This window comes from Xenopus tropicalis, chromosome 1, assembly GCF_000004195.4.
Source record: "Xenopus tropicalis strain Nigerian chromosome 1, UCB_Xtro_10.0, whole genome shotgun sequence".
NCBI lineage: Eukaryota > Metazoa > Chordata > Amphibia > Anura > Pipidae > Xenopus > Xenopus tropicalis.
This window is the reverse complement of record NC_030677.2, coordinates 149,621,319-149,909,676: the sequence shown is the minus strand read 5'-3', so window position 1 is coordinate 149,909,676 and position 288,358 is coordinate 149,621,319.

Sequence of the window (288,358 nt, the reverse complement as noted above, 5' to 3'; positions counted from 1 at the left end):
TAGAAGGCGTCCATTTACCTTTTGTTTGTTTAATAAATAAAACTGTCACAATTAGCAGCCATAGTTGTTTCAGCTAAACACACTTTAGGTTATAGGAAACAAATCACTTTTTTAAAAGCTTTTGCTGTTTGTTCCCTCTGAATATTTAGGAAGCCGAGTCAAGAAGGGATTATTATGTTGCTACCATAATAACATGTATGCTACAAAAGCTGCTAGGTACTTAGCGTGGTAGTGTTGCAGCTAAAACAAAAAAAGGGTGTTTTAAGGGGCAGGAAGAGACACTTCTACAACTCAGCTAGTGCAAGTTAGCTTAATGCATTAATAGCCAATGTGCCATTTCTAGGGATGCACCGAACCCAGTTTTCTGGGTTTGGCCAAACCCCAGAATACATTGTAAGGGATTTGCCAAATACCAAACCAAATCCTAATTAGCATATGCTAATTAGGATTTGGAAGGTTTTCAACTTCTGTGTTCATGCAGACATTTAACCCTTCCAAATCCTAATTAGCATGTGCTTTCAGGACCGTGGATTTGGCCGAATCTGAACCCTGCCGAAAAAGGCCAAATCCTGGCCGAATACCGAACCGAATCCTGGATTTGGTGCATCCCTAGTCTAAAGATGGCCATACACTTTGAGATAGGCTTGTTTGGCATGGTTGCTAGGTTGCCAAAAGAGTGAATTTTTACCCACTTTTACCCAGACTAAAGATCATTATTGGACACAGGTAGGCTGGTTGGGAGAAGATCCCATTGTTGGGCCCAATGGATTTTCTAATCTGCTGGATAGATACATGGCCAATTTTTGGCAGGCCATTGCAGGGCCCCCAACATATGTTATTGACCAGATTTAGTGACTGAAAACATCTAGAGTGGTATAACCACTTAGCACATCAAAAAAATTGTGTGTGGACTCATGCCCGCGACCTAAAAGTTATGTGCCTCCTAAACAAAGCAAAACTGGGCAAATTTGCTCATCGCTACGCAGAAGCATTAAATCCACCTGAGTACAGGTACATACACCTGCCAAGCCTTGCGTTTGTTGGCAGATATCAGCTGCGTGTGCCTGCACCTAGGAGGATTTAATGCTACTGGGTGTAGGCAGAACAAGAAGAATTTTTAAGCGGACAGGCGGATTGTCAGCCAGTGCTTATCCTCACTGACAATCCTCACTGTGTGACCTTGTCCTTAGAGAAATTAAGCTGATAAAAGCTGATTTAGTTTTATCTCTCAGCACAAATTATGAGCTAATCCAGAGAGTTAATCCAACTATTCTTAAAGTGTTTTAATACTAGCAACATTTGAATGGTCACCCTATAAATCTATCCTCCAGTTGCACTGGTACACTGCCTACTAGTTTGGTTTGACAAGATAGTAACACTGTACAGGACATTGTTAGCTTGAGAAAATGGAAAATTAGGTATGACCAAAACTTGAACCAGTAACATTTTTATTGAGGCAGAAAGGCTGGATTATGAATGCAATCTATATTGCAAAGTGCTCAAATGGACATGCAATTTAGCACATTGCAGTTGTATAGCCTAAAATTATCCTGTTGGCCTCATTTTAAATGCAGTACAATGTGTAGAGTGAAATTTAGACTCAAATCATTGTGTCTTGTATCCACAATTTAGTGTTTTCTCCCCAGAATGCAAAGAGAACAGTTGCAAAAGAACATGTTTGGGTGCAATTTTGCATCCATTTGCAGAGACAAATGACATGCCGAACACTACTAGAACTTATACTACTGTGAAACAGTGCCATAAAGCCTCATGTTCTTCATAATTCACACTTTTTCTCACATACAGTATTTGTTATAAATTGCATATTCACTGCTGAAATATTTTATGCGATTCCTTTTCCTCTGGCCCCTGTGAGGACCTCCCACAATTTCCACCAAATAGGCATTTGATTGAAATGAAACACATGTAGGTTAAGACATGCTTCAAATTATGGTGTTACCTCTTTTATAAATGTCTATAATGTATACACAAAAAAAACAGTGCTGTAATATAACATAACAAACAAGGGATAAAGAACAAAAAAGAGGGATTATAGAACCCAGCTCCCAGCCTACTTTTATTTTAGGTCTAGTTATTTCAGTTTACTTAACAATGGGGTTCCTTTTAACCCTAAATTCATCTTATCTGATCATAGATAGCTATTGCCCATTCAGTCTAACATGACCCGCTGCCATTTAGTAGCCTGTGCTGTCACTTTAATAAACAGGAAACAGTGCAGCATGGGAGTTCTGACTCTCACACCTGTCTTTACATTTTCCTCTGAAAGTTTGAACAAACAAGTCCCTGAGGTACTGGATGGTATAACCACTCAGTTATATTGATGATAACATTTAATCGCACAAAAATAGAAAGATTTTTGTTTTTAGGAAAAGGAAAAGAGAAATACATTGTTTTTTTTTTAATATGATAAATAATGTGGAATATTCTGTAAAGGGTGTTTTAATGCAGAAAGTTTGCAACACTATGCTTCATAGGTGAAGATCTTTTTAGGTAGACGTATAAGGGTCAAAAAACATTTGTTTCCCCTTGAGGGAAACCCAGATGCGTATAGGAGATTCCAAAGATTTTTTTAGGCTTCCTCCCGAACAATACAAAAATAGGGCATGACTTCTACCTTTAACCTTAAGTACTTAGTTAATCTTGTTATTTATCAAAGCTGGCCTGCTTGACCTTTAAGGATCTGACTCTGTATTGACTGACATTCTTTATTCTGGAAAGCATTATGTTTGGAGAAGAAAAAAAATCAACTTCGGTGGTTGTGTGTACTTAGCGGTGCTATGCAATTACTGGCATGGTATGTCTACAGTATAAATCCCTAATGTAAGGTTCAGTGCATTACTTCTCAGGATCCTCTTACCCTTTTCTTCTCTGTATGCAGATCAACAGGTCCATCTAGCTTCCTGTTGTTTCAAAGGAAGGCACCGCGTTGAACTGCAGATAACATTCTTGATGAAGCAGTAAACAAACAGGAAATGATATTGAATATGTTAATGGAATACCTTTGGTGTACTCACGTGGAAAGGTCTTTAAAAAATAAGGACATTGCTTTACTTGTAGTTTTGAAAATTGTCTATGTATATATATCCTTATAAATAGTGCTTAGTTGTTGTGCTTAGACGGAATTCTGTCACATGACTTGCTAAAACTTGTAGATTATAAGAAATAAAAAATAAGAGGTTAATAATAATAATAATAAAATAATATGTATATGTGCATAATATTTCTAAAGCACTAACATATGCAACACTGTATTGTAGGTGGGTGCATTGGATACAGTTTGCATACAAAAATTGATAGATATAGGAAGTAAAGATCACCCCGCTCAACAGAAATTAGGAGGCACAAGGTGTGGGGATGGGCAAGATCAGGAGTTGGCAGGATGTGTTTAAATTTGTTTAAAAGCAGAGAGATTGGGAGAAAGTTAGGTGGAATGTGGAAGGGAGTTTCAGAGAAGGGCGTGCAGACTTTTTTTTTCAATTCAGTTATGTGAAAAGATAAGTGAAGTGCTGAGGAGTATATTGCTAGAAAAGTGTAATTAGCAGTTTAGTGAGTACTTAAAATTAGTTCAAAGAAGAGAGGAGCAGAACAGTTGTGAGCTGCTTTGAATGTCAGGGTCATTAGTTACAAGAGTCAGTATGTAGCATGACGAGTGAATCAGAACTCTGGTGACAGTAATAACTGATCAAATAGTGGAAAAATTCTTTAGGTAAAAGTGACATGATTTAGTTACATAAAGATGTGAGCAGTGAAGGAGAGGGTAGAATCAAGGATAAACCCCAGGGCGCCAAGTCTGGAAAGATGGGGTGATGATGCAAGGATAGACAGTAACAGACACTTTTGGGAAATTATGGGTGTTTGATAGGGAAATAGTTTGCTACTATTAAAAATCAGCAGGGTTTATCCCGCTTAAATTAAGTCCTGTTGTGCCGGTATTTTTGTGCTGTTTTGATAGGGAGAAACATTTCTATCTTGGAGAGGTTAAATTTAAAATAGAGACCCTAGTTAAGAGATCTGGACTGAGATTCAGATATACCTGTAAGAGGTAAAACTGGGTATAAACAGCATAGAGGTGGTATATTAATTAGTTGGCAAAGGGAAGAAGTATAAAGATAACATAATAAGGGGCCTTGGACAGAGCTTTGAGAACCCCAACAGAAAGAGGTAAGGGAGAAGACAATACTTCATAGGAGATACAGAGCACTGCCATCATGATTCTTGGAAATCAGCTTTTGGAGGATGGCATAAAAAGTTTTATACATACTTTTCCCGCTATCTCAAAATGCTATAAGAGCCCCTGTCATTCTTATTTACTAATTCCTTAATTAACTGAGCACCATTCATTTCTTTAACAACCATTAAAAAACATCTTTTTGAATTTAGTCCCACCTACTCACTGGTAGTCATTTCTGTATTGCTAATTCTGTCAAGAGAAAGAGAGAGAAGAAGGAAATCACACTAGTAATTCTACTTGATAGCAATCATAAAGAAAAATCAATAAAAACTTGCATGTATGAAATATATTCATATGTAGGACAGGAACAATATGTACGTAGTTGTTATAGGTCAGGTTTACCATCATTCATTTTGCAGCAATAGCAAATTGTCTCAGTGGCAATTTCAATGAAATTCTAATTTTCAAATTCCAGAACTGAAATCAATGAGAAGATATTAGCCACATCATTTACAACTCTGCTTGTAATACTGTCTTGTAATACTGGACAATCAGTAAGTCTGATCTCTATTCTTCGAGGTGTTAAAATTGTGCTTTAAATGAGTTGGTGTCACAAATTAGCCCGCTAAATAACTACATATACAGGACTGCAACCCCCCGCTACTGACCTTATCTAGAAGCAGTAGCATGTTATATTTTTGTCTTAAAGCAACTTCTTGTTTCAACTGATGCCATATTTTTCCTGGAGTGCTTGCAGTTTCCTGTACAGTGCAGCAGGATATATGAAATGACCACAGACCTTATGGGAAAGGGCCAGCTTATCTGCCATCATGCTATTTATTACTTAAAGAGAGTGATGCATGTGTATATGGTTAGATACGAGCAACCACCCTGGAACATAAAAGGCATGCTGTCTTTACTATTTCATAGCAGAAGTGAACAGTGACCAAGATTATTTTTCCTCTTTTTTTAGTCAAGTCTTTAAGGCAACACTAACTGAACAACATGTGCAACATTTTACAGGAAATATATATATATATATATATATACACACACACACATTTTTTTTTCATGTAAAAACAATATAAATAAAAAAAGAATGCTTTGCTTGATTTTATTATCATTTTTACTATTTAGCATAAAGGTCAGATTATGGTACTTATACCTTGTCACCCAGCCACTGGCCACAAGCATTTCAGTTTGGGAGAATTCTGTACTACACCATATTTTTCCCCCCAACAATGCACCTGTCTTCCTTGTATATGCACCCGCTACTGTCAGTTCACAGTAACCTGTGTCCATTCTCCCCTCTCCTCCCATTCTTGCCCCCTTTCCGCCATCCACCTTCACAAAACTTCTTTAATTTACCAGTTCAGCCTGCTTACACAAGGGGGCACATTTACTAATCCACGAATCCGAATCACGAATGGGAAAAAATCGGATTGGAAACGAACATTTTGCGACTTTTTCGTAAATTGTCGCGACTTTTTTGTAGCTGTTACGACTTGCTTGTATATTGTCGCGACTTTTTCGTATTGAGCGCTCGTAAACGGCGGGCAAACCTTTCAGACTTTGCATGATTTTGGAAGCCTCCCATAGGACTCAATGGCACTCTGCAGCTCCAACCTGGCCCAAGGAAAGTCTCCCATAGGACTCAATGGCACTCTGCAGCTCCAACCCGGCCCAAGGAAAGTCTCCCATAGGGCTCAATGGCACTCTGCAGCTCCAACCTGGCCCAAGGAAAGTCTCCCATAGGGCTCAATGGCACTCTGCAGCTCCAACCCGGCCCAAGGAAAGTCTCCCATAGGACTCAATGGCACTCTGCAGCTCCAACCCGGCCCAAGGAAAGTCTCCCATAGGGCTCAATGGCACTCTGCAGCTCCAACCTGGCCCAAGGAAAGTCTCCCATAGGACTCAATGGCACTCTGCAGCTCCAACCTGGACCAAGGAAAGTCACGATACTGAAGCTTGAATGAATCCGAAACTTTCATACTCGGCGCGACGGCTACGAAAAAGTCGTGACAATTCGCGCAAGTCGTAATGGCTACGAAAAAGTCATGACAATTTACGAAAAAGTCGTAACGGCTACGTAAAAGTCGGAACGGCTACGAAAAAGTCGCAACAATTTACGAAAAAAATCGCAAAATACCGATCATTGCGAAAAAAACGCATTCGGATGCTTTTCGGACGTTCGTGGATTAGTAAATGTGCCCCAAGGTGTAAATTTAATGGGGCATGGACAGAATAGAAGCCTCAAATTAACACATGCCTTGAGTGTACTTACATACTCAGTTTAGTTGTCCCTAGTGCATCTCCTGCTAATGTTGGTTTGAATACTGCATTGGATGTGAAGCCATTTGCAGTAACCAATAGCAGACAATAAGATGTATACCAGTAAACGCTGCCTGCTGATTGGTTGCTATGGGTAACTACTTCTGAGTAAACCTATTGCCTTTTAATATATAACCCCTAAAGACTATGAAAAACTGTAGCTGCAGCATGCATGCCATTTTATAACACAGCACTAATTTGAGCTGGCATTGGAAACTTGCAAATCATAAATCATTGCGCCTTCTGATATTATACCTCTCTATTTTGCTGGAATTCTAGAGAAAACTTTGCATTATGTGTAAAAAGAAAATACATTAGTTTGCTTGTGTTTTTGTTCCTAGACCTTATAGCCCTATAGTGTTTTCACCTGGCACTAATAAATAATTACATTTTATATTTTTTTTGCAAAATGCTTTTTATATTTATACAGCCGCACGTGGCATGTAATGACCTCTTGAATGTATTTCTCTGAAGAATTACCCTTGTCTTAATGTGAAATTGTCAGAATTCTATTTGAATGGATGGTTTCTCTTTATAATGTCATTTCAAATGCTTCTTTCAAGGTAGAGTTCTTTTATCTGTTTTCTGTGTTTCTTTGAACAGTTCTTGAAAAATATTACTGACCTCTTGAAATATTTTTTTTCCCTTTTTAACGTTTCATGTTATCATTTTGTGCAGTATTTATCCAAGCAGTTATACCTACAATACTTTATAACATTAATATGCACACAAATATTTTATTGCTTAAACCTGGGAGGTCCAGAACTGTGTCTGGTGGTGACCAGCCTATAGGTCAGTTAGGATGACATTTGGGGTAAATACTTATTTGCTGTCCCTCTTTACCTGCTTATTCTCTGCTCCTGCTTATATGTTGGCCATATCAAACATTTTCTATAATGTAGGGGATTGGTACAAATTAACTATAAAGCTTATTAAGGTCCCGTTTCCGAAGTCGTGTGAAGTTTCCTGCAGGGGGAAACTTTGCAACTTAGGAAATGGGACCTTAGGAGTTTTGTACCATCCCATTGAATTCCACCAAATGCCAACACTGCAAAATAAAAAAAAATAATATAAAATAAATAAAAAAATTAACTTAAAAAAAAATGTCCTTCACAAAATAATGATCCAGTAGCACACAATATCCCAGCCCATTCTCATTAGGGACTGCTGGGAACACTTTATTGTGAGTTACTAATTCAGGAAGAAAATTTCTTATGGGCTCCTATAGTAAGATTATTATATAATCAAACTAATATTGTGTTGAGAGAACCAATATTTTTCTGAAATGATTGATTTAGGAGTTTAAAGAGAATAATGGGTTGTTATATTATGGCAGATGTCACTTGCAGACTGAACACCGGAAATTACACCAGGCAGACTTTGAAAATATTTGGCAGCAAAGTGCACAGGAAGTTGCATTTATTTTGGTGAATTGGATGACACGGTGGAAGGGACTGTGCAATTGCACCAAACCTTTAAAATAATAGTATTCAAGGTATTTTTTTATTCAAAGTAACTGTTTACCAATAAATGTCATAATAAGGAAAAATAGCATAATTTTATCAATTTAATGATCAAAAATACTGCACCAGGAAAAGTACGTTTCATTGATACATCATATTGATAACACATTTAAAAATTGAAGGAGAGGTTCAACTCTCCTTCTACATTCGATACCTGTCCCCAGTAAAAAACAGCTAAAAAGCGGCTAAAAAGTTCAATAATATAATTGTGAAGCTGCACCATCATTTATTTATAAAGTGTCAATCATTTTTGATAATACTTTCCAAGAGTAGGCCTAAAAATAGAGCTGGTATTCCTTTCTATTTAGCTGTCAGCCCTATGCTTAATGGAAGAGAACTGGTGAACGTAATCCATAAGGTAGAGAAGTGCTATTATTTGTTTTAAGTAGAAAAAAAAAAAAAAAAGCAGCATTATTTACAAAGACATGCAATATAATTATTATTATTAATACAGTTATTAATTTTAGTAACAGCTTTGAAAATATAAAATATCTTAAGTATAAGTATAGTTGACAAAGTAGAATAGATCATAATATTTTACTTTTAGGTTTACCTTCATTTTTTTGTTTGTTTTTTTTAAAGGTAACAGCTAACACACACACACAAAAAATAATAACAGAAAACCCTTGAATTTGTAAAATGCGTTTTTTTATTCCAATATGTAATGCATATAGAAAAATGAGAGAAAAAAGCTTTAAACAATAACATATCTGTAACTGGATAGAAGGCTAGGGGAGGCTTGGAAAAATCTACCTTTCCCCCAAGTGATTTTAAAAATTCTGTATACTTCATAGACCTTGATTGGTTATAATTACAATGAAGTACTGTTCTCCAAGCACATGAACTCTACAGCTGGTCTATATATTTGGTTCTTTCAGCTGTTGTAACAGAATCGTTAAGACTAAGAAAACAATCCACTAGACTGGATTTGATAGGATAACATTGCAAGAGGCACTTGCTTGACCCTATTGTGTCTAAGTTTATATGTACTAGTCTGTGGGAAATGAGGTATTTCCTTCTTTGCTTGCATTTAACTTTAGGTGTCTGCTAAGCTATGACCTTTTGGTCATTTTAGTGAAACCATAATAGCTTGTGATAAGGAGCAAAAAAATGTAATTTTTCAAATAAATTTCAGAATGAAAACACATTTATAGAAAAGCTTTCTATATGACTCAGACCCAGGGGTATTTCTGTACAAAATTAAAAAGCTTATATGATAAATTCTTTCAAATATTTTTATACATTTGAAAATGTCCTGTTTCCAAAAATCTTACTCTGACAGGATTCTTTCACATGCCACATTGATTATATGGAACTATCAATTATGAATGTGAAAACATGAACGTTGCATGATCACTCATATATACAATATATATATATACATATTATAAATGCTATTTTTCATGTGAATATGCTATTTTTTACTCAAGAAAACTCCTGTTCCTAAATCTAAACAGTCCATGATATTAGTTCTTGCCATAGGATACCATAAAAAGAGCATTATATGGAATTATCTATCAACTATAAAAGTGAAAACATGAAAGTTGCATGATCACTCAGTCTAGATAACAGGTAATATATATGTATATATGCTATATTTCATGTATATATTCTATTTGTTTTTGCTAAATAAAAAACTTCTGTTCCAAAATCGAAACATTCGATGATATTAGTTCCTGCCATAGGATACCACAAAAGGAGTATTATAGGAGATTGTGGGTTGGTAAGAGAGTTTGATGCCAGATGTGACCTAGATTGTGGCCGAGAAAACAATGGAAGTTTGGTAAGCTGAGAAAGTTACACCTTGGCTGAGGTTGGTGGGAAGGTGCAATAACATATGTATTTTTTTTATACTTCCATTATGGGAATTTGTACAAATATAAACCCCAGGCCACAGTCATTTAGCATCATATATATTGTGATATGGTTACTGGAAAAATCACAGTATTCCATGACGTAGAGCAGAGGTCAGTGAAAATAAGTGGGAAGTCAACTGTTTGGGCTGATTAGGCTGACCAGTGTGGCCCTGCAGTAAGCTTACTCTGCTCTAAGGCTAATGTCCTATGCAGAGATTTCTTCTACCACAGGCGACTCGTCTCTCCTAAATGCCTTTCCATCAGCAACAAGGGTAATCGCCAATGAAAAGTCTATGCCAAGGCCACCCATTTCAATTAGAAGAAAGGAGTTCCGTTTTTTGTGCATGACGTGCATGGTGTGTTGACTGCCACATGAACAGCTTAAATACTATGATGGCCTCATTAACCTGGAGAAATCAGTGAAATTCAAAAAGTGCATGATGTGACGTAACACCTTATTGGTGCCATAAAACAGATAAAGGGTATGTTCTTAGCTTTCCTGTAATAGGGCGCCTATAGAAGTCTGCGAGGATGCATTTCAGCTAACTTGTGTTTAAATGGACCATTCTATATCCTACTCTGCAAGCATTCATTTATCCAATTATGATTTTAACTGGTATGTATTTAACTACATAAATGGACAATATTTAATAAGAAATGGATATCAGATTTGATGTAATATATTTAAAAGGCAGGATTTTCTTGATTTATGAATACTGTTTTAGTTATAATTAACAATAATAATTGAAGAGGTTGAGTTGCTGAAGACATGCACTCAGTTCTTTTAATACTATTTATTCAACTGAGTAGAAAAAAAACAAATGTATAGCCATTGATGCTTATTCAGTTTTAAATTTACTTTTTGAATTCAACTTTACATTTTCTAATTAAACAGGCATTTATTTTCAAATTTGGAGGGTTCACTTTAGGCCAAACAGAAACAATATATAGTTAAATAAAATCATGGGGGTTAAGAAACATATTTTCAGGGTTAACAGAAGCCACACTGATCTTAAGATTTTTTTTTTTAACATCCTCGTTAATCATTAGTTTTGATCCCACAGGTTTACCATGACCACAACTGGAAACAAATGTTGACCTGAGGTATTAAGGAACCAGCTTTCCGTTTTGCCTTTGTGGTTAACATTTAGCATATGTTCTGTATATAAGTTTGCTCTCTTCTTTTCCTTTTTTCCTGCCACGGCCACAAATGGCAAATGACTAAAGATGAAGTATGCTGAAGGATTTTAGAAGGGCTACTGAAATGCTTGCGGTATCCTTGTATGTTTATTGCAACTCAGTTTTCTAATTTGCAGTCATTATTTTATAGGGATCTGGATCTTATGAAACCCACATCTAACACTGACAACTGTGCTTTAATGGCAAAAACACACGGAGCTACTTGTAACCAGCTACTTGTTGCAGCTACAAAATAGGCAATACTGATAATTGTCTCTATGTATGTTTTAGCAATTCTGAGTGTTATGGCAAGGTAGCTGGCTACAAGTAGCTCCATGTGTTATTGCCCTAAGACAAAAACTACTGTTATCTACACACAAGGCAATTTTCTGGTTCTGAATTTTCAAATTTTAGTTTTAAAATTAATTGTGATTCATAAACTGAAGATCCATTAGCAATGCTGTTACATCAAGCTTTGCTAAGTTAAATACTGGTCATCTAAACCCTTACTGTAGATGGAGTTCTCTCCTTAAGTTGACATGCTAATTTTCAAAACATATTACCATTGGAGTAAATTAGAAAACCTGCTTGCTTGTTTGTGGTGGTGGCAAAGTTAATGCAAAAGAAGGCACTTGGGAGGGTGAAGAGCATTCAACAGACCAACGCTATGGGCCCCACAGTTCCCCCGACCCCCACATAGTCGCACTATCTGCTGTATGGTAGTTACGCCACTGTATATTACCGAAACATAATTGTTGTCACATCAAAATGGCTGCCAGGATTCTGTTCTATTTGTACATGGGCTGTGCATTTCATGAATTTATTCAGAGTGCAAAAATTACTATTATTATTCTTTTATTATATAATGCTGACAAATTGTACATAAGTTACATCAGTTCCTGCCCCAGTGGAGCTTACAGGTTCCTATCCCATTCACACATACTGGTCACTTTTATCAGAAACCAGTTTACCTCATGAATGTTTTTTGTGTGTGGGAGGAAATCAGGGTAAAGGGAGGAAACCAAACAAAAGCATTGGGAGATTGTCCAAACAGCAGATACTATTTCGTGTACATGTACTTAAAAAACGTGGGTGTTTCTGAAATTCAACTTGTTTAATAGTGATCTTCAAAGTACAACTCTTCATCTACAAAGTTATTTGTATTGTGGTTCCTGTTCTATCCCTTGTAAATCAACTGATTGTTTTCGATGTGTCAGAATCATTTTAAAAATAAAAAAACGCACCTCTTGATTCTAACTGAGGAAGGAAACATATTTTAGGATAAGAGTAGCCTGAGTATGAGTACAACCAATTAACACCTTCCTAACTTCTGAAAGAGATGTATTATACCAAAGTAAATGTAATCTCTCATTATCCTCATTCAAAAAATGTACAGATAAAACATAACCTGCTACATTGGCACCCTTTATTGGGGAAAAAAGTATCTTATTGGACAATGCTGGGGTACAGAAAGGATTTATACAGGAGTAGCAACACCTAGCTTATTAGTAGTTTAGGGAGAATCATTATATGGTTATGGGGCACCATGACAAAAAAATATGTACAAAACAAACTAAACCAAATGTGCCTTTGTCATTCAAAATACAATAATATTTTACATGACATTATTAAAACAACAGCAGTTTTAAGTTTTGTCCATAGTGAAAGTTTGTGGTAATGCGAAATTAAATGCTTACTTGTTGTTACAAAAACTACTTTTGTCTTAACAAGTCCGCTGGGAAAAAAAAGTAGTATTTTACAAAGAGGTCTGGTTTCTGTGCTGCTTATGTTAGCAATAAATTATGGTGAAGGAGGAAACCAGAGGTGTTTTAACTGATAAGAAGTGGGATATGATAAACACTCGGGATAAGGGAATATCTAAAATATTTTCGTACAATTAAGATGTGTGGAGATGGATCTAAAATGTAAACTATGTTATTGCTTGAGTGTACCTCAAACAAATTCTACTCTGTTTCATTTACAGTGTCTAAAATATATATACACTATATATATTTATAGCGAATACACTGTTTGAACTTGGGAGGCAGGGATCTCTAGAGTGAAGATAATCACTTTTAAATCCCATGATGAGAATAAGTAGTACTTAAATAAATACTATTAGTGTCAATATGTTGTTCCACTGAATATTGAACCTGCTCTTCTCTCTTGAAAGAAAGCGTAAGTCTTTTTAAGTGAGAGTTGTGCAACCTCATCAGCCACCTCATCATGTTTATGTGTATTGTAAGTGCGGCCAGATAGACAGACACATATCTTGCATAAAGTTCTTTATTGTATGTTAAAGAGAAACAGGCCCATATCTGGCTTATTCCATTAGGAACAGAGATTAAAATATAAAAGAAAAACTTTTCCCTTTTTCGGCTTTACCTATATGCAAGATTTATCTTCCTTACTTGGTCACCTAAATGAATTTCAGGCACAGAAACAAAATACAAATCTAATCAGTCTTTTAGGGAGAAGACACAAAGCTACTTAGTAGTGGCTTCTAACCCCAGAAAATACTCTGCCATAGAAAATACTGAGAATTGCCTCTGCTAAAACACACATAGAGGTGATTATCAGTAAATGATCAGCATTGTCTATTTTACAAGTAGCTGCTACTAGTAGCTCTGTGTGTCTTCACCCTTACAGGACATAATGATCAGGTCCTTTTGCAGTAGCTTTTTCTCATACTTGTACAGAGAGACCAAAGAGCCTACCACCCAGCTCTCAAGTAGTCTTATCTCTTGAAAATGTAGCAGTCTTTTACTTATTGCAGCATAACTACTACAATTAGAGGCCAGAATAACAACAATTTGGGTAAATAACAGGCAATTGAACTAATGCCAAATTAGGTACATCAAGGGGCACGTTCATCAAAGTACGAGTTCGAATGGGTAAAATTTGGATTAGATAAGATAATTTCTGATCATCGCAAATATCATGAAAATGCTTATGAAAAAATCATATTAGTCATGATAATATTGTATTGGCAATCCGAAAGTCACCAAATTTTCGTATCCAAACGATCATAAACGGCAGGAAAACCTTTCTGGCTTTGATCTTTCAGTGCATGATTTTGGAAGCCTCCCATAGGACTCAATGGCACTCTGCAGCTCCAACCCGGCCCAAGGAAAGTCTCCCATAGGATTCAATGGCACTCTGCAGCTCCAACCTGGCCCAAGGAAAGTCTCCCATAGGACTCAATGGCACTCTGCAGCTCCAACCTGGCCCAAGGAAAGTCTCCCATAGGACTCAATGGCACTCTGCAGCTCCAACCTGGCCCAAGGAAAGTCTCCCATAGGGCTCAATGGCACTCTGCAGCTCCAACCCGGCCCGAGGAAAGTCTCCCATAGGGCTCAATGGCACTCTGCAGCTCCAACCTGGCCAAAGGAAATTCACGATAACAAAGCTTTAATGAATCCGAAACTTTCATACTCAGCGTGACAATACAATTTTGTTGCACAAATTTTGTCGCAAAGTACAAAAAAGTCAAGCAAAGTACGAAAAAGTCATAGAAAATACGCACAGTACGAACAAATACAATTTTTTTCTATTTTGGACCTGTCGTACTTTGATAAATCACCCCCCTAGAGTAGGACAAGGTTGTATTATCATACCCATCAATTGATCCCATTTTGAAGCTCCAATAAATTCAGCATAAGAACACAGTGTTCAGACTGAGACTGGTCAATGGCAGCTTTAAAATATAAGGCTTCCTTTTGTTACCATGGTATGTATCTTGTGTCTGGCAATTAATGCACATTAAAATAACTTGTGTATTGGTGTTATGCACAAGGCAAAGCATTTGTGTGCCTATCAGTTGCGCCACATTGGTAAATTAGCCCACAATAGTCCTCTCTTTGATAACATTTATCATCGGTTATTTTGAAACTAGTGAATTTAGGCTGTATTAAAACACAAATATCATTGGACACTTAACCCCACAAACTCTTGGCCCAGATAGTCAATAACATGCTTAGGAGTACATGATAGCAATACAAGAAGACAGTATTAGGCAAATTAAGTAAACTCACCCAAATATCCACCAGAAACTATATTACTACATGAAAAGCAGCAAATCCACTTGAAGGAATTCTGCCATGATTTTATGGTGTCATTTTTATTACTAGATTATATTGTGTACATTTCAAATGATTCATTCTACCACTTAAAGTGATTCTGTCATGATTTGTATGGGGTTCTTTTTATATCTAAATTACACTGTTTACATAGCAAATAATTCATTCTAATATTTAAAATTTTAGCATTGAACCAACCATTTCTTTTTTAGTTGTACAGGTATGGGATCCCTTATCCAGAAACCCATTATCCAGAAAGCTCCGAATTATGGAAAGGCCATCTCTCATAGACTCCATTATAAGCAAATAATTCTAATTCTGTAATTATAAAAGTACCTTGTACTTGATCCCAACTAAGATATAATTATAATTATTGGATGATTTTTAGCAGACTTAAGGTATGGAGATCCAAATTACAGAAAGATTGCTTATCCAGAATACCCCGAAGTCCCATACCTATAATATTGGTGTCTCAGTGCATTGTGCCTGAGTCTGAGCTTTCAGAAGGAGCCAGCGCTACACATTAGAACTCCTCTCAAGTAACCTATTGTTTCTCCTGCTCCCATGTAACTGGAGGAGTCCCAAGCCAGACTTGGATTCCTTACTATTGAGTGCTACTCTGATATCTACTGGGAGCTGCTATCTTGCTGCCTTCCCATTGTTCTGCTGATCGGCTGCTGCGAGGGGGGTGATATCACTTCACAGCAGTAAAGTGTGACTGATGTTTATCAGAGCACAAGTAACATGACTGTGGCACCCTGGGAAATGAAGAATATGGCTAGCCCCATGTGAAATTTCAAAATATAAAAAAATCTGTTTGCGTATTTGAAAAACAGATTTCAATGTAGGATTCAGTGGGAGAAGCTCTATTAACTAAAAAAACATGTATTCACATGACAATATTCCTTTAAAATGTAATTCTTGAACCTATCAATGCATTTAATAGCTGTAATATTGTTGTGTAGGCAGTCATCTCAGGTTATTGTGCCTGATTCTGAGCTTTCAGAAAGGAAGAGTCAAGAATTTGGTGAGCCAGACTTGGATTTTTACTATTGAGTGCTATTATTATATCTGTCATTAGGTGAGGCTTGGGTGTATTTTTAGTAATGTAGGTGTTTGGGAGCTGTTATTTTGATATCTTCCCATTGTTCTGCTGATTGACTGCTGGGGGGGAAAAGGGAGGGGTAGATATCATTCCAACTTGCAGTGCAGCAATGAAGAGTGACTGAAGTTTATCAGAACACAAGTCACATGGCTGAGAGCACCTGGGGAACTAATAATATGGCTAGCCCCACATCCCATTTCAAAATTAAATAGAAAAAAATCTTTTCTTTTGAAAAATGGATTTCAATGCAAGGTTCTGCTGGAGAAGTGCTATAAATAGATGTCTTTTGTACAAAACATGTTTTCCTGTGACAAAATCCCTTTAACAAAAACCACAATGGATTTGCAATTTTACTTGATAAAGAGTTAGCCTGAACCCATTTAGGTGCCCCCATTACTTGCACTTTTTTTGTTACAGCAAATGTGCAACTGTGTTCATAAGCTTTCCCTGTGAATGTAAACATTGTAAACACAAATACATTATATGAAAATGCAAATGTTCATACTACATAATCTTAACTGAAATTCAATTCTTTTGTACCTAGCAAATGAATATGGAATGGGAGCAAATGGTAATAAAAGCCAGCGTTATGGCCTGAAGTCAACTAAGCCATTACCCTAAAACATATTACACATTTAGTCAACAAATGTTAATGTTTGCTACTGTAAATAGACAATATGGATCAACCAAATAGGAATTCAGAATGTTTGATGTTACTAAGTACATAGCTAAAACTATTTATTTTTTTTGCGTTTTACTCTTATGAGTTCCTCCTTTTTACTAGTGCATGAAGTATGATATAGGCGAGAATTCATAGAAGGGAGGAATGGAATGTATCTGTAAGTGGGAGTCCCGTTCTGTCATTCGTTTTTACTTCATGTTCACTCAAAGAAGAGGGAGGCATAAGGAGACAGGGCAGCCTCTCCCTCCCTGTCTCCTGCATTAATCTAAATGCCAAAAATCAGACTTTGTGGAATGCACAGATATTAATGAACGTACTAGAGCCTAATTCCATATGGCATTACATTATCCCCCAGGTAGTACTTAGCAGACACCCAAAACATTTTCATAGCCTGTAGGTTAAAGCTCAGCATTGGTGCATTAAAGGAGTAATGTAAATTACAGTTAAAAGTGTAAAGAGACAAATCGGATCTTTATCTTTTTTACATTACTGGAAACAGTATTTATTCAGACAGCCAAGGAAAAGGTACATTAAAACACAAAGCACCCAAAAATATGTTTATGCAAACTTTAAATTGCAGTTAATACAGCAGAACCTTGCAATTTGTGTAGGAACGTCAGTTTCTTTTGGTTCCTTTAACATTTAAGATCTATTTATAGATTATCTATTCTGGAAAGAGATACAAAAATATACAATGTAATCAGAGCTTATTCTTGCCATCCTGCAATTAAAAGAGTTATCCTCCTCTGTAATATTTCTGATCATAAATAAGTTAGGATTAAATTAGCTACCTACAACCTCTTTTTGAGTAGGAATTTAAAAAAACAGCAAAAAAAAAAAAACCAACAACCGTGCTGAGTATGAATCAAGAAGATTAGGTTCCAACAAAAATGAACCAGATACTGTTTTGATTTCTCTAACATTAGTGTGCAGTGTGTTTTCAGAGGCTGTATTCATCCACAGTGGTCTTTTAGCTGTTTCACGGATGGTGTCATTTGTGAGCTATGCATTTATATGTGTCACAAAGCATGTAAAACAGCTGCAAGAGTGAGAAAAGCTTCTGATGCTACTTGCTAGAAATATTTGCAGTTTCAAAAACAACCGTGCTAAGATGTATTGCTTTAATTTCTGTATTACTTGTAGCAACGGTCAGTTTACTTTATCAGTGTTCGCTAGATTTTACCAAGCAGAAGCCATTCATTCCAGCACGGGTAAAAAAGCTATTCCAGATTGGTAATCGCTAAATAACTAAATAATTGTGTTCAATTTAAGGCAGTACTATAATTGTGTGTATTATTGATTTGGTTTGGTGTTAGAGTCCAGTGCAGCTGCTGAACTCTAAAACCTCCAAAGACAAGAGTAATTTATCAATCCACCTGTTTGATAAATGTATCAATTCGTTTTCCTGGCTGCCAAGAAAATTTTCTTGGAAAGTGTTTAGTAAACCCATTTTGACTAAATATGCCCCTTAGTCTTTATTTTAAATGTCCTTTCCAATAATCTGTCAAGACTTTCCTTTGCAACTTCTCTGTGAATCCATATCATTTGTGATAACCTTCGGTTTAATGCAACTTTTCAAAAAGATGCTGTGGAAAATGAAACTCCAGCAAAAGTATAAAATTAAGAGATATTGATTAATACAGAGTTGGGCGGGGCCAGAGCATCTGACCCCTTTACCAACTTAACTTGATAGATTCCTAGGCCCCTTTACCAAAATAGACAAGAAAAGTGTTTTAAGATTTGTACTTCCATTTTGTAATACATAGCCCTCTTTACACCAGCAATCACCTCCAACCCCACTCAGCAGTGTGGGGGCTGCAAAATAGCTTATGGTGCCCCTGCTCATCCATATATTTATACTATGAGAAATGTCACTTCCACGTGTGATTTAGGGGAAAAGAGCCACAACATATACTAGATAGCTAGGCTAGCAGTAAGGTATGCATGACGTGTACCCAACACATTCTTGGGTACATAAGAATACTGAGCACCAGTAACATTTTCAAATTCTAATTTCATCAGTAAAATACCCCCTTTTTCTGTTTTCCGTTTTCTGTGCTAAATCCAATCTTGCTGTACGAAGTATGACAGCTTTCAGTGAATGAAAATAATTTGATAATCCAGATTAAATGGAACCTTAAATAAGCCCTTGAAATAAGTGAACGATTAAATATTTTTGGCTTTTGTACAATATTTGTTTATTTGATCTAAATTTCCCTGTTTGCCAGCAGTAGAGGCCAAGTCAAATAAATATACAAGAGTAATGTTGACATATCAGCTGAAGTATGTGTTTAAACTCACACGGGTTAATCCTCCGGGCAAATGTGAGACTCTATTATCCATGTGTGGCAGAATGGCCACAATCCAGTGGGGGTTGGGAGCTGTAGTTTAGCCACATTTGTAGTGTGGGCAGTTTTCCAGCATTTTGATAAGTATTCTCTTTGTTGAGAAACATAAAGTATCATGACTATTAATATCTAATAAAGTTTGTTATTCTTCAAATCTAATAACATTGTACTTTTTTTCTGTTTCCATGCTCACAGACGGCATTATAATACTGAAATAATTAGTATGCCGTTTCTGCATAATATAATTGAAAATGAAACAGTTTTATTTGCATGCACCTACAGCGCAATAAATGGAACCATCATCCTCCAGGGATGGAAAGAGAATCAGTGTAAAGATGGATTTCCTCTATGAGACATTCCAGCAAACTAGTTGTTAGTTAAAGGAGATACCATTGTTTTTGCTTCCTGTGGTGAATAAAATTAAACAACTCCTTTATTTCTGAATGACAGCCAAGAGACTGTTGTTATTCTGCAGCTTGCTATGAAGTAGCTCGATGCCAGACCGTGTCCTGTGGGGTTTGGAGTTTTCAATTCATTATTTGTCAAGCTTGGAGAAGGATTCTACATTAGGCCTTTAATTTAGTATATTGCCATGGGCTACTGACCACATGACACTGTTTAAATGTGAGCAAATCTAACAGGGATCTGGGTCTTGCTCTTTAATTTGGTGAGGAAAGCATAAGGATGAGGTCCTGAAGATTGTTAATCATGTAGGAAAACAGGTCAAAAATAGGTCATTTTTCAAGTAAGCACTGAAAATGTGAAGCGTATATGTTACTCATTGTCAGCCGAAGAAGATCCTGAACAGTTGCCCTGCTGTGGATATAATCATTTTTAACTTGCACCTATAGAACAATAATACGGATTTAACTGCTCATCATTGCTGAGTCTTGTCAGACTTAAAATTATTTTGTGCTGCTGTCATTTTAACTTTGTATGTGCTCTACAAAATATTGAGGCAGCAGCATAGAAATATTGTGTCCTCATTGCTGTAGTCTGAATTACACACACACATATATATATATATATATATATATATATATATATATATATATATATATATATAAAATAAGTAATAAGTATCTTTTTTTGATTACATTTTTCTGGTGTGCATCAGCATTTTTTACATATTTACATTGTTTATCTGATTTGCACCCAGGTTGTAATCCCTATAAGTGTGTGCCTCAGCCTTTTTCTATATATATATATATATATATATATAGAATACTCCAAAGATTATGCGCACTCCACTTCCAAATGTTTAGACTTTATTCATGGATAATCACATATCTGTTACATCAACGTTTCGGTCCCGGTCTAGGACCTTGTTCACGATGTTATACCCTTAATTTAAAATACATTCAATAAAACTTTATATACAAGATTAACCCCTCCCACTGGTTACGTGTCAGCCAACCAACCCCACCCCCTCCAGTGGCATAAACCATGTCATCAGAGAGGAGCGGGGAATCATTGTTCGCACAAGTATCAAGCACAATATTTGCTAAACTTCCCTGCATCTTACATCATCAAATCACCTAACTGGCAAAAAGCAATGCAAAGAACAATATTCATTTAACCCCTTTGGCGAGAGTGTATCAAGTTTCCTAATCCAAAAGGATTCACGTTGAAGTAACAACCTCGATCTGTCACCCCCCCGTTGAGAGTACTTACATTTTACCAAAATATGGGCACAGATTTCTTTTATACAAGAGATTCATCGATGATATCTGTATTGTTTGGTTGGGAAAGAAAGCTGACTTCCTATTAATGGTTAGTGAACTCAATGAGTGCACAGAGGCAATTAAATTTACTGCGACATGTGATTGTGAGGTACAATTTCTCGACTTACAATTAAAGATAGGTACTGGGAGTATTGATTACTCACTCTATAGGAAAGCCACGGATCGCAATTCCCTGTTACACGCTACAAGCGCACATGCACCTGCCCTTAAAAGATCATTACCTATTTCACAATTTTGTAGGGTCCTGCGTAATAATTCCAATTCAGATACTTGTGCTCAACAATTAACGGAGATGAGAGACAGGTTTTTACAGCGAGGATACGGTGGTAAAGCACTACAGATCGCCTTGGAGAAAGCGAGAAATATAGTTAAGGGCCAGAGTGCGAAGAGGAAAGATAGGGGTTTGGTTTTATCTACCCAGTACAATAGTGTGACACAGTGTTTGGGCAAATCCCTGCGTGCCAATTGGGCGATTATTAAGGCTGATACAACATTGGGTAAGCTCTGTCCTGATCCCCCTTTGATTGGCTATCGTAGAGGTAAAAGCTTAAGAGACATGTTAGTTGTGAGTGATCCTGTTGGGAGCTATTTGCCGGCTCGGGGTCCTGCTACTTGGTTAAAAGATACTAAATTAGGGTGCTTTAGGTGCCCGACATGCATATCCTGCCGTAATATGACACCCAGTGAGTCGTTTACACATCCACATACGGGGAGGAGATTTAAAATACGGCATAGGATCACTTGTACCACAACGCATGTAATTTATCTTATCACATGCCCATGTGGGCTTGCATACGTTGGCAAGACCGATCTCACATTGCGCCAACGTATGGATGCCCACAGATCGGCGATCAATATAGCGTTTAGGGACAATGCAACTACGAAACCAGTGGCTAAGCATTTTTTGGAGGTGGGACATAGGTTACCCACCTTTAGTTATAAGGCTATTGATCATGTACCTATGCCTAGACGGGGGGGTGACAGATCGAGGTTGTTACTTCAACGTGAATCCTTTTGGATTAGGAAACTTGATACACTCTCGCCAAAGGGGTTAAATGAATATTGTTCTTTGCATTGCTTTTTGCCAGTTAGGTGATTTGATGATGTAAGATGCAGGGAAGTTTAGCAAATATTGTGCTTGATACTTGTGCGAACAATGATTCCCCGCTCCTCTCTGATGACATGGTTTATGCCACTGGAGGGGGTGGGGTTGGTTGGCTGACACGTAACCAGTGGGAGGGGTTAATCTTGTATATAAAGTTTTATTGAATGTATTTTAAATTAAGGGTATAACATCGTGAACAAGGTCCTAGACCGGGACCGAAACGTTGATGTAACAGATATGTGATTATCCATGAATAAAGTCTAAACATTTGGAAGTGGAGTGCGCATAATCTTTGGAGTATTCTATACATGGAACAACCGCTTTGCAGCACCCAGAGAGGCCATATATAATTTGAGTAATATGGGAGTGAGGACTATTTGTAAATAATATTTGCACGGGGTTGGTGTGTACTGTCCGGCACCCCTGACTATTGACTATTGATTTTTGGCACACGTTGAGATTGAGATACCCACTATGGAGGACTTCGCAGAACGTTCTGGTATATTGTCCGAATGTGCTGAGACCTGGCATGTATCTGAGGCGGATGCGGACCGTGTATTATGGACCAGTACACAATCAGAACTACCCGCGAGCACTAATGCCAAAGAGGTCTGCTCGGAACTTACGCGATTGAAACAGCGCGTGGTTGACTTGGACTTACATGGTCTATTCCTGTCCGATTATTATCGGGCCAAAAAGATACCCAGAGGCTTCCGTATACGCAACATACCCACCATTGGAAGATCGAGTCCTGAGTTTTGCAAGAAATGGACGGGAGTTTTGAATCGTTGCTCCCTGGATCTCATGGTGTTGGTAATAGAGGAAGTGGCGGCTGAGCTAACCAAGACCCGGAAGTGTTTGTCGACATTTGAACAGGAGCACCAGGAACTATTAACGTCGGAGTCCTCGCTAGAATCGGTTTCAGCTAGCATCGCACAGGTGGAGAAGTATAAGAGTGATTTGTTATGTTTTAAGAGGGAAAAGATGCGTCGAGTAAACGACGATTATTCCTCACATAATGTTTATCGCTGGCTAAGTGGAGAAAGATCGTACTTCACAAGGGCACCTAGGAGACGCCTGAGGGAACGTCGGTCACATACAAGACCGGTAAATTCAATTGACACTAGTTCTGGGGATTCGGACCCAGATGAGGGTATTGCAGGTTTGCCAGTGTCTTCCCAGGGGGTAAGTAATAATGAATCTGAAGCTGTGGCTATACGGGCAGATTTTTTAGAAAGCGAACAAACTGTAGCGAGGCCACCATTGCCCCCTATAGACAGAGGCGGAAAAGGTACCCCACGAGGCGGGGGAAGAAGGGGCAGACCGCGCCGCCGATGATTACCCCCATTTTCAATCTATCGGCCCATACGTTATCTAAGGCCGAGTTATCTATATTACAAAAGGGATTAACCTTTGTGCCTACGTGTGAGTTTAATAAATTCCAGTGGGACATAGATCTTTTTAGATTTATTCGTACATTGAACTTGAGGGATTATTTTGGAACTGAAACATCTGACACTGCTTTGGGAGAGGTGACCTTGAGACTAAAAAGCCAATTTTGTCCCCCCACACAAAACACTGCGGTAAAGTTATTTAAAAGTGCAGTAGAAAAGGATATTGAGACTTTGACACGCCAAGTGACCAGGATAAGAAGTAATGTGAGTCGGGCGGAGAGACTGGCTATTGACTCCTTACAAAACGATACTTCAGTGGTCATACGCCCCGCGGATAAAGGAGGAGGCATAGTATTGCTCAATTATGATGACTATAAGAAGGAGGTTCTAAATCAACTTTCTGATAAGAAGGTGTACAGGAGACTTGATGGTGATCCAGTATGGGGCTTCAAGACTTGTATTGACAAGCTATTACTGGGGGCTCTCAGTAATAACTGGATTTCTCAATCTGTGTTTGATTACATGACTATTATGCATCCTAAATGTCCTGTACTGTATACATTGCCCAAGGTGCACAAGAGTTTAACTGCACCACCGGGTAGACCAATTGTGTCTGCAAGAGACAGTTTATTACAACCATTGGGTGTGTTTATAGATAAGATTCTACAGCCGGTGGTGCAGTCTACTTTTTCGTATCTTCGCGATACACCTCATTTCCTTAATATTATCCGAGATTTGGTAATATCGGATGACCAAGAAGTATGTTTGGCAACTATAGACGTGGTAAGTTTATACACGAGTATACCCCATGTTGAAGGATTAGCTGCAGTTCGTAAGTCGATTGAATGTTTTAGTGGCTATGTGGGCCCTCCAGTGCAGTTTGTCATAGATTTGCTTGAAGTGTGTTTGAAGCTGAATTATTTTCGGTTTGAATCGCACTTTTACCAGCAATTAACAGGTACGGCGATGGGGGCATCGATGGCACCTGCATATGCCAATTTATTTATGCACCAATTTGAGAGTACTTACATTTTACCAAAATATGGGCACAGATTTCTTTTATACAAGAGATTCATCGATGATATCTGTATTGTTTGGTTGGGAAAGAAAGCTGACTTCCTATTAATGGTTAGTGAACTCAATGAGTGCACAGAGGCAATTAAATTTACTGCGACATGTGATTGTGAGGTACAATTTCTCGACTTACAATTAAAGATAGGTACTGGGAGTATTGATTACTCACTCTATAGGAAAGCCACGGATCGCAATTCCCTGTTACACGCTACAAGCGCACATGCACCTGCCCTTAAAAGATCATTACCTATTTCACAATTTTGTAGGGTCCTGCGTAATAATTCCAATTCAGATACTTGTGCTCAACAATTAACGGAGATGAGAGACAGGTTTTTACAGCGAGGATACGGTGGTAAAGCACTACAGATCGCCTTGGAGAAAGCGAGAAATATAGTTAAGGGCCAGAGTGCGAAGAGGAAAGATAGGGGTTTGGTTTTATCTACCCAGTACAATAGTGTGACACAGTGTTTGGGCAAATCCCTGCGTGCCAATTGGGCGATTATTAAGGCTGATACAACATTGGGTAAGCTCTGTCCTGATCCCCCTTTGATTGGCTATCGTAGAGGTAAAAGCTTAAGAGACATGTTAGTTGTGAGTGATCCTGTTGGGAGCTATTTGCCGGCTCGGGGTCCTGCTACTTGGTTAAAAGATACTAAATTAGGGTGCTTTAGGTGCCCGACATGCATATCCTGCCGTTATATGACACCCAGTGAGTCGTTTACACATCCACATACGGGGAGGAGATTTAAAATACGGCATAGGATCACTTGTACCACAACGCATGTAATTTATCTTATCACATGCCCATGTGGGCTTGCATACGTTGGCAAGACCGATCTCACATTGCGCCAACGTATGGATGCCCACAGATCGGCGATCAATATAGCGTTTAGGGACAATGCAACTACGAAACCAGTGGCTAAGCATTTTTTGGAGGTGGGACATAGGTTACCCACCTTTAGTTATAAGGCTATTGATCATGTACCTATGCCTAGACGGGGGGGTGACAGATCGAGGTTGTTACTTCAACGTGAATCCTTTTGGATTAGGAAACTTGATACACTCTCGCCAAAGGGGTTAAATGAATATTGTTCTTTGCATTGCTTTTTGCCAGTTAGGTGATTTGATGATGTAAGATGCAGGGAAGTTTAGCAAATATTGTGCTTGATACTTGTGCGAACAATGATTCCCCGCTCCTCTCTGATGACATGGTTTATGCCACTGGAGGGGGTGGGGTTGGTTGGCTGACACGTAACCAGTGGGAGGGGTTAATCTTGTATATAAAGTTTTATTGAATGTATTTTAAATTAAGGGTATAACATCGTGAACAAGGTCCTAGACCGGGACCGAAACGTTGATGTAACAGATATGTGATTATCCATGAATAAAGTCTAAACATTTGGAAGTGGAGTGCGCATAATCTTTGGAGTATTCTATACATGGAACAACCGCTTTGCAGCACCCAGAGAGGCCATATATAATTTGAGTAATATGGGAGTGAGGACTATTTGTAAATAATATATATATATATATATATATATATAATATATATATATATATATATATATATATAAAATGCATGCAAGTAGGCACTCACGTTTATCCAAGTCCAAATATGCCTGGGTGCAGTATAGTAAAAGTAGTAAAGTCCAAAATAGATGCCGCACTCACAGTACAAAATAAATAAATATTTATTTGATGGAAAACACGTCAAACTAACGTTTCGCCCGTATCCACAGCCTTTCTCAAAGTGAACAAACAAATTACAAACCCACTCTTATCTGGATAGCCGTCTGCATCTGGATTTTCATTTCACTTACCTGTCCTTCTCTTTCTTGATTTTCTGCCTATTGCTTTAGCTTTGTTTGTTCTCTATGCAATATATATGAATTTTGTATTATAAATTTGGATATATGTTTGTATTTGAATTTATACACAAGTGACTGGTGATTGGTCTGGCACACAATGACGTCATGAACTACAGTTTGGCGCCAAACTTGGTTTAAGAGTGGGTTTGTAATTTGTTTGTTCACTTTGAGAAAGGCTGTGGATACGGCCGAAACGTTAGTTTGACGTGTTTTCCATCAAATAAATATTTCTTTATTTTGTACCGGAATACCCTTGGTCCCGAGCATTCTGGATAATGGGTCCTATACCTGTATATATATATATATATATATATAGCAAACCCAGGGTGGCACTCTGCTTCAGCTCTTAGCTCAGGTGCAAGGTAAATGATTTAAATATCCAAAAAAGACCAGCAACACCGAGTTATATTCCAAAAACAGTCAATTGTGTATTGATGGATAAATAGAACATGGGGTTGGTTAGCATGGTTGCCTTGAGAAAGGTCCCGATGGGGACCGAAATGTAACGTTGGCTGTTCATGCGTTTTTAATACACAATTGACTGTTTTTGGAATATAACTCGGTGTTGCTGGTCTTTTTTGGATATATATATATATTATATAAAAAATGATCCAGCACTCCAATATTGTACTCCAATTTGCTTTTAACTTTATTTGACTTCATGCTTTCATGCTGCAATATATACTGTATAATCCAGTTGACCGTGTACCCAAGGAGTTGAGAGTTGAGTAGGTCAGAGTGTGAAATCTTTTTCATTTTATATATATAAGTACAGGTATAGGGTCTGTTATGCAGAATGCTTGGGACCTTGGGTTTTCTGGATAAGGGATCTTTCTGTAATTTGGATCACCATACCTTAAGTCTACATATTGGTGGGCATATCAGGGAAAGGTCTGGTTGTTTGGGAAAAAAGTATAGTGAAAGTAAAAGTAAAGTATAGTAGTCCAAATAACAAAAAGACCCTTATGTGGAAAAACCCAGGTCCCAAGCATTCTGGATAACAGGCCTTTACATGTACACTGTACATGTATCTTTCTTCTTCTGTACATTATACTAATACACGCATTAGCTAGTCTAAATTCTATTCTTTAAACCTTATTATAATGTTTATTACAACTGCTCTAAATAAATATATCAATGATAAAACAATGAATACTGTATAGCATTGTTCGTGTCCTTTATTTTTGTTTGACATATGTATAAACTCAATAAAACTTCAATAAAAAAATTAATTAAGAGAATGGTATCAGTTTAGTTCAACAGTATGCAAAATCTGGTCAACCTTAAAAGGGCATTTGAGATGTAAACATTCTCCATACAGTAGGCACTGAGAATTTAAAATTCCAGGATACCTAGGCAAGAAAACATCAAATGCTTTCTTGAAAGAACACTCTCAAACCCAATACATTACACAGCCCATCACTTTCCAACAGAACATGGTGACATAAGGGTCACTAAACGATACAGTTCATTGGACTGCTGTGGTAATTCCATCTATATAGAAGTATTAGACTTGATTCCTTGAGGGAGGTTTGTGGAACCTCCTATAGCAATAACTGAATAAAAGTAGCTATATGCGCAGTCTGCAGCAGGAAACATATACTGCATGGCTGTAATGACTGAATTTGTTGAAATTCAACTAATTATTGAAATAAAACATGACACTAAAGCTAAGCAGCTTCCATACTGCTACTGAAACTACCTTAGCACACAGAAAACACTTACTAGGCATTTATATACACTTTATATACATTTATATATTTCTGTAACCTGCCCAGTTTATAAAAGGTATTAAATTGATGATAATTTGCCAAAAACCTTTTGAGAAGCCTACTATACAGTTTCTTTGTATTTAAAAGCTTTAAAATAACCATTTTATGGGCAAGATATGCATTTGTAATACTTGACTTAATAACAAACAAGAATCGAAAAGTGCCAAAATGTAAGCTCCTCTTTAATAGTGGGCCCGTGCAGATGGAGACGAGAAGAAGCATATTACTCTGTATGCGGAAGATACTGTCTCTGTTAATGGCCTGCAAACACTTTCTGCTTATAAATGCCCCTTGAATAAGATGGTACAGAATGCTGTATAAATGTGCCAGGAAAGTAGACTGCCAGGGGTAGATTAAAAAAATAGCTGTGTAGATTGGTCCTAAAAATCAATATGACTATTGAATTCAAACTTCCTGGGTTTCAAGTAAATTGATGGTGTTGCCAATTTTTGTTGGCTCACAGCTTTGTAAAATTGTACTTAAGTGTCTATGTGCAGTAAACATTTACACAGTTTCATTGTTACATTTCATCCCCTGTATTTTTCCGTTTTTAAGCAGATATCTCACACACTGCCCATTTCCCCTCCCTAAATCTGCTTTATTACAGTAATGAGATAACCCTTTACTCTTCTCACTTTATAGCCTATTAACATCTCAGCAGCATCCATGGTTCTGTTCATACTGTTTGATTTCTGTGCAATGCATTTTTCATGCTTTGGATTTCTTTTGTAAAAGTAGCTTTTCTTTACCTGGGAAAGCTGTAGATTGACACCTAGTCGCTGATGTAAATTTAGGGTCATAATCCCTCTTCACTTCCTTTCCTGATTTACCCCCCTTTTTATTGTTTGGACTTGGTGGTTCTACTAAGAGATACTCTTCTAAGCCTCGGTACTTCAGTATTTGTAAAACCCAGAAGCCCTTATCATTTTTAAGTTGTGTGTAGCTGACCCTTTCTAAGGGGTTAAAGCTATTGATGTGCTTTTTTTAAATGCCTCAACCCTTTAAGTTGCTAATTACCAATTATCTTTGAATATGCCATCGCTTTGCAACCTATTGTTACCTCTTTCCTTTTAGGTTTCTCTCATTCAGCAACCGAACAACAGACAAATGCAAATCATGATAAGGTTTTAGAATCTTTGGAAACTGAGCTGTCTGTGGCTAGGATTATAGCACTTCTCTTGAATGTCCCTTGTCTCTCCATCACTTTTTTTCCCGCTCTCTCTTTGCCATGTTCTCTTTTCTAACAATTTTTTCTTTATCTCCTAAGGAAAGTTAGACTTTTTTCAACTTGAATGTTTTTTAAATGAATGTGTGCATATGTATGGTTTACCATTAATGGTGACTTGATTTATATAACTTGCAGTGATCTACTGAGAAATGAACCCCATATACTGCACCATAAATAAGACAATATAAGAAGAGAGAAACATATATTTTATAACTGTATATTTTATCTGGAATGTATTCCAAATATATTACATAACTGGTTTAATGGCTTGTATACATATACAGTGCAACATTTGTAATGCCAACAATTACACACCCCATACATTGTTATTGTTATGCATTGCTAGACCGTTACTATATTATTTCATTGGAAATTTCTTGATTTTGCATAATTGCTTTTTATTACATATATTTAGCTATGTTTTTCTTGTAAGCTGAATGTTTGGGCAACTTCTACTAGTAATTTGCAATGGAGAAATATCATTGCTCAGAAAATGGCAATAAAGTTTACAACTGGGCACCTTGTAGAGAATACTGAATAGATGAATACTTGTAATGCATTCCATATGCCATGCCTTGCTGTTTTAATACTTCAGTGATTCTTGGTCTTGTGAGAGAATAACACTATTATGCAGTTAACATATTAATCCTTTTTTCACAATGGAATGCACATTAAACATTTATATGTAGCTTTTGTCTCACAGGAACAAATTGCCCAATAGAGTGCTGCATCTTATAATCACATTTCTTTCAAAAGGGATTCAAAACCAAGACATTGTGTTAACTTGCAGTTGCCTCCCACCAATCTGTTTGTTTAATACATGCTTTGACATATTTGTAGTATGTAATGGCCTTGGGTACCTATGTATTAACAGTCAAGCAACCCCATTATATTTATTATTCCAAAAATGATTATTCTCTGGCTGTTGTTTTCTAAATGTGATGTAAGTCAGGAGTTCTACTCGTCCATCTGTACATCTTGGACTTCCATCAGTGATTGATTCTTATGTATCTATTATTACACCCCTACCCTATTTAAAAAGTAATAGTTTGACAGCCAAGGCAGTTTTTCATTGCACGTTGGGTGTGAAATTTGTATCTCAGCAGTTTAAGCCATTTCCTGCAATTTTAAGAATTGTATTCTGTACAGAATAACATATAACCATAGAATTAACCTATATCCATAGACATAAACATTTAATGAATAAAATGAAATATTACCCTCCATGGTAACATTTGAAGAATGGTAACTTTTGCATTTTATATCAGCCCTTAATAGTGTTAACCACTCTGTCTAAACATTATTCAACTATGCTTACCTATGTTCCAGTCCTGTAACTTGCCCTCACTATTATTCCCAGCTCCCTAGCAATATAAATTAACTATCCTTCCTGATCATTGTTACATAACAGAAGTTTTATTTTTAAGTAAGCAATCACCAGTACTACATTATTTTGTTGGTGATCACTTGTGATCATCCTTTTTGGATATATTTTGTTCCTCACTTGACATACCATTCTCCTGGAAGTGCCATGTGATTGAATCTAACCAGTATGCAGTTGACATTGGATCTCACTGCCTTTAATTCCAGGGCACCTTTAGCACATTAAAACAGGTTGGGCACTGGGCACAGGTTGCCTAGAATATGTAAGGAGAAAATACTTTTGTAAATAGTGTTTAGTTTTGCACAATTTTGCAATTTACACCTGCTTTGAGCCCTATAATGTACAACAGTGCTGTCATTTGAAGTTGGTGCCATCAGAGCAGACAGCCATCAGAATGCAAGTCAGACTATATGAACTCAACAAAACCAACAGAGACCTAAATTATAACTGTCTTTAGGTTCAGATAGGGTGCGACAGAATAATGGGCATATACACATAAGTGCTGGATACATAAGTAGCAGTGTGAATTTGTTTGTGCAGCAGATCTTTAGCAAATTTCTGCAAAGTTAGAAGATATACCCAAACATAGGACATATACATTGATAGCCTTGTAAGGAGAACCAAAGCAAGAAGTTTGGGAGGAGAAACTTATAATGATATTATTTCTCTAGTACCTACCAAGGCCAATGTGCCAGGCATGGGAGCTAAACTTTTTAAAGAATAGGCAGTTAGAATTGCAAAGGAAGTGACTACTTTGCAGAAATATAACTTTAACACTGGTACATTTTGTTTGTGTTTGTAGAAAGTAAGAAGAGAATTTAAAGCTCTTAGTAAGCTATGGAATAACAAGAGAATAATTTGAAGAAAATATGTTTTAGGGAGGTTAAGGATGGTTAAGAAATAAAAAAAATATTCTTCTGCAATATTTTCAAGAAAAGAACGTATTTTGCCCCAAAATTTAGAATAGCCATAGAACAGGAGTAGTCTAGCTTGACTAGAAAAAGAAACTGAATTACAGCATGAAGCAGTTGGGAGGCATTATGAGAGGATATATGTGGTGAATATAGAGGTCACAATGTAATATAATTAAATGTACATTTGCTTCATGAAAGAAAAAAAAAAGTGCAACCTGGTGATGATTTGAAAAAAGGAAAAGTAATTGGTAGAGCTAGATATTGAAAAGCGAAACAGTGAAAATAACATCTCACAAATAAATATCTATGTATGAAATTATTGGAAGCTTATTTATAATTATTAGAAGCTTATCCTTTCATAAATGTGTCCCTTAACGAGAAAGAAAGATTAAAACTAAGTAAGCTTTGACAGAATGGTATACCAATAAACACCCACTGTAATGATGCTCTCAAACACCACATTTCTTTCCTTCTGTTTTGCACACATGATCTTCTGTGTCAGACATCCTTCTCTTAGATGGAACGAGTCTGCACAGCTTCCTCCTCTCTTCTCTCCCTCCCTTCTGCTCCTTTCCCCCTTCCCTCTCTGCAGTAATCTGAGCTTAAAGCTGGTCCCTGGCTGCACCCTGTTGTCTGGAAGTGAAGTCAGACCAAGCTAAAATGGCTGCTGCTATCTTAAACAGAGGGAACTTCTAAGGCAAAATGTAATGGGGAAAATGTAATGTTATGGATAAAAACATCAACACAAATTTGCCATTGGACAATACCCCATGAAAACCAATCAAATTGTTTCATTCATTGTTCTTCCTGCAGCTGGCTGTAAAAAGCCAATCAATGATTGGTTTCCTTGGGTTACTGCCTGTGGGCAACTTTGCCCAGTGTGGATAAATGAGCGTCATTGATTTGCTCATGTATTTTTTACATGGCCTTTATAGTTAATGAGTCATGCTGCTAATTTGAGCACTTAACTGAGATTCAAATTTAGTTTGAGAAGGTCACGGTATTGTGTGCCTGGACATTGCAGCTATACAATGTAAGCATTGCGCTCTTGCGAAAATGGAGTCCAGAGATGAATGTTACCGTGTGACATGCTACTATGTGCACAATGCGTGTATTATTTAAATATTTGTGCAGTTTTCCAGGTGCTCCGGTATTTTCCTACATAGAAGCAAATGTTATTCTCCGTAATTTTCTTTAAAGAGGCAATATACAATTGTATTTATATTTAAATACACCTATAGTTTTTACTGTACAAATCAGTGCTGAACACAACAATCTCCTCCATTTGTACATTACTTATGATTTCTCAAGGGTATAGGTAGGAGTGGAGTAGTTTGGCATGTGCTTTGCCCTTCTTTCTCTTCTTTAATTATTGTGTCTAGTTAAGCATTAGATGGATGGTTTTTCTATGTTTACTCTTTCCTACTTTTCTTTCTACCTTGATTAAGGCCATACCAAGCGTCTTTTTCTGTCAATATGCTATTACTGATGATAAAAAGGACCTAGGACCTATGTTATAATATCGTAGTGGCTGCATTAATGTGCCAATTTCTTCAAACTTGTTATTCGTACAGCAATTTTATATGCCTTTGTGCTGTAATAGCTATTTTATATCATCAAATGTATTCTCTCAATTAAGGGTATTATGTGAGTGTAAGTTGGCTGGCTCATTAAAAAACTTCAAATTACAGTAAAATACGGGTGGCTGTATGCAAAGCTAACAAAATTCCAAATTAAGCACATTTTTGCCAATTTGCCTCTTAAATGACTTCCCAACCTTTCTTTCTTCGCAACAGAAAGTCAGCAATGATCCTTATTAGATACCTAATAACATACTGTATTACTATATATTTTGCACAATGGTGTAAAAATATTATATAATTTATTGGCCATTCCAATATCTCATGGTAGAAAGGGTCCATTAGGTACTATTTACATAACCTCACATGATTTGGAAATGCATTATACTAAGTAAATTGCATTTTACTTGCCTGAAACCAAGATTTTGAGATTATTTGGCGTGGAAAGCAATAGGAGTGAAAATCCAAAAGACAATAAATGAACTGAAGCAACAAATCAATTTCCTAAATGTTACTTGCCACAGACAAAAGATATGGCAATGCCTAAAGCAGCTGAGAGTGAAGATCTAGAGAAGCTATTATAAATTTTACCAGGGTACACCCATTAGGTGTTTAACAACCGTTAAATTTATAGCATGTTTTCAGTTATGTCCTGAAAAGCAGGAGATAACTCATTGCTCTGGTACCTAAAGAAACCTGCTTTAGAAAGTTTTGTGCTGATATATAGATCGGAGTTATAGTTGTATTTTCTAAGCAATATAAAGATCTTGTCACATAATAATAGTGGGTTACTACACAGGAGAGTATGTATGTGCAAATAAAGCAAAAAACAAAATTAGGTACCTTACTACTGGAAAAGTCAAACAGTGTGGTGAAAGAAGATAAGTGATTTCACTATTTATGTAAAAAATAAAACAAAAAAATCTTCATTATTTTACTTCGAGAAAACATGAAACCACAAGTATTTATCAGTTTTCAACATACAAGACTTTGGGGCTCAGTGCTCTGTATACCAGTTTTACATTGGCACACTTTGTAATGTTCCAGTTGCATGTTTGGACTATCAAGAATATTTACCAGCACAACAGGGTTAAATTAGAGTTCCTGCTTCATATATTTGTAGGGGATCAGAGGATTCTTACTCAGTTCCTTGCTGTCTGCCTATATTCCCTGCTGGACAACCAGCTCCTGTGCCTTAGCTTCCTATGCCTGTGACACCCTCCAGGCTGGTTACAGGTAGGGGAGTAATTCCACTGCCAGAACCTCAACTGGGACTAAGAAAAAGTTCCTACAGGTACTGGTGTGGTAAGAGTGACCACATGTGTTCAAACTGTTCTGTTAATGGTGAGGTCAAGACCCAGCCTGCCCTGTGTAAGGTTTGCCACAACTGCAGAAAATTTTATAGTGATTTCCAAGTGGTGGGTCACTGGGCCCAGAGTTGTGAGAGTTACAAAAGTAAGAAGTATTAGTGTAAGCCTTCAGTATGAGAGTTATGCCTTTGAAGAAGATCAAACTACTGCACAAAACCGTACTGGCGTGAAATAGGTGGTTGGGACCTCTGGTACCCAGGATATATATAAGACTACAGATACGACTAATAGTAGTCTATAGTGATACAGAAAATGTTGTGTGTTGTACTGTTCGTGAGTGTCAGAAAATATGGGAAACACAGATGTTACCAGTTTGTCTGGACATCAACTAGTCCAGTCAGTGGTGTAATTCGATTGGCTGGGTGGACATGAGAAGTGCTTATAGTCTCTCCCAGCCAGAGAGAAAGACTGTCCTAAAGGAAATCTTTATCTACTGAGCTCAATAGGAGGAAGTGAGGCCTGGAGTTCCAACTGTACAGAGAGACCCTATCCTGTTCCCTGCCAAGACTTCCAGGAGTTGACTAAAACCATGTGGAGTGTCAGTGCTGCAGAACTGCCTATTAACAATTAACCAGAGTGCCTGCCCGCATGAGACCCTGGTGAATAAACCACCAAGGGAAGGATACTGGCAGAATTACAAGTATGTGGCCCATGTATGAGGATAGGTTTTGTTTGTGTGCCTGCTGCATGTAGCATCTACCAATTCTAAGGACAGGTACTTGGGGGAAGGTTGCCCTACCTAACAGCTCTACCTAAGAGCTCTTAGGAGGGAGTTTGTGCATTTATTAATCCCATCTGGAGTTAAACCGTGGGACTGTTATAGTTAGTGATGAGCGAATCTGTCCCATTTTGCTTCATTGAAAAATTTGCAAAATGCTACTTTTTTTACAATTTTTTACATGCCCCCAAATTTTCCACAACAAAATTTTGTGCCCGTTTCACGTAAAAATTCTCTGATGGCTAAATGTGGAATTTTGCGGTGAATCCATGCCTGGCGAAAAAAATTCCCTCATCACTAGTTATAGTCAAAGAACTGTGTTAGTTAGTCGGTTTGCATTTCATTAGTAAGACAGACCCCCACATATCCCCAGGAGTGTTTAATTTTATTAGATGCCTGCTGCATATACTTTTCTTTTTGTTGCAAAACTGTTTATTTTTACTTCATTATGGGCCCCTTGGCATTTATCCCTCAGTTTCTATTAGGAGGAGGCACTGCAGTGTGAAATCCCAGTTTCCCAGTCTCACCCAAATTTCCGTGGAGAGTTCCCAGGTTTATCAGATTGCTGCAGGTGAGCTCTAGCTGTATTTTGGATCATAATCCTATTCTAGGGAATTCACCAAGAATGGTTTAAATATTCACTGTATATTACTGCAACAGGAATACAACAAGGTGTCACAAAATGTATACCTCTTTACAAATGGGATCTCAGTAAATCTCTGTATGTTTTGCCTGTAGGCAGTTTTGTTGCTAAGTTCCCAAGAGGCTAAGGTCTCAGGCATGTCAGTTAGTCATTTGAAATGGAGCATGTCTGACTTGCAATACCATATATTACTTGATGGTGGCACCACTTCATTCTGAATACTGGCTGTGTGTGTTTAACAAGTTGCCTGAGGACATTTAAAGAGCTCCTTTCAAAGACCATTCTACCCCCCCTTCAGTTAATGTGTATATCATAAAAATGCACTGCACCATCTATTGCTTATTTTAGATTCTGGTGGCTGAATTTTTCTACCAGGTGACTGCAGAAGAGTAAGGAAGGCCCACTGAGGGCCATGTTGTACTGTAGATAAATTGCCATTAACATCAGGGGGCATATTTATTACAGTGTTTAAGCCAACATCACCAGAAGATCTGACTGGTTGGTATGGACAACATCACTGCTGATGTTGGCTTACACACTAGAATAAATACACCCCCTGGTGAACTAATTGGTTCAATTAGTAAGTGGTGTAGATTTATTAACTTGGGCACAAATGGTGCCAGTGTTGTGGCCCCTTTACATACTTTATTTCTTGAATGAGACCTGTTATTTTTTTATGTATTCAATAAATAAGGTACCTACTCTTTATTTCACAGACAATAAACAAAGCATGCAATCTTTTTAAATAGTGTTTATTTTACCCTTTAAGGAGAAGGAAAGGCAAAGTCACTTGGGGGTGCCAAAATGTTAGGCACCCCCAAGTGACTTGAATCGCTTACCTTGTACCCCAGGCTGGTGCCCCTGTTAGGAGAAAACAGCACCAGCCTGGGGTACCTGTAGCGATGCGCTTCCTTCTTCCGGCTTCATTTTGCCGGGACCCCATGACAGGAGCATGCGCAGTAGAGTGAAAAGCTGACTTCTCTGTTAAAGTTCAGCTTTTCACTCTAATGTGCATCGCGCACTCGCGAACCCGGAAGGAGGAAGCGCTGCAGCTACCCCAGGCTGGTGCTGTTCTCTCCCAACAGGGGCACCAGCCCAGGGTAAAAGGTAGGCTATTGAAGTCCCTTGGGGGTGCCTAACATTTTTGCACCCCCAAGTGACTTTGACTTTCCTTCTCCTTTAACCAGGTTTTTATTCTTGCATCCTTTTCATAACCACAGTTTGAAATTATCACTCCAGGCTACTCTCTCCCTTACACAGACATCTGTCCCTTATGAAGAAACTGTGGAAGAAACAACACCATTAAGCTTCATAATTTCAAAAGTTCATAATCTGTGAACCTGGGGGCAGCTGAGTGTGGGTAGACCGCACTGAATAGTGTCCCTCTGGCTGCCTATCATATTGGTCATCTGCCCCTTCAGCTTTGCCCAGAGGATTCCTCTGCAGGGGAACAGGCTCCTCTATCTCATCCTCTCTATGGGAACAAGTTCTTCAACTGCTGGGGACCCTGATCTCTCTCAGGTTGCATCCCCTCCAGACTCTCCAGTTGGGTCTCCTCTTCTAATGCAGTTGCAGGTTCGGCAACCACATCCGGACCTAAACCCCTTATGGCTGCCTGTTGTAGCAGGTGATTCCAACTGCTCCTCAGTTAGTAATGCCTACCAAATAATCGGGGGCCCCACCAGTGCTGAGGTAGGAACTTCCTTGGGCCTATCTCTCTGTGTTCTAACCTCTGTGACAGGATGGCATACACACAAATTGAGTTGATCTCTGTGTACTTGCTTGCATGTACCCTCTGCTCAGGTTCCACCAAATAGTCTAGAAGATTCCAGTGAGGCTGAGATACCAGTATATAAAGATCAGGCGCCTACCTAGGTCACAGTTTGGAACCTTGTTGTGCCTGTTTGGGTTCTGCATTAACACTCAATTTCCCACTCTATCCATTGTTCCGGGCTGCATTCCACTGAGGCCTCAGCTGCCAGCAGTATTAGCTCCAATGTCAGCTGGGCCTGCCTACCAAACAGCAATAAGAAGGGGGTATACCCCGTAGTGGCATGTACTGTGTTGTTTGGTCCTTTGCTGGCACCATCACAGGAAACTTAGAAAAATGATCAATAAACATGAGGGCATACCTATACCCCCCAGGGCCCTTGGCTATCATTACAAAGTCCATAGCCATCAGCTTAAAAGGCCCATCAGTGCAGATCTGTAACTTTACCATATAATTTATCCATGTGGGCCACATTCTTATCCAATGTGCCTCTCTCTACAGTGGGTAGCTGGAGCACAGCCTTGTGGGCTTCCAGTGCCGCATCTGCCCCGTGTTCAAGGGGTATTTTATACAGTTGAGTGGTTCCTCATAGCTGCTCTTCTCAGTCTGCAACCACCACATTGGTCCCATCAACCTTAGGTACACTGGCCAATCTTGCATTCTGCCGACTACACCAAATGTAAAGTTCTGACCGAAATAATGGAAGATTTGATTGCTTAACCATGTGGTAGTTTTTATTCTTGCAGCCTTTTTATTAGCACAGTTTGCAATAATCACTCCAGCCTACTCTCTCTCATAGACTTCTGTCTCTTCATCTCATACTGCCAAAATGGCCACCAGATTTCCTGTCTCCTTTATTCATATTTCTATTATAAATAACTTTATTATTTCTCTACCATACTAGTTATGCCCCAACCATTAACATTAACAATTTACATTTTGCCTCTTTACAAGCACACAGTCAATAAACCACGTTTTGATGCACTATGGTTTTTCAGTTTGTTGGATTTCTACTATAAGCCCCGAAAGAGTAAATAAGGAAACTGTAGTTATTTTAGTGCAATGTATAATGTGAACAGTTTACTGCAACTGCAAGCTACTATAACCATTCAAAGAATGACTGGTTGTCTATTAAGGTCATCATGCAAAAGACAAATTATTTATTAAAACATTATATACAGAACTCAAAAGAAACAGAGTTGGTGAGCTGTCCATAGTCACTCACAGCAGGGATTTGCAGTGATCTGACAAACAGTGATTGATTCATGTAGACATGCCCTGGTCTTATTCTGATTACACTGAACATCTTGCCTGATGGCCATTTTTTAACATTGGCATGGTTTAATTCTTCAAGATTCAATGCAGTTTTTCCATTATTTTATAACAGAGACATATCACAAATGAACAATGAATATTGATTAAAGATTTTATAAACAAACCAGTATATTAAACAAAGACTAAAATATATAAACTGACTTACAGACTTGTAAGTCAGTCTTGTAAGATCTGGCATTTCACAGCATTTCAGATACGCACTTATAATATACACGTATTCAAATACTTGTACATTTTTACATTATTCAAGTACTTTTTAAATGGTTCACTCTTCTTCATCTCATGTTTCTTACATTTATGAACAAGATAAAAAAGCAGTGGACCAAGGACAGAGAGGACTCAAACACATTATTCAGACTAGGCCAAAAGAAGGAAAGCCTAAAGGGCCAGTTAAGGCACCCAACAGGGATTTCAGATACTAACTGAAGCACTAACTTAGCACTACTAAGTGCTTTTCAGTGCACCTCTTTAGTTTCTTTAAATGCATCACAATACCATATTGTCCAATGGTTCTTTGTGGTGGTACTGACCAATATATATGATCAACTCCTTGAATAAAAAGTTGGGGATGTTATGAAGAACCACTTAAACAAAACTATTAGGACTAACAAAGGTTGGCACTCATGATAAAAGGGCCTGTGAGGGGACATGAATACATCATGTACATGTACATCAGAAGGCATTATAGACAGATAGAGGAGGTGGGGGCTTTTTTCACATAGATATGATCAAAGAAGCAGAGGCCACCCTTTTAGACTTCAGGCAATGAACTTTCACTTGAACCAATGAGCAGAGAAGTAGTAAAATTCCCTGCCAGGTGACGATGTGATAAGAGATTCTATCTTTTGTTGCAAATTGTCACTGAAGTTTTGCAAAATAATTCATGCGGAAATGCGGAAATGTGAAATGCAGAAATTCACTTTGAATCCATGCCTGGTGAAATAATTTGCTCATTACTACACTACTACTTTTAGTTTGTCACCCCCTGTCTCCTGTCACCCGATGTGATTCTCCCATTTATTCCCGAATTTCCCGTATTCCTTGTTAAATGTGCGGGTACCAATTTTGGCTTCAACTAGGCATTTGCACATGCGCTGACGTCACTTCTGGGTATCAGGCATATTTTCAGCAGGGTGCTAACGTGCGTTGCAAAGTCCCCCACCTTGCATTCTTTAAAAGTTGACAGCTCTGCGAATTATCCATGACCAGGGAACCCCCTTACTGGAGCGGGCCCACTTGCAATCTCAGAGTCTGCCCTTTCTATAATTATACCACTGATGTCCTTAATTTACTTAAGTTTACTTAAGTCTCAGATTTATGGTCTTTGCAACTCCTTTATATATCCATCTCATTGGAGACCCAGGTATGCCCTAGACATTCATCACAAAGAATTGGAGACTCGGCATTAATAGTAATTACGAGACTATTCTAGACACAATCTAAGTACAAGACACCTTTTCTGGCATGGCCACTCCATTTATATGTATATAAAATCCAGGGCCTAATTTACTATATAGACACTTGAGGGCTGTGACTAGGGCAGCAATTTAGGGGGGCAGCCCTCGGGTGCCTATATGGTTAATTAAAAATGTTCCTACAAAAAAGCTCCCCTGCCACCACTGGATACTTCTTGACTAAATCCAATGGTGGAGAATGGGGGGTAGGAGGGGCCTGGTAGATCCATGCGGAGGGAAGTATTGTAATACGTATGTGCATTATGTCACTTCTGTGCATGTGCAGTATGTCATTTTGTACTGCAGGTGTTCCGATGGGGTGCCTCTGAGCAGAATACAATGCTTATAATATCTAATAACATTAGTAGCGTTCTAAAAGCTATGATAATCTACTTCAAATTTAATACAATGTGAATTGCTTGTCCAGTTTGCTACAGTCATTTCCATAATTATATCTAGTAATTCCAAACTACAATCCAGCCGCAGAGTATCAATGAAATATTAATTTTTTTTTATCATGCTGGGGAAAAGGCAGAAGTGTAAATTAAATTTGTCTTCCTGTTGAAAAGAGTATACATTTTACATAAAATCATTAGCAAATGCAAACATTTTTATTTCATGTTTTCTTTTAGATAAACTCCCTTGATTCAAAGATTAGGTTCATAGTAATGCAAACCTATCTATATACTGAAGAATGACCCTTCCCCCTCTGCCTTTCTGATTTAACAAATCAGCCTTTGACCTGTGCAGCAGCTGTTGGTGTGAGGTCAGCTAACCTTACAAATGAATGCATTGATAGTTTTATTTCTTAACCAGCAGCACACATTTATTGGGGGTATAACAAAGATCAACAGACTTTCATGTGAAGCAGGACACCCAAAGGAAAAAATATATTTTTTTGGGTGGGTTTGGGAATATCTTATTGCTCTACCATATTCTGCTATATAATCAGTAGTGAGCAAAACCACCAAACAGTTCATTTGACCTAGACCAGCACTTCTCTATCCACAGGCACAGAAAGGATTACATCTAAACCTTTTGGCTTGAGCAATTATAAAGGAAACCTTTAGACTTTTATTTCTTAGGCCCCATATAACTTATCTTAAGGAACTTACGTGGGGTTTCAGGGAAAAAAAATATGTTCGTTAAGATATTTTTCCCTAAATAAGAAGGTACATAAAACTTTTCTTATTTAAGAAAGCCTGCACAATGAAAATATCTTAGGGCTGTGACAGACGGGGAGATTAGTCGCCCGTAACAAATCTCCCTTGTTGTGGGCAACTAATCTCCCCGATATGCCATCCCACCGGCTAGAATGTAAATCACCGGTGGGATGGCATACGCGGCGCCAAAATCACGGAAGTTCCCTCTCAAGGCAACTTCGGCAATTTCGGCAAATCGCCGCGCCGCGTATGCCATCCCACCGGCAATTTACATTCTAGCCGGTGGGATGGCATATCGGGGAGTTTAGTCGCCCGCAACAAGGGAGAATTGATGTGCGGCAACTAATCTCCCCGTCTGTCACAGCCCTTCACTAACAAGGTGTTTTTTCCCCACGTGAGTTGCTGAAGATAACCTATATGGGGCCCAAGAAACAAAAGTCTAAGGCTAATGCCACACGAGGTGTAGGGCGGATATTTTCGGTAAGCGTAAAAGTGCTTGATGAAAATTCCACCCTACTCCTCCTACATGTGCCTGCACCCGAATGAATGAGATACGCTCGGGTGCAGGCACATGTAGCCGATATACTCATGAAAACGCGAGACTTTGCATTATCTCGTGTTTTCATGCATATATCGGCTACATGTGCCTGCACCCAAGCATATCTCATTCATTCGGGTGCAGGCACATGTAGGATGCTTAGGGCGGAATTTCCAGCAAGTGCTTTTACGCTTACCGAAAATATCCGCCCTACTCCTCGACTGGCATCAGCCTTAGGGGTTCCTTTATGATTTCTCAAGCCAAAAGGTTTAGATGTAACCCTTTCTGTGCCTGTGAATAGCTCTTTAATCAATGCCATTATGTTTGTATATGTTTGTTTATAAACCCGTAGCATATATCCAGTTGGAAACAGTTGGTACTGCAACTATTTTAATTAAAATTTATATACTTATATAATGCTGACATATTTTGTACCATTTTACAGAGATTAATCACATGATGTTTTTATGCAGATAAAATAGATTTTATAGTCTATGCTATTTGCTATGCTTTTAGCAGATGCATATTAGGTAAAGGACTCAGTTTGTGAAGTGGTGCAAAAGTAGGACATTTTATACAAAGTTATAGGCTAGTTTAATGGCGTGTACAGATGGGAATTTAGCCCTGAATTCATCCAAGGTTGTGTTCTACTGCGTTCCATCCACTGCAATGGAGCAGGGCGAAACGCAGCCATTTCTTCCCCACTGTGCGCATGTAAGCACTAAAACAGGCGGAACGCAACATGCTGTGTTCCACCTGGTTTCGGCAGGTACATGCGCCTGTGTGAGTATAGCACAATAGGGAAGAATGGGCCAATCTGTTCCTGTGTTTCCCTGATACCCAGAAGTGACTTTAGTGCATGTGCAAATGCCTTATTAAAGCCAAAAATTGTACCCACACATTTAATGAGAAAGAGCCCCCACACAAATGGCAAAAATAAGCTAAAACTATCAGACTAAAAGTAAAATGTAAAAGAGGTCTCACATTCAGTTTCACACAGCATGTACTATTAAACAAAGAGATACAGACCCTGACAGATAATTTGTGAACCGGATGCCTGGGAAAGCAGATAATTTCAACATACTGCTTGGAGAAAAGCTCCAAAATTTTGTATAACTAAGCACTGGCTTTCTTCCATGTTTCTTTTAGCGCATAAAAAATAGAAGTAAGGTTTCATAGAATACAAGAAAACTCCCAAATGCAGCAGCTGAATTTGATAAGATCACAGTTTCCTTAATTTGCTGCCTAAACAAACAGACACATTAAGAAAAGAACCAAAAGAACCTTTCAACTTACCAGAGAAACTTATTTAAGGAAAGTAAGATGCCTTTCCTTAAAGGGAAAGTTCATCTTTACAAAACATGGGATTTATTAAAGAAAATAACAAATTTGACTTAATCAGATTCCAAATGAATCCTTCTAAAGTGATCTAATTCAGATCTATATACTGAGAAGGCAGTAATACAATAAATATCAATCGATAGCCATCGGAAATAATTATTTTTGATCATTGACCATAGCCTTCAATGGATCCTAACATCCCCAGACAATCATTCTTTTGGCTGGTGTGGAATAACACATTATGAAGGCTAGGGCAATTATAATTATAGATTCTGATATTTATCAAATCAGAATCTATTGACTCTATTGAGTCACTGGACTAGAATGATTCATTCCTAAAAATTCCATTAAAATTTTAATATTTGGAATCCCTGGTACTCAGAAGGTCCCTTGCTAACTGCCTCTGCATAGATTATTGATGCCGTTGCCAGTTACAAGCATACAATACAGTCCATACACTCATGGGGATGTATTACAGTTTGGCTTGTGTTATAGAAATTGATTTTGCAGAAACATTTGTTCTAATAACCAGGAATAATTACTCTTGTTGAACTGTTAGTCCCTGATAACAGGTTTTCTATTTTGGGAACCACCTCTTTTGGGGATCAACTGGCTGTTAAGATTTCTAATGTCCCCCATGCAAAGGTTTGGAAGACTACAATGCATTTAACTAATATCACTCTCATTAAGTGAATTGTTCTCATTATGGAACAATTTTTTTTACAAAGTGACCCCTTTTCTGTGAATTCTAAAATCATTTTGAACCTTTTTATTGTGATATACAATAAATGAGTCAGAAGAATGATTAATGATTTAGTATATTTAGAACATATAGTAGCCACTTGCTTTGTTTTAGAAAGTGCCAGCTCTGGGCTGCGAATGGATCCCTAATGCATAATGTGCCTGTGCAACTAATCCAGGATCAGAAGGATCTTGGTTATTTCCCTACTTCAGTAAGTACTGAAATAACCAAGAACATTACAAAAGAACCCTACAATCAGTTTACATTTTTATGGGAAGTAACCTGTGTCAGGGGGTTAAGTTTAATATTTTAACAAACATGCACATTAACTATAGCTATGGAATAGTTAAATCAAAAGATGTGATTTTTTTCTGCCCTGTTATTTTTATTACATTACTTCATATGGGCAGTGCCAACATTTACTAAGAGATCATTAGTCTCCGTGTCTAACATGCATGAGAAAATAAATGCTGTTATATTTATTGTACCAGAAGTCATGTAGGGCATAGGAACAGCTGATGAGTCATAGTACAGAACTGCTAATATATTAATATACATCCCCTGTTCTGTATGTTTGGCAAAGTTGGCAGTTACCCAGCTTTCCCTAAGCTTGAGATAAAAATAACCTTGCTAATCCTTCTCATAAAAATATACTTTATATCCCAAAATATTTTTAATTTCTTCAAGGATTTTAACTCCGCTTCAAAAATGTGTGAGTTCATAACATGGTCTTTAAGTCTTACTAAAATTAGAGTGGATAAAACTCAGCACAGTCATTTATATGTTTCCACTGTAAGTATTATATATTGCAGCGTTCAAAAGGACTTCTTGTGCTTCCAAATAATTTTACATTTTACTTCTAATGTTGAATTAAAACACAGACAAATACATTTTGTTTACAATTCTACACTTTTTAACTATTTACTACATTGATTATTATTATTATACTGTGTATACGCATATATGTAATATATCGCTCTTTCATTCTTTCACTTTGGTGTCCAGAAACAGATCAGTGGCGTAACTAGATGTTACTGGGACCCACAGCAAATTCAGTCTAGGGCCCCCAAACATTGTAAAGCTTCATGAATTACAGTCTAACCAGCCCCTCTACACACTGGGCCAGGATGGTCTGCTTCCTCTGTAATTACGCCCCTGCTATAGATGGAGGAAACTTTTGTTTTCTCATTTGGCATTCACAACATTCACAACATACCCTACAGGTAATTATGACAGGGTATGCTAAAATAATGGGTATTCCATCTGCCTTTAATTTAAAAAATACAAGTTATGTATTTCTAACATAATTCCTATAAATGGAAATGTATCTCAACCTTCTTTAAAAAAAAATTTGTTTATAAAATGGTAAATATGCTTTTTTTCAGAGACATAAAGTATTGACCTCTTTAGATGCTGTAAAGGTGCTACTGATTACTCTCTCATCGTTGTAAATATTTCCATTTTTTTTAAACGTCTGTCCTCTTCCCATTGCCTGTCGGTAATGAGATAATACCCCTGCATAAGTCATCCACTGGCTAAATGGCAAACCCTGGTGCCACTGTGGGCAAAAGATAAATGTGTCACATGTACAGTATATACAGTTACTTTGTTGAGATGCAAGGGTTTTCACGTTTTCTTTTCTTGCTGCATAACTGATTGATTCAACTTATGGGATTGTTAAAGGGTCTGTTAAAGTTTTAATTCACTTAGGAATTCTTGAACTGTATCCAGATCTAGGTCAGATTTATTCGCTCTGATTTTAAGATTAGTATTTCAAAGTGGTTTGTGATATTCTTGCAGTCAATAACTTGCTCTATTGATAGGGAATTCCAGTTTGTTGTTGTTATTGCTTAAGTTAACCTTTTTGTTGCATTTCTATACTAGGGCAGCAGTTGATAAATTCATTGCGTGGCTATGTAAGTATTTCAGTTTAACTCACATGAAGGTTGTACTCATCTATGTTATGCAGTGTGTAGTGATGACCTAATGTTTTCACCAGGCATGGATTCGCAGTGAAATTCTGCATTTCGCCTTTGGCGGATTGTTTTGTAAAACCTCCGTAAAATTTGTCTGCAAACAATTTTCAGTTATGTAAAAAAAAAAGGGCATGGACATGTAAAAAAAGGGCACAGTCACATAAAAAAGTGTGTCAAAAAAGTTGTGAGCGTCGTGAGCAAGTCACACGGTGCCCATGTTTAACAAATCTTTCGCCGTTTTGTGAATTTTTTCTCAGTTTAGGTAATTTTCTGCCAAAGCAAAACGGGACAGATTCGCTCTTCACTAACTGTTTGTGTACATTCTGTGCCTAGAATGCCAAATATGACCTGACTCTGAATTAATCTTTATTTGGTGATACAGTTACAAAAGACTTCTAATGGCTACAGGTAACTATGGTGTGATAAGAACCTTAGATCGTCAACTCCACTGGGGTTGTGACTGATATGAATAATAGTCTATTTAAAGCACTATGTAAATGTGTAAATTTGCCATTTGATAGACTCTATTTTGAAGCGGTGATCACACTTCATATGATTTCCTGAGTTATTTTCCTATTAAGAACAGCCAGACAAACAGATTTTGCAAAATATTATAAAACTGTTAAACTTCAATGTGTGTATTCAGAACTTGCATTGCACATATGACTTTCATGTTTGACTTTCATGTTAGTACCCAAGCATTTTGTGCACTATCCACAAGCAACTCTTCCTAGTCATAAATCTGTCAGGGACATTAAAGCCAAGTCCAGCTGATCTTAAGGCTAGCAGACTAGAAGCATACTATAACACAGGAAAAGGTCAGGAGGAACAAAGCACAGTAACTAATACATCCAATATGAGAAACTGTCAAAGAAATGTATTCCTGAGCAGCTAAATACAAATTTATAGCAGAGTCTCAAACAAACAGGAATAAAGACTAGGAATTTAGGCAACCTGGGAATAAGGAACTCCAAGGAACATATCTGGACTGTTTATGGTACCACAAGCTACTTCTGTATGCCATGAATGCTTCTTATTGCAGGTATGACACACCATTCCATAAAATGGCATTAAACCACTTTGGTGGATAAGCCCCCAACATCTAATTATGTTTCTCAATAACATTTAGAAATTGTTTCCTGCTATCAAGGCAAAACTGATTGTCTATAATGAACTGGAAAGAGATACTGTATATATAGAGATACAGGTAGATAGCACAGCAAAAGGTTACATTTTGAATAAGCTTGTTGTGCCATAGTGGAAAAAGATTATTAAGGGGGGCATTTATTGACATTGGGATTTTATATTTTTTCCCCAATATGTAGGTTTTTTTTTTTTTTTCGATAAAACTAGATTTTATTGTGTAAAAAAAGAAAAAAGGAATTTTTTGCTATTTAATATGTCAAAACCATGAAAAATGCAATTGTATGCCTTCTGAAAGCTGTTGAGGTCATGTAGAAGTCTATGGAGTTGTCCTTGTAAGTCCTTGTAAGTCCCCATAGATTCGTAGGAAAACATAAAAAGCTTAAAATAAACATAGTTTTAGCATTCTTTTTATTTTTCTTCCACATTTTAATTTGTTTGTGCTTCATCAGTTCCGACCTTTTAATAAGTGACTAGACAATCATGGTTTTCTTGGAAATGAGTTTATTCAAGGTTTCAAAAAACTCTAAAATCAGAATGTTAATAAATCTGCCCCTAAGTATTAAAATAAGAAAACATTTAAAGAGTAACAATTACATGATCTCCACTGGAATTGTTTATAAAAACACAGCGACAGGGGTAAGGATAATACTGATTTATTAAAGGCATCCATGTAGCATAATAAGTGGCATGATGTGTTTACATTGAGAAAAAAACAGATGGGAGATGAACAAATTCATTATGGCTACAGATACAACATCAAGGGCCTTAGGGGAATAATTGAATGAGAAAAAAGAAACCCAGACAAGAAGCCAACGGGAAGGGGAAAATGGTCACTCACTGAGCGTTTAGAATAATTAATAATAATAAAAATGTCTTCCAGAAAATGATATGCAGATTGCTTAAAAGCTATGACTGGTATCAAGATATCACTAAAGATTGGGATATGGTACCTTTATAAATGGTACTGTTTTTATAGCTACTTGCAGATGAAAGCTGAAACCTACCATGTGGCGTGTACTTGGGTATGCTCTTTCTATACAGGATTGCTTGGAAAAGAGCTTTTCTTGCTAGATGGGCAGACAACTAGTCAGTGGCTGGGTTTTTCTGTCCATAATAAATCTGAGAAATGACTGTCTTGGGCACTGAAATCAAATCTTATTAACAACAATATGCGAGTAGAAGAGAATATAGAATTCCAGGGACACAGTGCTAAAAGGCTTAGCAAATAGTCCCTTCCCACAAAATTATTGGAAGTCCAGTGATTTGGGTTATCTGTCGTTATCACTTCTTATCCAGAAAATGCCAGTTGCTAAACAATAATAGATGACACGCCTAACTGTATGTGAAACCTCACCCTTATCAGGATACTGTAGTTACCTGTAATATGTTAAATATATCTATAAACCTAGTATTAGTAAAGTATTAGTAAAGTGACATTTCTTTATGAACAGATGTAGTGGAGTCACGATTTACATAACCACTACAACACTCTATAATAAGAAAAAATATCCAACTTGACAGCTTTAAAATTATATTTATTGATATGTTTTAGATATCTGATAAGAATAGAAGCTATTAATATCTTTTCAAATATGTAGACAATGTTGCAGGCACAATAACTCCTTATATTATTATGGGAGTTAAGGAGTTGTTATGGGAAGCCAACCCTACTTTTGAAGTTATATGTGTTTGTGATTTGGTTCATTGTGGAAACAGAGCCGAATGTTTATATGATATAAGGTTTATAAAGTTTTCTTGTCCAAAGTAATGCTTACCATCAAATAAAGTACAATGTAAACAAGCTCACACTGCCATGATATATGTGCTAGGCTCATGAATACATTGTCCAAAGCATTTGTGCACACAAGCACACTCATACAAAGGAATTATTGCCATTTGTAGGTTGAAAAATCATTTTTTTAGTATTGTCTAAGCATGGGATTTTGTGCTTTCAGTTCTAACACTATCTGGTTCAAAGCAGGTGTGCAAGGGCAGGCGTGAGGCTGCTTGCCTGGCTCTTATTTTTAACACCCTGCTCTCAGGCAGTGACAAGCCATCGCTAAGTGAGGTAATAGCCAATTGATTTTGTTCCGTTTTTTGCAGTAGGCAGTAATAAATCATGTTGCTTGTCAGAGGGGTGTTTTCATGTTTGCAGTAAGAGTGTGCCAACAATTATTCGACAGAAAGCTCTTATAGCCCCCCTTTTGAGAGCAAGGCTGCTGCCTGAATTAGGATCTCCTTGACCAAAATGAAGCAGCTGTGGCACATGCTCTAACTCGATTCTTTTTGTGTGGATGGGTGGGAGGACTCTGAATCGGAACGACATGCGATTGATGGATTCACACGCTGGGCCTCACAGTTTAACAATGCAGCACAGACTAAAAAGAATGTCAAGAGAATAACAACATATAGAACAAAGACAAGCCTAGGATGATATATATATTCCATCTAGCTATGTTCTACTTAGAAATTGGGGTTAAACATGTGGTCAGTGAAATGTATGCTTTCATAAACGTCTTAGATTACACAGAACCTTGACATTACAATGCCAAGAATCTGAGTTAACAAAGCATGTCCTTGAAGAAATCCTTAACCATTTTTGTTTTTGTTTTCCTTTGAATAATCTAGATTGAAATCACTTCGTCAGCACATGATTTTAAAAACTGCAAAGCTAAAAATGAAGATCATAATAAAAAAGTAAGAGCAAAAATGTATCATTTTAAATTACTGAAGATAATAATTGTGAAACTGGAGATCATAAAAAGAAAAAAATTTCTATCTACAAAATACGTTTACTTTAATAGCATGATAGTATTTCCATCTATTTTATGCCTTGGTCAGATAGTTTTAGCCAAAGATTCTTAGGGTTATATTTATCATGCTGTGTAAAAAGTAGAGTAAAACATCACCTGTGATGTTGCTCATAGCAGCCAATCAGATGGTTTGCTTTGGTTTTCTAACAGTTGAAATCTAATTGCTGATTGGTTGCCCTGGGCCACTTTTTACACAGGATGATAAATATTCCCCTTAGCGGTAACAGAACAGAAGGAGCAAGATTGGCTGACACCTGCCTGTCCAACCTCTCATTCTAAACCAAGGGTATTATTATAAGGTGATCCTTCATTTGCTGCTATATCAGCCTCTACTATTCTGGGTAAATTGTAACATTGCTGGTGGATTTGTTTCCATTCAACCACAAGAGCATTAATGAAACTGGTAATAGGCAATCAGACCAGGCTAGTAGATGACATTCCAATTCATTCCAAACATTCATTTGGATTGAAACCAGGGTTCTGTGCAAGCAATTCAAGTCCTTCCACTTGGATCTCAGCTAACAAATTCTGTATGGACCTATTTTGGTACAAAGTGACAGTACTGAACAGTAAAGGGCCTTCCCCAGACACAAACTAGAAAGCAAGAAATGATATGCTGTAGCTTTAGGGTTTATTTTCAGTGGAGCCAAGAAACCCAAGCCCAAAACATGTAAAACAGACCCAGAACTTTAGTCCCCCTCCACCAAACATTACAGTGTTTTAGCATCTGCCAATCTCAGTCTCATCTGTCAGACTGACAGATGGTGAAACAAGATTCATCAGTCTAGAGACCACGTTTCCACTGCTTCAAAGTCCAAAACTCCTGACCTTTACACCATTCCAGCTGACACTTGGCATTGTGCATGGTCATGTGTGTGGCTGCTTCCTCTAAGAAACCTAGGATTTTGACTAATGTTCTTGTGCCAACCATTCTTCCAGAGTAGTTTAGAACTCATCAGTGAGTGATCCAACATGTTGTTTTAGAAGAGTTGTCCAGATAATTTTGGCTATATGGCATGTTAAATACTTTTGACCTTTAATAGCATAGTTATAATGCTTTGGCATGCTAACTAAGGTTTCCTTTGAACATAAATTCAATTTATAAAGCTACAATGTGCCCATTTCTAAAAGTATGTAAACCAGATTTATTAATACAATCACTTTACTCCACCTAGGACTTTTCTACTGTAAGTTCTTTGAAATCAGTGGGAATAAAATTAAACACTCCAGAAATGTAAGTACAATTGTGCAAGCTACTTTACTTTCCTAAACAATATTACAATTCTGTGCTGCTTCTTATGCCAACTTTATAAATATGCCCCTATGTGATCTATTACCAATGCCTCTCATCCTGCCCATATTTCCTTCCTATAGGGTGACAGCAGATAAAAATGATTACTTCAGTGAGAAAATGAGTTAAATGATGACTGAAGAAGTAGATGACTGCATTTGATACCTTGATTTTACTCCAGGAAATGTACTGACCTTGTGAAAAAGGGTGATATAAATCCCTTGTATTGTTGCTCTTAGCTCTGATATATTATACAATACGTTAATAACTTGCTTAATAGGTATGCTATAAACAGGTACTCTATTTTGAAATGATAATCTTGATAGAAACTGTCATCAAGGGGATTGCAGCACAGGAGTCTAGAGAGTCTGTTGCATAATCACAGCACAATTGGAGATGAAATAATGATTATGGTATTAAGCTTTTGGTATATACTGTTTGTGTATCACCAGGAGAAGTTTGGCTTGTGAGGCAGGCAGGCCTGGTTGACCAAAGTCCTTACCACACTATCCATACAAGCACTTGTTTAAAGGAGAAAGAAAGTGAATATCACTAGAAATGCCATATTTTGCATATTTACTAACTTATTGCACTAACCTATATGGTCAGCATAGCTATATTAATAATGATTCAGGCTTTAAAATTTGTCACAGGAGCTCCCCATCTTGGATTTTGTTATAAAAGTGTCAGTGACATGCGCATGCTCAGTGTGCTCTGGGCGGCTGTTGAGAAGCTAAGATTAGGGGTCATCACTCATTATCAAGCAGATAATGATATTCACTTGTCATAGAAGTTAATGCTATAGGACTGGTATGGTGCGAATTGCACTGGTTTCAGAGCTGCCATGTATTAATAATCTGTATTATTTACTAATCTGCCTGATATTGTCATTTATATACTATATGTATAGTATATTGTTGGGGTAGTCTCTAAGCTCAGTAACTGACAGCAGCACAGAGAATGTGCAGTGAATCAGCAGAAAAGAAGATGGGGAGCTACTGGGGGCATCTTTGGAGGCACAGATTTTCAATGCTTTGGTTGCCTTGGGCACATACAGAAACCCAAAACATAATGTAAAAAATGTCTGCCATACTTTTTAGTGAAGCTGTAATTTAAGACAGGCTTATGAGAGTGTGGAACTGTTAAGTCAAGGTGCTTTACCCTACATTTGGACTACGGGCTGATTATGCAAACAGCTCTGGTCTATCAATACAATGTGCATTAAGTACACATTGAAAGTTCAGACTTGAATGACTTTCCTTCAATGTAGCTGCATAATAGTGGATGGTGTGTGTATAATGGAAAGGTATAGAAACCCAAGGAGGCAAATGCTTTGGGATCCCTATTATCAGGGTTCATACGCTTCATATTTTACAAGGACATACAGCTAATTTCATCACTGGGTGGGAAAATTTGTAACTATTATATGCTATATACATTAGCAGTATGGAGGGGACCCTCATGACTCATTGTTTTGATTTTATGGTTTAGGGTTTACTTTTAATGATGTGGGGGATTTTCATCAATAAAATTGTATTTCTTACTTTGCTGCATATTATTATAATCTGATATATTAAGCATTCTAGACTTGCTGAAAATCAGTGTTGTTTGGGTTAGAGCATTGAAAGGATAATAACTTTGAATCCCTAAATCAATCTTTGCTCACTATCAGAATCTTTTACATGTGCACTGGGGTATAACGCCCATTCCTCTACACTCCTCACACTTATTTAGTGCATTTAAATAAAACTTTTAATAAGGCTTTTAAAAAAGCTTTTAAGGAAATCATGCTAAAATGTTTATATCTATCAGGGGACACACTTAAAAACACCTAAAAAGAATTACTGAGAATTCTGTCAGGTATCAGTTATCAAAATATATATGTAGAAATCCAAAAAATAGGAAAAAAGCTTCAGCAGGTTTACTGCAAAACATTTATTGTGGGTAGTGTGGGTAATGTTACCACTACCCACAATAAATGTTTTGCAGTAAACCTGCTGAAGCTTTTTTCCTATTTTTTGGATTTCTACAATTGTATTTGGTTGCAGCACAGAGCAACAACTACCGTGTTTTCCCGAAAATAAGGCATCCTCCAAAAGTAAGGCACCCCCCCCTTTTCACCCCCCCCCGGAAAGTAAGGCACCCCCTGAAAATAAGACACCCACCTGGAAGCCGTCTAGCGATGCGACTTCCTGTTTCCCCTGTGTGCTGCCTGCGTGGTCTCTCTGGCGCCGTTGCGCCGTCATAACACATTGAGTGGCGACGGCGCGAGAGAGCCCACGCAGGCAGCGCACAGGGGAAACAGGAAGTCGCATCTCTTAGACGGCTTCCATGGTGACGGCGCGACGGCGCGAGAGAGACCAAGGTACCGGTAAGAACGAGAATGTTACACAGGAGGATCAGAGGACACAGAAATAACAGGGGGCAATAAAAAAAAGGCACACGAGGATCAAAGGGGGCAATAAAAAAAAAGGCACATGAGGATCAAAAAATAAGACATCCCCTGAAAATAAGACCGAGTACATATTTTGGAGCTTAAAAAAATATAAGACAGTGTCTTATTTTCGGGAAAACACGGTAGGAACTAAAGCTTTTGTTCACAAGTATTTTATACAAAGTTCACCAATCAAAATATATATCTCCTGGGTGCACCATATACTTCCCCCTTAATTACTCAAAACTAAGTGGACACTAAGTGCCACCTCCTGGCATTTTTCATTATGAATATACTTACATGTAATAGTTCAATGTGGGCATTTAATTAACCCAGTTGCAACTAATATTTAGGCTTCAGTATACAAAATGTTTGCAGCATATCTGTCACTCTAAACAAGATAAAATGGGAACAGCAGAGCCCTAACCTCAATTCACTGCAGTTCCCAAGTTCTAGCGCAACCTGAAATCCAATCAGAAAAAATAAAAAAGGCCTATTGCCATGTGTCACCACCTAAAATGTAGTTCTAACAAGTAACAGTAGTTGCACATTTGAGCTGTATCAAACAAACTTGTTACAACAGGAGTGCTGAAAGGGTCTCTCCGGGCCTTGGGAGATAGTGTGTGAGGGAATTAAAAAAAAATCATTCAGCCAATATTTGTGTATTTTGGGCTTTTTGAATGGCATTAGCCCAAACATGTTTATTAGCCTATCACATAAACTACAACCATTTTTAATTAATTAATGATATTAAAATCTATGTTGTGGGCTCAGAGGGTTGATGGCATTTTGATGCTGATGTTATGACATGACATGATCTGGAGGCTCCAGAGCAGTAAAGAGTTCAACTCAAAGTCAAAGCTAGTTTTTCTTGGTAAAGTGTGCTTAAAGGGGAAAGGTTGCTAATGTCATGGGTATATCCCCAAAGGTCTTGACAGCGGGAGTTTATATGCCACCCTATTAAATATTCTGTCACTGAACCTTACAACACAGCACAAGACAGATGTCTCCTCTGACTTGTTAATTTGCAGAGCAATAAGTAGCAGAATAGATGGTACAGGTATGGGACCTGTTATTCAGAATGCTCAGGGCCCAGGGTTTTCTGGGTAAGGGATCTTTCTGTAATTTGGATCTCCATACCATAAGTCAACTTAAAAATCATTTTGTTTTGCCTCCAATAAGGATTAATTATATCTTAGTTGGGAACAAGTACAAGGTACTGTTTTATTATTACAGAGAAAAAAGAAATCATGTTTCAAAATTTGAATTATTTGCTTATAATGGAGTCTATGGGAGATGGCCCTTCTGTAATTCAGGACTTTTTGGATAACGGGTTTCCAAATAATCCCATACCTGTACTATACTTTCTGGCCTTGCTATTCACAAATTTATAGCTTTAACTCTATGAATTAGCTTATACCCTAGAGTATATACGCAAAAGTCCCCCCTAACACTACTCCCAAATCTTGAATACAAGGGGAAAACTTTATTAAACATCCCTCTACCCACAGCATATGGCAACATCGCCTTTAGATTGTAAACACTTTCGAGTAAGCCCTATGATCCTATTTTTACTTTACAACTTGGTTTGTTAAATTAGTGTAAAACCAGTGTTATTTAATGTTATTAACTTAATGGGAAATAATAACAATATAGGTAGACTAAATCCCTACATAAAAACAAGCCGGATTAGACTGATGTTAAATTACTACCTATTGTTCTGTATCTATTCTATACCTATAATGTATGGTCTACATTTTTAGTGTAACAGTATGTGCCACACAATGAAACTTCTGTAATCTTTTAACTTGATATTGCACCTAACTTGATATAAGCACACATGGCCTTGGAGAGCACCTACCATGACCTGAATTCTGCTTATAGGTTGACAAAAATAAATATTTTCTTAAGTACTGTTAATTGTTGAGCACAGATGCAAATATATTGTAGGCTTCAAACAGACAGGTGCAATTTAATGACAAAGATATACAGGCAGATATACACAAAAGTTATATGTGGAAGAAAATGATAATTGACGAAAAAATATACAAGCAACTAAGAATAAAAAATACAGTGTATGGGAAATGGAATTGCTGGAAACAGACTATGGGGGAGGTTTCACAACAAATGGAAAGCAAATTACTTTTAGCTTTTGCAAGTTGCCATGGTAATCCCATTGAAGCTGAGCAAGTCACCTTAAGATATATTGGGTTCAGCGATGTTGCCCTGAGTATCTACACTATAAGGACCCTTTGTATAGTCCTTCTCCATCTGTAAAATTCTCCATGAAAATACATAGGTTAAAAAAGGAGTAGATTTGTGTGCGCAGAGGAAAGGGGGACATTGTATTGGGGTATCTATCTATCTATCTATATATATATATATATACACAACAACAAGAGATCCTCTGCACTCACCCATTATCAATATATATAGGACATTAAGACATTCTGTGCATTCAGCTACCCAAAAGCTGATGTTCTATATATATTGATAATGAATGAGTGCAGAGGAACTGTCGTTGTTGTCTATATGTATTTTGTAGTCACAACCTCATTGAACCCTACCAAATGCCTTCTTTTTTTTGGCATAGTATATATATAAAGTTTTCTTAAAAGGTTTGTTTGTTTGTTCCGATTGCAACATTGACAATTTATATTCCATAGGCCAAGCTTGCCATACAATAGTCAAGCCAGTAAAATATGGGCTATGGATTTCAATTTATTTATGTGCAGCAATGTGGTTGTTTGCTTAGTTGCTAATTCATATTAAAATAAACATTTAACAGTCTTGCAGCAATGGATGGAACAGCATTACACGGTGTTATAACAGTGGGGATATTAATCAGGAGCAGACCAAGCTGACTGGACACCCTTGGCAACCCAAACAGCCACCTCACATTGTTGCGCCCATAGCAGGTGCCTCTTCTGCCTACCCCTAGTTATGGCCCCAAGATTAATAAATAATAGGCTAAGAGATTAAGCAGAAAATTCGAAGGATAGGTATACTGGGGAAGGCTCTGGCCTGGAAATCTTCACATTAGTTTCAAGCAGAAATACCACTAGGGGGAGCACGAGAGGGAAAAAGCAGGCAAAATTGCAAAGGAAGAGAGATGAAAGTGGAGAGTAGACATAAACAATAAATAGTATAGAGAATATAAATGGTTTGGAGAGAATAGAAGAGCAGAAGATACATAAAAGGGGGTTAAAAAAGAGTTTAAAACAAAAATTATGTGGGGGGGGTGTAGGAAAATACAAAACAAAGGTTTTTTCTATTTTGCCCATTCAATAAATGGGTCACCTTTGCTAGTAAACCATCCTGTTTGTACAACCTGTATAGCTACAGATGTTGTTCAACTGTGGGTGGGATAGTAGCACATACAAATACTGTACTGTTGGCTGGCTTTAGAGTAGCAGGTAGCAGGTGCTGGAATAATACAGTCTAGGATTAATGCAGGAGGAGAATTCTTTAATGGAATTCTGAGTTTTAAAGAAGAAATTAAATACTGTGTACATATATCTGCAAATGAGCTCATATTTGAGTCTACAGCTCTTTGTATATCACTTGCAGTTCCACATGAAAAGATGGAAGCTAGTCATTTTGCTTACAAGCAGATGCTGTAAGAAGAACATACAATTTATGAGTCTAGATAAACATTTCATGTTTTCTCACTAGTCATGAATCCTGCATCAATCTATCATCTCTAAAGTGTTAGAAGTGTTCCAAACATGAGCAAACCTGAAATTCAGTGATGAATTCCAGTGAGATCATAATGCATTTTTTTCTACTCTCAGTTATTTTAATTATATTCCACTCCTAATATAATTATGATGCAAGACTGATCCAATTTAAGTGCTAAAAATAATCACAGTTTTTGACCACTGGTTAAAAAAATGTACTGCAACTATTTTCCAAGATAGCTTCATTAATAATCAGTTCCAAGTAAGATTTCTTGAGGATGTGATTTTCTAGGACATATTTAATTTTTAAGTTGAGTTTAGCAGGCCTTTGTTTAGCGTTTATCATTTGGAAATCGTTCTCTTTAGGAGAGAACCTATAGCCTTTTCATGGTTGCCAAGGACCAACCTAAAACAGGCTGTTAAGTATGAGGCAAAGACACATGGAACTACTTGTAGCTACAAAATAGACAATACTGTAATAATTGTCTCTATGTGTGTTTTAGCAGAGAAAGCTTTCAGTTTTGTCTATGGCTGGTTTCTGCTGTTTTGTAGTCAGGACAAGTAGCGGGCTACACACAGTCTGTGTGTCATAGCCCTGAGAGAAAAGACAGGGGAAAGATAAGTAACCACAAGGGAAAGTAAAAAGTTTGATAACAGATTTATTAAAGAGATAATTATTAACAAAACCAAACACATTATGGCAGCTTTTGAGTGGGTGCTGACAGGATTAACCAGGGGCCAAGCTGTAGGATACAGTCAAAATTGTTGCTTTATTTGGTAAGGTAGAAGTGCAATAGCAGTATAGGGCACAAGAGCATGCTCCTTAGTGCTTTGTAGGGTTGGCAATGCTGTGCCCCTCGTGCAGGATATGTGCCTCCCCTTGCCTAACCCTTATAAATTCAGTGCTACCAAAGTCAGATCTGTTCACTCTGAAACAGAGTGCAGAGACCTCTGTTAATTCCCTGTACAGGGAAGGCAGTGTGCAAAGTGAAAAAAGAGGTGCACTGTGTCCATTTTTAGTGCTTTACACACTGCATTTAAAAATGCAGAAATCTACTATATACTATGGGCCAGATTTATCAAAATGTGAGTTTAGAGCTTAATACATAAAAACGCGCCCAAGTTCTATTCATTCCTATGGAATTTTTACATTGTATTTATCAAATGGGGAGTTCTAACTTTCACCCATTGATAAATACGCTTCTAAAAATCCTATATGAATAAAGTGGGTGTGTTTTTATGGATTTAAGCACTAAACTCACATTTTCATAAATCTGCCCCTATTTGTAGCAATCTACAATTTGCTATTAGAGGAAGCCCCCTTGCACCAAAAAATATACCCAACCTTGGTGTTGATACAAAAATATCAACTGTACCCTTGTTATTTCACCCCCCCTCAAAGGGAATATACCTTATACTACATACTACTTTATGTATTGAATGTAAAGTGAATAAATTTCATTGTTGAAAATTTGAATGAAAAAAAGTGGCAACTAAAGCCTGGAGAGCTTCTATAGAAGTCAATTGGATGGATATTTTCTGATTGATACATTTAGAAACTTTCAGTTTAAAAAACAAATTTTCTTTCTTGTTTATTACATAGCATTTTGAAAGTAGAAAAGACAAAAGTTCAAAATGATACAGAGTTATATTTATCCGTGTGGCTACATGCAAGAGGATAATGAATGTTTGGCACTCAAATGTATGCTTAAAATCACAGGTTTGTGGTTGTAGAAAGAAAAACTCAGATGCACCAATAAGGAGAATAAAGTAGCTATTGTAAAGGTGCCAGATATTCTTGCAATCGCAAAGCATTTTTACCACTAGATGTAAAAGCCAAAAATTGAAATAGATTAAATTTGTGATAATTAGACAATAGAATTACTTGCAAATAAATTTAATCATACAAAGAATTATAAAAATGATGCATCCATTGACAGCTGTTTGATTCACACCTTTCTTTGGAGATTTTTGGGATGTTACAATTGTTAGCCTAAAGCAAACTGGCAAACAGGCAGATTCATATTTACTTGCAAATTGTTCAAGCCATCATAATATGGATTAGACTGGAGGAAGTTAATCTCTTTATGATTCATTTCTTTTTTTTTCGTACAGATGTTTTATCATCATTCCACATCAACACATTCTGACATTTTAAATGGTGTTAGATGAATTAAGGGAAATTTGCAGTAATTCAGAAAGCTGCAATGCTGTTTTGACCCCCCTTTAATGATAAAAGAGTGACTACCCATACAACTGGATGAAGAAATGTTAAAGGAGAACTAAAGGCTAACTGAAGAAGTAGGGCAGACATGTTGTACATTATGTTTTGGGCTCCTATACCAGCTTAAGGTGACCTCAGCACTTTAACAGGGAAGATCTCCAAAGATGCCCCAGTAGCCCCCCCCCCATCTTCTTTTCTGCTGATTCTAACCATATGTCCTGTGCTGCTGTCACTTACCTGCACTTAGGGACCAACTGATTAGTATTTAATTTAGATTCACAGTTTATAACAGACAAACCTCGTTTACTGTTTAATAATTTGCAATGACCCCTAAGCTAAGCTTCTCAGCAGCTGCCCAGAACCCACTGAGCATGTGCAGTGTCACTGACCCTTCTAACAGAATCCAAGATGTGTCCTGTGACAACCTGGATCATTACTACGATACCGTACTTTGGCAATAATGTTTTTCACATAATTGTAAGGCAAATAATGTTTGCAATATAATATGTTAGAAGGACACAGTAAAGTACAAATTGGAGCTTGGAAGGACACATAAAAACATACAAATTGTGTGGGAAATGTTGTAACCTCCCCCCCCCCCAAAAATTATGGGGCAGATTTAATTAAGAAGGATTTGCAGGACTTTGACCTACATTTCATTTCTTTATTTAAAACAAACCAGTACCTCTTTATATAGCGCCTACCTATTACACACCACTTTTTGATTGATTATACATAATTTCCCGCATTTGTTTTGTAAAATTGTAGGTGCCATTGTGGATGCCATCAAATGGGATGCTAATTTGCTTACACTTTGTTAAATCATGTGCATATCACATTCATGATCAATGTAAAGGTTAATTGCATTGTTTTTGCATGGTGATATATAAGGGACATGTTTTAGCCGGTAATTAATTAGATGCAGACCATCTGTGCATTTAGGTTCAACATGCAAAGGGAGCCTTTCAAGTAAACCCTTTCTTAAAGTACTTGTTAATTCCAGGACTTTGTATTTTGAAGTTTAGACTCTACTGGTATTTTATTGCATGGTGCAAGTAGAACAGAATGGACACACGGTGAAAAGATTTTGTAGGAAGCCATTTGTGCTTTGTACTTTTTCTTGTATTAGTAAATGAGCTGTAAAGTACAGCAGCTTTATGGCATCAGAAAAATCCTCCCCAAATCTTCCCCATTACCTCCTTTCTGTGAAATGCGCACCCTTCCATTAGCAGCTCCCTTCTTTCCTTTCTGGTTATTCATATCCTGTAGTGGGCAACACAAGCATAAAAAATATATATGGGGGTACCAATTAAGGGCTGTGATTGGCTATTTGATATCCCCTATATGGACTGGCAGCCTACAGGAGGCACCTGTTTTTTGTGCAACCAAAACTTGTGCCTCCAAGCCAGGAATTCTAAAATACACACCTGCCTTGAGGCCACTGGGAGCAACATCCGAGGGGTTGGTGAGCAACATGTTACTACCTAGCCACTGTTTTAGAGTGATTATATTCACACTTTCTACATGCAAACACAAAGGGAGTCAGCTGGGTGATGAGATCTGAGGCAGGAGTTCTTCGGTGCTATAGAACTGCTATAATTACTGCTGCAGAACATACAACAGACCACTGCCTAATGGTAAAGTTATTGCAATTTATATTTCAGGACTTACTTTCCATTCTCTGTGCCAGGTTCTTAATTGTCACCACTGCCTATCCCCCGACACATTCATTTTTCTGCCACTGACGTTCCACTGATGTGGCCTGCATAATTATTCACTACCGATTTCCTTTCTCAAGTTTCAGCAAAGAGAACAAAATGTTTACTTATCATTTATAACGCAGTGATTGTATTTTATTAGACTGCTCAAACTCATTGTGGCCTTAGGCAAATTTAAATATTAATGCTAATCATTTTTCAAACTATTTCCAACACCCTAGTTATTGAATTTAAACTATGAAACTATATCGTAATTTGTAACTGGAGCACATTGCAGTTTAGTATTTGTATAATAACATAAATATGTAGTAGGACATGAGCATTTAGTCTTGGGGGAAAAAAAACAATATTTAGCAAGCTGGAATTAAAATTGTCAAAAATCCAAACATCTATAAAACCTTTTAAATACTTTTGAAAGTAAAAAATGTGTGTTACAAGGATGCGGCAAGCTGAAAAACATGTTTAAATGGTATAAACAGCAAAACTAAACTGAGGCAATACCTGTAGTTAGTTTTTTATAAAAGCAATCATATATGCATAAACCAGTGATTATGTTTGCCTTGACTAGAAAGGCTTTCGTCCATGCATTGTTGAATACTCAGTGAGATTGGAAGGCACATAAGTCCATTAAGTTCAACCTTTTCCAGATGCCCTTTATGTGGAAGGCAAACAAAAAAACATGACTGAAGTCATTTCCAATTTTGCCACTAAGGGGAGAAAACAATCTATTCTGACAACAAAAAAATGGCAATCAGATTTTTCCCCTAAATCAACAATGCACATGTCTAAATTAGTTTCATAATATTATATACCATTGATTCCTAAATGATATCCAGCTGTTTAGCCAACAAAAGGCATATGCTTGATAAAAAAAACCCTTCATCTCTGTAACTGGCCTTTTCCTTTGTTTAATGTGTCTTCTTTCTCCTTTTTATAACCTAAACAGATTTACTGTAAAGCTGTAAGGGTTTTCTCTTTGTGGCGACTTCAAATGTATTTAAATTGGGTATTTGGGTAAAACATTTTGCTCCAATCTATTATTTGAGTTTCCTCTTGATGACATTTTTTCTAAACTGTGTGTGGAATAATTTTGTAACCTGTACATTTTAGATTATTGCTGTTTATGTTAAATATGTACATTACCAGCTCATAAACTTCCTTGCAGTGTATAATTCCGCTCAAAGTGGTAAGCATTCAGTTGCTGCCATTATATCAGTATTCCTGGGAGTTAGCTTCACAGATAGGTTATGACTATACAGAACAGAAAATAGTTGCTAGAACATTTAAAGGGGAACTATACCCTCTGGGCAAGCACTGCCTTGACCCCCCTCACCTCTCCCTTATTGCATAGTGTCTAACTTTAAAAACTGTCCCTATTGCTAACCCCAACCTAAAAGAGCAGAGTAGTGCAGCTGCAAACCTGGCCGACATCTTCCCTACAACTGATAAGTCTTTGGGTCTCACCGCCGATATGAACCCTGCTTGCGCATGCGCAGTTGGAGGTAGCAGAAAATCTCCTTTAACTGCGCATGCGCAAGCAGGGTTGGGGGTGAGACCTGAAGGGTCAGGTTTAGAAAGTCAGGGTCAGGTTTAAAAGTTAGAAACTATGCAATAAGGGAGAGGGGAGGGGGGTCAAGGCAGTGCTTGTTAGGGGGCTTTTATAGCCCGGGGGTATAGTTCTCCTTTAAATTAAATGGGGAATTGACCTGAATGGTGTTTATATGTAGTCAAGGTTGGTGTAGTTTTCAGGTTATCATTAAATTTTAATGGTATCTTTTATTTTCAGGTGCATAGACCCCCTCTCCAATTCTGATAATAATGTCCTTTTGAGTAAAGAGTTGGAATGTTTAATTTAGAGTGGTGAATGCAAGCTGATTTACTTGTCTTTCATAATATAGGCTTTAAAGTATAATAGATCTTTGCTAAAGGGATATAGGTTTATTTATGCCCACAAGTGCATTGATCAAAGTGCAATTACACTGCACCTACCACAATTTATCTGATTCACAAAAGTTACTGAGATAGTGATGTCTGATTATCAGCAGGACTGAAAGGACTGGAATAGGGGTAGGCAGACAAGAGGTAAACACCTCATGCTCCCCACCCCCCAGAACATACCTAGGAACGTGCCTCTATTGCCTACCCCTAGTTCTGGCCCTGGAATAATATTTATTCCTTTTAATACATGGTAAAATGTGAGAATGCGAAGAAGAGAAAAGGATTTTCAGATTTTCTTAATCACAGTCCAGTATGAAACAGTGACCAGATACAAGTCCTAATCCTAAAAGTTAGTCCTCAACCTTTTTAAGCATTTTCTCATATACCTGTATAAGAAGGAACCAACTGGGCAATCTAATAAATGTTTTTAGCAGGTCTTGTAGTCCATAAATCAGTCAGGCATTACAAAGTACTGGTCACTTGTTCTGAATGCAAAGAGTTGACTAAATGCTATGGTTTACCAGACTTAACACAAACTTTCAACTTTCATTACATAGTCCCTGTGTCTTCAACTCAAAGTATGCCAAGATATTTGTTATATTTCAGAGATGCATTCACTGTATAAGAAAAGAGGAGATTTTTTTCCACCATACTGCAAAAAAAAAAACAATTGCCACCAGGGGTACAGAAATCAGTACCTGCACCAGTTTACTGAAACCAAAGTTTTCCTATCGTCCTTTCATAAAGAATCATTTACAAACTTCACTTTAGAGAACTGTTAACTATTCTCCAGATATACATGATGCAGCCTGTGCTCATTTTCATAAAGCCATATGGCATGCTTTTAGACTTACAGAGGGAACACCCATAATTGCTAATTTTTATTCATGATAATCGCAAATTTTAGCTAGGAGCTCCAATCCTTTCAATGAATAGAGTCCCCATGAAATACACATTCAGTGCATATTTTGTAATTAGCATCTGTCTATCTGTATTAGTAATGAGCCCTGAAGTGTGTGGATCTTAAAGGTGTTTGCTTGCGAAGAAATGAGATAGCAATCTTTATTAAATATCTGATGCTTGAACTTCAGTTGTGAAATACTCATATAGTTACTAGGAGTGCTTAGCCAATAAATATTGGGAAACAGTGAAAATCTGTCCTATGATGTTAAGCTATTTTTGTACATGCTAGAGTAATATTTAGCTGGATTAAGTGATTCCATATAGATTGTAAGCTCTATGGGGCAGGGACCTCCTTCCTCTTGTGTCCTCGACTCTTAACTTATTGCAACTGTATTTATCTTGTATTTATTGTTATACTTTGTATTTATCTATTATCTTATTAACACCCTGTTTGTATTAATGTATTCTACTGTACAGCGCTGCGTACATAAGTAGCGCTTTATAAATAAAGATATACATACATACATACATACATACATTCTCTTTGTGAAAGAAACAGGAAAGGGGAAAAGGTACATCTGCATGTTATATATTACAATATGAGGCATAATTTAGTAAGACAGTCCAAAGTGCCAAAAATGGGGGGAAATCCCCATATTTTTTCCCACAGTACAGAATCTATTCCAAAATGCCATTGTAATAGCAGGGAGCTTCAAAATAGGTGCAGGGTCCACATTAAGTTGATAGTGTTATTAGTCTCTGCATACAACATCCTAAAGGAACCTGGAAATGCCATCTTTATTACAGTGGCACATTGGTGAGACACAAGTTGTTAGGACCTTTGTGATACCATTTAAGTGCACCCAAAAGGGTGATACCTTTGATATTGTATATTAAATGAGCAATACTGTGTTTTATGAGGCATTTTTCGGGTAAAAAGGTATTAACATATTTTAAAACATTTTTAAAATAGAATCAGACAATTTTTCTCAAGTTGTTGAATGCAAATTAAAAAAAAAAATACAGTGTATAAACAACAAGAAAACAGGAATCCCAAAGTGCAAAACCAAACCACATTAGTATAATTGTCAATAACAAACTATCTTAATTGTGGGGGATCTGCATTTCCAAGTGGAATGTTGAAAAGTTAGTATTGTATTATTTTATTTGTGTGTATGTCTTAAAAGCTGGAATTTTATAGGTGTAGGTCATGGGGAAAGAAGGAAGTGGCTTGTGCAACTAATAGGTAAACTCTTGGAAGTCAGAACAAAATAACCTCTAGGTATTGATCAGGGAACCAAGTAGGAAAGTCTAGGAAGAGCAGGTAAGAATATTTTTAGTGTGTGATTTTTTTTAGTGTATATTCTTATTGGTCTTCTTTGATCTTATTTAAACATCTTTATTTTACTACCAGTTGTTTTCTCTAGATCAATTCAGAATTTCTTCCATATTTTCATCTACCTGACTTTTTATTGAAACCTCTCATTCTATTTCTTTATCATTAGATAAATATTAGAATTAGTAAAATATTTTTACCTTATATTTAGTTTTTTTGCAGACTACAGTACTTGTATTGACTACTAAAGGACAAGAAAAGGGTAATACACTGGTGGTACTAATATGTTAGGTACCTCTCAATGTGCTGCCATCTTACCTATATTTTCCCCCTTACACCATAGATTTAAATGTGTTGTATATCCTTAAATAAGGATATCCTATATCCTATTAAAATCTAGTTAGGTTGGATGGTGGCTTTTTGTACCTGTGCAGAATTCTTTATCCTGTAGTGCTAAATGGTATAATAAGAATGCCGCACATAGCAGTCTATAGTGCCCCTGCGCAGTCTTGAGGGATACATCCTGCCAAAAGCCACCATTTGGATTGCATTGCTGTAGTCTAGAAGGCATGTTTTTTAAACATTGCTAATTACAGATTCCAGTTTTTTAATATAAAATATAAAGGCAACAATATGGAAATGAACTCTTTACGACAACTAATTTTTGAGAAAACCGTGGGAGCCTTTAATTCTGAATCTTTTATCTAAATGATAAATACTACAAGTTGTAATAATCCATTATAAGTAATCGTATACATTTCAAAATATATAAGCCATACTGATTTGATGTATATATATGTTGTTAAATATTTCACACCACCCTTAGGACTGAAATATACACCTTCTCAAAAATAGGCAATTTTTTTTTCTTTTTGTGACCAACACACAGTCTGAATGGAACAGTATATCTTTAAATCTAGGCCCATTAGCATCCCTCAGACCCTGGAGTTCCCTCACCTGTGCTAAAGGAAAATGAACACTGTGTCAAGCTATTAAGTAGAAAAATCTAAAAAAAAAAATCAATGTGATCCCCTAGACAAGTAAGGTTTTTAAGATATAAGTAAAGCAGGAAATATAGCAAGATATGGAAAAGATATATAAGGCTAGGAACAAAGTCAAACATATAATTATGAGTGCAAAGGTCAAAACTGAAGAGGAAGAATAACATTCAGAAAATGACGGCATAACAATAATTTTGTATATAATAGCAAAATACTAAAGAAAAAAATATCTAGAAAATGATTTCAGTATTTTAAAAACAAACTGGCAGACATTAAAGAAGAGTAAGGTTAACTGCCAAATACGCTAGCTATCCCTGTTTTGGTTTTACTGATACATGTAAATATTGGCTATTATATATAAAGAAAATGCACCTCTGCATCTTAACAATATGAATTATAAACAAATTATAATTTCTTAATAGGGTGCACATTTGGTATATAACAGTAGGTCTTTGTTTTATTTGATTTATCATATTACAAATCCTAAGCAATGCTTATGTATTTTCTCCATTGCAGCCATGTCAAATACCATGGGATAGAATTCACTACAATATGTGACTGCAAATAGATGGAGAAAATACCTTAGAAAAAACATATCGAACCTCAATTGAACCCTGTACATCCATAACTTCAATGGGTACTTCTTCCCAACAGCTTTTCAAGTTAATATTTCAGTAAGCCATGTACCTTAAAAGTAGTTATTTACTACTTGGGAAAAACAATAATCATCTCATATGTGCAGATCTACTCTACTCCACTTTTTGAAAACAAAAACAGTAATTCAGAGTGATTTAAGCATAAACTTACATGATGTAAAAGAATGTTATTGGCTTCTAAAATGCATTTGTCCATTAAGTGCCAGACTGAATTGTAGCTTAGTTTTGCTGTAGAATTGAATTTGTAATATGTCAGTTGGTCCAAGGGTGTATAGAACGATACAAGAAACAGAACATCAGAGATATACAGTACATATAAATACTCAAACACATATACAAAGTCATGCATGAATCAATCACACATAAATCCACAAATATTTCTCATATAAATAACTGGAAAAGGTTGATTGGAATTTGGACCTTACTTTTCACTATAGATAAACATAAATATTTTCTAAACATCTCTTCAATAGTTGTGCTCATGCTGTTTTACAAATATATATATTTAGGTTTTTTTTAATGCATACACCTGCTATTTGCCCTTCTTGGGGGATTAGGGTTAATGTTCTGTCCAGAATTAAAGAAATAATGAAGTAATCAAAAAATGGCTGTTTCTCATGGCAGCTTCTTGTGGGCAGTTAAGACCATTAATATAAGAGTAACAGAGTTAAGAAGAGACCACAGTTTGGTTAAAGGCCCTACACTAATACAAATATGGGTTCCTTTATCTATAGTAATAAGTTAAATTAACTGGACTTGCTGTGTTTTTCTTGAAGACATTTCACCATTTTTTAAAAAAAAGCCAGTTGGATGACTGACTAAATGTGTAGAGAGCACTGAAATATATAATGAAAGTGCAAAGGGACTGTGGAGCCACCTGGGGCTCAAATTCCCTCCGTGCACATAAGGGGTTAAGTCACTTTCTTCCGGGGAAAGAAAAGCCTCCTTACTCACCCCTCCCCTGTGCTGCCTCTCAGCTCCCACACAGCGTCTCTCCCCACCTCCTGCAGTCACATGGAGCGGCACCTACCTCCCCCCCTCCCTATTTATTTTTTGCCATTTATTTTTTTAAATACATGGCAAGGACTATTGTGATGCTGGATTCGTTAATAAAGCTGTGGCTGAACTCCACCCACATAATAGTTGTCAGTTTTTTTTATTTGTGTCGGCTGGGATTGTCAGGGTAAGGCTGAAAGGGAGGGATTTGACTTATTACTACAGATATACCATGACCTGGATGAATGAGAATCTTCACAAAAATAGGTTCCCTTTATTTTCGTTAATTTTTTTATAAATATAATTAATTTGATTATACTTCTTACAGTAAGCTAATGTTTTATTTTGTAATTAATTATTCTTTTACAAAAATCCATCATTTGTTGAACTGAACTATGTTTTCTTCTTTCTATAATATTTATTCTAGATGCTTTCTTTGTAAGAATTTAGACAACATGTACACATGGGTAGGAATCAACAAATGTGCATGCATGATTTAAGTTATGTTGAGGTAATCCCCATCAAGAGCAGTCATTATATCTCACTTGAAAAACTTATTTTGATTTCAATTTGGAAACATGGCAACACAATGCAATGTATTTTAAACAATATAAAGAACACTGTTTTTACTCCATCCTATACTTTGGAGGCACAATATATATTGTTATATAGAGAGACCATCTGTTACCAGGGAAGAGCATGTTAATAAAAGATAAATATAAAATAAAAGAGTTTTTTTGCTATTTAGGTCAATGTGTGAAAAACATTTAACCTCTCTAATATATATAGTTACATAGTTACATAGTTACATAGGGTTGAAAAAAGACCAGTGTCCATCAAGTTCAACCCATCCAAGTAAACCCAGCACCCACAACCCACACCTACCAATCTATACACTCACATACATAAACTATAAATACAACCACTAGTACTAACTGTAGATATTAGTATCACAATAGCCTTGGATATTCTGATTGATCAAGAACTCATCCAGGCCCCTCTTAAAGGCATTAACAAAATCTGCCATTACCACATCTCTAGGAAGGGCATTCCACAACCTCACTGCCCTCACCGTGAAAAACCACCTATGCTGCTTCAAATGGAAGCTCCGTTCCTCTAATCTAAAGGGGTGCGTTGATTGTTTTTATGGGAAAAAAGTACATCCCCCAACTGCCTATAATCCCCTCTAATGTACTTGTACAGAGTGATCATGTCCCCTCGCAAGCGCCTCTTTTCCAGAGAAAACAACCTCAACCTCGACAGTCTCACCTCATAGTTTAAATCTTCCATCCCCTTAACCAGTTTAGTTGCACGTCTCTGCACTCTCTCCAGCTCATTAATATCCTTCTTAAGGACTGGAGCCCAAAACTGCACCGCATACTCAAGGTGAGGCCTTACCAGGGACCTATAAAGGGGCAAAATTATGTTCTCATCCCTTGAGTCAATGCCCTTTTTTATACAAGACAGCACTTTATTTGCTTTAGTAGCCACAGAATGACACTGCCTGGAATTAGACAACTTGTTATCAACAAAAACCCCCAGATCCTTCTCCATTAAGGATACCCCCAACACACTACCATTCAGTAGATAGTTAGCGTTTATATTATTTCTACCAAAGTGCATAACTTTGCACTTATCAACATTGAACCTCATTTTCCAGTTTGCTGCCCAGTTATCTAATTTTGTCAAATCGCTCTGCAAAGCGGCAGCATCCTGCATGGAACTTATAGTTTTGCACAATTTTGTGTCATCAGCAAAAATAGAAACAGTACTGTCTATGCCCACCTCCAGGTCATTAATAAACAAGTTAAAAAGCAAAGGCCCAAGGACTGACCCCTGCGGTACTCCACTAACCACACTGGTCCAATTAGAAAATGTTCCATTTACCACCACTCTTTGTACTCTATCCTTCAGCCAGTTCTCTATCCAATTACAAATATTATGTTCTAGGCCAATATTCCTCAATTTGATCATTAACCTTCTGTGAGGTACTGTATCAACAGTGTGTTGTACAATGTACAATATAATATATCTTGGCAAAACATCCCTGTGCATTTGTATCCCCCTGCATAATATTCCCTAAATAAATCCCTAAACTACTCATCCAATCTTACACTAAATTTATATTTCCCAGTTGTAGATGCCCACCAACCTGCTAAAAAATGCTATTGATAGATTGAAATATCAAGGTTGATTTCCTTACCAGAGCTATGTGGAAAATTCTTATTTTTATGAAGAATTTGGCAAAATAGAAGGCTACAAACCTTTAGGGCTAAAAATCTTAAGAAGCAATGTAGGCAATTCATATTCATAATTAAATAATTTATTGATTTGTGTCCCTAATATCTTGCCTTTTGCTTTCTTTAACACAGAAAGTTAAGCATCTATAAATCATGGTGCATGTCAATGCTGTACATTTTGTTTTATATCCACTGAGTCTTCTTATATGGTGACCTTGCTTCCCTTCAGTTCCCTTCTACAACAGACCACAATATTCTTTGGATGGTTTCAAATCAAAACTGAGTAATTTACTATGGACAAGTAGGCATTAGTGGGACAAGGGGGCCTGTGATAAACAGATGATATCTAACTAGTGATGAGCTAATTTTTTCAGCAGGCATGGATTCGCAGTGAATTTCCACATTTCGCCATCAGCGAATTGGTTTGCAAAACTTCAGCAAAAATTCGCCACGGAGGAATTTAAAAAACGCGTGATGTGGGTGACAAAAAGTCACATGACAAACGCGTTTCGCTGATTTTTTGCGGATTTTCCTGTTGTTTCGCAAATTTCGCGCCAAATCGAAAAGGGACAGATTCGCTCATCACTATATCTAACATAAATGTATATTTAAATGTACATAAATGTATCTGTCTTAAAATGGTTTGGGTTCCATCTTACTGATTCTGAAACTCCTTAGTCCATACTGGCTGAGCTCTGGTTTGTTTTCAGTTTCCTATTTTCAGTCAGTTATATTTTTCTCAGCTGTGCCATAAACCTTAACATTTCATTGGTTATATAAAGTATTGGAGAAACAATTACCATCTACAGTATGGTTATTGTTTAAAAAATCCTCTGTTCCAACTTCATTCTTTATACTGGAGTATATCCAAAACAAATCACAATTCCTTTATACTCTATTTAAGCCCATATATTAAAATAAACACTAACACAAGATCCACTGACCGGTTGTTTCTTTCCTTTACATGCGAAAATACTTTTTTCTCTGGAATTTTTTATCTGGTATCCAAGCAAATATTCACTTGATTTGTTCTTTCCTGTGAGCCACTCATAAAAAATAAAAAAATATGAAAATAAATGAATTTCTGGAATTATGACATTTCAAGTGTAATTATTTCTGGTTCTTACTGCTCCTTTAAGAGCGATGATTGATATTAAATTATTGAAGAATACGTTTTTAAGCTATCTAGCTAGTTGATTTTTAACTGGCCCTCTCTCTCAGCCATTGGAACAATGGCTTTCCATTTGGGTTTCACTGATAACATTGACACAATGCAACGCAATGTACTGCAGGCTTCTGGCTGAGGATTTACATAACTGAATAATAATAAAAAGTATAGATTTCTACATTTACCCAGATACACCTCTGTCTGCTGTTATATCCGACCACCATAATGACAGAGAAGATAACAAGGAGGAATAAATCCACTTAGCTCAATAACATTACACTTCTTCTGTCTTTAAAGTGACAAGGGGCAGTTAAATTTATCAAGTAAAATTAACAGTATCTTGTGAGCATGATTAGACTTGAACAAAAACTTGTTATACTAAGGAATGCACTGATGATGGGCTGTTTGGTGGAAAGATTAGGATTTCAGCCTGCTTTGCTTTAAGTTCTGAACTGATGAGTCCCAGATGGCAATCTTATTTCTTTATTTTGCTAATGTCTATGTCTGGAGAAAGAAAGGAATTAGAATTATAGGGAATCAAGTGAAAGAAATGTCATATAGGGTGAAGGCCTCTGGGAATACTGAGGCTTTCAAAGAGAGACTTTCAGGAATGAATATTCCATTTTGGAAAAATATGTAAATGTTGAACATTAAAGTGCTGAGTTATCAGATTACAATAATGATAAAATTACCCACATGGTCAATCTTGGAAAAAATGATGAGCAACGTAATAGCCAATAAGGAAGAAAGTAAAAAATAATGATTAACGTCATTATGCTGTCATAAGTGTAACAGTCAAATGAGCTGAAATAGAAGCCTCAAACATCAAAATAAATGAAACACTTCTACATCCACAGTTTACATTATTGTGTTTGTCTTAACAGGAAAGATAAATAAGTATCCACACACCAATGATGTTTTTAGAGAAAGTTGTATTTTCCTTCAGCCCTTAAAAGGGATACTATCATCTGAATAAAAAGTGTTTATTTTTTTACTAAAACCCATGTATTATAAAGTGTAAAGTAAAACTTGTTTAAAAAAAAAAAAATCAATTTACTTTACTGTGGGAAAATGATGGCACTTTTTGAACAGCCAGCAGAGAAACCAACTAAAAAGTGCCAGCATTGTCATAATTTTTTAGATTTAAGGGCATTGGGAGCAAATTTTGATGGGTTGACCACTTCTTTGCTAGCTTAGAAACATCAGTGGAGAATACACAGGGCCGGAACTAGGGGTAGGCAGAAGAGGCAGCTGCCTAGGGCGCAATGATTGGAGACAGAAACCTCTCCTGCCTACCCCTAGTTCCTTCGTCATTGCCCCCGTCGCTTGTGACTACGTGGCGGGGCAATGAATTATCACATCGCACCCCCCCCAATCCGCATGCGCGCCAAAACGTAAGGGGGAGGGGAAGGTGCAGGGGCGAGGTGGGCGACCAGGTTGCCTAGGTTGCTCGGTCGGCTTGGCCCGCCCCTGAGAATACACTCCATGTATCGTAGCCCTAAAGCCTGCATTGTAAAATCTATTTCTTGGTACTTGTGTATAGAGTATTTTTACCTCCTTACTAACAATCAACAGATGCTATATAAATAATTTATCGAAATTACTCTATGACATTAGAGGCACAGGTCATCCCTGTCTTAATCACCTTCCATTTAATATAGGGGAAAGGATTTCAAAATTACAACATATTGCTGTTTAGCCCAGTTAACAAGGTGGGATGACCTCTACTGTTTCAGAAATATTTTTTAGCCAAAGTAGTTTATAACATTCACACCATTTCAGCTAACATTTTCTATTTACTTGTACTGGACTCCTTTGGGCTTCTTCCTAATTCTCTGATTTTTGATGTTAATTGTAAATAAAAATAGTATGTTGTAGTAGCACAGGGCCATGCCATTTTAGTTAACTGGGATAAATATCAATATGGTATAACTGTGAACCTCTTTCCTCAGTATCATATAGTAAATAGATCCATGATTCTGAGTACCGAGGGAGCTATTATTGCTCCGATTGTAAAGTAGCAACCTATTCTTGTTAATGAATGTTCAAAACCTGATGGAAAGGGTGTACAATTAATATGTACAAAGTCTTTGAGCAAAAGAAAACTATCATGTGAGTGTGACCTTTCTCTCATCCCAGGATTTGCATTAAATTCTTTAGATTTTCTCCAATTCTTTCTTTTCTTTACAGCTGCATACATTTATTTCATGCTTCTAAATCATCTTTTCAAAATGTATCTGTTCCCTAGTCCTTTCAATCTGTTCTCATGCAGCACTTCCTACCTATCTTTCCATTTATATAACCACTTTTACCCATGTAATTTATTATACATTGTCTAGAAAAAGAATCGATCATATTTACAAATAAAATCTCATATGGGTGATAGTGTGATGAATGTGTGACTACTCATAATGGTCAAAAACAATCAAAGGTTAATGTTATACGAGGCTGCACCTCAGTTTCTCTCTGCATTTTCTCTGCAGATAGAGAGAAGCTAATGTACTCCCCTCTGCTCCACTGTGTCTCTGCACTGGCAGGCACAACATCTAAGAAAATGCTCAACTATGCATTTTCTTAATGATATCCTCTTCGTGTGTCCAAACACAGGCCGACACCATGCATGTCAGTGCAGAGACACGACGGAACAGAGAGGAGTGTATCAGCTTTTATTCACCTGCAGAGGAAACACATTCGGAGAGAAGTCAAGGTGCAGCCTCGTGTGACATTAGCCTGACCGTCATAGGCATCAGCTTTGATAAGTATGTCAATTTGCTAAAAACTTTGCCGTCCCTCACCAAACTATTCCTGGCTGCCCATAAAGTTTTGTTGCATTGTTAAAAGGGATCTAAATGGCTTGGGATCCTTCTGAATTCTTACATTCATTTTATAAATCAGCCGCTGAGTTTTTATATTCACTTTTATTAAAACAAACAAAAAACCAACAAAAAGAAAACAGATTGTTTCTATAACCAGGTATGACATTAGTATGAAAAGGGTTTGTAAAGGAAATTTGTGCAAAAAAGTATTAAACCGCCTGGGCAACAATTCTGCTTTAAAGCTCAAACAGGCATATCCATTGTCTAATTTGGAATTTAAGACCATGACACATGCATGAAATGTCCTGAATTTCACTGTGAAGGATTTCAGCTTGTGTGTGTGTACAATTGTGCCATTCTCTTTCTCATGCGGACCAGGTATTTCACTAGAAAATGACCACAGCAGATGTTTTAAATTATTTAAAGAAGGAAGAGAAAACAAACATACTCACTAGCCCTGTTTTGTTTATTCTATTTAAGCTCAAAAGAGCATGACCACGAATTGATGATAATAACAGATATATAACCTGAAGTTTTCATGCTTGCTAACTTCAGAACTCGGATTGTAAGTAAGCCTTTTTCTTAAAATAAAACAAGCAAACAAAAAAGGCAAATATTTAAAGATTCTTTTCTGCTTTTGAGAATGTTTGGGTACAGTCATCCAGTTATCTGGATAGAACTCTCAGCATCCTATAACACAAAGAGGGCAAAAATGTAAACGCCAGTGATCTGGTATAGATCAAGTAGATGAAGTCTTAGGGGCTAATTTAACAAGACTGGTTATTATTAACATGTATATTAAAATCACCAACATATTCTGCAGCAATGAATAGTTGTATATTGTAACAGTATGATAAATAGTTGTATACATTAAACATACATAATTACATACAAAGCAACCAATAACCAATACAAGAGGCAAAGAGGGCTCTTCCCAAAAATGAGCTTATTGTCTAAAAGGGCACTTTGGTCCAATTTTTTTGCACTGTGCACATTGTAGGTCATTAATTACCCCTTTAGGATCAATTACAAAAAAAGGAATACATGCCAACCCCAGTAAAACATGAATGAACTCATTTGGATTCAGTGTGACTAGTGCCAAAATAGTGATGGGCGAAATAATTTGCCAGGCATGGATTAGCGGTGAATTTCTGCGTTTCACCATCTGCGGATTATTTTGTGAAACGGGTGCATAAAATGTATTTATACATATGTACAAAGGGCAACGTGTCGGGCCCCCCTGAGCCCTTTATCAAGCTTTTTTATATGGTTATGGAATGTAAGGGTTAGTTCACAAGTTCTTGTAGCTTACAATAGCTGGTACATAACATATGTATATTGTTAGACAGTATAATTTTCTATTTGTATTCATTAGATTAGAAAATGTTGACATGACATAATATTTTAATGTATTGAAAGCAATAAACCAACTGAAACTGGTATGTAAATTTACCAATATTGCTAATAGTTTATTGCACATTTTATGGTGTCTTTTATGCAACAAAGCAATTTATTTATTAAACCAATTACAGCTGTTTATAACGTGATTTTCTAAAGGTGACAGATATCAGCCAGAGTGGAACAAAAAACATAGTAAAATTGCCTTTAGGAAAAAAAAAGGTTAGAAATCATTTTATTAACTACTTTGTTGAATGATTGTCTCTATTTGATGACATTTTTTTAATTCCAATTTTTGTTAGACATGCCCCAGGAAAAGCTGGGGGCAGAGAAATCAGATGGTATCAGTATCATGGTATCATTATATCTATTACAAACAGACAACAAAAAGGTTAAAGGGGTGTGTTGGTGATAAATATCACAGGTGATATTGCCAGTAGCAACCAATCAGTTCTTTGCTTTTGTATTCTAACTTGTAGGTGACTGTTCAGATCTAATTGCTGTTTGATTGCTATTGGCTTATTTTACACTTATTTATTTTTTTTTGCCTTGGTGCAAGGGGAAGAGTTGCATTACTAGTGCAAGCAGTTGTGATAAACCTGGGGAGCCTAATTTCTGTTTTATAAAAATGGATATGGTGGTGCCTTTTTTCCACTGCTGCTAATCTGCCTGAGGCAATGTTCTCACCTGGTCTCATGGCAGATACAGCCCTCATGAAGTAAAGTCTTCTAGTTGATTTACACCATAACATATGTTCTACTATGAATCCTGCAAAGAAGACTCAGCTACTTCTGTGATAGATGCAAAAAGATGGTGGCTCTGTAACCCCACCTAGAATTGATGTTATCTTGCATCTTATGCTTTCAAGCACAATGCCATGAGTACATTAAAGTAACACTGGTGTACTGAAACCTTTCATGCTTTTATTAATTATCTCTACTAGTGATGGGCGAAATATTTCGCCAGGCATGGATTCGCTCAGCATACATTATTATATTATTATGAATTCTGCTTATTTTCATTTGGGGTTTTCCGTGATTAATACCCTATGTATAGTCTCCATATTCCGCTCTCATTACTTTGTTGAGCTCTGTGTGACAATTTTCATACTCTACATGGTTTATGTGAATCTAGCACATTAGGTCTAAAATACAGCAGTCTAAGGGGCTGATTTACTAAGACACGATTTCGAATCCGAATTGGAAAAATTCCGATTGGAAACAAACATTTTGCGACTTTTTCGTATTTTTTGCGATTTTTTCGGCGTCTTTACGATTTTTGCGAAAAAAGCGTTTTTTCGCCGTCTTTACGATTTTTGCGTAAAAACGCGAGTTTTTCGTAGCCATTCTGAAAGTTGCGCAAAGTCGCGATTTTTTCGTAGCGTTAACACTTGCGCGCAAAGTCGCGCCTTTTTCGTAGCGTTAAAACTTAAAAGGCGCAACGTTTTGCGCAAGTTTTAACGCTACGAAAAAATCGCGACTTTGCGCAACTTTCGTAATGGCTACGAAAAACTCGCGTTTTTACGCAAAAATCATGAAGACGCCGAAAAACTTGCGTTTTTACGCAAAAATCTTAAAGACGCCGAAAAAATCGCAAAATTACCGATCATTACGAAAAAAACGCAATCGGACGCATTCGGCCCATTCGTGGGTTAGTAAATGTGCCCCTAAGTAACTCACCAGAAGCAGAAAAATAACTCCTCAAAACGAAGTTGTCATGAAACCTGATCACCTGACTTAAAAGAACAAACTACACTTTGCTACTGTAATTGTGTGCAATCATATGACGTAAGTAAAAAGGAGAAACCAGTTCATAAAACAGCTAGTAATATACAGTACATAAATACAGATTACTGCTCATGCCTATTTTCATGCCATACCATGGAGAATTCTATGTACGAAAACAGCATGAAAAATATCCCCTCTTCGAAAGAAGAAAAGTGGTTCACTTTAGGGAAAAAATTATATATTGCTATTGCTGTGGTGACCAAAAATGGACACGAAAATGACACCATTCTCTAATGATACTTTTGTCCAAAATTAATAATTGCATTTTTTCATAGTTGCGCTTGCCCCCGCTGCATCCATTCCACCTCATGTTGTAAACTGAGTGCAGGTGGGCCTATTGATTCTGGGGACCCCAGTGGTACTGCAACATGTTGGCCAGTGCCAACACTTGTGCCTAACGAATCATGTGCATACACAATATTGATACCGAGTGCCGGAGATACTGAAAAAATTGGATTGCATTAAGCAGATCTCTCCTTCATTGCTTTTGCTTGAATTATGGGAAAAACCTTTACATATTTTCTCTGTTATAATAAAACAGTACCTTGTACTTGATCCCAACTAAGATATAATTAATCCTTTTTGGTGGCAAAACAATCCTCTTGGGTTTAATTAATGTTTTATTGATTTATTAGTAGACTAAAGGTATGGAGATCCAAATTACAGAAAGACCCCTTATCCAGAATACCCTTGGTCCCAAACATTCTGGATAATGGGTCCTATGCCTGTACAGGTATAGGATCATGTTATGCAGAATCTGGGGTTTTCCAGATATGGGGTCTTTCCGTAATTTGGGTAACCATTAGTGATGAGCAATTTTTTTCTCCAGGCATGGATTCGCACCGAATTGTTTTGCGAAAATTTGTCGCACATCCAAAAAAGTTGTGGTTGCATCAAAATAGGGGCGGTCATGTAAAAAAACAAGTGTGTGACAAGAAAGTCGCACAATAAATGCATTTAGCAGATTTTTTGTTGTTTTGCAAATTTTACTGACGTTTTACGACAAAGCAAAATGGGACAGATTTGATCATCACTAGTAACCATACCTTAAGTCTGCTAAAAAATAATTTTAACATTAAATAAACCTACCAATATAGACTTGTGCAGATTAGTTAGAATTAAGTACAGGCTACTGGTTTATTATTTCAGAGAATAGGGGGATAATTTGGATGATGGCTTTCCAGATAAAGGATCCCATACATGTAGTATTATATGGTGGATTGTGCAGTGTTATCTGCTAGTCTATTTTAATTTTGCACTTACAAAAATGACTTGTCTACATCATCTATGTATTCTGGAAGTACAAGGCTTAGGTTTATAAAACTAAATAACAGACCTTGCTTAAGCTTTGTCAAAAGCTACTTGTGTAATGGAATTTTGTTTGAAAAGCTTTTATATCTGAACTTTTTGTATCTGTATGTAGGTGAATATTCTACAGTGCACTGATAGTAACTGGCAGCTTGCAGTACTGTTGCTGCAGAGGATATTAAATACACTGGTAACACAGAGCTGTCACAGTGAGAGGGGACAGTGAATCCTTTTCCATCTGGTGCAGACATCCTGCTCATGCCAAACCCACAGTCTGTTAGCATCAGAATTAATAACCCTCTGTGGCAGTTGTGCACTGAGTAACAAAATATCATATGGATCATTGATCTACAGTAACACACCCATGGGGAACCTTAGATGGCAACAACCTTTTAGAACAAAATATATGTCCCTTAGCGAACCAAATGCCTAAAATCATCCAATTTGATGTACCTATTCGCACAGGTTCTCTAAGTCCCTTACAAATAAATTATTGTCACAAACGAGCATCTGATTCAATTTGTCTTGATTAATAATTTAATTCTGACGTTAATCATAATTACTTGCAACTACAGATGGTTAAAAAATGGTGACTTGCGAATCTATCAAGTGACTATTTTCAAAGTGTGTAATTGCTTAAAGAGGTAAAAGGACTATTATTGTTAAGCATGAAAGTAGAATTAAACTACTAATTTCTTAGAACGTGTTTAATGTGCCAGTTAAGTAGTGGTAATTACCAGCAGCTGTGCATTGAAAGCAATAGTTATATACTTAACTAAACCATAATGTGCTTAATGATGCAATGGCAGTTTGAATACTCTGCTTTTATAAAGTGTGAGCAAGTGTAGGGGGCAAGAAATGTGCTGCGCATGAAAGACCTCTATTGGCAACAGGTTTTGCCATGTTGTAAAGTTTTATAGATATACATGAATATTACTAAAATAATATGCACTACACGAAGATCTTATTAACGTACAAGTCCTAATTTAGTCATTCATGTATCTCCTTCATCTAATATTACATTTTACACTTGAATGGAAATTCTAGCTTTTTTATGACAAGGTTTTTTGTTCCCTTTGTTTTCTATGGAATACAAGGGAAAAATCATACATACATACAATATCTGAACATAGTTTATTGTGAACTTTTCTGCATAAGGGTAAGGGGGTTGCCATATAGTTTTACTGGTAAAAAGTAGTTTCCATAGCCAAAAATATTAAATATACCATCTTTATGTGTTCTTGTTGGTAGTCATTTGGGATCCGTTATCCAGCAAATTCCAAATTATGAGAAGGCCATATCCCATAGACTCCATTATAATAAAATAATTCAAATTTTTAAAAAAGCTTTACTTTTTCTCTGTAATAATAAAAAAACACATTGTTACTTGATACCAGCTATAATATCATTAATCCTTACTAGAGGCAAAACAATCCTATTATGTTTATTTAATGTTTAAATGATTTTTCAGTAGATTTAAGGTATGGAGATCCAAATTACAGAAAGATCCCTTATCCAAAAAGCCCCAGGTTCCACGCATTCAGATAACAGGTCCCATACCTGTCTTGTAGTCTATGAATAATGCTCTGTTGGGGGAAACTACATAGGGGCTTGCTTACATATATTTAATTATGCAGAAGGTCATTTTTTCAGATAATAAGCTATTTCAGCATTATCTGCAACACCTTTAAATTCCCAAAGGACTTCACAAATTCCCAAAGAAATTGTTTTGCCTAACATTAACTCATTATATAAGAGAAGCATAATGTTCTAAAAAGTTAGGGAGGAAACCACACAAACAGGGAAAACATACAGGTATACCCGTTGTACACTCCTTTAGGATATTGACCTTGGTGTAAGCAAACCTTGTTATCCAGTTCTGCAGGGCACTACAAGTCTCTGTGCCCACTCCCTAACTAACACATCTAAATGATACACAAGTTAGAAACTGGGTAGGGGTGGGAGGATTGTAGAGATGAAGTGGCACTGTGGAGTTATGATGTGAGAAAGTAAGACTGATATCTACACACAATTTCACAGGCTACCTTGTTCATAAATAGACACTGCATATTAAAAACAACTAGAAGAGAAAAGGGAGTATTCACAATTTGCCAAATCTTTTCCAAGTTCCAAGGGGTTAAGTCAATCATGTTTACTAAAAGGCTTAGTTGTTGAAAACCTATATATTTATGGCCTTTGAGTCTAGTGAGTAAGGTACATTGGTACTGTATAGACAAATATAGTAAACTTTGGAAATGAGGGTAACCAGCACACTAGCAAATGAAAAACCAAAATATTATATGACTGGTAAAGACAGTTTGCTATAGTCTGCACCCAGAGCCATATAGGCATAGCATAAGTACAAACTGTGTTCATAATTCATTTCTAATCACTGTCCCTGAAACACTCATTCAAGGAAACAGTTGAGCTGAATGACCTATTTAAGTCCATCAGGCAAAGTTAAGTTCTACGTTTCCCTTTGTTTATTCATGTTAAAAACACTTGTGTCCGTGTGTTTCAACATGGTGTTGGGAAGCTTTGTGTGTACAATGAGCTACTATACCCGACTCAAGGCAGAAGCAGCCAGTTTAGATAAGGTATGCTGACATGTTTCATCATATGTGACTATATATGATCGCATATAACTTTGCATCAGTTTGATGGATTTTGGTGAAATCCAGTACTTCAAGACAAATTAGGCAGCTGGAGGCAGTTGAAATCAGTACTTTAAAACCAATTTTTTTTTTGACAATTTGACAAGACAATCTGACAAGACAATTTCTTCATCTGCCCTCAGTGGTGTTTATACTGGCCCCTAAAAAAAGTCTGAATCATTGCTAGATTGCTATATCAACAATCTCACTTTATGGTTATTGCCATGTCAGCGACCCAACAAACACATAGCATGTTTCAGGCTACAGAAAATCAGACTTGAAAGCAAGACGTTAAAAAAACACCCAAAATAAAAATTTAGACAAGTGGAAACTGTCTGAAATATCACTGTCTAAATCATGCTAGAAGGTCATTTTAAAGCAAATTGACTCAAGCATGGGAAAATACAAGAGGCTGTATCTCCTAATTTAATACTATGAATGGACCTTATATAGAGATGACAATTGTAAAATTTAAAAAGAAATGTGAAACATTCTTAATTTGTCTTTGATAAAATGTTTTGGAAAATGAATGTAAGGATTCAAATATGATCTTGGCTTTTGGAAAACACAGTTTTGAGGCTGTGCCATTTGCCTCCATATACTAGTTTTTTACAATGGTCCATGACTGGGTTAAACACTGAAAACAATTAATAGTTTTTTTTGTACCTTGTACTGCTGCAGACGCCATTACATTTGTATATACGAGATAAATCATTTTGGCTACACTTTTGTTATTTTTATTTTTTTATTGAGTCTGACAAATGCATACAGAATGTGTAGAAGAATTCATACAACAATGGTAAAAGTGATTTCATAGGGGCACAAAGTCCGAATACAAAAAAATTGTATTTTTTCTAATTTATAGAACTGTGCATATTTTCTGTAATTTTTTCATTAATTTGCGCAACTTTTTTGTACTTTTTGTACAAAATCATATTTGTCACAACGAGTGCAAAAGTTTTGGATTCAACTGTTTACGATCGCTCAGATATGAAAATTTCGTGACTTTCGGATCGCCAATACGATATTATTGTGACTAATACGATTTTTTCGTAAGCATTTTTCGTGACATTTCCGATTATCAGGCATGACTGTATCTAATTTGAATTTTACCCATATCGGGATTTGAATTTGTACTTTGATGAATCTGCCCAAAAATCTCAGTAACTGGCCACAAAAATGAAGTAAGTGTAACTGAAGAAGAAGAATTATACCCTATACACTATTCCAACCAAGACAAATACCAAAGTGTGTGCAATAGGTGCATATAAAATATCAGCACCTTTTAATATACAGTTTAAACTAGTGATATCTTTTTAGATATTATCAGCCAGCCAGAGTAAGCATGGCTTTACTATACTATACAGCTAAAACACATCTTACATTGGCACATAAAGGCAAACTCATAGTTCTAAAACCATTTGTTTGTCCTGGGGTGGCATGTGGAGTCCCAGAGGGGATTTAGTTCAAATTTAGACCAATTAAGGCTTTACTGGGGTTATTAACATTCATTTATACACTTTGGGGGTTATGTAATGAAAATGTAAGGGAGAGGAAGCATGCACAAACTCTCCCTGATCCTGGGCAGTTAGTACAAATTATAGTGCTTGAGTGAGCACAGACATATATCACAATACAACTTTAGAATGTTTAGAGACCCGAGACATCAAAGAAAATAACCCAAGAGTTAAAATCAATACAGTATTTTAGTTTGGACTCATCTGAAGGTTTGCTTTATTGGATGAAACACTTTGGGCCAGGATTAAGAATTCCAGTTTGAATAAATCCACCTTTTAATCTCTAGTCAAAGAGTCAAACAGAATGTAGTTCCCATCTCTGATTATATCAGGTCCCAATGAACTACAGGGAGTCTGACTCAAAGCTCTAAATACATTTTGAACAGTTTGCTAAAAAGGGTCTCATCCACAGAAGAATCAAGGGACTAACACAGGGCCAGAATTAGGGGTAGGCAGAAGAGGCACATGCCTAGGGTGCAACATTTTGGGGGCACATACCGTTTTCACCTACCCCCAATTTTATCCTCTCACTGCACCTATTTCCCGCTTACCACCCCCATTAAATCCCTCCCCTGTCTTCAGCATGGGCTGACTGGCTGGGTAGCCTAGGGTACCAGGCCAGCATTGCACATAGGTTTGGTCGCATTGCACACAACTTTTATAGACCATTCATTAAAAGAGCACCCACAGCAGCTACTTGCACTTCTGTATAGTTGTGGCAAGTGCCATTGTGTCTGTCCTACCTGCTGAATCATGCAAAAGTAAACCCATTAATGTTTGGATACACTGGAGCTATTGCCACCCTGAAAATAGCAGTAATTCCAGGGTTCCCACAGAAGACTTGTTTCAGAAGAGTCTCACACAAAAGTCTTTTTAACCACAAGCACTGGAAGTTAGCCCCAATTTTTGTCTGATTAGCTACTACACACTCACGCAAGCAGTTGCGGTGGTCACAATTCCCCTTGTAAATGTGTTTACATAACACTGGAATTATGGGAAAAATGCAGAATTATGGGCAAAAAGTTTGTTGATCTGCATGCCAAATTGCAGTTGTAAATGAACCAAGTATCAGGTTTATCAGTTAGGGGCACATTTACTAATTCACGAATCCGAATCCCGAATGGGAAAAAAACGGATTGGAAACAAAAATTTAGCGACTTTTTTGTTGCTGTCACGACTTTATCGTATTTGGCGCGACTTTTTCGTTGCCGTCACAACTTTATCATATTTTGCATGACTTTTTCATCGCCGTCGCGATTTTTCCATATGGAGCAATTGTAAACGGTGGAAAAACCAATCCGATAATTTCGCAATGGCGACGAAAAAGTCGCTGAAAATATACGATAAAGTCGTAACGGCGCCGAAAAAATCGCGGGACAATCGCCAACAAAAAAGTCGCAAAAATACCGTTCATTACGAAAAAAACGCGCTCGGACACTTTTGGTCCGTTCATGGATTAGTAAATCTGCCCCTTAGTATCATTACGGGTCAGCTAAGAATATTATACTGCAAAACTGCAACCTTCTTAAACCTATTAAAAGAGATACTATAACAAGAAAAATAGGCACGCATAGGTCCCCTTTCCACTGCACTGCCTAGCATTTATATACTGAGCCTAGTGAACCTATGTTTTTACACTTATTAATTGGGATTCGGGGAAGTGCCTAATATGTAGTGCTATGGGCACTAGGGAACCCTAAACTTAATGCTCGACTTTGAAGAACATTACATACAAGTTTCATTTGCGCTCTGTGGCTGCATTCCATTAGATGGAAGGCATGACTGCTAATAGCTATGCTCCACCTTTGTGCTCCCCATAATCATATGCATACAACTTATGTAAGATTTAGAGACTAGCAAAGATTTTTTTTTTAAGAAATGAGCAAAATGACACAGTAATTCTGGAAATAAACATAGAATTTTAAGAAAGTGTGGCCTTTAAACCTTGCTCTTTTTAATTTACAGTATCCCCATTACAGTTTACCAATAACCATAATGAAGGTATTAGAGATATCATAAATATGGCTGCTTCTGTAAATGACACTGAACCTTGCTTACAGAACTTGTATATATAATTGATTTTAAATCTTATTAAATAACAGGTTTGTTCTACTTGTCTAAAATCAACATTTCAGCATCTGTTTTTATCTGTACACATATCTTGCAGTGTCAAGGCTTTTAATCAGTTTGCTTGAAATTAATAGCATATTATAGCATATTAATAGAGTATTTTAGGTTTATGATTATGAAGAAATGTTAAAAAGATATTCAATATCAAAAGACGTTTCATGTAAGTTTATTTTGGTTTACTGTTTTATTGAGAAAGACAGACAGAGGTTATTTAATAATTACATGGAATAATCATGATTTGTAGCTATAATATGTACCAAAGTAACTAAGCTGAAAGGTAATCAAACACAAAAATTGACTTTTGCACAGAATGTTCATTTGTTTTTCTGTTTTTATTATTATTATTTGCTTGTGTATCTGTGTATAGACACTGAAAGCAACCATTGTTCATAAATATGATATTTGAAAGGAAACTCTGTATCAGTGAATTAAATGTGACTTTTGCCACTAGTCTGAAAGCTATTTTTCTTCCGACCCCACAATAAATAATTTTGCTAGTTGTTAATTATATGAAAGCATAAATATTTCAAGTATATTAAGAGAAGGCATCTCACAGAGCAGACAATGGGTAAATATCAAAAGGGCAGGCATGCACTACTGGAAGTCTTGTATAATAGTGGACATTTGTGCAAGAAAAGCACACAGCAATAACACGGGTTCAAGCAAAATAACTAGACAAAGGGTAATGATTAAGTGCTGAGTAAACATACAGCATGTTAGGCTGATGTCTTTTTGGGTCAGTCTTCTGTTTTAATATATGAAATAAACTGAGATTTTTAATCTTTTATGATCACTGTTATTAAATATGTCTGTGGAATGTTGACAATTTAGCAGAGAATAGCCAATGCATGCCCTAACCAAGACACAAACTGTGTTAATAATCCAGTGCATTCAATTTTCATTGTAATCAACATGTTAGGGCAAGGTGTAACTCGCTGCCGTGCCAACACAGCAAAGGAGCATTTAAAGGGCATACCCACCCAAAAACAGTTTTTTGCCTAAGGAAACTAAATGTATTCTTAGCAACTTTCCAATATACACTGATGCAAAATTGTAATGCTTTTAGCCTTATTTGTATGTGTAAAGATCCCAACTGAGATATCATTAATCATTATTGAAGGCAAAACAATCCTATTGGGTTTATTTAATGTTACAATGATTTTTAGTAGACTTAAACATGGTCATCTAATTATGGAAAAATCCCTTTCTTGGAAAACCCCAGGTTCCAAGCATTCAGGACCACAGAACTGTTACGGACTGTAACATAGAGGAGCCCAAAACCTGCCAGGAGTAACCTCTTAGATGTAACAGGAGAGCCCTGCCAACCCCGGTATTCACCGACGCCCTTTTGGGGCCCCGGACTTTCTGCTGTAGAGTTGACAGGGATTCTACACATGACCAAGTTTTTCCGAAAGAACACAATACCAAAGGGATCAGGTGACAACAAGGTCAAAGTTAGGCAAATGGTCATTAGCAGGCAGCGGAGATTTGTAAGTCAGGGTCAGGCAAGAGTAAAAAAAAACAGCAGGAAACTGAACAACAAAGCGTGCAGGAGCGCGCCTAAGCGGAGGAGCCCGGGGACCAGGGAACATTCAGAAGGATCCAGCACTACGCAATAGAACTGCTATTGTTTCTCCTACTCAGTGTAGTCAATGTGACCCAAGTCATAAAATAGTAAAGCAGGGTATGTTTCTTGGGTGCTATTTTCATGTTTACCACTAGGTGGGGCATGTTTAGCAATGCTGAAATCTTCGTCTTCAGGAAACCTGCTTTTTGGAAAAATACGGGGTCTAGGCTTTTAGAAATCATTACCTTTCATTGTGTTTAATGTATTTGGGTTTAAATTTCCCACTGCTTTTCAGTGTACTTAAGTTATGTGTGGTGTCAATACTTCTGTCCCTCACTGTAAAATGTATTTAGGATCTGGAGTTATTGTTTATAGAAGTCAGTTATCTAAATATCCTTAGCTGGCAGAGAAATATCTGAAGCTTTCCTAAATTATTGGGAGGCAGTATAGACAGTTTTGCCTGTTAACCCACTCATTAAAATTTAGGACAGTATCACACAATAGCCTACGGAGCTTCTAAGACCAATGACACAGGAGGAAATTTGTCCTCCTGCGATTAATCTCCTCTAGTGGTTGCGACTATTCTCACTTATGTTTTCCTGCTGGTGATTTACATTCTCACCAGTAGGAAAGAATTCAAGCACGACACAGCCCTAATAATTCATGCAGATGAATACTTCATCAGAGGGATCAGGGAAGTGTTTTCTTGTTATTTTTCCATTGTTCTGCTGATCGGCTGCTGGGGGAAAAGGGAGGGGGGGTGATATCAGAGCACAAGTCACATGGCTTAGGGCATCTGAAAAACTAAGAATGTTTCTAGCCCCACTTTAAATTTCAAAATGATATAAAAACAATATCTGTTTGCTCTTTTAAAATATAACTTTCAGTGCATAATTCTGCTGGAGCAGCACTATTTATTGATGCATTTTGAAAAAATTCCCTTGACAGTATTCCTTTAAATAGAAAAATGTCATTGAAATCCTGTTACAAGTATGGAATGTATTATTCAGACACCCTCTATCCAGACTGCTCCAACTTACAAGTATATAATTTCCCATAAAATCATATTTAGGCAAATAATTATTTGTTATAATAATTTCCTTCTTCTATCTAATGATAACACAGTTATTTGATCTGGTTGATAACTCAGGGGGAGATTTACTAATCCACGAATCCGAATCCCGAAAGGGAAAAAATCGTATTGGAAACAAAAATTTTGCAGCTTTTTCGTCGCCTTCGCGATTTTTCTTATTTGTCGCGTCTTTTTAGTTGCCGTCGTGACTTTATCATATTTTGCACGACTATTTCGTCACCGTCGCAATTTTTTCGTATTGAGAGATTGTAAACGGCGGAAAAACCAATCCGATTTTTTTGCGACGGTGACGAAAAAGTTGCGGAAAATATACGAAAAAGTTGCAACGGCGATGAAAAAGTTGCGGAACATGCGAAAAAGTCGCGATGGTGATGAAAAAGTCGCAAAAATACCGATCATTATGAAAAAACGCATTCGGACGCTTTCGGTCCGTTCGTGGATTAGTAAATCTCCCCCGAAGATAATATAAATCTATCCAAATTATAAAAGAAATCCTTATGTGGGAAATTCAAGGTGTGAAGCATTCTAGATAATAGATCTAGATATAGATCTATAGAATAGATCTCTTCATTTGTAGAAAAAAATTGCACTTTTTCACTTTTTTTTCACCAAAAGCAGACCTTTCATATAGGAAACCAATGATTTGGTGAAGTCTAAAGGGGAAAATAAATTCATAGGACTTTCTATTGAGGTCTGATGTAATCCTATAGAATTAGGTCAAAGTAAGAAAACATGAAGCATTTTTCATGAGCCTCTCTCCTCTGGTCTTAAGTTTGTCAGTTAAGCATTGTCACCTGTGAGCCATGGGGGGAAATTATAATGTACATCATGCAACCAAAAGGCATACGTGACCAACAAACTAGCTAAAGAAATGGATTCAGTGTTTTAGGAGCAACCTTCCTTCTGAAGATATAGAATCCTCTGATGGCTTTGTACAACCACACCTTCAGAGTGCTGCTAAGCTTTTGATCCAAAGAAATTCTCCCCTCTTCCCATGACAATAGTAAATTTTCTGCCTTTTCTTCTTCCCTTTTTTGTGTCTTTTAAAGTTTTTCATTGATATGTGAATACTGTGCTTAGTCTTCTATTTGAGATTGATATAAACAAGGCATATATTTTAAAACCCACTGTATTTTATGAAATTAGACACAAAAATAAAATATTTTACAAATAATCCACATGGGACAAAGAGTAGAATTTGAAAACAATGACAATCTCCTGTTTTGACAGCTTCAGGTTCCAAGTGGTATAGAGTGGACATACAGTATATTTAAACTGATATGTCACACTATCACAGATGAGGTGAGAAAAGAGGTCGCAACTTATTACATACTCGTTCTTGAGAAATTTCTTCCATACATACATTTCAGTATTTAACACAGATACAGAGAAGTTCATTATTGATGCCGGTCTTCACAGTTTTTGTTATCTTCAGCAACTCACAGATCAATTCAGCCCAGGAAAGAAAATTAAATAGTTATTTTAAAAAAAATCAATCTTTAAGCTTATCTTATTGGGAGGCATTAGAGATTTCAGCATGAGCAGAAGTTAACAGGTAGGCTCACTGAAATCAGGATTAAAGGATGCAATGTGTCTTCTGTGACTTAAGCCATGAATGTGATTTCTTATTTTTGATCTGCATCCCCCAAGAGATGATTACATTGGCAAAAGGAACTTTGCTGTTTAGTATGCATACAAAAAGAAACTACTCAAAACTATTTATAAAATAGTTTTTACTATTGTGTTGAACATGGAGCTGTAGCTAACATTTGAGTGTTGATTTTACTGAGAGTCTGCACAGTCTGTACTTATACACAGTAAGTTAGAGACTTAATTATTGTCTATTCTTTTTGCTGGTTCATTCTCTAACCATGTAATCCTATTTAGGCACATGTTAAATACAATAAATACCTGTATCAAAATGTTGTAGTTCTGTGGAATTGTATTTGCTTCCATACATTTGCTTCCATGCATTTCTACTTCACCCTTATTTCTAAAAAATATCTGCTGTTGCAGAGCATTTTATCTGCAATTTTGTAATTTTGCCAAATTTTGGGTCTCCAGACTTTTTTGGTGAAGCGAAATTTGTTATATAAAGTTAAGCCTTAAAAAACAGTCTTTAGCTGCCCTTAAAGGAACAGTAACACCAAAAAATTAAACAGCTTTAAAGTAATAAAAATATAATGCACTATTGCCCTGCACTGGTAAAACTGGTGTGTTTGCTACAGTAACACTACTATAATTTATATAATAAGCTGCTGTGTAGCCCTGGGGGCAGCCATTCAAGCTGGAAAAAGGAGAAAAGGCACAGGTTACATAGCAGATAACAGATAAGTTCTGTAGAATACAATAGTGTTTTATCTGTTATCTGCTATGTGCCTGTGCCTTTTCTCCTTTGAATGGCTGCCTCCATGGCTACATAGCAGCTTATTTATATAAATTATAGTAGACTTTCTGAAGTAAACACACAACTTTTACCAGTGCAGGGCAGCAGCACATTATATTTTAGTTACTTTTATACACTTTCATTTTTTGGTGTTACTGTTCCTTTAAATCACTGTAACCTGCAGATTGCATGTAGTTGAATTAATAGATGGCTAGTATTAAAAGCATGGGGTGGCAACTAGGGATGCACCGAATTCCAGATTCGGCCGAATCCAGGCTTTTTTTGAAGGATTCGGTTTCGGCCGAATCTGCTGTCCCAGTCAAACCGAATCTTAATTAGCATAAATTAGCATATGCTAATTAGCATTCGGAAAGGGTTCAATGGTCAGATGAAAAATATTTTCGCCACCGATCACAATTACCATATGTTAATTAGGATTCGGTTTGGGATTCGGCCGAATCCTTCAGAGTGGGTCTGGTGCATCCCTAGTGGCAACCTTATTGTTAGTGCTTGAGCACGCACAATGTATTTAATACTCGCCACACATTGAATTTATCATATTGATCCTAATTAGACTGTGTGTGGGGGGTATCGAACACAACATGTACAAAAAAAGTAAAAACAATTGAAATGTAATCCCACTGTGGAAGAATGATAAAAACTGAGATCAGGAAACATTTATAGAGGCTGCAAGCCTTACTGTTTAACACTTTTTAAACTAGTGTGCCCTCAAATTTTCATACATGGATATTCTTACTGTAAGCAAACATCATCTCTCTTGATGGCTATGAGGCTATGATGAGGCTATGAAAGCCAAAAGAGTTGTTCCTTCTATGAAGAGGGTCATTTCATGCCCCTTTCCTCTAGTCAACCCCTTCTTTAGGTTGTGCTGACATCTCTTAGGAGGGGCAGGATATATAACAAAGCAAGTTCTATTATTAAAATCAAGTGACATCTGCATGGGAAGCTCACAAAGGTCACACATAAAGCTTTGTGAACCTCAGATTGGCTTGATATACCAATTTCAAAGTGGGATAAGCGATTCATTTGTTTCTGGTCAGCAGCTGTAAATTGAGTAGGGCATCATTAACAACCCTGCTGCTGGCTGCCTGCTGCTGGAATTGATACTTATTAGACACAGATGCAGTCAACCTTATTTCCCCTATTGCAGAGAAAACTATTGGATTGTGACCATGGCCTTCGACGGAGGAAAATAGCCTGCTATCCCATATTAAGCTACGCTTGATATGAAGGACAGATTGCCTCATTCTACTTTTTATTATTCTGTCTTTTTAACATGACAGATAGCCTAAATATCCCATAATCTTTCTGTGAGTAAGAATGAACAACACAGGAATGAATTAACCTGATCATATTAATTTCGGCGATAGGTACTCTTGTGGCGTGGATGTTAAATATATAAATATTTTATTACTTTATATATTTTATTTCTAAGGTTACTGTTTTGTAAATGTACAGTAGGTTGTTCTCATTAAGCAATATTTTAGCATGGTATTTTACATAATATATCCTTAAAAAAAGGTTAGGCATGACATTTCAGTTGATTGCATCTATTACCTTACTTTGCTAGTAGAACAATGCTTACGATGTATGTTTGCAGTTAATTAGTGAGTGCAGAAAAGTTCATCAATAATAGATCTTGTGGCGGCTTCTGATTGCTTGCTCATAGCGGGTGGGAAAGGGCTTGTAAATCAGTCTGATTGATTGCAGGCCACTCTACTTTTTTCCAGCAGTAATTTAAAGCAATTAAAACGCCTCCCTCAGAAATTAACAAGGTAAATAATGCACTAGAACAGAAACATACAGCATAAAGTTTCTGTTGGCAAACAGAGGCAACCATGGGTGAGCAGGCAGTAGACAATGATTTCCAAACCACTGATTCTTCTACTAATTGTCCATGAGTGAAAGTAAATAGTCTGCTCTCTGCTGTTTAGTACACACACAGTGTGTTGCTCAATATGTTGTTTTTCACCTTTACTGTGTTGCCCCAGTAGAATTCAAATGAAAATAAACCTTAGGAGTTTGACATTGACTGCCGCTTGTGTAAAACAAATTGTTTTATTAATAAAATTAGGAATTATCACCTTTGTGCTTGCTGCTGTTAATGTCTACAACAATGTTTATGCAACTCTAAATAGGAAAAGCTATTTAATATTACTCGACCAGTTAAAGTTAAAGCTATGCTACACAGTGCACATCATGAAAAAGGTTTCTTATAGTTTCTTTATTCTTCTTAAAATGCAGATGCTCTCATCTGTCTCGTAAAGGAGGGTTATTTACTGGAATAACCTGCTTTATGTACATTTCATAAATTTCATGCCCCTGTTTTTTAGCATATGATTTTATAGATTTGCTAGAGGTGCAGAAGCGGCAACTACCTTTGCAAAGGGTTAGGCTAATATCTTCTACAAAATACCCCTATGGATAGGATAATTTCTGTCTTATCTAGTATAAAATTATAATCTTTTGCTCAATCTAGGGTGGTATAGTTGATAGCTGTAGAGCAGAGTGCTACAGGGGTGATATGAATACTATGCAACAAGCTGCATTATACTGAACCATACATAATTCACCACTAGTCTGAACTCAAGTTTTAGTGGTCAGCAGAATAAATGAAGTGCAAAAAGATAAAAAAAAAGTGTAACAACATCAGCTGGTAAATAAGCATATAGTGTTATCATTAAACTGTCAAAGGATTGTGGGAAATTTTAGTTCAATGGTAGTTGCTGATTTCATCCTTTGTGAACAGATTCAAGGAAAAGTACGTTTGTGGCATGGCAAAAAAAAGGTGTTTAATAATATAAATCAGGCTGGATTAACCTTAAGCAAGGTAGTATTTTGCATGAATACAGGTCTACTGCTGCTAGTGGGGCTGACCTATAACAAAGAGCTGGGCTCTGTGGAATCTGGTTCTTTTTAATGAGCATCTGCGATTAAATGGTTTGTTGGCAGAGTTGAATGCGGTGGTGTTGCACATTTCAGGATGTCACTAAAACAACGGGTAGGGTTAAAGAATTTATTTTTAATTGCAAGGATTCTTAAAATGATAATGTTTGCAATTTAATAAGACATTAATTTAAGGTTAGGATTAATGCTCAACAGGTGTTAAAAAAATACATTCTTCCAATGATAACGCTCCATTTGCTTAATCTTTAGAAGCATAATTATAGAATTGCACAACAAACGGATGTGATTCATTTTCTCACTCCTGCTTTAACACATTCACAAAAAAAGTTTTTCAAACTGTTGAGGAGTATATTATTTAAAGATGTAGAGATACATTTACAGACACTGATAATATGAAATTTTGCTTTTGTTTTGATTGGCTATTAGGCAGCCTCTATGAACACTATCAGCTTACAGGAAGCTTTATTTGGTAGTAAATCTTGTTTTTATTCAACTAAAACTTGCCACCAAGTCAGGAATTAAAAAGTAACCACCTGGTTTGGGGGCACTGAGAGCAACATCCAAGGGGTCGGGGAGCAACATGTTACTCACAAGCCACTGGTTAGGGATCACTGCTCTAGTTGGTACATTTCTCAGCATCAGCTTTAGCCCCTACTGAGAATGCTTCTGTAGTTTAGTCAGTGTAACTTTTACAAACTAATTCCTTAGTTGCTGCCATTTTCTGATGCTGGTGAGAAATATATATCAATTACAACTGTGGTTTCCATATGTTTGATTCTCAAGGTATGTGAATGTAGACCTTCCGACTCCAAGATGAGTGATTTATCCACTCAGTCACAGCAGAAGAACAATTAACCTAATTATACTGTATATTAATTAACCTTTAATAGCAAGAGCATTTGACACACTATTACACATCATCCCCATTAAAGCTGACAACCTACTTCCCCTACAATGTTCACACTGCCATGCTGAAGCTAGATCAATTGGTAAACTAACCACAGCACCACTATGTTCTATGTTTCTACTGGATGCTATATTATTATTATATTTTCATAAACAGCAGTTTTCATTTGGAAGTCAGAGAAGGGGTTGCCCCTTCACAGTTCATTAAAAAAATGGTAGTGCCACAGAGACCTGCATAGTTACCTTGCACATGTGGTATCCTAAATTAGTCATGTAGGCCAACATACTGTATATGTCTAGGGTTGAAGATTCTGGACACACCCATAACTAAAGAGGTGACAGTTTCTGGAAAGATAAATCCAGGTTCTATATTAAAGGAAAACAATACCCCAAGCAGTGAAGGTCTTCATATGTAAAACCCTGCTTCATCTAAATAAACAATTTTCATAAAAATATATATTTTTTTGTAGTATGTTTTATTAGGTAGTTCTATATAGAACTTCTGGGATCATTTGATTCATGGTACACAAACACACCAAGTGCTCCCATTTATTTTAGGTCATATCAGCCAATTAATGGAAGTTCTTTCTTTATGCCTGAACTCTCACATTTCTTCCTGTTACAGTTAAAGCTGTATTGTTTCTGGTCAGGTGACCTCTGAGAAAGTGCACAGACCATCACAAAATGGTGGCTTTAGGTAGCACTCTGCTTCAGAAAACACTACCCAGGTGCACGGTAAAAAAGAAGATTTTTTTTAGTGAAAAACCAAATGTGTATTTAGTAGGAACATAGAGGATATATAGTATTTTAGTTTGGTAAGATTCTTTAATAGGCCCTATAATATGATATAAACTATCTGTTGGTTAAGTATTTATTCTGGGGGTATAGTTTGCCTTTAATAAATATCAATTAAATATTAATAATTATGGTGCAATACAGCATTAAAGTAAATATGGAGCAAAAAGATACTGCATTGATAAAGTGGGGCTTCCAAGCCAGTGGGGACATGACCCTGGATCCTGTTCAATGTAACATTCCAGAACTTTAAATGAATTACATCATAGTTAGCACAAGGTCAGCAGAAGGCAAAGGAATAGCATTCTCCTAATGCCTGATACAAATGTATTGCTGTAAGTAAGGCAAGCCTGCTTCAGAAAGATATTTAAAGATAACACTGATAATTAATGTGCCTCCATTATGCTCCTAACAAGAATAACAATAGTGACCTGTTGGATAACACTGAATCTTTTGTGGACCTCTACTCTGATAACATATAGTGGTCTTCTGTATGAAGGCCCTTCAATAAAATCCTGCTTGTAAGCTAAAAGTTACAGGTATAGGATCCATTATCTGGAAACCCATTATCCAGAAAGTTCTGAATTACAGGAAGGCCATCTCCCATAGACTCCATTTTAATCAAATTATTAAATTTTTTAAAGATGATTTTCTTTTTCTCTGTAATAATAAAACAACATCTCGTACTTGATCCTAGGTAAGATATAATGTATCCTTATTGGAAGCAACACAATTCTATTGGGTTTATTTAATGTTTAAATTGTTTTTTAATAGACTTAAGGTAAGTAAGGTAAGTAATCCCTTATTCTGAAAAACCAGAGGTTCCAAGCATTCTGGATAACAGGTCCCATACCTATACAATGTATTTAAAATGCTAAAACACAAGGCAAGCATTACTTAAGTACCACGGAGACTAGGAAACAACCCATTGGCTACTAGTTTCCTGATGACACTAATACCAGCCTATCAGGAACTTACACTTTCAGTAAAAATTCAGTTTTTATCCTACTCTTTCTATGACCATTTTTACTGATTTGTGATGTTGCTTTGTATACCCAATACATGGCATGTACAGGTATGGGATCCATTCTCCGGAAACCCGTTATCCAGAAAGTTCCAAATTACGGGAAGGCCATCTCCCATAGACACCATTATAAGCGAATAACTCTCATTTTTAAAAATGATTTCCTTTTTTTCTGTAATAATAAAACAGTACCTGTACTTGATCCCAACTAAGATATCATTAATCCTTATTGGAATCAAAACAATTCTTTTGGGTTTAATTAATGTTTAAATTATTTTCTAGTATACTTAAGGTATGGAGATCCAAATTACAGAAAGACCCCTTATCCTGAAAACCCCTGGTCCCGAGAATTCTGGATAACAGGTGCCATACCTGTACATGTTTATGCACTCCATTATGTAGCTTTAAGAAAAAAATAAAACCTAATCTTGCACACACTGAAGGAAAAATGTCTGCATTTGGTAAAAAAGAGACACATTTAGTTACATGATTTGTACAAGTATGCATAAGCTGAAGTGCCCTATATATATATATATATAGAAGTAAAAATTGTCAGCACTCACAGGATTTCCACAATGAAGTTCATAAAGAATGAGTCAAATATACGATGCAATTACGTGTGGTTTATTGATCCAACGTTTCAGTTCCCTACTGGAACCTTCGTCAGGGAAACAAGTATGTGCACAGAGCCAAGTTTAAAAACAGTATTTGGCACCAAAAAGCGCGTTGCTAGGCAACCATATAGTATACACAACCCAAACCCGAGTGATACAGAAAGAAAATAAAGGAAAGAAAACTATTTACAAACCCTTGTGTGGTGTCATTACTTGAGCCTGAGATTCAATAGAGTGGACTTGGCGTTTGTAAGGATCGTGTGTGCGAGTACCTGCCAGGAGCCGCACTGTCCATCAATCGTCAGGTCCCACCCACGTAACTCCGTAGGGCGCCCCATAGCAACGGCGCTAGAAGCATTTGCACAATCGGTATCAGTGTGTGCGGCCTCACCTTAATATTTTTGTAGTACCAGTTCACAGGGTCCCCTGCCCATACTGGGCGCAATATTCCATGTTCGGTGCCGGCATAGTCTGACATCACTGGTTGTAGCCAGGGGTGTCGACTCGCCACACCGTAACTTACACCGGGGTATGTGAAGGTATGTAGAGGCACATTAGAGGAGCACGTAAGGAGCCGTGGTTGTGGTGGGTATGCATATGCCCCCCGCGGGGCTAGCCAAAAAGAATAAAGGCACATATTGGGGCGGGCTTCTCATCCAGGGCTGAGTACTCGTATTCACACAGAAAGTTGGTTGGGATACACCTGCTACCCCAACCATATGTACAGACACCGGGTACACCTGCTACCCGGGTTAAAATATGCAAACGTGAAGGCAACACATCCTCGATCACCAGGCAAATGAACACCAAAGTCAGAGGGGTTTGGAGAAAACAGGGAAAGTGTAAAAAGATTACAGGGAGAGTGTGGATATGTTCAAGGATACATAGTATCAAGTTATTAGCAAAGATATGGATACATATTGTCACTTTAGGCTCAAACCCAGTACATCAGAGCATGGTTTTATATAGGCATATATTGACACGCAGGGGCAACGCTGCGGATGCATGTCGCCAATTGCCCCATAAGCCCAATACGTAGGGGCAAAGGTACCGTGGGTCTGAGGGAACGGGTAATGCCAAGAGTTAATGTTTATGGGGCCCCCGCTGGTGGGATCGCAAGTCCATATAAAGCATGAGTAGAAAAGTTTCAGGCTAGAAAATGTCTAAATAAAGCAGCCCAGTGGCAGAGTCTCATTAAGGCCCCTGGGGGTCACACAGTCGAGTTTATGAATCCATCTGGATTCCCTTTGTAAGAGGACTTGATCTCTGTTACCCCCCCCCGTACAAGGGGGGGTTGGTAATCGATTGCCATACATCTGAAGGTGGGGAGAGAATGCTTCATTTTAAGAAAATGTCTGGCTACAGGTTGGTCCGCCTTCCCTTCTTTGAGGGCCCTGCTTACCGCTGAGCGATGGTTCCCTATGCGTTCCCGTAGTGTGGTAATGGTTTTGCCCACATAGTAAAGACCACAGGGGCAGGAGATAATGTAAATCACATAGTCCGAAGTACATGTTAGTCTATGGTTGATTTTAAAGCGTTTACCCATATGAGGGTGAGGAAAGTTAGGACCTGTCAGCAGACATCTGCATGTGACACAATCGGGACATTTATAGCACCCCAATTTCTTTTGTGAAGATAGCCAATTCAAAGGAGGAATGGATTGATCCTTAAAGTCAGTTTTGACCAGGAGATTGCGCAGACTGCTGTTTCTTCTATATCCCATCATTGGTGTTTTAGCTTGACAGAGTGACAGAGTCTCATTTTGGCTAATCATTGGCCAATTGTTGTGGATACTTCTAGACAATTGCAGCGATGTGGAGTTGTATGTTGTTGTGAAAATCAGAGGAGTAGACAGAGCAATTGTCTAGAAGTATCCACAACAATTGGCCAATGATTAGCCAAAATGAGACTCTGTCACTCTGTCAAGCTAAAACACCAATGATGGGATATAGAAGAAACAGCAGTCTGCGCAATCTCCTGGTCAAAACTGACTTTAAGGATCAATCCATTCCTCCTTTGAATTGGCTATCTTCACAAAAGAAATTGGGGTGCTATAAATGTCCCGATTGTGTCACATGCAGATGTCTGCTGACAGGTCCTAACTTTCCTCACCCTCATATGGGTAAACGCTTTAAAATCAACCATAGACTAACATGTACTTCGGACTATGTGATTTACATTATCTCCTGCCCCTGTGGTCTTTATTATGTGGGCAAAACCATTACCACACTACGGGAACGCATAGGGAACCATCGCTCAGCGGTAAGCAGGGCCCTCAAAGAAGGGAAGGCGGACCAACCTGTAGCCAGACATTTTCTTAAAATGAAGCATTCTCTCCCCACCTTCAGATGTATGGCAATCGATTACCAACCCCCCCTTGTACGGGGGGGGTAACAGAGATCAAGTCCTCTTACAAAGGGAATCCAGATGGATTCATAAACTCGACTGTGTGACCCCCAGGGGCCTTAATGAGACTCTGCCACTGGGCTGCTTTATTTAGACATTTTCTAGCCTGAAACTTTTCTACTCATGCTTTATATGGACTTGCGATCCCACCAGCGGGGGCCCCATAAACATTAACTCTTGGCATTACCCGTTCCCTCAGACCCACGGTACCTTTGCCCCTACGTATTGGGCTTATGGGGCAATTGGCGACATGCATCCGCAGCGTTGCCCCTGCGTGTCAATATATGCCTATATAAAACCATGCTCTGATGTACTGGGTTTGAGCCTAAAGTGACAATATGTATCCATATCTTTGCTAATAACTTGATACTATGTATCCTTGAACATATCCACACTCTCCCTGTAATCTTTTTACACTTTCCCTGTTTTCTCCAAACCCCTCTGACTTTGGTGTTCATTTGCCTGGTGATCGAGGATGTGTTGCCTTCACGTTTGCATATTTTAACCCGGGTAGCAGGTGTACCCGGTGTCTGTACATATGGTTGGGGTAGCAGGTGTATCCCAACCAACTTTCTGTGTGAATACGAGTACTCAGCCCTGGATGAGAAGCCCGCCCCAATATGTGCCTTTATTCTTTTTGGCTAGCCCCGCGGGGGGCATATGCATACCCACCACAACCACGGCTCCTTACGTGCTCCTCTAATGTGCCTCTACATACCTTTACATACCCCGGTGTAAGTTACGGTGCGGCGAGTCGACACCCCTGGCTACAACCAGTGATGTCAGACTATGCCGGCACCGAACATGGAATATTGCGCCCAGTATGGGCAGGGGACCCTGTGAACTGGTACTACAAAAATATTAAGGTGAGGCCGCACACACTGATACCGATTGTGCAAATGCTTCTAGCGCCGTTGCTATGGGGCGCCCTACGGAGTTACGTGGGTGGGACCTGACGATTGATGGACAGCGCGGCTCCTGGCAGGTACTCGCACACACGATCCTTACAAACGCCAAGTCCACTCTATTGAATCTCAGGCTCAAGTAATGACACCACACAAGGGTTTGTAAATAGTTTTCTTTCCTTTATTTTCTTTCTGTATCACTCGGGTTTGGGTTGTGTATACTATATGGTTGCCTAGCAACGCGCTTTTTGGCGCCAAATACTGTTTTTAAACTTGGCTCTGTGCACATACTTGTTTCCCTGACGAAGGTTCCAGTAGGGAACTGAAACGTTGGATCAATAAACCACACGTAATTGCATCGTATATTTGACTCATTCTTTATGAACTTCATTGTGGAAATCCTGTGAGTGCTGACAATTTTTACTTCTATTCTGTGCCTGCTGCTCTGGCACCCAGGTATTGCATTTAAACTTTGTGTGCTCTTCATCCTGCATTTTGTATATATATATATATATATATATAAGGACAGAGAGCCGGACACACAAGGACTTAACAAAAAAGTGAAAAAATGTATTGAAAAAAATCCTGGACAGATGATTATCTACACATACATAATTTTGGCTAAGCACCCCGCACAATATTGAGCCTTGGAGTGCGGACACCATTTGGATTGAGATATATATATATATATATATATATATATATACACACACAAGGCAAGTGTTACAATAATCAATCCACACTCACCTGCACCTGGTTTGCTACTATTTAAAATCAGCAGGGTTTATCCCGCTTAAGCAAGTCCTGTGCCGGTATTTATGTGCAATTTGGAAAGTGTTACAATAGTGCCATGGAGACTGGGAAAAACCCACTGGCTACTTTTTTTCTAATGAAATTACAACCAGCTTGTCTGTTTTGCCTGCAATAAGGATTAATTATATCTTAGTTGCGATCAAGTACAAGGTACTGTTTTATTATCACAGGAAATAATTCTTAAAAATGATTTGCTTGTAATGGAGTCTATGGTAGATGGCCTTCCCTTGGAGCTTTCTAGATAATGGGTTTCTGGATAATGGACCCCATATATGTATACTGCCATATTTTTATTCTGTTGTTAGTTTTGACACTTTTCTATGGTTTATTACGCTTAAGGATATACACAGTTGATGACATCACTTTGATTCATTGTTACGATTGAGCCTTGCGTTAAGTTTTAAACAACTCTTGCCTGTGGGGTAAGTTATTAAAAATAATTTTCTGTGTTGCTGGGATTGGTAGAACCATGTAAAATAATTTGTAAATCTGATCAGAACATTATAGTTTTTAAGACTGGTAACTACTGTAACTGCTTGTAAGAAAAATATGATGGATAGTAAATCTGCCCCTATGTTTTGGGAATGAATACCTGTATCTTCTTTTAATGAAGTGCTCTATATTTCTCAAATATAACTTGCAGATGTCTAAGCAGTGATCCTTATTTACAAACTGATGGAAAAGAAACCTTTCCCATATCCCAGTTTGCGCATAAATATAAATACAAAATAATTAAACATTTTTAATACCTTTATTTTGGTTCAAGATAATTAGTGGTAAAACTATGAAAGATAAATAGCGTGTCCTTGTTATATGAATCTTGTACCGTGCTTGTACTTTAGATTCTGTAAGTTTAATTGCACAGTCTATCAATTCTTACACTGGTATAGTATAAATACAAGTTACATCACCCATGAAGGGTGATTATCTTTTATGAGTGTGAAAGACTCATAACTCACAAAGTACAAGAAGAAGAAAGTAATAATATAAAGATAATCACTCTTCATGGTCAAACAGTCTATTTATTCTATAAAAAATACTACCACTTCTGTATGTGGGAAACATATTTCTGGACAGGATTACACTTTGCCAATTATGCTGGAACATGTATTATACTTTGTGGATTTAGAGATACTAAGTTCAGAATATATTTAGGTTATATTAAAATATTAAGTGCAAGCATTTTTATTACTGGTTTCATTACATATTAACTGTTACATTCATGTGGTATATGGGGCTCTTAAACTTGAAAACATATATATTCTTATTTATACTCTTGATATTTATACTCTTGATAATCAGATCTACTTTAGTTATATATTCAAAACATTGATTTCAAAGGTTACTGGGCAAAAGTTTAACATTTTTGGAATTATAACCTGTTTTAGGATCAGAGAAAAACATTATTTGTATATTCAAAATTTGAAGGATTCCCAGCAGTTTGAATTTTATCATATCAATATCAATTTAACACATCCCTTCCTGCCAGGAAAGTATTTATCACAGTTAAATTCAGTGCTTTAATATGGGTGCAACACTCTACTGAATCAGAAAGTGCTCAAAAAAGTACAAGCTTTACTCTGAATTTAACAGAATGCTTTTCTGTGGGCATTGATCTGCACAATAACTTGTAAATATAAACCCCTCTGCTTAGATCTCGAAAATCACAAAGCAAACACTCACTAAACATATTAAAATGCCTATTTGGCTGGCAGCGGAGTATATACCAAGGAATGTAATACATTTATAATTGCTACATAAAACATTCCCAATATAGATTTTAGTCTCAGAAATGTTGACAAGAAATGTGCCAAGAAAACATTCATCTTATAAAAAGCTACAAAAAGAATATTAGGGGCAAAAATAATTTTATAAGGAAACTAAGCAAAAGAATCATATTATAGCCCTACAATCAAGCACCAAACTATAGAATATGCTGATACAAACTGTAAATGTGGCCATACACGTTAAAATACCGATCTTTCCTGCGACCACCTAAATTGTTCATCCACTCCATTAACATTAACAGCTGAATCGTCAGATATGCAGGTAGAAACAATAGAATTTTACCCCTATCTGATGATTCAGCATTAAAATACAGTCTTTGAGGGCACCCAGTCAAAATTCGACTAGAAGACTGATATCCAGGCTTTAGACGATATTAGTTGCCTTGTCAAGCCACTATTCAAGCACAGAATATCGTACAAAACCTTGTTTGTTTAATAATATTGGTGTGTTAAGTAAGATAACTAATTTAAATAAGTTGCTAATTCATATGAACCAGAGAACTGAAAATAATTGATCCGTCTACCGGTTAGTCAGTTCTCTGTAGCCATCTTAAGAATATTAGTGACATCACTGAATCATGTGCAGTAGACCTCTGTGCCAAAGATTAGCTGGGCTCTCTTAAATTTCCTAGTGGAAAATGCTGAAGTGCCTGACTTACAGCCTCTGTCTGATTAAGTTATCTCCTAACTTGGTTGCAAAACAGATGCACTCCATAAACCTAAATGTAGAAAACTTTTCTATGCTGTTTGCAAGTGTGTAGCTTTTAGACTAAGTATTTAAGTGTGCAAACTGTAAATCTCAGCTGCTGATCCTTGAAGTAGAAACAACTGAATTTACTACAGTTTGCGTCAGCCCTATTGCCCTGACATGATTCAAGTTTCAGTTTTGAATTAACAACACACCAATAACTGCAAATTATTAAAATACTTTCGGCAGTTTACAGTCATAAGCAACAGTGGGCCCGATTCACTAAAGTCCGAAATAAGGAGTGCTATTTATAGCATGCGTTAAAAATCTTATCACTTCTTATTTTTCACTCGATTCACTAAAAGGACACTTGTCATAATTAAGAAGCGATGTTCTTGGCGTTATTTATCTTACGATGACATATTTTCAAGCAATATATTACGCAGCGCACAAGATATTACGCAGCGCGCGATATTTTACGCAGAGCGCAATATATTACGCACATAACCATTACTTTCTGAAAACCACCATTTCCCTGAAAACTGGAGGATGTATCACTCTAGGGCCAACATATACTTGAAAAAATACGACTGCAAACTCCATGTTGTGTTGCCAATAGCTCACGAACCGCAATTTTCTTTAAGTACCGCCTGCCCCAAGTAGGGTTAATATTCACACAGATTAACATGATATTTTGCACGTTTAACGCTTCATATGTGTTTGTGAATCATGCGTTAGTACTATTTCTATTCGCTAATTAACGCAATGCGTTTTTTTTGTGCATGCGCTATGCGGATTAACACATGCGAAATGACTTTGATGAATCGGTACTTAATTATCGCATGCTTTTTAATGAAAAAAACTATGCGATAAGCGTTATTGACCTTTAGTGAATCGGCCCCTATAACGCTTATCGCATAGTTTTTTTCATTAAAATATGTCATCGTAAGATAAATAACGCCAAGAACATCGCTTCTTAATTATGACAAGTGTCCTTTTAGTGAATCGAGCGAAAAATAAGAAGTGATAAGATTTTTAACACATTCTATAAATAGCACTCCTTATTTCGGACTTTAGTGAATCGGGCCCATTATGTTTTTATTACAATATGTTTGGTAAAGCTGAACAATCATACATGGATTATTGTGAAAATGTAACCCACTCTCTAACAACAACTTATTTTATTTGGGATAAAGCCAGAGCACTCTGGAAACCTATATGCCTTCCAGTAGATGGCACAGACAAATCATTGTGAGGGTGCAGGTTATGAGTCAGGTATAAAGCTGTATTCCATATATTCCACTATTTTAAATTGTGACATTCATCAATGAATTTTATATATTATGTTACCACCCTTTGATTTGGAGGTAAATCATACCTTTGGTCATTAAAGCTGGTGATAGATGGGCCAGTTGCATGGCCAATATGGTACTCACCCAGCCAATAGCCAGTCAAGACATGGCTTTAAATTGATTGGCCAAACTGACTTAAGGACCACATTAAGCCAAGAATGCATTCCATAACCAGTAAATCGGCTTTGCCCCACGTGTGACCTAAGAATTGCCCAGGGGCCATTGGAAAGCTCTGCCTCTTTGGAGACACCACCAAATAAGTGTGTATGACAGTTCTATGAACTAGGGGGTAGACTTTAACAATATCTACATTATACTAATAATATTATTATGTTCAGCTAATCTCCAAACAGACCCATATATTTTTTGCGTATATTATTATATTTATTTAACATGTATATTTATTTACATATGGTAAATATGCTAAAGGTCTTGAGGTGTGTTTATTTCATCCTTGCTCAGAGTTGGCATTTTTAAAAGAAAATAAAAACTTTCAATTTTATTCTTGATGCTTTTAGCAATAAAGAGACAGATTGTGGTTAAGTAAACAGAAGAGAATAACATTACTAACTGATTAACTTTAGTAAGAGAAATAGGCAGAAAAGTAAGATTGTACCTTCCTCCCATTTCCAGGGTCACTGGCTATAATCTGGCCCAGCCTTTTTTGGCTCTGGGAAAAATAAGTAACCTGCCAAAAATAACAATAGGTCTTTCTGCTGCTGAGCAATGTCCAGACAGTCTGGGCCCATTTCCAGATAGAGGCTGGTTTTCAAGCCCCTGAAAGTGCTGGAATGAGTAGTAATATTGCTTTCCCTGCTAGCTGTATAATACGAGGGAAAGTAGAAGCAACATAGAGTAATGAAGCAGTGGAATGTCTGTGACATGTTTCTAAAAAGGAAAAATGTGGAGTTTCCAGTCAAACTGAAAGACTTATTGGGTTCGTTTTAAGGCTAAGCTTGACTTCTTAGAACAAACTGCTAGATAAGGAAAACAATTTAGTCAGAAGTAATATGCACTTTTAGACAGCCTAGTCTAGTCTTAAACCTGTTTTGACTCTAGTGTTCTCAGTAATTTTGTTTCCAATGCTTCATTCTGTATAGATCATGATTTAGAATTGCATGAAATATGTCAGCACTGCATGTCCAGAAGGAAAGAACAGAGGACATTACAAATGTGAAAATACTTTGCACGTAATATACAAGAAATCCTATTACATGAGACACAGAAGACATCTAAATGTACAGCATTGATCAACATTATTTGCTGAGGTTAGACAATATATTGAATAATAACTGAAATAGGATGAGATTCTAAAATTATTCAAACTCTTTCTATACATCCCTCAATTTGTTTTTGTATGGTGCCTGTGATCAAGCCTGAGAATATATCATTTTTCTGGTAGTTTCAATACAATCATTTGCCGAATTTCTTTGTTTTGCACTTTTGTGCCATTCCCTGTTTCTTAAATGTTTCTCTTGCTTCAATTCATTTCCCCCTTTGTATTAAATTGTAGTGCATTATAAATTGACCAGTTATTATTTTGTATTTTGTATTATTTATTATTTTTGGAATTGCCACTTGCCTGAAATATAAAATGCTGACTGCAGCAAAAACAACAAAGAAGAAAAAACCTGCACACTTAGGGGGCCATTTACTAACACTTGGATTTCTCTTTTCCAGATTCAGATTTTTAAGTGCTAAAAGTTACAAAGTAAAATTGCAATTTTTTTTGGCTAAAAACCCAAATCCGACAATTCACCAGCTAAAACTTGCCATGATCATGTAGAAGTCAATGGCAAATATCTCTTCTCTTACCTGGAGGATCCTTTGCTTCGAAACTTTATAGGTTTTAGCATTTTTGACACTGGCTTTTTGTGTTGTTGAGTTTTGAGACTTTTCTGCAGCTTTTTAGTAAATGTCAGACATTTGTGGAAATTAGTTAGTGTTTTAGTAAATCTGCCCCTTACTGATTGGGTGAAAATCCCAATACACACACACACAGACACTAAGGGGCAGATTTACTAATCCACGAATCCGTATTGGAAATGAAAATTTTGCAACTTTTTCATCGCCGTCGCGATTTTTCGGATGTTGCGACTATTTTGTCGCCGTCGCGAGTTTATCGTATTGAGCGATAGTAAACGGCGGAAAAACCAATCCAATTTTGTCACGACGGCGCCGGAAAAGTCGCGGAAAATATACAAAAAAGTCGCGATGGTGACAGAAAAATCGCGGGACATGCGAAAAAGTCACGATGGCGAAGAAAACATCGCAAAAATACCGATCATTACGAAAAAATGCACTCAGCCGCCTTCGGACCGTTCGTGGATTAGTAAATCTCCCCCTAAGTGGGGCATTTCCTAATGTTCATATTTTTTTTTTCCAATTCATATTGCTTTGTACTGAAACTTAAATTTTCCATGAAAATATGTTTCCAAAATTTATTATGCAACAAAACTGAGACAAATCCGAATCCAAAAATACTTCATCTAAAACCTGTCAAGATCATGTAGAAGTCAATGGCAGATGTCCCTTTTACAATAGGAAGATCTTTCTTTGATTCACAGTTTTAGAGGTTTTTGGATTTTTTGATGCTGGCTTTTGTGCAACTATATGTTGTAGTTATAATGTGACAAGTTAGAAAAATCGCTTTTCCCACAACTGTTTTCCTTAGTACTTTTTCTCTTCAGATGTTTTAATGAAAGACTTCCATTTGTAGAAATTAATTTTTTCATGAAAAATGAAAAAAATAGTTTTCATGGATCCCTAGATTATTTCTATTTTTGTACCTACAAACACGTGGGATATACAATTCAGCACAATTCATAAATTTAAAAAAAAAAAATGCTTATATTTAACTTAGATTTGTACTTTTGAAGTAGAAAGACCTTGTTATCATAGGGTTGTCCTATGTTTAGGGACTGTTAAGACAAAGACAATGTGCTTGTTGTGCTGTAGCCGAAGTAAAATTTTTACTCATTGGTTCATTTTGGGACTGTGTACCACATACATCGCCGCCTCAGGGGTCCTAGCTGCCTGAGGCAGCCAAGTCGATGCAGCCCCTCTCGTCGCCCCCTGCTATTGTGCATTCTGCAATATAAGAGCCGAAATTCAGATTTAAAAATCATAAAAAAAACACAAATAAAAAAGTAGAAATTATACCTATATAGGCTAATAATAGAAATACATTGCAACCTTTCAGAGCTCTTAGGTCCCTTCGTCAGGCAAAATTAGGCATTTTGCTTGATGAAGGGGCCTTAGAACTCTGAAAGCTAACTTGCCTCAATTCCTGGTAACTTTAAGAGACAAATTTCTGTTTTTTGGAACGGAAATTCGCCTCTGCTAGTGCAGAGAGCGCCATTGCACTCTCCACACTAGTGATGCGGCCACCCTGGACCCCCTCTGGCACTCTAAGCGTGGGGGGCTAGAGGAGGCTCAGGGTCCAAAAACGCCCCTGCTTGCAATGTATTTCTATTTTTAGACAGGTATAGGTATCATTTCTACAATACTTTTGTATTTGTGTTTTTTCATTATTTTTGACAATGGCTAACACAGTACTACAGTTTTTGTTTTTTGATTTAAATATCAAAATTTTGGCTCTTACCAGGAGCATTTCTTTGCCGCACCCTGGCGCTGTCGCTTGGGGTGAGTGTCTCAATTTGCCTCAAGGCAGCAGCGCCCCTGACCACATAGTTTATTGATCCTATTCATATTGGCAATTAAACTGTTGAGAAAACCTCTGGTATACATATTGTATGATGGTTTCTTTTTGTACTTAAGAAAAGCAAAGCTTTAGCAAAGGTGATAATTTAAAACAGAAAGACATATTTACTCACTTTTAACTGTCAACTGTTAGTGCCATTCCTAGTACTGAAATCCAAAGCATGCTTATTTCTAGGGCTGTACTTTAAATATTTGGTATTGCAATGCTGTGGGTTTTGAGTAAAACAAGCCGGGACTTCATAAAACTATACAACATACATATTACATATTGACACTCTCAGGAGATATTAGGCTTTCAAAGTCACTTTTATTTTAGAACACAGAATCAGAAATATATTTAGATTTTTTTTTCTCTGTAATATGAAAGATGGGTTATTGTCTCATTCTTTTTAGATATTGGAGTCACATATGTTGTAAGCATAAACTCATTCAGGGTAAGATTTATACATACATTTTTTCTAGTTAAACAAAAATTTGTCATTATATCCATAAAGTGCACAAAATATTTTAAACTGGCTAGAAAATACAATTAATTAATTTTGACATTTGTCTGACAGTGAAAGGGTAAATACATGGAAAACCACGAGGGCATGTCTTATGTCATGGTTGTTTTTATTTGTATACATAAACAGAAGTTGTCATTTTGCTTGTTTCTGCTAATGGTCTCTGAACAGACAAGGCTTGCAGTGTATCATGGCTATTCATCTGTATGAATCCAAATAACAGGCGGAATGTTACATGTTTACAATGTGTAGTGTATATATTTAGATTTTTCCTGTATAAGCTTTCTATTTGGTAAAAATAAATGAAAGGGAAACATGACTATATATCAGGTGTGTTATGCTTTTGAAGGGGGAAATCATCTTAGATGTAAGCAATCAGAGGCCAGTGCCTCTGACACCATGAACATGTCAAGCATGTGACTGGTTAATAAACAAGAACTAAAAATAAATGTGTTGAAACAAACTCCCAGTATACAAAGACCAGTTTGTTCAACACCAAATTTTGTGAGGCCCAATGTGTCATTTTATTATATTAACTATATGTTTAAAAGTTAAAGGGGATTCCCACCCAAAGAATGAAAAATTGAAAGGCCTTTTTTGCAAAGTGCAAAAGAAGGTGGCAATAAGCCATTCATCTGTCTGCATGTGGCCACAGGCTTCTGTGCTCTGTTTTGGAGCACAAATACCTAGGGTCTATGGATCCAGAGTTGAGTGCATTTAGAGGTGCAAGGTAGGGAGCGATAGGATACACAACCCTCATCGAGTGACCTGTCCTTACCAATTTCCCTAAGAAGCAGTGATTTTTTTGTCTATTTTGATTCAATCTCCCTTGACAAAAACAATGTCCTTTTTAAAGTCAGTTTATAACGGCATCCCTAGTAGGGTGAAAGACTGTAATTATAAATAGGAAAAAGGGGCAATTGCCCAGGGACCACCAGGACTAGGGGCCCACCACCAGGCTTTCATGTGCTATAACTTTTGACTAAAACCCCCTAAAAATGGCAGACCCATTATTTTAATCTGAAAGATCTCAGTGTAACCATTTGTGTTACTTTCTATTATTAATATAATTGAATGCATGTAAAGGATATATTTTTAACAAAAATCTGGTATTTGTGATTACAATTTATCTTTCCCACCACTTTTGGTACAGGCTGGTATGCTCAACTTTCAGTAAGCCCACACTTTTTTCTGTATTTCCTGACTTATTGTACTCAAATTCTCCTGCTGGAGGATAGTCCTATAATACATTTATTGAAACATTTGTGGGGGCCCACCAATGAGATCTTTGCTCTGGGCCTACTGGTACTTTTAAGTGGTCCTGATTGGGTCATGTGGTAAGAAATTTGGGTACTCACAACAAATTCAGTATTTTATTCTTTCAGGATTAGGGTTTATTTTTCTGCAGAAAAAGTACAATTAAGACCCTGTTTTATTGTGGCTCTAAAAGTAAACCCATCCACTGAAACTGCAAATAAGTGCTCCTGCAGCAATAACTAAATGAAAGCAACTCCCAGAAATGAAAGAGCCATGTACAATGCAACAGAGGAAAACTGAGTTAAATGGGTAATATAAAACAGAGGCTTAAGTAAATCCTCAGACATATATTTTTATATTTGGGTTATTACTTTAACAGAGTAACAAAGTAACTTTCTGTAATTATAAAATGAATGTTTTTAGTTTTGTCTCCACTAACAAAATAATAGGGTGAAGTCTGCCCTTTTTTCTGGTTTTGTGACTGAGCTAGCCAACCACCCCTTGTGTGAGAGACCAAATGATGATGTTGAAATTTTAGAATTGTATCTGATAGATTTTTATAGGTCAGAATACAAAACTTACAGACCCTATTGTATATTTGGGAGATCAGCACACATGTAGACTTGATGAAGCCAAATAACTTTTTCATTTTACTTTTCCTACATTTTGAAAACAAAGTTTACAGATATTTTTTTATTGATAGCTTTCATTTCATTTTGGTTGTGTATTTTGCTCTATAACCAGATCCAGTAAACAACTAAATGTGTGAATTATGATTTGTATCATGGAGTGCGTTTCATCCCAGGAAGCAGGCTCATCAATCCAATGGAAAACTCCCCTGGAAGCATTTCTGGTAAATAGCTGCTTGTAATTTGTTGGATTACATGGTTGTTATTCTGTGATTTAGTAACATATTTGAAGGTTTTATACTATTGATTGATTTTATTTAGCAAATAGTGTAGGAAAATATTTTGCAAGCAAAGGCCTAGTTAAGTCATATTTTTTCCTGGCAATCGCACAAACTAGAAAGAGTAACTTTAAAATGCCACAGAGTTTAATATAGAAAATTAATTTATCAACAAAATCCTCCTCTGGTTTCCTGCAGTTGTATCATATCTAATATGGGTCTATAGTGTTGATTGTATGTAAATATTTTTGATCATATCTATATTAACATTGATTATATATATTTTAATGAAATAAAGTAATGATCTCTTGATTTCATGCATTATATATGAGTTCCTCCATGACAGGATGTGCCTTAATAGTTCCAAAAACAGGAACAAAGGGAAGATTCTTTTTAGTAGAACAAGGGAGACGTCAACCTAGTAATGACATGGCATCCTTAACAGAGGCCCTTAAAAATCAATACATCCAATGCTTATGCAGTAATCACACAGGATCACTTTGTTTTAACTTATTAAAAGTAAAAATGATTATATTATAGTGACAGTTAAAAGTAACAAACATGAATAGTTTAAGGCAAATAGTATATCTCACATAGGACCAGGTTCAGTTCCATGAGAAAAAATTATTTTATGTTTTATTACATGAAAACTTATTGATGAGATTCAGTTTGAGGAGAAAAACCTTTTCTGCCCTCCCCTTTTAACAATTCAGGGACTGTTTGTCCATATATATTGCAATATATTCAAGCTGGTCAACTACACCTAATGGTTTGACATTTAGGGGCAGATTTACTAATCCACGAATCCGAATGGGAAAAAATCGAATTGGAAACGAACATTTTGCGACTTTTTCATATTTTTTGCGATTTTTTTCGTTGCCGTCGCAACTTTTTCGTATTGAGCGCTTTCATACTCGGCGCGACAGTACGATTTTTTCACAACGCGACGAAAAAGTCGCGACAATTTGCGAAAAAGTTGCAACGGTGACAAAAAAAAATTGCAAAATACCGATCATTAGGAATAAAACACATTCGGACGCTTTCGGTCCATTCGTGGATTAGTAAATCTGCCCCTTAGTGTTGAGCACAACTTTCCCTTTTTTGCTAAAGTTTATAGAGGAGCAGTGGCCAGCTCCATGTTGTAGCTTCCATCATGCCATCTACAGTCAGGTGATCCCAGTAGAGCCAATAAAAAGGGCAACTCTTTGGGAGTTTTAACTTGGAAAGCAAGTAAGTTGCCGGTAGAATTAAGTCCCTGTGAAAATGTATAATAAAAAAGAAGAAATATGAAATCATTTTGTGGTAACAGCCTTTTTTATGAACATTGACCCTAATTTGTCAATTTACTGCCCAGTTCTAAAATGTAGTCAAATGAATCTGCAACAGTACTTACAATGCCAACCTCAACTTCATTAATAAACATATTAAAAAGCAAAGGGCCAAGGACAGACCCTTCTGTACTCTACTAACAACACTGCTTGAGCTGTGTAAACAGTTGTGTAAATAGATGAAGGATAACAGTTCAGAACAGGTCTCCACAGGCCACAAATATGATCAAAGTTTTGGACCATCCTGATTTTGGCTACTGTATTGTTACAGGATAAACAATAGGGCAAATATCTGCTTGGGCATGTACGCCTAGGGGCTGATTTACTAATCCACGAATCCGAATCCTGAATGGGAAAAAATCGCATTGGAAACGAACATTTTGCGACCTTTCGGTATTTTTCGCGATTTTTTCGTTGCCGTCGCGACTTTTTCGTGAATTGTCGCCACTACGACTTGCGCGAATTGTCACAACTTTTTCGTAGCCATTACGACTTGCGCGAATTGTCGCAACTTTTTCGTATTGAGCGCTAGTAAACGGCGAGCAAACCTTTCCGATTTTTTCGCGATGGCTACGAAAAAGTTGTGACAATTCGTGCAACTCGTAACGGCTATGAAAAAGTCGCAACAGTTTATGAAAAAGTCGCGACGGCGACGAAAAAAATCGCAAAATACCAATCATTCTGAAAAAAACGCATTCGGACGCTTTCGATCTGTTTGTGGATTAGTAAATCGGCCCCCTAGCTTTTAATGCATTAACTTTAACTCAAAGCTTGTTTGTTTCATAGGGATTAATGATCTGCTGGGTTCACTGTCTGATTAGAAAGGAGTTGTACTGGCTAAAGTAGTTGAGCACAAAGAAGTAAATGCTTTGATAAATGTACCAGTTTCTCAATGCTGTGCAACCTCCAGTTCCAGACATTGCTGTTACTGCTTGTTTCCTTTTTACTCATAATTCATTCCTTTTATATCTGCTGCTTAAGCATATCTATTTTTGAGGCTGCTCTTCAAATTATCCATCAAGTCAGTGTGGCAGCAGCAATTAGATATATGAACTTTATTATTTTTGGAGAGCTTGCCAAAGGTTTACCAAAGTAATGTTATTGAGTCTTATTTATATACTTATCAGAAATACCTTTTCAAATACAATGAAATACATTTAACACAGGGCAACTTTAATTAAAATGATATAAATGGGACTCAATTTATTGTATGCTGTTAATTTAGATTTGCACTATGCAGCTTCAGAATGGACACAAGCTATGAGGCATCATTCACTCTTGAGACAAACTTGTCAACTCTGTTTTGTGATACCCACTGACAGTGTACGTATATTTCCAAGGCTATTTTATTCTGTTTACCATTTTGCAAAATAACATAAATGAATGAGACTGGCACTTTTTTCCTTTTTGACTGGCAAAAAATGTTCTGAAATGTGGTCAAATATTTTTTTCTCAGAGTTAAGTTTAAAAAAATGTAAGACCACACCAGTACTTTTATAAGCTAAATAAATACTCTTCTTTTATTTCATTTGCCTAGATGCTGAGCTTTCTGCTAAAATGAAGTTACTATGCTGTGCACTTTCTGATATTCATGAGTCTGTGGTTTGGCATTCCTGTGTGTAATTTGGAAATGTCATATGTTTAATTTACTTATTATTTTCCGGAAAAAAAACTTTCACATTTCCTTAGTTTTGGCACATGATATTTTGCTTTTATTAAATAAAGGTGGAAAAATATATAGATAAAAGGGTAAACTCTTTTCTAAATAAGAACATCTTGTATCTGGCTTCAGTTACTACTTCTCCCAAATCATATGCTTAGTGTATCAGTCTTATGTAGCTCTCAGTGTACCTAATGATTCTCTCATTATGGTGGGGTTGTGCGCATTCCAAAATAATATTCTCAGATTTTAAATGTAAAATACACCTTTTTCAGTGCCATGCTTCCTTGTGCTGTCCTTCTGTCACCATGCCATGCTGAATCCTCACATTGTCAAAGCCAAGGGACTTGCTGGACAGCCAATTCAATTTAAACATGCAGAGCTTTTTGAGGAAATGCTAAAAAAGAGGAAACCATTGCAGCTGAACACTACTTTCTTGCCTACATAATGTTGGCTTTCACTCAGGTAGCAGCAGACAACTCTTCTGTTTTCCAGCACTGTGCTACTTGCCCAAGGTCTTGGCGAATGAGTTCCATGGCATGGTAATGATTACATTAGTCAATCACACATTTAAGTTCACTGGTCAGAGAGACAACACTCTAGTCAAATCCAACCCTGTCTTGACCAGGGCTCCCTTTCCCCTGTATGTAATAAAAGGCTCTAAGTTTGCCCAGTAACTATAAACAGTAGCAACCAATAAAATGTTTGCTTTTAAACAGGTGACCATAAAATTCTACCTGCTGATTAGATGCTATGGGTTACTTCTCCTGAGCAAATTTAGTACCTTTAATTCCATAACCCCTTAAGTCTATGCTCTCAAATGACTGACTTGCACATAAAGATTAGAACTCTAATGGCAAGTATTACCACAGCAGAAAACAGCACAAGAAAAACATAAATCAGCTTTTGTATGATTATCCAAATATTGGTAAAACATATGCAAGTTAGGGTGCATGATATTCTGTAGGTACCAGGAATTAGCTAAGAAATCATGGGAAAGAATGTTGCATTGTGGAAGGAAGCACTGTATTCATGGAGGTGACCACAAGTCTCTGTGCTCCAAAAAGCAGCATAGAACATTTTAGGGGTCATTAAGAGACCTACAGGCAGGATGCAAAGTGCAAAATATGTGAATTGTGTCTGTTTTTGCAATTTGCACCCTGCCTTCTGGTTTGCAAATGACCCCTAAAATGTTCTACTCCATTAAAAGGGTACAGTTGGCTAATTTGATATATATAATTTGGTCCAAGATAAATGATATATTGGTTATTTGGCCCACTAAGTGGAATAGCACTTAAATAGCAGCTGAATGATGTCTGCCTGCAATACATTGTTAAAAGAATTTGTAATGACCAAGCAGACCGAGCAGGGACACTCAGGAACAAAAAGTTACATATGAATAAATACCAAGAATAGTAAACCAAAGAACTTGTAAAAAGTGTAATCAATAACAAGGATTTTTAGTTAATCCTTCTATATAACTAACAAAGTGGAGACTTATACATGACATAGGCAGGAGGATAATCCAGTGGGTTAACAATAAGGCTGATCTCTCATCTCGATTTTCAAAGTTTTTAAGTCATGTGGGGGCATTTGCAATGTTGAAGTACAAGAAAACTGGGGGGGGGGGGTGGCTGCACTCTGCACTGTGGTGTGGTTCAGAACAAACTGTCTGTAGGCCCTATTGTGTCTTGCATCCACATTCCATATTGTGGGGGTGGAAGTGGTGACCCCCATATGGCTCACCCTTTCTGTCCCTCAAGAATACAGCTCTGTAGAACAAGGGCAGTGGTGTATTAATGGTGCTGGCTGCAGGCCTCTGTGCCTAGAACTGGCGCACAGAGATCTACAACCATTCACTGAAGCTGGATCACAGGGTATATAAGGCAAGAATAGCATATTTTGCTCTTTTTTGTACTTCCAGTTTATTAATGACCCCTATGACTGATCAAGTCATATCTGTAGAATGCACTGTCAACATGTTTGCTGGTCTGACATTAGCCTATGAATTAGTTTTATACAGTAATTGCTTAAAAAAAGGCTGCACATGACTGTAAATTCTTCAGACTGCTTTGAGCAATTGAAATTCATTCTGCCATATGGGGCATGCTTTTTTTCAGGCTACTAGGAGAAATTCAGAAGCAAAACATTTAAATTCACCTGATATCTTTGCTCTAAGACTGAAACAGAGTTTTCATGAGATAAAAAAGGAAGAAAAAATGTTCTTGTTGAGTTGATTTTGGCCCTATAATGCTAATTCAGAGCCTATTCAGTGTCCTTTGATAAATCTGTTTTTTATCTCCCAATGTTCAGGACCAGCACACACATTGTCTGCAGTATGACCTGATTTGCTCTTTTTATTATAAACAGATGTTTACATCAATTGTTTCAATATATAACTTCAGAACAAATATAATATGTTGGCATTTTAAAAAGACTAAAAATGTTTGGTAATAAGGTGTTTTGTATAGTAACATAAGTAGTTTATATATAGCTTAACTCTTTAAATGCCAAAGATTGAAGACAATCTGTGGATAAATTGGGAATTAAAGACTCAAGGAGGTTGGTGTTGGTGTTGAAGCGCACAGTTTTGCTGTTTCCCTACCTCTGCCATTTGGAGTGACCAAGCACTTTTTGCACTACCACTTTTTTTTGGGGTGGTGGGTCTTTTGTACATTTGACATGTGTATATATAACACTTTTTTGCCTAGTGTCATTAATACTAAACCTTATGCATACATACCACAGTTCTCTAATCCTATGTATATTGGGTATCAAACTGTTCAGAAGACCATTGGCATTCATAGTTCTGATGTTTTTTTCTATTTATATGTTGCATATGTTGGAGATAAGATGCTGTAAAATGCTAACTTTAGGTGATATTCAGAAATTTTAGAAAAAATGTTCGCTAGGTTGTTTGTAGTAGGAAAACATTTTCCCTTTCCCCATGCTTACAATAACAGTGTACAGTAAATAGTGTCAATAATAATATCTTATAAATTTTATTATATAACTGATGTCTGATATCACTTAAAATATGACATGAAAGCTAGTTTACCTTCAGTAAAAAGATATATCTGGCCACTTTGTGCCAGGTGTATCCTGTGTCCTTTGTGCTGCCTACTAACCAGTGCAGTATATTGTGCATCTTCTCCAACCCACCAATTTGCTCTGCTATTTTATGTCCCAGTGGCTCACTTACATTATTGTATTTACTAGGGATGCCCTGAATCCATGATTCGATTCGGGATTTAGCCATGATTCTGCCTTTTTCAGCAGAATTTGGATTCGGCCAAATTCACGCTTCTGGCCTAAGTGATTCTGAATCCTTAAAATCACATGACATTTTGTCATATAAACACGGAAATTGAAAATAGTGGATTCTGTGCATCCCTACTATTTACCTACAATGCCTGTTAATATTTCTTACAGTAACTCATAACAGCAGACAGTTTCCAGGTGCACTAGATTAATATACACAGCAGCTTTACTTTGCCATCAAAACAAAAAAATTTAAAAATACTGAACTTTTTTGAATTTGTTTGTTATTGCTAAAGGAACAGAGCTCTGATTCTTTACCCAAAAGGTTTATAGTCATAGGATGGGGAATTTTCTTTGTTTACCAACCTAATTGCCATGTAGATGGGTTTTCATGTAGTGATGATTTGTCTCCTGTCTAATGGATAAAGGTGGAGGTTCCAGGCAATTCCAGTCATAATTTGAGTTCTGAGACACATTTTGCATGGTAGTATATCTTCTTAGTCATCTCTGTGTTAAGGGTAACTGATTTATGTTATACATGGAATCTCTCTAGTTGAACAGCAACAAATGGGGTGGACAGTTGGCTATTCTACTACAAACAGATTGAAATTATGAAAATTATGTTTGAAATTATGAAAAAATGTTTGACTGCTTGCTATGAGCTAGTGCACTGTGGAAAAAATACACAATGTTACCCTAACAGTTTACCAACAAGGTTACAAAACCCTCTCTCATGGTGTAAATAACGAATACTGTGCTATCCTGCAGATTTAGATGTGAGTAATACTAAGAAAGAAATGTGAGAAATGTATTTAAAAATAGGTAGGTAAGTAGCAGTAGGTTATTATTCTCATCATTATCATCATTATTATTTTCATTATATTACAACATGGTCAAAATCATGGATAGCATCACCTGAGTGCTGAGTTGAGTGAGCAAACTGATAAAGATGCTGGAACACATTTTTAACAATATGACAAGACAAAAGCTTGTTGAATTTTTGTAATGATTTTATTACTACATATTGCATTTAATTTTAGTATCTAACACATTCAGTATTCATTGATTCCATTATAATTCATTATAAATAGCAGGTAGTAAATGTTTCAGTCATATTTTATACCTGGTTGGTAAGCATCACTGAAGAAATGTTTTTTAATGTGCTATATAATCAGGGTGCATTTAGTTAATCTGAAATGGAATTCGGTTGTAAAAATTTTAAGATGTGATAAAAAGCTAATACGTTTCAGTTTTATATGATAGTTGACACTGATAGTAATCCTTTCCATAAATACTCATGCAATTTACTGTACTCTTATGAGATGAGCAGAACATTCATTCAAGCTATTAGAAAGTTAAAATAAAATGCACAGACATTAGAAAAGGCACTTGTTTGTGTAAGGATTTTTAATTAAAGGAACAGGGCTAAATATAATATGATACCTAGATTTTAAATAGGCTATAAACCTTGGACTACACAGATTAAGATGTTGCCCCATGCAGTACGTGAACAGAATATTTAACAAAATGTATTTTTTAAGACTAAGATATGTGTATTCCTAACTATTTAGTTATGTTTAATTAAAGTAGGAATTAAATATTTCTATTATACTTTGGCTAGCATAGTATTGGGTGCGGGTATCCAAAGTACATTTTGTCTACAAAATATAGACTCCATAGAAATAAAATACCCCAATACATTTGGCCACAAAATAAATATCTCTCAGGGTACATATGTATTTGCAGCCATAAGTTAGTACACAAAGGGTTAATATTACATCTTAACTACATTCTGTAAATGTAACCATGTATTTTGTCTCTCACGCTGTATTTTTTCCTTAAATCTATAAAATCCATGTAACAGAACCAGTGATGTGTATTACCTTACAGAATGAATTACGTAAAAAAAAACTTATATAATCTTGTAAGTGGCTAGTGTATGCCAAGTTACACAATTATTATTAACTCTAATTTGCTAGTAGTGATGAGCAAATTTTTTGGCAGGCATGGTTTTTTTTGCAATAAAACATGAGAAAATGCTGCAGGGTAAAAAAAGCAACAGGAATGCCAATTGATTACAATTGATTTGGAGTAAGTAAATGCTTGAGAAAAAAATGGCCCTTGACTTCAGTGCATTTGAAGTGAGAAAAACACACATTGATTTCAATTCTGGGGGAAAATTCTGTCAGTCAAATGACTGAACCAATAAGAAGCAAGCATACTTATTAACCTCCTGCAGGCCAGCAGTCCAGTCCATATGGGCCTACCAAATAGCCAATCGCATCCCTTATTTGGCATCCTCAATTAATTTTTTTCAAATTTTGTGTGTCTCACCAATACTTTTACATCTAAGTATGGCTCACGAGTAAAAAAGGTTGGGGATCCTGGACTTACATAATGATTTTTTTCAGGTATTCTGTAGCTAAGAAATAATTCTAAAGAAAAATATGCAAGCTATATAAATCTTTATGAGGTAATGCTGTTGCCATTAACTTTGAACCTAAACCATCAAGTCAATAAAACCCAAGATCTTTATTGCATCATATTGAAATCAACCTGAAATTAAAAATATAACTTATTCATGGTCACCACTCTGTAGTAAAGACGATAATAAGCTTTGGTGATGATTGTTAAGCTGCAAAGTTGTAATTCTGTAGCTGTAATACTAAACCAGTTAGCTAATAGCAGTCTCTTAATGATGTGTTTAGCTTTAGTTCAACTACTGCATAAAAGGTGTAGCTACACGATTCATCCACTCCAGTGGGACTCTGTGTGCATGCCATAGAGTGATAAAAATAGAAATAAAATAGAAAACTATATTACTGAGAAAATGCTCATAAGGTCTACACATCAAATTATACATACTTATGTGTACACAAACAGTCCCAAATCTCTGGAGTGCCTGATTAATGGGGCAACGCCTATTATGTAGTAGCTGAATTATAGCACAACATGAAGAGACTGCTATCAGCAAACTTGTCCATATTACAGCTAGTAGGAGACCAAATATTGGAACCTAACAATTATCAACAGGGTCACTACTATAGTGGCGGAACTTAGTGATGAGCAAATTTATTCGCCAGGCATTTGCTGCAAAACTCAGCATTTTGCCATTGCTAAATTTTTTTGGAAAACTGCTGAAAAAATTAAATTGCGACAAACATTTTGCCTAGAAAAATTAGAAAAAAGTTGTGGTTAAATCAGAAGTTGCGGTTGCATCAAAAAAAGTCACAGCCAGGTACAAAAATGTGAAGGTAAAAAGGCTGCGCACATAGCATGGTAGCCACAGCAGTTGTGAATTTTTCAGTGAAGCAAAATGGGACAGATTCGCTCATCACTAGCGGAACTATGTAAAGTTGACAGAGTCTCATATTACTGCATAAAGATGTTAAACAGCTGGTTTACTTGGAAGAAGCTTATGTTAGACCTTTATGTTCTGTAAGCACTTGTGTATTTATACATGTCTCCCTAAATTAATATTGCACTATTAATATAAGTATAAAACATAATTAGAAATTATAAATAAATATAAATATCTTTCTACTATATGGAGGCTTTTAATGTTTGAGTGATTTTACTATGATGCAATAAATATCTTAACTTTTATAGGCTAAAGATCGTATCAGATCTTAATAAAGTTATGTCTATTGTAAAAATGGTTTAAGTTTGAAGATTATGGAATACCCTTATCTTCTCATTTCCATGGTTTTTTTTTCAGAATCAAATGTTAACTACAAAATGCTTCAAAAAATAGCTATATTAGGTTTGAGAAAAAATATTTTCCATTCATTTGTTAGAATCTCTCGCCTGCTTGTTATTGGTTAAGAAGTAATGTTTGCTTCTTATTGGTTTAGTAATTTGACTGACAGAATTGATTTTGTGGAAATGAAAACATATATTTTGTGGAACTTAGGGTTTTGCTAATTAAAATTTGTATTTGTATAATTTTTGTATTTTTTCCAACTCTATTAACCTCAAATTTAAAAGAAAAATGCAAATGTTAACTTATTTATTAAAAATAATTTGAATAACAAATGTGATAGAATAAGAAAAAAAAAGAAAAAAATCTAATATATCCTAAATTCATAATTCATAATAGAAAATTCTAAAAACTTGAAAACCTCGAACTGACTAAAAAATAATGGGCCCATTGACTTCTACATGACCTTGCAGGTTTTTAGATGCAGAATTTTTACACATTTTCACATTTGTCACATTTTTTACTATTTTTTGCTCAATGTGTATTAAAACGTTTTGGTTTGGTTTTTCATGATTTTTAATGCAAAAAACTCAAGTTGTGGAAAAATGTCTCCTATTTTGTAAACATGTTCTTTGGTATCAGATTTCCTCTCCCAAAATAATCCTTCATTCCTGGGGCCAGAGTCTGTGCAGTTCTCTCCTCTCTTTCTTCTCCTGCTCCCCCCTCCCACAAGAATGCTAAGGACTCCCTCCCCCTCCCTTAGGAATATGTAATCTGAGCTATAAGAGCTCTATAAGAACTGTACAGCAGGAAGCTAGGAAGACCAAGAAAAAAACAGCAGCTGTCTTAAACAAACGTAGGGAGCTTCTAGGGCTCTTTACTCAAGTATGGTAAAGCTTTTTGCAGAATAAATATAATGTTCTAGGTGGCACTAATTGGCAGTAAAATGCCAGAATGACTTTCCTTCTGCTTTAAGGATTTCCTTAAAACTGATATGTATTGGAATTGGTGGTCTTTCCTGAGTATATTAAAGCTCATACCTATGCAAGGGTGTACTGTTTAAAAAGAAAAACTGCATTGTTCAAGATCAAGAACCTTGGCAAGAAAATATTATCAAGCAGAAGATGTTTGAGGAAGCAATATTACACATTTTGTACAGAATTTTTTTCACAGTGGTAGTTAGGAAACAATTAGTGAATATTTACTTGAGAAATTAAACTGACAGTTTTGTAAATATAGAAAAGGATTTTAGAGAACAATCCATTAAATCAAGCAAAATGGATTCTACTCTTTGCAATTATCCCTTTCACAATAGAAAGTGACAAAGGGGAGATAGCCTGGTTCAAAATTATGTACAAAGTAAACACTTTGGAAAGGTTGCCCTGTTTATGGTTTCTATAGGACAGCCCTTATTTCGCTTATTTAGCTTAAAGTTGTATTTATATTTTCATTTGAGTTTTGCCAATTAGTTTTGCATTCAGCTACACATATGCACTGAAAATGTTCTTGTGCATATGCTAGGATAATTGGCCATATAAGTAACACTTCCATAATAGTTTTATTAGCCTCTCCTTTTACAAATCTGTTATAACTTAGTTAAGCAGTTTTTACATTTGTGTACAGTATTTCTATAGTGAAATTGGTTGGTTGGATCACATAGAAAGAAGACGTAAGCAAATAAATCATTTTTAATGTTAAAGGGATTAATCACCTTTAAGTTAACTTTTAGTATGTTACAAAAATGCCGCTTTTAGACTGGTCTGGATTTTTAAATGTTTTTGCATTATTTACCTTTGTCTTCTGACTTTAGGTTTCAAATAACACAGCCAAAAAATTATTGTCCTGTGATGCTACAATGTATTGTTATTGTTTCTTTTTATTATTTCTCATTCTGTTCAGGCCCTCTCCTATTTAAAAATGAAACCAAAGTCACTGACAATATCTGTCTTCTTGGAGATATAAGACTGAACCTTAATTGTAGTTTGATTTTTATACTAAAAGGTATAGTGTTGGGGGGCCTAATTAATTGATAGTGATGAGCGAATCTGTCCCATTTCGCTCTGCTGAAAAATTTGCAAAACAACAGGAAAATTCGTGCAACAACGGAAAATCCATAAAACGCGTTTATTGTGCAACTTTTTTGTCGGCCATATTTTTTCGCTCCAAATTTTCATGGAAGATTTGCAAAACAATTTGCCAATGGTGAATGCAGAAATTTGCTGCAAATCCATACTTGATGAAAAAATTTGCTTATCACTATTAATTGAGAAGGATTTGGGTCTATTTTTAGTTGACTAACTTTAGGCAGGATCAGGCTACTAAAGCAAAGTACTGTCTTGCATACAAAAATACAAGGACAAGGAAAGCCTGTAAAAGAGCATATCTTCATCTAAAGGCATCCTCCCCTCATGTAGAAGACAGAACAGTTACTCATTCCTGGCTGCTCAGCATCATTCTCTACAGTAGTAATTTCACTACAGTGACACAGTTGCATTTTAAGGAAGTTTTAATTTTACTAATTTCAATGCTACATTGTAACTTGAGTACCTTGGATACAATTCTTAGAAGTTAGAATTAATGTGCTGTATGTCTATGAAGATTCTCATTCATCCAGGTCATTTGAACTGAAGAAGCCACTCGGATGAGTGGTGAAACGTTTTTAAGAAAAACCTAATAGACTTAATTCTACTAGATACTGTAATTAATGTGCTGCACTTTAAACAATTACTCACTTTGGGGTGTGGGTTTTTTAGCAATGTGGTTTACTTCCTGCTCTACATCCTGACGATGGTCCCAGGTGGATCGAAACGCATTGATGTTGATGGCATAATGATCAAACAATAAATATTTGGTTCTTTTCAGGACTAATGTTGTGAGTGCTTTGCGTTTATTCGCTGAGTCTATTGATGGACTTTTCACTAAGTCACTATTTACCATATAATTATTTAACTATGTATCAGTCTTCAAAATATTAAAGGATCCATTCACTGATATACACAATTGTTTTTGTCCTTAACCTATGCCCATATTTAAACAAAAAACCATAAAGCTCTGCTTTACTCCACACATCTTAAAAAGATAATGGGATTCCACAAATACAGTTCAACCGAGAGTTTATAAAAGAGAGTATTATTTGATATAGCAATACATTGCAAATGTGCTTATAACTTTCTCCTCTGCTGCACACAAAATATAATTTTGTATTCCATTCATCTTTCTGCCTATTTTAAGGTTCATGCACTTCTAAATTTTCCAAGCTGGATTTTGAAATTAATAGTTATGTTTGGTTTATTGCATTTATTACAATTATCTGCCGCAGTGTTTGCCAAGACATGGAAATCTTGAATATAAAATAGTTTAGAGATGTTAATTTAGTTGTTACTCTTGTTGAAGTGCCACAATTAATTATATAACATTTGATGTGTCAATGACAAAAAAGACATTCATTTATTAAAGAGAAAGGACCACAAATCTGCAATGAAAACGACAACAACAAAAATAACATAACATTAACTATTATTGGAAACAAAATATACTGTGTACTTTGCTGCGCCTTAAACCTGCTTTATAGACCGAGTTTAAAATATTTGTTAAATCTCTCATCTGAGTATTTATGAATAATGCACAAACTATTTGCTCGATTTTATTGATTGCTATAACCAAATTTGGGGAATTGTTAAAGGCTGAAACAATAGTGGTGTCAGCACATTAACTGAAGCTAAGGATAAGAAAGCATGAGGGACTAAAAAATCTAAAATAAGTACACATACTAATAGGAAACTACTTGGAACTGAAGATTTTCTGAGGGAACATGCTTGTAAATGTATGTATGTAGATGTTTATTTATAAAGCGCTATTTATGTACGCAGCGCTGTACAGTAGAATACATTAATACAAACAGGGGGTTAATAAGATAATAATAGATAAATACAAAGTATAACAATAAATACAAATAAATATAAATAAATACAAGATACAGTTGCAATAAGTTAAGTCAAAGACACAAGAGGATGGAGGTCCCTGCCCCTTAGAGTGCCCCTTAAAAGTAATTTCATATAATGTACTGCTGCCCTGCACTAGTACAGCTGGTGTGTTGGCTACAGAAACACTACTATAGTTTATATAAACAAGGTTGCTGTGTAGCCATGGGGGCTGCCATTCAAAAGGAGAAAAGACTCAGGTTACTTAGCAGATAACAGATTAAACCCCATTATATTCTACAGAGTGTATCTGTTATCTGTTGTGTAACCTGTGCTTTTTCTCCTTTTTTTCCAGCTTGAATGGCTGCCCCCATGGCTACACAGCAGCTTTTTATATAAACTATAGTAGTGTTTCTGTGTCAAACAAATCAGTACATTACATTTGAAATACTTTAAAGCACTTTCATTTTTTGATGTTACCGTTCCTTTAAAATGTAATTGCACCATTTACTTGATTATCCAGTAGTAATGAGTGATTAATGTTGCGTGTAAAAAAAAATTGTTTGCTGAATTTTACCGCGGCGAATCTTGCCATTTTGCGAAATGTGGAAATTCGCCGCAAATCCATGCCTGGCGAATAATTTTGCCCATCACTATTATCCAGTCAGCATGCTTTTATATGTTCCACACATGTCCTTTCATTCAACCAACTATCTCATAACTAGATTAGCCTACAGAACTCTGAGCCTGCAGAAGGGATAAAAGGGTATTCTTTATTTAGTTTCCAACAAAAATAGTGCCTGGTGCATTTCTTTTCCTACAGCTTTCTCACGTGCCTAATTTTTCTACATGGGGCAGTTACTTCTGGCAACTGAGGCTGTTACACATCATTATTCTGTATGCTGAAATCTCCTTTGTGGGGGATACTGGTGCTCTTTTTATATTCCCTTATAAGCAAGTCCACTGAGGCATTAACAGACTAACTTATAGCCCTGTAGTTGGAGACCGTTGCTGTTAATGAACTATATAGCTATGGTGTATGAAGGTAGACTGTACCAGGTTTACTTTTGAGTAGGTTTGTTAATACATTTATTACAGATACCTGTAATGATCTCAATTTGTTTTGCCCTATGGTATATCTTGTTCACATAATATTTGAATAGGTTGCCAGTTTTAAGTTCAGACCATGCATTGTTTGTACTGTAGCAGAGGTTGTTGTTGTTAAGTCTATACCTCTTTGGTTTCTCTGCTCCTAGTAGAGATTTTAGAGACCATAGTTATTTGTTAATTTTCCAAAACTATTTTTTGTTTTTGCTTAATCACAAGGAACCGATGAATTTCCTGATTAAGGAAAACTGTTTGGTGATACAAAACAATTAAGGTCATGTTGTTTGCCATAATGCAATAAAATTCCAGCATTGTTGTAGTCACAGGAGCAGATACACCTGACACAATTGTGGTCAATACATTGTAGATGGAGCAGTAAATACCGATTGGAAATGATATTGTAAGAAATTCTTTTACCTAAGAAAAATCACACAACCATTTCCAGTTGTAGCAGATTTATATAACCTGTAGTTTCCTAATTAAATGTCTTCCTAAATTATCTGCCTCCAAGCTAGTACAACATATCAGGGGATTGGCAAGACTTAATCTCATTAAATGTTATAAAATGTAGAATAACTTTTATCCAGCTTTTTCAGAGCGTATGAATTTACAAATGTTTGTGTTGTTACTGTTAGTAGCATAAAACTGTTGCTAGGATATACTAATAATGATCTAAGATTAACTTTATTGAAAAACTATCTACTTAAATTTTGGAAAAAGTTACAATTCGGACAAGTAATACATCATATGTTTATGACCTCAGATACATTACAGGAATGAGAAATTTAATGCAACTAAGGGAGTATTCTTTTAATAGATGAGTGCCTGTCACTAAGAAATGCCTGTCTAGTACAACCCAACCACATTTTCAAGCTTACTTTATAATGTTTTAACCAGCAGAGGATACTGTACAGTATGTTTCAAAATTTATAAACATGTTTTTAAGCTAGAAAACCTGATACAAAGTTATTATGCACGAGGATGATCAACCCCTTTTAAAATGTCATAGGGATTATGATAATGAATCAGCTTCAAAATTAGTTATCATAGGTACTGCACACCAGAATAAATGCTATATTTTCCAAAGCCTGTTGCAAGCAATGGCAGTGAAGGCAATGGGGCACAACAAAAATAAGGGACAAGGGATTCAAATTTATGAGGAAAGGAACAAACATTATAATCTGCTGCAGGCAATTGGTGCATTTGAGACATCACCAATATTACCAATAAAATACCATACTATTATACCCTATATTATGGGTGTCCAAATGAATTACAGGACAAATTAGATGGACAAAAACATGGTAAAAATGGAACATATACTGACAATATACCCATATATACTCAAGTATAAGCCGATCCGAATATAAGCCGAGGTACCTAATTTTACCTAAGAAAACTGGAAAAACTTATTGACTCGAGTATAAGCCTAGAGTGGAAAATGCAGCGGCTACTGCTAAGTTTCATCAAAATAAATACCAATAAAATTATATTAAACGAGGCATCAGTGGGGTATATGTTTTTAAATATTTATTTGAAATAAAAACTGTAAACTAGCTCTGTAAGTGGACGGTCAACAAAAACAATTGTTTTATCAACAATGATACCTTAAGAGTACTCAACAACCAAGCTAAAACACAAAGAGTTAAAATCCTTCAAAACTATATATAGTTTATATAGAATATAAAGTGAAATATCTAGTGCAGAATGGGACAGGTGAGGATGGTAGATGAAGATAAATTTGGGAGCGGGCCAGGGCACTGGAGGGTCTGGTTGTGGGTGGCCTAATTTGCACACAAAGGACAGAGGGTGCTAGTCTGGAGGGACCCATGGCACCCGACTCAAGTATAAGCCGAGGGTGACTTTTTGAGCACATTTTGGGTGCTGAAAAACTAGGCTTATACTCGAGTATATACAGTAATTTCACAAAATACAAAATGTCTCAAAATCATACCACTGATTTGTCTAATTTATTACATGTGATCTTATGCTTTTTTCAACAGAACTTACTGAACAGGAGTTACAGAAATAAGCACCTAACCTCTTCTCTCCGAATTATAAATAAAAAAAATGTTTTTTTTTTCTTCAAATTTAATGTGTGTAAAGTTGTGGATATGTCGTTTTACAATATGAATGGCACAGAATTATTTACAATAAATGATGTTACAGGTAGATACAAAAGAAACAATATATAGGAGCAAAAGATTTTACAATAGGGGGCAATTAGAATACAAAAAAAAGTACTATATTTTCCCATATGAAATAATAGTATATACTATATGTCATCCTTGGGTAGGCAAACAGAAAACAGGAGAATCAATGTTGCATTCTGTGATGCCCATTATTTAATTGTAATTTGGACTACATCTTTATTATATGGAATTTTCATGGTCAAATACTATAATCAAGTGCATGCATGTGTAAGAAAAACAATAAAGAAAACAAAACATCTTCAGCCAGTTATTGAACAGAATTAAACACCGTTTCCTGCTTTATGTAATTTCCTACTGGACAGTTAGAATAGGAGCTGTGGTCTGTAGAGACCTGCTGAAGCAAATGAGAACACCAGTCTACCCCAAACCCTCTAAGCTTTTGCTGCTTAAGTGAGGACAACACAAATATTATTCTCCTTACATATTTACCCCCATAGATCCATGTTAAGTAATGATTATATATAAAATTATGACCTTTTCCAAGAGCCCATCATTTGAAAATATTATTTCCTACCTGGTATATGATACTGAACCTTAAGGGTAAGGGTTTGATGTAGGGCAATATAGGGTTGATTCACTAAAGTGCGTTAAAACGAGCGCTATTTATAGCATGTGTTAAAAATGTTATTGCGTCTTATTTTCTGCGACTTAACACACGATTCACTAAAAGGATACATGCCAAAATTAAGACGCGATGCTGTTTGTGTTATTTAACTTGCAAAGACTATTTTCATGCGGTATTTGACGCAATGCGTGCTAATTAACGCAGCACATACAAATTGTCGCCGTGTGCGAAAAAACACACGCCATATTAGCCATACACGCCATTACTTTTGGAAAACTACTGTTCTAAAAATGATCATTTCCCTGCAAACTGGAGGCTACATCACTCTAGGGCCAACACAGACTTGAATAAATCACACTGCAAAGTCCATGTTGTGTTGCCAAAAGCTCATGAACTGTACTTTTCTATAATTACCGCCTGCCCCAAGTAGGTGTTAATTTTCGCATAGACTAATGTGATATTTAGCACGTTTAACGCTTCATATGTACAATATTTGTGAATCATGCGTTAATACTATTTCTATTCGCTAATTATCGCAATGCATTAAAATTAACGTATTGTGGTTGCGCACTCTTTAACGCACGCGATATGCGACGTAACGCATACGACAATACTTTAGCGAATCGCGCATTTTTTCGCATCAATTTTAATGCAAAAAAGCATGCAATAAACGTTATCACACTTTAGTGAATCAACCCTTATATGTCTATATATGAGTAATGGAGTTCACTTAAATAGGTAACGCTTGATGGACTTTTTTAAACCAGCTTAACTATGTAACTATGTCTTTAGTCTCTTAATCTGGAAAAAAAAATAGCTAAAAGGTTACCTGTGAAGGGTCTTTCCATATAGTTAGTTAAACTATGAGCAGAGTTTTGACCACAGGGAAATGGAGATAACATTCACCTTTCTTTTGAGTATAGACTAAAAAATTCATAAAAATTATTCCACACAGGAAAACACTGTTTGCTGGAAGTTACTTAAGTTCCTTTTTGATTAAATTGTAATTTAACACATTCTAAGATTCTAACATGAAGCCTTCAGGGCAAGGTCTCTCGATTTATTTTTCTACTTCTCTGAAATATACTCCCTTCTTAAACTTTATTGAGTCCTCTGATGTATTCTAAGCAGTCTAAGCTCCTGTCTGTCTTCTTTTCTTCAGGCTTCTTCATAGGAGTCTTTACCTTAGCTAAAGCTGATCTTAATAGCTTGAACTGTAATTCACTGATATTGTTACAGATTGTAGGCTCCAAAACTGAGCACAGAAATTGAGGTGTGGTCTTAGTTAAGGTTGATAAAGAAGAGCTTCTAACTTTTCCTATCCAAACGCTAAAACATGACCTAAACTGTATCAAGTTAATAAGAAATAATTAATGCTCCAGAAGTATATTTGTGAGCCTTTATGATATGCATAAATATTTATATATATATATATATATATATATATATATATATGTGTGTGATGAGCACATTTTTTTGGCAGGAATGGATTCGTAGCGAAATTCCACATTTCGCCATTGGCGAACCACAAAACATCTGCAAAATTTTGGCATGAAAAATTAGCATAGAAAAAAGGCACAGTCACATAAAAAAAGGCAAGGTCACGATAAAAAACACAGTAAAAAAAAAAAAGTATTGTGGATCAACAATGTTGCACCATACCCGCATTTTGCAATTTTTTTAGCAGTTACGCAATTTTTCCCGCAAAGCACAATGTCACATTGACATTGTGATCCAGTCATCACTATATATAGATATTCTGTATGAATGTGTGGATTAATCTAAGGGGGAAACTGAGTGTATCAATGTGCTTTTTCTATTTACCTTACTTTTCTATGAGTACCCAGGAAAGCAGATAAACTTTTGTAGGATTGCTGCTCTGTGTTTGATATAACTGTATGTATACGCTGCCTTATTTTAAAGTCTCGGTTTCAAAACTAAGGCTTTTAATACCAGGCACAATAAGTGCTCTTTTATACAGGTCATGTCGAAGGTGTCATCTATTATCCACTGGACACCTATTATCCATTGAGCATCTATTATAACTGATGACATCATCAAGCTAGAATTTTCATTTATGCTACATTTGTACTGCAATGACTCGGGCTGATGATGTCATATACAGAATTTCCTATAGTATTGTGTTTATCAGGATGGTTTTGCTTTAACCAAGGCTAGGACCCATCTTAAATATTTTAAATGTTGGCTCTGTCAATAAATATACATAAGCACTATATATATATATATAATCTTGATCTGTGCATTTTTTACATTTATTGTGAGTGAAATATATAATATGAAACATGTGAAATATATAAATATATATTTCAAAGAAATGAAAGTTCTGGCACAGCTATTTTCACATGAAATAACAATATGCAGGCATATTTTGTTCTAGTCAGATCAGGTCATGTTTAACATTTTGTTTTTCACCATAGTAACCCTTTTTAAGGCAGAAAAGGGGAGAACAAACTTCTGAACACAGAAGGAAGCAATAGATCCCAAAGACATGTGTTAAGCTGTTTATCTCTGGCAGACTGCCCTTGGAACACATATCGAGACAGTTCCTCCCTTCCTGCAATTTTACTCCCCACCTGCCTTTGAAACTCATAATGCACATGTTGCTTCTTGACAAATGTGCAGAAAGGTGAGCTTAAATTTTTATTTGACTGAAATAATCTGAGTGTTCATGTCAAATGAAAAGCATGCATTAAATATATGATTGCTATGTAAGGTCAACATGACCAAAGGACATTTATAATGTTAGAGAAGCCAGTGACTTGAATAAGTCACTTCTGTTTTAAGCAGGTTCGTGTCAAACTTCACAAGTTGATTCTGTGCCTTTCAAAATAATGGCTGTATATTGTGTTGTGTCTATATTTAAACAAATATTAAAGTTCTATGATATCTCCTTCCATATGATAAATATAACAAATAAAAAGGTAATGTTAAAAGATCCTGAATATTACTAGAGTAAATATACCCTTCTCTTATACTTCTCCATTTGTTTTATTTACAATAATGTGCATAGGACCAGATTTATTTTGATGAAAAAAGCTTCTCTGAATTCAAATCCAGATTTTCCCATAGAACCAGATGCAATTCAATAAGAAAAACTTATCCCATAAAAACTCTATTTAAGGAAAAAAAGCTGGAACTAAATTAGGAGAAAGGTTTTCTCAAAACTGAATCTTGCCCATAACTTTTCACACCATAAACAATACAATAATGTTTTTTCATTGATTTGAATCTTGCCCACTGTATAATACAACAGATTTTTATTTTTAATGATTTCTATTTGTAATATTCATGAATTCACCAAAAATAATACAAATCCATAGACTTTTAAAGGTTGTACTGTTAACATTTGTATTGACCGCACACTAAAGAATATTATGGTTTATTTACAGTTAGTTACATGTACAAGTAATGTATTTATATTCTCACAAGGGCAATGTACAACTGTGTTCAACATAAGCCTCTTAAAAAATGTGTTCTGAGAAGTAGTTTTTTTTTTCATTTTTTCTCAGCATGCTTTTTGTTATTTGGTGTGCTAAACAGAGCTAACTAAGTTTGAAGGCAATCTTACCTCTTTGTTCTTTATATGAAGTGTGGAAGAAAGAAAAGCTAGAGGTATCACTTATCTTTACTTAAATTATCAGCTTGAAAACCATCAGAATGGTTCTTTCAGCTGACCACACAACTTCCAAAAGTGGGCAAGGTATGAAGTGCAAAAACTGTCTTTTTTTTAACTTTGCACACCTAGCACCAATCATTTGAGCTTGGCAATAGCATATACCTTGCCCTACCTTGTTAGAAAAATTTCCCTCCACTATGCTATAACTTAAGCTACAATTCTTCTTTATTTCTAATTTCTTGGCTGCAAAGTTGTGCCACTTGGAAAAGTTCCCCCATTACAATGTGTTACAGTTGCAAAAAGTGACTTTAGTAATCAGTTAATTATCTCTCAGACAATCGAGATTATACTCTGCTTGGCAAACGTACTTCCAAGTTTGACATTTTCAAAATTCTATAGCCAATTACACTTTTTATTTTTTGGACTGTTGTTTTGTCCATGAAGCTCAAACCAATCCTACAAAAACACTACTAGAATGCTATATATTATGATTAATAAACCCCATTCAGTCATACTGTATAAAATCAAATGCACTAAAGTTAAAGGTGTCCTATTTGAAAATCCAGATGGCTTTACTCTGAAATAAATGTTTAAAGTTTCATGTACTGTAATTCTTTTCCAGAGATTTCAGTCATATTCTGATAACTATCAGAGAGTTCTGAGAAATTGCTCAGTTGTTTTTAGTATGGCACATTTGTATTTACTTTAGAGTAGGAAATACTTTCTCATATGGACTTAAGGGGAAACGGAATGCATATTTACATTAGGATCATTTCATGATGAAGATCATAGGACAAAATATAGAATATGTATCTTATATATTTATCTAGGAAAAATAGTCAGATAATGTAAAATACATATATTTTTCGTCTTTAACACGCAAGTATATAATAAGCACCATCTCAGTACCTTGTTTTTGTCAATATAGCTTATTTTGATGCACAACAAATTTTTTCACAGTGAATTTTTGCTAAACAATTCGCCAATGGTGAAGTGCGGAAATTTACTGCAAATCAATGCCTACTCCCTTTTTCTCTGTAATATTAAAACAGTCCCTGCTGCATGAATCTGTATTTATGGCAAAACAATTCTATTGGATTTATTTAATGTTTACATTTTTTTTAGTAAAAAAAAAGTATAGTGATACAAATTATAGAATGAACAACTAAAATCCCAGGTCCTGAGAATTCTGTATAATGTTTCCCGTTTCTATGTAATGATAATTTATTTAGATATTATAGTCAATTTTAATCTAGTAGATTGATTTTTTTATGGAATGGAAGCTTATTGGTCTTAATACATTTTAAAGGAGAAAGAAAGGTAAAAACTCAGTAGGCTTTATCAGAAAGGTCTATGTAAATACAGCCATAAGCACTCACAGAAAAGCTGCACTGTGTCCATCAGAAGAAACACAGGATTTCTTGTCTTCCTTTGTGTAAACATGTTTTCAGTATCAGACTTCCTCTCTCAGAAAAATCCTTCATTCCCGGGGTCGAGTCTGTATAGCTCTCTCCCTTCTCCTACTCCCCCTCCCATAAGAATTCATAATAATTCATTCCCCCTCCCATCAGAATGTGTGATCTGAGCTACCAGAGGCTAGCGCTTCAGCACGGAAGCTACTGTGACCAAGCTAACATGGCAGCTTATATCTTAAGCAAACAGATGGTGCTTCTAGGACTGTTTACTCAAGTATAGTAAAGCTTTCTACAGATTATATATCCTTAAAAAAAATTCTTAAATATTCCTTCTCCTTTAATGAAATATGATATTGACTTAGAAATATTAATTCCAAGGCAGATATAATTCTTGCTGCAACCCTATTTAGGTTTTGACACTTAAAACTCAACCATAATCGAGCAGTTCTGTGCCTATTGAAGCAAAGGAGTCTGCCAGTAGCTCCAGTGTTTCTCAGCACCCTGCATCAATGGGCACAGCATATTTGCTGCTTAACGATCACATGTCAATTACATGCCAAACACTGGAAATGATGCCAACCAGACTTTGAATATATTCATCAATTTGCAAGTGTAATTGTGCTAATTTTGGCACATTGGTCACAACTGCACCAAGCAAAGCTCCTTGCAACCCACTGCATTATGGGGAAAAAGCATTGATATTGCACTTAAATTGTAACCATAAATAAGCCCTACCACGTTTTCATTGAAGACAATTAGGTTTTTCTCATATATACATATGCATATGTTTCAAAGTAATATAATAGTATCCTTTATTTATATAGCACTGCTGTTGTTCTTTACAAAGCTTAATCATCATTCAAAAACATTCCTGCCCTAGTTCAGGTTATATCTCTACCACGGACAGGGCCGCCATCAGAAATCACGGGGCCCTTCACAACAAAATTTTCTTGGCCCCCCTCCTCCCACACCCCCAATTGCCCCTCCCCCAGTGACCCCTCCCATCAATACAAAGGACATACAGACATTGGTAGCCAGGGCCCCCTAAAACTTTGGTAGCTAGGGCCCCGCTAAAACATTGGGGTTATGTTTTGCATTGGTGCCAGGGAAGGTACCCCCTAAATCATTGCTAGCCAGCCCAGGGCCCCCTAAAACATTGGTGGTCCTCCCCCAAATACTATGGCCTGCTCCCCGCTGCTTCCTTCCGCATCCTTCAGCTCCCCCCCATCGTCCTCCGGCTCCCCCCTAGCATCCTCCTTTTTCTTCCCAGGCCACCCAAGCATCTTCCTGCTTCCTCCCAGGCCCCCCAAGCATCCTCCGGCACCCCCTAGGCCCCCCATGCATCCTCCAGCTCCACCCCCAGCATCCTCCTGCTTCCCCCAGGGCACCCCCAGCATCCTCCAGCTCCCCCGAGGGCCCCCAAGCATCTTCCATCTCCCCCCTTTTCTCCCCCCAGCCGCCTCCGGCTCCGGTGGTGTCCTCCGCTATGTGCCAGGGCTCCACGCTACTTCTACGCTTTTATAAGGTTGTACCCCATGCGTGTGATGCAGATGTAGCAGGGAGCTGTGGCACATAGCGGAGGACACAACTAAAGATAGGGCCTTTGATTAAAGGGGGCCTTTAAAGCTAAAAACGCCTGGGCCCTGGACGATTGTCCTCCCTGTGCCCCCCTGATGGCAGCCCTGACCACGGATACACATCCTAGGGTCAGTTTCATCAGTAATCCATTAACCTGCCTGTATGATTTTATAGCATTGGAGGAAATCCATGCAGAATCGAAGAACCTACAAACCCCTATGCGGATAATGCACTGGTTGGAAACAAACCCAGGTCCCCAGCGCTACATGGGAGTAATGATAACTACTGCCCTACCATGCTATAATGATTTCCAGTAAAGCCATAGTCCAGCCATAGAGGCTGACCTTAAAGTATTATTTTGGATACTGATCAATGCACATTTCCCATGTTTATTAGTAATTTATTTTTGGCAAGTTCATCTGCAAAAACAGAGATTTCTGTTGCAAGTTTATGATCATAAACCTATGCCAAGGTAAACGCCATATGGTCTCACCACTGTTATATTTCTTATACAATGGCACCTTCCTATGATGACATATCTGTATATTACTAAAAATATGAATGTAATAATACATAATTTAATTGATTCTTTTTGGTAACCTCATGAAAACTCAACAGATGTCTATGTAGAAATCTAGAATTTAATTAGAAGGTATTAGATATGCTTTAGATATTGAGCTACAAGTAGATATTGAGCTGTGCCAAGTAAAGACCTGTGAGATGATTAGGTATGTCTATGGTTTATAGTACAAAGTAAGCTTTTTTAATTGCATAATTTTTTTTAATTGCATAAAACAATAAAAAAAAACTGAAACGCATCAATCTGTATTCTACTCATTTTCAATGGGTCTACAAAAAAACCCAAATTAAAAAAAAGCTTTAATTTTCCCCAGGACAACTCCCATTGACTTTTACATGAACACAAGCTTTTAGATGCCAAGATGTTACATTTCTAATTTTTTTGCATATCAAACATTCAAGTTTTTGAAACCATAATTCAAATACGTGAGTTTTAGCACAAAAAAGGCAAAAATTTTCAAAATCAAATGATAAATCTGCTCTATGAGGTATCCATTAGGCCTAACCTACCCCTTTGATATCTGTGTGGGTAAACGGCAACATTTATATAGCAATATGCTTGAAGGGAACAAAAACATGAAAGATCCTATAACAATGAAGTTAAAGAGGTGGAGCCTAAAGTACACAAAATGGTGCCCCATACAAAAAAAAATTTGCATCTGTACCATAGAAATGATACCCTGCTCTTTGCATGGGATTACTGTACATACTACTTTAGTTTTACTGCATGTCATTTAAATGAAAAGCTTACTTTGCTTTTTACACAGAAATGGGCAGTGTAAAAACACCTACCTATTGCTTTTTATAGAGCTTTACAAACATACTCATAAGTATTCTAGGCTATAAGAAGATTAAATGATTTGTTTAGAAGGAACTGACATTGAGATTTAAACCAGGCTCTTAGAGTTGAAATGCAGTTTCAAACTATAGGTCATCAAAATGTTCCTTGTTTTTATATCAGGCAAGAAATGTTTTAGAAAGGTATTATATACAGGTTGTATTGTTTAGAATTAATACATTTTGGTCATCATTCTTACAAAATAATCTATCTTGGAAGGCAAAATGCTGGGTAACTATGCTATCTCCAGTTGTAACCAGTAAGGTAAAAAGAAGCCAAAACAACCAGAACAGAAGGAGATCCAATTTCTTCTGCTTTAGACAAAACCTTACCTCGAAAAACCAGAGAATAATCCCAATATGAAATTTTGAGAAAAAAACAAGGTCATTTTTCCATATAGATCACTTCAGGTAATTATACAAACAAAAGTCTTGGATTTAATAGTACAAATATAGCCATTTTTGTTTCCCCATGATTAAGGATTTCTGCACCTTAATACATACAACTGATTTTTTTCTGTATATTTTTTTGTTCTGTATATATTATTGGAATGTTGGTGGCTTTTTCCATGAGCACTTTAATACAGAAAGAATTCATCTCCTATAAACAGTAGAGAGGTTACTAAGCAGCCGTAAGCTTTTCAAGACACACATGGGATCATTCTATATTACAAGGATTTGTAAAGCAATGCTTGCATCAAGTATCATGTTATGTGTGTGTGCTCTATGCTTTTGGAGGTCCCCCCGCAGTGAGTGCATTTCAATTTTTTTATGATTTGTTTACGGATCTGTGTGTATGTGTTTATGCAGACTACGTCCTGGGGTAATTAACACTCCTATTAAGTAAATAAAATGCCACAATTATAAGAAAGTATTGCTTATTCATACCTTTGCTCCTCCTCTTAAATTGTGGCACTGCTATACTTTAAAAACCAAAGCAACATAGATTTTCATGAGCACTATTACATTCATATTTATTTGTATTTTTTGTATACAAAGTATACAAAGTTATTATCTATTAGGTTTAGACAGTGGTAGCCAGACTTCATGAGAAATGTCGTAAACATTTTGATTTTTTTCCTCTGATATTTACCTTCATCAATCTTGTTTTTGCATGATGTGCAAAGGGAGGCTAAGGTTGGGGCAGAGCCCTTCTATAGGTGGGTAATTGGCACCTAAGATCCAACCCATAATGTTACAACTGTCGGTCTCCTCCAGCAAGTCAAGTCTGTCAATCTGCTGCCTTGTGTTACATTGTTTTAACAGTCTGAGCCACCAGGGCAGAGAATAGAAAAGGACAGGCAAACACTGCTTCTAATAGCAATTATATATACAAATAACTCAAAAATCATCACAAATTTGTAATAAATCTATATTGCAAAGCTGCTTAGAATTCTGGTTTCTTTTATTAGGCAAAAAATTATATTTTGCGTTGCCTTGTCCTTTAAATCAGTTGCTTCCTCTCAATAAAAACAGACCACCTTTTCACCTTCCCTTGCAGGACTGTGTCTTCTTGGCAGTGATAAATCTGTCTAAATTTTGACTCAAAAAATGTGTTGATAAATACATTGAAATATATATAAGAAATAGCAAACAGTAGAACAAACTGATATGGTGCAAAATGTATTCATACAAAATGCCTTTGGGTCTTTAGCCATTTCTTGTAACTATATATTTATTATGATTACACATGCATCTGTAGCAGAAGTAACTTCAAGATAAAAGGTTAGAGTTTTTGCTGCCCTAGTGTCCAATTATCTTCCTTTAATTTCGACAATAAAAATGTTTATATTATGTAGTAGATGCCTTTAATAGTGGTAATCTGACATCTAAGTAGAGGACATCAAAATACATGTTGATCTGTAACTAATGAAACAGTTGTGCCTATTGATGCTGGGGACCCCTGTAGCTACTGCCACCTCCAAACCACAAGGTAACTCCAAGGTTTCCATAATGGCCATTGTCAATAGCTGAATTCTGATGTGCCAAAAGAATAGAGTGCACACCTCACACCAAACATTCTAAATATGAATGCCGGTTGTCTGCTGAAAAGTTTGATGCCCAATATGCATAGCTTTACCAATTAATATGGCATACAGAGGCACCGACATGGATATATACCAGACAAAATGTCCATAGGCACAAACAAGTAACAGAGAACAATGTGAAAAAAACTACTAAAATCCAATAAAATCACTTAAATCCTTTTTTTTCACCTAATGTAATCAGCAGTCAGAATCACCTTTTTCATATTTTAGCTTAGCCAAAAAAGTTTTACAGACAAAAATATACCAACACCTATGCAGAACTGATAATACAATAAAATGACAAAAATACAATAAATTGCTAAAAATGCACCAAAATAAAAAGTGTAAAAGGTGTGTGTTTGTGTGTATATGTGACAATAGCCTGGGGACAAGCAGGCTGGAAGAGGAGGCAGAAGGAACCCAGGAACCAGAGGAGGCTGTCTTCTCTCTTGATCTGGTTAGTGGTCGCACTGGGGGGGGGCTTTAGGATGTGCAGGCAACATCAGGCACATAGTTGCCACATGTCTGCTGTTGCCCTGGGACCCACTAAGTTCCCACTGTGTGGGCTGGGAAATAAGCAGGTAGGGAAGGAGTAGCTTTAAAAAACACTTGTCTGTTCCCAGACCTGGTACTGCAGCAGAACATAAAATTTACGATCTGTGGCACATAAAGGGTTCTTTATCCACAGAACACAGGTTCTTAGTTCTGTGCCACTTAAGGGGTTTAGATTTCAGGCATTCATGCTTCAGAGGTCTCTGGTATAGTAAAGAAGAGCAAGTTATTCTGAAGAAGGTGAAAGAGACAAGATGGTGTAAATTGGGACAGTCTTTTAGAGAACAATTACTTGTAAAACAGCCTATATGTAAAGTAGCCCCCAGTGCAAGAGCTTATTATGGCCCACAGCTTGGTCGTTTGAGGCTGGGAGGGATAAAGTTTCATGTGCTAGGGATGATAATCTAGTTTGTGAGAAGCATGTTACTGTATGTCTATATACAAAGAAAAGTAAAATATTATACCAAAAACCCCAAGTACAAATTGTGTATACTCACAGTGCATTGCAAAAGCAAAAAATCCATGCAAATCAGCCTTTTCTATGATCAGTAAACATAAAATATATTTGAATATACAAATATATAAAATATATTTGAAGGAAACAGGGCTTTTATGGACCTGTCTGGAAAAGCATATGTTAGATGTAGCCTATGTAATTTTACAGTAGATTTACAGCTGGAAGGTTTACATAAATTCAGTATATTTTCCCAAAAGGAATAATGGATTCTTGAAACAAACTCCTTACTGTATTTGCTGCAGAGGAAAAACTTTTTGTGTAAATATTTTAAGATGTATATTTAGGAGATTTTTGTTAAAACATTGGTGTATCTTTAGCACAAGAGAATTTGAGAACAAGTCATTAATCTTCTAAATGGCAGCGTTGAACAGTGAAGTAATTGTTGGCTACAGCTTCTTAGTAAATCTTGATCCTGATGACAAATCTATTTAGTAAAGCCACACTTATTCTGAATCCCTTGTAAAAAGGTCACAGTTCTGTATTTTGCTTCAAGAATTAGTTTTCTGTTAATGGAATAGCTTATTAACACAATAAAATCATCTATCCATTGTTTCTCTTTATTTGTTCTATTTAGTGGTTGAATAATGTCAAATAAAAATGGAAGTTTCAAGTATTTTTGTTTTACTCTTCTGGAATGTTCTATATTTCAGGTAGGTAATAAAGTTATTTGTGGTGATGATCCTTATTAGATTGTCAAATATGTATCAAATGTTAAAAATATTGTGTTTTGTATAGTACTCAAATATTCTGTAGTACCTATATTAGCATCTTTGCATTACATCCCTCTTCCCAGGACAGTCATGTTGGTAGTTTATCAGGAGACCAGATAGACAGGTTTTCAATTATGGTTGCCAAATGAATACCAGCCTGTAGTACATTCCCGGCTCCTTCCCTGAGTTTTTATATTTGGCTTCCTTGCTTTCCCCAGTGGGTGTCTGGATTCTTGTGCAATAAGACCTTGTGGCACTTAAGTAGCTGAGGGCCAGGCTCAAAGCCAAAGGTAGTATTTCTGCTCAGACGCATTGGCACTACCTTTAAAATCACCAGGGATGTTGCTCATATCAACCAATCAGATTTTTGCTCTTGTTTTCTAACTTGTAGTTGAACATTCAAATCTAATTGTTGTTTTGGTTGCTATTGGCAACATCAACGGTGATGTTTGTCTCCAGTGTTAATACATACATCCCATAATGGGTAAGAAATCTACCCTATCACTCACTCTCCCAAGGACTGGTGCCTTAGGGTTAATATTTGATATTGATCTCTCTTTCATTCCTCTAACCCAAAACTATATCATGTCTCCAAATTCCATTTCTTTTCTAATTCTAATTCCTTATATTATGTATTGACTACTGTAGTCTTTTATTGTTGGCATACCCACCAATCCATAATAAATGCAACTACCTTTATATTGTAAATGGTGATTATATTCCCCTTTTTATAAACACTCCCAGAAATTGTGTGTTTTTATTAATTAATTAACACTTCATTGTTTCTGTCAGAGAATCTGTTTGTTTCCCCAAGTACGGCTTATAAGAAAAGAAAAGAATGCCAAAATATCAATTGCTGTACCAACTTTGTAGTAAGAACTTGTGGTAAGAACTTATTTCAGTTACTGTATTTTCTTCTTAAAAAGCCACCAAAAACTTTCTTGATGCTTTCTAATATATCTGCCAGTACAGAGAAATGTCTTCTCTCCCACCCACCTTTATAATGCTTTCTTCTTTATTCCTATTAGCTTAGGAGGGCACCAAATGTTCTTACATTTCTTTCTCAAGAGAATACATTCAGAACATCATTAATTATAATTTATAATTTTCTGTTCTGTCTGTTCTGTTCTAGCAGAAAACCTAACTTCTCAATATATGCACTGAAGATTTTATAGTGCTAAAATCCTCGTACATAAAATATAGAGTTTTCGGAGGTTACAGTATATAATACAAGGTGCAGAATTTTCTCGGAAGTTTGGTAAAACAATTAGCCAATGGCGAAATGCACTGCGAATCTATGTCTGCCAAAAAAAATCACTTATCACTTGTGGCAAGTTTTGGTTGAATAAAAACAAGATTTACTACCAAATAAAGCCTCCTGTAAGCTGATAGTGTGCATAGAGGCTACCTAATAGCCAATCGTAGCCCTTATTTGGCACCTCCATGAACTTTTATTATGCTTGTGTTGCTCTCCAAGTCTCTTTACATTTGACCGTGGCTCACAAGTAAGAAAGGTTGGAGACCCCTGCTCTAACTTATTGAGATTTGAAACCTCAATAACTGAAAACAATGCCTATTGTAACAAGAATAATACAGGCCTTTCTACAATGAATGATAAAAATAGTCAATTGGTGTCAAAATTGAAAAGAAAATATAAAAAAAAACATTGTAGACCTTTTGGACCAGTAGTGATTTTAAGACAGCAGACCATAATAAAATGTAGATGAAGCAGAGAATGTGTTTACTTTGTGCACTGCGTCATTCCATCTGCTTTAACTTGAACCAGGGCCATGTTTTTTGTTTAGCTTTAGGTGTGACAGTATCTCCTCGATCTTACTTGCCTCAGGCACCAAAATGTAAACTGTAACCACAAAAGGCCAGAAATACAATTATTGTAATAAATAATTTGTGTAACGTACTGCATGCAATTAGAACATTTCCACAAGAATAAAGAAGATGAATAATAATAGTTATAATAATGATTAAAATAATAGTAATAATCCTTAACCTCCACATTAGAAGGCAGAATGACAAATACCGTTTCAAACTGAAGAAATTAGAAATAAATGTTGCAGGTGTAATAATTATTAGAAATGAACCCGGGAGCTAGAACAATATACAGGTATGGGATCCGTTATCCAGAAACCCGTTATCCAGACAGCTCCAAATTACAGAAAACCTGTCTCCCATAGACTCCATTTTAATCAAATAATTCAGATTTTTAAAATTGATTTCCTTTTTCTCTGTAAAAAATAAAATAGTACCTTGTATTTGATCTCAACTAAGACATAATTAATCCTTATTGGATGCAAAACAATCCTATTGGGTTTTATTAATGTTTTATTGATTTTTTAGTAGACTTAAGGTATGAAGATCCAAATTACAGAAAGACCCCTTATCAGGAAAACCCTTGGTCCCAAGCATTCTGAATAACGGGTCCTATGTCTGTAAAAGCAATTCATTTATTTCCGTTCTGTGAGTTGGAATTTACAAGTTGGGTTGCTGCAGTTTTACTTTCCTTCCAATAGATCAACTAAGAGGTTGGTAAGGTTTATGAATCAACATAACATATTATGTAAGAATGTAAATTATGCTGGTTGTTATTTGGGGCTTTTTTTTAGGCTTTGGCTTTAGACCTCTCCCTTCCAAAGGTGGGGAAAGTTACCTTTGAGTTGCTCTACTCACAATCTAAAATGTCTGTGAACAATTTCTGTATTCCTGGCCTATTAAAACTTTGATCCCACATGTCTGGCAGTTTTTCACAGTCACACGGCACTATTCTTTTGGTACATGAATAGGTTAATAAAATAATAAAAGTGTGTGTAGCTGTGGTCTGTATCGAAGACCGCTAGCACAATAAACATTTTAACACTTCCTATTTCAATCTTTTGTGCTTTGATTTATACTAGGCTGCTCTCAGCAGGCTTAGAGTTTCAGCTGCTCCACTGAGACGTTTCTGCACAGCACTTTCTGAAGCGTATTTGAAATTAATAAGAGCAATGCTTATGCATTTCTTTGCTTTACATGCAGAAATTCCTTCATGTGATGCATTTTACAAAGTGTTTGCTTTTAGCTTTACACTTTTTGTTTTATGAAATAAAGTTTAAATATTTTTGATGTGCAACTTTTGCTCAAGCCTTTGACTTCCTATGACAATAAACAGACATATGCAGTAGGATCTACAGTACATACACCATTACCAGAGGAATAGTAAACTATGGAATAAAACAGTACTCCTAAATTGTGCGATTCTGTGAAGACAACAAATTGTAGAATGCATTACATGTGTTATGTACAAAATGAAACAATATTATTAGATGAAGTCTACACAGTCTTCTGTGTAGGTACAAGTGTAAAATAAGCACATTATTATATACAAAACACTTCTCAGATTTACCATCATTAAGCAGCAGCAGAAAAGGAGAAAAAATATACAATAACAAAAGAAAGAGAAGAAAAAAAACTATGCAAAAGAATACTGGACTGAAAGTACATGAAGAAGACAATGTATCTGAGGGAACACAAGAGACTGAATAAAGATGGTTAAGAATTATTGCAAAGTTTAAGGGCAATTGAAGAGAACCAAAAGTAGATAAGAGAAATCTAAATTGAATAAGGGCAAATGCAGGTGGGTGAGGTTGAGGGAGTGCAGGCAGTACAGGGGATGTGTGTAGGCTGTGGAAATTTGGAGAGCTGCAGGTTAAGATGCCAATAGGCAGGGCAAGCGCAAGGTTTTACTTGTTTTTAACAATATTGGTTGTGTATATAGATTGGGATTTTTTTTAAGTGCAATACCAGGTACACTGGTGGGACTACAAGCAGTGAGAGGATGAACACAAAAGAGGAAAAGAAGAGGCTGAACAACAGGAAAACAGTTATCCTATGCACAATAATAAGATGATCACACTGTAAGTAGAATTTAACCTGTGTGGGTTAAGATCATGACAATACTTTACTATTAGAGGCCGTTTTATCATTAGGCTGACTGAGAAGACAGTGGCTCTACAATCTGCTTATGTCTATGGCTGAAACAGAATACTGTAATAAACTAATCATTCATTCGGATGTGCATATGAATTGAAAATATTCTGTAAATAGCTTTTAATTCACGCAGTGCCTGGTGTGGCATGAAATTTCACTATCTGGGCTATTATATTCTTTCTTATAGGCTGGTGGTAAAGCAAAAAGAAGTTTTCACTAAGTGGAAAGAGGCTAATTGTTTCAAAGGAAAAGGCAGATTCTCCATGGAAGGGAAGAGACATCTGCTATTGACTTCTACATGATCTCAGTAACTTTTAGCTGGCAACTTTTTTTCTGTGAATTTTAGCACTGAAAATCCAAAAAGAAAATCTGACAGTTAAATGGTAAATAAATGGTCCTATAATACTACCAACATTAGAGTGAGAGGACTATAAACCTTATAGGGCAGTGCTGTCCAACTTCTGTTGTACCGAGGGCCGGAATTTTTCCGACCTACGCGGTGGAGGTCTGATAATGGAAGCCAGTTTTGACCACTCCCCTTTTTGAAACCGCACCCACTTGAAACCACACCCATGTTATAACATGACCATACCCATATTAATGGTTGTAGTACAGCAAAAACTGCCATACTCTGCCTTCCCTACCCTGCCTGTGTGTGCCATACTCTGCCTGCCCTACCCTGCCTATGTGTGCCATACTCTGCCTTCCCTACCCTGCCTGTGTTTGCCATACTCTGCCTTCCCTACCCTGCCTGTGTGCCATACTTTCACTGTGTGTGCCATTCTTGGCTGGTTTGTGCCATACTTGGCCTGTGTGTGCCATACTCTGCCTGCCCTACCCTGCCTGTGTGTGCCATACTCTGCCTTCCCTACCCTGCCTGCGTGTGCCATACTTTCACTGTGTTTGCCATTCTTGGCTGGTTTGTGCCATACTTGGCCTGTGTGTGCCATACTCTGCCTGTGTGTGCCATACACTGCCTGTGTGTGCCATACTCTGCCTTCCCTACCCTGCCTGTGTGGCACACACAGGCAGCCTACAGTGACACAATGCTGGCACTGCTCCTACAGTCTGCACAATAACTATATATTAAAAAACTTTTTAATTGCAGTACCACCTCAGTATATGTTCTTTTTGTAGTGTGCAGGGATTATTTGTGGGTTTCTACTGCTCCTGAGGTGTGAACAGGGGAACAATGTGGGTGATTACAGCCTGAGCCTGAGGTGTGAACACTGGAGGGGGTGAACAATGCAGAGATTAAAAGGTGTGAACAACACAGGGGATTACATGTTTAAACAATACAGCCTGATTACAGCCTGAATCTGAGGTGAGGGGGGCAGTTAATCACAGTACTGATACCATTTAAAGCTTACACAAGAGTAAGCCATCAAAGCAGCCAGACAGGTGGGGGGCCACACAGAGGGGGGTCGCGGGCCGCCAGTTGGACAGCACTGTTATAGGGGATCTGAAGTTAGACCACAGAGAGCAGTCTTAAATATGTATTATTTGATGTATGATGGTAGAAGGCTATCCCATCATGTTGCTAAAATGATTTCATTATTTTAAAAAACAGGATTCTTTTGCCATCAACATGGATCTCTTTTAACTTAGCTACCATCAAAAAAACATAAAACAAATTGTTTTATTATTACAGAAAAAAGCAGACTAGTCAATAAATAATAATTGTTTACGTAGATCGTAGTTCCGAGAAAGAGGTTCTTTTGGCCAAATTTAACATAATGCTGCATGTGTTTTGGAATAAGTGAGCAGAGATTTCAATATCAAGAGTAGGTAATGTGTAAATTAGTCGTATAGTTGGTAACTTGAACATTTTTATGGTTTATTGATGCAGTGTTTGAGGATAAGATTTAAGGCAAATGAAAACTGCATATGTGCTTTGAAAAATTACTGGAATTGACTCCCTTCCTTTAATTTAGGGAGAGTTTAAAATTATATCCTAGAAGGGTACTGGGCTAAGACTTTATAAAATCAAGGTAAGAATTCATAAAGTTATCAATTCAACAAAACACTGTCCTTGCTAAATCTTCTATTTACAGTTAACTCACTTTTCCTGTGCTGGAAATATCTATACAAAAAAATTGTGTCCAAAACTCTATCCCATAGTTATCACCCCCTGCATTTTTATAAAAATTGGTACAAATTGTAAGGTTAAAAAGGCAGTACCCACAGTGAAAATAATATAGAGAAAAGGAGCCTGTAGAAAAAGTATAAAGGCGTTCAAATCTATACTATAATAGCACAGTAGTGCAGACATGAAAAAGCTATCAATTTGCTCAGTACTGATAAAGCAAATGATCTGTAAAGCTTCACAGAGTTTCTCCACATATCAAATTTGCCAATAATTTTCCCTGCTTTATATCTAGACAGTCTACATTACAACTAACCAGCCTCATATAAAAACAGAAGCCCATATCGAGCATTTTAAAAGAAGTGTAATACAGAGGCTGGATATTGTAGAAAACGTCATATTTACTTTACATCTTATAGTGATAGTGGATCCTGAACCATTTCATTTGTGGTGAGTTTTTTATTTTTTTTTAAATCAAATTAATGTTATTTCAGTTAATTAAATATGTTTTTCCTCTTGCCACTTTGTATCACTAAAATGGGAATCCCATTATTAGATATATATCTTTAGTATTTGCATGTTCCAAGAGTAAAATAATTATATATGCATACAAATAATGTAGGACAGTTCTCGACCTTAAGCTATTACTTTAATTTGTATAGTTCTTCAGAAAGAGCTATTATTTTAATTATATTAATGTATTCATTTTTCCAACCTAAGGCATAATACAAGATAATATGAGTGCATAAACCTACAGCAAACATTAACATTATATTTATCTTTTCAGTTTTACCATGGTCATTTTATATAATTCATTTGATATTTTTCATGCCTTAAATTTGTGAGAAATGTTGAACTTTGTTGTTGGTCCCAAACTGTTCCTTGGTGTAAATCTATTAAGGACTTAAGCTTATTGTAACATGTTTGAATGTTTTATGCATATTGTTAAAGGGCATCTATCACCTTTCAGTTGTTTCCCCCACCAAAGCTTTGGGCAAACAGAGTTTGCACTCTGGATGGGGGTCCTCTATTAAGGGCTCTGGTGGCCTCATTGGGGTGTACACGTGTATAATGAGAGACTTCTCCAGCTCACATGCTATGGTATGCAAAGATCAATCAATGTCACAAGCATACGGGCAAGCTACAGGGTTTGCTTGTAATGCACATACAGTATGTGTGCCCAAAAAGGTCTGTCGATACCAGGACCTCCCTCCCTCTGGGGGCCAGGGTGTTTTTCTTAACAAAAATATTATTGTTTACCTGAGTGTGGTCTCATTTTATTGTGTATTGTATGTATGTATTTCCCTATGTTGGCACCCTTATAACAACTATAAAAATAGGAAATATGCTGCTGGCAGATAAAGTATTATGGGTTCCAAAAACCTACAGTACATTAAAGGAACAGTAACACCGAAAAATTAAAGAGTTTTAAAGTAAATGAAATATAATGTACTGTTGCCCTGTACTGGTAAAAGTTGTGCGTTTGCTACAGTAACTCTACTATAGTTTATATATAATAAGCTGCTGTGTAGCCCTGGGGAAGCCATTCAAGCTGGAAAAAAGGAGAAAAGGCACAGGTTACATAGCAGATAACAGAAAAGCTCTGTAGAATACAATAGTGTTTTATCTGTTATCTGCTAAGTGCCTGTGCCTTTTCTTGTTTGAATGGCTGCACCCATGGCTACACAGCTGCATTCTTTATATAAACTTTAGAAGTGTTTCTGAGGCAAACACACCAGTTGTACCAAAGCAGGGCAGCAGTACATTATATTGGAATTTCTTTTATACACTTGAATTTGTTGGTGTTACTGTTCCTTTAAACCTTAGCAAAGGAAACATTTGTTTTTATTGTATTCCCTTTGGGGGCTGATGAATTGTTTCCCAAGTAGCCTGACACAAATGTAAAGTTCAATCAAGGCTTTTTGAAAAGAAGGTGAAAACCTACCTCATTCCCCCACAAAACTATACATGTGTTCTAGATTTTGATTGGGAAAATTGCCATTAGGGGCATGTTTACTAAAGTATACATTTTATAGCTTCCCCACAGTTCACCTCAATTTTGCCAAGCATATTTTCATAAAACACCTTATTTTTTAATAAAAATCATAAGTACACTGTTAAGAGAGACATGGTATATTTTCTCCTGGCATATTCTCTGTGAAAATTTATAAGCATTTTCCCCCGACAATTGTAGTAGAGAAGCTTTGCTGGAAAATTTTCACCAGAAAGAAATGACATATATAGGAAATTAGCATGGAGGAGGTGACACAGATAATGAGATGCTAAATTACCTGCTTTATCTTTAAAATGGTAGTTTGCCAGCCTGAAATGGAGAAACATCTCTTTGCGAAAAACATAAAAATTTCTCAGTTTTAAAATTTGGGGGCAGATTTATTTAATGTTTGCATTTTTGTAACTTTCCGCCAAACACATTTTTTAGAGCAAAAAATAATTACCCTAAAACCACAAACTCTCAGAGTGTAAAAACCAAATACCACAAAAATACAAAACTAAGTCAATGGGAGTCATCCTTGGCAAATTGTAAATTCTTTGATAAATAAAGATTTTGAGGATTTGTTTTTTTTTTCACATCCATTCCTTGGTAGAAAGAAAATGAAAATTACACTAAAAGAATTTTAATAAATGTGCTATGATATGTTGTCTTTGTACTGTTTGCAATTAAATATAGGGTTAAAATGATTTGCCAATCATTGCATTGTATTTTTATTTATATTTTATACAGGGCGTCAAATCTTTTATAAACAGACTTGTAAATAATACTTAATGACACTAATAAATGAAAATGTGAATGGTAACTACTGAACTGAATAATCAATATAAACAAGACGCTGTTTTGACTAATGCAGGTTAATTTTAAGGAATAAGGCAATGCTTCAGACAAAGAAACAAAGCAATTAAACCTTTTAAAGGGTAGGGGGTTACCTGTATGTTTAAGAGCAGATAAATCTAATGTGCTTTTGCCTTAATGTCTTCGCCTGTTTAGAATGTTGTTGTTCCCTGTATCCAGGACAACCTGCTGGTGTGTAATTCCAACTCACATACTTTTGGTTTGGAATGCACTCAGACATACTGTAGTTGATCTTGGTCAAATCTTTCTATACCACAGAGAAATACCACAACTTCTGAAGCAGAACATGTTTATCATGTAAAAAATATATAACTGCTCAAAAGTAAAGTATAGTGAAAATCAGACAAGAATAGGATAGAAGCTCTTTCGTTATTATTATTGGTTCTGATCTCAGCATTCCTTTCCTTCCAAAATATTAACAAAACAAAAATAATGAAAAAAATTCTAAGATCAATAACGTTTTTACGAACTTGACAACTGCTACAGATAATGATAAACTAGCTCTACTGTATATGACAACACAGGTATTATTTATTTATACCATGCACTAGTGCTATATGCAATAATGAGCACAAAATTGTATCCATAAATATACAATTCATATACCACTTGTACCCAGCCGCACGGCAGAGCATCTGTGCTATTTGCTCAGGTGCTGGTTATACTTTTTATAGCACAAGCGCAGAGTGCAGCACTCTCCTGTAGGGGGAAGCTAATTACTCAATAGTAGTGATAAGCAAATTTTTTGGGCAGGTATGGATTGGCAGAGAAATTCTGCATTTCGCTATTTTTTCAGAAGTTTCACTTATTTTTTGGTGAAGCAAAACAGGACAGATTCGCTCATCACCTCCATCCTCTTGTGTCTGACTCTTAACTTATTGCAACTGTATCTTGTATTTATTTGTATCTATTTATTTGTATTTATTGTTATACTTTGTATTTATCTATTATTATCTTAATAACCCCCTGTTTGTATTAATGTATTCTACTGTATGCGCTGCGTACATAAGTAGCGCTTTATAAATAAAGATATACAAACATATACATACATACATGCTGCACATTGCATCTTGCTGCACATTGCATCTAAAAGGCTCCTTCTATCACCTAATAAATGATGAACAAGTAAAGAACATGCATGTGGACAACCCTGGACTGCCTACCTGCCACCTCTTATAGGAGTTGTTCACCTTTAAATTAACTTTTAGTATGACAGAGACAGTGATATTCTGACTCAATTTGCAACTGGTTTGTGTGTTGTCTTTAGTTATTTAGCTTTTTGTTTAGTAACCCCCCAGTTTGGAATTTCAGCAACTGGTTGCTAGGGTCTTGCTTTCCTGCTAGGGCAGTGATTTGAATGAGAGACTGGAATAGACTAGGAGAAGGACTGAATAGGAAGATAAGTTATAACATAACAATAATAAAATTGTAAGTTCGTAGAGCAATAGGTTATTAAATGCCAGGGTCAGTGCCCCCCTTTTGGAAGTTGGAAATGTAGAAGAGGAAAGCAAAACATTGAAAATTTATAAAAAAATAAATAATGAAGAGCAAAAGCAAAGTTGCTAGAAATAGGACACAGTATAACATACTAAAAACTAACTTGAAATGACCCATTATTGTACATATTTGGAGCCATGCATTGTCAAGTGCAAACATTTGTTCCTCCAGAATGGTACAATATAGAAAAATATGGCCCTTTGTGCATTTTTATTTGCACATTGTCCCTTTTATCAAGTTAATACCAACAGGAACCCATATAATTTTAATTAAATTAGCACTTTTGTTGGTAGAGTAAATTTCCTTTGGCTTCTTATTCTGTTTCTGACATCATAATTCTCTTTTTAGTCATTCTAAAATGTTTTGTGTGGTGTGAATTGACCTTAATGGGCAAGGTAGGTGGAGTTCCATAACCTGTATAAAAGCACTCTGCCTTTGGTCATGTGCTTTTATATGGTCATGGAACTCCTCGGTAATGTCCTATTTATCCTTATCCTTATATTTTACAGTAGGGCATACATAATTGGCTATATAATCTACAGTATGGGCATTTTACAATGGTCCACACTGTAAACTAGTGGCCAGAACATGCTGTTTATGACTTAGAGACAATATGTGCCACTACTGCTGCTCCACGTGCCTATGCTTCTCCAAGCAGCTCCACCTCCACCCTTTCCCCTCACGCATGACTTCCTTGTTTCAAACCATGCACTCGCTTTTCCTGTCTTTTTCTCTTAGGTATAAGTTCCTCTTTCCTTCCCCCAAGTCGTGCTCCCTCTATCCCCCCTTTGCTCCCTCTATCCTATTCCTCACTAGCTAGCAGGGAAGAAATAGGATTGTACAGTATACATACAACATTAATACTAGCCATTCCAAACCCTACAATGCAAAAGTTTTCATTTAGGCATGGGCATGACATAGGTTGTGTCAAGTCCTTGACCCCTCATTACTGCCACCATTATCACCCCCCCAATAAGAGGAGCGCAGAGGACCACTTATTGTTGCCTATATGAATTTTGTGGTCACAACCTCATTGCACCCTTGCCTAATGGTTTAAAATCCAGTGGTGGGTGAACACAACTTTCCTTTTTTTTCTATAGTTTATACAGGAGCAGTGATCAGCTCCATGTGTACTGTAAGATGATCCCAGTAGAGCCAATAAAAGGACAACCATTTAGGAGTTTTAACCTTGAAAGCAAGCAAGTAGCAGGTAAATCTCTCTTTGTGTAAATGTATATTTCAGCAGTAGAATTCTTAATGAATCAGAGAAAAGTGTGTGTAGGACTGACCAGACCACAGATGACTTTGATGTAGTTGACCAGCTTGAATATACTGCAATATATGGACAAACAATCCCTGTTTTCTAGTAGCTTAGTGCAGACATTGACCAGCTTTAATATATTAATATGAAAACCTGTGTTTAATATCCTTAGCATATACAACGCAATAATGAAACACAATGGGTAGGGTTTTTTTTTTCTTTTTGCCTTGTCTCTTCTTCCATAAAGCTCTAATTTTAGAATGTATTCTTTGTAATAGACCTTGTCATTATTGCTCTGTTGGAGTTTTCCCTTCTTTTAATTCAGCTTTGGGAAACATAGCAGGCAATATTGATAGAACCCATGAATGATTAATAAAGCCTCTTAGATTTGCAATCAATACTGCTTCTCATTACAGCTATCTCACGCCAAACTATATCTTACTATCTGTACACCTATTTGTATTTAATGCCTATTTGCCAGAGCTGTTTACTAGAAAAACACTTGCAAACAAATGTTTATATTGAGGATGTGCTTTAATTAGTAGACAACTCAAAATCAAATTAATCTCCATTCCTCTCTTATCAGCATTGATGTTCAGTCCCAGATTTTCAGTATTGTTGTCAGGTATAAAATTGGAAACAGGGAGGATTAAGAAAGAAGGAGTTTTCCATTCAGGTAAAATACTCAGTTTAGGCATGAAATAAGATATTCTGGTTTTATTCTAGTTACAGCTCTTTGTGACCTTTGAAAAATGACTGTAACACCATATGACTATGGCCAAAGAAGTAGATTGTCAGCTGTAGGGAAAATGTACTCAATAGTAATGAGTCCCAAAACTGAAGAAAAAATTCACAGCAACAAAAATTTGGCATGTGAGGAATAAGTCGCGAAAAGTCAGCCATTATGGGAATTTTTCAGCAAAGTAAAACAGGACAGATTTGCTCATAAAATCAATCATCACATTTTTGCTTTTCACAATTTTACAAAGTTTATCAAGGAACTCCTGAAATTTCTATTGCAAATAAAAATGTCTTTTAAGTTAGGATTTGGTTTTTAAAACAGACAGAATTACTAATGAAGTCAGTCCAGCATGGTTAAATGAAAAACCGTGTCTCCAATCCCCTGTGACCTTGCCATATCACACACTTGATCCACCTAAGGTGGGTCCCATGGACCCCACAAGTCTACTTTCACATTGTTAGACTGTCCTGTCTATATTGGGATTTTATATGAAAAAATGAGTCTCAACTCATTGTGTGTTCAGTCATAGTATAAAACATAATGTGGTCTGAAATAGCATTTGTGCCCAAATGACCAAGCAGGCCTACCTATTTTCTTTGTTTTTTTCTGTATCTCTTTAGTTGCAAATAGAAGGTGCCTTTTGCATTTATGTAGCATCATAGGGATAAAAATGAAGACAAATAAATACCAGGAAGCTCTCTTATCTCAACAATAATGCTTTGTGCATGGTATGAATATTTTTAAGTTTATGTTTCAGGTCTCAGAGATGCAATTCAACAAACCTTCCAGTGTGGTATCAGTTCATTGTTCAAAACCACTATTTACATGTTTGCATATGGAAAGCAGCATTATCCACCCAAAATTTATACTTTTCAGTGCAGTAATGTTCATATGGTAACTTTTTTTTATCTCTTTGAATTTGACCTTTGTAGTTACCACTGTTATCCAAACGCTAAAGGGGCAGTATACCTCCTTGTTCAACAATAGGGACACTGAAGCTACTCAATGTTCAGTTCTTGCAAGATACTAGGCTACCAATAAACATTCCCTTTCATTCCCCCTTTGTTGTGACCGTCTTGTTATCAGTAGTCCATTATGTAAGGGGGTTATCTGTGCACTTGTAATATAATTATATGCCTCGCAAGAACTAAACATGGAAATAGTGATGAGTAAAACTGCACTGTTTAGATTCACTGGAAAATTCATGAAACCATGTAAAAATTCTTAAAATTATGAAATTTCACTAAATATATTTGAGTCAATGGGCTTTTTTGCCATTTTTTTTGCTCCAAATGCATTGGAGTCAATGGAAATTTTCTTCTTGCACCAAATGCAATGAATTAATGGGTGTTTTGTTCTTGGGATTTTTCTCACACCAAAAGCATCGGAGTCAATGGGGAATTTTTTTCAAGTTTCAAGTTCATTGTCATTTTTTCTCACACCAAATGCCCTGGAATCAAAGGACATTGTTTTTCATACTTTTTTTTACAGTAAAAAAAAAACTCAATGCAAAATTGTAGCACAGAAAATTCTAATTTCTCAGAAAATCTTTACCAGGTGAAAAAAAATTATTTATGAATACTGGTGGCTTACGGAGCGAGTTAATTGCCCGTCATATATGTCTGCTACGAAAAGCAACTTACTGAACTAAAATGCTTTTCTACCGGCAACAATAGGGGGCCCATTCATTAAAGCGTGATGACCACGATTAGAAAAAAATCTTATTTTTCTAAAGTTTAGAACTTTTCATACTGTTAACGATAATGCATTCGTTATTCCACGGAAAGTTCTTACTTTCCGTACTTTGTGCAAAAACAAAGTTTTTTTATTCATTCAAACTTTGGTATCATGATTATCTTTTGGCCAGGTTGGAGATGCAGAGTGCCATTGAGTCCTATGGAAAGCTTCCAAAATCATGCATTGACATTTCAAAGTCAGAAAGGTTTTTACACTGTTTTGATCGTCCAGATACAAAAATTTGAACAATGATTTTTCATACGTCCAAGAAAATAATTTTCGTCACATTTTCGAATATCAGAAATTATCGTGGTTACTACAGATTTTTTCCAATCATACTTATAACAATCTGAAATTCGTACTATAAAGAATGGGCCCCTAGGTGTTGCTGGTGGAAAGGCCTAGACATTGCTTTGGCTTTCTGAAGTCGCGGAAGGTTGCCTGCAGGAGGAAAGTTCACGTGACTTTGGAAAGCTGACGCGATGCAACAAACTTGCTCTATGGGCCACCAGCCTAATGGAAAGCATTTGTTTCCCTGTTTGCCCCATTTAGCTCAAGAGATAACAAAAATCAAAGATTTTTGTAATTAAATCAGTAGGTGAAGTATGTTGAGCACAAACTCTATTGTTGACCAGTGGGGGTATACTACCCCTTCAATGAGTTCTTTTTAAGATGTGAATGATATCCAGACTTTCAGTCCAGTCAGTCATTACTAATTTCCCATTTCAACACATTAATTGCTTTAAACTCATCAACAGTTTTAAATGAAACATTGTTTACAGTAACTTGTATGTATGTATGTATGTACTGTATGTATATCTTTATTTATAAAGCGCTACTTATGTACGCAGCGCTGTACAGTAGGGATGTAGGGAACCTCACAAAAAAAGTTCGCGAACCCGTTTGCGAACTTCTGCCAAAAAGTGCGAACCTTTGCGAACTTTGCGAACCCCATAGACTTCAATGAGAAGGCGAACTTTGAAACCTAGAAAAGCCATTTATGGCCAGAAAACTGATTTTAAAGTTGTTTAAAGGGGGCCACGACCTGGACAGTGGCATGCAGGAGGGGGATCAAGGGCAAAAATTTCTCTGAAAAATACGTTGTTGTAATCAGTAATCAGAAAATAAAAGCAGTCCTTACAAGGACTATTGGGTTACAGCAGATGAGATCAGAAGGACAGCTGCCACAGCAGCTACATACAGAGCAGTAGAAAGTAGATTACTAGTCAGCAAAGCTACCTAAACTGTCCCTCAAACCCCTGCACAGCTCTCTCCCTATGCTAACTCATCAAGCACACACAGGCAGAAAATGGCTGCTGGGCTTCGGTTTATATATGGAAGGGAGTGGTCCGGGGGTGGTCCAGGAGGGAGAGCTGCCTGATTGGCTGCCATGTATCTGCTGGCTCTGGGGTGAGAGGTCAAAATTTGGCTCCAGCTAAGGCGAACCCAAAATTGCGAACATCGCTAAAAGTTCGCGAACTTGCGAACTTGCGAACACCCGATTTTCGTGCGAATTAGTTCTCCGGCGAACAGTTCGCTACATCTCTACTGTACAGTAGAATACATTAATACAAACAGGGGATTATTAAGATAATAATAGATAAATACAAAGTACAACAATAGATACAGATAGATACAAGATAAATACAGTTGCAATAAGTTAAGAGTCAAAGACAAAAGAGGATGGAGGTCCCTGCCCCGTAGAGCTTACAATCTATATAACTTACAGCATTAACTTTCAAATATAGATTCATTACAAATGATTTTAACATTATTTGTAAATGTAATTAAAAGCACTATCTGTCTGTTCTTTGACAGTCCCTGCACTATTGGTCTTGACTATATGTAACATTGACACGATGTTAAAGAATAAAGAATGAGATGATTTTACCTTCTTTTGCTTTTACCTTGAGGTCAGTAAACATCCTTTTATTGCAACATATAATCCAAGGCTGTATTTATTTTCTGCCCTCACACACTAAATTTCAGTTTCGCCTCTGCACTTCTGATGCATTTATGAAAGGTTAGGAACTAACTAAGCAAAGTAGCACCATATAAATAAATATACACACACACAAATACATTATATTTTCTCTTACCATGTCCTCCTTTTCCATCTTCCAAATGCCTGCCGCTGTGCCTATGAATCTCATAAAGGTAAGAATTAGACTACAAAGAAGTTTTTACTTCTGTGGCAAAGCTGATTTTATTGAGTGATAATTTACATTTATATTAGTTATTTTGTTTGATTGTTTTCTACAGAATGGACTTGCACCAATTGAATTGAAAGGATGTAGCTTTTTTTTCCACCCTTACTCTACTCTGATGAAAATCATACTGCATTCTTCTTTGCTTTAGTTTACAGGTGGTTCTTGTGAAAAACTTGCTTATTAGTATTCTAACATCATTATCCTGCAGTTTCTCTTTATACTAACAGCCCCATACGATTTCACAGATCCTGTGAGCCTGAATTTTTTTTCTGAATTATTAATATCAATTAGGTTGCTTTGTCTTCCTGAGCAATCAAAATGCTCTTGTTTTATGCAGTGGCTTTTAAACAAAAGGTAGTTTTGCTTCTATGCTCTAATTTCAAATTGTAGATAGCACATAAACACAGAGTAGTCTCCCACACACACTCACCTTAAGGCTTTTTATGTAAATAATGACCATACATTTTTACACATTATATTTATTTCTATTTGCTTCAAGCAAGTAATAACTCCCTTTAACTTCCCCAATATGCATTATACCCGCAAGTTGTGACTAGAAATGGAAAATTAGGAGCTACAAAATAGACTATATTTTAATCTTGGAGAGCTGAATTGTGTACTGGAATATAATAACTGGCTTCAAAAAAAGTATTTAAAATATATCAGCAAATAACAAATTTGGTAGTCCATTACTTCCCTACCTACCTAATAAAATAGTGATATATATATGAAAAAATTAACCCACCCATAAAAAGGGTTATGGGGATTAATGGCAAGTAACCTTTGGTGCAATAGTGTGTTAGCAAATACATGCAACCTCACTCTTCTTCTAATCTTTTATATGTGAAATTTGCACAGGTTGCTGCTGTAGAGTAAAATGATGATGATGATTATTGTTATTATTATTATTATTATTATTAGTAGTAGTAGTAGTATCCAATACTTATGTTTTACAAACAAGTTTACCACATATAAAAAATGTATCGATATTGACCAAATGTTTATTGACTCACAGTGCAATTCATATAACTGGAGTCATATTTACTTTGTAAGCAGAGTAAAGTAAACTTGTTTTGCTACCATTGACTGATCTGATATAGCTGATTGATTGGTATGGACCACAATTAATCTACCCTTATGATGTAAAACAAAATGCTATTAGAGATGTAGCGAACTGTTCGCCGGAGAACTAATTCGCACGAAAATCGGGTGTTCGCAAGTTCGCAAGTTCGCGAACTTTTAGCAAAGTTCGCAATTTTGGGTTCGCCTTAGCTGGAGCCAAATTTTGACCTCTCACCCCAGAGCCAGCAGATACATGGCAGCCAATCAGGCAGCTCTCCCTCCTGGACCACCCCCGGACCACTCCCTTCCATATATAAACCGAAGCCCAGCAGCCATTTTACATTCTGCCTGTGTGTGCTTGATGAGTTAGCATAGGGAGAGAGCTGTGCAGGGGTTTGAGGGACAGTTTAGGTAGCTTTGCTGACTAGTAATCTACTTTCTACTGCTCTGTATGTAGCTGCTGTGGGCAGCTGTCCTGCTGATCATCTGCTGTAACCCAATAGTCCTTGTAAGGACTGCTTTTATTTTCTGATTACTGTTACTCTTCTTTTCATTGTGTACTGCAGCTCTATCTGTGTGTGTTTGCTACTGTAATTTATAGAGCCCAGTGCTATTAGTCTAGCTGTGTTGGGGACTGGTGTGCTGCTCCTAGTAGTTCACCCCCAGCACCAACCAGAAATTTAAGTTACTGTTCTTTAATGTGTCCAGTGCTGTTTGCTGTCGCTGAGCGATGTTTTTCCACCAGCAATAATATATTCTGTATCCACTACTGCGACGTTTTGTCTTAGGGTGTGAAACGGCTGTAACCTTTACACGACTTGATTGGCATGTAGACGCCGGACATTTTAAAGCAGTTTATTACACAAGTTTAGAAATGCAGTGTGATTTCTGCCCTTTACAGCACAAAACGCAACGCTGTGTCAACAACGTATTTTTCGGAGACATTTTTGCCCTTGATCCCCCTCCTGCATGCCACTGTCCAGGTCGTGGCACCCTTTAAACAACTTTAAAATCAGTTTTCTGGCCAGAAATGGCTTTTCTAGTTTTAAAGTTCGCCTTCCCATTGAAGTCTATGGGGTTCGCAAAGTTCGCAAAAGTTCGCACTTTTTGCCAGAAGTTCGCGAACAGGTTCGCGAACTTTTTTTGTGAGGTTCACTACATCTCTAAATGCTATATCATTGTACTGTATTACAATTGCATGCAATTATGAATAAATTATCCCACACTTCGAAAACATACAGGTTAATTTGCTCTTGATGAAATCTACCCTAGGGCATTCGAACTTAGGAAACTCCAAACTAGTTTGTAGAATCTGCTGGGGTAATGAATAATGTGAAAGATGAACAATTTCTTTGTATTCTGCATAAAAACCCCAAATTAACTTTTAAAAGCAGACTTTTATGGGATTAAGTTAATGTTGGCCTCAATACGATCGTTCTCCCTCTTTAAAAATAAATGATCTAGCCAATTTTTGACGATGCCTATCCCTGTGTTAAACATATCCTGTTATGTAGTATGTAATATATGTACTCTAAGTGATTGCAGTCCAAAAAAACACAGGATTATAGTTTTGCTTTGGCAGGATTTTGAGATGTTTTGCTTTGGCATTAGCAGCCATACAATTTTCTGTTTGGAGCTCTGCTTAAATGTTATGGCCGACACATTTTTGGAATTTGTTGTCAGTTATTAATAGGTATTTTAGAACTCTTTCTTAACAACCCCACAATAAAGGATATGTAATGATAAAATATAACCTTTTCTATAAGATAAACAGTATTTATGATACCATGTTTTTTTCCCCATATTCTAGTGCAGTGATCCCCAACCAGTCTCTTGTGAGCAACATGTTGCTCCCCAACCCCTTGGATGTTGCTCTCAGTGCCCCAAACCAGGTAGTTATTTTTTAATTCCTGACTTAGTGGTAAGTTTTGGTTGAATAAAAACAAGATTTACTACCAAATAAAGCCTCCTGTAAGCTGACAGTGTGCATAGAGGCTGCCTAATAGCTCCTTTATGATTTTTTTGGCCAAGCATGAATTCACTGCAAAATTCTGCATTTTACCATTGGAATTTTTTTTTTTTTTGCGACACTGTTGCAAAATACACCTCAAGAAATTTGCAGAGGGAGAAAAAGTTGTGTCAAAAGTCACGTCAAAAAAGTTGCACAATAGCCGCATTTTGCAAACAATATGAAACAGTTTGAATTTGTGACTAAATTTATGAGGTCCACTTGAATTTTCAGTCCTGCGCCCACTAACCCTGCTGATGCTGCTGTAAAGTCTTGACCCCTCCCCCACACACAAAAGGATTTGATTATAGAGTTTTTTTTTAACAAGATATAAAGCTTTCAGCTCTTCTCCACATGCCTGTCTAGACCATAGTGACTAGGGTACTATCAGACTTGCTATAGAAGGTGCCCTATAATGTCATAGAGGACATGGCAACAAACATAAACAAAAAAATAACAAACATTTCCTAGCGATCTTTTGGATAATAATAGCTGTAGCATGTTTTATTAACAGGAAGATGATGCAACAAAATTGGTTTAGTTTGACAAACAAAAATGTAAGCTAGTAGTTCACCCCCTCCTGAATTAATAAAACAGGATTAATATAAATTGTATAGCCTAACACTATGTGGCTAATGGTCTTAGAATTACAATTTTAGGTTGTTGTCCCTTCCTTCCCAACCATTGAAATGGGTGCCCTAAGCAGAAATTTACCTTTGTGCCCCCTCCCCCAAATATTACAGAAGTGCCCCCAATAGACAGTGCCCCCATACACAGTGCTCCAATTGCCCCCATAAACAGTGCCCCCAATTGCCCCATAGACAGTACCCCCCATAAACAGTAGCCCCCACACACAGTGCCCCCAATAGAAAGTGCCCCCATACACAGTGCCCCAATTGCCCCATAAACAGTGCCCCCTAGTGCCCCCAATAGAAAGTGCCCCCACACACAGTGCCCCCAATTGCCCCCATAGAAAGTACCCCCAACAGACCAAGTCGTCGTCGTCGGCTCCTACTCTCTTATGCCGCGGCAACAGGCACTTCTATATGGTTGCGCCTCGCCGCTGATGTGTGATGTCATACGCAGGTGCGCAGCCTTATAAAAGGACCCGTCACTGCCGCATACAAGAGAAGGAGCTGCTGACAATGACTTGGTATGTTGGTGCGCAGACTGCGTACTCTGCATAGGGAGCGGCGGTACTGTGTGCCCCCCTGGGAGTTGGTGCCCTACGCAGAGTGCGTACTCTGCGTATAGGGAGCGGCGGTACTGTCCCCATGCCAAGCCCCCTTCCACCCATCCAGGATCCCCAGCCTACTTTTATGCATATAAGGGGTTAGGTAATAAAAAGTGCCTATAGTTACCTATAGCAACCAATCAGCAGGTAGCCTTCCCTGTTCAAAAGCAAACATCTTATTGGTTGCTATGGGTTACTGGTCGCAGACAAACCTTTTACATTGTATTACATATATATGGTAAAGTATACATCTGAGCATGTTTCTTTTATTTTCTCTTTAAAAAAAGGTTACAGTGTCTTGAGCGAGGAATGAAAACACATGTTAGAAACACATATTTTACTTGCAAGGATACTTTACAAGTAATAAGGATGATGAAAATATTTTCTTCCTCATTATGTTTACAGTTGATTTCATCATTGCAAAATAATTTCAACATTGCTCCCTTTAAGTACATTTTTCCCTCATTTTAAAGTACAGTACAGTAAAGCATAAAGCACAGTGCAGGAACACTGTTTTTATTATTTACTGCATTGATATACTACATGATACTGGAAAACAAAATTAGAGATCTATATGTTGTGGTCGCTGTTTTCACAAAACTACATACCTGTATGAAACAGAAGCAATATTCAATAATGAACTCTGGCAGGAAAAACATAAATAAACATGAATAATTCTCAAGGTGAGAATGCAGACAAATACCCAGAATAATAAATACAATACATAAGTGTGAGAGTAGGTTTAAATTATTAACTATATGTGCAGTAGTGTTGGTGGAAGCGCATAAAAATGAAAATAAAATAAAAATATAGTGCAAATCAATATAATAAAAGAATCCAAAAAAGTTTACAAAGTGAGAGCTTAGTCAAAACACCAATGCTAGGTAAAGTGACCCCAACTCTATATATATGCTAATGAAGATTCTGTATCTGCTCACCAGAACAACTTATAAAGTAGCATGTAGAATCATCCCAACCGGGCATTGATAGAAGAGGGATCCAGTCGCACATTGGTGTTTTGACTAAGCTCTATAAGGGGAGCTGACATCAGGGGGAAGCAGCATTTTATTCACATTGATTTCTAACACATCGAAGATTTACACATACGGATTTCTCATCAAGAAGCGCTGGGTTTAGGAGTGTTCATTCACTCCACAAATATTAAATTATTAACTACCCTACCAACTCTTAGCTTAATTTCTGGAAGCTTTAAAATGTGACCATGTTACAGACAGGTTAGTTTGATGCAGGGAAAAAAGGATTGCTTAATGAGGTGTAATAAAATTTAGTGGTATAATCCAATAACTGAATAAAAAGTAAGGGCAGAAATATAAGTTTATACATATTATGCATTATGAATGTGACCTAAATGTGACCTAAAACATCATCTGAACAGGTCCTAAAAGTAGATGAAGGAAACCTAGTTAAACAAATTAAACAAAAATTATTATATTTGGTCATGTATTTATTGAAAATTGATAACATATCTGCATGTGGCGAATGTAAGTGAATCGTGTTCTCAGCTCTCTTGAGCTCATGCGGTTTCCTTGTATGAACCTCTCGCTTTAGGTCTTTCCACAACCATTCAATTGGATTTAGATCAGGATTTTGACTTGGCCATTCCAGAACATTCACTTTATTCTTCTTTAACCATTCTTTGGTAGAATAACTTGTGTGTTTAGGATCTTGCTGCATGACCCACTGTCTCTTGAGATTCTCTTCACGGACAGATGTCTTGACATATTTCTTTAGAATTCTCTGGTCTAGTTCAGAATGTATTGTTCCAGCACAACAAGCCCAAACCAGAACACTCACACCACCATGTTTCACAGATCAGATAAAGTTCTTATGCTGGAATGCAGTGTTTTTCTTTCTCCAAGTGCAATGCTTCTCATTTAAGCCAAAAAGTTTTATCTTCATCTATCCACAAAACATTCTCAAAGTATCCTTCTGGTTTGTTCACATGATCTTTAGCAAACTTTAGATGTCAGTAACATTTTTGGGGAAGAGCAGTGGCTTTCTCCTTGCTACTCTCCCATTCACACCATTGCTGTTCAGTGTTCTCCTGATGGTGGACTCATGAACATCAACATTTGCCAATAAATAAAGATATATATACATACATACATACATATATGCATATGAGACAGGCCTTCAGTTGCTTAGAAGTTAACCTGGGTTCCTATGTAACCTCTCCAACTATTAGACACCTTGCAGTTGGAGTTATCTTTGATGGTCGACTTATGGGTAGGGTAAAACCAGTCCTGAATTTCCTCCTTTTTACACAATCTGTCTGACTGTTTGTTAAGTCCAAACTCTTTAGAGATAGTCTTGTAACCTTTTCCAGCTTTCTGGGCATCAAAAACTCATTTTCTGAGGTCCTAAGACAACTCCTTTGTCCAAGCCATGATACACATCCACAAATGTGTTGTATGTGTGGTCAGGGTTTGCTGAATCTGTTCATTATATAAAACAGGGTCTCTCACTGATAGTTGATTATTATCCCATTGACTGAAACACCTCTGATTTCACCTTCAAATTATATGATAATCCTAAGGATGATTCACTTACCTTTGCCACACACAGCTATGTTATTGAATCTTTTTTTTCCAGTGAATACATGACCAAATGAAACCCGTTTGTTTTCAAAGTATATGAAGGTTTTCTTCATATACTTTTAGGTATGTTTTATGTCACATTTATATAAAAAATATATAAAATATAAAAGGATTTGCACACTTTTGAGAACTACTGTATATTTTGTGAGCAGGATCAGATTTACAGACAGTAGTTTTGCATGATAAAGTCGTTTTTATTACATACAATGCCAGACTTGGCTAAACCCAAAAAAATCCACTGTGTCACTGTACCTTCACAAAGTCATTTTTGTTTGGGAGAAAACCAGCAGTACCACTCAAAACCACTACACATGAGTGAGTAGGAGATGAACCTACGGGAAATATATCTCCCTTAAAACTATTTTCCAGTTACTAGTTCACTATATATATATATATCTAGCTCAGGCCATCTCCCATGAACTGCATTCTAATCAAATAAAAACCCATTAATTTAAATTGATTTTTTCTGCAATAATATAACAGTACCTTATACCTGATCCCAGTTAAGATATATAATGAACCCTTATTGGAGGCCAAAATCCTATTGGGTTTATTTAATGTTTAAATTATTTTTTAGTTAAAAAGGACTTAAGGTATGGAGATCCAAATTATGTAAAGGTCCCATACCTTTATCTATATCTATATCTATATATATGAAAGCTTGGGACCTATGTTTTTATAAATCTGTAATTTGTATCATCATACTCAGAGCTTGTGAATATAATTATCCTGCAGCTCTTAGAAAGTTGCCTATATTTTACTTGTGGCCTCTTCATAATGTCTCTCTATTAACACTTCCAAACCCATTATAAAGGCATTTAAAAATCCCAGCTGTCAATCATATATTGCCTGCCCCGCCTCTATGCCTTAGGCATAGAGGCGGGGCAGACAAGTACTTTAAAGGAACAGTAACACCAAAAAATGAAAGTGTATAAAAGTAACTAAAATATAATGTGCTGCTGCTCTGCACTGGTAAAAGTTGTGTGTTTACTTCAGAAAGTCTACTATAATTTATATAAATAAGCTGCTATGTAGCCATGGAGGCAGCCATTCAAAGGAGAAAAGGCACAGGCACATAGCAGATAACAGATAAAACACTATTGTATTCTACAGAACTTATCTGTTATCTGCTATGTAACCTGTGCCTTTTCTCCTTTTTTCCAGCTTGAATGGCTGCCCCCGTGGCTACACAGCAGCTTATTATATAAATTATAGTAGTGTTACTGTAGCAAACACACCAGTTTTACCAGTGCAGGGCAACTGTGCATTATATTTTATCACTTTAAAGCTCTTTCATTTTTTGGTGTTACTGTTCCTTTAACTTCCAATTCAGCTCTTACTTTACCCCTCCCTTCTGACCATCTAATTGTGTAGCAAGTGCATGGGCCTGGGCATATGGTCCCCCATTCTGGCACATACACAAGATTTTGGGGTGATACAAAGCTTGCCTTAATAACCGTGCCCACAAAATGGCAGCTGCCTATTTGCTGTGATTGTGTAATTTCAGGCCTGAAGGAAAGATTTATGTTACATATATAGTGTAAGTGAAGGTTATTTTGCTTAACAAACAAAATAGAAAAGAATTTTGAATTATTTCTTAGGGTGACAGGTCCCCTTTAAAGCCGTTGCTCAGAGAAGCCTTGAATAGTCTACAAGAAAAAAAAATATTAAACAACTCTATTTATGGATATTAATGCACTTTTTAATCCAGAGGAGGGTGAAACTCAGTAATAAAATATACAACTGTGCAAATTATTTACTTCAGAGAGGATCAGTCTCTGACCGGAAAGAAAGCAAAGAACATCAGAAACATTCCAGTCTCAAAAAATCAAGTAGCAGCTTCATCTTATTAATATGAATACAGCAGACCAGTGAGGTAAATGGTACACACTGTACTTTACTTCAGCAAAACTGCTATTTTAAGTCCTTGCAGTGATTCTGCATCAGCACAGAAACTGATTACAATCAAGATTACAGGCTGCTGATTCTAGACCTTGAAACCTACGGGGCTTAATTTCAGAACTTTTAAGCATTTATCCAGCAGACACACACTTTTATAAAAACCTATTTACATACATAACAAAGAAAGTTGTCTATTCCTGTTGTTTATGAATTGTAATTATAGGCAATTGATCTTTACTAATAAATGTAATAATATTGATGATTAAATTCTGTGTGGAGAAGTGAAGACACAGTTGAAGCAAACTTTATCTAGATATATGGCTTATAAATGTTACCATAACAGTCAGGTGTTTCTCCATTTAAATGAAGGTTATAATATGTTGTGGTAAACTATGTCATTTAATTTAAAGGCATAAGGGGTACTGTATTAAGTCTTAAGTTTGTCCACATCTAGTTACCCATAGCAACCGTGAAGATGTTTGTTTTTAAAAAGCTGGCTAGTAAATGCTTTCTGCTATGTATTAACCCCAAAGTAAATTCCAGCGGGCAGGCGTAACTACAACCCATTGGCTGCTAAATACTTTTATATATTAACTATGCAAATATTAACCATTTTGCAATAACCTTGTTTGATTTGATATCAAATGTAAAAATGTAAGTCAACATGGATTGGGTTTTTCTTTTTGTCTTTTCATCCAGGACCTTATGTTTTCTGTCTGAGAAAGTCTTGTTAGTGTGAATACAATTTCAGATGAAAAGTATTTTGCGTGTTGAATACCCTGTAGACTAAAGACTAGAAACAACTTTTTGAAGGCAACTACAGATCAAATCCAAACTACAGACTGGTTTTGTCCTTAGTGGGGCTCACGAGATCAGCTTATGTAGAACCAGGGAAGTACACTGACATAAAAAGCATTTAGACTAAGGAAACGCTTTATTCATTAGCATGCAAATGTAAAAAATGAGATGTAAGAACAGCAGGGGATTATCGCTGTAATATATATTTTGATAGTATTTTAAAATTTTGATCTCTGTAATTGTAAAAGAGAATTGTTAATCTGCTTCTTGGGTAAATTGGTCTAGCAAGTGGAGTAATATATGAGAAGCAATAATTCATGGTTCAAGGTATAGTCTTTAGGATAGTTCAGAGGTCTTCTAAGAAAATATTCCTGTGCAATAAACAAATGCCAAGTTTTGTCACCAGAAAGAGTCTTTAGTCAGGCATACCATGACTGGTTTTAAAAAAAATATTTTGTCCTATTAGAGAGGTTAACCTGGTTTAATAGGTATCCATTTCATTTTATTGTACTGGATGGTGTTTCTTTGTAACATTATGTGAGTTATATTGCACCATTAAAACCTCATTTGTAAAACATTACCTGTTAGGCTTTAAAAAAATTGAAAGGAAACACCTTCCATTGATAGTATGTCAACAATAGTGATGCAAACAAAGTAAATCCATACACTCACGGTTCCTTGTAAACTCAGTCCGTTATCGACTGGTGCAGATCCTCCTGACGCACCTGGCCAGGTGCCTGTAGTAATGAGCACAAGAAGAAAGGGGGAAAAAAGCACACAGAAGAAATTGCTGGTTTAAAATGAGCAAAATTTTGGGCAGATATGGATTTGCGGAACACTGGCTAAATACAGCCGTGCAATTTTTTGGTGCAAAAACAAAAACACAGCACACACACAAAAAAAATTGCAGGAAAAGCACTCTTTGACTTCAATGCATTTTACATTAAAAAGGTGAGAAAAAATGCCTATTGACTTCACAATATCCACAAATATTTACACAAATCACTATTCAACAATGGTTGCCTAGTATGTTTCAATGTTTTCTGACATAATACATAGGACTTTAATTTAGGGTGACTTGAAAATTCAGGGGCACGTCTAATAAATACATGTTGGAGGACAGCACTGATTGCATTTAATATAAAGTACAATCAGTTTAACCCTGCTAGCTGGATTTTTTAGATGTGCCCTTGAATTTTCAAGTGATCTGGTCCCCCTATTTTGATTTGTTCCAGTCTATAAAGTGTGTCATTCTGTTAGCAAATGCAAGTTTAAATGGAAATTAACAATGCAGTAATGATTTGATTGTGTTTGTAAATGAAGTGCCAATTACCTGTTAAGTGCATATTAAGATAAATGCTATGAGGTTTTTGGAAAACTGTCTGCTTTGAATTTATTATAAACCCTTAGACAAACATCAGATTCAGTAAGGTATGGGGCAATGCTTTGGATGGTTGATTATGACTATAACTAGCATCTCAAGTCCCTAAACGTATCTAAGACTGATCTCATTGTACATCCATATTTCTGTCTGTTTCAATCACTTTTCCTATAAAGAGTCCAACTTTTATTTCCTTTCAGTTTTCATCCATCTGGCTTTATGTTGTTTTGTCACACACCTTATAAACCTTTTTTTCTTAGACCATAAGGTCAGCAATAGATGCTGCTATTTATACACACAGCTTATCAAGAGTGCCAAACCATTCTATTTGAATATCTTTTATAACAGTAATTTATTTTTCTGTACAAATGCTGAGAACAGTTGTTGCAAAGCATGACGCTACTTGAAAATATCATACTGAGAAATCCTGAAGAATTCTTAGCAATTTAATATTTTTCTCATATATGAAAACTTCTCGGACTGTCAGGAACATATTTATTAAATTTGATACATGTGACAATTTGTCAGAATGCCTTTTTATTCTATGGGGAGAAGGAATTTGGACAATTATTTTCTGCACCTGAATAATTTAGTTATATATATGTATATAGTTAAAGTTATGTTGTTTTTTTTTTTTTGCTATAATATACAGTTTAATGCTGATATTATTAATCATTCATCAAATCCCCGTATAGATGGAACTCAAGTCAAAAATGACTGTAGTCAGTAGTCATCTGGAATGTGTAGTCTAGCACCAGTAGTAAGTTCAATAAATGCATTAATAATCCTTCCACAGCAGCTCATGGTCCTGCAGCTTGTGCCAGTGACACTGCACATACTAACTGTGTCATGAGGTGCTGTTGAGAAACTAAGGTTAGTCATGTGAAAGCTCTATTGGAGTCTATGGGGGGAAAACTGGAACGGAATAAGAAGAAAAGCTTTTCTCCTGGAATTAAATCTTGTTTGTTTTTTTTTGTTTTTTTTCTATTCAAGCTTTATTTAGGCAATAACATCATAGAAAGATACATTTTGTACATTAGTTTTCTTCTCATTTCCATGTACTTTCTATTTATACCTGTACATTTGTTGCTTATATTATTTCAGTTAAACATCACAGTTTTATACATACCAACAATAAAAAAACGTATACATTCGGTAGTTGTGCACTAGTCTTTTTCAGTTTTTACTCTTTTGTGCTATCTCGGTTGTGTCTTGGTATTTATTTTATTTATGGTTCTATTTGTCCCGTTTATATTACCTATTCTCTGTTTGTGCCTTTTTGTTAATATATTCTTTCCAGGGTAGCCAGACTGCTAAATGGTCCTGATATTTATCTCTAATTGATGCTGTTAACTCTTCCATTAGGCATAACTCATTGATTACCTTAAACCATTGATCTTTTGTAGGAATTTTGTCTGAGCGCCAGTGTACTGGTATTGTGGACTTGGCTGTCATGAGTAGTTTTAGTGTGAGATCTTTTTTAGTCCAATCTGCAGGTGAATATCGGTGAAAAAGGAGTATCGCTGGAGCATTTGTGTTTATCCGGCTTCCTGTGACTTCCTCGCAGATCTCCTCCACTTGGTTCCAGAATAGGGTAAGTATTGTACATGTCAGCCATATATGTTCTAACATTCCTTTCGATTGGTTACACCTCCAACAAATGTCATTTGGCATCAGTCCCATTTTATGTAGTACTACTGGCGTTCTATACCACCTAGATATTAATTTATAGGAGGACTCCTGGAATCTACTGCTCACTGAGCCTTTCGCTATGGTTCTGAAAATTCGTTTCCAATCCTCTTCTGTTATTGTTATATTGAGCTCTCGTTCCCATGCCTTGGTGTATTTAGGTAATGCTTTGTATTTTTCCTCTAGAAGTATTTTAGATAGAGTAGCTAGGCTGTGTCGTATTGGGAAGGGCAATGCACACAGAGTTTCAAACTTTGTCAGTTCTCTAGACGTGGTTGAATCGCTGAGTGCATTGGCTCTCATCCAGGTAGGTATTTGTCTATATCTCCAGTGGTCAATTTGAGCCCAGTTTGCTTTGTTTTGGTGTATAGTCGGGTCTTTCCCATTTGTTGATTTCATTAAGTGTGCAAGTCTTAGGTTTTGTATACCAAAGGCAGTTACATATCCCTTGTCAGTAGTCCCAGGGATGAAGTCAGCATTGTTAACCAAAGGCATTAATGGTGATGGGTAAATCTTGTTTGTAAGTTTTCACATGATAAACCATGAGATAACTTTTTCTCTCTCAGTTAAATCTGGCCCCAAATTGGCAATGCATGTACCCTATATTCATCATAACCGTAATGTTATATTGCCCATGACTGGGAGTGGCAAAATTACTGTATCGTTGTCTCTCAAAGTGTATAACATACTGTATATGTATGTGCATGCCTTCCTGTGTCTGATGGGTTTGGCTGTATAATGTTCTGAAAATGCTATAACTGTTTGTAGAACAGATGCTATCCAATTACTCTCACTGCTTCCAGGGTTAAACCTGTGACCCCAAAGCTAGTATTCAACTACAACTGCCACCATCTTTGAAAGCAAGGCTTGATATATACCTATAGTCATGTCCAGGAAATGGGGAGTGGTTTGTCAGGGGTGAAAACCAAAAGTAGGCACAGCTTAACAATTTATCTCCATTTTATGTGGTGTGCCCACATTTTGCTCTAAGACATATACAATATTTTAGTGATATTACTTATCTACAGAGAAGTTGCAACTTTGGTTTTCCTCCTTTGACAATATAAAATGTGGTTAGTGATCAAATGCAAAGGTTACTGAAATTTGAAAAGAAACACCTGATACAAAGGTGGCAATCAACACATGGATTAGCATCCAATAAGGTTTGCTATTAAACAGGTGACCAGTAAATGCTACCTCCTGATTGGTTGCTATGGGTAACTGCTCCTAGGCAAACTTAGTGCCTTTTGTTACAGAACCCCCTATGTCTTTAACTGACCAGGACTACATAGACAACTAGTAAAGGAGTTTTCGAGCCCTGTCCTAATTTCATAAAAAAAAATTGGAATCCATTAGAAAAAAATAATGGAACTATATAGGATGACTAGTTATTGTGATAGATTTAGGAATTAAATTCTTGTTTATTTTATCATTAATGTTAGAAGTAATGACTATGTATGACAGCTCTTCACAATCTATATCTAAATTTATATTTATGACTTTTGCTCATTAACACAAATTATCCATTTTTCACACTCACTAAGTCCACATTCCAGCAAAGTGTGCTCCAAAGGTTTACACAAGGGCACTTTTTACAGTATGAACTTTGTAATATGTAACTATTTTATAAATAAAAAAGGTGGAACTATCTCAGAATGTTGATTGAAGTGCTTGCTTGTTTCTTGCTCATGGGATCGCTGGAATGATCTGGTCACATGATTAGTTTCTCTGATTATGACTGGTCAGGAAGTAGATATGAGGGCACTTCCTCTGCAATAAGGCAAAGCATAGAGTACTGTAATTACTTCCTGCCTCCTCTATCATACCCCTTTATAAACTGTTAACATTTTAAAAAAAAATGTAATTCATATATTTTATGATCATTTATTTAACATTTTACAGTCATTTTATACTTTTAATTTAGCTTTAATTGAAAATACAGTCCGCTAATAATAGTTCTGATATTGTGCCATTTAAGTATAAAATTAAATGAGCATTTAAATACCATACAGTTTCTAGCCATTTTAAGTGTTTTTCCCTTTGTGTTTCTCTTTTAGTAAAACAACTTGCTTTAAAATCATAATATGGTATCATTACAGCTCCTCACCAAATGGTCTGTAAAAAATGATTACAAGTAATTAAATCTTTTATGCATGCGGGAATGCTTGATCAGACATTAACTTGAGGGAAACAGAGTGTAGCAGCATATCAAATACAATATTTTCTCATTCTATTGACTAAAAGGCTAAAAGGTGTAAAACAGCTTGCTTTAGTAAGAGACGATGGCCCTGTTTCCCCATTCATGTATTTTGTATTATAAAATGACTGTCGTCGTCATGGCAACAAAAAGGCAGCAGATCTCATTACTGGGGTCTGACCACATTATTTTCTCCAAGGAATTTCTTCTTTTCATTATTTCTCTCCAAAGGTCAGATATCCTCTGAGGCAGGGTGGGAGAAATCTGCAAAGGTGAACCATATTCATGACAGAATTCCCCTGGTAGAATTTACAATCGTTTTGTTTTTTCCTTTCCCTTTTCTTTTTTTGTACTTATCAAAAGTGTCCTTTTTTACAGTACACTATATATTTTAACCCATTAGGCACAAAAGGCAACACACGCAGCACCATTGTATTGCATATATAATATCAATATAGCTTTCTAAAGTGGAACTTCCACAATCTCAGTGTAACAGCCTGACTAAGAAACACCAAATGATTTATGTTAGACTACAAATGACACATTTAGCAATTAGTAGAAAAAAATACCACATTCACTATTTACGTTATTTATTTGGCACTGCCCGGGAAATCGATGATATGAAAAGATACGTGACTCAATTGTCATTAACAGATTCATTAAAGGACAAATATTTATTTACAAACTGCTGGCTAGGCGCCCAACAATTTACTGTTCAGGTTGCAGTTGGACAAGATACACTAGAGCTAATGTATGTATGTAAGCACTGGACTCATTTGCACCCAATGCAGTAACCCATGGTGACCAATAAAATGCTAGCTTTAATTGTTCTACCTGCAGCTGCTGGAAAAAAGCTAATTGCTGTGTGGTTGCTAGGGGTAACTGCTCAGGTGCAAATTTACCTAATGTTTAATCAGTTCCATTTTTTGATGTACATACAGTATTTGATAATGTCATGTGCCAATGTTAGTAAAGCTTTATATTCCCATTACAGTATATACGCACATGCTTGCTTCCTTTTAAATTTGTTCTTCTGCACCAGTTAGTCCCCTTTCCATTGTCATTCAGTTGTGTTGTGCATATAGACATAAGAATAAATGTAATACAACAGAAAAAAATCCATAACATGAAAATGAGTTAGGTAAAATGCAATCTGTATTATTATAATATGCTGCAGGAAAAAACGTACAATATTTTAGGGTTGTTTCACTAAAGGTCGATATTTTGAGTGCTATTTATAGCATGAGGTAAAAATTTTATTGTGTCTAATTTTTTGCGTCTTAATGCATCACTAAAAGGATACTTGCCTTAATTTAGACGCGATGCTGTTTGCGTTAAGTTGCAAAGACTATTTTCGTGCGGTATTTGACGGAACGTGCGCTAATGAACACATTGCGCACAAATAGTCACCGCGTGCAAAAAAATGCATGCCATATTAGCCATACACGCCATTACTTTTGTAAAACTACTTTTAAGAAAATGATAATTTCCCTGCAAACTGGAGGCTGCATCACTCTAGGGCCAACACAGACTTGAATAAATCACACTGCAAAGTCCATATTTTATTGCCAAAAGCTCATTAACTGTACTTTTCTATAATTACTGCCTGCCCCAAGTAGGTGTATTTAGCGCGTGTAAGTGTTTGTGAATCATGCGTTAGTATTATTTCTGCCTATTATATTAATAAAGATTATCTTTTACCTAATTCATTTTCATCTTGGAGCAATGGTATGGATTATCTTCTGTGGTATTACACCAGCTATAACTTAAAATTGCATTTCCTTTTTATTTTTTAATAGCATGCATCGTATTTTATTATTAGTTTATTGATCTAGGAATAAACATGTTAGAATACCAGAAACTGCATACTTTGCATTACAGGTAGTGATACATGAATCTGTCCCGTTTTGGTTTGCCAAAAAATTCACAAAAAGTTTTACGAAACGGTGAAAATTTCACAAACGGAAATGACGCGCATGTCAAAAAAATTACATATGTGACAATTTTTTTAAACTCAACATTTTATTGACGTACTGGCCTTTTTTTTTGTCAAGTGACAAATTTTTCCATGCCAAATTTTTTCACCTGTTTCGCGAAATAATCCACCAATGGCAAAATGAGGAAATGTGCCGCAAATCCATGCCTGGCGAAATATTTTGCTCATCACTAATTACAGGTAATGTGACGAGTTGGGCTCATAATTGTTAGTAACATAAAAACATTCTAAAATGCCAACATATTCCACAGTCCTGTGCAATAGAAGGATGTATATACTAAACATACACATTACATGAGGTATAGAGGGCCCTGCTCAAACAAGAGTTTACAATCTAAAAGGCTCATGAATAGATAAGAGCATTTTACAAACCCTGTTTAGACAAAACACCCCTGTAGATTTTATTTTGGAAGTGAATTTTTCAATTCAGTGTAGAGGGGGCCATTCTTACATCTTATAGATCATTTTGCTATATTTTGGGTCAGAAAAAGCTGGCAGGGGAATTTTTTTTGCAGATTTACCAGATGTGCCACTGCGCCATTCAATATCCACCATATTAATTATAGAATTTTAAAACTTGCCAAATAATGGGCCAGATTTTATTCAGTGAAACAAAGTTATCTCATGGTCTTTTACATGAAAACTTATAGATAAGATTAAATTCAATGGGCCAGATTCAATTCAATGAGAAAAAGTTATCTCACAGTTTCTCACGTTAAAGCTTATGGACAAAATTCATTTTGAGGAAAAAAACTGTTCCCCTAATTCAGTTCCAGTTTTTCCATAGACTTTAATAGAAATTTCACGTGATAAACAGTGAGATAAATTTTTCTGAATTGAAATGCATTTTAAATTAAATCTCCTCCTGAGTTTTAACATAATATACCTTTTTCTCATTGAATGGAATCTGACCCAGTGTTTGATACTGTCATCAGACAGGCATATCATTCACAAGAGTAAATATATATATTACAAACCACCAGTTTGATAGTAAAAACAATTGCATGGTACAATTTTGTAAAACTGTAATTACATTTGGCCAGGGAAGGAGTCATACGATGAATAATAGCAGAGTTATAATGGAAAGGTAATAAAACGTAAGCATAAAGTTAAGTCTTCAGAAAATAGTTATTTGGTTAGCAATGGGAAAATTCAGATAAGAAAAGCAAGGAAAGGGAGTTGGAGGGATCTCCAGGTTAGCCAAGTATTTTGGTTCAGAAGAAAATGTCAAGATACTGAGCAACTGAAGGTGTTCTTTAAAGGCTCCCTTAAGTGCTTTGACAGTTTCATTTCTGTTTACAGCTATTTTGTGAATTTCCCCAGGTTTCTGATTGATAAGAAAAGTTTACAGATGTTTATGCATGAGTTGTGTGTCTAGAAGGTTCGTCTGTTCTTCAATTGAGGGTGGGTTTATATTTCACAAGCTACTGCTATTAGCTGTCTAGCTGCAATAAGTAGATGGCAGACTAAGTGGCAGATTTGTCACTGCATAAAATCTTTATCAAATAGTAACGATGGTTGCCTCTCAGTAAAGAAAAATTCGGTATATACGGAGGAATCTAATAAAAGTCGAAAACGGAAATATATTCACCATGTGAAAATGTATGCTTTTGTGCAAACAAATTTTCCTTTGAATGAATTTAATTTAGGTTTTGTGAACCTGAAAACTGTTTAGCACTTCTTCTTTAGAATTTGCGCCAGTGCGCGGTGTATGTAATAAAATTTCTTTCTGAAAAAGTTATGTTTGCTCCACAAAACTACACCACCTTCAAGCAAGCCTTAAGAGTGCGCAATACCCAATTAACATTGACAATTCAGTAACAGTTTAAGGAAGATGTTACATTGCGAAATGCAACATTTTTATTCTTTATTCTTATTATGCAACAAGACCACGACAATACCATGCATGAAAACGAGTTTATTAATAGTTTCTAGAAACTATAAAGAATTCCCCCCCCCGCCCCTAAATGTGGTAGCAATGCCTCTGCCTCTTTTGATTCTCTGTGATTTGTACACTTGGGGGCTGATTCATTAAAGTACGAGTCTGAATCCCGAAATGGGTAAAATTCGGATTAGATACTATAATTTCTGATGATCTCAAATGTCACAAAAATGCTTCCGAAAAAATTGTATTAGTCATGATAATATTGTATTGCCGATCCAAAAGTCACAAAATTTTGTATCTGAATGATCGTAAATTTTGGGAAAACCTTTCTGACTTTGATCCTTCTGTTCATGTTTTTGGAAGCCTCCCATAGGACTCAATGGCACTTCCGTACTCATTGCGACAACACGATTTTTTGACGCACAGTACAAAAAAGTTGGGCAAATTAGCTAAAAAATCGGCAAAAAAATGCACAGTATGAAGACTTAGAAAAAATACGATTTTTTTGTATTCGGAAGCAATCGTACTTTGATAAATGGGCCCCTTGGAGTATATGTAGAGTGCTGCAGTTGATCTGTGCCATGACAGGGGTGGCTTATGTCTATATTTTGTTCCATCGGTGCTAAATAGGAAAGCTGTTGAATTGAGTCTGAATTGATTATATTCTTTTATATATTTGAATTGTCTCTTTGTGTTTCCATTTTTGATAGACAGATCAATTTGTACTTTATAGTCCAGTCTTGTGTTGTAATGTGACAATTAGACAAATATCTTGTTTAATGAGTCTCCAAATTATAATCGTGCCTTATTTGATATTGTTATTTGACTTCTATGTAGGATTGTTCTGAAGCTGGGGCATAGAGCAATGTAGCTATAGAACTAATGTACTTTTACTGGCTATTATTATTAAAATATATTTATAAAACGCAAACATATTCCGTAGCACTGTAAAATAAGTGGGTTTCATACATTGGACATACAGAATAACATATAAAGCAACCAATAATCGATACAAGAGGCGAAGAGGTGACAGTGGAGAATTCCATCTGTATAGGACCCATCACAGTCAGTGTTGACTAAACCATCCTGGAAGGGAAAAAGAAATGGCAGGGAAAGAAGAGGGCAGCTTCAATAGAATGATAGATGGAGAAATGCATGCATGAGTGCCTGTGGTCAGAAGAGCAATAATTAATTTGCACAAAACTCATGTCTTTTGCCAAAAAGAACATAGGTCTTTGTGACTGTCAAGTTTATTTAATCATTGTATGCAAACTTTAGCTGTTCCAGAAATTCACATCTGCAAGCGTATAACTGTTTCATGAGCTTATCTTGCAATGAAGATGTGGATTTATTTTTATCTTTAAATGCACACCATTAAAGTTAAATCCCTAGGCATCACAGTTTCTTGTAATCAGCTACCAGAATCTCGCTCATTTAGATAAATGTTCATTTATTTAAACAGCTTTATCAAATTTGTTAATGGTATTCCAGAACCACTTTTTCAGTTTGAAAAATTACCTACTTTGATAAAAAGTCAGATACGTACATGTAAATTAAAGACATTAGCTACACAAGATTTCTCAATTGCCTCTATGTTGGTGACCATTTGGGTAAACTATTATGAACTATTTGTGACATTATTGTGAATGGAAAGATATCAAAAGAGATCCTTAGGGGCACATTTACTAATCCACGAATCCGAATCACGAATGGGAAAAAATCGTATTGAAACGAAAATTTCGGAAGATCGCAAATATCACGAAAATGCTTACGAAAAAATCGTATTAGTCACGATAATATCGTATTGGCGATCCAAAAGTCACAAAATTTTCGTACCGAACAATTGTAAACAGCGGTAAAACCTTTCCGATTTTTTCGTGTAAACGTCCGAAAAAGTCGCGCGGTGTACGAAAAAGTCGTGCGCTGTACGAAAAAGTCGTGTGGCGTAAACGCTCAAGCGTTCGTGCTTTTGTAAATGTGCCCCTTAGTGTTCCTCAGCCATAAAAACATTAAATGCCATGTACGGAATTAAGCTGCAATAGCTATACATTTTTGATATTTAATGACAATATTAAAAAACGAACACTAAAGAAAAGGAACTTGGGAGACAAAGCCTATCTCCATACAAGTTATAATGTATGTCAAATTGTTATTGCCACAAGCATTAAATCATACATGCTGTTTAAACACAGGGAAATGTAATTAAAGGTGGTAATGGAAAGCAATTTCACAATGCAACATGTATGCATTTGCACGAACAAATTTTCCTTTGCTAATTTAATAAAGGTATAGGATCACTTACTGTATTTGGAAACCTGCTATTCCAAAAGCTCTGAATTACAGGAAGGCAATCTCCCATAGACTCCATTTTAATGAAATAATTTTTTAAAAACATTTCTTTTTTCTCTGTGACAATAAAACTGTACCTTGTTCTTGATCCCAACTAAGATATAATTAATCTTGCATTGTAATATAATCTCTAAAATAAATCTCCCCCATAAAGACAATGGGGCACATTTATTAATCCACGTACGCTCCGAGCGTATTTTGTGTGAAAATATTGTAGCTTGTGCAACACTTTCATAGCTTGTGCAACAATTTTGCAGCTTGTGCAAAAATTCCGTACCTTGTGACAAAATTTGTGTGACAAAATCGTATTGTCGTGCCGAGTACGAAAGTTTCGGGTTCATTCAAGCTTCGTTATAGTGACTTTCCTTGGGCCAGGTTGGAGCTGAAGAGTGCCATTGAGCCCTATGGGAGACTTTCCTTGGGCCGGGTTGGAGCTGCAGAGTGCCATTGATTCCTATGGGAGGCTTCCAAAATCATGCACAGAAGGATCAAAGTTGGAAAGGTTTTCCCGCTGTTTACAATCCCATTCGGGATTCGAACTTGTGATTTCATGAATGTAGCCCAATGAGTGCAATTTTTAGGCCCCTGAAAAATAGGCAGCATTGCAGTATTTTCCTCAAAGTGTTTACAAAAACAATCAACGCACCAGAGGTCATCCCTTTAGATTAGAGGAATGGAGCTTCCATTTGAAGCAGCGTAGGTGGTTTTTCACGGTGAGGGCAGTGAGGTTGTGGAATGCCCTTCCGAGAGATGAGGTAATGGCAGATTCTGTTAATGCATTTAAGAGGGGTCTAGATGTGTTCTTGAACAATCAGAATATCCAAGGCTATTGTGATACTAATATCTGCAGTTAGTATTAGTGGTTGTATTTATAGTTTATGTATGTGAGTGTATAGATTGGTAGGTGTGGGTTGTGTGTGCTGGGTTTACTTGGATGGGTTGAACTTGATGGACTCTGGTCTTTTTTTCAACCATATGTAACTATGTAACTATGTAACCAGAAAGCCAGTGAATTTTATCCCCTTGATGCTTCTCCAGCTCTTCCCCATTTGCCAGGATGTTGCATTTTTTGTAGAATGTAACTTGCTCAGCAATACTACAAATAATGGCCTCTCTGGTCTCCATGTAGATATCTAGTGACTGCTGTACAGTATACACCTAAAATGGCAATAAATATTTATATGCATGTTTACAGTGTATGTTTTGAAAAACAATGAATTATATCTAAAACTGACTATTGTCTATAAGAACATGAATACATTTTTCATTGTCACCCATTGTCATAAATTTATTGCAAGCTAAGCTGGCTGATTTTCTCCCCAAAGATACCTATTTAAATCAAAGCAGCAAGCAAATAAAAAATATATTGAAATGAAACAAAAGAATTAGGTATATATATATATATATATATATATATTTATATCTTTTCCATATTCTTAGTTGTCATATCTTTTAAACTATTCCTGACTCCATGCACCTACTTCAGTATGAAAAAAGGGTGAAAAACTCATATGCTAAACTTAGCTTTTTATTTAAAATATTGTGGTTTTAAATGTTATGTTTATAACAGGTCAATTCACTCCCATTTGATATTGATATATGGAGATCCGTGGGGATTATTGTAATGCATTTTTCATCAAGCTGTGATAGCATCATATAAAGAAAATGGGATTGACTGTTAAGTACAAATTGAAAAAGACATGGTCATTTAAGATAACTTCTTATCTGTACACAAGGAAATGATATCAAGCAAATAGACCACCAGCTGTAAGAGATAAACTCACCCTTTGGCTCTCTTTTTCTTTGTACCTATTGATTTTGTTTGATTTGTATTTTCCACTCATTATTGCAGCTACTTTTTTTATTCAGAGAGAAACTGTGACCTTCCCATAGTTACTTTCACAAACTTAAATAATGAGTCATTTGAAAAAAGTAAATTATTGGAGTCCCCAAAATGTACAATAAGTAAATTTTAACAAACAGATTTAATAATCTAGTTCCTTTAGTAGGTGTTAGTCACAAAATAAACACTCATTATTCTATACAAACACACCTTAACTAACTGCACACTGCTTGGATCTGCTACTTATAGTAATCAGTCCCTACTTCCTTCCTTCCTCATGATGTGAGAAACAAGTATTAGTGTGAGAACAGCCCAAGGTTAATCAGAAAATCCACAGAAAACTAAATGGCTTACAAAATCAATAAAAGATTGTAGGTAGTGCAGCTACTTAGGCAGACATTACATGAGCATTTTCCCAGTTTAGTACAATGTGCCATGGGTAGTGATGAGTGAATCTGTCTAGTTTTGCTTCGCCATAAAATTTGCGAAACGGCAAGAAACTTAGTGAAATGCATTTGTTGCGCAATTTTTTTTTGTCGCCCGCATCTATTTTTGTCGCCCGCGTCTATTTTTTTTTGTCGCCCGCGCTTTTTTGCTGTAACCGCAGCTTTTTTGCCGCAACAGCGCCCAATTTGATGCGACCACACCCTTTTTTACGTGACCTCACCCAATTTGATGTGCAATGAAAAAAAATTTGAGAAATAAATCGCCAGTGGCGAAATGCGGAAATTCGCTGCGAATCCATGCCTGTCGAAAAAATTTGCTCATCACTAGCCATGGGTTTACTCCCCCCAACAAAGAAAGCAACTCCAGCTCCAGAAAACAACTGTAAGTTCCACTCCGAAAAAATAGTGTGGACAGCATCATTTTTTTCTGCATTAAGTGTTCCAGGATACTATTGGTTATTTCTCTCCCTTTCATTGTTTCAGGATACTCTGGCTTATTTTCCACCATTTTCTTTTATCCCGTAATGAATTTATTGTGGGAATCGCGAAGAAAACTTTTGCCATATAGAATATTTAGTTTATTATTAAATCCACCAGTGCCAGAGTATTTAAATACTTTGTCAAAATAATTTTCAAAAGGGCACTGAATGATTAATTAGCACTTGAGCACTTGCACCTCAAGAACATGTAAATGGCCCCTATATTTTCATGTTATTTAAAGGAATATACCACCATTATCGTCATCATCATGTATTTATACAGTACCAGCAAATTATGGGATCAGAGGTCCCTGCTTACAAAAGATTACAATCTAAAGAGGGGGCATGTAAAACATATTAATGAACTGCCCCATAACAAGTTCCTGGCTTAGTTGCAGAGTTAGTCTCAGCTTCTGTAACTCAGTAAATCCTATGTTCCTTGACCTTTGCTGCTGTCTTTTGGATTCAGCTTCACATCTGCCCCTTCTGTGCTGCTAATTGGACTGGACTGTCTCTTGTGTATGACCAGACCTGCTCTTGATTATAATTTTCAATTCCACTGGTTGGTGGCTCCTCCCAACCATAAATCCTGCAATAGGAAAGAAATACTAAAAAGGGGTTATATGGAATTAAAAACTTTGAATTAATACAACATGAAAATTAAAATTAATCAGTGACTGACCAGTCTACTAATTCATTCACATTATAAACACATAATTCCCGAGACCACTAAAAAACCTTCTCAAATATAAATATATATATTCTTACCAATTTCACAGTTTCACAATTAATCCACCAACAGAGCCGATGCAGATCTACCAACAGACCCCTTCCCAAAACACAGCTATATGCTTAAGTGGGAAAGGATATGTGCAATAGAAATATCATTGGAGGAGTGGGAGGAAATATGGGACAATGTTAGACGAAATGTATCTTGTGTTAAGCAGCTAGAAAGTATCTACAAAACCCTACTCTTCTGGTACTACACACCAGAAAAACTGCACAAAATACATCCAAATACCTCACAAATGTGTTGAAGAAATTGTGGGGAAATTGGAACATTGCAACATATAATGTGGTACTGCCCGATTATCAATGTTTTCTGGAGAAGCATAGAAGAATTAGTACATAATGTGTTTTTCCAGGAAATCAAATTGGACATTCTCTCTACGCTAGCCGGAAAACCCATAGACTATGTAACGGTTAATGAACAGAGACTGTTGAACTACATCCTGACAGCAGCACGACTTACAATCACACAAAATTGGAAAAACCCACTGCTACCCTCAAAGGCAGAAGTGCTCTCCAGAATAGCGTCTATGAGGGAAATGGAAAACATGACGGCCAGGCTAAGAGGGACAATACCAAAGTTCACTAACTCTTGGTCCAGATGGGATTTGTACGCCTCTACGACTTGATGAAACATATCCCTCTCCCAAATAGCATACGATCAGGATATGTACCACTCATCCAATCTAGTACCCCTCCGTAATCTAATCTAATCTAACCTAATCTAATCTTTTCCCGCTCCCCACTCCCAGTTCACCCCCTGGTCCTACCTAAAACTTAAACTAACAGAGAACCCCATGGTATACCTCCACATCCCACAGCATCCCACACAAAAGACGACAACTTATGTGTACCAACAATGCTTTAATGTGAGTATATAAAACTGTGACATTATGCAAAAGAAAAATAGCACTTGGAAGCTATGAGAAACCAATAGGTATTGACACATACTGTTATAAAATGCAAGCTTTAACCATACTGTATAAATAATGCACCGTGGATTGTGATTCTGTTTAAAATGCTAAAAAAAAAAATAAAGTCTAAGTTGGAAAAAAACAGAGCCGATGCAGCATCTTAAAATTTCCATTGGCAGTGGCAGGTGTGTAAAATACCAGTGCAATTAGCAGCAATCAAAGTTAAAATGTCCAAACAGCCCCCCCCCAGCTCAACAACTTCCTAGTATTGTCTACTTTGTGTCAGTCTCCAACCTGCCTCTGTGCAGACAGCATTTGGATTTCTATAAACCTTCAAATGTTTGCTCTCTGCTAGCAAGAGCTGCATCTAGTAAATTAAAGTAAGATATTTGTTAATAACTTCTAACCTACAAATTAAGCCTGGAACTATTTGTGATTTACTTGCTGTTGCAGCTCCCTTCTACTTTGTGGTGCTTCTCAGTAGGGATGTAGCGAACCTCAAAAAAAACGTTCGTGAACGCGTTCGTGAACTTACGCCAAAAAGTGCAAAAGTTTGTGAACTTTGCGAACCCCATAGACTTCAATGGGAAGGCGAACTTTAAAACCTAGAAAAGCCATTTCTGCCCAGAAAACTGATTTTAAAGTTGTTTAAAGGGTGCCACGACCTGGACGGTGGCATGCAGGAGGGGGATCAAGGGCAAAAATTCATCTGAAAAATACACTGTTGACACAGCGTTGCGTAAAAACGCAAGCTATTCCTATGTATACGCAAAGGCAGCTGGCAGACCTAGCGGAAATACGCTACGTTTTTTGCTATTTCGCACTATTAGCACCATGGAAACGGGATTTGCTGAAAAACGCCATGTGTGGCTGGTGCGGCGTTTTTAGGGCGAGAAAAAACGCAGCGGAAAAACGCCACGCGAACCCAAATTGCGAACATGCGTGAAAAGTTTGAGAACTTGCGAACACCCGATGTTCGCGCGAATTAGTTCGCCGGCGAACAGTTCGCTACATCTCTACTTCTCAGTCTAGGGCAGTAATCTTCCCATCCAGTAGCTCATGAGCAACATGTTTCTCCCAGTGGCCTTAAAGTAGGTGCCCATTTTTACATTTCTGGCTTGGAGGCAAGTTTTGGAAGCACAAACACTGTTTTACTTCAAGCAGAACCCCCTGAATGCCAGCAGTCCACATGGGGCTTCTAAATAGCCAATCACAGCTCTTACGTGGCATCCCCAAATAACTTTTCATGCTTGTGTGGCTCACCAACACTTTTTACATCCGTGTGTGGCTCACAAGTAAAAGAGGTTTGGGATTCCTGGTCTAGAGGCATACATTTCCTGCAAATTAAAGGCAATGACTGGGTTAATTGCTTATCTACCAGTTCACAATGCAACAAGCTATAACTTGCTGTAATAATTCCAACTCTGTCCAGAAAGTATTGCTTCTTAATCTACCAGTTTACCATGGCACTATATATATATGTATATATATACTTCTTACTTACTGTTGCGAATCATTGTCTGGGAAGTCACCTGGAGTACAGTCTCATTTCAGCGTAATCCCTGTCTTTGTTTATGTTTAAGTTTATGAATTCAGGTTATTGCTTCCTATGTATACTCTAAGGGGCTGATTTACTAATCCACGAACAATCCGAAGGCGTCCGAATGCGTTTTTTTTCGTAATGATCGGGATTTTGCGATTTTTTTCGTAAATTGTCGCGACTTTTTCATAGCCGTTACGACTGTTTCACAAATTGTCGCGACTTTTTCGTAGCGTTACAACTTGTGCAAATTGTCTCAACTTTTTCGTAGCCTTCGCGCCGAGTACGAAAGTTTCTGATTCATTCGAGCTTCAGTATTGTGACTTTTCTTGGGCCAGGTTGGAGCTGCAGAGTGCCATTGAGTCCTATGGGAGGCTTCCAAAATCATGCAAAGTCTGCCCGCCGTTTACGAGCGCTCAATACGAAAAAGTCGCGACAATATACGAGCAAATCGTAACAGCTATGGAAAAGTTGCAACGTTTCGCGCAAGTCGTAACGGCTACGGAAAAGTCGTGACAATTTACGATAAAGTCGTAACAGCGACGAAAAAATCACAAAAAATACGAAAAAGTCACAAAATACTGTTTTCGATCCGAATTTTTCCCATTTGGATTCAAATTTGTGGATTAGTAAATCAGCCCCCAAGCCTGAGATCTTCTCTTGCTGTGCCTGCCATCCTAGTTAAGTGTTTTATCAGCTTAAGGCCTCCAAACCCATTTTTGCCTGGTCTAAGCCTGACAATCAGTGAAACATACTCATGAGTAAACAGTAAACTTTTATTTAGCATTAACATTAATACAACTGGCTATTATAACTCCCTCTTTATCACATAATGTAGTTTCAATCCACAAGGAAATATCTGATATAGCAAATCATATATTCTCAATGTCCACACATGTTTTTAATTTGCTTTTCTACGTATAAGGTAATATTTTACTTACATTTTACCGTAAAGAATTTTCCCAGTGCATGATCTGATACTTTAAATCACTTTCTCTAAACTCTGAAAACTTTATGCACAAGGGGGAACCTTAGCAGGGCAAAAGTATGCTAATCTGTTTCTTATTAGATCTAACCATGTCAAACTAGGGCTTTGAGAATGTAAAATAACTTGAAGAAGAGAAATTCATAAGTATAATAAAAGGTTTTCTGTGGAACATGAGACTTTTTTTTTGGAAAATAAATGTTAATTTAAACAAGAAATGTTTGTGAAAACCTAAAGAGATTTAGATTATTTGTCTAAACCTTTGACTATTATTTTGTTCCTCACTCTGTATTCTATGAATTACATAATATTCTCATACTTGTATCAAAAAAGTGACAGTTCATTCAATATATTGCCATTTTGGTTCAGTTTTGTCATTTTGCGATTTTTTTCTGTGTTTTTACAAATTTTTGTGTAATTCATGCCATTTTCACTATTCACTACTTAAGAGACAACTCTTGGAGAATCCAGCATGGTCAGTACTCCAGAACCAGGAGACCAGTTCAGAATGTATCAAAAGTTAACCTAATGCATGCTCTTAAAAACAATGCAATGGTGGACCAGGGGGGCTATTACACTGCCATTTCGCCACAAAGGCTTTTATATGAAAATGCATGAGGCTGATTGCCAAATTGCCAAATGGGTGTTGCTGGGTGTTGGATAGAAGTAACATACAGATATTGGACCTGTTATCCAGAATGCTTCCCTGTTTTTTTTAGATAAAGGATCTTTCTGTAACCTGGATGAGATTCAAAAATGTTGCGGCTGGGCACATTGAAAAAGTTTGTGGTAGTCACATTTTGCTAATTTTTACCATTTCAGGCAAAGTGAAATGGGACAGATTCGCTAATCACTAGTTTTTTCCTACTGACTTCAGTAGAGTTTTCACATGATAAACAATGAAACGTTTTTTAATTGATTAAACTGCATCTGAAATTGAATCTCATCCATGCATTTTCAAGTAATAAACCTTTTTGTCACTGGATTGAACCTGGCCCTTTTTTTACTAAAAAAAATAACTGAAATGTTTAATAAACCCAAAAAGATTGTTTTGCCCCCAATATGGATTAATTATATCTTAGTTGGAATCAAGTACATGGTCCAGTTTTATTATTACAGAGAAAAAGGAAATCATTTTTTAAAATGTAGATTATGTGATTTTAATTGAGTCTATGGGAGAGGGCCTTCCTATAATTCGGAGCCTTCTGAATGCCATACTTGTATATGGAAACTGGGTCAACAGGAGTTGGTAGTTTGTGGCAACGTACCATCATCCTCAGCTATTTGTAAGAGCAATGTTTCTCCCCAATAGTCTTTAAGGTATTATTATTGTACACTGGTGTGTTTTTGCGTAAATATTAAAAGTTACGTTTTATTGCATTATTCAAGGCAGTCTTTAAGGAAGTTTTAAAAGCATCCACTACAGTTTGTTTGCATTTTTATATCAATGACTGTTTCCTTTTAATACATTTGTTTTACACTATGATCTTCAGTAATCACCTTTATAAAATTAGGGATTGCTGGTTATATACTGCCATACATATCAAGCTGGCCAACTACATCAAAGTCCTTCCTTTACTGGAGGTATAGTGATGAGTTCTGTCTTCAAAACCTTGTAATGTTTAACAAATTGATGGTTTTAGGGAAAACAGAAAATTAATTACAAAGCATAATTTTCTCAATAAATTCAGTCAAGCTTTTTGGTCAATGGGGTCTATACAAAAGTAATAATTACTGCTCTTTTCAGCAACACACAACACACAAGAAAAAGATTGAATCTGATATGCCATCTTTAATATCTTCCATTAATTTGTTGGTTTTGACATTAATATGTGTATTTGTTCTTCTAGAGTAACAGGTACACTAGAGTAACAGGTACACATATTAATGGCAAAACCAACAAATTTGTTTGAACTTCAAGGTGTTATCTATGTCCAGCATGCTCAGTGATTTTCTGTTTTATATCAAGACCTAGAATGCCTAAAACCTAGAGTCCCATACTAAATGGTCAACATCTTTACTGGTTTAGCCTCCAAAGGCTATGTAGCTTCAGCTTTTCAACAATTTTAAAAAACTTTTCCACCTGTAAAATATCTGCAAATAAAGAGATGATATAAGGCTCTCTACCCTGCATCACTTTATGACAGACAAACATCATTTTTTTTTTTTGCTTGATAACTTCCAACAACCCCTAAGCTTAGCCTTTCAACAGCTGATCAGAGTGCACTGAGCATGTGAATGTCGCAGACACTTCTAACAGAAGTCTCCAATATGGTGAGCCCCTGTGAAAACATTAAAGGATTGGATTATTACTACTATAGAGATGTTGAACCTTTAGACTGGTTAAATAAGTTCATTATATAAAATATGGCATGTCTAGCCATATTAATTTTTAGGGTTTAGTTCTCCTTTAAACTATTTGGCTCTGATCTTAATAAATAAATACATGTATATTATTATTTCCTTGGTGTTGAAACTGGCTAGTATACCTCACTCATTTATTTGTCTATTGCACTGATCTCTGGTTTAGTTTATCTTTCTGCCGCCTCCCTAAAACATTGGCTTCCTTCACTATAAGTCCCCATAATATCTTTAATTCTTAGTCCCATGAGATCTGCACTGTTACCAGTGTTATAAAAATTTCAGATACCTAAAGTCAGTTGAGGTAAATATGTAAGATTTATTTATTTAAACAAATGAGCATAGGCGTTACTAGTTTACCAATGTACGTGCATAGAAATATCTGTTCACAGCACAGAAAACATGTGGTTATGTCTTCAAGGCCATGGTAGTAGTAACCAAGGCTCGCTTGAGAACAGAATTCATCTGAGTCAAGGGGGCTTGTGGGTGAATCTGCACACACAGAATGTATTCTTTATCACCAGCATTTGGCCTAGCCTGGAATTACTGACCAGCCCAGTTCTTTAATCTTATTCCAATAAGCAGCAGAAGCAAGTGTGACACTTGGGATTCCTCCAAGTATGAATTAAATCTTTTAAGTCCTAAAATAATTTTAATTTTGGTGGGATCAGATTTTGGGTTACATTTTTATGAATATTGCGGATTTAGGATATCAAATCTTACTCATATTTTTCTTATTTAGGCCAAATTAAAACTTTGTTGTTGGAGTTAGGGAATGTTATACTTTCAATTCCAAAAGCTTAAATTATGTAAATATTTTTTTCTTATACAACTAAGGACCAAGGAATATGCAGACAACTGTGAAGTTTGACACCTGGTGTGAATAAATAAACTATTTTTAATAATTTGAGTATATCAAAATACTTAGATTATACTTTGCTAGATTTTATTCTGGTGCTAGATACAGTATTTACTGTTTCAAACAATCAAAAAAGGAAATCCTTTTATAAAATGTAGATTATTAGATTTAAATTGAGTCTATGGGAGAGGGCCTTCCTATAATTCAGAGCTTTTTGGATGCCATACGTGTATAAGGAAACTAGGTCAACAAAACTTTATAGTTTGGGGCAATTTACCATCATCCACAACTACTTGTAAGAGCAATGTTTCTCCCCAATAGTCTTTTAGGTATTAATATTGTACACCAAGGAATATGGATCAGTGAAACAAGGTGTATTCATATTTTTTTTACTGGTCTCTGTTGTGAGTTTTTGAATTTATAAATACACTAAAATCTAAACATTACTTGGCATCCTTAACCACCATTATGATAAGTACTGTCATAATCAACCAATAGCTTGAATGATTTGGCAAGGAATCCCAAGTGTCACACTTGCTATTGGAATAAGGTAAGGTAAAGAAAGGTAGTGCCTTTTCCAGCACTGCCATTGTTGTCTACAGCCACCGTTGAAGTGGTGCTGACATCATTGTGCCATTGACACCAATGTCTACCTGATAGTAGCTCTACATACAGTGTGTTCATGTTCTGTAATTTGTCTAAACCTCTTGTATCAACAGTGGCCTGTTTACTGAAAATCCAAAGCACTGCACTGACCTTTGCCTCAGTTCAGTCTTGTGAATCTGATGAACCTTTTGTTAACCATCTACAAGAACTTTGCCCATTTGTCTTGACCCCATTATAATACTTACCTGGTCTTTTTGGGACTATTCCCCAGATTTTGCTCCCTTCTTAGTCCTTCTTATCGGCAGGCATGGATTCGCAGCGAATTTACACATTTTGCCATTGTTGAATTATTTGCGAAACTTCCATAAAAATTTGCTGCGGAAACATTTGTCTTGCGGAAATGTTTTTTTGTTGCACGTCAAATTGGGCGCGGTCATGTAAAAAAAGCGAAGGTGACAAAAAATAATCAGACGCAGGCGACAAATGCGTTTCGCAAATTTTGCAGATTCACTCATCACTAGTCCTTAGTACAAATGGCCTTAAGGTGATAATATATACATTTAAGATGACCACTTATATCCCTTAATACCAGAGTTTACATCTGTTCAGATCCAAAGTAGCAGATGTAGCAGTAGGCCAATCATAGTGAGATCCTGAAGGCCTTTTTTCTGTCTAGTCATCTAGCCTAAACTATAAAAGGTGATTTTGATGACTTAATTCATATGTATCTGTGATACTAGGATAAGGTAAAGCAGGGCCTGGCCAATTGTTGGAAAGGTTGCCCTGTCATCGTTAATTACTTCTCACAATAGTTGTTTGCATTTTTGTAGCACTAAAATTGCTGCAAATGGGCTTTTTTTTCAAGTAACAATTCTGTGATTTAACCATTCAAAAATCCCTGTAGTTGCAAATGTTTTGTTTCTTTTTCTTATTTTGGTTTTTCCTAATCTGAGATTGAGCAGTTTTGATAACAAAACATCTTAGTAAATTGGAGGATTTGTAAAGAAACTAAAAGGAATTCTTTAACCATATCCCACACTGTTGAGTATGTCTGTATTAAAAAAAAGGCAAGTCCCAAAGTGTCAAACTTGCATAAAGATTTTTCCATAATCACAGACATTGCAGACATGCAATAACAGACAATAGCGTCTGAGAACAATGTGAATATTCATGGCATTATTCTTAGAGACAAGATAATTGGAAGGCCAGGAAAATAGCATAAATAAGATCCAACCATCATAGTCATACAAATAATATCTCTGCATAATAAGACGTGTTACAAACCTGAGATTATTATTGTGAAGACATAATAAAAAGTATGCCCCATGCAAATACTTGACTGTTGCAGTAACGATACCAGACTGTATAAGTAATAACATTTATTTGCAGTGCTTAAGGGATTTTTGAAGAAAAGCCTGTTTGCCAATTATAGTACATATATTAGGTGATGATTTCAATATTATGTTTACCTCATGCACCTACTGCACTTGGCCTATTCAAGCTTATATCTTACTATCCAAATAAATATTGTTAGATAGCTTCAAGAAGGTGTTAAATGACTTCTTTGGATATAGCTTTTTGGATATAGCTCTTACTACAAAGTTGATCCAGGGACTGTTCCAATTGCCCTCTTGGGGCAAACTTTTTTTTTTTTTATTACTCTGAGGCAAATTGGAGAAGCTTCAGAAGGGACTGTGCACCTACTGCACTTGGCCTATTCAAGCTTATATCTTACTATCCAAATAAATATTGTTAGATAGCTTCAAGAAGGTGTTAAATGACTTCTTTGGATATAGCTTTTTGGATATAGCTCTTACTACAAAGTTGATCCAGGGACTGTTCCAATTGCCCTCTTGGGACAAACATTTTTTTTTTTTTTGTTACTCTGAGGCAAATTGGAGAAGCTTCTAACCCTAGTAAGTTACTTTGTAGTAAATGTCTTCATTAAAACATAGAGGGCTCTGCACCTACATTAACTACACAATAAGCAAATGGCATAGAAATTTAAAGATCACTACAATTTTCCACATAAAGGCTCATTTACAAAGGACAAGTTCCAAAGTGCAAAAAAAGGTGCAAGCCCAGGGTCGTACTGGGCTGACCCTGGTGGGCTCCACTGGCCCAAACCTGATCCCCACCAGCACTCCCCTGGTCCACTGGTCTTCCTCCCCTGATGTGCTGAAAGTAAGTTTAACTTACGTGCACTCAGTGTAGGGGATCAGCCTGGTGGCGGGGGCCCCTGTGGACGGGGGTCACTTTGCACCCTGACCCACCCTAACAAGACCCTGGTGTTGGATCTTTTGCTCCAAAATGGGGCACAAAGGCCTGTGCTTTCCAGCTGAATACAGTAATGTCTGGCAAAGCTGTAATTATAAATAGTGGGCAGACATGCAATTTTGCACCAATGGGCACATGGTAAAGAGCACAGCTATTCCCTGAAAACAAGTGCCAAGTGAGAACACACTGAGGGTGTTATTTTGGTAGGCAACAAACCTAAATGGTTACAAAGGGGACCATGTTGTAGAAGCATGTTGTTGCAGTAGGACAGAAAACTTTGCTCTCATTCTTCATATTCTAGATCAGGGATCCCCAAACTTTACTAAGCCACACTCAGATGTAAAAAGTGTTGGTGAGCCACACAAGCATGAACACAGTTCTTATGGGACGCCAAATAAGGAATGCCTATTTGGCTGCCCATGTGTACTGCTAGTCTGCAGGAGACTCTACAAAGAGTGAAACTGTGTCGTTATGCTTCCAAAACTTGCCTTCAAGCCAGAAATGTAAAAAAGGCACCTACTTCGAGGCTACTGGGAGCAACATCAAAGTAGATGGTGAGAAACATATTGCTCATAAGCCACTGGTTGGGGATTACTGTTCTAGGTTATTGTTATCATCACGCACATTTTAGAGTCATATTCTCTTTAATTTTGTCTCACAAGTGCACATAACTTTGTTTTACACATGTGTTTTACTTTGATAGTCCTTTTGAGAAATGTTTTCTCTTACTTTCACTGAATTCTCAAATTAAAATGCACTGGAAAATGTGGAAACCCCCAAAACTGTAAAATATTAGCCACTAGGCATTGACATGAAATATATTTATTATTTAATGAAATCTGGTTTCCTATGACATATAAGAACACATTTATCAAAGATTGAACTGGGATCTCCAGAGGGATTTTCCAGACAGCCAGGAATGTGTTAAGGAAATGGCACATTCGGGTCCATAATATGAAATTTGATGCTTAAAGTAAACAGGAATTATTGTGCTTGAGCTAATATCTAAAACATATATCAGTTTTATAAGGGTTTCTAAGGAGAGAGTTAATCTGTATGATTTTAATATTTAACATTCTCTTCTAAGAAAAGCAAAACATTTAAGATTATATTATATCTTCTTTATGTAAGTGATAATATACCTTTGCTGTACTGGCTTATTATAGTGCATTCTTATACTTCTTTCCCTTTTCATCAGTATGCAGGGTGAATAGAACATTGAATAAAGATCAGTACTTACAGCACAATTATAAGAGTGAAAGGTAACTGTCAACAGAAGGATCATAGTGACAAAAGAGAGCATTTTGCTACTCCGCAAATGATGTTCGGCTTGTCATTTCCATAGAATCTGTTTCTCAGAGATTATATTTTTTTAAAGCATTGGTGAACCTTTTAAAAATAGCACATTTCATTGCAGAGGTAGCACATCATGATAATGCACTCCTTTGGATTGCTAGGAATAGGATATGTAGACATTGCTATAAGGAAATCAACCCACCTTGAAGTTAACTTTTCATAGAATGTTTTTTTACAATTTTTTTCTGCCTTATTCTAACTTAAACTCTGTGAGGCTACAATTATATTGTTATTGTTACTTTTATTACTCATCTTTGTATTCAGACCCCCTCCTACTCACCTTCCAGGCCAGTGAATGAATTTCCTACACTGCTGTTAAATATTAGAAACAAGGACTTTAGGCCTTATTTGTTATTGCTGAGTATGGTTGTGATCACGTAAGTTTGCTGAAGGCAGTTGCATGAAAAATCCCATTCATTAAAGATACTCATGTCAATAGACGCTCTTTGCACTTCTGCATTGTTGCACTCTGCATCACTCGGTCATAAAATGGACATAGACTACAATGGGTGCAAAAATGTTGCACGGTAGACACTAAAAAATGCCCATTGACTTCAATGCATTTTGCAAATTTTTGTCATTTTACAAAATGTTTGGCTGTAAGCAATGTTAAAGCACCTTTATATCCCTAAATACAGCATACAGCTTAGCATTTAAATCTTAAATACGCATTGCAAAAAAAACTGGAAACACATTATACTTTGTAAGTAATTGTTACTTGAAGTTCCTAAACTTCAAGTAAGCTTTTCTGAAAGAAACCTTTTCTACAGAAGTGCAGTATAAAAGCATTTTCTACGTGCTTTTGACATTGATCAGCATGGAAATGATAAAAACATTTGGTGATTACGAAATGACAGCTTTTTAGAAACAGACAGACCCTCCAATGCATTAGGTTTTAATATAGTATAAGTTATATTGTTATATAATAGATGAGGTGATCAACAGGGAGGTGGCTAACCCCCTTCTTAAGGAGATACTGACACCAGAAATGAAACCTTTTTTTACATCTATCATAACATTGTCTTTGCATGCTGTTTATAATTTTGCCATAAAAGTAATGCTTTTACATTCCCTATCTGATCCCCCATGTTCCTCTATGAGGGGGCGGCCATATTTGTGCAGCAGGAGTCCGTTAGCATTAGAAACTATAACTGACAGGTTGAGAAGGGACAGTCAGGTTGGCAAAACAGTCAGGTTTAGGAACTTCAAGTAACAATTACTTACAAAGGCAGCCCTATCAGTCAAAAATGATCAACATGACCTATAGGTAGATTTTTATGCAGATTCATATTTTAAAAAATAGCTTTTTCATTTCAGGTATCTCTAAATTGCCCATGGGGATGAGGCGTGATAATTCCTGACTCCAACAGGGCAACTGAAGTGACTGAATCAATTATTTTCACTTGCTAAGAAAGCATTCAAACCTTTCTTGAATCAATAAATCTACCTCAGCTAGGGATATATAAAACTTCACAGCACTTCACAACCTTTTTCATATATTAAGATAAAACTTTTTTTTCCCAATAAGATGTGCTTTATGTCCTCAAACTTGGCCAGTAGTTATGAGCGAATCTGTCCCGTTTCGCCATAAAATTTGGGAAACGACAAGAAAATTTGTGAAACAGAGAAAAATTCTTTGTCACCTGCGTTTTTTTTGTTACCCGTGGCTATTTTTTCGTCGCCCGCATCTATTTTTTTTCACCGCGGCTATCTTTTTTCATCCGTGCTCTTTGTGATGCAACCGTGCCCATTTTGACGCGACCATGCCCAATTTGACGCACGACAAAAAAATCTGCACAACAAATTTTTTCACGGAAGTTTCACGAAACAATTCACCAATGGCAATTTGCTGCGAATCCATGCCTGGCGAAAAAATGCGCTCATCACTATTGGCCAGTCTTTCTTCATAACCAAGACAGTCCATGCCTTATATCAGTTCACTTACTCTCCTCTGTAGTTTATTTTAGTAATGTTCCTTTTAAATTCTGGAGATCAGTACTACGCTGCATGTTCTAAAGGAGGCTTTAGCATTGCTTTGTAAAACAAAAGAATTAGTCCTGTGAATGTATTTCACTTTTAATTCAGGACAATATTTTGTTTGGAAATATAAATTCTGGCTGCTAACACCATCTACCAAGATGTTTTGTGGGCAAAAAGCTCATATTTCTGAGCAACCTGTTTGGAACTTTAGAATTAAAAAAATTACTACTTTGGACCTTTGTCATGAGGGGCTACATTATATTTATTAGAGGATTATTTGATTACTGTGGGTGACTAGACTTAAACATGGTTTATTTTGTAACATATGGGGGTTAGTGCTATATTATTAGACTTCCTATCAATAAAATTAAATTTAAAGTAGAAGGAAAGGTTAGGTCACGGGGTGGGCTGCCGAATGTTAAGCAGCCCCAGTGACTGTAATCACTTACCTGATACCCTGGGCCAGTGGTCTTGTTAGCAGAAAAATTCACCAGCCTGTGATACATGGGAGCAAGCAATTCTCTTCATCACTTCTTCTTTCTTCAAAATCCCAGGGCCAATGCATGCAAAGTAAGATAAAAAAAAAGCCAGTGGGAAGAAAGAAGCAGAAAAACTCGCACAGATAAAATCACTCACACAGATATACCTTGGGCCAGTGTAATTTTCTGCTAACAGGAGCACTGGTAAGTTATGACATCACTTATTATATCACTGGGGGGTGCCCAACATTTGGTACCCCCTAGTGATTGAACCCTTTTCTTCTTCTTTAAAAAAACAACTAGTGCTGCAATAACACTTTTCCTGCCATGCAGAAGCAATGACTGTACAAAATGTATTATGTTTTCTGAAAAATAACGTGAACCGTGTGGAACATAAAAAGAAACAGATCTTAATGGACTTGTTCTTATAGGTTTAACCTTACGTTTTCTTTCCGCCTGCATACAGTATTGTGAAGTGTACACAATATATAATATTTTAAATCTGAAGTATTTCTCCTGCTATCCAGCGTTCTCCTTGAAACTTGCATTTTGTAAAGCATCAACTTGTCAAAAAATGCCCTTTCCTGCAACCCTGTCAACACGTTTTTCCTGACTTCTCTGGTATAGTAACACTTTTTATGAATATTAAACGTGCTGATACCATAACACTTTATTAAGGTGAGAGGAAAGGTGGGGGAGGAATCCGTATAACTCTCGCTTATGTGAAATGACACTCTCTTAAGGAGCCAGATTCATTTACTTAAGGACATTTGGTCTTAGATGTTTAAGCATGCAAAGAGTTGCAGTGCATTATAAAAAGCACTGAAATGGAAAATTAGGTTTAATTTAGCCTTCTGCTGAAAGGTTAATTCAGTGTACAACAACTGCAAAAAATAGACTGCAAACACAGGTCACTTTTAAAATATGCAGAAAAATCTTCTTTAACTCTTAATCAGATTATCATTTACACCTCACAATAACATTTGACTTTTTATCTTATCATCTATCCTTGAAAGTGTGAATTATGTATATGAGTTTATTTTTATTCTTGCAGCCAAACACTTTTTTCTAATTGATGCATTAGACACAGTTTTGAGTAAAAAAATCTATTTTATTTATGTATGTATGTATTATAAATTTACAAATACTTTGTATTATAAATACAAAATATTGTTATGCCATAAGTATAGAGTTATGCTTTCTTAGATATCATTAGCTATAAAGTGCTGTCTATTATAGAGTAAATTTTAATCTGTAAAAAATAAAGAATTGCCAGTTTAATGGGACACGGCATTGCAGTGTTTAACAGCTGTCTTGTTACGAGGTTTCTGGATAAGTTAACCCATATTCCAAGTAGAAAAATCTAAAATGTATTGTTTTTCATATTTAAATTTTAGTGGTTATATTCTTCTTTTATGTGGTATTAAAAGTGCAATGCTTTAAGGGTGTGGCCAACTACCAAGCATGCTGAGCACACACTGAAAAAACTCCTCTATTCCTCAATCAGCGACATGACTGTGATCAACCAAGAGACATGGAAAAGCATATAAATAGGTAGTGAGGATGGGTAAACACCAAAACAGCAAGATTCCCATTGCATGCTAAAGCAGTTTTTTGGTCCGAGTGATCAGGGGCAGGCCAGCATGGAAACAAATTGGCGCAGAGATGAGGACAGTGCCCTGCAGAGGAATCAAATAACAAATCTGTAAGTTACAAAACTATCACACTGTCATTTCTTAAGTCCCTACCAACTAAGTTGGACTTTGCAGACATTTAAATAAAAGCTGAAATTACCGCAATACACACCACAGTGATACGCAATGAGCAAGTGGAAAGCTCATTGTTTCTGCAAATTCTCACCCTGCTAAGATCATATACACATTGCAGAAAAGACAGGATGATCTAGGCATCAGCGAAAGGCAATGCAATAGGGTGATACAACCCTTTACCAAATTCTTGAAAATCCCCCAACCCATGTTGTGAAAATGGAGAGAGTGCACAGAGTCTTGGGGACTTGAGGCCTTCTGTGCAACAGGACTAAAGACCTCGGGTGTTGTCTGACCCACTTTTCAGTTAAAAATACTATACTACAAGCAGCAAGGAAGCACAAAACCTGTCTCTTTCCTGAAGGAAGAAGTAGTACTTCTGGTATACATTACAACAGTAGAAATTGGTAAAACCCTGGGGTAACCATTTTGTGTTCAAGTGACTAAAGTTCTCAAGACTCATGTCCTTGCATCCCCAGAGGACCTACCAACATTCTGTCAATCCTGCAGCATCAACAAAACAGACTTCTCTAAATGGATCAAATTCTCCAAGCGACCACATGTTCCTGCTCTCCCTCAGAAGGACTCCTGGATCAAAGTCTCTACACCAAAAAGCAAAAGAAGGAAGCACAAGATGACCCCAAAAAAGATCAGCACAAATGGGACATGAACACTTATAGAGCAGTGGAAAAGAGACAGGATCCCAGACAAGTATTGATCATGCTAATCAACTTTTTGTTACCCTTTACTTGGTTATTGAGAACTGTTGACAAAAGAGAGACATCCTATTATTAAAAGAAACCCACATTAAGGGAAATTACCAAAAGCCTTGAAAGACATATAGGGTGGATATGTTTTATTAAAGGATGGTTACATCGCACAATGGGGCACATTTACTAATCCACGAAACGCTCTGAATGCGTCCGAACACATTTTTTTTCGTAATGAGCATATTTTCCACAACTTTTTCGTACCTTGAGCGACTTTTTGCGACACTTGCACGACTTTTTCGACACTTGCGCGACTTTTTTTTTCAATTTTTCCGCTGTTTACAATCGTTCGGTACAAACATTTTGTGACTTTCGGACCGCCAATACGATATTATCGTGACTAATATGATTTTTTCGGAAGCGTTTTCGTGATATTTTTGATCTTCAGAAATTTTCGTTTCCAATTGGAATTTTTCCCATTCGGGATTCAAACTCGTGTTTTGATAAATCTGCCCCCATATGTACAATAGGCAGTATATACCTCCTAACCAGAAATCAAGTGTCTTGCTTATGCAAGTTTCTGAATATCATACAGGACTTTGCTGAAGGGTTACTGATAATAGGAGGAGATTTTAATATAGTATTCAACCCCAATCTCAATACCACTAAAGAATGTCTCCCCTCCCCTACTCAGTTCTTAGCAACATAGCTCAAAAAGCCCCATGAAAATGCCACTTAAAAGACACCTGGAGCTTTTTACATAACAACATATTTTAGATTCCTTTGGCTTTCTAGACAGTTTTAATGGTTATACAACCATTCCTGCATCTGTATAACTATCCTGGGCTATAGCGTACCTGCAATGTATGTATCTAAAGCGCTTGCTAATGAACCGTACCAGTTCATTGTAGTTAACTTGTGTTTCTTTTTAAACAACTTACACCTAGCTTTAGACAAGGGCTATTATTGGCAACTACATACTGTACAAACCCAACTAGAACCTTTTTTCAACTAACATGAAAATAAATGCTTTATAATAATTGTACAAATTAAAATAACTTGCTTGATCTGAAATAAAACTGGAATAAATAGAAAAATTGCAATACTTTTTCACCAAATTATACTTTAGTGTTAGTTTAACCCTATAGACGTGTTACCGATTTGTTGATCTATAAAGTACTGATGTTAATATGTAAACATATTTAATCTTTTAACTTCTATATTTTGCTTTTGGATACACAATTTGAGATGATTGGTACAGAACAGACCAACAAAATGATTTCTACATATTTCTGTAAATAGGTGTCACTGAAAAGTCACTGATACTGGAGTCTGAAATTCTCTTTATATCATAGAAACAATTATTCATGTACCACAAAATAACACGGTACACAGAATTCCAAGAATGTGGCTACAGTAGCTATATATATATTATATATATATAATATAGCAATTATAATCTTCGGTAAGTGTTTTTTACCTTCTAGAGAAATCTGACTTAGAACCGGCTTATAACCGGAACTGATAACATTGTTTAACAGGCTAGATGACTCCACCATTAAGTTTTTGTTACCTTCTAAAGAAACCAAACATAGATCTGCTGTTATTCTATTACTACAGATTTTTAATAAATGGAGTAGATTATATTTTTGGATGGGGCACTGGGGGGTTTTGGAGAAGGGTGGTAAGTACATCAATAAGTTCTTCATTTCAGCACCATGGACAGTATATCTTTCTCCACAACTTTTCCTGTAGCATTTTATCACATTGGATAAATACTACAGGATAAGCACTTTAAATGTAGTAATCTGAGAATAATCTGTAAAAAGAAATTTGGAATTTGCTATATGGAGATATGGCACATTGCATGTACTTCAATTGTGTGATTTTTCATGGTATAAAAAAGACTGATTCATGGGAGCTGATTACAGGGGTTTTTTGTGCTTTATCATGCACTTAATCATTTAGCATGCGTTAAAAATTTTATTGCTTCTTGTTTTTTGAGACTTAATGCTCGATTCACTAAAAGAACACGTGTCATAATTAAGAAGCGATGTTCTTTGCATTATTTAACTTGCAACAAGCATTTTTCTTGTGTTATTTTCTGCCATGTGCGTTATTTCCGCCGTGCGCAATATATTTCGCCGCGTGCTATATTAGCGCACGATTTTACGCACGTAACCATTACTTTCGGAAAACTACTGTTCTGAAAATGACCATTTCCCTGAAAACTGGAGGATGCATCACTCTAGGGCCAACACATCCCACTGCAAAGTCTATGTTGTGTTGCCAAAAGCTCACGAACCACAATTTAGTAGGTGTTAATCTTCGCACAAACTCATGCGATATTTAGCACGATTAACGCTTCATATGTGTTTGTGAATCATGCGTTAGTATTATTTCTATGCGAGAATTACCGCAATGCGAGGTAAATAACACATTGCGATTTTTTGCGCATGCGTCTTAATGCATGCGAAATAACTTTGATGAATCGGGACTTAATTATCGCATGCTTTTTTTGCAGAAATTTGTAAAACCAATTGATAATTATGACATTATGATTTTACTTTTTGACCTATTTTGCACATGTCCAGTTTTTTCCTTGAGATTTGTGAAGTAAACTTTTTGTATAAACTGCAAAGTCTTGTAGTGAAAACATATAGCGCCAATGTCACCTTAGAGTACAGCTACAGTTAGGGGCTCATAGCAAATGGGGGTACGAGAGACTGAAAGGTCAAATTTGCAGGTTGCCAAAGGAGTGACATTTCCTGGGGTAGGGTTTTGGTAGTGTATTGGGCATTATGATTGGCATGATCAGGGCTCAATGGGTGTAGCCAAATGTTCAATTTACAAAGTAGTTAGGCATGTTTTTTTCTTTGGTGTTTGATTCTATGTAGTAAGTAGGGCCCGCCAACCAGGGGGGCCCAAGTGACTGGTGAGTTAATTACTCGGTAACAGAGTGCCCCTTGATTTTAAATGGCTGTCCTGTTTCAGAATGGGAACTTTAAAAATTGCAGCTATAATATACATAAAAATATGGTATATTGTCAGACTGGTGATGAATTGTGGTGTATCCCTCACAGGTGTTATCAGAATCAAAATACTTACTATATTACTCACAGTATGACTATGATTGCCACACCCAAGACCAATTTATTTTGTTACTGCATATTGTCCCTTGAATTTACAATTAATGTGGAAGGAGAACATTTGATATCATGTATTAAAAATCTAAGGGGCACATTTACTAACCCACGAATCCGAATTGGAAAAATTCTGATTGGAAAACGAACATTTTGCGACTTTTTTGTATTTTTTGCGATTTGTTCGGCGCCTTCACGACTTTTCGGAAATTGTCGCGACTTTTTCGTTACCAATATGATTTGCGTGAAAAAACTTGAGTTTTTCGTAGCCATTACGACTTGCGCGAAAAAACGCAAGTTATTAATGCTACGAAAAAATCGCAACATTTTGCGCAACTTTCGGAATGGCTACAAAAAAGGCGCGACTTTTCGCGCAAGTTTTAACTTGCGCCAGATTTTGCGCAACTTTCGGAATGGCTACGAAAAAGTCGCGGCAATTTTTCGAAAAAACCGCAAAATACCGATCATTATGAAAAAAACGCAATCGGATGCATTCGGCCCGTTCGTGGGTTAGTAAATGTGCCCCTAAGTGATCAGTTCTAACATATATACATATTTTTTCATATAAAAAATATTTTATTTAACATGTTAACATCTTTGATTTGTGCAAAATAAATACATAAAAAATGCAGACATATTTTCTGTTTTGGGGCCTTAGCATGAGAGCCTTTGGGCAGATTTTAAAGAAAACAAAATGAAAATGCTGTGCTCAGAACACAGGTGTTTACCATACATTTTAATTAATATGTTAATAGGCACCAAACTCATATTGAATATGCTACAAAATCCTGCTAGAAGATTAGCAATAGAGCCACTGTGCAACATTACAAATGAGTAAATAATTACCAATTACGTATTGTGATTGGTGGCATGCAAATGCAATTTCAATAACCGGCCCCTAATCAGAAAGAAAATTGCGTAATGCAGATAAACCAACCATCATTCAATACCCCTGACAGAGTTAAAATCCTGACACATTTCATGTAGTAAACAAACAAAAAAATTAAAGGAGAAATTACAATCAGCTTTACTTTTATTTTATATTTTTTATAAATGGCACAGAGTAGTCTTCAAAAAGCACCCTATTTCTCTGCATAATAGTGTTTATTTATATCAATGGGAGCAGCCATGATTGCCCTAATGAGGTAATATTTTCAAAAGACTTTTATGAAATTCCCTAGGTAAGTAGGCAGAAATAACTTGTCCATCTCTTAGACATGGCAGTACCACTTTTTTAAAGGAGAAAAAAATATGCAGACCATAATCATTCATTATAAGGTCCCTTAACCCCTTGCCTACTAGGACCTATTGATTCTTTAATGTTATGCCTAGTGATGAGCAAAATTTTTTGCCAGGCATGGATTTGCGGCAAGTTTCTGCATTTTGGCATTGGTGGATTGTTTCACTAAATGGGCGGAAAAATTAGCTGTGCAGCAAAAGAAAAAAATATTGTGTGGCAAAAAGATGACAGGCAGAAACAAATATTGTGCATCCTTTTTCAACGTGTCATTTCCTGCATTTCATCGTTTTGCAAATCTTTTAAAAGTTCTACAAATTTTCTGCCGATGTTCAATACTACTACTGCTACAACTAATGATAATGATACTAAAGGGAAGGGATCCCTTATCTGAAAACTAGTGATGAACGAATCTGTCCAATGTTGCTTTGCCGCAAAATTTGCAAAACTGCCGAAAAATTCACGAAAACGGTAAAAAATTTGCAAAATATGCACTTAATTTTTTGACGTGACTTATTGGGCATTACCGCAACTTATTTTGACACGACCGGGAGTTATTTGACTGTGAATGGAACTTTTTCCGTGGCTTTTTATGTGACTTTTTTAAAGTGGCGGTGAATTAAGTGACGTGACTGCCACTTTTTTTCTCACTCAATTTTTTGTAGTGGAAATTGTTGTAGCAGTACATTGGCAACAAGAATTTCTCAGTGCATACATTGCTGGAAATAAAATTCACTCATCATTACTGGAAACTCATTATTCAGAAGGATCATTCTTGACCCCAGGAACATAAGTACAAGAGCACTAAGGGGGGCAAAAGCACATGCCTTGGATCTCATTCGTGGAGCATGTGCTGAGCTCTGCCAGATGGAAATTCCGGCCATCAGTGTTGCAGCTTACCCTGTCTTCCTGCCACTCTGTACCTGTACCTTGAGCGTCTAAATGGAGCATCTCAATGGCACACAATGTAAGGGTCAGGAAGGGTGTGGAAGGGGCACAGAGATATGTACCTACCTCCACCCACCCTTTACTAATACATCACAGACTAATACAGTCAGCAATGTATTAGTGAAGGAAGTGGCAGGTCTCTTCACTTCAACATGAAGCACAAATGCCTGCAGCTACACCAAAATACAGCATGCAAAGTGCAAAAAAATGGCCAATTGTGCCTTGTTTTACATTTTGCACAATGTTTTTCAGTATGCTATGTCCCATAGAGTCCATTTCAAAGACATAATTATAATGGTTTTTTTTTAATTACTATCTTTTTCATTTTCAAATTCATATTGGAACAAATTCCTATTGGGTTTAGTTAATATTTAGCAGATTTAAATTATGGTAACTCAAATTCTGGAGAATTTCAGTATCAGAGAAACCCTAGGTCCCAAGCATCCCATACCTTTAAAAATTACGATAATAAATACTAAAAAAACCTGCACCCATATTATAGAGCAATTTATTTGTATGATGCAACTATTTATTGTTTAATGCCTTAGATACACAATTAACATATTCGTCTCTTACAGTTCCTCATAAGGTACATCATTTGAAGGAAAAGAAGAAAATAATCAGCCTTTAGTTTTTCTTTATATATTCTCCTGGCAGCTTGTTAAATGATCCTGAGCTTTTTATGTAATTGTTTTGGAAGTTACAACTCAGATCAACTCAGTGGTGTGAAAAAACGTGTGACAATACAATGCGTTTTAATTTAATTGTAAGGATTTTTGTTCACTAAGCAGGAAAACTTGTTAAGCTTCAATAAGGTGCAATCTCTATTCTGAAGGAAAAAAAAAGAACAATATTCTAGAAACACTGAACACAATGTTTTCTTCCACCATGAATGCTGACACGGCTTCTTTTTAATATATTCATGAAGCCATTTACATTCAAATGCAATTATGAATTACTGGGAAACTCCTTCCTTTCTATAGAAGGGTAAAATTTCAATTCAAATTATACAGCTTATATTGTAGGGTCTAATTAAAAAGGCTACTTGACAGACATCAAATTCTTATCCCTCTAAATGCATTTTTTTACCCATCAGGCAGGCAGGCATGATTACTTGGACTAGATCTAATTTTCCCTTTTTTTTCTAAATATAGCATAGTCCTTTGAAAATAATTTTCATTCTAATTTCACATTTATCAAAATCCAGGGACACTTAAAATACAGACTGCGTTGGTATTAGGTGAGTAGATGCACTTATGCATCATTATTTGTACTTTATAGAAAAGATTTATATACTACTGTATATAAATCTTTTCTATAAAGTACAAATAATGATACTATATAAACAATATGAATCTATCTATCTATCTATCTATCTATCATCAATTTATCTGTATATCGAATGATCTATTTGTCTGTATATATAGCTATCTATACTTCTATACAAAATTACAAAATAAGAAATTCAGAGGTTACACATGCCTTTGTATGTAATGGCAAAAGTAAGGGCGGCCATTTTCCCTCTCACACATCTATAGGACATTTGCCTCTGCAAACAGCATAAGTGCACTGTTTCTCAAGCACAGTGAATAGCTAAAGGTTCTAAAGTTTCTATAGAAACCAGCAGTGCCATCTCTTCATTGGCTGCTATACTGGAGGTTGGGTTTGGTAACCTGAGTTGAGAACTGAGCATGTTCAGTTAGCCAAGAGCCAAAATCAGCTCCTAAGGGAGGGGGCCGAGTGAGTTACAGGATGAGAAGGAATCCCAAGTGAATAAGGGGATACTGCAGCCTTACTATTAACCTTTGAACAACAGGAGTGGTAAGAATTTAAAGATTCAAAGAGGCTGTTCACTGATTACATTGTTGTGGGGGGGGGGGTTTACATGTTACTAGAATATGTGGGGGGTTACATGTTACTAGGAAGAACAGCAGCTTTTGGGTACAATTGGTTGCAGCCTTCAGTGGCTATCAGATGTTATGAAAGTTAATAGTTAAATATTATAAATATTAATTGTACATAGCCCTACTTTTAACTGTTGTTGGTTTATTTTGGTTATTTACATGATTTAATAAACCAACTGTGGCCTTTTTACCCAAGATACCATATGTGGTTTGGTTTGTTATTTCAAGAAAAGGAGTAGGGACTTGGTGTTGTTGGGAGGAGCCTGTGAGATTGACACTGCCCCTGGCATGTACTGTCCTTGTGTTGCTGCCACACGGGAGCTCTGTTTGATTGTTAGCACAAAAGGGCAGATCCCTGTGCAACTCACAATGGTTAGATGCCTAACCCTGTCATCTTCTGTTCTCACTTGATGAGTCTGAGTTTTTTTTCAAAACAATAGTCTTAGCACAAACTTGCTTGTAGCTCCATCCAAATTCTTATTTGGGGATCTACAGAAATTCCTTAATCTTATTATTTTTTTCTCTAGTAGACTTAAAGGGAATTGCTGGCCATGGGATCAGACAGTGGTGCAATTTTTGATCATAGTCAACAAAGACTATTTCGAACTAAACATTTGTGAACAGATTATACAGATTGTTATTTTAATTGAGGATGAAAATGGAAAACATATTTGACCTTCTCTTAACCAAAAACCTCACTGAAAATGATTCTTAAAATGTAAGGTAATATAACAATAGGGTCATTTATTATGCACTAGCTAAAATTACTTATAGCAAGAAATCACTAATTTGTTTCGATCAGTTTGATTTGCTATGGATTACATGTCACACACTATCTACAGTTATCTTAACAGTACTAGTTACCAAGAATCTTTAGTTAGTATCTGTATTCTTGCAGAAGACTCTCACACAGACAAAAAAGTTTACAAACAATGATAGAATGACCAAATAATCACCCACAGTAACTATAAGGTAAACGGAATTTTGCCTCTAACGAATGCTCATAAAACACATTCTCCCATGCTATGTTTTTTCATAGATTCCCCCTTTAGAGTAACTTGTAACAGGCATATTTGTTGGTTTAACCTCAACTATTTACAGGTTAACCCTTTCCTACCCATATTAACGGATTATATTCATTAGAAAATGTAGTCACCACCATCACAATGTCTTATTTAACAATATAAACCTAGGATCTTTGCTTTATCAGAATATCAAATGCAGCATTGAAATATGTGTTTAACATTGCCCAGGGTAGTAATATCCCTGATTATGGAACTGGCATGAAATGATGAGGCTTAACCTTTTCACAGCTACATCGTGTACATGTAATATCATGTTGGCATAAGACTCCAACAGAACATCGATAAACTAAGCTTGAAGGGATACATATTTATGTTACTGTCTTTGGAGTTTTCTACTTATTCTGTGTCAATAACAAAGCTTAAAATATTTGAACATCATGCTGCCTTACTACCATTATTATTTTGATACTAAGAGGAATGTCTCTTTCAGAAGTTAAAAGGCTAATTCATTTTCTGAATAACCAAGGGTTTAGCACCAAAGATATATAAAGCTCTTTAGTAAATTGAACTGGTGCTGCATGGTTAAGCTCTGCTTCAAGAATTGAATCAGCTCACTGCTGGGAAGATAAAGGCTTCCTTTAAAAGTGCCCTGTGGATTTCAAAGAGGAATTTAAGGACTGTCTTTAGTGTTAGTGGATTTTTTTTCTATATTAAAAGTAGAATAGTACACAAGAAAAGAGCTATGTTATGGATCAACAGGGATCAACCATAGTATGGAAAGCCATGTGTTCAATACAGATCATAAGAAAACATTATAAAGAAGAATATATATATATATTTTTTTTTTTATTATTATTATTTTGTATCTTCCTTTTTTGTAATGTATTCTTTATGATCTATATTGAACACATAGCTTTCCACTATCGTTGATACCTGTTTTGTTTTTTTAATTCTTAAGGAGTACTACATTAATTAATAATGTACAACCTTTGACATATCTATTCTGGCCGAAATACGGTTGTACCAGTCACAGGCTGAAAATAATGATTTAAGTATTTCTAGGTATATATCCTAGAAATACTTTAATCATGTCACATATTTAAAACCATTTAAATAACCATTAGCTCTAACTATATATGTTTACCTTCAAGTTTGTTTTTCAAAATCGATTAAACTCACATATTAATTGCTCGCTTATTTATTAAAGTGGTAAACTTGTGTGAATAAAAAAACTTGAATACTCAAATTTTTGAGTTTCAAACTCGAAACAAACTAGAATAAAACTCATAAACTTGAATTAAACATAAATAATACATCTTTAATAAATCTCAGCTATTCAAGCTTTGCAATTTTTTTGCAGAATGTTTTCTCAAATCAAGGAAAAACAAAAAACTGCCTTTAATTATTAAGGATAAAACAGATGATAAGAAAATCCAAACAGTTTGCAATGATAGGAATTTGGGGAGGATAATCATTCATAAATTGGCCTCTACAGGAGGGTTGCAACTAAATTTGAAATGTTTAACTGATCCCTGCTTGGCAAGTTAATATAGAGAAGAAAGATTCTCCTATACCCTTTCCATTTGGTCCCATAAAATTTGCACAGCCCAAAATATAGCTGTTCCACTGTGTATAAGCAGGCTTCTTATTGGATTGCTGATTTGTTGACTTGCACCATTGTTAATACATACACAAAGCAAAGCACAGTTGTTTAGGTACCCAGTAGCCATAGGCAATTTACAAACTTGTTTTGAAGAGAGCTAAGATAATGCAGTAAGTATTTGTATGGCTTTCTATTAAATGTCTGAATATGTCACATATGTGGTACACTAAAGTTCAACTTCCTACTCACGCTGCCTACTCTTTATGATACTATTCCACAAAACATATTGTTGAATATCATCCCCAATACATGCTGTCAAACTTACAATTATACTTACTGGCTATAACTGAATTCAATCTATAAATATAGAATAGCTTTCTCCAGGCCACTAGCACCATACCAGATAAGGGAGGGTCTGAGAAAAGTGAACTAAACTTTTTAAGAACTCCTTTTGAATGTTTTGTCATGGTTTTCTTTCCTTGTTATAGCACTGCCCCCCTCAACCTCAATGTTAAAAAATTGGCCTTTACAGAAGGGACTCCAGGTTGCAAATGAATTTAAAAAGTTTAGCACAGAATGTGCTGGTTCCTATTTGGCAAGTTGATGTACTGTAGGGAAGAAAGATTCTCTTGAACCCTTTTCATTTGGAACCCTAAAATTTGTACATCCCAAAATAAACCTGTGCCACAATGTTTAAGCACAGTTTTTATCCAATAAATTAAGTGTAAGGTTAATGTGCTATTTCATAGAAAAATGATTTACAGCATGTCAAAAACATAACAAGGCTTTTGCCATCTATACAATTTGGCTGAAGGATTTACTACCCTTAGAGAATGTATTCAGCTGAACCATTCCAAGTCTCTTCAGTATCCCTAGGCCTCTCATACATAGAAATCCTTTGATAATTCTCATCAAACTAGTTTTATAACTCCTATTTTTCCTGCTAAAATAACAAGGTTAAATTCTAGGAACTGCAATATATTTAGTTATCTAATAGCAAGTTAATCAAGTAATATTATCATATCTGAAATCACATATACAGGTATGGGATCCCTTATCCGGAAACCCGTTATCCAGAAAGCTCCGAATTACGGAAAGCCTGTCTCCCATAGACATCATTTTAATCAAATAATTTAGAATTTTAAAATTGATTACCTTTTTCTCTGTAGAAATAAAACAGTACCTTGTAATTGATCCCAACTAAAATATAAATAATCCTTATTGGATGCAAAACAATCCTATTGGGTTTAATTAATGTGTTATTGATTTTTTAGTAGACTTAAGGTATGGAGTTCTAAATTACGGAAAGACCCCTTATCCGGAATACCCTTGGTCCCGAGCATTCTGGATAACGGGTCCTATACCTGTATAAGCCTTTCTTACACTACATAAATAAATGTCCAGAGAGTAAGGACTCATCTATGAATATGTACATGATTGCTAGCAATGACAAAGAGAGTGTAATAATTAAGAACAGCACAACATAATTCTGACATCCTGCGTTTATGACAACTGATCCATACACACTTTCTATAGTTGAAGTTATACTGACACATTCTTAAAATTGGTCATAATGTGTCTGTATTAATCAAAGAAATCTTCTTTACAAAAATGTTCCTAAGCTACCCCCAACCCCTAGGACATACCACTCCAGATTGCCACAAGCACTGCTTAATAGAGTGATCTGCTACCCATGGTTAGGCTGGACCAGGGTTTGGTGCAAACCATCAAGAGAAAGGAATATTATAACAGAATGCATGTGGAAAATGAGCCAGGTACTGAGCACAACAGGGCCATGACAGGGCTAGGAATGAGGGAACTGGAATAGAGTGGTAGGGATGATGGGTGTTGTAATTTCCTGGGGGGAGGAGTTTGGTGTTGTTAGGAGGGGCCTGTCAGATTGCTGCTGCACTTGTCATATGATAATGCACAACAAAAATGAATGCAATACTAACCAACTTTCCAATGGTTTTAAAGTTATATTTCAGTGTAACTGCAGTTAAAAGTAGCATTTTTCCTGTTTTCTGTTTTTGGCTCCTGAAACAATGTAGAAGTTAGCTCTTCAATAGGGGTAGTTCACATGTAAGCTAAGTTGTAGTACGTTATAGAATGTCCAATTTGTAGTTCTTATGTCTCTTTCCAGCTTTCAAATGAGGGTCACTTACCCCAGCAGCCAAAAAACCATTACTCAGGATACAGTTATTGTTACTTTTTATTCATTAACCTTCAAATCAGGCTCCTCCTAGTTATCTCCCAAACTCTCATTTACATCACTGCCTTGTTGCCAGAGTAATTTAGTAATTTAGTCCCTAGTAACCAGATATCTGCTGAAATTCCACTATAAATTCCAAACTATAGAGCGACGTAACAAAATAAATAATTTAAAAACCACAAATATTAAAACATGAAGATGAATTGCAAACACTCTCTACATCATACTAAGGGGCAGATTTATCAAAGTACGAGTTCGAATCCCAAAATGGGTAAAATTTGGATTAGATACGATAATTTCTGATGATCGGAAATGAACGAAAATGCTTACGAAAAAAACGTAATAGTCATGATAATATCACATTTTTGAAAAGTTTTTTTTTGAAAGTCACAAAATTTTTGTATCCGAATGATCGTAAATGGCAGAAAACTTTTCTGACTTTGATCCTACTCGTTGCGACAAATACAATTTTGCCGCATAAAATTTGTCGCAAAGTAGGAAAAAGTTGCGCAAATTAATTTAAAAAAACGCTGAAAATATGCACAGATCTATAAATTAGACAAAAATACAAATTTTTTTGTATTCGGAAGAAATCGTACTTTGGATAAATGTGCCCCTAAATGTTCATTTAAAGACGAACAACCCCTTTAATCAAATTGGCTTCCTTCTTTGTTTTAAAAGCAGAAGCCCAGGGAGCATATAAACAATAGAACAGATGCTGCTTTAAATAGCAAATACATTTATATATAACTTTTGTTCAAATTTATAGGTAATGCATGTTGGAAAGTTGATTAGACTTATAAACTGTATTTCCTTTTATTAAGAAGAAAACAGTTTTTTAGGCAAGGATTTCTCTAATGCAACAGCTTTTGATAACAGGTAATACTGACACTTTCCTTCCGTTTGCCAATATCATTATAAACCATGAAAATGTTGGGTTTTCTAAATACATACATAAAAGATTGATTAATAAAAAAAGCACCAACACTGTACATTTTTTTCAAATAGAAGTAACTTTTTCAAACCACCTGGCACAATAATTCTGCCGAAGGAGTTGTGTTGATGGATGGCCAGGCATGAATGAAGATCTTTGTCAAGTTGTTACATTCCTGCAGCACTTTGCTTGCAAAATGATATTTGGCCACATTCGTTACCTGAGAAGTGTTTCACCTGCTGCCAAACCCCAATATTTTAAAAGACTGTGAATCAAGTGCCACAGAAAGTGTGGGAGAAAGGACTGTTTCATTTATCAATATCACCTACTATGTAACCATATAAATAAGGAAGTCTATGAAAGGTTTTAGAATATTTAGAAGTCAGAAAGGTGAAGTCTCTTAAGCACAACTTTGTTTTGAAGTTTAGCTGCTTTGCAAGAAACATATTTTGCTTCATTAGAGTTCAGTTATTTTGAGAACCAGGTTGTGCAGATATGTATGCATCAATATACTAATAGTTATAGGCTCCCCAACTCAGCCTTAAGGCCATTTAGGGTGAGATTTGAAAGAATGTCTATTTGCTCTCTTATATAGCCTTTAAAGCTTGAATAGGATGTCAATTAAGGCGAGATTTCGGATGAACTCTTGTCAGCCATATTGCTATTGGACATTTAGTGACTATCATATCCTTGCCATTTGCCTATAACAACTTTTTATAAATTATTGACTGTATTTATGTACAAAAACCATATAAAAAAACAAATTTTATCTGGTTGATTTTGTCATTTGGCTGCTAGATCAATACCACATACTTATTTTTAATTAAATTGATTCTGTGTCACTTTCAGTAAATGTGTCCTCATATCGGCTTCCCCCTTTTCTGAAACTGTAACAAATGCAATTGTCACCAGCAGAGTCAACAAAAGTTTATAAACCTCTAAAAAGGTCTATAACGTAAAAATATACAAATGTTTTCACCTATTTCATACCCAGTCCTACTGATCACTGCTCTGCCTCTGCTCTGATCTGCTTTTAAATACTCCTATATTCAGCATTTTTGGCTACTGGAATACATGGGTTCTACTATGAACTGTTATGGGTTTTGAAATATGGGATATCCTGTGTCAGGGTAGGTGAAGAATGTGAAGTTGTGGACATGATCATTAGGCGAGACTTTATTTTTTGGGACCCTATTGTACATAGCTGCCAGGGCCCACCACTTACGTGATTGGGACATGAAGTGATCTAATAGTCCAGGCCCCCTGACGGACCCTGCTAGCTTTGCACTACTATTTCTAATGGTGGCATAGCATTTAGATATAACCAATCCTCAAATTTGAGAGGTAATAAAGCCAGTTAGCAATAGCAACCGTTGCTCTGTCAAGGACAGTGACCACAATTTCTCCTAAAACATGTGTATAATACTGAACAGTCTTCCTCACCTAATTGTAAGAGAGAGAATGCCAGTGCAAAAGGAATCTATTTATCTATCTATCTATTTATCTGTTAAATATAATTTAAGCAGATGGAGTTTTTAAGTCAAATTATTGAAATCCTTATCATTATATGACATACAGATGTGTGCTTCTATATGATATTTAGGTCTGTGCATTTTTTCTTTTAAAATTTTAGATTTTAGATTAGGCACCCTCCATTGTCGAAATATGGCATAGAGGCAGAATTGGACTGTTGAACAATGCGGGGTGGCGTGGATAAATAATTTGTGAAATGAAACAGAATACCCCTCCTCTTCTTTTCCCTTTCTGGATGTTTTTTTTGAAAACCTGGACTGTGAGTGGCCCTAAACTTTGACAAAGGCTAGATTGCTATCTAAAAACATTAATCTTCAAAATAAACATAATTTTTGAGATTTCAGTTCTGTAAGTGTGGATCCTGTGCTTTGATATAAATCATAATTTGACCAGCATCAAACAATGCTGATGTTCATTACACTTGAGTGCCTGCCCCACATACATATAATAATATACTTTTATCAAACTATATTGCCTTGTGATCACAACTACGATTTTGGAATTTGATGGACTGAATTTAGAAGCATAATAGTCATTGTAGCTGAGCTACTTAAGATGCAATACTATCAAAGTTCACAGTTGAGTTCAAAAAATGCTGCTTAAAAGAAAATCTTTATGTGTTCAAGATACATTTCAAATAAGTTAAATATATGCTATCTCTAGTTAACCTCCCATGTATGCAACATCTTTTACTCCATCAAAGCTTTGACCATGTCCTCTAGCCAATATCCTTGCCACACAGACACAGCCATCTGTGCATATAATTGTACCAAGAGGGGACAATGATATTAATTACTCCCATAACCTCAGTGGCAAGGAGTACATCTTATTTTATTTATACTAGGCAAGATGATATACATCACATGTAATAAATGTGAACTGACTGTGATTACCACGGGAAGTTATCACTGTGCTGGAGGAGTTTAGGGAGATGATCCTCTCCCTGGTGTATTTTTATATTCACATTCAATTAAAAATTAAATCTAAAATTAATGTTTTGCTTCTATAGTCCTTGCCAAGCATCTGCAATAAAAGCTTAGAGTGAACAGTTATTTATTGCAAAAAACCTGTTGAGCAGATACATTTCCTTCAAACAAATTAATGAAAAAGTTATATTAGATGGTTGTCAGTGCATTAAATGCTTTAACATTAAGACAAGCAATTTAATAAATGTTTATTTGATTATATATATAGAGTGAGATCTATTTAAATGACTATTAATAATATATTATAGAAACAATATAATAAAAAAGTATGTTCAAGAAGTAAGATTAAGGCAGATTTGAATTAAATACAAAGACATTCTTAACATTTTCCTCATCATCATCATCCTCCTCCTCATTCCCATCATTACAGTCATCCATTTATTAACCAAAAATGGATATAGGTATTTATTTTCAAAAAGATGGAACTTGTAAAAATGATGCATCAGGCACTCACAACTGTATCCCTGTTTTTGCTCCTCCATCCCAACATGATGTAGCAGGAATGTTGGAAAGAAACTGACGCGTCATCTCTTCTATATTTCCTATACTTTCAGATGCATAATTGATGTTGGTTTATGGCTCAAACTTTACTAAAGGTGTTAGATGTATTTTAGTTAAGGGGATGTTTCAGGACAAAACATATATTTATCCAAACCTATAGGATAGAAACTGCATCTTGCAGCATATTTTTGACAATATCAGGTGGGGTTTTAGGAGTTGGTATTCCCCCATATCTGAAGAGACAAAGGTTCATAGTGTTTGTATGAACACTAGATTTTTTTTATTCATAAGTATTGATATTTTAGGGGTCATTTATTTACCCCAGGGTGAAAGGGTTGCAAGTGTGCAAGCAAAAGCAATGTCCTGACCTCCTGCCTGAGCTGTTTACCTCACCCTAACTAACTGGTCTGAGAAGAGAACATATGTGTTAGTCCCAAGCTGTCCTTCTTGGATTGAGCACTGCCTAGCACAGCACAGTAAGGCACCACACCATACAGGTAAGATAACACAGTGTGCAAAGTGCAAAAAAGCCAATGGCAGCCTTTTTTTTTTTGCACTTTGCTCACTGTGTGGTGATATATAATATAAATTATAAATACCTAAATTATTGTCTTTTAAGCAAAAATATGGGGGCTGTATTATATTCATTATGTATGTGGACCAAGACTATCAGTAGAACTCTGTAATAAATGTTATTTAATGACTGTACATCTGGATTTCTACCCACTATAAAAATAAAACTCATAGGCAAACAGCACACATTTTTGTGCACTTCAATCACAATAAGCTGTCCATGATTTACGAATAAAGTATACTTTATGTATATTTTTTTATTTATGTATTATTTTTTTTTTTACATATTCCATGATATATGCCTTGCTCTGTCGCATCTGGCAGGGGTAGTTCCAGTGCTTTTGAAACCAGAAACATTGGCAGCATTATATTCGATTGGCTACTGAGGAAACCAATTGGATATCAGGGGGCACATTTACTAATCCACGAACGTCCGAAAAGCATCCGAATGCGTTTTTTCTGTAATGATTGGTATTTTTGCGATTTTTTTCGTCGGCGTCGCGACTTTTTCGCGAATTGTCGCAACTTTTTCGTCGCTGTCACGACTTTTTCGTGAATTGTCGCAACTTTTTCGTAGCCGTCGTGAAAAAATCGGATTGGTTTTTCCACCGTTTACAATTGCTCAATACGAAAAAATTGCGACGGCGACGAAGAAGTTGCGCAAAATATGATAAAGTTGTGACGGCGATGAAAAAAATTGCGCAAAATACGAAAAAAACGCGACACTGACGAAAAAGTCGCAACATTTTTGTTTCCAATCCGATTTTTTCCCATTCGGGATTCGGATTCGTGGATTAGTAAATGTGCCCCCAAGTGTAAGTGGCTTTTACTGCATTTAGTAAACAGAAAGGCTGGCGATGCTACTTGCTTCACGGTGATTAAAATGTCACTTGCCAAATGTAAATTTTAAATAAAAGTAATACATTTATGTTTGCGAAGTGGCTTCTTTTAAGGAATCCTTTTTTAATTCCTACACTTTGTCGGGTGATGATGAGTGAGTATTCACAAGACATGGATTGGTGGCAGAAGAAATCATTGCTGTGCAAGTAACTAAAACAAGTCAAATTAACCACCTGTTCCTTAAAGTCTACCAGGCACTCAGCATCTCTGACAATTTTCCTTGAATTCGTCACATTAGTGCCACCTAGAAGACTATATTTATTCTGCAGACAGCTTTATCATTCCTGAGTAAAGAGCCCTAGAAGCTTTATTTGTTAGAAGCTGCCATTTTAAGTAGCTTCCTGCTTTCAGCTCTAGAGGCTGGTAGCTCAGATTACACATTCCTAAGGGAGGGGGTAGTGAGTTTTATGAATTCTTATGGGAGGGGGGAGCAGGAGAGAGGAGAGAGCTGTGCAGACTCCGGGAATGAAGGATTTTTCTGAGAGAAGAAATTCTGTGTTTCTTTTGATAGAGGACTCAGTGCAGCTTTTTCTGTGCTTATGGCTGTATTTACATAGACCTTTCTGATAAAGCTTACTTAGTTTTTACCATTTCTTCTCCTTTAAAGGACACAATCCTTCTCTGTATGTTTATTGCCATAAATAAAACAATTTATAAAAAAAATCTACTTGCAAAATTATTTCATCCAGACATAAGTGTAATGCTTGAAACATGTCACTAGAATCTGCTTGAATGTGATATTCCACAAACCTTTTGATTATTTTGTGTAACAGAAAAAAATAGTATGGCTATTGTAAAATATTATAACTGATGTGGAAAATGGAAAAAATGGCCTCCCATTCAACAAGACTTTGTACAGCAAATAGGAATGTAATTATAATATTTATATACATAGATGTTCTTAAGCTGCTACTCACCATGTCATACAGCAGAATCCCAGGTGTAAGTTCAATGCACTCACTGGTCTAGGTTAAAAAATAAAAATGTAACTCAAAACGAAAAACTCTTATACCAGAAAAATTATATACCAATTTTCAATATGATAGACAAAGATATACAGAAATGTTTTGATATTTGTATATCATGGGTAGGACGTATTAACATTGTTAAAATGTTAATCCTCCCCAAGATATTGTATATATTCCAAAACATGCCGATAGATATACCCAGAATTTTTTTCCATAAAATCAAAACAAAAATCTCTCAATTTATTTGGAAAAATAAAAAACCAAGAATAGCATATGAAACATTGACAAGAACTAAAGATATAGGTGGGCTAGGATTACCTTGTATAGAAACATACTATAAAGCAATACAGCTAGCTAGAATAATATCCTGGAACAATGAAAATTATCTCTCTCCAACCAACAATGCAGAGAGAGGAGACAACATTAAGACACTATCTTCCTTAATCTGGACAAAAAAAATACAAACTACAAAAATTACACAAAAAGACATAACAGTCCATACAACTTTAAAGTGGTGGTATAAAGTAAATAAAGAATATGATCTCTCACCTTATCCGTCTTTATTAACTCCTATATGGAATAACCCAGAATTCCCACCAGGTATGGAAATCAAAGAAATTGATCCAGAGAAAGAGAACAGAACCAAAATTATTAGAATAAAAGATTTTATAGAAAAAGATGCAATCTTATCTCTGGAAAAAATAAACCATAAATTAGGAGCAAATATAATTTCTAAAGAAATATACGACCAAATAATAAAATATATCAATACGCTACAAATATTGAAAATACAAAGAGAACCTACCTGGTTAGAAGATATAATCGTGAGAGGATCTCGAATTACTAGAGCATTATCCTTTACATACAAAAAGTTAATAAAACAAAATAGAGACAAAACACCTTTCGCAAACAAATGGGAAAATGAATTAAATATAAATACTACGCCAGAATTATGGGAGAAAATATGCCAAAATAACAGTAAAATTTTTACTTCAACAAAATTCCAGGAATTTAATTATAAAATATTGGCCAGGTGGTATTACACTCCTATAAAACTTAATAACATGTATAATGTATCTGACTTGTGCTGGAGGTGCAATATGGAGAAAGGATCTTACGAACACATCTGGTTCAAATGCAAAAAACTTGAAAATTATTGGGAAAATATCCAAAAGATAATTGATTATGTATTCCCAAATGAAATAAAACTCACATCTCCAATAGTAATGTTACTATTTGACAATACCAAAAAGAAGACAGTAAAAATTCCATTGATTAAATATATGATAACAGCAGCCAAAGCAATAATTCCTAGAAAATGGAAAACTACAGAAATACCTACAATACAAGAATGGATACAATTACTAAATGAAACTAAAACAATGGAAGAAGCAATTGCCTACAAAATAGACAACGCATTCAATCATTTCAAAAATTGGAGAGCATGGTCTGATTATTTAAACCAAAAAAAATCCAATATGCAGTGAGATATCTCCAAATTGCACCTCTAAAAATGAAACTATAATATACAATAGTTAATATTGATCGACAACTAATTAAACATGTCTCTGAAATGTTTACCGTAATCTAATTTTCTTTTCCGTGAAACAAATATATACATATCTAGTTAACAACTGGTATCAGATAAAATGTAACAGTACAATGTATAAGTGACAATTTATGTTTTGCTTTGTAAATACTTACCTTTTTACCCCTACCCCTTTCCTTTCTGTATCCCTTTATTTTTTGAAAAACAAATAAAAAGATATTTGGAAAAAAAAAAAAATAAAAAAAATAAAAATGTAATTTATTAAGCTACAAACATCTGTGTGTTTTGATCCTTGAGGGATCATCCTCCTGACAATGTGTAGGTGTTTGTACCTTAATATAGTAATTTTGTTTTTTTTAGATTTTTTTTTAAAACCTACACCTGCAAGTAATATTTATATGTGTGTGTCTATATATATATAGTACAGCTATGAGATATGTTATCTGGAAACCCATTATCCAGAAAGCTCCCAGTTACAGACAGGCCATCTCCCCTAGTGTCCATTTTAATCAAATAATTAAAGTAAATGAACCCCTTTTTCAATGTAATAATAAAACAGTAGCATTTACTTGATTCCAAATAAGATAAAAGTAATCCTTTTTGGAGGCAAAACTATCTTTTGGGGTTTATTTAATGCTTAAATTATTTTTTTTAACAGGCAAATTATGGAAAGTCACCTTATCTGGAAAACCCCAGTTCCCAAACATTCTGGATAACCATACCTGCATATGTATGTAGTTCCTTTACATATATGCTTTTCATGGACAACAATGTCATTCCAGTTAAATAGCTTACTGCAACTTTTCCATTGAAATAAATGCTGTAACGGGGCTTATCAGCCATATAATGACCATTTAATTGCTCCATCTATTTATACATATTCTTCAATGGTCTCCTTTATTTGCTGCACATTTATGGATATATTTAACTGTAATTTCCACACTGGAGCACTCGGTTTTTTATTTTTTTTCATATTTATATACTATAAAAAATAAAATGCAACATTTTAAATAGGAACTGACTATACATTTTGCCAGGCATTTACTGCAGACAGATTTAGACTGGGTATTGCCAACTTTTTTTTTTTAAAGTATTTCATTCTAGTGGTTCAATGTCTTTCTATTGGTGTAAACATAAACTGTCACAAAAACCTGCATTATTTCAATTAGAATTTCAAGTTTAAATCTATGACCACAGGGTAGACCATGTGGCATAAAAAGCATGCCCTAGTGCCAAGCATATAACAAATAGGTTGGAATTGGATTTTTTTATTTTAAAGCAAGCTAAATTATAGCATCGATAAATGAATATATTCTTCCTTCTAAGAATTTTTCTTTAAGGTAATACATTAAAATGAATAATTTATATTTTAAGGCATATTCTTGATTTATAGCCATTTGCCAATGAACTCCAACAATGAGTGAGATTATTGCTACATCATCAGCAAAAAAAAAAAAAAAAAGAAACAGCATTCTAAATGTGCTCTCTTTCTGTCTCTATCTGTATTATCATTTGACTCTTACTTTATTTTATTTGTGCCTATAACCTTACTAAAGAAAAACAAAGTAAGCAAATTCAGTAACAGAAAATGTAACTTTTGTATGTGTGTGCATTGACAGTACTGGAATCCTCCTGTGCTGTATACATGGGGTTACAGTCCTGTTGGTACAGTATGTGCACACATAGAGGGACAGGTAAATGAACAATGCCAAAATGTCCCAGTTGTTCCAAGTAACTAATCCTAAAATTTCTCTCCAAATACACTATATGCCTACCTTGTTTGGGTATCTGACTGTCCAGCATGTTATTTCAAAAGTGTATTAATAAAAATGTGGTCTGCCTTTGCTGCTATAACTGCCTCTACCCTTCTAAGATAGTTGTCCACTATGGAAATAGTGAAAAATCATCAGTGGTATTTGCTTCCATTTAGCCACAAGATGATTAGTGAGGTCGAGCAGTGATGTTGGGTGATCAGGCCTGGCTCAAGTTCATCTTTCTAATTCATTACATTTGTGTTCAACTGTGCTTAAATGAGGGCTTTGCACTTGTTTATCAAGTTCTTTCACTCCAACCTTAGCAAACCGATTCTGTATGGACCTCACTTTTTTTCTGGAATTTTAAACTTTTATTGGGAATATCAGGTTACATAACAAAGATACCAATTTCAGTGTTACAGAAGATGATATAGTGCTTCATCAATAAAATACAGATGTATATTATATATTTCTATTTCTTGTATCTCATTTTTAAGGAGGAGGAAAGTGTAAATCGGGATCTTACTTTCTCGAAGTCCCAACTTACTAACCATTAAACATCAAAAGGAGGAAACTGAACACATTTAAATATTACAAAAAAAAACAAAAGGGTGCCTCCACTGGCAGTGGGTGGTTTTTTCTCACTCCAAATGCATTAAGTCAATGGGTGTTTTTTCTCATGCCAAAGGCATTAAAGTCAATGGGCATTAAAGTCTCATGCCAAATCCAGTGAATTTAGTAGTAGGTTTTTCTCCTTCCAAATACACTGAAATAAATAGGAGGTTTTTTTCAAATATTTTCTTACTCCAAATGCATTAAAGTAAATAAGAATTTTTTGTCAAGTTTTTTCTCATGCCAAATGAAATGAAGTGAATTCTTTCGCAGCATTTTTCTTGCATTATTTGCAGCATAAATTTTGCAGCTGGGGTTTAATGAAAAAAAAAATCACCAATGGCGAAACATGTAATTTCACCGTGAATACATACATGGCAAAACAATTTGCTCATCTCTAATTTTGAATACAGATATAGGGTCTATTATCCAGAATGCTTGGGATCTGTGGATCTTTCTATAAATTGGAATATCACAGCTTGAGTTTGCATTAAGACACATTAAGACCTTAAATTAGCCAATGGGATAATTACAAATATAAGCTACTGCTTTATTAAATAGCAAAAGAAAGCAATGAAAAAAAAATAGAATAATTCAATTATTTGCAAACAATGCACTATATGGAAGATGGCCTTCCCATAATTAAGCCATTCATGGATAATGTGTTTCTGGAAAAGGTATCCCATACCTGCAATTCTCTAAAGACTATTTAGGTAGTTCTGTAGTTATGTTTCTCTAATGATATTTCAAGCTTGAGCATGCTCTTAAGGAATAATACATATACCCTAGAATTTAGAGCTAATCAGTTCCCCCCACTAAGACAGGAGACAACAATTTGTTTATTGTTAATCTTTCAGGTAATGTAAGAAACATGTATGAGTGGCAAAAGCATTATTGCAAAAAAAAAAAATGCAAAATGTATAAGCAATCTTGTTCCACTGGCTAATTACGCCGAACCACAAGCCTAAACAAAGCATGATCTGGCTAAGAAGGGCATTTTTTTCTGGTTGAAGTGTCAGGTTATATATTCAAAGCAGATGTCTCTCAAAAGAAAATTTAAATTTAGGGGGGCATAGAAAGGCTAAGGGCAGTATCTGTTCACAATTACTTATGATTTTGTGTAATAACATTAAAATTATAGGCATACATGAAAGGATACGTTTTAGGGGAATCAGCAGTCTTACAAGTAAAATAATATGCCTTGGATATAGTTAAAAAAACACACATGGGATTATTTTAAACTTTTTAAGGACAGCACTGATTCAGGTATTTTAAGCATTTTGTAAAAACCATTTTGCTAGACAGTGATGTATACTAAGGCTATGAATGTGTCTGGATAAACCACCTCAAATTTGCTCTAAATGTTTCATTTTTAATTTAGGACAATTTTTTTTCCCTTAAACAGCATACTGGCATGAAATACTTATAGACACAACTCCATCAGATTTACCTATAAATATGGTATAATCCAAAATGCTTGGGAACAGTGTTTTTCCATATAAGGAAATATATCTCATACCTGTGACCTGTGTCAAGCTTTGGTGGTAGAGGTTGTGGGTAAAACTGGGAAAGATGTATTCAAGTATTTTGTCATTGATAGGACTGCGCTGATTCAGATAGAATTGGCCGTTATGCAGAATAATGTTTCTTATTTAAATCATGCAGGACAAAAACGATATGAAAAAGAATGGTAGCCACTAAGAGAGTGAGCTGCCCTTAAAGTCAAGGAAGAGTAGGGAATATTTGTAAAGGAGGACAATGTGAGAATGTTCAGCATGGCTCCATATGCTTTATCTCTTGGGAAGTGGCAGCTAAAGTATGCTCATTAACCACTAACAGCACAAAAATGGAGAATAATAAACTTATGAAGATTACTGAGCATGTTTTACTGTGCTACATTTTACTTGCACCCTTGGCAGCAGGTAGGGTCACCCATGTAAAAGGAGCGGTTACTGAATGCTAATGCTAGGGTTTTGAACACTGAAGTGGCTGGCTGTAATTCTTCTAATGGTATAATAGCTGTATTTCTTTTATTAAGTTAAGATTGATTAATATTTTATAAGCATGTTGGCAGCTTGCACTTAGTATCAAAAGAATACGAGGATAATGTTTTAAAGAGAAAGCAAATGTGTGGCAAGACGCCAACACCAAAGGGCAATACATTGTTGATTACAGATTATATTAATAGGAAATAACGCCTAAAGGTGAAAACAAACACTTAATACATTGTGGTGTGCTCAATAATATGAATGGGTTATAGATAACATTGGCAACATACTGAAAGATACATAAATAATGTAAGAAGACTGGATGTCTGTGTCAGCAATAGGCCTTTAAGCTTTTGTAAATGTAAATTCTACTACTTTTTGTCACATAACTGCAAACCAAAGGATGAACTGAAAATGAAAACACAGCTGGGTAAATTTGCACCTGGGCAGTAACACATGGCAACCAATCAGGTATTAGCTTTTATTGCTCAACCTGCATCTGGAGTAAAAAAGTCTAATCACTGTTTGCTATAGTAAAGTCTTATAAATTACACCCAAGGTGCTCCTGTGCCTAAATGTAGTGATGAGCAAATGGTTTGTTGAGTTCAGTTTTAAGTCAAAATTCAAGGTTTCACCAGGAGTAAAAACTGCGCAAAATTTTCCACAGTTTTACAAGTTCAACCCTTCCAAGTAAACCCAGCACACAAACCTATACTGCTCTATCTATACACACACATACATAAACCATATATACCAACATCAATACTAACTGTGCTAAATTTTCATCAAAGGGAAATGCTGCAAGTTCACTCATTACAACCTAAAACTGCCCTTTTGACTACATGGCTCAACCAGGTCTTTGAGGTGCTATTTTCCACAAAGACATGCAAGGGCGCAGAACATATAAAGCTGGATAGGGGCTGTAAACAATAACAAAAACATTTACAGGGGATGTTATAGGAACAGAGCAGAGGGCATAGGCTAGAAACAGCCAATTATTAGGCAAGGGTGAATGGTCTGACCAAGGGCACAGAATCAATTAGGCCTTGAAATAAATTTTGCCACAAAGGGGGAAAAGGTTGGTAAGGGGTCACAGGCCAAATGTCAGAAAGGGGAGATGGTAAAAGAAGTCCAAAGGCAGCTCAGAGTCGGACACCAGGAATGCAGAAATCAACCAAACTAAAAACAGACTGGACTGGGAGAAAAAAACTATGAACACAAGTCAAACAGGAACATAAACAGCAGGCAATAACAAGAGGAAAGCTCAGAATACCAAGTAAAAACATTCAATGCTACTAAAACAGGATAAAACTAAGGTACACACACCTATTGAGACTTCTAAACATTTTTCAACATACGGTTTAATATAGGGACTGGAAGATGTGTTTGTTGCAAAGTACCTGGCTAATAACACCTGGTAGAAACCAGCAGATAACCACCCACATTTAAATCCTAGGGCAATGGGATACTGGGAGTCACCCATAACTCAAAAATGCAGGATGGGGAGGCAATTTCTATCATATTGTCCTGCAATAAGTCTAAACAATGTGGTTGAATTCAGATCTGTGTGTGTATATATACAGTATGTGTGTGTGTATATATATACAGTATATATGTATATACATATATATATATTGTGACAAAAATGTCTGTCTCAGTGGGAGTATTCTGTTTGATGGCAGATAAATAGCACCCAGGCTGAGGTACTGGCTCCTTTAAATCTCCAGGGCAAGATACCCTAGGAGTTGCCTATGGCACCCAGCTGGCTTGGCCCAGCATTGGTTATATGTTACCAGAGTACCCTGTCTCATCTGTAAAGCCCAGATTCCCCATCTGCTATAAGCTGCTACCAACTAAATCATCACAATATATATATAGGTGGGCACATCTATTAATAGGTACTCTATGGGGCAGATTTATAAAAACGCGAGTTCAAATCCCGAATGGGAAAAATTCGGATTGGATACGATACTTTCTGAAGATCACAAATATCATGAATATGCTTACGAAAAAATCGTATTAGTCACGATAATATCGTATTGGCGATCTGAAATCACAAAATTTTCGTATCCGAACGATCGTAAAATGCAGGAAAACAAACGATCGGACCAGTTCGTGGATTGATAAATCTCCCCCTATGTCTCAAAATCTCTAATCATTTAAGTTATTGTCAACAACTCTACTTTCTGTATCTATTGCAGTCTCTGATACCCATGCTATCACTACATTTCATCCACCCAGAGTTTATGTCTATCTCCTACTTTACCTTGCATTTCACACTTTAGCCTAATGCCACATGTACCATATGTAGCATTTTTTTTATCTGAATGCATTGAATACACTCGTATGCAGGCACATGTAACAAAAGTCTTGTGTTTTTTGGCAGATATTGGCTACATGTGCCTGCACCTGGGCGTATTCAATTCTTTCGGGTGCAGGCACAGGTAGGTGGATTTTTAAGCGTATGTAGCGTATTCTCGTCAAGCGGTTTTTAAAATGTAAAATGTTTTTAATTAGTAATTACTTCAAATATAATTATTTATAGTACTTTCAGTCTTCAGTGCTTGAAACTGTGGTGTAATTTTTTCAGAGTGTAATTTTATTATATACATTGCACATTAGAGCAAACCTGCAGTCTTTTTGTTTTTTCCCCTGGCACATGATTTACCAAGTACAAAAGTTAGTAAACCCTAATATGTGAATGAAATGACTTTATCCATAAATGACTTACAGTATGTTCCCTAATGTTTATGTGAAGTTTTATCCTATAAAAAATACATACTGAATATATTTAATGTATATAATTTATAAAGAACTGTAAAATGAGGACAAAATGTTTGTATTTTTAATTTTGTTAATACCTATACAGTGTTGTAAATTATGAATTTGTCCACTCTACTTCTGCACAAAGGACTTTCAGTAATAGGAGAGATAAATCATATATCTAAAATCCACACTGTAAATCAGCAACAGTTTTCCAGAGACGTGGTTGCATGGTTTACATGGTGAATGGCACACCTATCAACTTTGCTGACCCAAATTATGATCCCTAGGAATTCACTAGGTCTGTTATAAAATGAAAGATTTTTTTCTCCTACACTTGCTTATATTAGTAAATATGGTATTGGCACAATAAACAAACAGAATGTTCTGAATATGTGTTAATATTAAAACGTATCACTTTTTACGTGAGAGTTGTGAACTGAGTAAATTAACAAACAACAGTTTTCCATTTTAAAAGACTTTTTTTAATTAATTGCCCTGCAGCCAAAGTGAAACAAATTTCTTTGCAACCAGTGGGATAAACTTCATACAAAACAAATAATGCAATTCAGATAGTTTATACTAAATTGTAAACATATGTTTCCTAATCCTTTCATTTCCCTGGAGACTGAAACATATCAACCATGAAACAATAGAGATGGAATCTGATTGAGAGGCTCTTCTACGGAGCAAAATTTGTTAATATGCAAAGGAAAGAAATTATGCTTTCTAGTTAGATGTGTTCTCATAAATTCTATAGATTTTGGGTTTTTTTGCAGTTTAGATGGAGTATATTGAGTTACATTCTTAACAAAGTATTTGAATATATATATATATATATATATATATATATTCCTATTAATATAAGATGCCTATATATGAACATGCTCATAGGATTTGGCAGAGGCACATATTGTTTAGAACATATAAGAAGGTAGGTATGTCAGCTACTATCATTGTAATGTGCCTTTTTTAAATTAAATGCATTGGCTCAGAAAAATAGATATTAAAAGTTTAAAAGAATTTGAGTTTCAAAGCTCATATTTATGGGCTACAGCATTAAAAGTCAGGTCATGGCTGTAGATCTATAACTGTATATAAATTCAGGCCAAAATGGTCTAACAGTAATCTACCTATAGAAAAATATATCATTTTGCTGAGAAAAGATATGGGATCTGTTATCCAAAATGTTCAGAGCCAGGGGTTTTCTAGATAAAGGGTCTTTCTGTATTTTGAATCATCATACCTTAAGGGGCAGATTTGCTAAAGGTTGTTAACACGTAACAGTTAGTTTTAAGTGTTAAAAAGTGTTCGTTAATTAAGTAACGATTCATCAGCAAGTAATTTCGCATGTGTTACCACTCATATTGCTTGCGCAAAAATCACAATTATCGCAAATCGTTATGTCCATCGCATCGCGATAATTATCTAATAGAAATAATACTACGCATAATTCACAGACATATTTTAAGCATTAAAAGCATAAAATGTGGCTATAATTACTGTGAAACTTAACACCTCCCAGGAGTAGGCGTTACTAAACAACATTGCAGTTGGTGATTGTCTGTGGTGACAAGATGGAGTTTGTAGTCTGAATTTTTCTGGAATCTAAAGAAGAGAATCAAGTATGTGTTCGCCCTAGAGTGATGCATCCTCCAGTTTTCAGAAAGGTAGTTTTCAGAAAGTAACGGTTATGTGCGCAATAGCGTGCGCTAATATCGCATGCTACGAAATAACAAATAAATATATTGCATTCAGACGAGTGCCCTTTTTGCAAATCGATCGTTAATTCTCAAAATATAAGAAGTGATAATATTTTTAACGCTTTCTATATAACAGGTTGCTGGATAATGGATGCATTACCTCTAGACCGTTTGGAAAATTCATAATGAGTATATATGCCAAACTACAAAACTGAAAAGCCTTACTTAAACTAGCACTTGAATGCCAGGGATCTTCAGAACAGTTTGGTAACCTTATGCATATTGAATGTCAAAGTATTTATCAGATACGTAAAAGTTCAAAATGAAATATGTACATGGCTATACAGAATTCTCAGTTATAATCACAATTATTAGCAATTAACAATAAAATATTGGGTCTCACTCTGAGAGTGTTGTATCTGGTATTCCCATGTGGTTTAAGCTTCTCGGCCTATACTCTTCCTCAATCAAGCTGCTCTTCCTAACTACTCACTTTCAGAATGGCCTTCTCACTTCCACTTCCTCTTGCAGATATGTCCTACTTAAAATATATTTCATTAGCTCTGCACAAAAGAAACAAACACATTTTACAGTTAAATATTAATTAACCCTCTTACATGGAACCCCCCCACATGTGACCCCAAAACTGAATTGTACATACAAACACTGCTTACTTTTTTAAATAAAAACAAAATGACATTAAATTCAGAAAACCATGTATTTTTGGAAAGTAAACATTCTGATGAATTTCAGTAATATATGTTTCTACCAGCTGCTACACTGCTAAAACTAAATAGCTTTGCTTAAGAAAAAAGTTTCTATTCAATTTCTTAAAGAATAATGGTAATGAAATTTCTAAAAAAAAAATGCTTCAAAGCTTGAATTTCTACAGCATCTTACATTAGCTTAAAGGACAAAGAAAGGCAAAGTCACTTGGGGCTGGTGCTGTTCTCATCCCTACAGGGGCACCAGCCCGGGGTAAAAGGTAGGTGATTAAAGTCACTTGGGGGTGCCTAACATTTTGGCACCCCCAAGTGACTTTGCCTTTCCTTCTCCTTTAAGTACAAAGATTAAAACATCATATGTAAAAATGTTGGGGGTCTTCTGATCAGTTTAATCCTATTTATGCATAAGATTAACTAAATATATGGCATGTAAAGACCAGTGTTGCTTCCTTAGCAGCCCATCCACTGTAGAGGCCTCCCTTCAACCCCAGGTGCCTATCTCAGATGGCACAGCATAAAGGGTAAGGTCAACCAACAAGTTTGCCTCTGCTGCCTGAGTGACTACAGTGAGAGTAACTGCTGTAAAACATTTAATATACAGAGCCTAACAAGCAGCCTGCCCAAATACAGTAATTCTACCCACAAAGCCAGCAGTATAGAGAGCGGTTAGTGTATATAAACTGCAGCTAATACAATTATTACAGAGAGAGCTCTGCCTCATTTTTCTAACTGCTCAGAAGATACAGAAGTGAGTGTGTCTTTTCCTAACATCACATTCCTCTTTTTCTCCGTCCCCAGCCCAGCTTACTCCTGCCTTAACTCTTTTCTTCTCACCCAGTCACAGCTACATCTGATTCTGCTAGTCTCTAAACATAAACCAGTGTAATTTGGCTCCGGATCATTCGGATACCTGGTCATGCAGCCCCTGCATTTATAGCTCAAGGGCTTTCATTTCTGTTTATTTTAAACTGCAGTTTTTATTTTATGTTTCTTTATGTTTCTTTTGGGGGGAAATGTTTAACAGAATACCAACATAGCTTTACTCAGCAGAAGCTGATTACTAAGGCTCTTCCACTACAAATCTTTAACTTCCGGTTCAAAGAAAGTGAAAACCCCCCATCAAGTTGAAATGCACATTTTTAAGTGTATCTATGGGTTAAACAGCTTAAAAATGTGAGGGGGGATAAGATGTACATATTATTAGAGGGACAAAGAAGTAGATCATATATTAAACCAGTTCCTCGTCAGCAACATATTGCTCACCAACCCCTTGGATGGTGCTCCCAGTGGCCTCAAAGCAGGTGCTTATTTTTAAATCCCTGGCTTAAATGCAATCTCCATGAGCAGTTGAGATTGCAAAGCCTTCTGTATGGTATTAGTTCAGATAGGGGCCACCTATAGCCAATCACAGCCCATATTTGACACCCCCAGGAAGATTTTGCATGCTTGTGTTGCCCTCCAACCCTTTTAACATTTGAATGAATGTTACTCATGACAATTAATCATTTTAAGTACAGTGCTCCCTTTTGTTTGACTTGTTGTCTTCTGCAGTGCTCCCTAATGCCTTGCAGTGCTTGTTGACTTGTGTCTTCTGAATAACATTCAAGCTAGAGGGGGATGCCAATGTTTTTTTTACCTCCTGTTGCTCCTGTAGGCAAAACTATGCTCAATTCTAGGAACCAAAAAATGTACAACTCCCATATTTGTTTCAAGGAGCGAAGTGCAAAAAACATTGCACTCTATGCTCTTTTTTTGCATTTCACCCCTTGCCCCATTCATACATTTTGATGGAATAGTAATAAATCACATGGATTGAAAGTCAACATTTTGGAGAACCTAAATCATTAAATGTAAAAAAAAATGTAGTAATAAACACCTTTGAATGATAAAGGGAAATAATCAGTTAGATCAGAGTGGATAATGGATAGACAACAGAAACAATCAAGGACCCTGATTAAAACACATTTAAAATTATTGATCAATTAAAGACATTTTTAAAATGTAATGCATAATCAATCAAGCTCAAAAACCTTATCAACACTTGTAAATTATGAATAAAGGGACAGTATTAATCATCATACTGAACAAAAAAAAAAAAACATTTCCAAAGTAGTTTTCCATCCTATGATAAAAATATTACCGATTAGAGTGGAAAAGAACTTTGAGGTATTGGGCTATTTTTTACTTGTTTATAAAGATTTAAATATTATTCATCTGAATTAATTTAGTATACATCTCAAGCTGGCACTGATTAAAACAAAAATAGAAAGTTTACTGTAGGATAATTATAATTAAATGTATGAGACCTGGTTTGGATTAACATTTCATTCGCATTTGTTTAGGAGATACAAGATGTTTTTGACACTCGTCCAATTAAACTTAACATGTCCAGACTAAGCTGAGTCCTTGCTTGATTAAAAGCCCTGGAGATGTTTGCTAAAAGGCTCATTTGAAAACTAGAAATGAGTAGACTGCCATAGGAAGTCAATCCAAAAAGTATATTGCATAGTAAATAAACAACTGATAAGACAAGACTGTTTGCACTGCAGTATCTAAGGAAAGAAAAAAACATTGGTCATATTTTTAGTAAGTGCTGACATTTTACTGTACAGGTCCACATTTAAAATTGTCTAATGTTATGTGATGTATTTTTTTCCTGACCTTATATGAGAACCCCTTTTAACCATGCACCCCTTAATTCAATGCAGGTATGAAACAAAGTGGCTTACAAAAAGAGTCTCACTTCATAAGCAAACATGCTACCCCATTGAAAAGTAACTAAATATATGTCAGGGACATAGGTTTAGCCAGTTTTATAAATAGCAATTGATAATGTTTAACCTCTAAGGATAGTTGGGGGCTGATCAAACATTTTTCTCTGGAATAAAGTACTTTGTTGTCTGAACCAACACTGAAGTTCCTTTAGGCAATCATTTAGCTGTTAATGTTTAATTATCTGGATACATCTGTTGTTAAAATAATTGTCTTTGTATGTTTGCCTAGTTAGGTATATGGAAGTTATTTATGCAATAAAAGGCACTGCGTTTGCTTAGGAGCAGTAACCCATAGCAACCAATCAGCAGGTCGCATTTTATAGTCACCTGCTTATTATTATTATTATTTATATTGCGCCATCAATTTATGCAGCGCTTTACAGAATAGAGGCGTACAAGAGACAGAACAGTTAACATGTACATATAAACAATTCACAAAAATGGTTTGCACTTACATTTGGATGAGGATCGGAGATACTAGGGGGAGGGCCCTGCTCGCACAAGATATAATACTTTTTAAAAGAGAGGGCTGAGACAGGTCAGGGTAACTAGCATGGTGTTAGAGTTCATGTAGGTGTGTAAAGTGACAGTAAATGTGGAGTGAAAGGTGAAAACCAGTGGTTAGTGAATGTTTGGGGGTTTTAGGTTATAGGCTTAAGTGAAAAGGTGAGTTTTAAGAGACCGTTAAAAGGCTTGGCGAGTCTGGCAGTACCTAATGGGAAAGCAAACATCTTATTGGTTGATATTAATTCCGGCTCCTGGGCAAATGCAGTGCCTTTTATTACATAACCCCTAAAGTAGTGCAATTTCGCATTTTTGTTTTTATATATAGCAATGAGCTATCCCTTCCTCCTCATTGTAGGATAGTCTGGCAGTTTGTATATGTAGAAAAAATTATCTTGGATAGTGTTCAGCCACTATTACAGGTATGATGGCTAGAATGTCTTCAGAATTGTTATAGCCGTATGATCAGCACTTCTTGAACTAAAGTTGGCAACTGATTGCTAAGGAAATTGTGTTAGGGGTTAAGTTGTTGTACATTTCAGTATAATAAACCTATATTTGTACCATTTCATTTTGCAAAATATCACAAATAAAGATTGACTTTTTAATATTTTGTGGTCTTGGCTTATGATTAGCTTATGATTACCCCTTAAACAGGTGTAAGACTAAATCGGAGGTAAAACACCTTCATAGAAACCTAGAGAAAGGCTGTTCTTAATATTTCTATAAAGCAAATTCATGAATAGAAGTTTGCATGCATGACATATAGTGATGAGCAATTTTTTTTCGCCAGGCATGGATTCGCAGCGAATTTCACCACTGGTCGAATTGTTTCACGAAACTTCCTTAAAAATTCGCCACGTGTCAAGTTGGGCGCGGTCTCTTAAAAGAAAAAGGTGCGGTCTCGTCAAAATTGGGTTCGGTTGCATCAAAAAAATAGCACGGGCGACAAAAAATAGATGTGGGTGACAAAAAAAAAATTGTGCGACAAATGTGTTTCGCAAATTTTCTTGCTGTTTCACGAATTTTATGGCGAAGCGAAATGGGACAGATATGCTCATCACTAATGACATAGTAAACAAATAACATGATACTGGACTGCATTTAAAACAAGAGAGGATGATTTTATCGTTTATCGGGATGTGTTTAGTAGCATCAGCTCTCCTTTTTTCATGCAAAGGGAAATGCAAAATATCTTTAATGTCTGTTTCAGATAAATATCAATTGATAACATCTTTATTTATGTTCAAATAATAAAACACCGGTACAGGTGTTTTTTTTTAATTCTTTAAATAACACTGTGAAACATAAGCTTGCTTCTTTTGTTTGGCTTAGCTAGACAATAGGTCCCTTGATATGTTCATTACAATGCCTCTTAGTAGATAAAGAATGAAATCTAAGACTAGAGTATGCCTGGCAGGCAAAAGAGAAGCCAGCCGGTATCCACCAAATTCTTAAGGAGTTTAGTTTCCGCTTCAGCTCAGCTTTCCAACTCAATTCATGCACCTAAAGAAAACAAACTGTAATCCTAGAAGACCTTGAATGCTATTTAAATTACCTGGTATCGCAACACTTGCAATTCATGTACACACATAACCTTTTAAATACCTAGGAAAGGAAGTCTGCCATAAATATGGTCTGTATTACATTGAAAACAATACGCAATGATTTAAGCTGTTTTTAAGCTGTGATTGCACTCCCAAACACCAGAGTATAACACTTTTGGCTTGAAGTGTGATTATTTAATTTTTAACTTGATTCCACTTTTTGACCATTACACAGAATAATACTGTTGAGGTTTAAAATTTGGAACTCACCCTGCTTTTTCCCACAGCAGTTCAGAAACAATTTATAAATACTCATGCACATAAGCAGTACTGTTAATATGACCCGAAGTTAATTCATTTTGTTTAATTTTAACTAAAGAATAAGAAAAAAACACACAAAAAAACTACCAAAAAGTCTTTTGTCCTGCTTATTTTGTAGGGCAGAGATCTGTCTTTCCTGCTAAACAAAAGGACTCCTTGTTGCACCCGTTCCACAACTATATGTATATTTATAAATATAATCACTCAGATTTAGTTCTGATGAAACCTTTTAAAACAAGTTTCAAATCAAACACCCTTACAAACAAAGGTTAGAGAGTAAAAATAGGATAAAAAAGATAGAACCCTACTAGCAAGAGCTTACAGTAATACAGACAACCCAACAGTTTCTGGGGAACATAGGTCTGGCTTGTAAAGGTAATGTCTCACAAAAGACAAGTTGTCTATGATTTAAGTACACTGTGTACAAAATGTGTCAGGTATGTTTGTTATAAAACTGTTGGACCAATAAAATCTGCATTGGAGTCCTGAGCTGCTCAGTCAGAGCACATCATTTTGTGGCATGTGCATTATATTGTTATAATGCACATGGCGCTATGGGAGTTTAGTGCAGTGGCTCTTGTGGTTGGATGAAGGAGACCCTTTGCAAGCGATGTGGATTACAACAATTTTTCTTGCAAACAATTTACACAATACATTTTATATGACTGACCCAAGGTATATGTACACCTGGACCATTTGCACTGATTGATGAGGGGTTCCCTTTAGTATAATATACCTTTATTAAACAAACAATCATGTAAATAATTAAAAAAACCTTGGGGTTGTAGAGTGGATTAGTTCCAGCACTGTTCTGATGCTGATGCATAATTTCAATGTACTGGAAGTATGTTACAAACAGATAACCTGAGGTTTGGATTACTAATTTCTAGTGGTGACACTGAAAACAGATAGATTTTTATTGGATTTTATTTTTAATGTGTGCAAAATAGTTTTTTTAAATTTTTTTTTTACTTATTTATTTTTATTTTGCATGCAAAGCATGATCCCTTCAATTTATTGTTGTCCTAGTGACTTAAGGTCCCCATACATGGGCCGATTCTAGCTGCCGATATCAGTCCCTTAGAATCTTAATGTGTATGGGCACCTTTAGACGGGTTGCCTTATTGAAAGCAGTAATAACTCAACAATAGTGATGAGCAAATCTGTCCTGTTTCACTTCGGTAAAAAACTTTTTTTTTAAAAGTTCAGTTTAACTGTGTTTCTTTCTGGACAACGTGCAGCCTTCGTTAAATCTGACCATGTTTGTAATTTTACGATATTGGTGGAGTGCCTAACTATAAATACAATGCATCAGCACAAACCTAAAATGTTACAATGGGGGTCATTTAATGGAGAAGTAAAGGTAAAAACTAAGTAAAATTTACCAGAAAGGTCTATGTAAGTACAGCCATAAGCAGTCACAGTAATGTTGAGTCCTCTATCAAAAGAAACACAGGATTTCTTGTCTCTTTTTTTGTAAACATGATGTTCCAGTGTCTGACTTCCTCTCTCAGAAACATCCTTAATTCCCGTGGCTAGAGTCTGCGCAGTTCTCTCCTCTTTCCCCTCTCCTGCTCCCCCCTCCCACCAAAATGCTAAGAACTCCCTCCCCCCTCCCTTAGGAATGTGTGATCTCAGCTATAACGGTTAGACTGCAGGCAGGAAGCTACTTAAAATGGCAGCTGCTATCTTAAGCAAACAGAGAAAGCTTCTAAAGCTGTTTACTCAGGTATGGTAATGGTTTCTGCAGAATAAATATATTGTTCTAGGTGGCACTAATGCAGCAAATCTATTGGCAGTAAAATGCCAAAATGACTTTCTTTCTCCTTTAAAGAGATACTGACACCAGAAATGAAACCCTTTTTACATTTATCATAATGTTGTCTTTGCATGATCTTTACAATGTTGCCATGAAAGTACTTCCTGATGCTTTTACATTACCTATCTGACCCCCATGTTCCTCTATGAGGGGGCTGCCATATTTGTGCAGCAGGAGTATGTTAGCATTAGAAGCTGTAACTGACAGGTTGGAAAGGGACAGTCAGGTTGGCAAAACAGTCAGGTTTAGGGATTTCAAGTAACAATTACTTACAAAAGCAGCCCTATATGCAAAAAATGATTAACACGACATATAAGTAACTTTTTATGTAGATTCATAATTTAAAAAGTAGTTTTTTCATGTCAGTATCACTTTAAAGAAACTTGCTGAACTTTATGGACTTTGGTCTTTTTTCAACTCAACTGAATTATAACTATAACTATAGGGCCCATTTATGATTGCCTGAGCTTTCAGGGCAATCATAAATGGCCCCTTGTCTTTTCCATGAAAAAATAATTAAGTTTATACAGGCAGGGGACCTGTTATGCAGAATGCTTGGGGCCTAGGATTTTCTGGTCTTTCTCTAATTTGGATCTCCATACCTTAAGTCTACTGAAAAATAATTTACAGATTAATTAAACCCAATAAGATTGTTTTGCCTCTAGTAAGGATCTATTTCAGTATAACATAGTTGGGATCAAATACAAGTTACTGTTTTATTATTACAGAGAAAATTTTTCCCTTATAATAAAAGTCTGAAACTGTTTGTTGTTTAGGATTTTTTTTTCATTAATAGGCTAGCCAACCACTGTTTACTTAAATGAACTAAACATTAAAACCATTTTTATTCCTATAAATAGGATTCAGCTGCACTTTTTCTTTGTGATCTGATGTTCGTCTGGTTTTGGTGGCATCTGAATGAGCAGAGGTGCTTCCAGTGGCCAGGGAGGCCAATGTGGATGCCTGTATTCTTTAAGTACTTGGCTATGATTTAAGATGTAAGAAACTGGCAGGGTATTGGCCAAAGAGGAATAAGGAAAGCAGCTGTATTGCGACTGTATCTGGGATTCAGACAGCAACCTTATGCACTGCTCTAAGCACATATGTAATGAACGATTTTGGTTTTATTTTGCCATTTAATGGATGTGGGAGTGTTACCAATTTCATTTTATTGAAGAACCATAAGCCTCCTGAAGTGGTCGTAGGCAAACAACATTTTTGTGGGAGTGAAACATTACCACAGTTACCAAGAACATTAAGGGATTAATGCTTTAAATTTAAGGGTGTGATTGCTATGTAGATCCTTTTACAGAATCTATGCTTCCCACTTCCTTCTTTTCCAGTTAGCATTGCTGGAAAGACACTTGGGAATTACCTCAGTAAATCTCTGTAAAGAATCGTAAGGAGAAATCAGTTAGCATTTCAAGTGTATTGCATTACGAAAGGTCAGAGCAACGTTTATGGTTAGTGAATAGTAGCCGCATCAATTTCAAAGATGCAGCAATTCTGCCTAGAGTAGAATCTGGGAAACGACACTTTGGAGTGCACTTGGTTTCACAAATGTCACTTGAGAATTATTTAAATTTGACATAGTGTAAGGTAAAACTATTATTTCTATTTTGTCTTTTCTTTTTTACCAGAAAAAAACCCAAAGTGTTCTAAATATGGGGGAAAATATTTTTAAAAAATGAGGAAAAAGACGTATTAGAGTGGAATGGTCTATATAGTTATTTATAGTACTTTTCTTAGTAATAAGTATTTGACTAAAATGTTGTGTGTTTGAAACTATAAATGGAGATGCTCATTTTAAAGAGGCAGTGTTCCTCTTTGTTCAACATGAGTTCAATTAATAGGGCTTGTCCCAAACATAATTTTTATTTATTGTTTTAATGTGTGAAAATAATAAAAATGTATGGTTTTACTTTTACTTTAGTTTTTATCCAAACAGGTCAAACAGGGAAACTGAAGTTACTCCATGTCTGGTCCTTGTAACCTAGATAATTAGATTACCAGTGCACATCTCCCATCTTTTCCTCTTTGTTGTGACTGATTTGTTAGCAATAGTTCATTATAGAGTGAGATTATCTGTGCACTGGTAATTTAATTATCTACTTCACAAGAAGCAAACTTGGAATAGCTTCAATATTCCCGTTTGCCTTGTTAAGTACTATAAATAACAGAAACCATAGGGATTTTTTTGGTGAATAAAACAATAAGCAAAAAGTTAAGTTAGAACAAGCCCTATTCATAATACTCTTGTTAAACAAGGGGTATATTTACCCTTTACACTGATACTGGTAAGCTTTCCAGAATGCTTAGGATCTGGGATTTTCTGAATAAAAGAAATTTGGATCTCCATACCTTAAGCTTACTAAGAATCATTAAAGCATTTAAATTAAACACAATAAGATTGTTTTGCCTCTAATAAGGCTTTATCTTAGTTGGGGTCAAGTAAAAGGTACTGTTTTATTATTACAGAGAAAAATTGAATCATTTAAAAGAAATGTTTAATTTTTGGATTATTTGATTAAAATTAAGCCCATGGGAGATGGCCCTTCCTTAATTCGCAGCTGTCTGGATAAGGGGTTTACGGATAAAGGATTCTATACCTGTAACAGGTATCTGGCTAAATAGAAATTAGAATAGAAATTGCTAGGATATACTGTATTATGGTCCTACTCCCCACTGGGATCTTCAGCAGTTTCAGGGTCTGCCATCCCCTACTGTTACACACCTGCCAGCAAATATATGTAAATATGGCAATTATCCACATAATGTACAACTTTACTGGGTTTATTATTTACCAGCATTATAATGAGTTTTGATTATGCACATTTAGGCAAATATATTTAAATTAATATACAGTATAAAGAGAAAGTCATATTTCTAGTTAATGTGGTGTGTTGATCATTTTGTAAAAATGGCTATTCCGTAGGTAGAATGATGTTCTTGACAGAAGAGAATATGTCAGTGTATTTACTGAATTTCATTTTTTGCAGATACCATTTTTCCAGTTTTGAACATTCTGATTTTTTTTATATTTCCCCGTTATTGTCTTAATATATTGCATACACATTTCTGCCATTATCCCATTCTTAGTAGAATTCAGAACAGCCCTGTCTAAGGTTTCATATGTCCCATTTTTGCAAGAGGTGTTCTAGAAATGTTAGTGTTTTCTCTTTCACTTTTTGAGCATAATCTGTATATCATATTACAGGTATCGGACCCCTTATCCGGAAACCCGTTATCCAGAAAGCTCCGAATTACCGAAAGCCTGTCTCCCATAGACTCCATTTTAATCAAATAATTCAGAATTTTAAAACTGATTTCCTTTTTCTCTGTAATAATAAAACAGTACCTTGTAATTGATCCCAACTAAGATGTAATCAATCCTTATTGGATGCAAAACAATCCTATTGGGTTTAATTAATGTTTTATTGATTTTTTTAGCAGACTTAAGGTATGGAGATCCAAATTACGGAAAGACCCCTTATCCGGAATACCCTTGGTCCCGAGCATTCTGGATAACGATTTACCTGTACTACATAATTTGTAGTCCCAATAAGAAAATCTTGCTGCATTTCAGGTAACACAGGTTTACAAGGACAATTAATGTATCTAAAACAATTAAATGAATGGACAACCTTTCTATAGGTCATGTGTGGGCAGGTAATTCCTGGTAATTTAAGGCTTTTTGTGGGAAGGCAAGAACCAGTATTATTATAACGAATACTGCATTGCCTTAGTACTTAAGATATTTGATTATCTTTAATTTATTATTGTTTCCTGAATTTATTGAGAATGTATTACTGCAATAACAATTTTTCACAACACAAACATGCACAAATTGCTTTTTTATTATGTCAAAGAATGGCAAATTTGAATAGACAAACAGATAAGGTACAGGTATGGGACCTGTTATCCAGAAAACTCCAAATTACAGGAAGACAATCTCCCATAGACCCCTTTTTAATCACATGATTTAAGTTTTTTTTATTCTGTAAAAATGAAACAGTACCTTGTACTTGATCCTAACTAAGATATAATTAATCCTTATTGGTGGAAAACAATCCTATTGGCCTTAATTAATGTTGAAATTATTGTTTAGTTGACTTAAGGGCATATTTATTATGCTGTGTAAAACAGAATTCGCCGAACAAACAGTGTAAAAAGCTGCGTAAAATAAATAGAGAAGTTTGCCATCTGAACGCCATTATTCTACGGAAAAACACGTAAAAAAAAATTCACAGATTTTCCGCTGGTTTTTACACAGCGATGTGTGGTGAATTTTCTCAACTTTTTTTATAATAATAATAAATAGGCCCCATAAGGTACAGAGACCCAAATTACAGAAAGATCCCTTATCTGGAAAACCCCAGGTCCCAAGCATTCTGGATAACAGGTCCCATACCTGTATAGCAAAGGGGTGTATATATCTAAGAACACAGCAGCTAAGAAGAGCAATTTGCAACTTAAAGACACACTCCCTTTTATTTTGGATCGTCTTAGTAGCAAAGTCAGGGTTAAGACTTGCACAGCTGCACAGCATTAAGATTTCTAACAGCCTGTGTATATTTAAACTAATTCTGTACTCAGCCTTTATTTCATGGTAAGAACACTAAAGTGCCAGCTGATAGGCAGCCAAAGGCAGATGCTATTTAATGATGTTAACTCCTGTTAATATTTTGCATGTGGCTGAATTTATGGAATATACTTTGCGTAATGAAACATTCATCCAAGCGCTATCATTTTGCATGCATCAACCATATATGTATTACGTGGTTACAGTTACTGTTTTCATGCAGAGGGCTGAGAAAGTGCTGGCAAGAGGTAGAGACTAAATTGATTAACCACTTAACTGCTGTACAGTGTGAATGCTAAAGCTTAAGCTGCCAAACTCCTGACCGACCAGACCATATAATTTATATTTGTGGGTCAACCTTTGATCTATGCAACACTACTTATTTACTGGCAACACAGCTTGGCAAGGTCAGTGAAACCCAGCATCAAATAAGTTGATTACAGTAGATGAATAAACATGTCTGATACAGACAGAGCATAGGTTGCAGCAAACTATTGCACTCCATGAAACTTTACCAACTCCTCCAACAACCCTTAAAAATACATACATGTTAATTAAAAATATGCAACCAAGCATTAGGTGTATTCTAAGCAACATTCCCATTCAAAGAGCAGAGTGGATATGAAAAAGTTACCTTTTTTGGCAATCCTTGCTGTAAAAATGGAGAATCAGCCATGATCCCTCTCTATGAACTCCAGGCTATGAAGGGATGGGGGGGGGGGCTGCTGGAGTGCCTGAGGCAGGAGGCCTCAGTGAAGGGGAAGCCAGGTCCCTAAGGTAGGATTAACATCTAAGTGGAATTCTTGTAAAGGATCCCTGTGTAAGAGGTTGGTGGCAAGGTAGTCATTTTTTAGAAGTAGTAGTACACATTTTAGAAGTGTAAGCTCATAGGAGCATGTGTGTGCTCCACTAAGTAGATTGTAGTTTGGGGTAGCACCCCAGGTAAAACCTGCTAAACTATAGATATTGCAGTGATTAGGGCAGATTGCAAAATCCATTTGAGGCAACACCAATGGATCCTGGTACACCGGGTGTTCTTCCTTTTTAACAGCCCCTATACAAGTTATAGTTTAGAGCGGAGACTCAATATTCTGCAAAGTGTTAAGGTTCTACCTAAAAAGCAGTAGGTGTTAAATTACCTAATTTTCTATATCACTGCAAGAGAAAGACTGGACAAAAATATTCTGATAAATACAGATTTGGCATATTTATTGTTTTAAAGTATACTAGTTTAAAATGGAATGTTGCAGTAGTTGTTTCAGGTTGCCCTATAATGACTACGATTGTGTGAGATAGGATGTATCAAAAATCTCAATTTGAAAATTCATCTAGCTTTACCCAGATCTATGCAGATATTGCATTAGCTTACCCAATTTATTAAAAGCCTGGTACTCTTTGTAGTGGATATCTGCATTGTTTCATAAATTATGGGACATGCCCATGTATGAGGGAGATAACAGACTGTGATAATGGAACTTTTCCATGGCTGCATTATCCCATTAATACCAAATATAAAATATATATGCTGGGTTGATAGTCCATGATTACAATAATGGAAGTATTAATGCAGTGTAAATCTAAATGTATAATGCAGCATGTATCTAAAAAATATAGTTGAGTCTGTATGATGTGCTAGGGTGCTAGGAGCTAAGGTGAAAGATCGTCACAAAACATAGGCAGTATAATGGAGGAGAGATGTTGACAAAGTAGTAGAAAAAAGAAATGCTAGCCTCTCTTTCTAACCTTATAAGGGAAGATAACAGCAGGGCATGGATTTTCCACTTTCAATTTCACAAAAAGAGAGGTTAAGTTGGTGAGTTAAGTTGAGGATTGAGGTGTATATTGGTAATATAAACATCTTTATGTATGTTGCTCTCAGAACCAGTGAGCTGGTTTTCCCATGATTTAATGGGGCAGTACGCCCCTTGTTTAACATGAGTTCAATGATTAAAGCTTTTTGTTTATTAATCACAAAAAATTTATAATTTTTGTTTTCTTGAACAAAACAGGCCAAACAAGGAAACTGAAGCTACAATACTCCATGTTTAGTCCTAGCAGATAATACTTCTGCATAATATCCCTCTGGCCAGGCTGTGTGGGGGCAGGCTTATAGATTTAATCTTCAGCGTGACTCTAAAGCATGGTCTGATGCAGTCGTACCTTAGATCAAAGCCAAGTAAAACACAATTATGGTCATTTAATGGTGTCAAAAGCATTAACTTTGATGTTAAGGGCAATGGTTTTTAAAAGATAAATCCTATTTGGTTACACAGGACAAGTTGTAATATCCTTTTTCTGAGCTTTTAATCCAGAATTTTAGTGTAAAATTTTATATGGGCTCTTAAGAATATTATTGAGAAAAAGGAGTTGCAAAGTTGAGGGTCTTTAACTGGTTTACAGGCAATAGATTTTGTACATTGGCTGAGTAAGATTTATTTGGCTAAGGGAGACGTACTTAAACCATGTTAATCAATGTTAATCAGACAAGAATAAATGATGATAGTGTTTTTTCTATATAGATAGGTAGATAGGTATGGGACTGAAATAACCATTTCCGAGAATGGAAGACAGTTTGTGAATTTTATTGTTTGTGACAGTGCGCAGTGTATGTAATAAAACTTTTAAGTTTGCTCCAAAAGATAACCCCACCTTCATGCATGCCTGAAAAGTTTGCAATGCACGATTAAAATTTGCAATAACAGTCTAATAAACAATATTACATTGTGAAATGCGAATTTGTATTTTGTGCACATAATTTTTCCGTTTATGCCTTTTATTACGTTCCCCCATTTGACTCTCACACAATCATTATCAATATAACAATTAATGGCACTAAATCTTTAAAACAATATAAGAATCAAAGTGTCAAAGGGGGCTAACATATCTAGAAGCTTATGATCAAATGATCATCCTAGCCTTTGTTGTTTTTCAGTTTTAGGTTACTGTCACACAGCGCAGTTTCTGGGCCTGCACACAAGCACAGGTTGAGAAACTGCCCCTCCACTCCTCTCCGGTCTTTGTTGTGTCAACAATCTGACATTAGCCTAAAACTCCAAGGTGTTTATGTGATAAGAGATGCAATGTTTGTCTGCACACAGAGTCACTGCGCCGGCCTGATTGCAGTCATGCAGAGTGTATTTTGGTGTCTAAATGTATACTCACATGTCTTTGCACCAAAATCCACTCCTTGTGACTGCACCCAGGCTGGTGCAGTAACTCTGGGTGCAGACAAACATTGCATCCCTTATCACATAACCCCCTTGGAGTTTTAGGCTAATGTCAGACAAGGCGTCTGGTGTATATTTTTGGCAAGCTGAAAATCGCTTGCCAAAAATAAAGGAAAATTCCTTGTGTTCCCCCCAAAATTTTCTGGACATTGAACTGTAACATAATACAGTATATAGTCATTGGTTTTTATTTTTTTAATTTCCCTTTTTATCGCTTCATGTCATTTTACTGTAAAATATATGACCTTGTAAATATATTTTCCCCCATAGGTGAAGAGATAGTTGACCATAATAATGATAAGTATTTAAATATAAATGAAAATTACTTTTAATAATAAAGTATCAGTAAAAGGTGTAAACCACAGTTACTTTAAATAATTGAACATCTACCTGAATTAAAGATAGCAAGTGGGGACTGTGGAGCAGAAAGGTATTAATAATTCATCTGGACATTAAATATTAATTTATCTATGAAGTGTTTACAGTCATGTGTATATGTATCCTATTATTTAAGTTAATAAACACATACTATATGCAGGTATTACTATGTGATATAATGAAAACACGTTGCATCTGTTTAAATAGCTTCATTAAAAATGTGTTTCTTTTCAAGAACAGTTACTGATATATCTGTTGTCCTTCAGCAAAATAATATGATGTAAAAGTTTGTGTTGTAACAAACATGGAGTTGTTCTAACCAGTTTCTATCATCCACAGAAATTATATACGTACCTGAAAAAAATCAGAATGGGTTGAGATTATTCTAGTATGCTTTTAGAACTCATCCATGCTATTGTATGGTAATGTATTAGAAGTCCCATATTATATTTTTCCAGGCAGCTATCAAACTCCATTACTCCTTCTCTTTGCTCAAGCAGTGTCCTCTTTAATTATTTCAAATAAAATGTAATATTTTTATAGATCTGAAGACTAATAAAACTAGAAACCTATGCCGCATAAGAAACAAAGAAAGAAAATGTTTAAAAGTTAAACTGCTACTTAAAATTCAAATGTGTCCTCTTATTTGTTTCCTCTTATATTGTCACTTATTTGCTTAGGATAATTGTTAAATACCAACTTACTGACTTACTTTTAATATGCCTAACAAATATATTTTATTTAGATTATTTTTAAATTATTTAAACACATTGGGGCTCATTTGTTCACACTGGGTAACTTAAGCTATGCCATACAAATGTTTACTTTTATTGTTTAACCTGCAACTGACTGAAAAAAGCCAATTGCTGATTGGTTGCTATGGGTGAAAAGTTGCCCAGGGTTTATAAATGAGACCCATTGTGTCCATGACATGGTATACTCTCCTTTCTACCATATATCCAAAATTGGCAAAGGAAGGAAGGAAGGAAGGAAAGCAGGGCCCAGACCAGTGGGTGGAGAGTCCAAACTAAAGGCCAGTTAGAGTGTGAATGTGGTGACAGTTTATTTGCTCTCCTGCTAACTCTTGAAGCCTAAACCTAAAGCCTAAATTTAAAAAAAACGTGACTTAACTTAAAAACTTGCATATAATTTTTGATAAATCTGCTCATTCAAATCTGCTATTCAAACTGGAGATAGCCTTTTTATGGCAAAATTATGAACAATTTTAAATAAAAGTTTGCATTTTTTACACTTGATTTTTTAAGATTTATCAAACCTAAAAGTCAGTGGGGTGTTTCTGAAGCATTTAAGCAAGTTTAATCTTTAAGGCTGATGCCCCACGGAGCAAGTTAGTCGCCTTCAATAGATCTCTGCTTCCGTTTGCTAACCACTCTGAAATACCTTTCCACCAGCAACAATAGGAGTAGGCTTTCGCTTCGGTTTTCAATTTGCCTGCAGGGGGAAACCGCACAACCTTGGAAAACCCACGCAATGTGGGAGACATCAGCCTAAGGGTTTTTTTCAGATTTTTAACAGTCCTGATTTTACAGCCTTTTTGAAATGACTGGAACAATACATTTTTCATTTGCAATCAACATTTTTGGTGCTAATAAACAAGATTGTTGTTAACTCTTTCTCAAATATCAAACATGACAATTATGAAATCAGCCCCAGTGAGGGACTTGAAGTAAATAGATTCCAAAGCAACACCTCAATAGCAACATCTCAATAAATATCATTTTTTTTCTCAATAAATATCATTTTATATACATTTGTATGAAACTCTGTGTGTGCTGGCATTACTCCTGCAATATTTTAGTTTACATGGCTCTTGCACCCAGGTTGTATTTTTTGTTAGTGAGTTGCAGCATTATGATCTCTGTAAATATATATGTATATGTGTATATATATAAATCAAAAGAAGGAAAAGCAGGCACTCACGTTTCTACAGGGCCACAGGTGCCTGGGTGCAGTATACAAAATCAGAAAAGAGAAAGGCTGTGGACTCAGCCGAAACGTTAGTCTGACACAATAAATTTTCTTTATTTTCACTAAGACCTGTGAGTGTGGCATCCATCTTTCCTTTTGTATATATATAAATATATATATATTTTTTTTGTTTTAGTTTTTTTAGTTTTTTTTGAGTTCTACTATAAGCAAATAATTAAAATTTAAAAAAATGTTTTTGTTTTTCTCGGTAATAATAAAACAGTACCTTATACTTCATGATAAATATGATATAATTAATTCCTATTGGAGGCAAACAATCCTATTGGTATTAATTAATGTTTAAATTTTTATTAGACTTAAGGTATGGAGATTCAAATTACGGAAAGACCCCTTATCCAGAAAACCCCAGGTTCCAAGCATTTTGGATTACAGGTCCGATACCTGTATAGTAAAAATAGAACATCATGTCAGCAGCCCAGTTACATAGCATGAATTTTAGAGGCAAACATATTTATTTTTAAGTTGTGCTGGGATTCACATGAATTAATGCAAAATTATGATCATGGTTTTTATTTTTTATATTCTGAGAAAACCTTGATCACAGGTACCGACAGTTTGATTTATGTGCAAATCATGACGTTCACTACAAACTATAATATGTATAGCTATCTGCAAGCTTTTACCAACATGGCAGTTATTATATTAAAGCAAATATTAACCATACTTCAGATGTATGAATGATCTTTTAGTAAAGAAATACAAAAGAATAACTCTAACAACTTTAAATCTAAAATAGCTACATTGCCTCTTCTGTTATCAGACTACAGTTTTTGTATTCTTCTTTCTAGGCATTTATAAATGTTAAGGATAATAAAAATGTCATATTTTTACAAATATATTCCTCTCAGTACTAAAAAAAGAGCAGTTATTTAACATTCTTTATGATTATAAGGAGGGTCTTCACATTGAATTCTCATTACCCAGCTGCTTTAACCAGGATACACCAGGGCTATTGGCCTTCTTTCTTGCTCAGAACATTATTAAACTATGTTTAATACATTCTACAATAAACTCAAATATAATCTGTAAAATATATCATCTTTGATAGTGGTTAGTGGTTTCATAAGTTATAACTGATGCTTAGTGATGTCACTTGGACAACATGACTAGTGCCTATAAATCTACTCAGGGAACTACTCGGTAACATCTCATATCCTTATATTACTTGCAAGACATTCTAGTCATTACCTGCTACAATATGTGTTCAATGATAATGACTAATTACTAAGTCTTAATCTAACGTGAATATGGTTGGCTGCATATTAAAGTCTAACCTCCTCTGAAATCTTACACCTTTGCAAAAGAGATGAATCGCAAAAAAGTACTTTCATTGACACACTTTAGAGTAGTTTTTGCAGGTACACCTAAGGAGATGGGACTTCTCTTAGGTTTTAAACATGAAAGAAAGCAAATGGACAGAAAGGATCAAAGTAGATGAAGGTATAACCTGTATCCTTGTCAAAGGTCAAGGAACACAACATTTGCAAGGTCAGTCACCTGAGAACACATCAAGGCCAGACACAGATTTGATACCTCTTTTACTATCAGCATGAAATAATAATGGGTTTATTTATTAATTTTAGATTTTGTAAATTCAAGTTTGTTTTTCTTAATCAAATAAACTTGCATATCAAATGTTTGCTTATTTATTAATAAGGAAAATTCATTTGAATAAAAAAACTGGAATATGGGGATGGGACCTGATATCAGAATGCTTGGAACCTGAGGTCTTCCAGCTAAGGGGCCTTTCTGTAATTTGCATCTCCATACCTTAATTCAATAAAAATATATGTTAAACATTGAATAAACCCAATAGGATTGTTTTGCCTCCAATAAGGATTAATAATATCTTAGTTGGGATCAAGTACAAGCAGTGTCGGATTGGCCCACCAGGATACCAGGAAAATTCCCGGTGGGTCCAGATGTCAGTGGGCCCTCCTGCTCACTCAGCCATTATCCTTGCATTTATCATGGTCATTCCTCATTTCTATATGAGAAAATAAATAGAAGGAAGAATAAATAATAATATGTATGAGGAAGTGATTAAGAGAATAAATAATGCGGTTAAAGAGAGAAGGAAAAATTGTTTGGAGTCTAAGGTTTTCTGGTGGGCCCCTGGCACCCCAGTCCGACACTGAGTACAAGGTACTATTTTATTACTATAAATGGGTTTCCGGATAACAGTTATTGAGGTACAGCTTGCCTATGGCAACTCCCATTGTCTTCTATAGAAACTCTCAAGCTTTAAGATTTTTTACATTTGAGTTTTCGGGGGTTTTTTTCACAAAATAAATACCAGATTTTGAGCTTTTGAATCATAATACAATTGTAACTTTTTTCACTGCAAAAAAACTCACATTGTGAAAAAAAAAATGAAACTCCACCTAAGACTTTGTATAAGGTAAGCATTAAAGCATAATTAAATTCCATGTATGATGATTCCCACATATAGATATGTGTTTATTAGCAATGACTTTTAATACATACCCCATTTTGTTATAAGCAATTCCAACTTATCAACTAACACTGGGCAAATTTGCACCTGGGCAGTAACCCATTCTAACCAATCACTAATTAGGTTTGTTTAGTCAGTTGCAGAAAGAATAAAGTTTGTGTTCTTTTTATTCTCTATGATAAGAACCTCTATAAATGGACATATTTTAGTTGAATAGTGTATTGTATTATATACTGTAAAAATTCACCATATACTGTTCCATCCTTTTTCATGTTAGCAACAAAACTGTACAATAATCATTTCTATGAGAGTTTGTGCATTGGTTATATTGGCTATATTGATGCAGGCTCAAGGCTAAGTAAATAATCTGTTTTCTAGGATTCTTCTTCCCATACGTATGCCTTCTTTACGTGCCACAGGGCCACAGGTTTTTTGTTTGTTTTTTTTTTTTACAATTGTGCAAGGAAAGGAAATGGATTATGAAAGTTTCAGCAAAATATTTGTAATAATTTTGAAATGCAGAAAATAATATTTATTGCTTGAATCCATTTGCTCAATCATAGGAAAACTAAATCTATAAGTATTATTTTATAAAATGAAACACATTTCTAAATAGGAGAGAATGAAAAAGTCACCCTCCTTTTTCTGTCATTTGTGCAATGGTTGGCTATTCATGTTTATGGCACAGGGCTTCCATCCATCACTTTTCAATACAGTGTCACTATTTTCCTTTTTGGGTAGTCTGGCTGTGCTGGCTTTATTCTATCTGCCTGAGTACAAAAAAAACAGGAATAACTTTTGCAAGCTCTCTTTTATTTTGTATTTCTGGATAGTTATTGATTGATAAGAACTGAATAATATTATGCAATGTGACTAAGCCTCATTTCTTTTCTCATCAACCATCGGAGATACTTTTCTAAGTGATAATGAGCAGCGGTCCCCTTCAGGGATAGGAAAATGAAACCAGTGCTGTGCCTCCAGGGGCTTGTTATCATGCTGCAGAACTCACTCCAAGTTTGAATGTAAGCAAACAGACTAGGGGTGCCTAAGGCTATTAGTCATTGTAGATGTCCTGAACTAGGCATCATATATTGTAGAAAGAGAAGTTTTAGCTCTCTTGTTATTGCAGTGTATTGTGCAAAAACAGGATGGTGCTAATAAATTGTATAGTGTTGAAACCTGCCCTGACAATTTAATTTCATATACAATATTGGAATGCAATTTTCTATAGAGTGCTATTGAAGCAAACAACTCTTTTTTCAAGCAATAATAACATTATATACACAATATAAATGATTTTAGGGGCATAAAAGTAGTGATGTGTGTTTTTTTGTTTATATTTGTAGTCTTGTGCAATAGAACTACATATTACAGTAAGGGACAATTAATATGTGGTTCAAAAAGCAATGTAAAAAAATCTGGCAAAATCCATCATGTTTTACACTTTGCACCCTGCTTCCACAATAGATGGAATGCTAAAGGTCTCTGCATTTTGTTTTAGAGCACAGGGACCTGCAACTACCCGCCATGAATACAGTTCTGGCTGCATCAAGAAGTGCTTTGTTTATAAGAGGGACACAGGGGGAGGCTTGTTGGAATCCCTCCCTCCTGTCCCCTACTCATCCCCTAACTAGTTAAGGGTGGACAGTGGACAATTGCATGCTACCCTAGGTACAGAGTGCATCCAAACCCTGGACAGAAGTGTTCACTGCATGATCCCTAAGGGTGTTCACTTTTGCAACTTTTGTCTAGTAAATGGTTGCTGTGGTCTCTGGAGTCAATGATCTAACACTTTGAATAGCTGAATTGTATTGTTCTAAAAAATGCTTGACCAAGGGAGATGGATACATCTGAAATTTGCAGTTGTAAGTTGATTAATAAAAATACACACAAAGGTCCTGTGTTTTAGCAAACTGATGCATAAGTCCCTTTGTTCCACTATATGTATTGCCTAAGCCATTTCCAGCAAAGATATTTATGTGTCTGGGGCCTGGGCACTAGTGCAGAATTTTGCTGTGAATCCATATCTGACAAAAAAATTTGCTCATCATTACTGGGCACCTAATAGCAAAGAAACACCTGGCTGACACCAGTCTGGGTGCAATAAGTTTAAATGTGAGCCAATGATCATTCCTGAGAGCATCTCTGCCTGTTTTTTGTCTACTCTTGAACTCCACTTTCCTTGAGTTGTGCCTATACTTTACCACAAACTTTGTATTCACCCTATGTACACCACACTTTGTAGCCCTGATTGTTTACTGTACCTACTTTACCTGTCAGTGCCTTTCTTGTCACCCAGAATGTTCCCCATTACCTGCTTCCTCCCCAATGACCAATGACCCTGGCAGATTAATAATGCTGTGTAAAAAAAGGATACAAAATTCGGCACACATCGGCAGGCTTTGCCATGTAAAAAATGGTGTAAATCTGTGTAATTTTTTTTACACGTGTTTTCTTCTGCCGGAACTTACTTAAAATAATGGTGTAAAATCTGGCATTTCAGACAGCGAACATGTTTATTTATTTTACACTGCTTTTTACACCATTTTTTTGTGAGCTTCATTTTATACAACATAATAAATAGGCCCCTAAGCATCATGTTTACATATAACTATTTTACACCCAAGGCAAGAGTATTGAAACAATAACAAGCAGGTAGAGCCATAGTAGATAAACAATTAGACTGTAAGCTCCAATGAGCTGGGACTATGTAAATAAAATAAAGAATACTACTCTAATAAATGGAAAGAGTAAAATGATACTTATATTATATACCATTTACACTATGCAACATAGCAATAAAATAGACACAATAAAAAAGTGGAGAGTTATTTTCTATAAAGCTTTAAATAAACTTTAGTTTTGTTTAACCCATTTTTCTTTTTTCTTCCCACTTTAACTAATCAGCGTAACAGTAGGAATCCATTGCTCAAAGGTGAAATGTATTCATATTATTTGCAGTGAGAAGCTACATGCCTTGAGCATGTAAATGATTAACAAAGCATGGCTAGTTTTATTGAATACCAGTAGCACACAATATTACATTTAATTATGTGTGAAAATTCCTCTATATTACACTTTGCTTAAGGCTGGGAATTTCAGAGACCACCTAAAGCAAGCAATTTGATAAAGACATTTTATTTAAAATACCAATAATCATGGATGACCAAAATTACAGTGTCAGTTGAGAAAATATTCTATTACATGGTGCTTTTATAGGAAAAAAGCGTGTTCCAGTAAGGCAAATGCCAGTAGGTAATTTTATTAGAATCATAGAAAGGAAAAGTTTTAAGGTAAGGCCAGTGGCAACTCATTTTTTTTCTTGGCCCCTCAGTGGCCCCCTACCTCCAAAATTGCGGATGTGAATCACCCATGATGCTATCCCTCCTGGGTCCTGTATAGAGAAAGCAGACTCAAGCCCCCCAGTGACTGTAGGGTTTTATCTCTCTATATTAGTGTTGAGCGAATCTGTCCCGTTTCGGCAAAAAATTTAGATAATGGCAGGAAAATTTGCAAAACAGCAAAAAATCTTCGAAATGCATTTGTTGCGCTAATTTTTTCATGCATGTCTTTTTTTGCCGCGACCACACCAATTTTTTATGCAACAGCGCACATTTTGATGCGACCGTGACCATTTTTGACACAACCGCAACTTTTTTTTGAACGCATTGAGGGGATTTTTGCTGAAGTTTCGCAAGACAATTCTCCGATGGCGAAATGCAGAAATTCGCTGCAAATCCGTGCATGGTGAAAAATACTCATCACTATTCTATATTATGCCATTGGGTTAGGCCTCCTGATGAGTGGAGACAGCCAGAGAAAACATATAGTGGCCAGTGTTTACTAACAAATGTTTAGCCTATTATCTTTATAGAATCTTTTGTAATTAGTGATGAGAGAATTTTTTCGGTAGGCATGGATCTGCAGCGAATTCCCACATTTTGCCATTGAATTGTTTTGCAAAAATGCAACGAAAATTTGGCGTGAAAAAAATTGGCATGTGTCAAAAAATGTTGTGGTTGCGTCAAAATAGGTGTGGGTGCGGCAAAAAAGGCAAAATGGTCGTGCGACACACGTGTTTCGCAAATGTTTTGCAAAATGGGACAGATTCACTTATCACTATTAATTTTAGATCAGTTGTAAGGAGAGGGAGTTAAATTGCCTAAGGTGCTTATTTAATGTATCTTGGGTTACATTTCTCACAGAGGACTTAGTGGTACTGTTCTCACCTAAATTAGGATATCTTTGAAACTTGAATTAGAATTTAGGTACAACTTTTCTCCCAAAGACTTCTTCCATAACTTGTAGACTTTAGACAAAAAATGTGCAAACATGTACTAATGCTTAAAAGTTTTCTTTTCCCACAAATACTGCACACTTTTTTATCTTCATAATCTGCTAGGTCTTAGTTATACTTACATTGTTAATAATCCTAAATTCAGAATTTAGGTGCTCAGTATTCTTATGTAATTGTTCATCTTTCTGTCTAAAATCATCAAATATCTTGTCATTATTTTTTTTTACACACAAATAGACCTCTGCTGATGTATCACTCACTCTAGTTCATTTAGATAAATAATTACATGAACTTGATGGAACATTCACTAAGGAAATTTTCTAATTTGAAATTTTCAGTAATTTCCTCAAATGAAAGGAATATTTGCATATGTAAGCCTTGTAAAATTATTTTTTTAGCCACATACTCCTTCAAACAAATAGTATCTCAAAATAAATGGGATCTCCTATGCAATAAGTTCTTATTCTTAGTAATCAAGAGAGAAACCATCATCAGCTGATCTACTATCAATGGAAAATAAGTAATGTTTAGCTATTTTCGTCCCACTTGTATCATGTAGGAACAAATCCATATTCTTTTCTCTTCTATGAAAAGATGAAGATGATCAATGGCCTGATACAGTGACATGGAATAATATGATCATGGGCCCCAAATACGTATTGTTAATGTCCTAGGGAATAAGAAGGGCAGAAAAAATAATGCAAGCATAATGTGTTCATGTATTTTTTTTGCAGTTTCCATAGTAACCACCATATTTGGATTGCACTCTCTTCAATAAGGAGAGACCAGTAGTCTTCCAGATACAGAGCAGGTGTTTTAAACGTGAAACCAGTTATGCCTTGAACAACCATTTGATAATGTCATGGTAGTGATAAAATGATCAAGATAATCTGGCAGTGGTGCAGAGTGCCCTCTCCTACAATAATAGTGATTGCTGGTTTCAAAAAAGAATTTGTTGGGACATGGAAGTATTTCATTATGGAGCAAACAATAACTTGTATCTATGAGAGGCCTGGGTTTTAGAAGGGAGGACATGCTATAATTGTTGCAAATTAAGGGGCTTATTTATCAATTTTCAAATTTGTGAATTCAATTTTCTAAAATGATTAAACTGGCATTTTAAATGTTTGCTTATTTGTTAAAGTGGTAAACTCACGTAATTATAAAAAAAACTCAAATACTTGAATTTTCGAGTTTGGAACTCAAATACAACTCGTAAACTGGAAACCTGAATACAATTCGTAAACTCAAAATTACAATATGGCTAGCCTTTGCCTAGGACAACTCCCACTGGTTTCTCACAAGCTTTTAGATGGCAAATTTTTAAATTTGAGTTTTTGTGTTTTAAACTTAATAAATACCAGACATTTGAGTTTTCAAACCATAACTCAAATTCATGTTTTTTAAGTGCAAAAAAACTTGAATCAAAATAGAAAACCAAACTCGACCGCTTATAAATTATCCCCTAAGAATTCAACATTATGGGGCACATTCATCATTTATATTTTTTACAAATTTGTATTTTTTTTAAAGGTTACAACTTTTGTGTATTTTCTGCGACTTTTTTGTACTTTGCGGTGAAAAGCGCTGAACAAAAGTCGGCGAATTGTCGCGCCGAGTACGAAAGTTTCGGATTCATTCAAGCTTCGGTATCGTGACTTTCCTTGGGCCAGGTTGGAGCTGCAGAGTGCCATTGATTCCTATGGGAGGCTTTCCTTGGGCCAGGTTGGAGCTGCAGAGTGCCATTGAGCCCTATGGGAGACTTTCCTTGGGCCGGGTTGGAGCTGCAGAGTGCCATTGAGTCCTATGGGAGACTTTCCTTGGACCAGGTTGGAGCTGCAGAGTGCCATTGAGTCCTATGGGAGACTTTCCTTGGGCCGGGTTGGAGCTGCAGAGTGCCATTGAGCCCTATGGGAGACTTTCCTTGGACCAGGTTGGAGCTGCAGAGTGCCATTGAGTCCTATGGGAGACTTTCCTTGGACCAGGTTGGAGCTGCAGAGTGCCATTGAGCCCTATGGGAGACTTTCCTTGGACCAGGTTGGAGCTGCAGAGTGCCATTGAGTCCTATGGGAGACTTTCCTTGGGCCGGGTTGGAGCTGCAGAGTGCCATTGAGTCCTATGGGAGACTTTCCTTGGGCCAGGTTGGAGCTGCAGAGTGGCACTGAGTCCTATGGGAGGCTTCCAAAAACATGCACAGAAGGATCAAAGTCAGAAAGGTTTTCCTGCATTTTACGATTGTTCAGATATGAAAAAATCGTACTTTTCAGCCATTATACGATAAGATAAAAAATTTTCGTATTTTCAAATGCAAATTTTTTTTGTACTTATTTATTTATGTATTTGAAACGATTTTTTTGTATCGTGCTTTTTAAAGGTAAGAAAATCGTACTTTGATAAATCTGCCCCTATGCATTGCTTGTGAAATTACGCCTTCTAGTGAGATATACTGCCCCACAGATTTGTACTACATACAGTAAGCACACACTTAATAACAGCATACTGAATATAGTTTGATACACAATGAGAGGATTATCATCTAGTTCCGTGGAGTTGTACTGTCATGGGAAAACATGTTTGTTTCAAAATGCATAAGTTAATAGAGCTTTTCCAGCAGAATCCTGCATTGTGACCAGTGCTCTGATAAACTTCAGTCACACTTTACTGCTGAGCTGCTTCTATTTCTACTAATATTTTGTGGTAGTATATCGTATAAGGTAAGCTTGCAGCAACAACAATAGTTTAAGTTTACTTTTCCTGATTGCTTAAGAACATGTTTCCATTGGAAATGGAAAACTTTAATTATTTGTATAGGAATTCTTCACAGCATATACAGCATTCCTTGGAGAGACTTTAATAACAAAGGCAGTGCTAGAATTTGAGGCCTTGGGTATTTTTTCCCAAAGGGAATCAACATTATCTCTGTTATCACAATATTTCTTCTTTATACATAAGTATCACCTTATCCAACCTATATCTTATTACGAAATCTAAGTACTTTAGCAAAGCACTTTACCATATGAAGAATAAAATGGAAAAATAATCAAAGTCTTTGTTTTCCTTATGTCTGGTAAATGATATGTTGCTTGTAATGGTTGCCTTATGGGCATCCCAAATGGAATATCTATCTGTTAAGGTGATATATATCTGATTATACTTTTTTACCATGTTTATAGATTATGCTTGGAAAAAAATAATAATAACACCAGCATCATTCCTGCCTTTCCCCTTTTAAAGCATGATCTATTGGCTACACTTGATGTTGGTATGCCATGCCATACTGTGATGTGTTCTTCTAGCTCATACTTCACATATGATGTACAATTCAGTGGGAAAAACGACATGCTTGTGTGAGCCAAAAATAATAGTATTTCATTGCATTTATGTTTCATTGCATACCAAGCAAGAGAAACCTATTCTGTTATGGCAAACACACATGATGGGTGAAAGAGTTTGGCAGGCATGGATTTGCCACACGAAAAAAATTGTTGCCTGCGTTGGAAAAAAATTTTGTTCACGTAAAAAAATTACGCACGTCAACAGACAGATTCGCTCATCACTAGCAAAAACACTCCCAGAAAGATTTTTCACCATTTCACGAAACAGGACGGGTAGTCTTTTTAAAGCAAACACACACCTTTTACCAGAGCAGGGCAACAGTGCATTATATTTTAATTAAATTAAAACATTTTACATTTTTGGTGTTACTGTTCCTGAAAACTGAAAATTAAAAAAAAAAAAAAAAAAGAATCTTAATGCTTGCATTGTTGACTGTATGGATATAACTGCAGCTGTTATTTCTTTTTGATGGCTAAATATACCTGAAAAATATTTTTGTTTTTAATGAATATCTTCCTCATCTTTAAGTTTTGAGAAACATGACTAGAATAAAAATCAAATGAGCGCAAATGTTTCTTGGGTAAATGTCACCCTGTATTCCTGGCCTTCTTCCAAAAGCATTATCCTCTCATAAAATTATCAAGAACTTTTTGGCAACATTTATGTGCAGCAGTTATTCCAAATTAATGTTATTAAGCTGAACAAAAATCTGCCTGGAAAAGTGTATGTTTTGACTACACAAGCTGGTTTCTAGTTAGACGGTATACAGGATAGTGGGATTGAATTCCAATTTTTTTTTTTTTAAACTGGTTTACATATCCCTGAGTGTAGTGTATTTTGGCACATAGTAAACCTTACAGTGTTATCCAGGATCTCACTATATATCCCAAAAAGGATTTTCTTGTTTTGCTTTGGCTTTTTGCCGAGGGTGGGTGCCACATCATCACACATTATTCCGTTTAATAAGAAAATAGAGACTGTAATAAAAATAGGTGAGTGAAAATACATGTTATTCGAGTAATACTCAATGCAATATGCTTAGATTTTGTTAAAGTGTTTGAGATTGTTCCACATAAAGCATTATTACTACATAAAATCTTAAAAATAGGACATGGTGAAAACATGCTGAACTTGGGCAGAAATATGTCTGCTAAAGCAAATTAGCCAGGGGATGCATAGCTATCCCAGGCCTATTCTTTTAATATAACATTAATAAAAGGGAATGGTATGCAATTGTAAAATTCTTTACCTTACAGGATTAATTGTAATCAAAGTTGTTTACAGCTATCAAGGCATAATTGTCTCAACTGTATACTAAAGGTGGCCATACACGAGGCGATTTCGCTCGTTGTGCGATGAACGATTATATCGACAAACGATTGTATGGCGATTGAGTTCCCATACGATATGCCATCCACGGGCAACGATAATTCGGGAAAGATTTTGTCGCATCATTATCGTAAAATACGTACGATCGTACATCTACGTACGATCGAATGTCGTTGACTTCCGCTGCTGGCAATCGTGACATGCGCAGAGAACAATCGTTGAAAGACAAATGTCTGACACTCACACCAACTGGCAGATTTTATCGTTAAACGACCAAAATTTTTAAACCTGGCCGATCGATTTTGGGGACGATAATGTCGGCTCGTTTAGTGGGCCGACGATCGTTCGTACACCACCAACTATACGATAACTTAACGATAGCATCGGATCGTTCGGGAATCGGTCGTTTGTAAGTAAAAAATCGGTCCGTGTATGGCCACCTTTACACTAGTACATGTAGAAGCATATAAGCAACATCTGCTGAAAAATGCTGTGTAAAAAAACAGCAGTGTGCCAGCAAAAAAAAAGCATTTTTAATAACATTTTTTTACCATGGAAATTTGATCACCCTATACATTTTTCCCCTTGATCTGAATTTACAAGAACATTTTGCTAAATACTGACTAAAAACCCGATTTTGCCAAATGTGTTTCTTTCACTTGTTCAAGTGACTATAAGGACTATAAGGTTCTGCTAAACACAGGGAGGTTGATCACTTTTTTGAATTCAAGTTTTTTTCAAAACTCAGTTGCAGAAAAAGATTGCTAGCTTGTTAATGGAAAATTAGAAAAACTCGATTTTGTTAAGTCAAGGGGAAAAACGCAATCCCAATGAAAATCCATATCATCCATTTTTTTTTTACATTTGACTGTTTAGAAAAAACATAAAAAAAATAGCTTGAATGGTGTAAAAATATCTCCCATTAACTTTTACAGAAGCTCTCCAGTGTTTAGTTGCTGAAATTTGTTATCATATTTCCCATTTTTCCTTGAAAAATTAAAGAATGTATTGTTTTACCTCGAGCTTTTTGAAACTTGGAAAAAAAATGCAATCTCAAATATAATAAATCCTAGATGCGTGCACCCTTTTAAATTGCAAGCTCTTTTTGGCCCTCTTTACCTCTAGTTTTATTGCATAACCCATACCAGGTTTGGCTTACTTAAAAAAGAACTGTACACTGGGTAGTTATCATTAACTGTACACAGCACCAAAGGTTCAGCAGGGCTGAAATCAATGCAGGAAAATGACGTAAAATGACGTAAAATCTGCCATTTTTTTCAAGAAATTTTGTTTTACACAGCATAATAAATAAGCCTCATATTGTATATATTAAAGATATGACACAAGCAAGTCTCAAGTCGGAGCATTTTTTTTATAGATTAGGCACACCGGGCCGAGGTGGAAGGTTAGTGTGGTTAATGACTGGGGGGATGCCTAACAGAGATTTAACCTTTACTTGGCATTTAACATGATAAAGGATAAGAGGAAAGAAACCCCACTTTACCAAACAGTACACAAGCTATTTTATGATACACAATAGTTTGGAGATTTAAAGGTGTTTGAAACAACATTCAAAAAACATCCATGACTGTCATATAGATTGTAGAGAAATCAGAACACATTTATTGCATTATGATCTTTAAGAAATACAATATTTCATCTCCTGTATGAAATGCTTAAGTAATAGAGATTTACTACAGTACATTTCCCCATTAGATGGATTTTGGACGGCTTACAAGGCAATTGCTTTCATAAGGGAACCTTCTCTGATTATTTATATTATTCTAAGATTAAATTGGTTTGCCTGTCTGTTGATTTTCAGCATCACAAATGATTTCTAGCAGACAAACATCATAGTTTAAATACTGATACGTTTAGGAATAATAATTATAATCTACCTGCAGGTTTTATTTCAACATCACTGCTACAACAATTTATCTCCTATTTTTAGCTATGCAACTCTGTAATCTTCATAGACTTCAGTATCAAATCCTTGTAGTGGGTCAATATATCAAATTTGGTGATCATTTTATAAATTAGAGAACTGCTGCAGAGATTGGGCCACCAACCATGTGCATCAAGTTACTTAAAGAAATTATACATTTATGGAGAAATGTATATTAATGCTGAAATAAATACTGACAACAGAAATTAAACCTTTTATACATATATCATAACATTGTGTTTGCATGCTATTTATACCTTTGCCTTAAAATTGTTTGCCCATTGCTTTTACATTACCAGTTTGGTCCCCCAAGTTCCTCTATGAGGGGGCTGCCATATTTGTGCAGCAGGAGTCCCTTAGCATTAGAAACTATAACTGACAGGCTGAGAAGAGACAGTCAGGTTGGCAAAACAATCAGGTTTGGGAACTTCAAGTAACAATTACTTTCAAAAGGGCCAAAAGCGAAAAGCGATCAACAAGACCTGTAGGGAACTTTCAATGTAGATTAATATTTTAAAAGTAGTTTTTTTAGTGTCACTTTAACTTTGAAGGATGAAGGATACTGATGTGTATCAGTAATTTTTTTAAACATCCTGATGGCGATCCTGTGGTGATCGAAACGCGTAGATGGTATGCTGAAATAAATCACTGACTTGATTGATGCTGTAGCTGTGAGTGCTTTCTACTGTTGAGTTTGATGCAATATTTTTGTCAGCACCCAGCCTTTGCCCCGATACTGGTGAGTGCCGATTCTTTACAAGACTATATATATATAAAAGTCCACACGACAGCACCACACTCCGAAAGTTGCTGCAATGTAGCTGCCCCTGTGCACGGAATACCAAATAGATACCAAATCAAACACAACCAGCACCAAGGGTCTTGTGGTTCAAACAAATATTAGTGTCCCTTTTGGGACCTTTTCAAGGTCCCAAAAGGGACCGAAACGTCGGTTGTACATGCAACTATAATACACTAATATTTGTTTGAACCACAAGACCCTTGGTGCTGGTTGTGTTTGATTTGGTATATATATATATATATAGCTTCTGTGACACTGAAGACTTTGATTTGGAGAATTTGCGGTTTGTTTTATGTTTGTTGGTGTAATTTATGCTTTCAGCTGCTTGCTCTGAGGGAAAGTGGCTTGGTTATTTGTTGCATTGTCATGCACGAAAATACCAGGTGACAGTTAATGATGATCCAAAGGGAGTGTGCAGAGACTTTGCAGATAGAAGGGATGGGGACTATGTGTATGCAATGGTGCTTAGAAATATCTAGAATTCTCGGGACCTGGGGTTTTCCGGATAAGGGATTTAAATATTTATTTAAATATTAAATAAACCCAATAGGATTGTTTTGCCTCCAATAAGGATCAATTATATCTTAGTTGGGATCAAGTACAAGGTTCTATTTTATTAGTACAGAGAAAAAGGAAATAGTTTTTAAAAATTAGAATTATTTGCTTATAATGGAGTCTATAGGAGAAGGCCTTTCCGTAATTCGGAACTTTCTGCATAATGGGTTTCCGGATAAGGGATCCCATACCTGTACTGACGAATACAAATTTGTAGAAATATTCTTTAAGCAGATAGATAGATTAGTACATCACTCAATAGGATTTTGAGGAAAAGAAATAGTTACATAGTTACATAGGGTTGAAAAACGACCATAGTCAAGTTCAATGCATCGAAGTAAACCCAGCACACACAACCTATACTTACCAATCTATACACTCACATACATAAACTATATATACAACCACTAATACTAACTGTAGATTTTAGTATCACAATAGCCTTGGATATTCTGCTTGTTCAAAAACTTATCCAGGCCCCTCTTAAAAGCATTAACAGAATCACAACATCTCTAGGAAGGACAGTCCACAGCCTCACTGCCCTCACCGTGAAAAACCACGTACGCTGCTTCAAATGGAATCTCCTTTCCTCTAATCTAAAGGGGTGGCCTCTGGTGCGTTTTTTGTTTTATGGGAAAAAAGAACACCCACTTTTTTTTTTTATGGTCCACAGCGAGGAAAGTATTTATTGTAGGCAAATACAGCTTGGGTTAAACCATTAGCAGAACCCGATTCACAGCCCCCGGGCCTGGGAACGTATTTAAAAAGTTGAATTCATTCGGCACTGCCAGCTCCAGTGCCCACAAAACCAGTAGCCAAGTACATAATATACAGTCACAGTTAATATAATCAGCATTTCATATTCCTTTTTTTTAAAAAAGAGTTTAAATATATACATACATAAAAAATCTGCAGTACAACCTGATACAAACAAAGACCCACCCCGACCCACAGGTTTAGAATTTATTTAGTAACAGAAGCCGAGGAGACCGGACGCACTCACCCGATTACATGACAAGAGCCCCCTCTACTGTATCCATCCGTACGGAAGGTCCGACTCGCTGGGTAATGGACTTATTATTTATTATTATTATATGGAGCAAAACAACTTTGCCACTGGCCTGGGTAATGGCAATAAAAATGAACCTAATATTTAGTCTACTGTCTGGTACAGTGGTCACATTTTAAAAGGATACTATTTTAGTATGTTTTAGTAGCCCAACGTTTTGGTCAACAGTTGTCACCTATTGCTTTTCTTCAAAGTCCTGTTGAGTGCTGTAATAGTCTTTTTATTTGCATGTTTCATTTTCTAGCACAGTTTTTCATTACATGCTGAGCTATATACTATATATATCCTATATATATATAGCAAATGTTTTTTCTTAGGAAATAAAGATATAGAATGTTAACAATAAAAGTGTATTTCTTTGGAGACAAATCTATAATGGCACACCTTTGGTATTTGCACATTAAAGAAAACAAAGCAAAATCAAATATGTAGTCAATTTGGTGATTCTCAATCAGAAATCTAAAACCGTTCAGCCAAGTGTAAAGGGTTGAATTGCTTTAGTGGTTTGTAACTAAAGAAATAAAATAAACTGGCATGCAAGCACTGAAAGTATTAATATATGTTAATTATAGATGCTAGGAGACATCAATTCAATCTACAGAGAAGGGTGTGTGATTAGTACATTTTTTTACATCTTCCTTTCAAAGAAAACAAGCACCATTAAACTTATTTTTTAGGTGTCTTACCTGGTATGTAACCACTGAAAGTGTTAACATATGTTAATTATGCTGCCTAGGAGATATTTATTTAAACTATGGGATCAGGATGTGCAACTTTTTCCTAACCCTTACATTCACCCCTTTACGGTGATGGCATATGGGATGGCAGAAAAATCAGGCACCTCTGCGTGCGTCAACAATACCTTACCACAAGTAAAACATTAGAATCACATAACCGTGCAGAATTGCCCTCAATGCCACTTCAAAAGTCAACGTACCTTAATTATTTATTTAGGATGATTTTGATCGATCCCAGGGAGATTAAGGGAATGAAGAAATTTAGAGTGGCTAAGCCTCTCCATAAAAAGGCCAACTGTTATACATTCATATATAATTTCTGCCTTGCAGTGTTGGAGTCCTGAGTTAAATCCCAGCCAGGGCTCCATTTGCAAGAAGTTTGTATGTTCTCCCTGTGCCTGCTTGGGTTTCCTCTGGCTACTCCAATTTCATCCCACACTCCAAAAACACACAGGCAGGTTAAATGGCTCCTGATGAAATTGACCCTCCTGTATGTGTAAATGTGATAGGGACCATAGATTGTAAGCTTCACTGGGACAGAGATTAATGTGAGCGCGTATAAATGTATAATGTAAAGCGCTGGGGAATATGTTGGTGCTATATAAATAAAGGACCTGATCTGGGAAATAGCACTTATATTGTAATGTCACCCACTGTGACCTACAGCACTTATATTTGCCTATTTGTAGCTGTAAGTTACCCTCCCATATAGATTGTAAGCTCTACGGGGCAGGGACCTCCATCCTCTTGTGTCTTTGACTCTTAACTTATTGCAACTGTAACTGTATCTTGTATTTATTGTTGTACTTTGTATTTATCTATTATCTTATTAACCCCCTGTTTGTATTAATGTATTCTACTGTACAGCACTGCGTACATAAGTAGCGCTTTATAAATAAAAATATACATACATACATATAATTATACATTCTCCAATAGGAGGGATTCTATTGAAAGCCTTCTTCCAAAAAATCTCACATTCCTCCCCTGATGACCCCTTCATATTATTGTCTGTATTATGTTACTAACTAATGATTGCAAATAAAAATATATAAGGGATAACTGAGGAAAAAGTCATGTCAAAAAATCATAAGTCAAATAGAAGTGCAGTAGCTGCAGTACGCAATTTTCTTTGCCATTTTGCAAATTTTTCAGCAGTTTCGGAATTTCTTTGGTGATGCAAAATGGGACACGTTTGATCATCACTAGCGGTATGTAAAGTGCTTTAAGCAGTCGCAATTGCATTTCTTTGCCCACTACCTTTATCTGGTCCTAAATTTCTGCGATCTCGAGACTCATTTTTTATGTCACACAGACAAGAAGTTGTCCCAGGGTATACATTTCTGCCTATGTTTGTCAGAGCTGTTACTATGAGGTGCAGGAGGGGGGGAGCCAGGTAGGTCCCCTCATCCTCCTTTTCCTATAACTTGCTCGGGGCATGCACCACCTGAGGCTGAACCATAAACCTTACACCAGTTCATCCGTTCCCCAGCGCATAAGTGCTCTGAACATGAACTCTTGCACCACATAGTGTTCTTGCACTTTTGTCTGGGGTAAAAGTATATGACTCATAGAGGCAGATTTATCAACATTTGCATTTTAGTGGTTTTAGAGGTTTTTTTTTTTTTTTTTTAAACCATGAATAAACTAATTTCCACTAAAACCACGAATGCCTAGTCATTTATTAAAAGATCCAAAATGAAAAAGCATGAATGAATTTAAATCCGGAACTAAAACTAAAATAACTTGAAACCACCAATTTTTTATGGTTTTTACGTTTTTTGTGCACTTAAAAATAAAAAAACTCAAAAACCTCTAAAACCATGAATTAGATTGTTACAATTTGCCTCGGACAGCTCCCATTGACTTCTACATGACCTTGACAGCCTTTATATGGCATATCTTTACATTTGCATTTTTTGTGGTTTTGATGTGTAATAAATAGAGAAAAATTCATGTTTTTTAAATGAAAAAAAGTTTTAGTGCAAAAAAAAATACATAAATCCCAGAAAAAAATACAAATATTTGTAAATGGCCCCCTTAATGTCCATTGATAGAAATAATGTTTTTTACCATTAATTTATAACGCAAGTTTGCTATACATGTGCATCATGCTTTTAATAGAAAAGATGCTTATATACTGCAAAAGATAGGCATTTTTCATTTTGCTTTTTTTTTTTTTTACAAGCCACATTTTTTATAGTTTTGTTTTATACGGTGTAATTCTCTTTCATACATACATATGGTAATGTCCTGTTTAAGGGCTTATGTAATGCAATGCAGGGGATTCTATGTGGTTTGGGCCCAAGAGAGAAAGCACTAAGGGAAAAAAATACACAAGCAGACATGGGCTGTGCAGGAATGATGCTTGCTTTTCCAGGCTCTGCTGAAATGTTTATTTATAACTCCCACTGTCTGGCAGAATCCTTGCCAATCAAAACACTTGAAGGATTTTCCAACTGCTTGGGAGCATTCCATTTCAAAAAAAGCTTTCGTTTAGGGGGGCCACGATACTTGATATGAGTTAAGCAGTAAAATTAGTTTCAGAGCTGTGGGCAGTCTAAAATGAAATTCACTTGAGAGCAAGAGAGAGAGAGAGAGAAAAAACATTAACCCCCTGATCCTTGCATTTTACACTGCATTACCATTTCTAAAGTTTTTTAATCTGAAACATGCTAGGTTTTATCCTAGTTTGTACATATATGTGTAAATACATGGTTAAACAAATACCATTTCAAATGATTTTGTGGTGTAAAATAAGCTAAGCACATTTTAGGGGGAAGGGGGTAAAGTCGTTGTTAAATCCATGTTCATGATACCATTTGGGAAAAATTGCTGTTCATCCATGTTATGTCAATGAAAACACCTGTGCTTCTTAGTACTCAAAATAAATGTTTGTGTTTATGTCATTTAATTGGATTGAGGTTGCATTCTGATTCAGATGAATTAGACTTAATTAATGCATATCCTGCCCACTGTGCCTATGGTATACTATGCAAGGAAAAAGGTGTATGTGTGTACCAGCAGTGGCAGTTCTGCCCCCTGAGCCTCGCTGAAGCAGCTCTTGCAATGCTGCCCCAGTGATTACCTTTGCTGTCCCAGAGGGGGTACAGGGTGGGCCACTTCTCTAGTCAAAGACAAACTAGACTGGTGAGACACCGGGAGAAAACCTGGTGGACTCTGGCCCTCATGGGCCCCCATGTTCAGTTACAACATATAATTTATATCTGCTACTATTTACAGTACTCATTGTGCTGTAGTTGGCTAAGCCCAAAGGCAAGGGGTAAACATTTAAGATTTTATTCAGTTTGGTGTTGCTAAAAGCACAGTCAATGACTACTTGAGATGTATAATTGCTTGCAGAATCTCCAGTTTGCAGTAATTTGACATACTTAGCTGGGACCTAATAACATACATGAACTCTACCAGTTCTGTCATTTGCCCATATCAAATCTGTATTTGCCAATAGCAAATACATGTTTACTTGTAATACACTGGTCAAAACAAATTGCTGATTGGTTGCCATGGGCATAAATAAAACAATCAACTATGTGATTAGGGTGAATATGGTCCAGTACTGGATTTTTTTACACCTAATTCCTAAAGTCCCACAAATGCCTAGATCTGATCATTGCCACCCCAATGACATGGGTAATTCCAATGGTACGTTACATTTATGTTATTTATAATAATACTTGTCCTCCCTGTGTGTAATTTTCTATATTGTAAAATTGTGCAGCTCTATGTATACCAGAATGCTTAGGAGGCAAAAAGTATGTTCAACACAGGCCTTATTCATTAAACCAGTGTTGAAAAATAGAGATGTAGCGAACTGTTCGGCGGCGAACTAATTCGCGCGAACATCGGGTGTTCGCGTTCGCGCAAATTCGCGGACTTTTGCCGATGTTCGCCACTTTGGGTTCGCCGCGTTTTTTTTTTGGCGCCGCGTTTTTTCTCCTTGGTTTTCCACCGCGTTTTTTCCGCTTCGTTTTATCGCCTATGCATATACATAGGAATAGCTTGCGGGTTTTTTTTTGGCGTTATTTTTTTGCGTTATTTTTTGGCGCTTTTTTTTGGCGTTTTTTTTACAAGTATTTTTCAGAGAAGTTTTTGCCCTTGATCCCCCCTCCTGCATGCCAATCAGTTTTCTGGCCAGAAATGGCTTTTCTAGGAATATTCGCGAGTTTTGGCGAAAGTCCGCGAACGGGTTCGCGAACATTTTTGCGCGGGTTCGCTACATCCCTATTGAAAAAGGGGCAAACTGCCCCTTTAAGTTTAAAAGCCCCAACAAAATATGCAAAAAGGGTGTGGGTGAGACTTTTTTACTTGCTCAGAAGATACGGAAGTAAAGTTCTTCTTCCCCTGTATTGTGTACTTTCTTTTTCCGCCCCCAGCCCAGCTTTCTTCTGCTTTAACCCTTTCCTTCTCACCTAATCATAGTTGCACCTGGTTCTGCCAATCTCTAAACATTACCTGGTGCAATTTGGCTGCTGGTCATTCGGAACCCTTGTCAGGCAGCCCCTGCACTTATAGCTCCGGGGCTTTCCTTAAGTGCAGCACAAAATGGAATCCAAACTGAGCTCATGTATTGCTCAGTGTTGCCTGTAATTCATACAGTATGCATATCATTGCACATGTGATCCACTCATAAAAAAATCTACCCTTACGAATACAAACTTATAATGATCCCTGAAAATTATAGCATTTTCCATACATGGGCAAAATAGAGTTCAGTTATAGAAACATATATCCACTGAAATCTGGGGAGAATTCTGGAAATGAATCTGAAGATAAGTATTGAATTGAACCTAACCTATACCCCACGTAATGTGTATGGTATTATTATAGTGTCTAATAAAATACCATACTGTTTTAGTGCCAAAAGCAATATATGCATGGTAAAATACCATTTGCAAAACAAACCACTATCTGCTTTATGAAATATACAGTAATTCAGAATAGACTGCAAGCAGACATAAAAAATACTTATATATTAACCAGTAAATTAATTTTAATTTCAGAAAAAAATACTGTTATTCAGACCCTTCTTTAAGTTTCCTCACTCATACTGTTCCATGTGTCTGGATCCACTGTTTATCTTGCTTACCATCAGATAATTCTTTGCAAACTATTAAAGGAAGTGAATATATGCTGCCTTGCCAATGGAAAATCTGAGGTTTCTAACATTTGCACAGGCAATGCAGGTAAAGAGGCTGGCTTTTAGGTATGTTAAAAAACAGACTGTCCCAGAAACAGTGTGCTTCTTAGAAGTGGGACGCTAGGTAATAGGGCAGACATGTGAGTCAATAAACAGTACTGTAAGGAATTGGCTCACAGAGTCCTCTGCATTTAAGGGAGCTATTCATGTCCATTTCTAACTGATGTAGAAGCATAAATAGTCCATCATTTCGAAAGGATCCAAAGTGAGGGGATGCTTGGCAGTATTCTATATATTATAAATTTTAGAAATCTAGCGTTGTAAATATCATGGATTTTAAAGATTATACATGCTGAAGAAAAGCAACAGCATATTAATGTGTATTAAATTGTATTTTTGGCTCAATGTGAGTGGTGTTAAGTTATAATAAAGTCTCTACTGTACTATATGTATTTCTAAAAGGTTTTTTAGTGACCACAGGCATGATTGCAAATTCACATTTCCATTTTTCCTATTATGTTATTTCTGTATCACAACTTAACATGTCACAGATGACCTGAATTTGAAAGATGCTGTTTTTTAATTGGAAATGTAAAAAGCTATTCATTGATTTACACTATTTTGGTAATGAAGCAAACAAAATCTGTTTGCAAGAAACTGCACTGTGAAGTTTATCTTTCATAATGCTGTAATGCTGTAATGCTTGTAGGCTAGTACTGGAACTAAAAAGTGCCATACAAACCATCCTCTTCTGGTAAATGAAATCTAGCTGTACAGCTGAACCACAAGAACATTACTAATTCTGCTTCCCTTTTGCCCACTAAATATTTTTAAAGGATCCTTAAAAGAGGTCTTTTGTAATGTTTTGTTTTTAGTTAGTACATTTTATAAAGTAACTTTTTTATGTATTCTTAACTTGCCTGCTGAATATTATTTTCATTGTAGACACTGGCATTCTGGAACATCATGGGTGAGCTGTTAAGACTCATGTGCCAAAAAGTACAACTTGTTACAAGCTAGTTTCAGTTTTATATACAGTATGATCAGGGTTTTCTTGCTGAGAAAACATGTATATATATACATGTATATATATAGTATCCAATGTCTTAAAAGAAGTAGGTACTTTCAGCTTACAGTAAATTTTGTTCAGCACCTTCTAGACAACGACTTGATATTTGGTGCAAGTCACACGATTCCCATATCCATCAGATCATTTTGTTAGAAAGATAATATCTTATTAAAAGCCTTTATAAATGTAAGGGTTCTGACCTGGGTACTAGCAACATTTCCAACACCTGGCTTTTTTCAACCTGCTTTCAAAAGACTGACGTTGGTCTAAAACATTGCTAGTGCCCAGTCAGAACTTTTACTTTAATAAAGGCTTTTAAGAAGATATAATCTTGGTGGTGCTGTCTATCAAAGGGGAACTTTCAACTTTCCCAGGTGGGGTGTGGATATATTCTGTTTCCCTAGTGCACAAAAATGAGGGGAAACCATGCTTCTTTCTCTCCTTGGACTCCACCTACATAGGTAATGGATATGGTAGATAGAGAAACCTCAGTACTCTTGCAGAAGATTAAAGCCCCAACAGTCACCCTCATGAGGCCTAGGATACAGGAAATTAATAAATAAGTATTAGCAAGTGACAGACTAGAACTGGGGTAGAAAACCCCAAGGGTGTATGATGGTCAGGCATAGTGAGTAAAACCAGCTCTATGCTTGACCAAGGAGAAAAAGTGTGGGGTTTATAACCCCCAGGAGACATTCCCCTGGAAAAAAGACCAACTTTGGAAAGGGACTTAGGTGTCCACATTCTCTACCTACCTCCTTGAGCACAAGGTGTGTGAGTCTGCTTTTCACATTATTTCTGTATCTGTTGCCTTGTGAATTAGAGCACCAGGGAAGTACTCTAGCCATGTTTATTATCTACAAGGACTCCAAGGTCTATCTTAATTGAAAACTAGCCTACCACATTCCCAATAAGGGTATAAGCAGCTTGCAGATATTTACATCCCAAGTTCAATACCTTAAATGCATCAATGCTGAATCCCATAGTTTATAAAAGTGTTCCCATTAATTGTCCTGGCAGTACTATTGCTCCAGTCAGTCAAATATATGAAATAAAAACATTAATAGAATAAACTGGCTATGTTACTTTGGTGGTCTTATTTTTGATTTCTATCTCTGTTAGGTATGATGATATTGGTGATGTGTGTTGTTAATGTTTGTATTGGTATCACATATATCTGTTTTTTGGTTAGAGTTCCTTTTGTCACTGAAAATACTGCTACTATTCACATAGACACACACGCACATGTTTACAGGTGTAGCAAGCAATATATATAATTACATGTATATATGTTATAGGGAATATAGTTCTTGTTTAGTTGCTTAAGCAAGAGGCAGGCACCTTGAAAGCTTCAAGGTGCACTTATAAGTTAAGTACCACTTTATCAGCATACATCAGGTTTACTACTACTATATATATTTATTATATTTATATATAGTGGAGAATCTATGGTAAAAACTGAAAACTTGGCATGACAAACTATATGGCATGCAGGAATAATACCTAGAACTATTCATCCCAATAGACACACATTTACTTACATTGTTCAATAGCACATCATGGTCTTTACTAAAGACCATGATGATATAGCATTGCCCCAAGTATAACATTAGCTTTTTTATTCCATGGTATGCCTTTCTAAAATATGTTTAGAATCTACATTTTTAAACATATAACTATCAACATTTCTTCTTTCTTTGTTCTTTTTTTCATTATTATAAGCCTGGTAAGGCTCAACACACTTTGCTGGTAATGTAAGAATAAAATGTCCATGAGTATATTGAGTTTCAAAGAACTGCTACTTGAAACAGCAAATGTATTGACTAGGGAAGGTAAACTTGAATGTTTGCTTCCCATAACTTGACTGATCTAAGTGAAGAGCAAGGAATACATAAAACAAGGTCAATAGTAGCGGAAAGTCAATATAATATATTGATCTATGTTTTTACCACTGCTTTTGGACCAGAATTCCACTTACACTTATTGAACCTATTTATTTGAAAATCTAATTAGGCATTATGTCTGTGCATCACTATTTAAATATGCATTTTTCCACGTTGTTCCTTGTAGCATGAAAATATAATGGAAGTTGAAATGTACAGGATATAGAGTTCAGATCCTCCTAGGTATAGCATCGAAAATACATTGAATGTAATAGCTACTTATCTGTTAAAAAATTACAAAAAAACAAAACAAAATAAAAACATTGTCTACATAATGTATTTCAATGTAACTCCTAATTATACAAAATGGACATTCTATAGTTTTATAGTATTATTTGTAAATTTTATAGTATTATTTTTTACAGTGCTTTTTTTGTTAATTAGCACAAGGGTGTTGAAAGCATTTTTCTTAATCTGTAATGTGTAATTATCTGTGAACAAATCACCATATTCTGTACATTTTCATACTTACATTTTTCATTAGGCATGATATTCAATGGCATTAATATTTCTCACTTTGGAATAGAAAATATGTACACACACAATGACAGTGTAGGGCTTGGGTTGGGCTTATTAACCCCAAATGTACTTTGCATGAAAACATTGGCAGAAAAATGCCCCTAGACATTTTTTTGCTATCAGCTTGACTTTTGATTTTCGGTGAGGAGAAAGGGGATAGATTTGCATTGATGTCCCATTTTGCTTTGCTGAAATAATGACAAAACCATTGCAATAATTAGAAAAATCCACAAAACAAATATAAGTAAATTATGTTTTTTTACAGCAACTTTTTCCACTTCAACTTTTTTTATGTGGGTGACTTTTTCTGAGGAAAACACATTGGAATCTATGGGCTTTATTTGCCAACTTTTTTGCTTCAAAAATATATGTGCCAAACTTTTTTTCATCTTTTTTCATCTGACGGTGAAAGGCAGAATTTTACAGCAAATCCATACAAGGCAAAACATTTTGCAAAGTATATAAACATTGGTGGAAAGTAGTATTGGTAGCTGAGCTGAGCATATGGACAAAGATCCCACACAGCCACAATGTTCATAGACATTCATGCTTGTAAGAAAGCAAGGGATAGTTTGTGGTTGTTTTATAAGCAAGGTAGGTCAGAAAATATTACTTGCAGTCTCTTATGCTTATAAAGCATGTTGCAGCTCCTTCTGAGTGAACCTTCAGGTGTGAATTGTATGAAATCACTTTGTCATCCCAATGAAATCTAGCTGCCTTTTGATTTTGTATATCTGTTGTCTTAAAGCTGGTAATGGGCTAGATATAAACAACAGGATAAAAAGCTGTCCCTTCTGAGCTCAGAGAGCAGTTAGTTTAAATGGAGTTGTGGAAATGTATATTATTTCTTTATGCCAGTACAATATTCACATATACTCATTATTCATGTGGAAACTGTATCTATATATATATATATATATATATAGGATTGCTTCTTACTTCAAGTTGAGAGCTTTTTGGAATTGTCTATTTAACTTGTAGACTGGTAGTCTGCGTAGTATTGTTTGTTGATGTCATTTCACGTTTGGTATAATAGTACAGGTATCGGACCCCTTATCCGGAAACCCATTATCCAGAAAGCTCCGAATTACAGAAAGCCTGTCTCCCATAGACTCCATTATAATCAAATAATTAGGATTTTTAAAATTGATTTCCTTTTTCTCTGTAATAATAAAACTGTACCTTGTACTTGATCCCAACTAAGATATAAATAATCCTTATTGGATGCAAACCAATCCTATTGGATTTAATTAATGTTTTATTGATTTTTTAGTAGACTTAAGGTATGAAGATCCAAATTACAGAAAGACCCCTTATCCGGAATACCCTTGGTCCCGAGCATTCTGGATAACGGGTCCTATACCTGTAATACATTTATACCTGGAAATCTATTTATGTTTTATTGCAAGATTGATTTTAACAGATTCTTACCAGTCGTATCATGTGGGGTGCCTGCAATCAGATTCTCAGCTGTGCTCTGAAGTGTGATTAATTTTTTTTATTTAATGTAAGTAAATTTAATTGTCAAAAAGGAAATAGTTATGGGTAAGGCTAAACCATGTAGGCTCTGTCAAAGGCTCTTCAACTATTTTGTGTTTCTAGTGGTAATGATCACACACTGAGATGCCATCATTGTGAGGAATGTTGGTGTATAATGATTTCATGACCACTGAGCCTAAAACTGCCATTGTGTACTTCGTTAATCCCAGCTAGTTTATTTATAGCTCTGTGGTATAGTCAATATAGTTTGGCGGTTTTATCCAGAGGTTTCAACATGTTTTCTCCACAGCCAAAACATTTTTTTGTAAGTGTACTGATCCCAGAAATTATTGGACTGCAAAGATTTCTATCTTTTTACACTAAAGGAGCATGTAAAAGAATGCTGCTTTAAAATGGATGGTTCCTACATGGGGAGAGCATTGAATACATGGTCAGGTAAGCAATTAGTTTGAGTGTAAAAGCAAAAACTTGTTATCTGTATTAATTAATATAGCGAATAAAAATGGATATTGTTGTAGAGATTAACTCAAGGTGGACATCCCTTCAAATTAATGTAACACTTGCCTACAGAAGATGTAATTGTATCTTTTGTAGATAATTAGTAGAATGAAATTTTTTGCCTCGTATATTGTCAAATAATATATCAGAAATCTGCTGTACTTTGTTCTTTTAGCTCTCAGTATTAAAAGAATCTTATGGCATACAAACTATCATTAAAGTCTTGCAGCTTGGTATTATTATGAGACCACTTGTGGTTGTATGTGCAATTAAAAACTACAGGAATGAGGCTGCTGACAGGTAAATCTTCAAGCAGAGCTTTTCTGGAGAAAAGTATCAAAGGGCTTGAGTGCAATACCCATTCCCAGGTTAAAAAAAACTAAATTGGTTCTGATTATGTTTATGTACGTGTCCATTTTCTTGTATGTTTTTATATACATTAAGGGTAAGTTCCCATCTGGCTGTCAAACTTAGTGACAAAATATGTTGCAATGCTTCTGTATTTTTAAGATTTTTCAAAAATTAATGAATTCTTGTCAAACACAAGTACTCAGTCTATAACAGCTCTAAGACATGCTAAGATTCAGCTAGAATAAGGCCATTCACTTATTTTCTTACCTTAAAATAACATATAACTGGTGCAAAATATACTTATATTTATACAGGTAATGTTAATGTTTTTAATATGTTGGCTTTACATTATGTAAAAATGCGATATTGGAAAACAGTATTCCATAAAATACAATCTATAACCCAGCTACATTCTCATGTTGACTTTCTAACTTTAGAAACTTTGCATTATAAAACAAAAAGTATATGGTGACTGGTATCCTGGAAAAAGTAAAAATTCATGCCAGATCCTTATACTGTATGTACCTCCACCCCAGGTACAATTAGAAATTAATTATATAGAAAAGGTTGCAAGGATAAGGCTAGGAGGCAAAAACTTTGCTCAGAAGTGTTTATTTTTTACTGCATGACATGTTTGAAGACACCAGGGTTTTTGTCAAGTAAACAAGGTAAGGTGCAAACACATCTATTACGGTGTAACACTGGAAGTGGAATAAGTAAATCACGCCCATCCAGCCACAATTTGCACAAGTCAATGCATTCAGTTAAAGCCCACATGTGAGAATAGTCCAATATCAAGTTCAAAATGGTGACTAAACAACCTCCGTATTCTAGGACGTGTGCTGTAATGAAAGAAAATTGCAGGAATGAGCATTACCATGGTACTGCCTAATTACATAAGCCTACCAGCTCAATTCAACATAAACAGTTCATAATAAATTACTAGTAGAAACACCAAAAATAAGTACCACAATTTGCCCATACATTACCATTAGTTGTATTCTGTAATTCAAGAATAGGCTAAGGTAAGGGATTTAGAATCTGCAAATTTCTATTCATTCCTAAGGGATTTTTATAGGCGTATTTATCAATGGGTAAACTTTAGAACTCACTGTATCACTGATACAAATATGCTTCTAGAAATCACAGGTGAGTTTTTATGTGTCAAGTGCTAAAATCACATTTTGATAAATCCGCCTTTAAGTGTATGTGGCCCAGTTTATTTTGTAAATCTTATAATGCTAACTTTTACACTATAAAACCTCTACTCAGAAGGTGATATATAACAACTACTCCTATTCATGATACAAGTTTTAATTCCCAAGAAGCGTAAATCTACGAAATCTCCTGTCCTAATAGAATGGTACAATTTTATGGAGGAGATAAGTGCAAAAGAAAATAAGGGCTATGAAAAAATCTTACAATGAAATCCCATTGGTCTATCATTTGGGAAACCTTGTATACAGCATTTAAAAAAACGCTGACAAAAGCCTGCATAAATAAACCCCGAAAACCTCTAAAACTATGAAGCAAAGAAAGATCTTCCAATTTTAAAAGGGACAGCTGCCTTTGACTTCTACATATGTCAACAGGTTTTAACTGGTGTATTTTAGCACACTACGTTGTCACAGTTTTGTCGCATAATAAATCACAGAAAAGTTGCATTTTTTCCGCAACAAAAAAACAAAAATGAAAAATTCATGCTTTAGAAAATGCCCCGTATAATGTTTAAATATTTTTTTACTATACAAAGCATGGAGATCCAAATAGCTGAAAGACTCCTTATTCAGAAAACCCCAAGGCCTGAATGTTCTGGATAACAAGTCCAATGCCTGTATATGTAAGCACATAAATAAAAGAATTAATTTTAAAAATGAATATCAATGACTGTTGAAAGAGAACTTTAGCATCACCTGTATCATTCTTTTCTAGAAACTGTAGATATTTTATAAATGTTAAAATAACGTTTGATTGCTATCCCTAGATTGCAAGAGGTTGTATAAAAGTACAGCAATAGGACCTATTATCTAATGCTTTGGATAAGGGATCTTTCTGTATATTGGATCTCCATACTTTAAGTCTACTAAAAAATAGTCTAAACCCAATAGCATTATTTTACCTACAATATTGATTAACTATATCTCAGTTGGGATCAAGAACAAATTACTGATTTATTTTTACATTTATTAAAATAGTGTCTGTGGAAGATGGTCTTCCTGTAATTTGGAGCTTTCTGGATTATGGGTTTGTGGAAAAAAACATTACCTCTTTTAAAATACTGTCCACTTAACTCACGGGTAACTGTTGAATCAGTTATTGTTCTCTTCCCTTCATCCCTAGTTCAGCACTTCACTTATTATTATCATTATTCCAAGTCAGGTTATCATTATTAACTTGTTGTGAAGCAGTCCCCCAGTTGTTCATTGTCATTTTTAAAGTGTGCATGCATGCAGCTGTTGACAATGACTGTGTATGATTAGTTTTGGAAACTAAATGACACACTGGCCACCAGTAAACCACAGTTCTATTATGGGAATAAAATTATTGTAGATAAGTGTTACTAGCTAGAAATACAAAATCCAATTTTGCCATGAAAGACAAAAAGCATGTATATTTGCTACAGATAGATAGAAAGGGGTAATATTATAAAAATCTATACAAATATAACATTAAATGGTAAAATGACCTTTGATAAACATTACTCTTTTCATACACAGCTCTAAGTTTGTATAAACAATTTTGATTCTAAAGGGATGAAGAGTTGTAATACATACAAGACTACATCAGACAATCCAAAACTACAGTACCACATGGTGGTATTCTGAAAAAGACTGTGGAATTACAAGTTAAATTTTGTGCAGTGTTACTGTCTGTAGTATGTGGAAGCCCGTAGACTGCTAGTTCCAACCTTTTAGGTGAAATAAGAGTGCTGACAACCCCAATTTTCACCGGCGCCCCTTTTGGGGCCCGGACTTTCTGCTGCAGGGAAGACATGGATTCTAAACACTGCCAAGGTTAATACGATAACCCGGTACAAAAGGTATCAGGCAGAGGCAACATCAGAGTCAGGCAATGGTCTAGGGCAAGGGCAGCGGTGATTTAGAACATGCACCGGTCTCCCAGCACTCGTAACATTCAGCTTGTCCATTCGTGTGTGTTTCCAGATTAAGGGGCAGATTTACTAATCCACGAATTCAAATCACGAATGGGAAAAATTCGGATTGGAAATGAATATTTGAAGATTGCAAATATCCCGAAAATGCTTGCGAAAAAATCGTATTACTCACGATAATATCGTATTGGCGATCCGAAAGTCACAAAATTTTCGTACTGACCATTGTAAACAGCGGCAGAGCCTTTCTGCATTTTTCGCACCGTCGCGCGAAAAACAACCGACGAGAATATGCTCGGAGCGTTCGTATGAATGCTCCGAGCGTTCGTGTCTTAGTGAATCTCCCCCTAAGTGTGCCAACATTTTGTGAACCTTTTTGTACCAACACCAAAAAAATCTCATCAACTTGCAGTGAAATAATAGTGAGAAAAATAAATAAATAATTATCTCATACTAAACAAGATTCTTAACTGAAAAAATAATGTTGTTAGGGCCAATTTTAATTATGACCCCAACAGCATAGACCACAAACTCTTCACAACAACTGTAGCTTATTCCCATTTCACCATAAAATAATGAATCTGCTGACAGGTATGTTATACGGAATACTAAGGATATGCAAGAAATGTACAATAGAAGGCCTCTAGAAAACCACTTGTACCTACATGTATTTAGGCATAGATTACTGGACCTGTCTTTAGGCAATATCGGGTGCTGATCACAACCTTGCAAAAATACTACTAAACAATAGTTATCCTTTAGGCATTATTCGAAGAAAATTATTTTTGTATGACGTTGACAGCTATTTGGATAATTCTCCATGCATAAAGACTTGTTAGGGGTAGGTTGCATATAGTTATGCAGCACAAAGAACTATTTATTGCCATATGATACCATAGATTGATGTATTGCTCCACTGCAAGTAATAACAGAAGGCATAAAAATGTAGGATTATAGTACCTTCTCTGTTATCCAGTGTTTGGATTCTGAGGTAATTTGTAATAAGCCCTTATCCCTCTGCATATATGAGTAACTACTGTTCTGTATAACTGTGTCACTTTTAGTCTTTCCTGAAATACTTTGACTAAACATTCCCTGAAGTAGTAATCTTTGTTGAGCTAAAAAACAGAATGGATTATACATTTGAAACCATGTAGTTCTTTGTATTTACTCCTTTGACTAAAGGAATGAAAAAACGCCTTTTTAAAGTGGTGCATCCTGCAACATAAATTGTATTACCTTGCAGTGAAAAGGTCAAACCAGATATATCTTGATCAAGTGGATTGACTTATTGAGTAGAACTTCAATATACTAAATAACAAGTACTTGTTTCTGAAAAACAACATGGTGTGGACTAAGATAACATGAGAAATTGAACGTGAATAAATCCATTGTTTTCAAGCGATGTGCTTTATTTGCAAAGTAAGGAAGTGCTGTAAACATGGAATGAATCCCTAGATATTGAAAGTGCAGTATTTGTGTTAGTAATGGAATTAAACAAGTACAAATGAAAAGAAAGAGGGATAGATAACAACACTGTACAAATGTGATAGCTTCAATAAGAGGCTATGCTTGGAAATTAGCATGGTTATGTGGTGATCAAACTATGTTTGAACAAGTATAGTCGTGTTGTAAAGAAGTGAAGTTTCACAGCAGTTCAAAAATCTCCACTTAATACAGGACCCATAATATTCCTTCTGGTGTTGATCCAAATGTAAAGTCTGTTTCAATCCTAAATATGTTAGTGGAACTGAAATCAATTAATGATGTTCTTTGCATTGTAACAACTGTTTGTTTAAAAAGGACCCTTAATATTCTGTCCTTGTATAGTTCTGTATTGTTTGAACTCACTGTTCTTCCTTAGAATATCTGATTAAGTCCAGAGGGGTCTTGAAGGTATACATATTGATACATATTAATACGCATGTCTAAGTCCAAGGTACTGTCCTAAAGGCACTTTTCAAGGTCCTACTGAGGTCTCTCTGTCTATCCGAGTCTATTTTTTTTTCAAAGTTTAAAAGTAAACTAAAATTATTCAATAATTGACATGCATAGAACTGTGCGCATCATCTGCATGATTTATAATTGATACAGGCCTAGAATTTCTATAGCAGAGATTGCAGTATATACAGAAAAAAACAGGTATAGGAGTATGAATTATAGCTGTATACAGAAAAAAACATCCTTAATAGGCTTACACACTACACCATAGCATGACTCTGGCCCCATATTTGTATATACACAGAACACTAAGAGGGGCAATTACTAACGTTTGCATTTCTTTTTTTTCCATGATTTGTGGGGGGTTTTTAGCTACAAAATGATTTTTTTTGCCCGAAAGTAAAATACACCATGTAAAAGCTGTCAAGGTCATGTAGAAGTCAATAAAAAGTTGTCCTAGGCAAATTGTAACAGTCTTTATTTATTTCACGGTTTTAAAGGTTTTCATGTTTTTTTCATTTTTAAGTGCACAAAGATTCTTACAAATATGAAAAAATTTTGATTTTTGTATTTTTCACATTTTTTAATAACTGAGTAGACATTCGCACTTTCTTAAAAAGTGATTTTAGTTGTGGTAGAAAAAAAAAACACAAAAATTACAAATTACATATCGTTGCTCTGACTTTATCCTTTGGGTGTGTACAACTTATGTATAGAATGCATGGCACGATATTGTCAGGTGTGTGTTTTTGAATGCTTTATAAACTGGGAAACTGGGAAATACATTAATTAATAATTATAGGGACCTATAGGGTTAACCCTATAGCTTTAACCCCTATCATTTCCTGATTTCACTGTTACTGGGCAAAGACCCATGTATCTATTTTGCTAACATAGTGTTAGCAAAGGGGTGCCCTACATCTGCTAAACTGGGTGTATGTTCCACTAAGCCTTCGGATCAACAAGGCCCCAGTAAAGTGCCATCTTGCCCTAGAGAACCCATCTATCTCTAGTGAAGTTGGGGAGCAGGGACCCCATGAATTAGTAAGTGCAGGATATATTTTGTTATACCACTTTCTGGGAAAGTGAGATAGTCAGCTTTAGGTCCAATCAGCAGTCACAGTTCCCTTGTATTTAAGAGAGGCTGGAAAAGCAGCTACCACAGTGTACATTAGATGTAAACCTCTGTAACCATGGTGTAAGGTGCACATTCTCCAGAGTGTGCTGCTTGACTTCATTGACCTTCTGGGAGGAAGATTACAGAAAAGTTCTCAGAATGTTCACAATTTAAATATCTCTTTTAAATACAGAAGGATATGGACATTTCAGATATATTTGTACATCAAATTAATGAAGCAATAGAAAAAAAAGATGAATAACATAATTTTTTCCTTGTGAAAAATAAGGTTATTTTCCATAGAAAATATTAGACAGACATTTAAAGTGAGTTCTTCTTTAAAAAGTTAATTATGTATAATAAAGGCTCAGACAGACAAGGAATGTTAGTTGGTTGAGGCCTGAGAGCTGGGAGTGGATCTCTGAGTGCTTTGAGTCATAGCATAACTGGTCATATGAAGATTAAGCTAAAGTGCCCTATTAAGTGGGTGGGTCTTTAGAACCATTTTGAAGTTGATAATTGTCGGAGCTAGGTGAATTTATAGAAAAAATGTATTCTACCAATGTGGGGCAATTAATGAAAAAGTCTATAATTGAGGAAGGCCTTTTGATGTAAAGAGAGTTAATAACAGGCATTCTTGAGCAGAGACAAATTGATGGGCATGGAGTTAGTGAGAGGAATTTAAAAACATCATGAACACCAGGACTGTCAGTGAGGATTTAATTAACTAGTCTCTAACAATAAAATTGTCAGTGCTAAAGAAAATGGTAATCATAGAATTATAATGTCACAAAAAGACAGAAAAAAACTGAACCAAGGGCTTTGGCTCTTCAAGCAAAGAAAGTCACAGGAAAGGGAAAGGCTTCAAAACTTGTGACAAGGGAATCTGTTCCCTTTTTCTTTGCCGAAAAATTCACAAAACTGCTGAAAAATGTGTGAAATGATGAAAATTTCACAAGTGCTAGTGCAAGAGCTAGAGCCCTAAGGCGCAAAATCACGGACAATGGTGGAATGTTATTAAAGTCGGTAATGAAAAAATATTCACAATGCAAAAATGTATGCCTCTGTGTAAACAAGTTTGCCTTTGCATGAATTTTATTTAGCTTTTGTAAATGTGGAAACTGTTTAGCGACCACTTCAGACAGTGGAAGAAAGATAGCGAATTTTATAGTAAGTGCCAATGTGCAGTGTATGTAATAAAACTTCTTAATGAAAAAGTTATTATGTTTGCTACAAAAAGAGTAGTCACCTTCAATAATGACTTAAATGTTTGCAAGGCGCAATTCAAATTTGCAATGCAACTTGTCTAATGTTAATATTACATTGCAAAATACACATTTTTGTTCTTATTTTTGCAATTTTTTTTTCCTGTTTATGACTTTTATCACATTCCCCCATAAATTCTCATTCAATAAATACTTGCACCTGGGCACTTGCTGCTCTCTGCACCTTAAGTCAGATTAATAATCCAGCATCAGGTACAGAACGAGGTGCTTGTGGGCTCAATGTAGCCCTGTCCGTACCACCTGCCATAGGGAAGGTGATAAGTACTCCTTTACACCCTGTGTCCACTAGCACTCCTAAACTTGCAAACTGTACAAATTAAAGTACAGGTAGGGGTTGAGCAGGCGACCTGGATCTTTACACTTCATTTTGCCATATAACACCCTTGTGTTGCATATTGTGTTTTCCTGTTGTTTTACAGGACCCTAAGGTACATTTACTTGTCTTGATGCAATGTGGAAAGTGAAATTTTGAGCACAATCACCATGTTTTTCCCCACAATGCAGTTTTTTTTCCCAGAATTCTGGGGTAATTGCAGATGCACAAGGGTGATTCTCTTGGTTCAGTTGTGCTGTGCCTACTACATTGCATACAAATTTCCAAAATGGATGCAACTGCTTGTGCATTTTACCTTGAATTGGGTGCAGTTGTGCTGAATATTTACTAAGTCTGCCTGGCGTCACTTTCAGCATTTTCTGGTGTAATTTTCTCTGTTCAGTGTGCAAATGACATCTGTCATCTATTCTTTGAGCGTAAGTGTACTGTGCCTATTGAAGCAGGTCGCTAAGGCAACCCTGGAGTTACTGCCTGGTCAGGAAGTGGTAATGTATGTACAGTATGTATATCTTTATTTATAAAGCGCTACTTGTGTACGCAGCGCTGTACAGTAGAATTAGTAAAAGTTTCAGGGTTCCAATGTCAATAGGCACAGTTGCGCCTGATTCAAAACACAATGCAGCAAGGACTGACTGACCCAAACATGGCTATATTTAAGTGCAACAAGTGTATTTTGACACAAGTACCTTTAGTGAAAGCAGTTTTAGGCGCAACTCCTATAGGTAATGAAATAAAAGGTTTCCCTTCAGTCCTGTTACTCCTGAGTTGTGTGATATTTTTTTTAGCATTCCAGCAACATTCACTCTTCCCAAGCCCAGCTATTTGTTTCTCTGCTATAAGCATCCTTTAAATAATGTAGAATGGGAGCTTTATCCAAAATATTAATCTCTGTATACTGAGGTTTTCTATTTTTCGCATGATTTAAGTTATTCTATTGAGATTCTTCAATCATGATTTTATATTTTCTCAGTTCCAAGTAATATGAAATAAAAAAGAATAACTTTCATCTAACTCTGTTTGCAAAGGTCAGTCAGTACAGATGAGAGTGTCTGAGCAATTACTGATTTTTACTTGTGATCGGGAACATCTGAAGAGTTTGTATACTATCCAATAATGAGTTATCACTTTGTTTTAAGAACCTTTGGTGACCAAGTAATTTGAAATATCTGATATCTTTATTGTCGGATAATGTGTGGTTAAACTTCCAGGAAGAGTAAAACAATGGCCCACCTGAGCATGAAGCACATGCAGTGATGTAACCAGATGTCACTGGTCCCCACCGCGTTAGGCATTCATATCTTAATGGATCAATAAAGACGTGATTTTAAGTTTGGAGTCCGGAGTGCTTGGAGCCTTCTTTATACGTTTGTGGTCCCCACAGCAAACTTAATTAAGGGCCCCTAAATACTGGTACTGGTAATTACTTTTTCTACTATGATAAAAAGAAATTTCTCATTAATTAGGCCCTCACTGAGCTCTCTACACTCTGAACCCCCTGCAACCGCAGGATCTGTTTTCTCTGTAGTTATGCCACTGAACCCATGTCCTACTGAGACTTGCCAGGAATTGAGACCAGTTTGGACAGATCTGAGGCATATCAGCTAAAGTAAGTGAGATATTAGGTATCCCAGTCCAAAAAGTTCAAAAATCTGTTACAGAAAATTATTTAGGTCTTGTAAATCATCTCTGTAAACCATCAATCTAATTATGATTGCAAATATTTTTTATATAATTTGCACAACAAATTAAACAGGAGACCTGGAAAAGTACTATACTAAATAATAATTGCAGAATGAAACAAGATTATATGGGTCTGCAAAAGGACATAAAAGTTAAGATTTATTTTAGTACTTTTTCTTTATGGTGACATCTGTAAAGTATTGCAAAATAATTCAAATTGCATTTTAAAACTTTCAAACAGCCTTATGGTACAATTCTTACCAATGGTTTTTGTATTTTGGGAGTTATAACGTGCAGGAGTTCATTTAAGGACATACTTATGATTATGTGGCACAGATAAACCTCTGTATTTAAAAAAGGGCTAATGTATGAAGCGGAAGCCAATCTGCAAGGAAGGTGGAATACCTCTTCCTAATTAAAAAGAACACTTAGTTCTAGAGAGAACAAAGCTTCTATCATTAGGGAACTAAATATATTACAAGGTACTTCTGTGGAAACTTATTTAAAACCTTCAAGTATTTAATGAAAGATGCTGCATTTTGGAATGAAAAATGAGTTGTTCCTTAAAATAAACTGATCCAGGAAAAAATATTCAATCGTTATATAACAGAAAAAAAGAAAACGCTCCTGTAGTTTAAGAAGACTTCCTTGGGAGAAAACCAACGACTTTAATTTGTCAGCTGGTACAACATGAAAAATAATAACCAAGATATGAGGAGATGGATGAGAAAATCTCTTCATTGTTAACATTTCTGCACACAGATTTATTTTGAAAAACATGTTCTTTAGAACAAACACAATACACAGGAAAACAAATATTTGGGTGTGTTTGTGCACCCAGTAGATATTCACTATGATATTTTGTCCCTCTGGCACTGACCTAGTCTTTGGAATATGTGTTGGATAGGATTTTAACCCCCATATGTAATAAAAGACATTAAATTTGCCCAGAAGCAGTAACCAGTGGCAAACAGTATGATATTTGCTTTTAAACAGATGACCAGTAAATTCTACTCTGATTGGTTGCTAATGGTTACTGCTCTTGGGCAAACTTAGTGCCTTTATTACATAACTCGCTTTGTTTTCATAAATCTGGTAAGCCTTTATATAGGTTACATTTAACCTATTCAAGTTGCTTAATGCACAGAACATTATATTTCCCTGCCTCCAAGCACTATGATTTTGTTAGGCCTTCTGAACTGGCGCAAAATGCTTTGTCTTAGTATTACAGAGTAAATCATAAAATAATTGTCTTCCAAAAAAAAAGTGGCTTTTATATTCAGCCAGCAGGAGTGATAGGAAAAATAAAGATTTTTCTTTCAGCAAAACAGTAACTATGTCAATACAAAAATTTGTATGCATTGTTTTCATTTTTGAGCCTCCACATATTTTGGGGTAAACTGACACACAATGGGCATTAAACTGTTAATTAGTCCCATGGCAATCCCTGGAGTTTTTGATCTAGGTACAGCAGTACATGTTGGAGATTATTATAAATTTCATGAACAAAAGGAATTCTGGGAATACATTTTAAACAAGCTAAAAAAAAATCTCATTTACATGGGCTTATCCTATAGGCTAAAGCTCATGCACTGGCTTTTTAAAGCAGAAGCCAGGATAATAGCTGATCAGATTCCCAACTACAGACTGGTTTCGCCTTTCTTGAGGCAGTGTAGTGCAGGGTTTTCTGATCAGCTTAGGTAGAGTCTACCCTGCACTACACAAATTCACGATTTTGAATTTGGTAGAATGTGTTCTTTCTAAAAATATATGGTTTCATGGGTCTGCATATGTTTGGGACTCTTATTTTGGATTCTGAAGAATGTGTACCAAATATATAATGCTTTCTGGTGTGAACTTTCTGTTTTATAGTTTTACCCCACATAAATTTCAATAAAAGTGTTGATTTTTGATTTTTCAGTTTTCAGCTCAGATGATATAATAGTTCTTATGCCCTTTATTCAATATGGGGCCCCTACAAGCTACATACTATGTACTTTTTGGGACCACCTAGGAGACAGTCTATATGATTAGTCAGGGTTGTGCATATTGGCATTTTACAAAATGGAAACTAAAATACGATAACAATTTATGCTCAGAAAACACCAAGATCAAAAAGATGTGGACACTGGCATACTCTTTGATGGCACTGATGTTTACTAAAAGAAGGCTACAGCAAAAATGCAATAAAAAGTACAATCTTTTTAGAAATATTTATAAGCCTTTCTCCTTTCTCCTTATTGATTGATTTATATGTTACTCTGTATGTCCAATGTATGAAACCCACTTATTGTACAGCGCTGCGGAATATGTTGGTGCTTTATAAATAAATGTTAATAATAATAATAAGCCTTAGAACACAGATTATAGTATACATTTAATATAAATACAAATTTGTGCATTTATACCTTATACCTGTATCCTTCAGCCGTCCTATTCTGTTTTTCAGCTTACTATAAAGAGCAACAACTCTTCGGAGCTTAATAAACTACACTTTGAGTAATTCAACAACACCTGAAGACCTAGTGACTAAACAGCACTTGCTATTTACATTAAAAATATAGTTTTTCCTGACTGTTTTGTAAGATTCTTAGTAAGCTCGGAACATAAAGCCTTGGGTCGTCCTTGAACAAAGAAAAAAAAACTATTCTTTGAATTTAACTTAGTATCTATCCAATTTTCAACTTTCTATCACATCGAAATGAGAAATCTGAAGCAGAACCAGGCACAAATAGCTGATAACGGATTTTCAGGTGAACCTCCATACTTATCACTTCTAGGGTCACCTCTGTTTCTAAAGACTTGTTTTACTTAAAACAAGATAACTTGGGACATTTAACGGTTTTGTGATGTGATAACAGAGACAGAACTGCACTTGTGCTTTACACATAACCAATGATTTTGGCACTATACAATGGCAGAATTTAAGAACTATAAACATGAACTAGTAGGTTCATAAATGCACACTAGGTAAATTTCATATCCTGTATGTATTTAATAGAGTTTAATGATATGTGTGAAAAGACCAAAAAAAAAAAACAACCCAAAACATTTTGCTTTCAAATTGCTATTGGTTTAAATGTACTGAAGCAGGCAGCTTCCACAATGCTTATAAGAAACTAAACATATCTTAAAGAAAATGGTAGGCGTATCACCTCTGTTGATGTTCTTAAATAAAATGCTGAATGGAGAACTAAAGCTTTACAAAAAAAAAAAGTAGAGTAGAAATGCTGCAGTGGTACCCCATTTTCTTATTCTGAGCAGATGTTCAGTGTTGCTGTCAGTAAAATAAATTTAGGGGTCAACTCACAATATACTGTATATATAGAATATAAATATCACAATATCACACATTTAATAATCATCCCTGCAGCATTATTTTTTTTTATAACATGATATACCTCATTTTCTGCTTGATTTGCTACAACCCCTAAGTTTAGCTTTTCAACAGGTGCTCAGAGCTCACTGAGCCTGTGAGTATCATTGACAGTCCTAACAGAATGGGAGCTCCTGTGACAACTGTGAAGGCCTAGACCATTACTGATATAAAGATACAGACACTTCAGGCTGCTGCAGGAAAATTATTCTTTTTTTTTAGGTTTCCATAATCTTTGCATAATTTCTTTACTAGATAATATCAATGTTTCATATGAGTTGGAGTCCATGTAAAATCAGTCACATAACTGTGTAAGCATTGATTCAAATTAATACTATCTTTTTTGCTCTAACCATTTTCTTTCCTAAGGGGTGCATTGTGTGGTAGTGTTTTTACATGCCTTTATTGGTAAAAAAAAAAAAAATTGTGTTTAAAAGGGAAAAAACTCCCAGCCCAAGATCTGAAAAAGCTTTGGGGGAATTTGCTTTTAAGCATTAATGACATCTGACACAAACCCCCATATGTAATAAAAGGCACTACGTTTTTTTCCAGTAGCAGTAACCAATTCAAACTAATAAGATTTTGGCATTCAAACAGGTGACCAGTAAATGCTACCTGCTGATGGTTGCTATTGGATACTGGTCCTGGGCAAACTTAGTGCCTTTTATTACATAACCCCTAATGTCTCACCCTAAAATGAATAGTTATAGGTAAAGTAGGATTGCAGTTAACTGCAAGGCATGTTAAATGTATATATAGATTGTATATATACATATAGATTGTATGCTCTCATATAGATTGTAAGCTCTACGGGGCAGGGACCTCCTTCATCTTGTGTTTCTGACTCTTATTGCAACTGTACCTTGTATTTATTTGTATTTATTGTTGTACTTTGTATTTATCCATTATCTTTAACCCCCCTGTCTGTATTAATGAATTCTACTGTACAGCGCTGCGTACATAAGTAGCGCTTTATAAATAAAGATATACATACATACATACAAATGTGTGTCTGTAATAAATGAGGAGTAAAAAAAAATCATCAGTTTCTGAGTTTTGCAAAAGCATTGCAAAAGGTAAAAAAAAACAATATATTAAATAAATATTTATTAAATATGATTTGAGATATACTATATGGGGCACATTTTTAAACTGTGTAAAATAATTTACTCCAGAAAAATGGTGTAAAAACATTTTGTAACATAAATGGCACATTTATAAAGATGTGTATTTTGTTTATGTCACCGAATTACTGTATTAACACCATTAATTCATGTCACCAGTTGTATGGTGTTACCTATTTAAGTAAATAGGAAAATGCATGCAGCAAGTAAATTCTAGAGACATTATTGCATTATTTATACAGAACTTTGTGTAACCTTTACCTCACCACTTCTGCTAACTTCTAGATTGTTCTTTATATACAAAATATGTATTTATCCAGAGTTCTGTCATAATTTTTTTTTTTTAGTTCTATTTATTCACAGATTATTATCACAATTTCCTTGAAACTTACATAGTGTTTTTGATTTGGCTTTATATGTTTATATGAATAAGATTGCAGTCTGAGATAATTATAGGATTGATAGATATATGATTTTCTTTCAGAAATTGAGTTTCCAATATTAATATGTAGCGTGCTGGAATTTTCTTAGTATTAGTACACTCAAGTCTCCACAGGTTTGTCAATGAATGGTGATTCATTAAATTGTTATTCCCTTTCCATTTGTGGGAAACAGAGCTGTTATTACACTATTCAGGTCATATCCTTTAAAAAGGCTATTCATAAGCTTGTGAGAGAGCAGTTCCACTATAACTGTACGGAAATACAAAGAAATGTATTATAGTCAAACTTTACATAGCATTTTAGATTACTTATTAGATTTGAGTTAAATACTCACACTCCTATACTAATTACAATAAAACTCTAATACTCCTGTCACAAGTAGGTTGAACTGCAACAATAAAAGGGAAAAGAAATATAAAATATGACCACATAACATTCTAAGGGGTATATTTATCATGCTGTGTAAAAAGTGGAGTAACAGTGATGTTGCTCATAGCAGCCAATCAAATGCTTTAACAGTTGAAATCTAATTGCTGATTTGTTGCTCTGGGCAACATCACCAGTAATGCTTCACTCCACTATTTACACAACATGATAAATATTCCCCTAAGTGTATTGCTTTGCAAATTTTATTAGATCTTCTTTATTAGATAGCAGTCTTTTTCAGTAGTAAACCATGAGAAACACAATAGTTACATTTATAATTTCCGACCAAATCACCTTTTTCTTATTACTTAAACCCACATATGTAATATAGGGCACTAAGTTTGCCCAGGAGCAGTAACCCATAGCAACCAATAAGATGTTTGTTTTTAAACAGATGGCCAGTAAATGCTGTCTGATAAATGGTTGCTATGAGTTACTTCTCCTTGGCAAACTAATCACACCCCAAAATACTGAGAAGAAATGGGAGAGCAACTGTGTCAAAAATTGGTTTGGTACTGGTTTTTATTACTAAAATCTAGTCTTAAGGATAAGGCACAATGTCTTATTAAGGACAGAAGAGAAACAATTATATTATTTCAGTGTCTACACAAGAAAAGCAAAGATTGCTAATTGCCTATAGGCAATATATATATATATATATATATATATATATATATATATATATATATATATATATATATATATAGGATATATATATATATATATATAGGCTATATATATATATATATATATATATATATATATATATATATCGATATCTGTAGTAATAACCTGTGAATGCAGATCTTCCTGTATGTTTGTGAAGATTCTTATTCATCCAGGTTATGGTATATCTGTAGTAATAAGTCAAATTAACTGGGCTTGTTGTGTTTTTCTTAAAGACATTTTACCAGTGATCCAACTGGCTTTCTCATTTCTGAATTGAGAAAGCCAGTTGGATGACTTGCAAAATGTCTTCAAGGAAAAAACAGCAAGTTCATTTGATTTGACTTATTACTACAGATATACCATAACCTGGATGAATAAGAATCTTCACAAATATACAGGAAGATCTGCATTCACAGGTAACATGATTATAAAGAAATTTATTGGCAAGGACTGATGATTTGGCTGATACAACAGCCTTTCTCATAATACAGGAAAACACAACACCATTTAAAACCATGAGGAAAGTCAACTGATGTCATCACTATGAGTTATAGTGAAATAGCAAAATAGTGGGCAAAAAACAAAAAGCGAAAAACAGAAAAGAAAAAAATAATAAATCATAGCCCAATTTGTTTTAAATGGAAATTGTTTATACAAAGGTATTATCCATTTATATGGAAACCCAAATGTTATCAAATGAATTATTAAAACAGTGCCTTATATGGACAATTAAATGTAACAACATCCAAGTATCCCCAGCATTTAGCTATAATCATTCAGGTAAAGTGCGGTATTACAAATTCCACATGCACGTGGGTGGATATATAGAGTATATGTATATAAATTTA